This window comes from Rhea pennata, chromosome 14, assembly GCF_028389875.1.
Source record: "Rhea pennata isolate bPtePen1 chromosome 14, bPtePen1.pri, whole genome shotgun sequence".
In the NCBI taxonomy this organism is placed as follows: Eukaryota; Metazoa; Chordata; class Aves; order Rheiformes; family Rheidae; genus Rhea; species Rhea pennata.
Window position 1 is genome coordinate 10,976,143 of NC_084676.1, and position 243,793 is coordinate 11,219,935.

General features: G+C 46.4%; 6 protein-coding genes, 1 long non-coding RNA gene and 1 other non-coding gene across 10 annotated transcripts; 4 read left to right on the forward strand and 4 right to left on the reverse strand.

Annotated features, from left to right (window-relative positions):
• Positions 1-34,121: 34,121 nt before the first annotated feature.
• On the reverse strand, positions 34,122-52,176 carry LOC134146724 (LON peptidase N-terminal domain and RING finger protein 1-like; the record flags this gene model as incomplete). The annotated part of the gene is given in 13 exon segments (XM_062587203.1): positions 34,122-36,563; positions 38,484-38,630; positions 39,112-39,274; positions 40,450-40,608; positions 40,996-41,117; positions 41,774-41,888; positions 43,540-43,627; positions 44,137-44,272; positions 45,130-45,270; positions 47,412-47,530; positions 51,662-52,103; positions 52,106-52,147; positions 52,150-52,176. Coding segments are annotated over 13 exon segments (1,890 nt in total), but the record flags the coding sequence as incomplete, so codon positions are not given.
• A 7,507-nt stretch (positions 52,177-59,683) lies between these two features.
• TRNAM-CAU (transfer RNA methionine (anticodon CAU)) lies at positions 59,684-59,755 on the forward strand. Its single transcript has one exon. It is a non-coding gene; the product is annotated as a tRNA-Met (tRNA).
• Positions 59,756-61,720: 1,965 nt separating this feature from the next.
• LOC134147004 (uncharacterized) lies at positions 61,721-65,430 on the reverse strand. The gene is made up of 3 exons (XM_062587703.1): positions 65,405-65,430; positions 64,471-64,775; positions 61,721-62,862 (listed from the first exon to the last, which is right to left on the reverse strand). The coding sequence occupies exons 1-3, from the start codon at positions 65,428-65,430 to the stop codon at positions 62,417-62,419; spliced, it is 777 nt and encodes a 258-aa protein (XP_062443687.1). The 3' UTR covers positions 61,721-62,416.
• Positions 65,431-67,651: 2,221 nt separating this feature from the next.
• On the reverse strand, positions 67,652-78,182 carry FAM114A2 (family with sequence similarity 114 member A2). Of its 2 annotated transcripts, XM_062587439.1 has the most exons (15): positions 78,100-78,182; positions 77,270-77,560; positions 76,504-76,715; positions 76,177-76,276; positions 75,603-75,698; positions 75,198-75,310; positions 74,078-74,212; positions 73,753-73,911; positions 73,011-73,137; positions 71,965-72,044; positions 71,037-71,162; positions 70,717-70,856; positions 69,876-69,948; positions 69,252-69,305; positions 67,652-68,490 (listed from the first exon to the last, which is right to left on the reverse strand). In XM_062587439.1, the coding sequence occupies exons 3-15, from the start codon at positions 76,711-76,713 to the stop codon at positions 68,389-68,391; spliced, it is 1,515 nt and encodes a 504-aa protein (XP_062443423.1). In that variant the 5' UTR covers positions 76,714-76,715; positions 77,270-77,560; positions 78,100-78,182; the 3' UTR covers positions 67,652-68,388. The 2 variants fall into 2 exon arrangements, with proteins under 2 accessions (XP_062443423.1, XP_062443424.1); XM_062587440.1 differs by lacking the exon at positions 77,270-77,560 and having other exon boundaries at positions 78,100-78,169.
• Positions 78,183-78,227: 45 nt separating this feature from the next.
• On the forward strand, positions 78,228-86,088 carry MFAP3 (microfibril associated protein 3). 2 transcript variants are annotated; one of them, XM_062587615.1, is made up of 3 exons: positions 78,228-78,272; positions 82,964-83,425; positions 84,849-86,088. In XM_062587615.1, the coding sequence occupies exons 2-3, from the start codon at positions 83,146-83,148 to the stop codon at positions 85,592-85,594; spliced, it is 1,026 nt and encodes a 341-aa protein (XP_062443599.1). In that variant the 5' UTR covers positions 78,228-78,272; positions 82,964-83,145; the 3' UTR covers positions 85,595-86,088. The 2 variants fall into 2 exon arrangements, with proteins under 2 accessions (XP_062443599.1, XP_062443600.1); XM_062587616.1 differs by lacking the exon at positions 78,228-78,272 and adding an exon at positions 78,578-78,784.
• A 17,831-nt stretch (positions 86,089-103,919) lies between these two features.
• Positions 103,920-106,213, reverse strand: LOC134146816 (uncharacterized). The gene is made up of 2 exons (XR_009959895.1): positions 106,014-106,213; positions 103,920-104,295 (listed from the first exon to the last, which is right to left on the reverse strand). It is a non-coding gene; the product is annotated as an uncharacterized LOC134146816 (long non-coding RNA).
• Positions 106,214-127,902: 21,689 nt separating this feature from the next.
• Positions 127,903-222,598, forward strand: GALNT10 (polypeptide N-acetylgalactosaminyltransferase 10). The gene is made up of 12 exons (XM_062587215.1): positions 127,903-128,076; positions 172,908-173,010; positions 173,798-173,936; positions 178,346-178,512; positions 196,442-196,627; positions 198,553-198,736; positions 199,624-199,741; positions 209,995-210,102; positions 211,913-212,134; positions 212,856-212,972; positions 215,140-215,289; positions 216,054-222,598. The coding sequence occupies exons 1-12, from the start codon at positions 127,903-127,905 to the stop codon at positions 216,219-216,221; spliced, it is 1,836 nt and encodes a 611-aa protein (XP_062443199.1). The 3' UTR covers positions 216,222-222,598.
• A 4,913-nt stretch (positions 222,599-227,511) lies between these two features.
• SAP30L (SAP30 like) lies at positions 227,512-238,419 on the forward strand. The gene is made up of 4 exons (XM_062587459.1): positions 227,512-227,781; positions 229,552-229,674; positions 231,270-231,368; positions 233,361-238,419. The coding sequence occupies exons 1-4, from the start codon at positions 227,596-227,598 to the stop codon at positions 233,487-233,489; spliced, it is 537 nt and encodes a 178-aa protein (XP_062443443.1). The 5' UTR covers positions 227,512-227,595; the 3' UTR covers positions 233,490-238,419.
• The last annotated feature ends 5,374 nt before the right edge of the window (positions 238,420-243,793 follow it).

The following is a 243,793-nucleotide window of genomic DNA, read 5'->3' on the forward strand; positions in this document are numbered from 1 at the left end:
AAATGCAGCATAGCCCTCACGAGCAACTCTCCTGCCTAGTCACTGGGAGCCAATAAGCAATTGTGAACCATTTCTTCATTGCTTAGCTTTGCGTGTGCTCCCTTTTTGGTGGTCACATGAGGGACCCACCTCAAGCCGGGAACAGATCATCTCAAGAGCATCCAGTTCTAGATGGCTGCCTATTAACCAGTAAAATATGCTAGAAGTCATGGGGCTGCAATGGGAATATCCCTGTCTTTTTGTTCTGAAATCCATTTATGACATTTTTCTATTTAAAAGGGACATTTTGTAGATAGTTGGCCAAGACAGTTTCCTGGAAGGAGCTACAAGAAAATCCTATGAGAATTTCATTCAAGCATCCATGACATTTGATAGCATTGGGGCTGGTCAGGCTCAGCTCCCCAGTGAAGATGTGGCCTGTACTTTGGGTACGAAGTCAAAAGCAGCTGATTCCTGCTCATGTGTCTGAGGGAGGGGGAAGCATTCACAAGCCAGGAAAGCAGGTTGTTGATCCCAAATTCAGCATTGCAGAAACCTGCATGGCTGGACAGGCAGCTAGGAGTCCAGTTGCAGGCATGGAGATCAAAGGGGCAAGGATGGTTTTCTGGTATTGCACAAGAGATTCATTCTGTGAATCATTGGCACGGACAGACGAATGTTTCTCACCCCAGTGGGCTTGAAGCACCTCCCAGCAGTGAAGGATTCCCAGGGGAGCACCTGAAGTCAGAAGATCTGCGGGGCAGGGCGTGCGGCTGACCCACTCACCCTTGACCCATCTCACAGATCCATTGCCGATGGCAGATAAAGTTCAAAGCATCTCACAGGATCCAGCAAGGATCTGTCTGGGGACAGAGCTGCTATTTGGAGGGTTCTGAGCTGCTTTTTTCTTTTTTTCTTTTCAATTTTCTTTTTTTCCTGTAACGAGAAGGTGCGACTTTGCAAGTGAGGAGCTGGAAAAGGAGGCAGGTGAAGAGGAAGTCATGCAGGCAAATGACTGGCACGAGCTGATGAGGATAATCTGTCTATGCAGCTGTCCATAAGTGTGGCTAGAAGCTGCCTGAATACCAGTTATCCATTAGTGTACAAATGTCTGCGCAGAGCAATATGCTTACCACCTTTAACACCAGCCTAGTTTGAAGTGTCTGTTCTATTTATCCACTCATCCCATGACCACTTTTTGGAGACTGGCAAGTCAGAGTCAAGGTCTTAATCTCAGGCACAGCATGTCTTGTGCCAATATGTTTTCCTCCCCCCGTCACTGGAAACCTTTGTGATCTCTATCTGTCATCTCCCAACACTGTCATCATCCCTTCCAAAAAGCTCTTCAGGTCACTTTTTGTTGGTTATCATTATTTTTAATCTGTTCTTTTCTTATTTTTGACTTCAGTTCTATGTAAGTGCTAGCCTGCCGGAGGCATCCCAAAAGCTAGCCTGCTTCTGCGCCCAGCCCCCCGGCTACGTCTCCTGCCCCAGCCTTCGCCGCGGCTCGGCCCTGGCCGCAGCCCCGCACTGCCGGGGCTGCACTGGGAGAAGGATGCCAAGACCCGCCCGGCCGCAGCGCCCGGCTGCCTCCAAAGACACTAGTGCCTTTGTGGCAGGTCCCGGGGAGCCCTGCCGGCAGCCGCACGTGGGAAACAGTGCGTCTGTGATAGGACTGGCCACCTGCGACGACGTGGAGATACGAGGAGCAGTCTTCAAAGGCTTTTGATTCGTGGAGGGGTTAAAAAAGAAAAAAAAAAAAAAAGAGGAATAGGACAAAAGCGTGGAAAATGTTAACTTGTAATATGTATTTTTACTACACTTTTCTTAAAAATAGAGTAATGGTAAAACTCTTAAAGACATTTTTTCTCAACAGGAATCCATATTTAACAGTTTTGGCTTTCATTAAATTTTGCTCTTTGGTACCTGGATCTTTTATTTAACAGCTATATTTGTTTTAACTCTCTTTTTTATTTTCTTTTTCTTTCTTTTTTTTTGGCAGTACTGCAAAGGATTTTGCTTGATCAAATTCAGCAATACTTTTCTTTTCACATTCTCTTTTTTTCAAGCAACATTTTTATTGGTATTTATTATTTACACAAAAATGAAAATATGAGTTGGAATTTTAGCACCAACGATCCATGAACCATTTTTCATACCTGTCCATGCCGTTTTGTGCCAGTGCTGGATGTGTGGAAATGAAAATGATGTTACCCCTCAGGCAATATTAGCCAACCTGAATCAAACGAGATTTCCTTGATTATTGCTGTGTCTGAGTTGTGAACAGCAGCCAAATAAACTGCTTCAGGTTGAAATTGGGAATCTATCTAGTATTTACCCAAGAGTCAGGAAACAAAACATTCACTGGGTTCGAAGTTAAGGATTTTCCTTCTTGTTTGGAGTTTTGTGAGATTAGTTTTCAAGAAGGGCTATCTGAGGATTTTAGCTTGTTTTTACAAAGAGAGAAGATGTAGTCAGCTCAGCGATAACTGAGAACCAGCACTGGTCCAAAAATCCTCTCCCGTTTTGGCTTTCCGAGGGGCTGCCATGCTGTTTCAGCGGCTGGGGCATTTAAGATATTCCTAACTCATTTTTCACATGGTTAAACTGCTAAATTCCTCATCAAAAAGTCTGCTAAGTGGAAAGGAAAGTAGGATTTAAAGAGATTGGACATTTATGCAGATGCTGACAGCTGCTGGGGTTAACTGCAATCATTAATGTCGCGCTCATGTGTAGCGCTTGGTGTCACAGATCTGAAAGGACTTCCCTTCCCCATGTCATCCCTCCCATTTTACAGCCAGGGAGACAGAGACACTGAAGTGCCTCGGATCAGGCATCTCGGCTCTTCCTGCAGAGCAGTGGTTATAGATCCAGGTCTCCAATGTTCAGGAAGAATTTTTACCCGCTGGTAAGTTTTAAAGATAGGGTCAGCAAGGGGCAGAATTAATTCATTTTGAAAGGGGCTGCAAGCCCTCAGCTATGAAGCACAAGAGACTCCCAGCACATGAGGCCTGAAGGTAAGATTTTTGAGGATAGAAGATGTTGTATCCGTCCATTTTGGTCTTCCACACCTGCCTTAGGCAACCAGTGCTGCACTGTAGGCTTGGATCCTGTCTGAAAACACTGTGAGCCACCGTTCAGTCTTGCCTCCCAGTGCGGTTGCAGAGATGCACAAGAAATGTTCCTTTATGCCTTGATAAAAGCAGGACAAAATCCCCTCATAGTGGTAAAAACAATGTAGAAAGCTTGTAGGAAACAGGACCACATTCTCCAGCAAGGCTCAAAAGCCATATGCAGTGGTTGAGGAAGCTGAAAGCATCGAGCCCTGCAACGCAGCAGGTGAGCAGCAGATGCACAGCCCAGTTTGTCCTGTGATCTGAGGACTATAACCCCAGCACGAGGGCACAGGCTGATTTGGCTGGACTTGTTTGCCTGAACCCCTCTCTGCCAGCAAATGTGAGGAAAATTTACTTGTCTGAGCTCAGTGCAGGGATGAGGCAGGGCCGTGAGCACACACAACAGTGTTTGCAGTGATCCAGGGGATGTCACCAGCCCCTTCAGCTCCAGCACCTAAGTCCTTGGAAAGGTCTGTGAGTCTTGGGGATGTCTGCGCTGTGAACGCAGGCTCCTACCGGGCTTTTAATGAAAGGCACAGTCACCCACTTCTCACACTGCCCAGGAGACTACCTTTGTGCGTGTTAGCAACTAACATGTTGTTCCACCACAGAGACGCATGTCAGAGCCTAGATGACCCAGCCTGGTGATGTATGGTGCCCTGGGACTCCTCTCTGCCCACGGACTTAGGAGAAGCCGCAGCATGGTTCTGGGCTTTGCTAGTGAGGTTGCTCTGGAGCAGCCTGGTGCACTCTGGGGAGTGTGGAGGAGACACAAGTCTTCAGAGCCAGGTGGCCCAGTTACTTACTGTTCCAGTAGATGCTGGCCACCTCAAACAGACTGCCTTAGTGTCTCCATGTTGCACACAGGCACAAATCAATTGGGCAGCACTATCACTGCTCTGGGGTCTGGCAGCCCACCACATCTCTTGTGCCTCCTCAAACAACAGCAAGGACCTAAGAATGTCACAGTGCCACACGCAGTGGCCCATCTGCCCATGGCCAGGCAGTGCTGTCAAGGACAAAACCAACACACAGACCCCGGCTCAGGAGGTGCCAGGCAGAGCTGCTTGGGCTACATAGAAACTATCATCATGTCACCTTAGCTTCATTGCAGAGATGAAGCTAGCTTCTTCCGCAGAGCCACTCTGTTCCTTTCCAGACACGTAGTCCCAATGGCCTGAGTGCACGTGAGGGGTGAAGTTAGTGTGCTCACAGCTGGAAAAGTATGCACATGGTGGCTGCCTTACCCCGAATAGCTCCATATCAGTTTATAGCTTTAGCCAGCAGATTAACCTCCCCTTCCCCTGGGATGGCAGCAAAGCTGGGACTGCAGCTCTGCACGGGGGACAAGGGATCCCGTGACCCCTTACACTGCTGTTGGCCAGCAGGAAGTCTGTCTGCAGTGTGGTGCTCAAGACTGTGCTGTGCTGCAGGGCCCCGGCTGTACCCAGGGTCACTGGAAAGGGGGTGGCAGAAGTGAGGAGCGTTGCATTACAGAAAAAGATTTACAGATCTGATGAAAAGCGATGCACTTTCAGCAGTCATCAGGGGGAAGGCAGCATGGATCTGTGCAGGGCACTCGGGCACAAGCGCTGTTCTAGCAACAGCTTCTTATAGCACATTGCCTCTCTCCAGGGTAAGAGTAGAGCTAGTATTCATCAGCTAGGAAGAGTGAGATGCAGATCCCATGTGAAACTTGGGTGATAAGGTTAAGTGACATAATAGCATGTTACTCAAAGGCCTAATGCCAAGGCTTGTTTCCTCAGCAACAGGAACGTACTTGAAAGGAAAGAGAAAAAATTAGAAGAAAAGCAAATATAATCATGTTCCTCAGTATAGTCAGGACAGATTTACAGGAGTCACAATGGGGCAGCAGAGCCCTTTTCCTGGAAGGACACATCTTGCATGTCGAGCGAAGAGGAGCGTGCTTGGCCAGCACTGCCCCAGGGCCCAGAGGCAGCGCCCAGCAGGAGCGCCCAGCACCGCAGCAGCTTACGGCAGACGGTAGATTGTGTGTTGGGCATCTTGGTGAGGGAAGGGGATGCAACAGGGGGCCACAGTCTTGCAGAGCACCGAGGCACCTGGCTGTGCCCTTAGGCTGACGTTAGGCTGGTGCATGCTTGCCCTGAGGCGGCATCGCTGCCCGGGGCTGGAGGGCAGGGCTGGCTGCGGGAAGGAGAGAGAGGCTGGGCTGCTCCTCAACCTCCTCTGAGCAGGTCACCGAGGGAGCCCACCCGCCGGCATGTGCAAGAGGAGAACCCTCTCTGGAGCAGTAAAATGCAGTAATTCTCCCCTCTGAAGGGGATATTGAGAAGCTTAATTAGCTAATGTTTGCACATCTCTCTCATGCACTAATTATATGGTATATGCACGCACGCACACACACGCACACCTGCGCGCGCGCACACACACACACACACACACACATTCCTGCAGTTATTAACAGGAGCCTTTGATGGCCCAGATCAGCTGTCAAGGTACCTTTTGATTCCTAAGGATCAATATGGTATAATGTAACAGCCACAAAGTATGTTCATTACTCTGCTGGGATGGTTTAACATGCTCTCCGGATCCCTTTGGCAGTAATTCCTCCTCTGTTGTAGCTGGCATCAGAATTAATGGCATGTCGTGTTCTATAAGCCCTGACTTTTTAGATGAAAGGTACACCGTGTTGTTCGTATCAGTATTACAGTGTAATAAATCAATGCTTTCCTGTTGGAAGGATTTCAGACAATTTCACAACTTGCTCTCAGGAAGTCAAAAGACAACCTGCCTGCCAGGCCACGGGCCGATGAAAAACTGTTCCATAGAAAGAGAAGGAGGAGGAAGGAAAAAAAAAAAAAAAAAAAAGCTTTCATTACAGCATTGATACCTGCTGCATATAGGACTCTGATGTCAACATAGCATCTGTTGAATAGCTCCTACTTACCCCACGATCAACACTGAAGGCTAGAACTGGGTCCTTCATTCTAGTACTAAAGCAGAAGTTTTTTGAAATACAGTATTTTATTTGGGGAAAATGCTAAGAGCCTCTCTCTTACCTGTCTCACCATCTCAAGGCTTCATGAGGCCCTGCAGCACAAGGTGGTGCATAGCTCAAGGGATTAAATTCCCAAGGCCAAGGCAGTTGTAGACTAGCTGATGGTAGCCCGGAGAAGGGGACCCAACACAATTTCACTTGATCAAACACTAGACAAGAGTTGAGCTTCTGTTCTGGTTGCTGAGTCCTAGCACAAATGGCTTCCCATTGGCAGAAAAACAGCAGCAAAGGGGAATAGGAGGAAAGAGAGGTGCTCCAGGACACAGAGACCCTGTAAACCACCCAAAAGCTGCCCGAGACTAACTATCCCAGCTTCTTTGGCAGCTGCTGCCCAGAGCTTCCAGTGCAGTTACTTATGTCTTTACAAAGTAAAACTTAAATTCCTCTGGTCCCAGGAGCACATGCATAGGACGGGAAGAGGCTGAACTTGAAAGGGGAGCCGTTTTGCTGCCTCAGATCAGCTCAAACTGTGTGACAGGCTTTCCCCACTTCAAAACCAATGTTGTTAACCTTGAAATCTGCATTATTAATATTTCAACATGAGTCCCATCAGGAGCTGCTGAAAGAGCTCTCCTGGACTCGTGACAGCTCGTCCTGTTTGATTCTAATCATATATGAATGCATGAGTTAAGAAGACATCATTAAAAGTACATTAAGTTTAATTATGCCAGCAGCCGCAGACAGTGGGAGCATCGGCTTAATGCAGAATGCATAATTAGATCAGACCTAATCCATTAGATTCATATTTGTTAAAGAAAATGTTCCTCATCTATAAGTGTCACTGCAAAGCAGCAATCAGGAGGAATGGCAGCGTTTTGGGGGGCTACTGACCTCCCCCCCCCTTTCCTCTCCCCATTGCCTCAGACCCTGCTGTGCACCGCTGAGCTCTTGCTCAGCTCATTGCATGATGCATTTAATGAAAGTGCACACAAAAGCACGGCGAGAAGCCCCAGCACTCTGCCAGGAAGCCCTGGGGAGGTGCTGGGGTGGTTTAAGCTGTTCCTGGGCCCCGTTTCCTCTATGAAGAGCTCCCACCGCTGCAGGTCTGCGGTCGCAGGCGAGCACCCACTCCTGGGTGGGCAGTTTCCCAGCCGGGCAGGACCAGTCCAGCCACGCTCAGTGGTGGGCATGGTGGATTGCTGCCTGCTGCTGCCCTTTCTCAGGCTCCAGCCACAGAAAAAATGCTATTTTCACCCCTCAGCCTGGTGTGGGCTCACTAAAAGCTGCCAAGGATGGTGCCAGCAGCACTCGTCCACTCGCCCGGGGCTCGATGTGCCTGCTTCCCTGCTTCATCCCTGCTTCCCGCAGCTCCGCTGCGCCCGGCGAGCCGCTGCAGCCATGCGATTGCCATCGCGATCGCTCGGGAGCAATTTCCACCCGCATCTCCCGGTGCAGCTCCCGCGGCAGCCAGGAGCCTCCCCGGCCGGCAGCACCGCTGCTGCTGCCTTCGAGGGGCGTCTCCCAGCTCGCGGGGTCCCCAGTCCTGCCCGGGGGTGATCTCGGCTGAGACCCCCTCCCTGGCCAGAGCCAAGCCAGGCCGGAGGAGGGAAGAAGCCGAGGCCGTAACAGAGCGGACGGCCGACGGCTGCAGGCTGAGCCCAGCGCCGTCGCGGTTCAGGAGCGGACTGCGAGCACGGCACTCACGGGCACTAGCCGTGGCCAGCTCCAAAGGCGCTGTAGTTACTCGTTAGGCCATAACAGAGGTTTCTAGGAAGTTTTCTGAATAAATCAGCTGCTAACTTGGGGTTGTTTTAGTTCTTTTGATTGAAAGAGAGAAGGAAAATCCCATTTTATCCGTACTACATTTCGTCCTTGCCCCAGTTCCCATTCAGCCAGCTCATGCCACGAACCTCCCCGGCCACCTCCGCCTGGGCTCCATCCTGGTCCTCGTCCCCGTCCCAGAGGAGCCGCAGCCGGGGCAGCCGGTGAGGGCCACCCCGAGGTGGGTGCACAGGTGAGCTGGGCTGCGCCGGGCCAACAGGTGCCAGCACCCCGGGGTCCCTCCTGCCTTCTGCGACCCTGAGGGCTCATCCTCGCTGAATGAGTGGAGCAGCTCCGGGTTCTCCAACTTTTAGGGGCTTTATTTGACAAACAGCAGCATCAGCATTTCTATTTTCAGCTGAATAAACGAGGGAGAAGCCTGCTCAAAGGCTCTTGTGGCTTTCTTTCCCTTTTGTGTGCAGCGATGTTTCCATTCGCCAGTGGCCATCACAACCGGGAGTCCCGCTTCGGCTGAAAAGCAGGAAGGGACGCGGCCCGCTTGCTTTCTCCTAAGTGGTTGATTTTTAGTGACTTGTACTATTAGCTGCCAATGTATTTTTGACTGCAGGGTGGAATAATTGGATATTGGGAGAGACATTTGAAAACAATACAATAACATAAGGCCTTTTAGAGAAAGCATTGATCTTTCCAAAAGGGCAGCAATTGATATTTTTGAAGTGAGCCTCATGTGCATGCATGTTTGCCTGCACACGCGTGTGCATCTGTGTGCGATCTAAAAATAAAACAAGCACAAAGAGATCCAAGATGAGCACAGAGAGCAGCTCCCTGGAGACAGAAATGTCAGAACCTTTGCATCCTCGCCCCCCCTTCGCTTTAGTGTGGTAATCCATCCGGCAAGATGAAAGCGCAACCCATGGCGCTGCTCTGTGCTTTCCCAATGAAAACAGCCAAGCTATTAGGATCACACTCACTGAGTGCTCAAAGGGCACCAGTTATCCCCTAGTTACCTAGTTAACCCCTCTGCGACCAGCCTGCCCCGGGCAGCTCGCACGCAGGTGAGTTGCCTTTGCTGCCCTGGCCGTCACAAGCAGCATTTTCCCAGGACTTGTCAGCAGACTTTACGCTCCCACAACCATTTCCGAGCACCCAGCAGGATTCAGCAAGATGCTGAATATCCCGTCCATGCTGCAATACACTTCAACAGGATCCTGATGCAGCTATGTAACTGCAGCCTGATCAGCAATTAGGTTTAGTTTAAAGTGTTTTCTCTCTGGCATAAGAGAAATCTCCCCCTGCCCCCAACCACATGCCATCTTTTGTAGTACATTTGTTGATCTTCCAGAAAATGCTAAGCAAGCCGGATCATTTCCCCAGTCACACCAGGCTCTTCCATCACAAGAAATGGCACAGAAACGGCTGCTGAGTCCCTCTCTCGAAGAGGGAAACTGAGGCACAGAACGACGCTCATGGGTTCGGTGGCTACGCAGGGAGTCTGGGAAAGGAGACTGGTCACAGCCAGGTCCCCTGGCTCCCAAGTAGCCCCTCCTCCACTGCCAGCTGGGACCGCTGTGGCAGCCCCTGCCTTTCCAGGGAGCCCGGAGTTCGCTGTTCCCAGACACACAGGGGCATGCCCACCCTGCAAACCCAGATCCTTCCTTCAAGGTTTTGGGGCTGCCATGAGTCCATGCCAGGTCGGAGAAGGAGGGAATAGCCAGTGGTGTGATGCTATAAGGCAAGAGAAACTCCACATCAGTCTCCCCTTCTTTCTGTTGTATATCTTGAAGGGACAGAAACATTACTGTAGAAAGTAATCGTAAGGCTTTTATTAAAAAAAAAAAAAAAAAAAAAAAAGTAAAGCCCAATCTGTGGCTTTGCCGTAAGTCCAGCCTGCTGGGTCATGCAGTTGGCCGGATTTCACAAAGCTGCACTACCTCCCTCCACTGGGACACAAGGGCAGCTCTCCAGGGCAGAGGTTTCCCCCCCTTCCCAAGGTTGCCTGGTGCCGCACAGAGGGCCACATACTGCCCTGTGCAAAGGCTGTGGCTGGAGGCTGCTGCAGAAAGGGTTAACCCTCCTCCTCCTCCTCCTCCTGCTCCGCCCCCTCCCCCCCCTCCAGCTTTTAGCTGCAAAATGAGGCCAGGTGGAGGGACCTGGGTGGTGTTGGGAGCATGCAGGTAAGCTAGGCTGGGTGTGCTGGGAGGATGTGTGCCGAAAGGACAGCAGCAGCTCTTGGAAGGGCCAGAGGCAGTCTGCTGTCCTGAGGTAGTGCAGCTTCTGCAGTCATTCCCTGTGTCCTTGCTCTCTTCTCCCACTCTTGACCCTGCGGAAGAAGTGGGACTCGGTTGTACCTGCTTGCTTGTAATGCCCCAACTGGGAGTGGGGGAAGTGCTGTTGGTGCTTTCACCTTTCTGGGTGTTGAGCTTGTCTCCAAGCAGATGCTTGTAGGAAGAAAGCTTTCTTACAGGCCATGGGACTAGCTGGTTAATCCTGTTGATAGCAAGTTCTTCAGCTGTTGGTAGAGCACACAGGTGAGGCTGCTGTGCAGAAAGGATGGGATTGAGACTAGAAAGAGTTAAGAGAGACCCTGAAAACCACTGAATAATGTGCCTTTTGGCTCATAGGAGCATGGTGCAACAACCTGCAATGGGGAGTAGGCTAACTGTCAATGGGACTTTGTATATGCTGAACAGAGGCAAAACTCAGAAAAATATGAGCTCAGCAGAGTGAGACTAACTACTTCCAAGGTGAGGAATTACCTCTTGGTAGTTACACTGCATCAAACAGGCTGAATTTTCTCTCCCTAGTACACAGTGCTATCTCCAGGGAAGAATAACCAAACTCATGCAGGTAAGAGGCAAGCAGGACAAAAAGCACCATGTGCCTTTGCAGAGATAGGACATGCCAGACCAATGATGTGGTTTGTTTGTTTTCTGGAAGATGCTTGTGTTTCTAAGTGAGGAAAGTGTGGCAGGTTTAATGTAAATGAGCTTCACAAAACCATTTGATTTTGTGAGGGAAGTGACTGACAACTTTTCTTATATAGTCCTCATTTTAGCTGAAGTGAGACATCTAAAGAGAAGATAATGAGTTGTACTGCAAAAGCACAATTGGATGGAAGGGAAGGTATATATGTACTTCCCTCCACGAATTTATCTTGCAACTAGTGTTAATTCTGATATAGCACAGGAAGAATTGAAAGATTTTGAAGTTTGCAGAAAGAAAGACAGGAAGAAAGGCAGTAGTTCAACATCATATATTCAGGGACTGACTGCCAGATGGGAGACAGCAGAAAAAGATCTGGCTATACTTTCTGATCTCTGCAAGAGGACAATACAACACAACCGACAAAAAAGTCAAACGTATTCAAGGATCACAGCAATAAAAAGTTCCAGCTGAGGAAATCCAGCTGCATAAGACTGAAAATGTCATGCATAATTCTTGTTCATCACCATTAAGAAAGCTGAACTAGAATAACTGGGAATTCAGCTGCCCAAGAAATCCTTTACAGCCCAGTTTGCTCCTGCCTACCAATGGCACAGTGGCTGCCACTACCTAAGGGCACTTGTGCATGAAATGCTTTCTCCATGCTGACCTAGAGGTTTTTAATACCACTTCTGAGGTTCACAAGACCTAGGAACTGAGGTTGGGACTGCAGACTTGCTATGGAAAAGGGCAGGAGGACTCTTTTCTCCCTGTGTTAGATGGTCCCAAATCTTCACATTGAAAATGGTTTCCCAGCCTGCCTGTCTGCCTGGCAAATCCTGAAGTTTAAGCAGGGAAGAAAGTAAGGGGCAAAAGACAGAGTGAGCTGGGAGAAGACAGGAGAGAGCAGAATAACAGTACAGACACGGGCACGTGACGAGGCGCTTGTAGGGAGCTCTGATGGGGCTAGCTCCCAACCAGCACCGCTGCAAGACGCAGCAAAGCCAGGTTGCACGTTGCAAACATAACGCCGTGCCGAGGAGGGAGCGGAAGGGGCCGCGGAGCTCCGTCGGTGTCGCAGGGGTTACTTTTCTGATCTTAATAAGCTTTGGCTGCTCCCTCCGAACGTGCCGGCTCCCTTCGGAGGTGCCAGTTACGTAACTGTACGAAGCGCTGCTCCAGCCGCCGTTGTTCGCGTTTCTTGAAGGTGAGAGAGAATTTGTACGAGCACCAGGTTTGCTGGCTCTGAGAGGCGCTGGGCTGAGAACAGCCCGTCTCAGAAATACTACTCGCGGCGCTCCGAGCTGACACGTGGTGCACTGCCTACGCCTGGCAGGCAGGCAAGGAGGGAGGCTTAAAAGCGTAATTTGTACGAGAATAAAAAGGCAGCATCTTCATGCCAATTGGTTTGGAGGCAGAGAGGTGCAGCAGGGAAAATATGATTTAGTTTAGAGGCTTTGTCATCCCTCCAGTAGAGCCTGGCTCATAATTACTGCTTTTTACCACTTTGAGGCGGATTGCGCATTAAAGAGTGGGTTGTTTTCCACAGGGCCCTGATACACAAATTGTGGAGCAGCAGGTTTTAGCTGCTGAGGAGCTCCCAGACGCTGCTGGTGAGGTGGGGGCTGACCGCTCTGGCCAGGCTAGGTTCTCCTCACCACTCCAACAGGGACCCACAGCACAGCTCAAGGTGGGATCTGCAAGGTGGGACCCCCTCACTACCATGGTCCTACACTCCTGAGTTAGAGGTCAGGCCAGGAGATCTGCCCTCCTGGGTGATGTGAGAGCCCAAGCCCAGCTTGTGAGGACCAGGTGGCATGGGAACCACGGCAGCTCCCTTGGCAGTCAACTATTGCTAGGTGGCAGCAGGGCCCAGATCATTTGGGCCTGAAAAGCTACAGAGGATCATTCTGGTGCCATAGGGTGCCTTCCTTTTCATCTGTGCCTTTCTTTCACCAGCTCAGTGCTTTGCCCTCCTCCCTTATCCTCTCTCTCATTTGCTCATGTAAATGCATTTAAAGAAATGAAAAGTCCCAAGCTCTGAGATCCCATGGTGCATTCATAAATGGGTGTTCTGGACAGTGCTGCAAAGGGTGAAGGATCCCAATGGCTAGTGAAAATTGTCCTGATCCTGTTTTTATATGGCACGTACCTGCAAAAGCCACCCAAAAAGGGGAAGAGGAATGAGGAGGAAGATCTCTTTGTATCCAACTTTGGGTCCCAGCTGTACCCATCAGGCCCTGGAAAAATGCTCTAGCTCTAATTTACAGTTAGAGACACAGATTGCTTTCTCTTCAGAGATGAAAGCAGGACGCCAAGCAGCTGAGCGAGAGGAACTTCAGAAAAGATCACAGCAGTGCGAACTTCCCCCGCTCCTGCACTTGAGCAAAGCCCAGCTGCGGAGCCAGCAGAACGCAGCCTGCCTCCTAGCGTGGCAAGGGCCAAATGATTGTGATAATTGCTCTCCCAGCAATACACTGACTACGTACATTTAGGTTTCAATTAATTTGCTGGCTCTAAATGAACTGCCTCCTATTGCTTTCAGCAATCAAATCTTGTTAATTGAAAATAGTGTTTATCTTATCTCTAGGAGAAGGCTGGACAAAAGTAGGGCAAGGAAGTCCAGTGCAAAGGTAGCATGAAGGAAAAGTGGGGGGGGGGGACAAAACTGAGGGAGAAAAGCAAGGAGGGTGGCTACACAATTTCAGGCTTTTTTTTTTTTTTTTTTTTTTTCCCCTGCATGGATTCAGTGCTTTCTGGGGGTCCTGGTTTACTGCAAAATTTTCTTCCCATCTTGTCTCACTTGGTCCCACTTTCAGCAGGGTTATGGGTGCTCCAGTTGGCACAGGCTTGTGCTGTGAGGGCAAATGAACATTGGGTTTAGCCCTGCTGCCCACTCTGACAGCTCAGTGCTGGTGGTGGCCTGCTGGAGCACAGGACACAGCTCACACCTGGGTTAAATCAGAGCACCAACGGCTGCATTTAATGCACAGCACGGGGCTGGGATGGGGTGGGCTGAGCTCTCTGAGGCTCCTTGCAATACAGAAGGTTGAATTTTTCTGTCATGGGAACGCAGCTTTAGAAAAAAAGCCTTTCCTAGGCCTGGAGGCTGTGACCCCACCTTGGGAAAACAAAACCTGGTCTTGACAGTCCTTGTGTTCATCGTTTAGGTGACATCCTTGAGTTGTGAAATCAGGTAGATCACAAAGCATTGTGGCTTCTCTCACAAAACAAGACCTGATTTTAGCTTTCTGGACTTCAGACAAAAGCTTGGTCCGTGACCTTTAGGGGCTATGTGACTACAAGGGAGCAAGAAGAATGATAAAGTTATTCAATTTACACCTCCTGTTCACTTAATCTTTTTTCTAATTCAGCTCATGCTGTCAGGGGCCTGGGGTCACGATTTTTGATTCCTTGAGGTTAACAAAATAAGAAAAGCCGTGTTTTTTTTTTTTTTTTTTTTTTAAAGAACATGCTGCATGTTGCCTAATGCTTTTGTATTTTTGTAGACCAGAGTCCTTTTCCATGGCTTGAGGAGGATCTGTGTCATGCCCAGGAAAACACCAAGCCCAGAAGGGTAGGTAGATATTTGGTAGCTGTCTAACTCTCCGCCTAGCTCCCTGCCCTGGCTAACATGGCAGGGGCATGCATGGAGCTGCCTAGCTTAGTGCAGGACAGATTGCTCCATGATTTTCCCATATAGGGCTAGAACAAATGTACCAGCTTCCCAAACAAGGCAGATAACTGTTTGGAAGATTTTTCTTGGAAAACATGACCCTTGAAAATCAAAAGGCTCCAGGTGGACTCACTACCTGACACACCAGGGGCAGGGGAGAGGGAGATGCAGCTCTGTGCAGGCAGGCTCCCTGCTGCCTTGGGTCCAGTGTAACCTGGTGAGCCCAAGCTGCTTCTAAGAACCAAGAAATGTCTCTGCACTCTTATTCTGCACCATACAAACACCTTAATTTTCACAGACCCTGCTCCATTTGCATGGTGCAAGTACGCCCTAAAGGACACCCTCCATCCTGCCTTTAAAACCAAACAACCTCAAAAGGCCTTCTCCTACTCCATTTCCCAAGGGAAGCTCTTAAAAAGTTATAATAACAATAATAAAAAAGATCCTTAGCCAGGCAGTCATGTACCAGGAAATTATCCCATACCTCCAAGTAAAGATGCAAAATGAGTCCTCAAGATATGGGGAACTAGCATAGGTTTGGGTTTCATATATTTTTCCCTTTCTTGGTCTGATTACTTAAAATTCCTCTGTGAGTTTCCCACCAGCTGAACCTAATGTTATCTCATACATACAGTCGTCATCTCATTAAAGGCAAATCAGAGAAACTGACTTCAATAAATTTTAACACCCTGTGTGAAAAATCCAGCAATTAAGCTTCCTGCCCCTAGACCTTTGAAAGTGGCACATGGCAAATCCCCTTCAGTCTCTAATAAAGTATAGCTCATCAAAGGCTGGTGGCATGTGGGGGTAGGAGAAGAGTCAGAGAAGGAAAGAAATAGGAACATTAATACTTAAAAGCAGACTGAGAGACAAAAGATGACCCTCCATTTTTCATTCTCTTTCCCAAAACTGAGGAGAGAATGAGCAGCATTAGAAGGAAAGTGGTAAGCCCTGCTCATGCAGGAGTAGCAAGAAAGGCAAGGTGGAGGTGGGTCCTGCTAGGCAGGAGAGAGCACACATCACAGCAAGGTTTCCCAGAGATGCTCTGAGAATAATATTTACGCTCCAAGTACCTTTCTAGCATGACTTTTGTTGCTATTGTTGATCTCCCCACACTGAATGTTCTGGAGCAGAGCAAATGGTTATCAAGTAAGTCCATGGACCAGGTTGTCTGCTCCTCTGTAGACCATGGGGAAAGTATCCTAGAGATAACCTTAGCATCAAGCATGGAAGAACAGGTATTTCTGTTCCTCATTACCACCCATTGATAAAGCTGTTGCTGTCAGCTGGACAGGAGGGATGATCACCCTTAGTACTGTCCATCTGAAGAAAAAGTTTTCAGTTTTTTTGGTTGGATGGGTTCTGCTGCCCAGTGCAGGACCACCCATCTTTTGATGGATGGGGAAGAAACAGGTTGACTTTATCACTGCTAAAGCTTGGCCAGTGGGAGGAAGATACACTAATCAGGAGTTTTGCTTTTTCACATTCAGATGTGGAACTTCTCAAGAGATCTGGGTCCTACCAGTTCCTTCTGGAGCTTAGTCAGGTTTTCTAATCTCTTGAAGACCACATCTTCCTGGTCTGTTGTAAAACAGATGATAATCTTCATTCTATCCCCATGGAAGATGTCTGTCCTATCTCAAGAGTGTGTGAAGTAGCACAAAGCTCTCAGAATAAAAGCACAAAGTGTCTCTGTTGTTGTTATGACTTACTTTGACATTTTTAAATCTGAGGCTAAAAGCTTTCTCTTTTTATTCAAATCCCTTTACTACCTGGTCCTTTCAGGGGACTGCAAGACATAGTGAAAGAAGGAGGCCGTAACAGAGAAATCACTGTTTTTGTGCACAGCCAGGTGAAACACAGGCAGTGATGAATTGATGATGGACTGGAACTCATTAGCATAAAAATCCTCAGATGCCTGATAAGACTTCTCCTGTGAGCCTGCTGAAGTGATAACAACTCTGAAAGTTGCTTCTTCAGAAGAGAAATAGCCATCCAGGGACTATTGATTTGATTGGATTGCAATGAAGCTTCAACTCAGACCCAAAATACATTCTGCAAAGCCAACAAAAGTTTGCTAAAAGACAAGACTAAGACAGGAGACTGTGTGAGGCAGCTTGCCTTATAAGCAGCACCAGGGTCAGGCAAAGTGAGATGACTGGCTTCGGCTCAGAATGGATAGTGTAGCAAGAGGAAAGACATACGGAACCTGCTCTGGGCAGGCTGAAGAACCCAAAATGATGCAGAGCAATTGAAAAAGAGAGACCTAAAAGTAGGGCCTGGGTAGATAACTGAGATCGCATCACCTCCTCGCCTACAGAGGGACGGACACCTGGTCAGGCTCCACACTCAGCACCTGGCAGCTTTGTGGAGCCGTGTACCCATGGAGTACAGAAATGCTGCAGGAGGACTTCGTTATTGTAGGCTGTCGATCCAGCCTTCTCGGAGTACCGAGACCTCTCCTTCCTGCTTCTGTATATGGATCCCTTGAAAATTTTTTCCATTACTGTCTGTCTTGCATTTTTCACTACCTAGAGATGTGATCTCACTAGGGTAGGCTGCGCTCCTACACCAAAAGGAGATTTCTCCCACCTGCTCTCCAGGTGCAAGAGGCACACGGATCTCTGACAGCTCGCCAAGGCCTCTGCGAGGTGCTCCCTGCCAGATCTCAAATCTTCTCCTTGCCTCCTAATGCCTGTTCTTGTTTGGTATTCTGTTCTGTCCCTGAGATTCAAGAAATTTTTGTGCCTCTTAGTTTTATGGGAAGATATTCTTTTTTTTTAGTTGGCCCCTGTTGACACTGAGGTCAAAGAAGACAGACCATTTTGCTAACACTACACCTACTTTGCTTTCAGAAGCAAAACCCTGTGTATGTGTGTTTTAGGAGGGAGGGCAAGACAGTATTTTTCTTCAGAGGAATCCTTGAATTTGGGCAAAAGGATCTCACCCAAATCCTGTGCAAACTTGTGAGAGGCTGTGTCCTGACCACCAGCTTTGTGCAGGGGACACTCTTGTCCTCCCTGGAAGCCCTGCAGAGTCTCTCCTTCCCTTTCCTGTGCCAGAGGAGACTGGTTTAGGGAAGAGCTTTCAGTCCAGCTCAGCGATTTCAGCAGTCCCCGAGGGTTCACACCAGCAGCGGTGACGCTCAGCGCCAGTGGTGCTGCGCCCTGTGCTCTCACCACCTTTGGCATCGAGCCAGATGAGCAGCCTCGGCGCGCTCGTCCTCCGTCCCTCCCTCGGCACGAGCCGTCCCTTGGCGGGGAACAGCAGCCCAAAGACCTGCTGGCGCACTCGCGGGGCTCGCGCCGGCCCCTCGAGCTCCCCTTCCTCTGTGGCTGAAACAGCATTTAATTTCCAAGGCAATTTGGCTTTCAGGAAAAAGCAATCTCAGCACGCACACACACACACACGCACACCCCCACCACCACCCGCTGCCACGTCTCTGCAGCATCCTACCTTGCCCTGTGTCAGAGGAACGGTGCCGCTCATCAGCCGCCGAGGGGGGAACGTAACGGGGAGCCCCGAGGGCTGAGCAAGGCTGCTGTGTTTGATGTTTGCCTTTTATATTTATTTAGTCTCTGCAAGAGTCCTTTTCTGCGGAGGAGCGATAAGCTGCTGCGTGGTGGCCTTGGCTCCCTCTTGCCCACCCTGCTGGCTCCCTCAGCCTCCATTTTCTGCCAGGCGCCATCTCATTAGCACGTGCCAAGAAGCCCCCACGTACGCCGTGCCGGGCGGCCCTCCCTGCCCCAGCCCGAAATGCCACCGGAGCACCATGGAAATAGCGAGCAACAGCTGCGCTCAGCAGACCCCGGTGCCAAAGCAAGACGGGGGAGAGGGACGGGGATGGCTCTGCGATACCCCACAGAAGACGTGCATGGAGATGCACCTCCAGAATTAAATCCCCGCTGCCCTCTGGCACAGCCGGGCGAGGAACGGCCTGCTGTGCAATGCAATTTAAACAAGGCTAATCAAGTCGGTTGGCTCTGTGCGCCCGCAGTCTGCAGCGACAGGCCGATGCGGTGCGTCCCGAGCCGGGCGAGGGGCGCTGGGGGCTGTTCAGCCGCGCACATCCCGCCCGGCACAACCGCTGGCTCCCCGCGGGGCCCCGCGCCCGCTGCGCGGCCTCCTGCTCCCTCTCCCGGCCCACCGCGGCCGCGCAGCTCTGCCAGCCGCGGCCGGGCAAGCAGCCGCGCTGCGCGGCCCCCGCCCCGTCGGGGCGGCGAGTGGCTGCGGGAGCGGGTGCGGGAGCGGGTGCGGGAGCAGGAGCGCGTGTGGGAGTGGGAGCAGGTGCGGGAGTGGGTGCGGGAGCGGGTGCGGGTGCGGGAGCGGGTGCAGGAGCGGGTGGCCGCAGCTGCCTGCGCGGCCGGCAGGCTGGGGCTGGCCCGCGGCGGGTCGCACGGAAGGGGGCAGAAGGCACAGCTCCTTTTTGGAGAGCTGTAATTAATATTTGAAAGCTGCCGGCTGCTCCGACAAGCCCAAGCTCTCCACGTTGTTTCACACCGTTCACCTCTCCTCCTGGTTTGTGGAGGGCATTTATTGTTATCTTTATTAATTATATATTGCAGTGCACTTAAAAAGGGGGGGGGGTGGAGAGGAATGGCCGGTGTTTTCCTACCTCAGTGTTACATTTTGTACTTGTTCTAGGTAAAAATCTCTCACTCTTAAGAAGTGTGAGATGCATTACTAATTGCACAATTATTTTGTTCTGTGGCTCTTTCAAAAAAGAACTTGGAGTGCTTTCAGCAAATTCTGGTGTTGAGGAAATAATGACTTGTTTAAAAAAAAAAAAAACTACATACTAAATTAAGTTCTCTTCCTTTATGAGAGTTGTTTCTGAGGCTTCTAGGATATTTCTTCCCTAACCTTAGCTAAAAAAAAAAAAAGAAGAAAATGCTTTGCTACTTTAGTAACATGCTAGGCCAGCATGGGCTCTGCAGCAGGGAAAGGGATGAGGACTGCCCTCTCTCTTCATCTGCTGCTGCTTTCCTCCACTTTCCCAATGCAGCATTTTTGGGGGGCTCACCAAGAGTGGAATCACTTGTTTCCCCTTGAAGGACAGTTGAAGAACAGCCAGACGATGTCTTGTGTGCAAAATGCACCCCATGCCCTGCAGAGGTGGCAACAAGCACCATGTACATGTACAGCCAGAGCAACTTCTGTTCCCCGAGGAGATGAGTGGGATGATATAGGTGCCCCAGTAGTGCAGTACAAAGCTGAAGCTGTGAAAAGGAAAAGGGTGATGCATGTTTTTTACTCACTGTGAAGGGCACTGGCAGACACAGAATATAACAGATGATTTCATAAGATGTGCACAGACTATAATACTCAGATTCTCCCAGGGCAGTGGATTATGCAGGCTTTTAAATTTGGGGGTGTTGAAGACCCTCCTGGACCGAGAGGTGTGTTAGCCCCACCTCTGCAGTGCCAGACTGCAGTGTCCCTTCCATGGTTGCCTCCCCCTCTGTCCCCTCTCTGCTCTGCGTCTTGACCAGCCCAAACTCTCTTTAAACAGCTCTAAACCAACACCATTGAAAATGCCTCTGTGGGCTGTTTCCTGTCTGCTTCTTCATTGCTGCTCTCCCATCAGTACCATCAAATGCATGAAAAGACATTCTTTGGGCCAGGTTCCAGCCTCTTTTCCATCTCTGCCCCAGTCTGAGGGTGTACCTGGCAACACGCACGAGAAGCACAAACAGATGAGCGAGAGCAGTAATCGCAGGTGTTTGGAAAACTAACTTCTTCAAGGCCAGAGGAAAAACACATCTGTTTCGGTGAGATTGATCTGCTAGTACCAGCAGAGCAATCAGCTGGTCTTCTAGGAAAAAGGCAACAAACAGCAAATTAGAAGGTATCATCCTGCTGAGATTTCAGACAAATTAGAAGACATAATGGCAGTGTCGCTACGAGACTCACTGTGCCTTTCAGCAGCCGCTGGCTAGGCTAAGCCAGCTCTATTGCTTCCCTGCAATTCAGTTTAAAAGGTCTGTGACTCTGCTGTAGCGCAGAGCCAGAGCCAGAAGCATGAGATCCTGCAGGTGAAGGCGCTGCCCTCGGAGCACCCTAGAGGCTCCCTACCCTCGCTCCTGGTGGCACTGGGCTCGCAGTGGACACTGGGCTTCTATCAACTGAAGCTTCAGCTTCTTGCCCCATGCTTTGGAGGTCTCGGACGCTATTAATGTCTTGGAAGAAGAGAACAAGGGATTGATGCTCCCATCTCTCTGAAGCCTTCTCATAAGGATTTCTCCAGGACACAAAACCCCTCTGGATGTGAATAGGTAGTTTCAGAGGCATGTGCAGGATAGCATGTGCTTCGCAGCTTCATAGACCACTCAATTATCTATATTCTTAAAGCAAGCTTAAAACTCTTTCTGCACATTTCAGAGGGCTTTGAAACATGGCTATTGAAAAATCAAAATGCCAGAGTCCTATTTGCAGCAGGAGCGCTGGGTACACTGCATGGTTCTTGGGCCTGTGCAGACATGCGCTGTGAATCACCCTTCTGCTACAGCTTGCTTTGAAAATAAAGCTTTTGCATCCACAAAGCACCATCCCTGAGCAACATCCCTGCCAGCTTTTTCAGCCCAAAGATCAATCTGAGCTTTCATTACTACTCCTCAATTCCATCTAATTCTGATATTTCTACATCTCTCTCTTCTCTTGACAGCAACATATTTCTGGCCATGCAACTCAAGAAGCAAGCAAATTTTGTTTAGAAACAAACAGTCCCACAGGAGGTCAGTGGGTCAATCAGCTTGAGTTGCCTTCGCAGACTTTGATACTCTGATGACAGATGTTTCCACTAGTAAATTCAATATGCAATATTTCAGTAACTGTTATTAGTTGTGCTAAGGAGGATCTGAGGATTGGATGAGCAGTCAGTGAAAAGTCTGTCTTTATTCTAAAATGCTGAATTATCATATATTTTAAATTTTCTTTTCTTTCACATGCATCAGCAACCAGTCTCCTCCTGATGGACTGACACTCCCAATGCCTTCATCCACCAGAGCTGATATCCTCCAGATGTGATGGATAATCAAACATCTCTGCTGACCCTGAAAGCCATCAGAATTAAAAATCCATCTGCTAGAAAACTAGCAGATTACAACAGCACAATTGAGGAGTAGGGCTTGAAAGACAAATTCTGTTCAGGGAGCAGTACTTAAGTGTATAGTTTTGTTTTGCAACCAGGCAATTGCACTGCTCTTCGGTGGGAGGCTGGAGAGATGGACAGAGAGGAACCTCATGAAGTTCGATAAAGGGAAATACAGAGTCCTGCCCCTGGGGAGGAATAACCCCAAGCACCAGTACAGGCTGGGGGCTGACCTGCTGGAAAGCAGCTCTGCAGAGAAGGACCTGGGAGTCCTGGTGGACAGCAAGGTGAATATGCGCAAGCAATGCGCCCTTGTAGCAAAGACCAGCAGCATCCTGAGCTGCATTAGGAAGAGTGTTGCTAGCAGGCTGTGGGAGGTGATCCTTCCCTTCTGCTCAGCCCTGATGAGGGCACATCTGGGATGCTGTGTCCAGTTCAGGGCTCACCAGTACCAGACATGGGCTTATGTGGTCCAGCAAAGGGCCACGAAGATTATTAAGGGACTGGAGCATCTCATCTGCTTGAACAAGGAGGTTGGACTAGAAGATTTCCAGAGGTGCCTTCCAGCGCCAGCTAGTTTGTGACTCTGTGAATGTGCAAGACAGGCAGAATGAAGAGTCTGCAAATAAAGTATTAAAGTATGTGTGTGGGGGGGGAGGAGAATGCTTTCAAGTATTTTATAATTACTAAGACTTTTTAAATCCTGTTTACATTTAACTTTGCACATTGAGTTCATACTCATAGTGTGCAACCAGGTGCAGTAGCAATATACAAAATCTTATTAAGAGGAGCAAATGAAGAAGATGGGAGGATTTGGAGTGGTAAAGGAGGGAATTTCCAATGAATTAACACCTGCTGATTTTTATCCTGTCCAACAATAAATGCCTTGTCAAGAAAATCAGTGGGAACCAACTACTGTCAGTTACCTGTGAACTTGAGAAAAATAATTGGAATGCAAAATGCAATGGCTCACAACAGTCTCAAAAATGTCCTGGCTCCTTGAGTCCCTATCCAGCGGGCTCTGCTTTGTTGCAAGTTGGCACTGTTCAAGGGTCCCTTTCTCTTCTCTCTTTCACTCTTTGATACTAATTGCTGTGTCTTTTTACAAACCCTTGTTCAAACTTAAATATAAAGAGTCTTGAGCAGTCTGGCTGGATTAAACTATTGTGTCTGGATCTTTTCAGCCCTGCCAGCAACATTTGAAATAAAAGAGTTAGATTTTAACTAGGTTTGCTATTAGAATGGAAACAAGGAGCAACTGATAACTGGCCTCACTTAGAGAAATCTCTCAGCTGACACTGGTGCTTGAGGCCTATGGGTCACTTTATATTCATAGCTTTAGACACAAAAATTAAATGTCATCATCCTCCTTTATAGATGCAGAGGACCAGGACTTAGAGAGGAGCAACTTGTTATGACTTTTCAGCAACTCCAGATGCTGAGCCAGAAGTTTAATTTAAATCTCCTTCTTGGGGATTATTTTGAAATTTTCATTGCTGCCACAAAACAGACACCACTGTGCTAGAGCACAATGACAGAGCAAAAGGACAGATTCCAGACGAAGAATTTTCAATCTGACCTTCGGGCAGGAGACAAGAGTTGAATTCAAACAGATGAAGAATGAAGCAGAGTTTATCAGCAGGAACATTTCAGGAACATCTCCTGAGCTAAGTGCTCCTGAGACTTCACTATAGTGTGGCATTTGGAGGAAAGATGGAGCAGAAAACATTGAAACATCCTCCCAGCTGGGCTGTAGCCTTCCACGCTAGAGCCCTCCTCAGATCCAAACACCCCTCACCTGTGGAAAGGGAGGTAAGTTGACAGATCAGAACCTGAACCCAGGGGGGCTGAATATGGGTTAAAACCTGATCTACAGGGCCAAGGAAAACCCCCAGACTCAGGTGCTTGAGGAAACAGGTTGTTAGACTGATGCATTGCATTCAGCTGAGCATCCCCAGAATGAGTCCTGAATGCATCAGCCCGGTCCCTGCAAACCTTCAGCAACTTTTTGATTGGATGAGGGCACTGAAGTGGGGCACCAGGGGATGTGGCTCATTAGCGTCTGAGCCGTGGCAGGAGTCAGCCCAGACTCCCCGTGAACATATGGGAACTCTAAGCCCTGTCTAGCAAAACCCAAGAGCCAGGCTAGCCTGAATCTGCTCAGCAGCATGATCCTTTCCATCATATGAGAGCAAGATACCTTGCAGAAAGTAGATGGATGAGAGCTTATCTCTGAGGTGTGTAATTTCACCATGCCTTCTTTAGCTCAGTGTTATCATGGAGCTGCTGGGGGACTCTGACCTTTATGGGAAATGTTAAATCGTTGTGGGTTTCATATTGTTTAATATTATTCATTGATTGGCTTCCATCTCTCTGAAGGCAAGAGGATTTGACTGAAAGCCAGAGCTCAGCAGTACTCAGGGCTGTAGGTGGTATTGAGCCTTCAAGAGAGAAACTGGCAAAATAAAATGCAGTACATGACTGAAAAATAAAGACAAGAAAATGAATTACTTTCAGAACGGACATTCTTCCTGACCTGGACTGAAATCCTGCTGCTGTTTCCATAAAGCTTCCTCCTTAGCACCCAGAGACAGACAAAGGGTAACAGCTTATTTCAGCACCAAGCCACAGATTTCATATACTGCAGTTACAGAAACATCATGTGGACCTGGAGTTACTCGTCATCCAAGAATTGGCTGCATTTGCTGTGACCATCCTTTGCGGTGGAGCGCAGGCCTGTGGCTCATCGAGCCGTGTGTCCTCTCTGCCACACCTGGATGCCTGCCGCTCCGATGCAGCGTGCCAGCTCCCATGCCTCGCCGTCCCTCCACATGGTCAGCTGCATGGGAGATGATAGAGAGTTGAACTACTGAGTCCCAAGGAGGAGGGGACAACCTACCTGCCATTAGTGCTTCTACTGATCTCTAGCATCCCAGGAGCAGCAAGCAAAAAACTCTGCAAAGACGTGTCAAAGAGAAGCCACCAGTCCCTCCTCTAGTAGCAGGCAATATACAGGCTCTACTGCACAATCTTTTCAATCAGGGATATTTTCATGGGTCTGTGGCCAAAAGAAAGAAGTCCTGGCATTTTCTGCGAGCCACCCTATTTGGTGGGCACCGAATGCACACCTCACAACACTGCAAATCATACCTTGTCCCACCGACTCACAGCCCTGTTACAAGAACGCACAGGCAGGACAGACAGCATGATACGGGGCAAGCTGGGACTTTGGAGTCCAGTGCTGAGCAGACAGGAGGAGGAAGAGCTGCCTGTTTAGCCAGCACAAGCAGTCGCTACCAGGAAAAAACCTGGCAGCAGTGGGGAACAGAAGTTGCAGGAGGTGGTTTCTCACCAGGTGAGATCCAGCCAGATTCAGCACAGCTCCCACTAGGATGTTCTGCTTTTCCAGACTCAGAGGAGTGTCTATTCTCTCCTAAATCCACTTGCGTGCCAGACGCCTGCTGAATGAAGGAGAGCCACTGAGAGAGACCCATCATTATGGCCTCTGTAATTGCATCAAACTGCATTTTGAGCAACTCTAAGCTGTAATCTCCCTCCTAATAGAATAGCCAAGAATAGCTGTGTCTGGGCAGCTCTTGCTGCTTGATTAATCTCATCTCTTCTACCTTCCTCTCCCAAAGCTTCTTCCACGAAGCCCTGACTCGCCTCTTTCCACTGAGTCATGCATAGCCCAGCTCCCCAAGTCCCAGGCTGCTTTTTCAATCTCGTTATTATTTTTAAAGCCTAATGGGGGGGAGGGGAGGCTGCTTTTTTCTTTCTCTTGTGTCCAGCCAAGTATATGTTAGCATCTAGTTTTGCATCTCTCCTCAAGGAACTCCAATAACAGCCCCCAAAGGGTACGAGTGCTCAAGGCTTGTGCTGCACTGGTCCCACCAAAGCTTTAGGTAAGGGCGGGAAGCCAGTCACTGCAGCTGGGGCTGGAAAAGTCTTGGTGCTCAGTAAGAAACAGCTGCCCTGGCAAATGCAAATGGTTCATCCCTTCTTGATGTGAGAGGGAAAAGGATTTTGCAATAATGCTGCCCAGGAAGACTCATTTGTTCTCCTTGGATTGCAGTGTCAATGGCGATGGGGTCTGTAGCCCAGCTGGCTGTGGTTTAAGTGATAAAATGACAGGAGGGAAGGAGATTTGGGTCGTGACTGGGAAGACAAAATTGATCTGCAGAACTGTAACCCCATGGCCTATGCATTAAATAGACAGGGAAGCAGGTTTGGCCCGCTACGCCCTGTGCCTTATGCTGGGGCCATACCACTGCCTGAGGAGGCTGTCACTCACGGCTTTGTCACGGGTACGCGTGGGCCCACCGCATTGCTCAGATCTGCAGCAAGGACCTACGCAAATCCATGAAAGAAAGGAAGATCAAAGCTGGGTCGTCAGCGTCTCTAGGCACACCGTGAGCCAAACTTCAGCCGCCAGGAAGGGTGAATTAGCAGCCTTGGCTCCACTACCAACCATTCATGGCCATGGCAGGAACACCCCACTCTCTCGTCCTCAGAGATTTCCTTCCAAGCTTTCTGGCTCACCAACATTTTCCAATGGCTGTTGCACGTCCCCAGACTGCTTCCCTCTCTCCCCATCTACCTGCTCCTCTGATGCTGGGTTCATTAATGGGGACCCTCCGCTTGCAAGGCTACGATATCTTTGTCCCCTTTTCTATAAGCACTTGTCAAGACATGGAGCAAAAAAAGAAGAAAAGCAAGAGTGGAAAAATGGTTGTTCTTTTAAGTGTATTGTGCATTCCCATGCCAGCGTAGACAAGATACATATAATAGCAGCATCAGATAATGCAGAAATACTTTGCTATTAAGAAACAGCTTCAAATTAATCTGAGAATTTTTTGTTTATTTATTTTTAACTATAGCAACGCACCTTCAAGCTCCCTTATCTTTTTAGGTGCACCTGGTACTGTGAAAGATTTAAACGTGCAAATCCAAAGCTTAAACAGGGTAAATAGTTTTGCTTCAAACATTCCAGGACTGAAAAAAAAAATAAAAAAAAAAGGAAAAAGAAAAGGGAGAAAGATCATACTCTATTTTTGGCCTTTGGATTTGTCACGTGTGCAGAAGAGGAAGGTTTTGGGAAGCTTATGGATTTGTACAGGAGCTGAAAAGCTCTTGCTTGCTTATTGCAATGCACTGAGGAAAAAAAGAGGGCTGCTCTTTTTCTTATATGCCACTTTGAGCACTGGTTCTAGCCTTGAGTCTGTACTGAGAGTCCTGCTTGAATGTGGCCAGTGTGGAAGGATTTTCACCCAGACACTTGTCAGAGCCATTAAAAATTGCCTGTTAAGCATTTCTTTTCCCAGCTCGGAATAAAACTTGCTTTCTTTCTCCACCTCCTACTCCACCATACTGGCTAGGACTCGCAGTTATTTGTGGAAGCTTTTTAAAGTGTCCAGGAAGGAGGAATCATTTTCCCCCTTCAGAACATTTCAACGTCCCCTTTAAAAACTTTTTAATCATTTTCTTGTAACAGTCATAGCTACATCTCAGTGATGCCAGAAGTGGTCATGGAGACAGCCCGGTAACTAGCCCCTGAAGGATCTTCCCCTCGGACCTCTGCTCCGAAGCAGCGCGCGGGCGGCAGAGCAGAGCTTTCTCGGGCACTCGGGGTGACTGACAGAAGGCCGGCATGGGAGAAAGATGCTCCTGGAGTGCAGATTTTCATCACTCCGCTAAGGAGCTCTGACAGCATGTGCCAGCTGAATGTCAGTCTTGCCTCCTCTTTAAATCAGCCCAGCCGAGAATCTGGGGTATGTCGTGCCTGATTCCCTGAGGTTAAATTTTTGGCCAGGATCTTGCAGGGTTTTTTTCTTTTTTTTTTTTCTTTTTTTTTTTGGGGGGGGGGGGGGAGAGGGGGTGAGGCTCTAAAAGGGATTTGTAGTGTTTGCATGCCCCAGGGCTTTCAAACACTCCAGGTCCCACTGGAGTCTCTGACCGTGCTCCTTCCTGGGGAGTTTCCAATATGTGAGCTGGGCATTTCTATTAAACCTCTGCTCCTGCAGCCACGCGATCTGATTTTTAGCTATTGGCAGCAAAATAGGGTATTGCATGTGAGAACAAGAACAGCTACAGCAGCAATTTATTGGCCCGGGAATAGAGTTTGATTAAGAGATGCTGCCATTCAATTCTGGCTACTTTTTCCATTTATACTACATTTGCCAAAGTACCTAAGTGTTGGTTGTGAACAGTGAGCAAATATTCCCAGAAGACAAGCTTGGGTGGACTTGAATTTGACATCAGTGAGAAATCTTAATGCACAAACATTAGGAGCGTTTTAAGGTATTTTTGGAGTTCAAGAACAGGTTAATCTGTCTGCAGCATCAAGTTCATTTTCTGGCTTTTCTTTGGGAGGAAAAAAAAAAAGCAAAGAGGGTTCATGTGCTTTTGGCAGGCTCAAAAAGCAAGGAGTCAGAAAGGGCTTCAAATCCATTCGTATTAATTTTTTTTTTCCTAGTCATGACTCTTACAGCACTCCCGAATTTGAGCTCCTCATTTTTCAGTGTTTGGGGCTAGCTGGCAGGTTTTCAGTTCCTATCAGCTGAAGTAAAGTGGATGGTTACAGCACGAGCGCCCAGGAGAGCCGAGGAAAGGTGGAGGTGCGCGAGGGAAGCAGCCATCCCTGCCGCAGAGGGGATGAAGAAGGACAGCCGCGCGAGGGTGCCGCGGTTTCTGCTGCTTTTCAGTAATGATACAATTCAGCTGTTTCTCTCTCTCTCTCTCTCTCTCTCCCTTTTCTTAGTATTAAGATTTATGGGCATGAAGGTGCCCAACTGCCTCTGAGTGCAATAAGCCTCTTGCGGTGGGTAGGAAAACACTGAACAGCTATTCTTCCAGCTTGTTAGCAGTCGGGAGGAAAGCGGTGGGAGGGATCCGGGGGGTGAGGGTTTCTAGCGCCTCGCTCGCCGCTGCTGAGCCCGGCGCTATTTGTGCTGCAGTTATCGCCGCAGACAGAACCCTTTATCATTCAGCCAATACTCTGCGTGGAAATCCTGTTGCGGCCCCGGCACTCCGTATATCATCAGGGCGCAGGCAACCGCCAGGTGAGGAGGTTCTCTTACGGAGAACATACCTGCACGATGACTTGAGGCCACCACTTTTCCCTGCCACCTCTGCCCAGCCTGTATTTATGGCCGCGGTGTCGTAGGGGGCTGCTGTCGTCCCGCCGTCCGTGCGGTGCACGGGAGCAGCGGAGGGCCGCGGGGACGGGCTGCTCTCCCCGGGACGGCTGGGGCAGGCACCGCTCCACCAGCGCTTGTGGAAACCTCTACGCTTGTGTCAGTCGTGGGTGGCACTGGTCAGCCGCTAGTGGGAACCAGCAAGAGCTCACGCAGGCAGCTGAGTCACGCAGCCTAATTTTCCTGGCAAGTCGGACTAAACTCCCACCCACGCCAGCGTTCCCACCGCCAGGGCAGAGCCGCGAAGCGCTAGCAGCGAGCGGCCTCTGCTCCCTGCCTTCGTGCCGGGGTGTGCGACTGCTGCAGTGCAGATCAGCTCCATCAAACGTCATTCACCGAGTCCTCCCTGTCTCCGCTTTACCTTCCCTTGTGCCGAGCTGGACTGCATTTGTTAAGGAATAAACCGTAATCCTTGCAAGGAGAGAAATTCCTGAGGCAAAGGAACTAAAATGACAATTGATCACGATGCTTGTTTATCTTCTAATTGTCGCTGGCTCCTGCCTTTTCACGTTCCCAGTGCTTGCAAAGGGACGAACAGAGCTAGGAGATGTAATTTAATACCCCAAACACACTAGCTTAATTGCAATCCCCATAAGCCAGCCACACAAAACTCTAAACAAATTCGATTAATTTATTTCAATTTGCACAAGTCTCCTTCCCAGATTGTAATTAATGGAGGGAAACAATTAAGGTAAACAGAGAACAGCTGAGAGAGCTGTCCTTGCTAAAAGTCACATTTTATTTTAATAATGCTCTATTTATATAACTTCCACACTTTTAACAGGTTTCCTAGTTTCTTGATGTTTAATCAGTCCTGTAAATATTTTGCCTCAGCTGGAATGGTTTCGTGAAATCATAAATCAACACCAAGGGCCTCAAGGCAGGGGGAGACGGAATTGCTCGTGGACTTTTAAGGGAAGGCGGGTGGTGAACAGAGACTCGGCCACTTTGTCCTTTGAGCCAGAAGGGGAGGACACTGCGCAGAGGAAGACCAGAGCTTTCAGGAGCTTTTACCAGGGAGTGAGCTTGGTTCCTGCTCACTTCCCAGGTGTGGGGGCTCACAGGGCAAAGAAACGTGCACAGACAGACTCCCAACGGGTTAGTATTTTGGGCCTGACGGACAGGGCTCCCAGCACACTGGAGTAAAGGCAGTTTACTGGAGTGCACTGGGCACTCTGGTCTGCCGCTTGTTGTTGCAGCTGTGTATTTCTTTCACAAATACTTGTTGCTCTTAGAAGCATATGCAAAGACCCACTTTCCTCATCATGACAAGACCAAATGGTGCAGGCTGTGTCCTCATGCTGATTGGTTTTCCTGTTTGGCTTGACTTCAGCAGCCTTTTCTTCTGCGCTCTTCACTTCCACCTGTAAGTGCTAGACTTTCTGCTGGATTCCTCCTTCTATCCTCTCTGCATGCTGGCACGCTCTCACTGAGCTTTTGGTGATGGTGATGATCATGGTCATAGTCGTTCCCAGCCTTCCAGCCCCAGATGACATCTCTTACAGTCCTGCACATCTGGCCTGAAGCAAATTGGCATTTGTTATGACCTTGCCTCCAAGTGAGGTGTTATCATCAGTGGTAGCTCTCTGCATTGCTATGGCATCCAAGAACATGGTCACATCTAGACTCTGCTGTGCCAGGTCTATGCAGAACAGTGATCGCACGTCCCCCACCGGGTGTTCAGCCTCATGTTTGTGCCGGTAGGCGCACAGACTTGCTGTATTGCAGCTTGCAGCAAGTATATGTGTATGTGTGTATATATATATATATATATATATATATATATATATATATGTATGTATGTATAGGGATACAAATATATATATATATATAAAATATATATACTATATGTATATACACTATATATAATATATAAATATACATATATATATATAGGGATACATCCTTCTCTCCCGTTTCCCTTCTCTGTGCCTTGGCCAAACCCTGTGTGGCTTTCTGCTCTCATCTGCCTGTCTGTGGTGCCTGGCCCAGCTGCATCATTTGATGGGGGAGAAGCAGGAGGAGGAGGTTGCTTTCTAATTACAGAGAAGCAATCAAGCGTGCCAAGCTGTTACTGTCCGCCTGCCTCTGGCATGGGCTGGGAATGAGAGCTGGGATCCTCAGGGCTGTTGGCACGAGGGGTATGTTGGAGGCGTTAACTCCTCCCTTGAGTGCTTCCCAAGGGCAGGTCGAAAGGCAGCTTGGATCCAGACAGTGCGGGAGGGCTGGGGCAGCACGGCTGCCCCAGCCTGCATCTTGGCAGCACCACTGCCATGGACCCATATGGGTTTTGAAAAGCTATTAAGAAAAGCCTGTCCTAGTAAATCTATTTATTAAAATGGATTATTAAAGCAGTGAGTGTTTCCCACTCCTTATGCAGAGGTAGGCTTGAATAACTCTGTTGGCAGGGAAATGGGGCAGCCACACAAGGGCGCATGGCTGGCTGCCACCTGATCTCCACTCCAGGTTGCCTTCTGCATGCACCCGACAATCACTCCACTCTGTTCTGTAAATGCTAGTGACCAATTTCGTGCTACGCGTGGTCCATCTAGAGGAAACAACAGGGCCTTTTCTCCAGGGCGACCAGCAGGTCCCGCTCAGACCTTTCCAGCAGTGGCTTGAAATCACTTTTTTCCAATGCCAGTCATTTTCTAGCTTTGACTATATCCATGGCGGGATTCTTCTGAAAGAGAAATTACATCCGGCTTCATTGTTTTCTTTCCCTTATGTTTCTGAAAAAGCAGGCACAATATGATCACACGTTCATCACACCAGCTAGTCTTTCCTAAAGTATGGAAAAATTAGGTGCTCTTTCTCCTCCTTTCTTTCCACTTTCCTTAATCTTAAAACATAATGCACTCTGCTTTCTGCATGAGCATGGCCTGACTAGAGAAAAAGAGCTTAGTGCTAACAACATTGTGTTGATTTTCTACTATTTCAAGTACCGATGGTCTAATTGGTTTGGAGTGACGCCATTTGTTAAAGAAACACAAGGCACAGCCTGACACCTGCTGTATTAATTACTTGCTGCATTAGCTAATTGCTTGCACACCCTATTAGGTGAGGCAAGTTGTCACCATCATTGCGAGTTGAAAGCACCAAGCAGAAAAGACCGAAATTGCTGGTGACAAGGGCAGGGGAACTGGAGGAAGCAGATGGGGACAGTGGGATGGGGCTACCTCCCAGCAGATCATCCAGCTGGCCCAGAGAGGTGAAACCCAGCCACAGAAATGTCTCTCCGGCCTGGGAGAGCTGGATGGGCAGGAAGGGAGTTGTTCGGAGAGCCCTGGGACTCCTAGGGATGAATGACCTTGGGTGTTATACTGCCTCTTTCCGTCCTTGTTTCCCCATCTGTAAAATCCAGAGAAGGGTATTGACTTCCTTTTGAAAAGCACTGATGACAAGTGTTATATAAAGGCCAGAAATCATTACCAGTTATTGTTGGGATGAGCCGGGGAGGAGTGTATGCAGAGATGGAAAAATACAGGGAAGACAGAGGATGCAACAGCAGAAAGCAGCGTGGGGAAGTGCGGGCAGACCGGAGAGTGTGTCGCACTGGGTCTGCCTCTCTGGGGCTCTTGCTGCTGTCGGGGAGGGGAAGGAGCTGTGCCTGGCATCGAGCCTGGCACAGAGATGCTGGCATTCCCCATAGCTGCCAGCCTCCACAGGGGCCAGAGCAGCTGATCCTGGGCAAACATTCAGTGGGAGGCAGTGTCAAGTCCAATGGTCACCTGACAGTCCCAGCAGATGGTGGGAACTCTGGTGTCCCCGTGTCTGGGCAGAGCTTTGGGGCAGGACTAGGAGAGCTGCAGCCCTGTCCTGTCCCCAGTGCAGAATGAAGCATGGACACAGCTGGTCCATCGCGACCGCATCTCCGCTCTGTGCAACAACCTGTCCTCCTGGTTTGGCTGAGATGGCCCCATGTGCCGCATCTGCCTGTGCACGGGGTCGTAGGACACTGCTGCACCCCGGCTGCGTGCTGTGACAAGGGGGGGGGGGGGGTCCCTCCTTTCCAGCTGATGCCTGCGCCCGGTCCCCGCGCTGCACAGTTCTCCTCGCCCACACTCGGCCTCTTCCTGACATCTAGCGGGAGCAGGACAACACGGCAAAGGGAGCCGGTGCCAGCGCCAGCTCACCGCATGTGCCAGCTGCAACAGCGCCTGAAACCTGGGCTGCCAGAGCCAGCAGGGAGGGTAGGGGCTGGGGGGCAGAGCGGGGCAAAAGAGACAGTCCCCCCCCCCCCCAAAAAAAATAAATAAAAGAAGAAGAAGAAGAAGAAGGGAGGCACCTCTCTAGCCTGCCGAGCTCTGCCGGTTGGTGTTGGGCTGAACAAAGGGGCTGCACGGTGCATCCACGCTGCCCAGTCCCCAGAGGCCCCCCTGGCCAGCGTGGTGCATTTACCTGCTGTGTACACCCTGGTGCTCAGTCATGGCCAGCGCTGAGTTTAGCTGCAGCCACAGGTTATGCCCTGAGCTCTGGAGGACATGCTATCGTCTTCAGCCACCACAGCTAAACCCCAGAAGGACGATAGATGGGGGCTCACAGCAGTGAGAGGACTGTGGCTTGTTTTATTTTTAAACCCTTTTCTGTAAACAACAGTGGCTCCTTTCACACTCCTCGCTGCTGCAGAGTGGGAGGAAGCTGGCAGCTGCGCTGTTCCCACAGCAAATTTCTTTCCTCTTTCTTCACTGGGTTTGGAGAAAGCCTGGGGCTCGGCCCCGGGCACGAGCTGGAGGAGAGCTGGGCTCCTCTGGGGCACAGCCTCGTGTTGCTGGGGGAGAAATTGATGGTCCAGTTCTTCACGGAGCCTGTTAGCAATGGCCTAGCAGAGACCCAGCTCTGATGCATGAGGTGTTTTAAAGGTGCCTACACTGTTATGCGCTGTCTCAGCCCACTTGCGTCCCCTCCATCCCCCCACACTGCTCCGGAGTTCCCAGCAAAACACAGCACAGAGTGGTGCAGAAGACAGTTGTCCTACTCGCCCCCATTCCTGGAGGTGGGAACAAACATGCCTGGTGGCATTAAAGGGATGGGCACCATGAGGACCCCTCAGTTGGCATCACCACAAGCCAGGTCTGCCCCTTTCCCTATCCTTCCCCAAAGTCTCTAGCTGAGCAGTGGGCTGGAACCACTCCACATGGCTCATTTGTACATGGCCTCTTTCTCTAGGCCAAACTACTTTTTTTCTCCCTTTACCCCCTCCTTACTGCTATCTGCCCTTGCCAGACTGTGTTCACAGAGTGCTTCTCAAATGCCAATGTGAAGGCCCACACATCACTTCTCCATGTGCCCCTGAAGCTCCCTCTGGATGCAGAAGCACTTTCATCAGGAGCCCTATGCTCAATGTGTAACCAGAAGGTCAAACACCACCAACAAAACAAACAAATCAAGACCTTTATTTCAGTGACCAGGAAGAAGACGCTAATACAAACTCCAAAGGTACTCCAAGCAAACTGGAGTGATTTGCACAAGTCTCTTCCACAAAAAGGCCAGGCAGAAGCAGCTCCGGGCCCTGGCTCTTTCCCAGCACAGGGCAGCCCCACACTTCCCCCTGCATCCCCATCCCATCCCCTCCTTGAAGCCCAGGTGAAGCTCCTGCACATGGCAAGTTGGCAGCTCAGAGGGCACACAGGAAGCTCTGGGGGCTGTTGGCTGAGCTCACACTTACCCTCCAGAAGAGAAAGGCACTTTCCAGAATTCAGTGGTGAGGAACCAGTGTGCTCTGCCACCCACACATAGCTGCCCTGGACAGGCACGGGGATTCCTGCCATTGCCTCTCCTGCCCACTCCAGTTAGACAGCCCAGCGGCTCCCGAGGAGCCTGCAGCCCCTTTGGGGAGTCATGCTCCTCCAGAGAAACAGTGGCAAAGTGAGAGAGAACACAGCTCAAAGGCAGAGGAGCAAATCCAGCTTCACATTGCCCTCAGCCATTCTGCTCTCCTTGCAGTCCCTCAGGAGCAACAGCTCAGCCCAGTCCAATCCACGCTCCAGGGAGGCACTTTGTTGGAGAGGATCCCAGAGAGAGAAGGGAAAAGGTGGCCATTGGGAGACAGGTCCCCATGGGAGCAGAGACCCCTACCCCAGAGATCAGGCTAAACCAGGCAGCAGCAGGACCTAGTGCTCGCAGGGCACAGACGGATGCTGAGATGATTCACACACAGTAAAGAGCACTGCAGCCTCAACCCAATTTTCTCTCCCACACACATATAACAGCTCACAGAGCCCCCAGATGGTGTGTGGAGCATATGGGAAAGGCAGGGATAAGATTCTGGAAAAAAATTTAATCCAACAACTCAAAGTGGATATTATTCCTAAATTTCAACTCAAATCCACTGAAATTATGGTTGGGAGACAAAAATCCCAAACCTTCAAGACCTCTGTGGAGGAAAGCCCCAGCCTGCATGAGTGGGCATTACTGTTCCCTCCATATTCAGTGACAAGCAGCAGCCAGGCACGTGCAGCCAGCACTTTCCCCCAGTGCAGGGTTCACAGCCCCAGTCACTGCGTACTGTCCTTCCCGGGCCTCCCCGGAGATTGGGCTCCCTTGACTTTTATCTGTCTGAACTGTTTTGGGGGCCCCTGAACAGGCACAGCTGCCACTCGGATCCCAACTTCCTCCTGAGGAGGCAGCAAGTTCCTAGGAAACACTGAACAGAGAACTGCGCTATTGAAGGAGCAGAAAGTCTCCCCAAAACACTTCCAGGCCTACTTCTCCTGCATGGCTGGTTCCTTCATTCCCACACCCTGCAACCAGGTCTGAAACTGCAGTCTGAGCCCAACCAGGATCCAGAATCACCATCTTTGTGTTGGTGCTTTTCCCAACTCAACCAAACCCCTCCCTTCTCACACATTTCATGACAGTGGTCTCCTCGGCTGTCAGGCTAGGCAGCCATGGCATCCCCACACAGCTCTGTACCAGGGATGCTCCCTGCAAGTCTGGCATGGCAAAGGCAGCCAGGGAACTGAATGGACCCAGAGGAAGGGGCATGCTCAGAGAGCCAGGTCTCTTCGCTGCATGGCCAAGGAGACCATCAGAAGCTGAACTATGAGATTCAGATTGTTTAATTTACCCTTTCTTCTAGTTTGAAGGACAGTCAAGTCGGACTCAAACAGAGGCTGAACCTTCAGCTCCCGAGGTCTGGAAAAGTCACAGGGAGCTCTCCATATCCCAGCACAGCCTCTCCCAAGCCTCTAAACATCCCCTTCTCCTGCTGTGCAGTGCAGGCCCTTTTACTAAAAGGCTATGTTGTTCTTCAAGGAGGAAGACCCAAAACCAAGAGCATCATGGCGCTCATTCCTGTGCCCTACAGAGAGGCTTCCTTGGTGCTGAAGCAGCTCGCTGAGGAATTTTGGTTCCCAGGACACAACCCAGTTTTCTGGCCTGGTCCCCACCATGGGGCTCGCTGCCCTCCCTCCCGGCAGCACAGCATGCCCAGGGCACCAAAGCGGCTTAAGTGGAGGGCATGGTATCGCTGCTGGCAGCCTCCATTCTCCAGGGGAGGCAGGTGCCCAGCTCATTGCTCAGACCGCTTTGGGGGAATCCAACCACGCTAAAGTCATGAAGAGACACATAAGGAAACCAGCTGGGTGGAGCTCTCCCTGGCACAGATGGCACCAGGCACCCAGCTGGACCCTCAGACCTGGCTGCGGGGGCCATGCAGGAGCCCGCCGGGGTGGGCACGCAGCAGAGCCGTGAGGATGCGCTGCAGCTGGGCCAGGCGGGCTCGCAGAGATGTGGTGGAGAAGAGCATCAGCTGGTAGGACGGGTCAAGGGGCAGGATGGAGATGAGCCACCAGCACCAGGCTGGTCCATCGGCAGAAGCCTAATAGGGAGAGAGAGGAGAGAGAAATACCCACATCAGGCAGCAAGGCAGATAAACACCTAGTCTTTGGGCAGCATCTCTGATAGGTAAAATGCACTTGTCAGTTAGGCAGCTGCTGCAGCAGTGCCAGCTTTGGCTAAGGTATTCATCTAAACAGCTCTTTCATCTGTCCAGGCTCGAGACTGCTGGCTAAAGGAATTCAATTTCCAGACAAACATACCCCAGGGAGTCTCCAGACACAGCTGCAACCAGGGAAGTCTCTACTAAAGAGACAGAAATATCTTGTGCCTTTGTTTGTCTTAAGGCAATCGCTTCACTAAGCATGAGCCAAACTCTCCTCTCAGCCCGGGCTGCACAGACCTACCGGCACCTCGACGTGGCAGCACTCGCACCCCTCCGCCGGCACGCGGCTCAGGCTGCACCTCCCAGCCTGCGCCGGAGGCAAGGGGAGCCTCCCCCAGGGAGCTCGCCTTCTGGGCGTTTGCTTCAGCATTACTCAACTGCTCTAACAGGGGCAAGAAAGGCCAGACAGGCATAAGAGCTGGGCAATGCTTTCGGAAAATGCTCCTTTAAAATGTGAGCCAGTTTAAGAGGGAAATACTCTACTCATCTGAGTGAGGCACAGTCATTTTCTAGTTCTGAGCACGGCATTGGCATGACTGCTGCCAGGACAGCTATAACCAAGGAACGGGCCAGGCACATGCAGAAAGAGCGTATCTGCAATGATCTGGGCACGAAACACTTTCTTCGCAATAAATGAAATTCCAGATCTGAATTTGTCAAAGCAAGTTAATAAGTAAATTGGATTCTGTCATCTTGGCACCTCTTCTCAGGCCAGCCATGGCTTTTGCTCCAGTGAAAAGATGAGAAGAAACGAGACCACAGACTCACTGAATTCTGGGTTAGTTGGTTCTCTGCATTTTCCCCATCACCACCCCCAAGTGTTTCCAAATCCAGGCAGTTTAGTTTTTAGTTTGACAAAAGGACTCAGGAAAGCTTATAAAACTCAGTGCTTGGTTTCCAAGAACAGTTTTAAAACCCAGAGAAACATTAAACTGTTTTAACAGACAATTCCTAAAATACCTCTGAGTAAGAAGTGCAGTAAACAGTGAAGAGTGAAAAACAGGATCTGCTTTTTCTCATCTTTCACCTTCAGGGCCTTTGGGACCCAGTAAGAGCCTTGCAGGGAAGCACACGCTCCTGGGCAGCACGTGCTACAGCACCGAGCCGGACCCACAGGCAGAGTACGGCCAGGTCCGTGCGAGTGCACCTGGGCACAGAGAGAAGCCTCAGTGCCAGCACGGACACCCGGCAGAGCTCCAGCAGCCTCTCCTGGGACGTGCCAGGCTCCTGGCACACACACAGCTTCTCCCCACACATGCATCCTAGCAGGAGAGTAAGAGATTTTGATCATGAAGCCAAAAAGCGTCCCACGTCCCTTCTTTTCGGCTACGTGCAAGGCAAGCCTCCCCTTATAGGAGGGTCTCCTGGCTTTCTGGTCCTGATACCCTCCCAGTTTGGCCCATCTGGCTCTCATACACACACGCGTGTGCACACACACGCAGTCCTCAGCAGCTCGGCTCCTCTGCATCTCTCCTTGTGCTGCTCCACCTGCTGCCTCACATCACACAGGCACAAGATTTCTGCTGGCTTAAGACTGACTACAGGAAGCTGAGGAAGAGGTGGTATGGGAGTAATCAGTGCCCTGGAAAGCACACCTACAACAAGGCCATGTAGAAGCTTGCTCTGCTAGCTTAGCAAAGCGATTCCAGATCCTCTGAGCTCCCTCCTGTGAGCGTTTCTGCCATAAGGCTCCTATAGATGCTTCTGACAATGTGGTGGTCAATGGAGGAACAGCTCTAACTCAAAGGCTCTCTAAGCACCCTCCCTGTTTAGGGCACCTCTTCCTTCAGGTGTTACCTGGATATCCTCTTCCTTCTCTGGCAGGGGTCCATGCTGCATCAAAATGTGTCTAGAGGCAACATCTTCATGCTCACAAAACCTCCGAGCCAACTGGTAGGTGCTCTCATGCAGGCACTGCAGCTCCTCCAGCTCCTCCCCAGCCACCTGTGTGGAGCAGAAAGACAGGGGTGCATGGGAAGGAGGAAGACAGCAGCTCACATCGGATGGAGGAGAGGCCACAGAGGGGCAAAGAGCAAACTTGTTCTTGATGCACCGACCTAAAGCACTTTGTCTGCTCTCCAGAGTATTTGCTGAGCCTGAGCTAGCCACAGCACAGAGAAAGGGAAGATTCAGGCACCATAACCTGACTTCACTGTCCATAACCAGGAGCTCTCACGATTTTGCAGTCTAGAAGGCCTGCACTCCACATCAAGCTTTGCATTTAACTCCAGTACAAGGAAGCTAGCAAGGCTAACAGGACACAAGTCCATGCTTGGATTCAGCATTGAAAAATGCCATCAGCAGAGAGAGACTGCCACCCTGTGCCGCAGAAACATGCCCACCAAGGGTGTTCCCACATGTCAGAATTGCCCCTTCTGACTTTGTCCCTCTGCAATGCAGACTTCTGCTCTGGTCCTGCCCTCACCTTCTTGTCCTCCAGATACTCAATATCGGCAGTGTTGTAGCCATCCCTGTGTCCCCGTTTCAGCACCCGGAAACGCCGCCTCCCTATCGTGTCCACCAGAGATCTTCCATCCGCCAGGAACTCAATCTGCTGAATCTCCAGCATGCAGCCATAGTCAGCAAAACTGGAGTGAGCAACGGAGAGAGAAAGCAGCATGAACGGGAGTGCCAATAGTGGGAGAGCCGCTTTTCCTGATTACACCACCTCCACAAAGGAGAAGCCCCAGTGACAAGGGGACTGGGAGGGCGCTGGTTTGGAGAACATCTCTGAGTTATCACTCGCTGCTAAGAGGACAGGAATAGAGAGCACACTGCAGCACATGCACACAGCTCTCTTGGATTGGCCTTATACTGAAGTGACTCAGATCTTCATTCTGCCCTGACATCTAAAGGTCCTGAACAAACCACTCCTTGCTCAGACATCCTCCTAAAGCCCATGAGAGGCCAGAAAATACTAACCACCTCATTTCATTAGAGGAGGACTGGATCACAGGGAGGACATGCCCAAGGAAAGACTCATTTATCAGAGTACTTGAGTTAGTAGCCTAAAGATTCAGCCACCTGAGATACGGAGGTTTCATTATGAAGGCAAATATTGCCACATAGCATTGAACAAAAGCCCATTTAGCCCAGTGTCCTGTTTTCTCATACAGACCAGTTGCAGCTTGTTAAGGGCAGTGTATAAGATAAGACAACTTTAATCACTAACAGAAGCTGGAGGACACTGCTAGACAATCACATAGGTCAGAGACTTCACGTTGTTCCTAGACCATCATATTTAACAGTCATTGATGGCTCATTTTGGCCCCATTTATTCTCTGGCCTGCAAGATGTCAGAAGGCAGGGAGCTTCAGTTTCACTCCATACTGTGTGGGGAAAGCACCACTTCCCTGTTGATTTTTTTCTGCGGGGGTGCTGTGGGATACAAAACTGCGCCCTGTTCCTCCCCTCTATACTATGAAGGATTTGAGAGACTTCCAGCTAACAGCTCCTCAGCTGGAGCCCTCCTGAAGGGTGCAGAGTGACTCAGTGCCTCTGTAAAAATGCACTAAGTGAGGCAGCTGACTCCTGGCCAAGTTATCAGGAGCCCCACACAGAGCTGTGGGCTCAACGGCCTGCTCCCACAGCCCCGCGTAGCACCAGGCTATCTTCCTTTCTCTGCATCAGTACCTCCGAGGTAACACAAGCTACACAGTTTTCTGCGTGCTCCTATAGGGCAAATATGCTGGGACTGACACAGAGGGGCAGATCGGTTGTGCATGGGAAGGGCAGGAAGGAGATGCCTTGCCCTGGGGCTCACCTTTTTCCATTCTCGTAGATGCACATGCCAAACCTCCTCGTACCTGTCTCCTGGCACCGTCGTATCATGAGGCGGTAGCGGGGCTCAAAGACATGTAGAGGGCATGAAACGCCTGGGAAGGACATCGTGCATACGAAGATGGGGATATTCTTGGTCAGACTGAAGGAGAGGAGGAAGGACTTGAGGCCCCTCTGAGACATTCAGAAGCAAATTCTACTGACCCCCAGCTTGGACACTGGCCACCCTCCTGAAGCAAATCTGCAAAGTACTTTGCCCCAAGAAGGGATGCTCTGGCTCAGAGCAATACTAAAGCCTCCACTTGACTCACCAGGAGCCCAAGGACAGGCTCTGCCCACACAACAGCCCCGCAAAGGGATGCTCCCTCATTCCTATATTCCCCCCAGGCACTTCTGGGCTCTCTGAAGTGCTGTGCCATGGTCCTGGAGACAGGGCAGATGCAGCTCAAGCAGACCGAGGCCAGAGCAATGCAGCTCACTCCCTGCCTCTGCCCATGCACACATGTGCCTGAGAAGGTCCTTGCTTTACTTGGAGAGCTCTGCCATCTCAGCCTGGTGCAGCTCTCTCCGCTCAGCCAGCTGGGAGGGGAAGGTGGCCAGCATGATCTCCTGCAGCAAGACAGTGGGGTTGTAACTTCCAGCCTTCAGGAACTGAAAGAAATGAAACCCAGGAACAGGTTGGATAAGAGCAGAAAGGGAGCTGCTGAGCCCCTCCAGGCTCCCAGTCATGCTCACTTTTGTAGGAGCTCAGGGTAATTTTAGATCAGAATGTCACAGATAAAAGCAACCGATGTGATGCTCTCCAGCCTGCTAGTAGGGCTAGAGGTCAGGTCCACCAAGACCTTCAGGCACAGGGAACTGATATGGTTCAGACCTAGGATCCATCTAACATAATGTCTTCTCTCTGACAGCACTGCAGTCCTTGTATGACAACCTAATTTCCCTGATGGTCTTGTCTGCATCCCTTCTCATTAAAGATTAAGCCAAATCTCCAGACTAGGAGGTTTTCCATCCATTTCCATTTGTAAAGGTTATTAGCATTAATTTCCCTCTCTTTAACTCTGCCCTGTTTACAATCTCACTAAATCACTGTGGCTTTCTCTGGAAATGAATCCCTCAGTCTTAATTATAAATTGTGTGGTCCTTCCCATGTGAGTGAAGCTGATACCTCTCTGCCAGATAGCTGTTCACATGCAAGCATCACAGCTTTCCACTTCAGCCCCAGTACACTGACCGCAACCAGAGTCAGCATACAGCGGCCCCCAGCTCCCCCTTGGGCCCCATTCCACCAGGCCACATGCCCTCACCTCTCTTAGGCTCTGTTTGCAGAGGGGGCAGTTGGGCCTGTGGTCCAGGCAGCGTTCGAGGCACTCCTTGCAGAAGGTATGCCCACATGGTGTTGTCACTGGCTCAAATAACATCCTGCAAAACAACCAAAATCAACAGACCAAATAGCCAGATGTGGGGAAAAAGGAGCATGTGTTGCACCACCCCAGGCTCCTGCAAGGGAGGACCATGAGACAGACACTCAGCATAGCCTCTGTTCAAAGGGCTGGGTACTCTTGAAGCTGTCATTCCCCCCAGGCCAGGGTTTTCCTGGTTTGGGCCCCTTTGCACAGCACTCCCACAAAGTGGTCAGGCACACTTGCTTGGCAGAGGCTGGTGCGGCAGTAGTTCAGCAGGCCAGGGCGGGCAAAGCTGTGGGTGCAGCTTCAGGCTATTACTGGTATAGTACCTGCTCCTTCTCTTTCGAAATACCCTGCCGAGAGCAAGAGGAAAACAGGTCTCAAACTTACGGTCCTGTGGGATTTTGCTTCTTGAAGCAATGAAGCATTTCCCATGTCTCCTTCTACCATTTCAAGGGAAACATGTTGACTTTAACCAGCCTTCTTCACTAACAACAACAGTGCTGCATGGATAAGACACCACTGAAAGCTATCTCATGATGTGTTTTCCATGATCCAGTGGAAACTTAACTTCACTGATGCTGCATCAACCAAGCCTTGTTTATATGATGTTCTGTTAATTAAGAAGTTCTTAACTGGTTTATTCCTCTAATCAGAAGCCTAGGATCAGACTGTTGGACTTGCATAATGCTGTAAACCAGATCAAGTGCTTCCTTCTCCCATAGCTCCAAGAGCAGAGCAGGCTGCAAGTCACTCAGGTTGCTCACCGGTGGCTCCAGGATCAGAAATGAAATGAAGACCTCAGGAAAGCGCTGCTTGGTTAAGAGACCAGTGGAAGCTACCTACTGGAGGTACAAATTGTTACTTCTTTGCCTACTGAATCCTGATTCTTCTTGAGCATGACATTTCCCTGCTCTCAGATGGAGCAAGAGATCTAAATTCACCTAATTCAGACCACATATAGCTTCAGTCTGGCCCCTGCTCTGCAGTTCACTTGCAGGTCATTCCCCCATGCCATATCCAGAGCTTGAAGACATTGTTGCACAGGAGACCTTGACCATCCTGCATGTACAGCAGTAAAACACCCAGTCCTCTGGGAAGAGTGTACTTGCACAAACGCTCAAAGTCCTGGGACACACTGAAAATAGCCCAATTTCAACATACCCTTTGGCAGTAAGTGCTCACTCACAGGCACCCAGACCTTCCCAGGCCTGGCAGACGGACATGTACTCTACCCCTGTCTCTTCTCCCACCCCCTGTGTGCACAGCGCTGGGCCAATTCCCCTCTCTGGGATTGCAATGGCAGTGTTAGACATTAGACAGCATTTCCTTGAGGCAAAACCTTCCTGTTTCAGGATGCTGTTACAAAGGGCAATCACCACTTAAGATCTTTGACCCCACTGAACATCGCCACTTCTGCACTGATGTCACGAGCGATATAGATGTGGACACACTGGGTCTGAGAGACTGATCTAAGCTCTTCCAAGCTTTACAGAGAAAAGCCCACCTCCGTACCTTCCTCACTTATCTTTTATCCTTTAACCTGTGTTTCTGCAGTGCTAGGCACTGAGTTTGATACTAGGGTATGAAGAAAGCTCCAGAGTGGGGAACAAACCCTGGCAGATGCCTATTCTTCATCCTGACAGCTCACTGGTTGGAAAACTCACCGTATGCAGAGAGAACACTCCAGGTCAGATATGCTCAGCAGGTCCCCCAGGTACAGCTGGTCTCCTTCTGCTGCTTCCTCTTCGCTCTCTGACAGGAGAAAAAGACAAGGAAAAAGTAACATCCCCTAGGAAACATGCTGAGGCTTTCTCAGTGTTGAGACAAGCAGGAACCATGACATGGGCTGATCTCCTGTCCCACACAGACTGCAGCATTTCACCCTCTTCATCTCACCAGGGCATGCTGAGCCACCAGGGCAGGCTAGGGGACAAGGCACACCGGTGAAGCAACTGTTTATTAAAGGAAGTCTCCTTGCGACTCCACATAGCAAAGGGAACAAATTATATCTGGTTGTAACTAGAATTTTTCAAACCAGATGCAAAGATTTGGTAAACTTCCACCAGCTCAATAAAGGGTATCAGACCCCCTCACATTCGCACACAGTAAGCGCGATGGCTGGAACTGCCCCATCGCACGTCCCTTGGATCTCCACTCATTGGTCTGGCACATGTCACAAAGACTGAGATTACAGCACCAAAATGTATTTTAAACAGGCATTTTGCCTGAGATGAGATTTTGGTACCTCTGACGGCACTCACCTGACAACTGTTTTTCCTGGCTCTCTGACGAAGCGTCTGAGTCTCGCTGTCTTCCTGGCAGGGAAAAGGTGAGTGTCACCTTGCCATCCTCAGGCTCCATGTCCCCTTTGCCATTCTCCTTTGCTCCCTCCTGATCCTGGACACAAAGAGGGGAGTGAAAATACATAAATCAAACCTGATAGTCCTACTCTCTCTGCACTTCAGCCAGCCTCATCCACCTGAGTGAGTCCTATGCAACCAAGAGGTTTCTCTGTACATTATCATATATTAACCTGCTGGATCTGCTGGATGCTAGGAGAGTGAGGCCTTGAAAGGCATCCCTTGTTCACCTCTGCAATGGCATCTGGGAGCCACAGTTTTACCTTTTTTCGGGGTGAAACATAAACCATCCCGGAACTTGCGCACAGGGGAAAACACTTGAAAAGCAACACTCAGAGGGAGATCTGGGCAATTTTTACTGCCTAGAGCATACACTCATGGGATAGTTGATCTTGCAGTTTAAACAGGGGTTTACCTATGCAAATCACTTAGTACTTGGGTGTATTTAACCCAATTTCTCCAATTTTCCCCTCCCTCTAAACCTGCCAAATTTCTCCTTAGAAGGCAAAGAGCAGAAGATGAGCTTTCCTTGATACCTTCTAGTGGTCTGAACTGTCCTCAAATGCACATTTCTAATGAAAAACACTATTAACACCAATATTTTATACTCTTGCTGAATGCAATGTGACTTATGTTTTAAACACAATGAAAGTCTGACGCCTTACCAAAAATACTGCAGAACAAATTAAGAGAAACAGAAAACAGGCTGGCAAACAGGAGAAGCCTTCTCAGGTTCCCCAGTCTCTGTAGCAAGAGCTCAGATCATGTCTTTGCTATCCTGCAGGACCTCTCTTTACCTGATCTCTCCTCCTATCATTGGGAGATGCCAATTTGGGATGTCCCAAAGGGACAGTAGGTCCCATTGCTGTCTCAGATCATTGCAGACTTTCTCACCTGAGCACACTCTTGTGCCAGAGAAAGTGTGAGCCCAGCACTTGATCCTTCTTCCCCTGCTTGGGGGTTGGATGAGCCCTGGCAGGTAGCTGGAAGCTCTGCAGCCACGCTTGGCTGAGGAGAGTTGTCCTGCGTGAGGATCTGCAAGGAAAGGACACAGCTCAGATGTGACGCCTCAGAGAAGACACCTCAGGCTTGCTGAGGATGCAGCCTGCCACGCTCCATCCCTCACAAGCCATAAAAACAAGTCTCTTGCTCTCTGCAGCCTTGTGTGGGCACAGTATGGGCTTCTTGTTTCAGCAGTAGCCGAGTCCTCTGTCAAACCAATACCCGAGCCAGACTAAGGAAGACAGTGGTGAGAGGCAATGAATAAAAAGGCATGTTTCAAAGGCTGGGACCCATGTTCTCCACTACCCAAAAGGAGCGAGCGGTTGGGGGCACATCATCATTCCTCAGTCCCCTGCCCTTTCCACCCAAGAGGAAAAGTGTCCACTCATAGCATGAAATCTCAGTGCCAGGGAGAATGACAGAGGTGATGACAGTGATTTCGGTACTGGCCTGAAATCTGGACTGCCTGCCAGCTGGTCCAGAGAATCAAAGGCAGCCTTGTTCCAGAATGGAGGTGAATGGTGGCTAGATTAGCAGCTCTGAAAAATGTATTTTTTCAACCAGAGGCTTGGACAAAGTAGCCAACCCAAAGCTCCCTCCTACTCTGGCCTAGAGAGACAACTCAGGAAGCAATGCAGCAGTGTCAGTGCTCCTCCAGCTGGCTCCAGGAGCCTAGCAGGGAATCCCTACTAGTAACAGAAGCTTGAGTATCCCTTCAGCAGCCCCTGCCTCTGTCGCCCTGAGCATAACTAGAACACCCAGTGAGAAGGGAACGGGTGACCCAGCAAGCACCTGGAGGGAGGCACAAAGAGCGCCAGGTTTGGCCTCGCAGCCTCAAGGCCTCGTTTGGCATTAAGGCTAGTGCAAATCTCACTGAAAAGGAAGGTAGGAGGTTGATCTTTCTTCCCCACCTCAGGAGAGCTCCCATTAGTGTTTCCCAACCCTCTGATCAAATGGGCACAACATCACAGAACTGGCCTTGATCACAGCCCACTAGGCCTGCTGCCAACTGAGAACACTGCTCTTCAGCTCCTGGCTGAGCATCAGGTCTGGAGCGAGCCTCCCTCTATCGCCCTGCCTGCCCCTAGCCAAAGCTGAAGTATCTGCACTTATTGCTGTTCCCATGCTCAGGTTTGTCTTCTTTGCCTACCAAATGCACTCTCGGAAAGAAACCAGTATCAGCACAGCCACACATCATACAAAACAGTTTTTCAAAACACAGCAATTGCAAAAGCCAAGTAGATAAACCCTACAGAGGCCTCGAGAAGGAGTCAAGGGCTTCTCCCTTTGAATGCTGAGAAGCTTGCCAGAAAGTGCTGCACAAATCAGCAAGTGAGCTCCCAGGCCTGTTTTTCTCAGAGGGCAGCTCAACCAAAATTTCCCCAGAGCCCCGCAACTTGTCCCAGGCTGCTGCTCCTCCCATCACCAGCACAGCTGTGTGCACTCGCTCTGCAGAGCTCCAGACCTCTACTGATGGATGGGACCATCAGTGGGATGGAGCATTTACATCCTATATTTGCAACATAACACATCATTACTGGATTTGGATAGTGTGTTCCTGTGCAGGATGAATCCAATGACTATGTGAATTCACAATTGTCAGTAAACATGAACCAGGCCCTGCAATCGGTGGCTGACAGGAGATTGGTGTTAGGACCTTTGGATGACAGGTAAAATATCCACATCCCTCTCTGGAACTAAGATTTCGCCAGCCTTCTCCCTTCTCTTCCTTCCCTGGCACTGGGACCTGAAAAAATGAGCTTTCAGAACCATGCCAGGACAGCTAGAAGAAACCTTCTGGAGCAGAAAGGGAGAAATTCCTCCCATATGGTAAGCTCTGGCTGTAAGCAGAACTATAATACTGGGGGCAGGAGATGTTCATGTTCAAAGAAGGTCTGACAGCTCCAGGATTTGTGACACCAAAGGGAAAGTCTCTTCTGTGGCTGGAGGATATATCCATTACCACTACGTGGCACCATCCAGCCTGGTTATGCTCAAAAGCAGTGCAAAATCTCTTCTGGGTTCAGAAAACAGAGCAGCAGGGCAGCTGCTCTGCAGCCTCTGGCATCCCACAGGTCCGCTTTATCCAAGGCTTCTCCCCAAAATTCTCCTGTTGTAAGAGAAAGGAGTATGGACAACTAGTGCCCACACCCCGCAGCACTCCCTCTGCTCACCTCGCCATCTCCAGGCTCAGCCCTGCACACTGCGTCCAAGTCCTCCAGCGCCTCTGGATACTGCCCCAGTGCCACGTACGCCTCTGCCCGGCACAGCCGCAGGGAAGTGTCACCTGGGGCTGGAAACAAATGTCATTACTTGTGCCACAAGTCTCCATCGAGCCACATGCTGAGCTGCTGCAGCTGGACGAGACCTAGGGAGACCTTGCCATGGTGGGACATCTCCTGCTGCATCCCTCAAGCTAAACACAGCCCCTGAGCTCCTCCTCAGGTAGAAGTTAGTGGCCTCATAACCTTCTGCAAGGGTGGTCATTTCCCTCAAAGTATCTACTTTAAATTTCTCTTTATTTCTTCCTCCTTATTTCCCATCTCCCTGAAAAGCTCTCAGCCACAGGCCTCCATTGCTGCCTTGGAGCTCTGTTTCAGCACCTACTTGTTCACCTGTGATGGGATCTGTGCTCACATCCATCCTTTCGGGATGCAGCTGCTGGAGAAAGGGTGCATCACGTACATCCTCCTGATGGTGGCTGTTGCCACAGGAGGCTCTGCAACGTGATTCACCCTGCAGATCCACAATAACATGTTACAAAACAAGCCAGCAGCTGTGGAGACCTGCATTCACAAAAGCTGGAGAGCCTGCTGGACCCAGCGTTTTGCCATCTCTATCCCAGGGCAGAGGGAAAGCCAGGGGAACTACAAGGAGGGCTCCAGATCTGCCCCAGCACCCTGTGGGCTGGCTGCTGGGAAGAAGGCAAAGGTGGTGGATCAACACCTCCCATTGCAAGACCTCAGAATGTTTCCAAGTACAAGAAAAGGCTGAGATTACCCAAAATGGGGTAAGGGAATTCAGCACCCAGTTCTTACTCATCCATCTTGCAGGGCACAAGCTCTTGCTGATCTTGTAAAGGATCCCTACAGCGGGGGGGGGGGGGGGGGGGAGGGAACCACCTCCTATGGGTGCTACTGGCCATGAAAACCTTTTTCCTCCCTTCTCACAGAAACGTCATTAGGACCTTCCTTTCCACCTGCACCACCCACATGGGGCTTAGGGGGCACAGGGTGCTAGTGGGGCCAAACAAACAGGTGACCACTAATTAAACCAGTACCCTCAACACCCATGCAACACAGCTTATGGAAGCCACTAGGTGTGGTCATGTTTGTGGGTTTGAGCTGATTCACAGATCCACCTCATTATATCATGGTTTGCTGTGGAGACGACCTATATCCAACGTGCTGCTGACTTTCCCAGCTAAGACAACAGGTCAATAAACCTGGTGCCACATCTAACCCAGCGCTGAGGAAGCTGCAGAGGCAGGCGGCTGCCAAGGGCTACGGTGCAGGTACCTGCTTCAGGGGGGAGGGAAATACAGCTGTGACTCCAGTCCCCTACGGAGGGCTTCATGTTCCTGTCAGCACCTGGCTTTCTCCAGGGTGGCCAGGGCAGCTCAGGCAGCATGCACAGACACCTTAGCTGTGCACTGGGGCAGCACTGCTGGGACCACTGATTCAGCTGGGCCTGGGCAGGGTGCAATGATAGGACACAAGCTGTGCCATAGGTCCTCCTCAGCAACCTATTTCAAGGCTGAAATGCAGCTCATTTTACCTCGTAAAAACCCTCCTCTCCCCCTTCCTGAAAATCTGAGGCCGAACTTGCATAAGTGAGGAACCACTTCCAGGCACTGGCACTTCATTTACTGTGGCAAAGGGTTTTACAGAAACATCTTGCTCGAGGGTTGGCAGCTCCTACCTGGAGGAGAGTCAAGCCTGAACAGCTCAGCCAGCACCAGATACAGCTTTGCAGGCAACGTTCCCGCTCCTCCAACCCACCTCCACCATCACCGTGCCCAGGCCCCTACAACCCACGCAGCCACCCACTGCCTCTTACTGCAACGCAAGAAGTCTCTGCCCAGCTACTGCCTCCTCTTGCTCCCCTGCGTGGCGTGGAGCACGGCGAGCGCTTGCGCTCTGCCCGCCGTCGAAGGCGGCATCGCCGCCCGGACAGCAGCACCCGCTCTTGCTCGCTGAGCCTCGCGGCAGAGCGAGCCATGATCGCTCAGAACTTATTCTCACTGACGATCTTGGGCAGAAGCTTAGGGCCCAATTCAGGAACACTGGGAACTTACTACCCTGCCCCCTATCCCACAGGCACAGACCTAGAGACAAAATACTCTGGCGCTTAATGATAAGTAGAGACAAACAAACAGGTACAAAGTCTAGAGGCTTATTTTCCACATAAGCAAGTATGCGTTTGAGACATTTGCACAGCCTAGCAATAAAGCAATGGATTTGGTGAAAATACAATGTGTAAAATCGGGCTACAAATTCTGCATTTCTCTTCTGCCACAGCTATTTTTGATCTCTGATATCATTAGATATTAGGGACATCAGCCAGCTGGCAGACCCAGCAGCTGATGACTGACTGATAGCCCTCTCTAGACTCCAGGCACATTAGAAGTCCTCCTGTGTTACTGGTTACAGTGCACTTTTTTTGCTCACTTAGAAAAAATAGAAGATAAAAAGCTGACAATTTATTTTAGACATAAGGTCTGCCAGACAAGGAGAGCTGCTCTTTGGACAGAGCTTGCAGGCCGGCTATGGGTTTCCTACAAAGCCAGAAGCAACAGCTCCCAACAGGGAACTGCTCAGTAGGGCACCACAAGCTGGTCCACAGAGCTACACTAAAAACACACGTTCTTGTGCGTGCCGCATTTATCGACGTTAAGGCAGGAAGAGAAGAGTGAAGGACAACCCAAAAGAAGCTGTGAAGCCTGAAAATGGTCTGCAGACCATGAAACTTGAAAACTCGCACCCCAGAAGCACCACCCACATGGCAGAGTTCAGGCAATACCAGTGAGCACATGTTAATAGAAACTGTGGCTGTAATTCCCATTTCCTTTTTCCCCCTAACTCTGACTTCCCTGTCCTTCAGAGACCTGTGCACATAGTAGAGAGAGACTAAAAAAAACTTTCAAAGTTTTGCTCTATAGTAACAGAGGCTGTTTTATACTCTTCTTTTCTTTTTTAGAGAGATATGCAATTGTACACTCAAGTAAGACAAAAAAATAGTGAGACTGGCAATAGCAAAAAGAGTAGCAGACAACCTTGCAGGTGTATTTGTTTTGAACAAAGAGTGCACAGCATGTAAAATGGATGCTCTGGAGTGTTGCATAAAGGGCCCTGCTCCCAGCATCCGGAACGGCTGGCCCGCTTGGCCCCTTCGTTTCAGACATAGCCTTACCTCTGGCACTCATCATGCAGCGACCGAGAAGTAATTGTCTGCGCCCTGCAACACAAGCTCGCTGCTGCCATAGAAATGCACGTCTATAAAGGACCTTTTGCCTCCACCGCCCCAACTCCCTGTTCATCCAGGAACATTGTATAACCCCTTTTACTTAACCAGAGCACTCCAAAAAAACCCACTTGCAGCCCCACTTTAAAGTAGACCAAATCGCCTGGACCTAAACTTGACCCTGCAGGCAAATGTCTCACAAGAGCCTATCCCAGAAGGGGCCACAGAGGCCTTGCTGCACACACGGTGAGTGGGCTGGCCCTGGAGCCTGGCCAAGGCTGTGCTCTTGCCAGGCTCAGGGGGCTCAGATGCATCTGCCCTGGACTGAAAAAGTCCCAAACATTTTATATAATTGCCACACCACCCTGGGGCCTGGCTGGGCCAAGCTCTTCCTCTAGCCCAGAAATGTTGCTGGACGCCCCCAGGAAGCTGCTGACCTCTTAGCTTTAAAGATGCAGCTATTCCTCTCTGGCTGCCCTGTTCATGCCCTGTGCATGCAGGCGATGGAGTGCGCACTGCTCGCTCTGCCCTGCCGGCGGCCCACTCACTGGCAATGAGCAGCAGGCCTTGTCATTGCCACCCATCCCCTCCAACAGCCCCTAGAAGCCCGGCAGAAAGGCAAAGCACATGAAGGAGAGCAGCCTGTGCCTGGAAGTGTGCCGCACGGTGCTGGGAGAGGACAGCTGGCCACTCCAAGCAGAGAGAGAGCTCACAGCCTCTGCATCTCGCTTCTGCGCATCGTTCTACACAGTCCCATTGCTCTGGGTGCAGGCTGGGGACAAGCTCCTCGCACCCAGACAAATGGCCCAGGCGTCCCGGCTGCGCAGACGGGGAGGGCAGGGCGCTGCCAGGCCAGCGCAGCCCACCCGGGTACCGGCGGCGCACCCCGCGCATCCTTGTCCCCAAGGCCATGCCGGGGACACGCTGGGCCCCCCCGGCCGCGCCAGCCCCCGGGGCTTACCCAGCTCGACGCCGTGGCGGGCCGCGGGCCGCCGCTCGCCGGGCGCGCACTTGGCCAGGAGGGCGCAGAGCAGCACGTTGCGCCGCGCCGCCCCGACGCCCAGCAGCCGCAGGCGCTGCCGGCAGAGCGGGCAGCGGGCGGGCAGGGCCGCGCCCAGGCAGGGCTCGCAGAAGGAGTGTCCGCACGACACGGTCACCGGCGCCCGGAGGAGCAGGCGGCAGCAGGGGCAGCGCAGCAGGTCCGCGCCCGCCGCGGCGCCAAGGGCGGGCGGCGGCGAGGGGCTGCGGCCCCGGCGGGGGCGGCCCGGCGCCGGGGAGCGGCGGCGCATCGCCCGCGGGGCTGCGCGGGGCTGCGCGGGGCTGCTGCTGCTGCTGCTGCCGCCGCCGCTGCCCTGCCGGGCCGGGGGCCGGCGCCCGCCTCCCCCCCCCCTTTACATAACCGGCGGCGGCGGCGCCGGGGCCGCCATTGGCTGCCGCCGCCGCTCCGCCCCGGCCCGGCCCGGCCGCGTTTCGTAACGGGGAGCCGCCGCCGCGGGGCCGGGAGCAGCCGCCGCCGCCGCGGGGCCGGGGCGCCCCGGGGGCAGCGGGACCCGGCGGGACCCGCGATGCTCCGGAGCGCGGCGGCGGCGGGGTGTGGGGCCCGGCGGGGCGGGGCCGGGGTGTTTCGGAGCCGGCCGGGGGTGCGGGGTGCCGGAGGTACGTGGGGCTCCGCAGGGCAGGGCTGAGGTGCGCGGCCCGGGGTGCTCCAGGGCGCGGGGCGCCGCGAGGGTCCGGGGCTCCAGCGTGGAGCCGGGGCACAGGGCGCCAGCGGCGTTGGGGCGCTGCGGATCAGCCGGGGCTGGTGCGGCTGGGGTGCACCCCTGTGCAGACCTCACCATACAGACCTCCCCTTGGCAGAGTGTTTGGGAGGAAAGGGGTGTCCCTCCAACGCAGGTGGGTACCATGAAGAGCATCTCTCCCAGGCGCTCTGGGTATCCAGTGCTGAACCAACGTGGGGAAAATCCCCTTCCCACTCACAGAGCCCCAGCATGGGCTCTGTGGCACAAGGGGGGGTCCGCTCCGCTAGACAGCAGTAGCACCGAGAGGCCAGCAGCTCTCACAGGTGCTCAGAGAAATAGCAGAAAGGTGGTAACTCTCGAGTTCAATAGATCAGAGTTCATATAAGGAGGCTCCACATACTCCAGAGGCTGCTTTCCCCCACACACCGTGGAAGGAATGCACGGGCTGGGAGATCACCAGCAACGAGTGCTGGTGAAACACATGCCCCAGTAGGGGAGTGGCCCATGGAGGTCTGGAGTATGGAGCAGGGCTTGTTTCAAAATCTGCTATGATTTCATTAAACAGGACAAATGGCTTTAAAAACTCTTAAAAGTAAATATTTTGTGTGGCCTTTGGAGGATTCATAGTTTGTTCAGTATCTTTTTCAGTCCTCCCTTCAGAGTGGTAGAAGCTCCAGCCTGGGTTAGCAGCGCAGCCCCAAGGGCTTCCTTCCCCAGCTCTGGATCCCCTCATGGTGTCCAAGTGTGGCTCCAGGGACTATAGCCGCCGCTGGGAGCATTGCGGAGCCATCCAAGATGCTGCCCTGTGGGGGAAGTTCTCCTGGTTCTCCATCTGCTTCGGTTCCAGATCAATCTTTAGCCACCCTCCCAGAGGGGCCAGCCACATCTCTTACCCTAGGAGTTCTCCCACGGGCATGTCTCAGATGTCCAAGGCTCGCTCACAACAGACCCAGTCCTCTCATGTTATAGTTCTTGCCAGTGCTAGAACCAGGACAGCCAGGGAAACACAAAGCTCCAGGCTGAGAGAGGACGTGAACTGTGGGCCCCCAGACTCCACAGCCCTCTCCCTTTCCACTTGAGCATTTAGGACCCTCCTCAGGGCCAGCAATGCACGTGTACTGGAGGTGCGATTGCCACCAGGGAGTTTTCCTGTGGCATTCTGTTACCCTAGATTCTCTCCCCAGCTGTGGTGGAAATAGGCTGTAGGATGCCCAGAGGGTTCAAGAAGGACAAGTTTATGGCCCCCTGAGCCATAAAATGAGGGTGATTTTAGCCAACATGCCTGATTTTGCAGTGACATGCATGAAAAATGCTCCATAACCTGGTTGTATGGCTCAGCTCAGGAGCAGCAACCCTCTGCCACAGGGAGTTAATGTTGGATGAGAAGAGTAATAACCTACATCACCCCAGCCAGATCCTCAGGAAGATACTGGGCTGCTCCCTCGAGAACCTGCCTTGTTCTGATCTTCTCCTGATTCACTGAGCAAATCTCCTCGTGCGTGCGTGTTCTCCAGCACCTCATAAACAGTGAGGACATGCTGCTGCCTTTGCATAATGCAGTTAAAAATCAATCAACCACGACACACAAATCCATTGGAAACCAGGCTTCATTACGGCCAGTGCAAGAACAATTTGTTTTCTCCATTCCGTAGAGCACTGAGATGTTTCTGAACGCCAAATGCTTTCACTTGTTGGCGATGTGTTTGTGCTGACTCAGCATATACTGGGCAGCGGGGAGGGGAAGGGAACATGCTTAATGCTAACCATTTGGCTGGCCAGAGGAGGACTTCGTGTTTTGCATAATACAGGACAGATCACATTGACTTTAGCTACTATTTACAAAGCACAACAGATTTTATTTTTTATATATTACTTTAAAGGTGGGAAACAGCTCAAGGTCAGTTTAGGGTGGGGAGTTCCAGGTATCATTAGGGTAGAAATCAGCTCCTCCTCCTGTGGCTCTCATCCACACACTTTGGTTGTGTTTGGGCTCTTGTACAGCCTCATTAATGTGGTCCAGATTGTTAACAGCACAACATGTCATGGGAATCAGTGATTAATTCAATCCCTTTTAGTAAATATTTGTTGTCAGTGTTGGCATTCATCTTTGACATATTTGGGATTACGGAATGACACAGAGGTGACAGCACCTGCGTGTGAGCATTGCCTTCTCTGTGCAGAAAGCAACCTGAGAGCTTGTTAAGATATCTTCAAAGGCACCACACGCTCTTGCTAAGCAGGAATATACGCCATGGATGCCATGCATGCCCCTTTTACGGGCAGGTATCCCTGCTCCTCCCACCAGCCTCTCTGTGCACTGATGAGGCAGTCTCCGTTAGACCTGCCAGTCCTGTTGCATGGAGGGACAAACCACTTTCCCTGTTTCAAAAGACCAGAAGTAGAGCGTGGCAAAAGGGGCTGCAGCGTTGCCATCGGCAAGAGCCAGGCTGGGCTGACAGGGGCACACATTTACATGAGCAAGGGCAGCCTGAACAGGATGAGGCCCAGGGTTTGGTTGTTGCTGTTGTTGTTTGTTTGTTTCCTTGGGTGATGAGGCAAAGAGCCAGGACCAGACCCAGCCTCAGCATCTGTACAATCCTGCTCCTACCCCCATGATTTACAGCACCCTTCTAGCAGTGACATGGCTGGATCGAGGCTTTTCTACAACCACTGTCTTTAAGACTTGGCCTAACCAATTATTTTTACTCTTCAGTACATGCAAATAACTTGCAGGGAGTCATTTGCATCATACCCCTCCCAGCATGTCAACAAACACATCGGCTTCCTGGAATTTCTGCCTTCTTTGCATCGTAATATTTCTGTATCTATATATATTTCTATGTCATATCTTTCTATACAAATTTATCGATTTCAATAATATATCAATATTATATTATTGAAATAATGTTCAACCACTATCTTTCTCCATTTACCACATACAGATCAAAGCCAGTCCTGGTAAATGAAGCAGAAGGAAGTGGAAGCAGGTGATATGGGAGACTTTTTGTCTGTAGTCACAAGTTGTCTTTTATAATAAGCACCTTCTCTTTCAGAAAGGTCGGGTCTCTATATCCAACAAGTGGAGGTGCCCCCTGCCTGGTTTTCTCTCCAACAGATGCAAGTAGATTGCTAAACTGCTCCTTGATGTCCAGTTTCGAGGTATGAGCTGTGCTGACTTGGGCAGGAAGCAACCACATAAATTACATGATGTTATTTCTGAGTCCTGAAACTCAGCTGGTTGTGAGCTCACCGAAGCGCTGACTCTCAGTAAGGAGGATCAGATGTAAAGAGGGTTAGGGAATTAATGAAAACTTTAATATTTTCCTTTAAAGAAAACTTTAATATTTTCCTTTCTGAGTCATGTAGGCTTTGCTGGAGGCAGCATCATTCCTAGAGAAATGAGTTGACTGGACATGGATTGGCTGGACACAGAGCTGACATGTAATGTTATCTCATTGCTCATGTAACCATGCTTATGCCTAAAGTCCTGGAAACTGGAGAGATGAGGGAGGAGAGCCCAGATTCCTATCTGGCTCATTTTACTCTCTGGAGCCAAACGTCTTGACTAAGAGGTTGGCGGAATGCTGTCACTCAGTCTTGGGAGCAAGCCCCATGTAAAATACTTGGAGATCTCCTTTTCTGTGGGTGTTCATGTATGAGCCACATACTCCTGAGAAGGGAGCACAACTATAGGCAAAGTCAGACTTGCCCCTGTTGTCAGTGGGGTAGGATGTCAGGATGGGTGACAAGACTGTGGTCTGTGGGGCAGGATGCTACAAGCTTGCCTTGGTACTTCATAGTACTTCACTAGTGTTTCAAGGACAGCCGAATATCCCTTTTTGACAAGAGATCCCGTGGAGGGGAGGCAAAGTCAGCACTGCTCATTCAGCTCCATCTGATCCTCTCCTTGCAAGAGGGGAATAGGCTGCACCACGGCCGCTGGTGACATACCCAAGTAGTCAGAGATGGAAGAGCCATGGGGCCCCACTCTCAGGACGTGACTCCACTTTTACATTGTATCAAGCTCCATCACTTCCAAGAGGTTTGGTGTCAGTGTAACATGGTAACGTGGGGCCATGTCTTTGTGGGGATCATATCACCTGGTCCCTCTCCCAGATGGGGAGAGCTCATGGATTCACTGAGATACTCCTGGGCCAGCCACAGGGAGGTTGCAAGCCTCTCACATTCCCCTGGGAGACACATTCCTCCTTGAGGGTTGTTCCTGGAAGCCACTGTGATGTGCTAGTGCTCTTCATCCCTGCACTAAACATAGCTGCAACTATTTCACCTACTTCAGCACTTCTGCTTGCATTTCTTTGCTCTGAGAGCCAGGTAGCCTCTGTATTCGTGGACACGCAGAGCACAGGGTGTACCAGCCCAACCATGCAGCTCTATCACATGCTGTTCCCAAGCAGGCAAGCCATGGCCTATTACTGAGAAATGCAGCAGTTGCTCCACTAACACTGTGAGACCAGTGAGCGTGCAGAACTGGGTCCCATTCAGGAGCTCTACCATACTGCTTTTCATTTGTAACCAGCCGTTACTATGGGCTCAGCGAAATCTTGGTGGCTTCCCAAGCTACTGTATGGTCACGTGCCGGAGCAAGTGTGGCTGGGGGTGGCGTTGTCACTGTCGCATGGGGACTCGCAGGCTGCCCCACTTCTGTGCCAGCCCTTGCTCTCGGCTCCTTGCCCCAGCAGGAAGAGTAGGTGCTGCCTCCCTCAACTCTTCCTTTTTTGCGTTTCCCATTTTGCTCCCACCCACCTGTCAAAGGCACCACTAAGGAGAGTGCAAACAAGGACAAGCAGGGGACATGGCAACTGCAGACAGCAGGGCCTGCTGACATGTCTGCACTGACGCCTCTATCCTGCCCTGGCTGGCTCTGGTCCTGCGCCCAGCTCGTCCTGCTCATCCCCTGTCCGAAGGAGTCAAAGGAGGGCGCTAGATGTTGGAGGAGCCCGGCTCTGAATTCACGAGGCGCCATCTGGGAGCGACTCCGCTGGGATCAGCGGGGATGTTGAGGGTCACAGCACGGCAGCGCCTGGCAAGGAGGACGTGCAGGGCTGCAAGGGGCTACGGCCGAGCGTCCCTGCCGGGAATACGCCCTCCCCAGCAGCCCGGAGCCGCCGGGCCAGCCCGCTCCCCGGGCCGTGCCGCCCCGCGCGGCGCCTTCCCCGCTCTCGGCTGCTGTTGTCCGCTTCCGCACAGGTTTTTTTCCAGATGAGCTTTCACGGGCATAGCTTCGTCTTCCTCTAACCTGGTCTTTCTTCCTTCAACGCCAACATTTCTCTTATTAAATCTGGCCCGGTAATCCAGGCCCTTCTCAGGCAAGGACAAGAGCTCTTGCAGGGCCAGCTGGGACCTGTTCCAGTCACCCAAACTGCAGCTGAGGCCAGAGGAAGGGGGAGAACGAAGCACCTCGAGGAGCAACGCAGGGGCTTCAGCACGCCACTGAGCAGCCCCCTTCCCACTAAGCACAGGGATTCACGTGGATTTGGGGCAAGAAGAGTGTAAATCATGGGCTGCCTGGCTTGTGGCAGCGGCACAGCCGTCCCGCTCCAGGGGTGGACGAATATCCCTGGCAGTGCCTTTTCCGCGTGCAGTTTGCCACCACCTCTCCCTGCACTTTGGACTCCAGGGGAATCACATCAGGGCAAGTGGCTGAGCGAGTGACTGGGAGGAATCAGCTTTGCTAGGAAAGTCAGGATTTCTAACTGTTTCCATTTTCTAGTGGAATGAAAAACATGGCTTGCAATTTTCCACAAAGAAGCTCACTTGGGAACAAGGAAAGATTTTGTTTTGATCATCTGTACCTTAGAGAAGCTTGCAACCAAGTTTCTGTAACAGGACAGTTTATGTCATAAAACACCAGAGTTTACCCAATGCAGCCCCTGCTCGCAAGATGAATAATTTCATATCAAAATAAAGAGCAAACCTTTTTGTTTCAAAATCACCGGTATTTATGTAAAATAACTGCACTCGGGGGCATCTCTGCATGACACAGCATGGAAATTGGCTCATCCCTCACCCCCCAAGCTGAGCACCCTCCGGTGCGGACTGGGGTCCCTGCGGTTGCAGCGACCCTGGGATGGCAAGAGCGGGCGCAGGGTGAGTGCTCCTGCTCCCGGAGGGCCAGATGGAGCTATTATATAAAGAGGAGTAAATGTGTGTAAACAAGACTTAAGTAACTCCAAGGCTGCCAGTTTCTCTTGCTGGCCTTTCCCTACTCCACCCCTCCGTGAGCCTTATGCAACGGGCTGCCGGCACGGCTCCGTCCGCGCGCCTTCCCCGGCCGGCCGAACCGGCTGCAGGGCCGCCGAGCCCCACGTCGGACCTTGCCGACGCTTCAAGCTGCCCCACGTGTTGGCGACGGGGCTCCCGGCCCCATGGGAGGGTGCCCGGCTGCCCTGCGCTGGGGAGCCCCTGACCCCCCCCACCAGCTCCATGGCAGAGCTGAGCATCATCTGGAGCGCCAAAAGCCAAGGGTTTTGCCTGCTTTTTGGCCTCCTGTACTAAGTGTTTTAAAAGCCCTAATGCACGTGGTGGATTTAAAGCTCTTTTGCGTCACCTGGCTGCAAGCCAGCGCTGAAAGGCAATGAGAATCGGGGACTCCGGAGGGTTTGAGGTGGTTACCGCTCCTGCCTGCAACTTTTGGAGGAAACTTCATCGGTTTGAACCGTGGCAGTGCAGGGACCCAAAAGAGGAAAGAGCTACGCCTGGGATGAAGAGCAGGACATGGGAAGATGAATCCCTCCGTTCACAGTGCAAACGCTGAGCTGTTAGCTAGCCCTCCGGCTTATTTTGCTTTTTGCTCAGGCGCTACAGGGATCTTGCTGCCCGTTTTCTGTCTGTGCAGAGCTCAGCACAGCAGCCTGGAGCAGGGACCGTGAAACACATCAGACAGCATGCCTGCCCCGGCTCCCTGCATGCTGCGCCGGCTCGCAGAACACTTGGGTGCTGGGACTGGGGCAACATGGGGACCCATCACCCTCTTGGGGAGCTGGCAGCCGGACACAGGGTGCATAGGGCAGTTTTATCCTGGCTCTTCCACTCGTCCCAGGGCAAGACATCTGCCATCAGCTGAACAGAGGCTCTTGCCCCGGGGCAGTGCAACACCTCTCCACCCCAGCTGAGCATCAGGCACCTTCAGCCTCAGAAAATACGACCTGGCACAACACCCTTAAAAAGCTTCCAACTTTTAACTTAAAAAGCAAAGGCAAGGCCTCTCCTTTTACACAGCAGGAAGCAGAGTGGCGCAGCGGAAGCGTGCTGGGCCCATAACCCAGAGGTCGATGGATCGAAACCATCCTCTGCTAAGGCACTTTTTCCCCCAATCCCTCTCCCAGAGTGGTGGGGGACTCTCCCTTTTGGGGTCTGACCTGCTGGAAGCAGCTCTGCAGAGAAGGACCAGGGAGTGCTGGTGGATGACAAGTTGGCCACGAGACAGCAATGTGCCCTTGTGGCCAAGAAAACCAGTGGTCTCCTGGGGTGCATTAGGAAGAGTGTTTGCCAGCAGGTCGAGGGAGGTGATCTGATCCTGCCCCTCTACTTAGCCCTGGGGAGGCCTCATCTTGAGTACTGCATCCAGTTCTGGGCTCCCCAGGACAAGAGAGACATGGAGCTACTGGAGAGAGTCCAGCGTAGGGCTACAAAGATGATCAGAGGGCTGGAGCACCTGCCCTGTGAAGAACAGCTGCGAGAGCTGGGCCTGTTTAGCCTGGGGAAGAGGAGACTGAGGGGGGGATCTTATCAATGTGTACAAGTACCTGAAGGGAGGGTGTCAAGGGGACAAGAACAAACTCTTTTCATTTGTCCCATGTGACAGGACAAGAGGCAATGGGCAGAAATTGAAGCACAGGAGGTTCTGCCTGAACATGAAGGGGAATTTCTTCACCGTGAGAGTGACAAAGCACTGGACAAGGTTGCCCAGAGAGGTTGTGGAGTCTCCTTCTCTGGAGATCTTCAAGGCCTGCCTGGCTACAACCCTGCCTACCATGCTCTAGGTGACCCTGCTGAGCAGGGAGGTTGGACTAGATGATCTCCAGAGGTCCCTTCCAACCTTACCCATTCTATGATTCTATGATTCTGTTCCTACAGCTTTCCATCCTGCAGGAGCCTGGCCCAAGGGTGCTCTAAAATGCCATGGTCCTGGGTCGCTTTTGGAGGTAGGTTGTGCCTTGTGCAAGAGTCCTGCGTGAGCACCCAAGGGAGAGCAGGGTGGCCACCCGGCCGCGTTTTACATGAAGGCATCCTTGCTCTCCTGACTGTTGTTCCCCTGCTGCAGCCAACCCGGTGTACTGAAACCCGGTTCAGCTTTGGGGTTTGATCACTTTTTTGCCTTCATGTTTTCCCTTTAATCACTGCGTGGGATAACTAGGACAACGTTTCTCAGCATCTTTCCTGCTGTTTGCTGTGATTATACAAGAGCTGCATTTGTGCCGCAAAAACAGTATCTGAACGCATGTTCTGAGGTTTCAAGTAAAATCCTCCATGATGCTGACTTTTAGGCACAAGTTTGTCTGAAATTTGTGTTAACAGCAAAGCTCTGCCTTCCCACTTTGCTCAGCAAAATATCCCTACAAACACTGAGACTCCTTCTGAAAAAAAAAAAAAAAACAAACAAAAAAAACAAAAAAAAAAAAAAAAAAAAAAAAAACAACAGCAGCAGCAATGCAGGGAGGAAAACTCTTGCTTAAATCTGCTTTGTGGTTTTTGTTCACTGCAACCTTATCCGGGCTGTCTCAGTGCCGCTAGCACCAGCCCAGGGCGCTGCCGTCTCGGGCGCAGGGGTCCGGGGTGCTGCCGGGGGTGGGGCGGGGACGGGCCCTCGACGGCACCGCTCGCCCCTCGCCGGCAGGAGCGGCCGCCGCCTCCCAGCCCCGCGGGGAAGGGCTGCGGGCGGGGGGGCGGACGGAGCCTCTGAGCAGCGCTGCCGAGCGGGCTCAAACCCTTTCCCCGCTGCCGCACGGCTCCGGCCCCGGCAGGTGGCAGTGACAGCTCATTTTTCCCATTTTTTCCCATTTTTCCCTGCCCCAAGAGGAGCCCAGCCTCCGCTTGAGCGCACTCGGGGGCAGCAGCTGAAGAAGTGAGCTCCCCCCGCCCCCGTCCCAAAACTTCTTCTTTTGCATTTTTGATAAATCCGAGGTGGCGGCTGGCTGCAGCAGCTGAGCATGGCCCGGGCACTCATCTCGCACAGTGGCTGCTCAGACAGACCCCAGGTCCCTCCGCGGGGACGGACAGCACCCGGGACGCAGCACCGCCGGAGGAAGAAACTGCACCACTCTCCGGCACCCAAAACCACCTTTATTTGGCTGAAAGTAGCCCAGGTCCCCCCACGAGGTGCTGCTACGAGCATCTCGCCTCCCTGGCACACTCAGGCCACACAGCACCACTCCTGCGTGGAAAGGCTAATCTTCATCTTCCTTCTCATCCTCCTTGTCGCCACCACGGTCCTGGGGGAGGAGAGGAAAGAAAATCAACCCGGGCTGCAGGGGGGTTCTGGGTGTTTGGCATCCCTTCCTCTACGTGTGAGCAGCACCCACACGAGGGTTAATGCACGGAGACCCTCTGGGGTCCCGGCCAGGATCTCTGCACTGGCACCCACTGCCCTGCAAAATCCCGCAGTGCTGCCAGGGCGGCCAAGCAGGGCAGGCTGCACCCTGCCTGCGCCCAGCCCGGAGGAGGAGAGGAAAGCGGCCCGGGTTAGCCAGAAATCTGTACTACGATTACCTCCTCCGAGTCAGTACCAAGCTGCTGCTGCTCCTGCCCACTGCTTCCCTGTCTCCTTGCAAGGGTGAAGAGGGAAGGACACATAGCAGTGGGACAGCCAAGAGTCACTGAGCACCCTGGCACCCAGTGACCCTGTTTTCATTTTGGGCCAGATACTGGAGTCAGAGAGATGTTGGGTCTCAGGGCCAGGGCCGTCTTGGAGCTAGTCATCGAGCTGCTGCCAGCTGCCACAGCCCCACAAGCGCCCATCACCTTGCAGCGACTGACCGTGAGCCATGCCCTGCTCCCGTCCCCGCCGGGACGGGGATCAGTTCGGGCAGGTGCTTCCAAACAGGCTGCAAAGCCCGGCTGCCCCCGCGCCGAGCGGCCCGCTCTGCTCCGCGGGGCTCGGCAGCGCCACGTCCCACCACGCCGCCAGCAGCACTCGCCCCACGGCGGGGGCACGCTTGGACCGGGGCTCCCCGGCTCGGCTCCGCATGGCTGCTTTGGGAAGTGCCAGGCTCACCCTGCGCAAGGCGCTGGGGACCTCGGGGCTGACGGTCCTCTGGCAAACGATCCCAGAATCCCCCTACCGTTTCCTGCTGCTGCTGCTGCTTTTTCTTCTTGTTCTCCTCTTTTCCTTTCTCCTCTTTTCCTTTCTCCTCTTCCTTGTCCTTTCCCCTCTCTTCGCTCTCCTTATCTTCCCGTCCAAACCCTGCACCGGGGCACAGAGTGAGGTTAGTTGCTGCTGGGCAGCAGCCAGCGTGTGCAGACCCAGCGGCCGTGTCCTGCTGCACCGAGCGAGCGGGTCCCCAGCGGCCCAGGGACCCCCCCCCCCCGCACGCTCACATTTCAGGATCGTCGACATTTCACAGCAGCTGCCTGGCTCCCCGGCACGAGACCGTCACACCTACGACGAAGAGAAAGCAGCCAGGGTGGGACAACATGCAAACGCGGGTGGGCAAATGTGCCCGGGGATACAGGTGCCTCAGTCCCACTTCCAAACTCAGTCGTGAGCAGGTGAAAATTACAGAAATGGCTGGAATGAAACGAAGGCAAATGGGTGAGGAAGGCGCTCCGGAAGCCGCAGCAGAGAGGAGACCTCTGGGGAGAGGCAGCTGGTGAGGACGGAGGGCGAGAGGAGGCTGGGAGCAACAGCAGGAAAACTCGGAGCGCTAGTTAAGGGCCTCAAAAGGCGACTGATGGGGGGGTAAAAAACATCTCGAAGAAAACAGCTGCTTTTTTTAAAAAACACGACTGCCGTCTTTAAAAATAGCAGGAGCAAAGTCCACCAAGCAGCACCGGCAGGTCGAACCCTCCTTGTCGTTCCCAAACGGCAACTCGGCCGGCTGCGGTCGAGGGAAGGCAGCGGGGTCTAGGAGACGGGGCCGCTTTGTGCGGGGAGAAGCGGGGCCGCTCGTCCCCTCGGCAGCGGGCAGCGAAGAAGCAGCGTCTGCTCCAGCCGCCGCGGACGGAGGCGCCGCGCGGGCGCTTGCAAGCGGTGTTTCAGAGCGCGCAAAACGACGCGAGCCGTGGTTGGGATCTGCGCGCTCGCAGCTGCTGGGGGCAGCCTCGGCGCCGGTTCGTGTTTCTAGGCGCGACGCGGAGCCCCCGGCCGCTCGCGGGGAGCCGGGGAGGCAGCGCCCAGGCCGCCTCCGAGCAAGGGCCGGAGCCGGAGGGGGGCTGAGGAGAGGTGTAATCGGTGCAAAGTTAAAATCCAATTAATAACGAACAGTAACCTAACTCATCTCTGTAACCAAGAAGCGCAACTACTAACTTAAAACGATTACTTTTTAATCTAAAATCATTAAAAACAATCAAACGCTAACAGAAGGAAAGGCAGCCCGTGGGAGGGCGCGCGGAAGGTGCTGCTGCGCCCCTCTGCAGCTCCCCCGACGCGCGCCCAGCCCCAGGTTTGCGCTTGCTGCCGGGAGCTGAGCGGAGAGAAGCCCGCGGGCCGGCGGAGCCGGGCGCAGCCTGGCGGGTCCCGCTCCTCTTCCCGAGGCTCGGCCAGCCCTTCCGCGGACAAGCCCGGCCCCGGCGAGGAGGCTGCTGAAGCTCGGAGCCGCCAGCGGCCCCGCGCTCCTCGCCGGACGCTGCCCGACGAAGCGGATTTGCGCATTCGTAACCAAACCAAAAGGTGACGGCACAGGTTTCTCTCCCCGCCGTTCCGGGCGCACCGGGCTCAACGCCGCGGCGCCGGTGCCGCTCCCGCCTCGCCGGCAGGGCTGGCTCGTGCTCCCGACGCCCTTCCCTACGCCGGGGTCCCCGCCGTGCGAGCGCGTGGGGCGAGCGCTGTCCCAGAGGCGGGAAAGTGCCTTACCTGGAGCGGGGAAGGGCAGGTGGCCTGCGTGGTGCCTCGCCGGCAGCCGCCTGCCGTCCCGGGTATTTGAGCGTTGCCGTCTCCTCCCTGGTCCGACTTTTGGAGCAGAAAAACTGGCTCTACTGCCGCAGGCAGCACGTGACCCGGCAACACGACCAGCCGCGTTCGCGCCCGCAGGAGCCTCACGGCCACCGGTGCCTCCACGCGGGCGGGAGCAGCAGGAGCTCCTGACCCTCTGCAAACACGTTGGGGCAACTCTCCCAGCCTGGAGACACCCACAGGGACCTGGGGAGCAGGGAGGGCACCTGTGGCTCAGTCAAGGAACATCCTTCGGTCTGGATCCTGTCTGAATTAGAGATGAGAGAATCTGGAGGTGTCCTTAACAGCCAGAGCAGGACAAATCTCCACCAGGTCCTTGTCCCCTGCCTCCTGGGCCGGCCCCGGGCCAGCAGCAGCGCCCCGAGGGCTGTGCCGCGCGGGCAAGGGGGCCCAGCGCAAGTCAGCGCTCAGCACTCCCAGCGCCCTCCGCGCTCATCCTCGCCGCTGGCTTTCGCTCCAACATATCATTAGACAAATACTTGTCAGCAGAGAGCAGTTACCAGCAGGCCGAAACACCTGCAGAACGTGTTCCCTCTAATGCGATGTCCTCATTTCTAATTGCACCAATACAGGATAATAACAGTCACAGTAATGCTAAGATGGGCTCGTATACCTGAAAGCTAATTTTTCTCCGCCTAATAAAAGGTATTACCTCTCCCACAAGATTTGCCCAATTTAAAGCCTTCAACTGTACAACAAAGTTGCTCCCGCAGTAATTTTACAGCCATGATTGTAGCATGGGTGGAGTCGCCTCCCTGGGAGCGAGACCAGCTCCAGATAACCCGTGCAAGAAGGCAGCAGCTGAACACGAGTCGTTCAGTGCAAATCACGTTGCCGGTTCGGAGCCGAACGCAGCCCCATCTGCCCCCGAATTCGCAGGCTGCCTGCCCCGCGCAGAGCGAGTTGCCTCGGCGAGCTCCCGTCACAAACACGGCAGGTGTTTTAAACTGCACGGGGAGACAAACCTGGAGCAGCCCAGCCGGGGCCACGGCCGAGTCCCCGGTGTTGCCCATGCAGAAGTCAACAGCGGTGCGTTTCCTGGGAGAGAGGAGAGATGCTTTAGCTCACGCACAAATCATTTGGGGACCTCCCAGCGGCCAGCGAAGCGATCACGGCAATCCCGACCCGGGCTTGGGCTGCAGGCGTCCGGCCCCCCTCGGCTGGGCAGCTCCCGCCGCCTCTGTGCCGGGATCCTCCTGCCCAGCACAAAACTTGACTTTTCTTTCCCCCCCCCCTCCCCATTAAAGCAGTGACCTCATTACAGCAGCATTACAAGTCCCTTGAAATCTGGCTGGGCAAGTGCAGGGAGCAAGTCCCTAAATGTCATGGGGAGGTCCCAGCCTTTTTTTGGTTTTCCATCTATTCACAGCAGCTGCCAGGAAGCAGCTTTTACAGCTGCAAGTAAGAGATTCTCTCTAGAGAAAATAATCACAGCAGGCTTTTATCCCCTCCCAGTCACTGGCAGCATCTTAGCTAACTCTCATCTATTCTCAGCCACCTCTCACCTTCCCAGACAGTACCAGAAGTGCTCAAATTACTGCCAGCTCTCATTAGGTTCATGCACAAGGCAAGGCCGAACAATAAGGTCTCCAGTCAGTCGGATGGTAAATTCTGATGAATCCTTTGGGTAGGAAGATTTCAGCAACTGCGTAACTGTTTTTGTTGGTCATCTGCTGCATTGGTATCCTTGCATTGGCACAAGGGAAGCTGGTGGACATTTGGTTACTTGCTGCTATAACAAAACCCAGGTGAGCATATGATTGACAAAACTACCTCCTGCCTCCTTGAAGAATTATTTTTTTCCGTAATTATTAGACTGCTCTACCCTTAAGGACAACAGGCCATCTTGAGTAGACAATACCTGTGAAAATGCAGCTGCTGCTTCAGAAAACCACCATTATCTTTATTTCCTCTCTTCAGACGTTTCTGTAGTTACCAGCTTGCAATAGAAGCAGCAAAGTTGATGTTTTGCACTGATGTAGGAATTCAGAGCTCAGCAGCAACTATCATTCACCTCTCGCTTCCCAGCCTGTGTTTAGAGTCCTCTTTTTATGAGACATTGCCCTGCCATGACAGAGGCCCTGGCTGTATCTACCCCAGAGCAGCACTAAGCCCTACCTTAAAAGCCACGGCTAGGGGAAGGAAGGAAGCAAGGAAGCAAAAACAAAAAAGCCCCCAAACCAACAACAGAGTTCCACAAACTCACATCACAAATGACAAAGACACTCTTTCCTTTTCCCTTTCTCCCCAGAAATATCCCAATTGCTCTTAACCAAGAGTTGTCAAAACAAATTTAATGATGTTATCAACATAAACAAGACAGAAAACGTAGTTCATTGTAGTGCAGATTTTTTCCCCCAATCACAATTATTCCAAGGTCAGTCTTCTTAAAAAAAAAAAAAAAAAAAAAAAAAAAAAAAAAAAACTCTCACAGATCTGTTCACCCTAATCCCTAATCCGGGCTAAAGCAAAGGTTTTTCCATATCAGAAAAGCTTTAGCCAAAAGATATTCCAATAATAATTCCCCATTGCACAAATAGAGCAGAGCAGCATTAAGCCTTCAGTATAGCAGAAGTTTGCAAAACCTACTAAAACCCAATGGATTTTAAAAATGTAATTTGAGCATCATTGTTATCAATGAGCAAATACAGAGGCAGGTGTGATAGTCAGCCACCTATGGTTAGCTATTCTGGACTTCTTTAAGTCCCATTTAAGCCGTACATTTCTGCTCTTGTGATTCCAACAGAGGCTGTTCCCTCACAACAGGGAAGCTCAAAAGACAAAAATTGCAAAAAGGAACAAAGTAGGGAACTTTTCACAGCACAGAGAAGACACCATATGTGGAGCAGCTTTTGAGACAAATTAGAACTCCTTCTAACAGAGTCAAATTGCTTCCCCTTCCTCACTTTAATACATCTTTTAAGAAGGAGAATTGCATTAGAGTGTTTTTACACAGAAATGGAAGAAAAGTGGTACCTGAGTTTGTGAACAGTCTGTCATTGACATGTTGAGTTGCATTAAAAGAAGGAAAGCCTCATGCTAAATTATCTCATTAAATTGCCCAAACAGGAATCAACCCGTCTTAACCACTTCTTCTTTATTGCTATAAAACAGAGCAACCACGTTCTTAGGGCCAGACCAGCATTTTCCCAGCTCTTCCTGAAGCAAACATTCTGCAAGAGGAGGAGAAACAGGACCTTGCTGAAAGCCCTCATGCCACATCTGTGAGTTATTAACAGACATCTTCAAGTAGCTGGAGCTTCTCTTCAGCAACAATGTTTTGATAAAGCAAAAGGAATCCTTTCTGTTCTAGTCTCTCAAACCTAGGAACTGCAAAGTTCATAATCATAGGTATTTACTTCTTTGCATCTCCTATTTAACACTCATTTCAACACCAACACAGAGCTATTAGGAACCTAATTATGTCTCTCTAACGTAAAAATCACACTATTGTTTTAGCTGTCTTTTACAGCCAGCTGCCACACTTTTCTCCATCACTGTCTTCACAGTCCAGAGAGCTTCTCCAGAGAGCTTATTAACACACGTAGCAGAGGGATTTCAGTGAAAAGATATAGACACTCCATGAGAACAGGGAAGCAATCTGCACTTTAAATCTCTCACATTGTCCACCAGTCTGGACTATGTTCATCTCATCTCTCAGCTATACCTGCAGAACTGCCATTGCCAGTCTGCATTTAATCACCGTTCTCATAGTAGCAGTGATCAGAGTTAACTTTTCCCCTTAATATCAGCCATTATACGATTCTCCAGCATGGGAACTATGAAGAAGGACAAAAAGTTCTTAATTAGAAGGGTTGTTTATTGCTGCAATAATTCCGTTCTAGCCTCAATAAGAGAGATCTGCAGTACAGGCAGCAAGAGTTGGAAGGCATCCTGGATATATGAAGCACTGTTTGAAGCCTATGAAAACAAAATCAAAACACATGCATGAATAATAATGCTAACAAATTAGCTTTACTAATCATACACTCATTTCAGACAACATTGATTAATGCACATAGGAAACAGAAGCCTTGCTTGTTTTGTCTTTTAGGCTTCATTCTAGTAATGAATTTTCCAATAAAATTTTTTGAGGAGCTTTATCCCACTAGACAATAAAAGCAGCTGATTTAAAGCTGCTATATGAGATCCATTGCAATCCAAATGTAGGATACTATTTTGGATAACTAACCAATGAAAAGTATGTATTTCAGAAGGGAAGCACAGACATGCTGTGGCAGGAAGGAAAACGACACCAAAAGAAAACATCCCTTTCCCACTGCACCTCAAAAATTTATAAGCACTGAGAGGCAAGAGAACAGCTGGAAAGTACTGGGACTTCTACCCAGTAATTTATGACTCTGTCTAAGCTTTGACTTCAGGCATCTAAATTCACACTAAAATGCTGGAAATCCAGACTGCTGAATCTGAAATTGCTAGTTTATCTTCTGATGTATAACTGTCAGCCGTGATCACAACACAGCTCACTCCACACTAAACAACTCATGTCTTGTGCAAATCTATTATTAAGCATTTACTAAAAGTGGTAGGCTATCAGATAGGTAAGATAAACCTCAGATCTGGATTAGAGGACTTGGTATGTATAAGGATACTGAAGTGGAAGAACTAGCATATCTATTTTCTAAGTATTAGCTTAAAGTTTTAACTTTAGCATAACTGACCTCCAAAAACACTCCAGTGATTAAAGGATTAAGCACATCTGCCTTCTCTTTGACCTGCAGAGATCAGATATACATTATCCTGATTGAAAACTTGATCACATTTCTTCAGGCAAGATAAGATAAATCCTCAGCAAGTTTAAAACCATCATTGCTCCCTTGATGCCAGAAAAGCCAAGTCACAAGCTGCAGAGGATCTGCCCTGCAGCATGCAAATAAGCATAAAATAACCCACATAAACCCAAAGCAGGACCTACATGAATACATACATAGCATCTTCAAATGAACTGTGGACAGTTGGAGGATTTAGAGATAGTGATTATCTTCAATAGCACCTGAGCATTTTGTAAAAATCTACAAAGAACACAAATGTTATTGTCATTTGTCTCGTGAGCACTGTCAGCACCAGTCCCCACCTCATTTAAGAGCCACGTTGAATGCAGCAGGATGCATTCTGCTCAAGATACATTCAGCTGCCACAGTTGGGGAACGCTGACCTAGAAGGTTAGTTCACAGGGCAAAAATCTGCATGTATAAATGAGCAAGCACAAAAAGCACTTTTTGGTGAAAATTCCCAGGCTGTGATCAGCTAACATCTCATCCCTAAGAATATGATGTAACTCTTACCCCTGCAGTTGTTAAACACGTAGTAAACTCTTTAGAGAAAGTTGATAGTTCTTTACACAGCACAATCGTCATTCTGTGGAAGAAAATTGGAAAGCTATGTAGTAAAACACCTACAGAGAATCACTCTCTTCTGGTGTTCTTCTAGAACACAAATATCTTGTTTCCACGCATATAAAGCTAAAATCAAGCCAAAACTGATGTATAACATTTAGACAGCGTATGAAGATCTTAAAGTTCCCAAAATAAACTACAGAGGGGAAAGGTGACAAAAAAAAATAATAATAATTGAAGCCAAAGATACAAAACACTGTTTAAAGGATACAAACATCCTTCAAGAAGGAACAGTACTAGCTTGCTTTACTACAGATAAGTGTCATTTTCTAAATTTGAAAGTATTAGATATTTCATATACTTGCCAAGTATCACCTGACACAGAGAAAAACATCCATGTGTCTCACATCACTGGTAATATTAGTCCTCTAACTAGTCCAGAATTTCACAATATTACACACCTAATATGCTAAATATTAGTAAAGAGGTAATTAAGAATCACTTTTATACAAGTGTTTTCTAATATATTAAATGCTGTATTTCTGACTAACTAGAGCAAGCTTAGGCCCAAAAAAATCTTCTTGGACATTGGAAAACTCAATTTTCTCTTTCTCATGGTAAAATGTCTTTATGTTGGAAAGAGAAATGGGCAGCTGAATTCTGCTGGAAAACAGTGATACTACACATAGCAACTTCCAACGTATGTGTAGAATTCAAGAGTCTTGAGAATTTCAGGAGTCCTACACAACTAACACGTAACATATAGTTAGACTTAAAGAGATGAACTTACTGTGAAAGAGACTTGGCTCGGTCTGTGGCTGTCACCTCTTTCTTCTGACCATGTAGCAACAAAGCTGCAGTTTTGTGAAACATTTCAATGGAGTATGCTGTGAGTTCAGCCAGACTTCTAATGGCAAATGCATGAATATCCTGCAATATTTATTATTTAAAATTAATATTTGTTATTTAAAACAATTTAGACTGCTCTTTCAGATCTCAGAATCTACATTCAGAAATGGAAAACCATAAGCTCTTGAGATTACAACTATAACTTAGCAGCCAGATAAACTATCTGCTCTTAGATATCCTCTTCTTCCACTGCTCACTCACCTCTACAGATTTTTTAACATCATGGTCACCATCTCCAGATTCTGCTTGGTTTTCTTCACTCTCTTCTTCTTCTTTAGAAAGAGCAATGTTGAATTGTGCTATCCATTCATGAGCAGATGTCCTCACCTGCATTAACATGTGCCATAGTATTTAATGCCTGGAATGAAGCCCTCCTGCTCACCACAAAGCATTGAGTACTGGATCTGCCTGGAGGAAGGAAATAAACTACTACTCCTGTGCCGGAGAGAAGAACCAGAACAAATGATCCTAGTGCCTTCAGAACTTTGTGGAGGGTTGGCTGCTGCTCTTACATACTTGAACACAGTAACTTCTGTAGCACCACGTACCGGGGTTTACCAGCAAAGCCATGACTGACAGCGGCACTTTTAAAAAGCATCTGCAGAATGCTGCTGCCACTTGGTGGATCTAAAGGGTAGTGAGAAGAAGACAAGATGGGAATGCTTCCTCATACCAATTTCTGGACACAGGGCCCTGGGCAACCTGCTCTAGGTGACCCTGCCTGAGCAGAGGTGTTGGACTAGATTATCTCTAAAGCTTTCAACCTCAACTATTCTGTGATTTGGTAAAGAATCAGCTGCTTGAACCAAGACCAGGGCTTCAATTAATGACTGCAGGATGATTTCACTGTGGTGGCTGAAGGCTCACTGCTCCTAGCTGTCTTTGTTACTGGACCTTACTGCCCCGTGACAAGGCAGAGACACACTGGTGCTGACTGATTCAGAGCCAGATACTTTAGAGAACATGGATTTGCTCCTGTAAGGCCAAAGGAAGCACCCATCCTTTTCAGTACTAGCCTCCAAGACATAGCTTGTCTTCGTACCTTTAACGCTTTCACAAGCAGAGCAGGACTAAGGGGCAGTTCCCACAAGGAAGCTCTTCACCTTTTAGAAGATGGGAAATAACTCACCACGATCAGCTTGTCCGGCTTTGTGGAGACATGCAGTTCTGAAAAGAGTTCTGTTACTTCTTTCGTGAACTCCTCATTTCCTACAGGAAAGTTTAAAAAAAATCCATACAATGGATGGATACAGGAAATAAGCAGTGCTTTAATACACAACTAGCAATGCACAAGTTATCCACTGTTTCATATACTACTTTGAACCATTCACTCAGGCAGGGATACATCAGATCTGGTCTTTTTAATACAATTTATAAGGCAAATTCTGAAAAGGTGAAGACATCAGTGCCAGAAGATTAGCCTCTGCTTTCTCAATTCTGTTTTTTTAGCTAAGTAATTCCATCTTCCAAGTAGTTTACAACCCAAACGAACAAACCCTGTGTTTTATAATGCACTAACCTGCACATCACCTTGGAGAGTCTGAAACATCACTTAAAACCAATGGTTCTCCTGTTATATATGACAGGGCAGATGTTAACAGTGGGGGCAAGGCTGTGAGATCCATCATGTGCAAATATAAAAGATATATTAAGTGTTAAATGGTAGCAAGTGCAGCTGTGTGAGCCCTCCCTGATGAGCCATTTAGGTAAAAGCAATGCAAGAGATTTACATTTAAAACTGCATAATCCTCAAGTATCAGAAGGCTCTTGCACGTGGAAGCACCTCTGAGTCTTTTGGTCTATGTAGCTAATGTTTATTTAAAGAAATAAGATCACTCTCCCTCTCCTGCAGGTCGGACAACTCTATTCACAGGCTTTCTCTTATGTCAGCAAATCTTTGCATTCTCCTCTCAGCTTAAGGTCCATCCTATGAATTGCCCAGGGGCTAAGCAATTCTAATCCTGCTCTGGCAAGAAGTCCCTACTACAGAACTAATGCATTGCGGCTTTCCAGAGATGAAGGCCATTGCTACCTGTCATGCTCCTGGCCACAGATTGCTTTAGGATTAAGCATACAGCTGAAGAGCAATTTAACCATGGCATCATGCCCATTGCTAGTGATCTCAGGGCAGGTTGGTTCTGCACTGAGAATTACAGCTAGAACTTGGACTCTTACCCCTCTTTTCTTCTTCTTCTTCTTCTTCAGAGAATTCAGCTAATGAAAATGCTTCTCTGAGCTGCTCCATTTCCTCCTTCAATGTGTCCAACTCTTCCCCAGAAAGAGCATTTAGAACCAATTTTACCTATTCAGGGCAGGAAAGCCAAAGAGAGAATCATAAATCTAACATGAAAGGAAAACAAGATTGAAGATGCAGGACTGGTTTACATCACATGCAAAACTATCAAGACTCATACTAGTGAAAAGGGGCATTTTTCTAAGACAAGGAAGAGGGACAGACTTACTGCAAAGTTTCCTGAGGTAAAAACGGATTCTTAAGCTGTTACTGAAATAATTTATGAAAAAAGGAATTATTTCTGAGATTGTATGCTGATCTGTCCTTCTCTCTGTCCCAGGACTGAGGGGATAGTTTCTGTTTTACCTGCAATGCTCTTCTCTTCCCCAGTTCAAGGCAGCAAATAAGTAGGTATGAGGAGAGGGTAACTTGGGAGTTGAAGAAACATGTGAAGTAAGGCTGGCTGATTAAAAAGAACAACTCTATGTGTTTAAGACAGGACGCAATGTTGCCAGGATAAAGACCAGATCATAATGTAGGGGTCAAAGTAAAGTTGTGTAATCAATCATTTTGTAGCAAGTTCTGACTTCTCAGTATTTGATTTTGCATGTATGTGCATATATTTCTCTTTTATTCCTGCTCAGCTGAACTCAAAATCGGGAGAAAATTGCTCAATGCCATTACCTTTGATTCACTCTCTCTGGAAAGCATCTCTAAGGCCTCCAGATGCGAAAGACCCTGAAACTCATCAAATAGTAACCCATAATGGGCTTTCTTCTCGGTAGCCATGGTAACCTCAGTAGCTGTCTGCTGCTCTTCTTTCTCCTTTGCCTCTCGTAAGACCTGAAAAAGAAAAGTAGAGGACTTAGGTCAGTGCCTGAAGATACAGAATACGGAAAGACAAGGTTTTTGGCACAATAGTAGGAAATGGTTGATTAATAACAGAACCACAAGAGAAGAAAGAAGTAGTGATAGATACCAATAAGGAGCTGATATGGAACTGCCATACCTGAGATAATGTAGAGGTCCTGTTCATTAGGCCCTTTGTTTTTTTGAAACCTGGGTCTCCCTCCGCTATCACATCCATTGTCTTTTTCCCAATGAATTCCAAGGCATCTAGACCTCCACTAATAACGCTTTTTCCCTAGGAAGTAAATTTGGATACAGATAGCGCATGTAAGTCGCAGAAGACTACGCAGATGAAGAAATTAAATTGAGGGGTTTATATTGGCAATGCTATAGGCAGACTCACACAGAAGCTGAATGAGACCTCATCACCCCCAAATTCAACCCTCATCGCTACAAAGAGGGCAGAAGAATATGGAAAGAGCTACAATACACAATCATCCAACAGTTTAATGTAGTACTCGAACCACTGCAGCAATTTGATACGAAATACATTCTATTTTGTGAACAAGCTGGTTCTCAGCACAGCAGTATGCGTCATCCTACACTTACACACAATTCTCACATTCAAGCACTTAGGTCTTATCCCTTCAATGAGCAAACACTAGACCTGTGGACTTTGGTTGCTTAACTCTTGTTCAAGCCCTAGAGACAGAAGCAAGCATTCCATCTGTATCCCTTTCAGATTCATGGGCAAATGGACAAGACAGCAGATCACAAAAGTGCAGTTTCTATGGTCCTTTTGAAGTGCATTTCCCATGGTCAGAGAAACAAGCTGATTTCCAAGCAATCTGGGCTTGTTTCACAGAAGTTTTTGAAGAGCAGCTTGGATGTTATCGCTAGACAGCTCTGTGGAAGTCAGTGGAATTATTCCAGGAATTAGTCTGACTCTGCATTTCACCTAATACACTAAAGGAAAAGATCAGAGATAAGAGAGTACAGAGGTGACATGCGTGCAGATACACACAATAGCACACTCTCTTCTGTTGACCTTCTTTGTTATTTAGTTCAAAATTATCAAAATTCAAGACAACTTACACATAAGGTACCAGTTAAAAGCAAGACACAGCATAAAGAGCATCTGAAGGCTCAGCTAGCCTCTCACCATTCATCCCACAAAAGCCAGAATTCAAGTTTTCCTGTTATGAGATTTCAAACAAGGCAAAAAAAAAAAAAAAAAAAGTTCTCTTAACCCTGTTCTCTTCCCTTCCCAAATCACTCACCGTGCTTTGGACAGCTGTAGAGATGGTTGACAAAACTCCAAGAGCCCCAGCAATAGGAAAGGAAGTGCCATCATCAACTGCATCTGTGCTGCTATCACCAGGATTCTTGCTTCCTGCATTAGAAGAAAGTTAGCTAACCTTCTCACTCCCCCCAGAATATCCTCTCACTTGCAGAGTGGAGAAAATTAACAAACAGCACGTTATCTAGGAGCAGCACTAGAACTGGGATTATCTTACTACTTGCAAAATTTTTAAGGGCTAGCAGAAGCAAGCAATGGAATATAATATTAGTGCATAAAGAAGTATCTACCTCAATATGCAAGAAGCAGAGTAAGACAGTACTATTCAGGGGCTGATATGTTATGAGAAAAATTTCAGTATTGTTCTTACATAATAAAAACTGACCTTTTGTAGCATCTCTAGTCTCTGAAGAGATTTCACTAGGACTGGGGATCCCAAGGGATGTTTCTGCTTTTTCTATGACATTTGAAATGCCTTGACCTAGAGAAGACAGTAATATTACTTTAATCATTAGATACAACTGTATTTTTTTTTAATCCCTCACCAGAACAAGAGGAAGATCATGGCTGTATTTTCATTTTTACTCTTCTGGCCTCCTGCTGTTCAAAACACAGTTGTCCAGCACTAAAACTTACTGCTGTCCAGCTTGCTGACTGACCCATATAACGAATTCAGGTTTCATCTCAGCTTTTATATCAAATTGCAGAAGTTTTTAAATGTCACCCAAAAATTATACAAACACCTTAAAATTTTAGAAGTAATTTTGGTTGTACATATCTCCGTAGTCTTATTTTACTATTTAGTACTGATTTTCCCCATTACTTGGGCAGGTCTCTTGACATTTTCCAATGCTTGCTTCTATAGCAGGAACCCCATTGTCTTGAAACAAGCTCAAAAGCAGTTACTGCAGACCTGAAATATGACTAAAATATTTATCAAGCACCAGAAAGAACCTTACCTACGGTAGCAACAGTAGCAGATGCAGTGGAGAGAAGTGATTTCCCCCAGCTTCCCCAGTATCCCCACCCTGTCTGAGCTGCAGCAGGAGAATCTGAGACCTTTAATTAAGGAAAGCAGAAAACAGATATCCATATATGTATGGTGAGGGGAACACAGGCAGTCTGTGACATGTAATTTCTCTGAAGTTTTTTTTTCCTTTTCCTCTCTGCAAATAAATTGTAATGTGAATTTTCAGAGGAGGAGCGAGGCTTGCAGTCAGAATACTTTTGTGCATAAAACCATGACACTTGAAGTCATGTGGTCCAGAGCTAGCACAGAAATGTACCTTGAGTGTTTCAGCTGACACTTTCTCTATAGCAGCAGGCTGACTTGGGGGTTTAGGTTCAGGTCTTTTCCGAGTCATAGGCACAGGTTCACGCTCTTGCTCTCCCTGTTCACTGCTCTCCATGGAGCCAAGTTTTTCAGGTTTCTGTCCATTTTCATCTTCATGAGAGGCTTCTTCTTTCAGATTTTCACTGCTGTCTTTTTCAGACATGACTACAACATTCAAAGAAAGCAAAGCAGATAAAATAATCACTTCCTTGTACTGACATCAGTTCAAAAGCATCATATTTGTGTTTTAAATAATTAAACACAAATAAAACAAAAATCCTTTCTTCCTGTGACTCATATTCCTTATTCCTGCATAAACAGGTCATATTTTTAAGTGAATTTGTACAATGAGTTTTACCTAACTACAAGTGTCATACTTGTAAGTTTAAAGTCCCACAAAAACATGTGGCTTTATCTAATTAGCACACCCTCTGCACAGAAAAGAAACAGACTGATAATTCTGAAAAGCAAACTGAAGGTACAAAAGGTCTTCAGATAATTTAACCCATTGCTTGCTTTACAAAAGAAAAAAAAGCAAAAACCAATTGCTTGGAATGGCTGCTCTGAAGCATGACAGATACCAACAGACACAGCTATTAGAAAGCTGGGCAGGTCTGGAAGCAGCAACGGGTTTGCTTCTATATTTAGGGACGAGCTTCTTCAGGGCATTCAAACCATCTGGAATTTGAAACACGCTCAGGTTGCCACAGCAACCATACCTGACACCTCGCATCTGGAGCCGACAGGGTGCACACAAACACGGCTGCCAGGCCGCGGCCTGCACACGGCCGCACGCAGGGGAGATTTCTCTCCCTCCCGCTGGCTCCTCAGCGCGAGTTTCACCAACTCCGCGCCAGGAAGGAGAAGCGGAGAAGCCGGAGGCAGGCAGGGCGATGGTGCGCGCTGCACACGGCGGGCGCTGCCTCGCGGCCCCGTGTCCCTGCAGCGGCCTGGCTAGCAGTGCAGCCCCGAGGGGCGGCTGCTAACGCTTCGAGGGCAGCTCCTTCCACCTAAAGGACAACGACACGTTTAAGCACCACGAAAATAGCCCCTACCGCAAGGGCAGCTCTGTGGGAGCAGCCAGGCCCCCCCACCCGGCTCCTGCCCCCACCCAGGGGGGCCCTTGGGGGCATCCCCCGCCCCGAGGGGAACCCCCGGCAGCCCCCCCCCCCACGCCGGGGGCAGCCAGGACCCCCCACTCCGTTTCCCTGCGGCCTCCTGCAGGGGTCAGTGGGGAGCCCGGGGGAACGGGGGCTCACGAGCATGGGGAGGGGGAGCCCGGGGGACATCCCCCGCCCCGAGGAGGCCCCGTGCCCCCCCCCACCCCGCGCACCAGGAGACCCCGGGCTCCCTCGGGGCCTCCACGACCCGCCCCCCGGACTCCCTGCCCCACGGGGGGGCCCTTTGGGCCCGTAACTCTCCCTTCTCTCTCCCCCCCACCCCCGGTCGGGGCCTCCTGCCCCACAGAGAACTTCCTTGGGCCCGTAAGCCCCGAGGGGGCTCCCTGCCCCACAGGGGACCCGCGCCCGCCCCCCCCCCCCCGCCTCACCCGCCGCGCCGCGCCGCCAGCGCCGCGCTCCCCCCGCCGACACCCCGCCAGGCGGAGCGCACCATCGAGGCGCGGGGCAGAGCGGCCCCGGCTCGCTGACCCCGGAAGCGCGCCGCCAGCCCGGAAGGGCCGCGAGGAGAAGCACGTCCGGGTGGCGGCGGCCGGCGGTGGCGGTATGTCGGTGCCCGGCAGCGCGGCCGCGGCGGGACGGGGGAGGGTCGCGGGGAGGCTGCGGCGGGGGGTGGCGGAGGGGATCGCGCCTCAGGCCGGGAGCGATGCGCTCTGACGTCACGGCGTTGTGATGACGCCAGCTTGGATTTGGTGGCGTCAGTGCCGTGACGTGGAGTGGGAATGGCGCAGCTGCGCGCAGCCGCTCCGCCTTCCGCGGGAGGCTCCGGGGGCTCAGCTCGGTGTTCGGTCCGGGGGGGGGCGTGACGTCACGTCGCCTGGGTTTCCTGGTCACAGCGTTGGCAGTGTTCGTGCAACTCCAGCGGCGCTGATTCAGTCGGGTTCTGGCCCGGAGTGACCCTCGGCCTCCCCGCGCCGGAGCCGTCCAGCGCGTAGCGTTCAGTTTCCCTTGGCTGCTCCGTACGTTTTGGTCCATACTAATTTCTAGCATTTGAGGAAATCCAGCCATTGTCACGTGCAGTTAGTTCCGTCGCCCTTCAGACGTTACCTCGGCAAGGTGGGTCACACAGATGAGGTCCGTGTGTAGACCAAAGACTGCCTTCCAGTAAGGAGACACAGTAACGCAGCGGTGCGGCCCCGTGACCCGCAGGTTTGCAGTGACAGAGCACTGGACAAGGTTGCCCAGAGAGGTTGTGGAGTCTCCTTCTGTGGAGATCCTCAAGGCCCACCTGGATGCAACCCTGTCTAACATGCTCTAGGTGACCCTGCTTGAGCAGGGAGGTTGGACTAGATGATCTCCAGAGGTCCCTTCCAACCTTACTGATTCTGTGATTCTATGGTCTGCCATTTGTGAGGTGATTTGGGGTTGGTTGCTTTCCTTTCCTCCAGCTGCAGAATGATGTCAGAGCCAGTGAGTGAAAGTAGGACTATATAATTTGAACTCTGACTGAAGCTGCTCCCGCAGTGGAGCCGTCTCTGGTGCCCAAGAGACGGTGAAATCTCTCTGCAGCTTGTCCTGTGCTGGGATCAGTCATGTCTGTATTTAACACCACAGCATCTGCTTTTGCAGACTTGCCAGGACTTAAGGTCTTCAGGACTCTGTTAAATGCTGTTGAGATCTTTTCCCAGATTTGAAAGATGAGGACTCACAAGATTATCAGATCAGCCTCATATCTGCAAGAAACCAATCTACAAACAGGTTGATAGTCTGCATGCAAAAAGTATTGATCAAATAGAATTAATGCACATTATTACAGATTAACTTGTTTTGAAATCATTATAAATGCCAGAATACATTTCTGCATTGTTTGTCAGAAGAAGGAGTTAGTCAGAACAGTCTATGGTTTGTGAGGTGTATCTTGGTTTATTACTTCCCATTTCTGCAGGTATGAAATGATGTTACAGTCAGTGAATGTAGAGCTATATAATTTGCAACCTCTTGGGCCCCAATTTTGCAATGGCTTATAAATGTGGGTGATTTTAAGTACTGTCAGTACTTCCGTTGACCTCAGTGGGACTACTTATAGTGCTTGAAGTTAAACACACATACGTTTTTCAGGGTAAAAGCCAAAGATGACTCATAGAAGTGCACGCATTATGGATTTTTATCTTTCCACCACTATTTGTTGTTACAACTTATGATTTAATAAAGGTTGAATATATTGAGCTCAACTTCAGGTTTACTTGTAAAGTAGCCAGTTTCTATTTTGCCTGAATTTCATCTTGCCTGAATTTAATACTTTCTTGAAAAATCTGTAATGTTGGCACTGCTCACGCTTTATCATTCTTGGATCCTTTATCAGCTCCAGCAGCTGTTTTGCATAAGTGTGATGGTTGAATAGTATATATTTTGCAGATCATTATCTTTTCCAGTGTTCAGCAATGAGAGATCATTGTGTGCTTAACAATAATGAGTTTTCCAAAAGCAAAATGTGACAAACAATTTATAATAAATCAGACCTTGAAGAGTTTAATAATAAAATGCAATGACCCATCACCACCAGTGTTTTATACATTATGCACTTGGTGCAAATATAGTGGCAAGCATATACAATTACTGAAGATAATTATCTTATTGTTATGAGGGAAGACGTTGCTCAGTATTTCTTGCATTAAATAAGTGCCTGAGGTTTCTAGTGTCATTTTAGAAAGAGTATCACGGACACTTGGAAATCTAATAATTTAAATTTAATAATTTAAAGTGACAAAAATAACACAGACAAAGTACAGGAGGTACTGGAATTATTCTCTAATAAATCTAAAACATTATTAGTTAGGAGATTATTGTTTTGGAAGATTGGAAGTTAGTCTGTGTGTTTGATTCAATAACGAAGATAACAATTTGTCTTCACTTCAGAGCTATCATGTTATAACTGCATTAAACCCTATAAAATCAAGCCCTTACTGCATACAAAGAAACTGTAGTGTGATGGCACTTTTAACTTAAGCCAGTTGAGTTTCTGAGTGATATATGTTCAAGATTTGAGAAGCACACGTCCTCACTTGCTAACACAAGCCATGATAGATGCTCAAATGACAACTCTGGTAGTCCAAAATGTCAGAGTTTTCAAGTAATAGTCCACAAACCACTAGCAATCCACAGTCTGTTTTTAAGGAATCCACAGAAGGTTACCAAGAAAAACAAATCTGTTGTCAGCAGCCTTAAATTTATTATAAAAATGTCTGTATCTTGCTCTGAAAATACAAGGGGTCAAAAAAATTAAAACAAGTGCTGCAAGCAAAATAATAATTGTTGGTCAGCAGCAAACTTAATATTGTTTTTTCAGACTTAGGCACTTGATGCGGCTGTGATGGTCTTCTCCTGAGATGGTAGAACTCACTAACACTTTCCCGAAAGTATAACTGATAAGAGAACAAGAACGCAAGAAACCTTAGTATTCCTTTAACCATTTAGCCGAGGGAAGACAGCTTATTCAGCAGAGTGGTACAGCTGAGTTCTTCTCTGTGTTGAGTTCATCTTAAATAAAAAGACAAGAAGCAAGACAGATGAAAAGAGTAGGGACAAAAAAAAAAAAAAGGATGAAGAGATTGTTGTTTACAAAGGAAAACTGCAGGGCCTGTTTTCAGGTTTTCCTTGCAGGTTTCTGTGGGTGAGTTGGTTAGTCAAGCTTGAAGAGGAGCTGGGCATTGGACACAGCTGTATTATTTCCCTTCTTCATTAGATTGATTTTGGCAGTAGCTGCACCAAAAATCAGTCATATATATATTTCTCTTCAGATCTCAAATTTGGGATCTGGTTTGTCCTTGGACAAATTATCTTTAACTGAAGAAATTCGTAGTCTAGGTAGTGTGTTATTGGCAATTTTTCCCATTCCTGAATAGGCTTACTTTGCCTCTACCATAAAGAGAATTAGTGTAAATCAGCTATATTTATTCACAGTAAATTATTTTTGTTGAGTGATTAGGTATGTCTCTGTTTTAGGCAGTGTTAACTAATTAACTTTGTATTGTGATATTTATGAAATGCAACTCCTCTAGTGTTTGTTATTAGTAGAAGAAAAGATGATAAATTTGAAGTCACATAGTCAATGGACTGAAGTAAGATATACTTTAAAATAACTGTTCTGGACTATGGCTTCAATACTTTACAAATTGTTTTTCATGGCTCTGGAGCAGTATGGATGGAATCATAACTTCAGGGAATGCATATTGGATTAGAAATTTTGTTGAGTCAGGCTTCCAGGAAAATTGATTATATATTTTCTCTTATCAGTATCATCTCATTCTTACTACAAGTTGATTTTAGTCTAGATTTTAAAACAGAAAAATCTTTGTGTGCAAAGAGCATCAAAATAAGGTCCTTATCCTAATGTCTTAAAGTATCTTGTTTACATAAAATATCTTGTGCATACATTAATTTCAATTAAACAAAACATTTTTTCAAATTGCTGTGAAATGTGGGGCAGATTTTGGTATAGTGAAGATGATAATGTATGATCACTGAGATGTAGCAGCATAAAGTAAAAGATTTTTAATAGGAGCCTACCATGAAAAAAAAGAAAAGAAAAGAGAGACAGACAGATAATGCAGCAGCAGCAAGAGATTGCGAAAGAGGATATTTAGACGTCAAGGTCCTGGTATTCAGAAAGGAACGTCCCCTTTGTGCTTGTAGATAACTGCCAATAGACTTTTCCTAACATAAATAACCGTAAGCACATTATATGTTATTTAGACATCTAGCACTGATTTTGCCTTAAGATAAAAAAAAAATATAAGTATAAATGCTAAAAATCAGGTACATGAGTACTTTGTTTTGTCTAGATGCTAAATGAAGGACTAACAATGGAAAACTAGGATTTAAAAGTACTTTGATATTGTTGGGAAGGGAGGCAGAAATTATATCCTCTTTCTTGCTTTTCTTCCTGTATTATGAAAACACTTTTACTCAATTAACATATGCAGAAGTCACTTTCTGACTAGAGATAGTTGTGCATTTTCAGTAGTGGAACTGTGTATTCTTTTCTTAAAACCTTTTTCCCTTAGTGATTATTGTTCCTGAGATTATGTATTTTGGATGGGAAGATGAACATCTAAAGCACTGAAGGTTGTGCTAATGCCTTCTTACCCTCGTTTCATTACTATGCTCTGAGCAAAGATCTGGTTTGGAACCTCTTGGCTGACAGTTTATATTATGCTAATTGAAGTCTGTTTACTGGAAATGAGATTTGAATATGCCGTAAGCTTGTGATCATTAATAAACTTCTTTTTTTTTCAGTTGGATTTCCAGCTTCCATGCTTAATGTTGATGATCTTGAAAGTGCATTTGGATCCAAGACATTTTCTATCACTGAACAGATCAAGAGCCTCTTCTCCTATCTCAGAATAATACGGACCGCCTAGTATCATATGACTTCATTTATTCAAATTAAACGAAAAAAGAATTTTCTCTAGCCTTCCATGAAGCTCAGCTACTGTCTGTTAATTTTGACTGTTACTATTGGTCTTGCAATTGGATTTACCGTGGAAAATGTAGTTTCTAACAGGACAGTTGGTTTGGGGTCCTTCAATACATCACTTCATCCAGTATTTCAAGCTTTAGTAAACTCTCCAGCTCACCATGATATCATAGCCAAGGAGGGGACCAGTGTTCTAATTGAATGTAAGATGAACGTCAGCCAATATGAATATATTCTTTGGTATAACTCCAGAGGACACCTGCTTGAACAGAAAGATGAAGGTGAGCTTTCCAGCTATTTTATGTACTTCAGCATTCCTCTGTAATATAGCTTCTGAAAACCTCTGGGACTTTATTGTCTTTTTCCTCCTATCCTACCATTTTTACAGCTGGAAAATTGGGAGAGAGCAAGACCAAGCACTTTTCCCACAGATACATGGCATCTGGTAGAGCAGGAATTGCACCTGATTTCCGCTGTCACTAGCCCATCCTTGCTGCTACAGCACCCTAGAGAATTGTTTTGTTCAAGAAAAGTCACATTATTCAATATAGAAGAACTGAATCTGCACCCTACTAGACACTAATTGATGTTTTTATTTATTATTGCTGTGGTTAATATTTTATCTTTCCAAACACATGTGTTAAACACAATTCTTCACAACTTGTGCCCTTTTCTGGCTGGCAGTTTGTACTGTAATTCATTACAGAATTTTTTAAAAGCATGAGATGACTGATTACATTTATTTCCTGGTTTATGCACCAGTGACACCATAGAGACCAACTTCATTTGTAATAGCCAAGGATGAAGTACATGCTAATTAACCCTTTCACACAGAGTGAGAATCTGTTTTCTTAGCTCTCTTACAGTTCTGTCCATCTAGTTTTTAATTTTCAGAAAATAGTGTCTTTTAGAGGTTCCACAGAATATCCTTTACTCTGTGAAAGTCATTGAGGTGAAGTCATTGAGCTAATTGGTAGGATCTTCTCAGAAGTCATCTTACTGCTTTAAGAGTATTTAGTAACCTTTTTGTAGATAAAACGCCATCTAGAAATTAGTTTAAAGAAGGGTAATTAGAAGTGCAACGTATGAAAACAATTTTTCTCCCAAGTTACAAACATGTAAGAAATCATTCATAAAGCTCGTTTCTTTTACTGATTTATTTCTACGTGAGTTTTGTATATCAGCGCTGTATGCTCAGCAGAAAGCTGTATCTCAAGAAAATCCTAGGTTCTTTTGCCAGCTGAGCCATTTGCAGGCTGATCTTCTGATCTTTTTCATGAGTCACTTGACTTCTGCATCAGAACCTGTGGAAAATTAGGCTTTATAGAGGAGAGTCTTCCAACATAATGCTATCCAATGGGTGAAATGTGGTAGCTAAGAATTTGATTCACTGTCAGAAAGAGCTGGCAGTCCAAAACAAGGAATTCACAGGAAAAGCACAGATGGTAGAAAGCAGAATAAACAAGAGTAGCCACTGCACAGAAATCTTTACCCTGAAGCAGTAGAATTGGTATCTGAGTTGTATTTTTCTGTACTGTAAGCATGAAAAGGAAAATTCCATCCTTGTGTAGACTCCTTGTTTTGTGCTAGAAATAGACTGCTTATTTCCAAGTTCTGCTTGCTAATAATGGAACAAGTACGATGCATCATGTTTACCTAGTTATTTTGGGGTTTTAGCTCAATTTATTTCTTTTGAATCTCTAGGTGGACGGTGGTGGATTGCTGATAATTCCCTTAACATCACAAAGGTCAACTTTGCTGACCGGGGGCGATACACATGTGCAGCTGTTAATCGTAATGATACCTTGTTTTACACAGTCACCCTGAGGGTTATCTTCACCTCAGGAGACATGAGTATTTACTACATGATTGTATGCCTAGTTGCCTTCGCCATCACCCTCATTTTAAACATCACCCGTCTGTGCATGATGAGCAGTCACCTCCGCAAAACAGAGAAAGCTATTAATGAGTTCTTCAGGACGGAAGGGGCTGAGAAGCTTCAGAAGGCTTTTGAGATAGCCAAGCGTATTCCTATCATTACATCTGCGAAAACGCTAGAGTTGGCCAAAGTCACTCAGTTTAAGACCATGGAGTTTGCTCGATACATTGAAGAGCTTGCCAGAAGTATTCCCCTTCCACCACTGATCCTTAACTGCAGGGCATTCATGGAAGAGATCTTTGAGGCAGTGCGAGTTGATGATCCTGATGAAGTTGGTGAGGAGGTGAAACAAACCCAAGCCTGTGGTACCCAAGCTGCGATATATCCCATCAACGCAGAGATCAAGCGCAGCGATTCACCAGCTGGGGATTCAGATGATGGGTCCATGAATGAACAAGGCCAAGAGATCGCTGTTCAGGTGTCCATTCACCCACAGTCGGAAGTGCAGAGCATTGACACAGTCTCTCATGACAGCTGCCAGTTTCCTCCTTCTGAGGAAGGCGCCTGCTGAGTCCAGTGAGACACTGGTGAAAGAAGTGCAGGTGACTCTAGGATACTGCAAGAACGAGATCTGCAAAAAAGCTGCCTCAGTCCCATATGCACAAGACTTTTTTTTCCCCAAAAATACAAGGTGCCAGAACTACTACTGAAATCTGTGTTTTCCGTCAGTTTTTCTCAGTGTTGATCTGATGATTTCAAGTCTGTTAGGAAAGGCTGTTTGTGCAGTGGCTTTTTTTGAAGCAAGCATAGTATACTAAAAATATTTACAAAACGGGAATTCTTTGTCCTCAACTCCTTGGTAGCTTTTTATATCATATTAGAAGTGGCCAAGCTGAGCAAAACAATTTGCAATAAGTTCTTGTCCTTTGTGAACTCTTTCTTCCTTTGCAAAGTGAAACCTGAATTTCTTTTAGTTAATGTTGTCCTGATGAATTGAGTTGTATGCTCTTTCTGAATTGCCTCTTGATGCGTGTAGCCTATCAGAACCATGCTGAGCTTGAACAAGTCTGTTTTGTGTAGTGTGCTTCTGTGTTGCTATCAAAATATACTGTGCTTAGAAAAAGAATAGTAACAGAATCTGCTGCTGCATTAAATGAATTGTTGTAGTTTCAAGGCAGCTCAGAGAACAACCAGGGGGGTCTCAGTTTCCACACACCTGCAGAAAACTTGTGTATACTCTAGTGTATGGAAAGCAAATTGTTGTTGCAAAGTTTGTCACTTAAACTTGGTGCTGATTGCCAAAGCGCCTTACCCGGATTCTGTCTTACAGAATGGAGCGGTAAGTCAGTATTGCTGATACTGTCTTTCTTTTGACTGCTGATTTCACGCACTATTGAAAATCCAAAGTATTGTATTGTGTTTTATGTTGTTGTGAGAAAGGAATGACACAGTGGTCATGTAGTGGCAGTTTAAAAATGAATTAATTAATCTACAGGTTAGAAATCTTAGACAGTTCTTTCTGAAAAATAGAAGAGAGGAAAAGTAATGACACTTATTTACTTAGCTCTGGCTAGTACTTTCAGAAAGCAATGCAAGAGAGAGGGCTTAATAGAGGGGCTGGCTGAGCCCCCAGTTCTGCTGTTTGCCAGCCGTTGTTTACAGGAGTGGAGTAGCTCTCCGAACGTGCCCCCTCCTATCCGAGGGAGAGGCCCCGGTGCTGACACAAGTCCATACATTTTTAACCAAGGATTCTCCCACGCTGGTTCCTCAGCTGTAGAGATCCAGCCGCAAGGAATCAGAGTGCAGAAAAGAATCTAGTCTCCTCTTTCACTCTTTGGTGCTGATTTTTTTTTCTCCTTGACATTTATAAGTTGTATCACTTAAATAGCATTTTATATCCTGTTGAGATTTAGTAGATGTAAGGCTTGTAAGCACTCCACAAATTAATTTCATACAACTACTGGAAGCATATTGCCATATAATTTTAACAACTTGGCAACAGGAGCACCATTTAATTTCCCACAACTCTTTTTTCTTTTCCGTATTATTACAACAATGTCAGTCGAACAAGTGATTCTGGAAGGCTGCTCAAGATTCTTAAGAGGATTTGACGTTACATTTACATGAGTGGAGATGGAAAACGAGGCATGGTGGTAATGACAGGGTGGGGCCTTCTGCGGTGGTACATCCTTGTAATGAAGGGTCTGCACAAGTTATATTTGTCATGTCACATCAGAGAACAGGAAGCCGAAGCATCCATTACCATTCTAAAATACCTTCTACGGAAGGTTCTGTAGGCAGCCACCAGCAAATGCAGTCTGCTAGACTTTGGCATGGCTGGTAAGAGCCGTGTTTGTCAAGAGGAGAAAAAAATTGCCAGCCTCGGTCATAGTAATGCTCTGACCAGCTTGGTACCGTTTCCAAGACGTAGCCAGCATTATCTGCTTCAGGAGAATGAAGCCTGCTGTAGACACTTAAACTAGATACTGCCCTTGACTGTAATTTCTGTTTAGCCTCTACAGTTAGATGGCACTTTATGTCCAAGTAAAAAGTTTGTGTATTTCTGTGTTACCTCTTTGGTCTCTCAATTTTTTTTTTATTATTATTATTTTTGATGTTCAGTGTTAAAAGATACTCTTGTGGATAAATGCGTAGTTCTCTTAGAAGCTCTGCAGAGATGCTACTGGCCTCACTTGTGTGCTGCAATGAGCTCTACAAGTTTGTTGCACATGGTGGAGATTTGGGGGTTTATTCCATTTTGAATGTCCTAGTTCAAAGATATAAAGGCTACAAGAGATTATGGTCTGTGTGATCTCTTTGAACCAGTGGCCATCAGGATTGTACCTGCAGATGCCTTTTTCCCCCTCTAAACAGCTGTCTTGGCTTCTGGGAAACTGTCACATTGCATGCAGCAATAGCATCTTTGACATTTTGCCCCCATATGACACATGCAATTTAGAGATGCAGCTACAAAATCAAAGCTCTTCTTAAATGCATCCTGAGAAGCAGTTAGGCAATGGAGATTGACGCATGTCTCATCCGAAATGGCTGCTTACATGCAGCAAAGTGACTCTAGGGGTGTGGCAGGTGCATGTCAGGAGAACAGTTTCTAGAGTAATTCAATCTGTTCCTTGATTTTTAGACTTTATTTACACAACTCTTGAGTTCTAACTAAGTACAGTTACTCTGTCTTCATGTGTCCAGTTTTCTTCTGTTGGACAGGAAAGAATGGTTATGCATAAAGATCCTCAAAAATGCAATTGTTGTGTCCACTGCTGTATAGTAAAACTACAAATTTTACTGAATTAATATACTATTTTATTCACTAAATTAATTTCATTCCTAGGAAGGAGGCTGTTTTGTAAGGATTTCAGTAAATCAGTAGTACTTATTAAATGTAAGAACTGATCCTACTCCCACTGAATTCAGTTAGAGCAGATTTGAAGCTCTGGTGTATTTTAAAAACTATATTACAGAATTTTTTATGCATCTGAAGGCAAGGATGATGGTGGTATTATATAGTAAATGTAATTTCCAGAGAATGAAGTCTGATATTGATTTCTAAACAATTTCTGAACTATTCTTGTTGTATTGAACAGGTATGTGTGCTTAAATTTATTTGATGCAAGTAATTGAAAATTAACATGGAACAATTATGCAAATGTCATTATTTCTCTCTTTTTCTAGGACAAGAGGGTTATACGGAGGTTTTCTTGGTTTAAACTAAAGTCTTTGACAATCACAAGGCTATTTTCTCCTTTATAACTTTTTTTAAAAATAATGCAAAATCTACTTGTTATTCAAGAGAGTATCTAAACTAGCTTTGTAGTGGTTGTTTGTATTATATAGATTGTATTGTAACTGTTAAATGTAACTACATAGGATTTCATACTTTCATAAAATGAGCTGGTAGATTTGCAGAATAAATTAAAAACAAAATCCTTGTTTTGTTAGGGTTTTCTTTTTTATCAGTAAGGATTGATGAGTAGCAGTCTATCGAAGATTAAATAGCAGCTGTATTCACATAAGAAGAATGTTTTTAGCCACCCTGATGAAGGCTACTGGGACACTGAGGTGTCTGACAGACAGCTCATGCTATGACATCTTTGGGTTTGTCATTTTTAATGTCTCAGAGTCTTCAGCAGCATCTGTAATAATTCTTAGCAGCTGCATAAACAAGTGGTTAGAAACCTGAAATGGTTTCAGCAAGGCTTATGCGTTCTTCTTCATTTCACTTTTGCAACTAAGATGATGATTGTGCAGTGCAGGAAACCTCAGCCACCAGTATCTCAGCTACCAGTCTGTATTTTCTGTTCCTACCTTTTTTTACAGGATCGTATTATTCTATATTGTAATGTGCTCTTTTTTATTCCCCTCAAAATCCAGTATATTTACATCTTACCTCTGGAAAGGCAACACCCAATTAACACAGCACAAATCTGGAGTATGTAAAACGTTCAAGTGGCTGAGTCTGTGTCACTGTTTTTTCAGTGAGATCCTGCGGTGGCATAAAGAAACTTCAACTCCTGCTCCTGGGGAAGCCTGTGGGCTGCTCTCACTCTGCATCCCTGGGGCTGGAGAAAGCATTAGTCCAACTATAGGTCCTGTACTCTGCTAGCCAGCAGTTTATTAAATTACACAGGGAGGAAATAAAATTCCCTGGAGTGCTGTACAGCTGGCATACTAAGAGTAGGAGAGTGAGGGCTATCCCCCTCACTTAAGTCACCAGGCTTGGGTTTCTGATCCCTTTGCTGTCAATTCAGAGTACTAAACGAGGATGATCCAGAGCCCCTAAGCTAGAAACTTACTATCAGCACTGGTTTACTGTTAAGCTGTATTTCCCATGTAAATGCCCGCTGCGGGATGGTAAGGATTGGTTTCTGTGTGGGCATGTCGTGAAGCTTTGGGTGCTAGTCTGGAGCACAAGGTGAAAGTGCCCCTAATAAACTTTAAACTTTAATCCCATCCAAAAAAATTGCTGTCATGACTTCCTGAGAAACCAGCTATAATACAGTCAATGGGATTATGTGGGTGTAAATGAGAACAGATTTCACCTACATTGTTTTTAAACAATAGTTTTCAGTTGCCAGTCTCTGTGCAATGAAGATAATAGAATTAAAGCTGAATCTTTTTCTCCCTGGCAGGGAAATTTTCCTTTGAGAATCAGCTGCTTAAAGGAAGAGTGATTGGACCTATACTTCTCAGGCTAGGTCAGTGTTCAGTCAGCATCTGCTTTCTATCTCCCTGCTATGGGGTATACAGGAATGATACTTGTTCAGTTCCATACACTCGCTTAATCTGACTCTTTATGATCCTAACCACAGTGAACAAATTCCTCTGCATAAATTTAAAGCATTTTTCTATTTGGAATACAACAGATCGTTCTTATCAACAGATAACTTTTATGTTGCAATACTCTCATCTGGTGAGCCAGATCTGCAGCAGGAGACACACAGTGGAGAAAACAGCGTACCATTCAACTCAGGCAAGTTACAGCTTTGTTCACTTCCATTCAGCCAGGTCATTTCATACCAGCTGGGTATAATTTTTTTATTATATGACAGGTCATTCAGCTGTCTTCAAATACTGCCAGTTTCTTAGCATATGGAAGGGAGAATTACATCATCATTCCAAAAAAAAAAACGTTTTGGCTGGATATTCCTAAGTCAAGAGAGCCTGAAAAGCCAGAAAGTTGAGCTTTATCAGTGGTAGGACAGTGGTAGGGCATTCCTTGGTCACGCCAGGCTGCCAATGAATGTAATAATAATGAGCAATTAGACCTTTCATTTTCATTAGACTAATTAATTGTTTGCACAGTGCCCAGAATATGGAATCATTTTCCTTTGGAAAGAATGAAAGGATTAGAATGGCCTTATATTTATCCCAAGGTGCTCAGAATGTATTTCATTTATTTTATGGGAGAAAAATTCTCTAGTGCCCCAAATGCAAACCATATACTTGAGTGTTAATGCTTGTGCTGGGACATTTACATCAGTGGGGATGCACACAGGTTATACGTATGTCCATCCATCTGCCTAGATGCTCCATACGATACCTGGGGTTTGTGGTGCATGTCAATGAGGCTGGCATCGTTGTTGCCTGTGTGTTGCCAGGTTTATACATCAGGAGCTTGAGGAATGATGAACACATCCCTCTGGAGATCAGCTGTCCACAACGCAGACAAGTGCTGAAGCCAGCATCGCTGTAATTATTATCGCTGCGTAGTGGTAGTGCTTAGAGGCTGGAGCTCTGTGGCATATAAATGTACTGGAGACTCTCTCAAGAGGCTTATACTCTAAGTAAATCAAAGGCAAATGAAACCTAGACTAGGATTTCATGAAGAAAGGTACCCAGTGGATACAATATTGTAGAGGCTATGGCTCTTTGTTGATTTTTGTGCTATTCAGTGCCTCTTCACAGCACCATATTATTAAATACATATTTCATATTAAATTGTTTCAAGTGTAATGTAAGCCTGTAGACCTCCATTTAAGTGGAAAGTGAGGGGTCATATTCTTCAGCCTAGAGTTTAAGATCTTTTCAGCTCTCTAACTGACAGCTGGGGCATGCTCTCTGCCACCCTGAATGATGGCTGTCCTGTCTGTTAGAATAGCCAGTGACAGAAATGTCTCATCTCCCAGACAATCTGTTCCAATGTTAAACTATCCTGACAACTGGAAAGATTGTGCTAATACCTGCCCCCAAGCATCTCTTTCAGTACTCCAAATTCATCACCCGTCTTGTCCTATCCGTGCCTACTACATCCACAGCCCAAATTAGGGCTACACCAAACACACAGGAGAGGAATTAGCTGCTTACCTAAACTTGTGGCTTTCTGTGCCTATAGTGTCTGATTAGTGTCTCATTCTATGTTCAGACCATAAGTGCTGGCAGCTAATAATCTCAGTATAAAGCTAGTAACTTTTTCCAGTGTTTTGGGTACAGCATTTCTCCTGCAATAGCTTCATACGTGTATATGCTAGGGGGTGGAAAACATCCCCTGCAAAGGACTTGAGAATGTCCCACTGTCATCTCAAGGGCTCGTTAACACTTCACTTATTTTCAATGCATGGTGCCGTCTCTTAAATTTTCTCACTGTAAATGTTCGGAATTTCTTGCCTAGTCAATGGGAAACATCAAATTTTTCATTTTTCTTCCTTTTTTTTTTCTTTTGTGAGTTTTTCTTTGAGCTTAGCTCTCCAGAGTGATGAGGAGGTAGGAGGACAGTGGACAAGAACAGACATGAAGGAGTTTGGACGGCTGTCCTAGATTAGAAGATGGATTTATTTTAGAAATCCTATATGCCTCACACCCCATTACTTGAGAGTTGTTTTAACAACAAATCTCTTGCAGCAAGGTGTCAGTTCGGTTCCATACATTACTTGAAGTGCTTTATTAATTTGATGACCTTGTGGGTGCTCAGAAAAAGCCATTTATCAGTATTTTGAGGAAAAAGAACTCCTGTGAACTAAAGAGACTGTTTTGTCACTCAGATTTATTGGCTGGCTGACTTAATTCACCATTCAAACACGATGATTTTTAGCTGCTGGGCAGTGGCCCTTTCAATGTTAAAGCTAATTAACTGCTAGAACACTTCTTAGTAAGGCTGTTTTCTTAGAGTATTTTTAACCCAAGGAAATAAAGAAACACGATCCTTGAATCACGGGTTGCATGCAGACCATATCAGCAAAGACACAGAACTGTGTTCAATGACTATTCTGTCAAGAAAGTAAGGGTGTTGGCTGTCCCTGCTGTCTATGTGACAAGATACAAAGGTAAGATAGGAGAAAAGCGACAACATCTGAAAACAGAAGAAAGAAGGGACACCAGACTCATGACAAAGCCAGAGGTCAGCGAACAGCAAGGGAGGGCTATACTTCAGTCTCCAATTTACAGCTAGGGATCCACAGCCATCAAAGGTCCAAGCTGTGGCTTGCTGTCAGGTCAAGGTCAACAGCTATGCTATTGGGAAGTCCTTCCACCTACCTCCCTTTTCTCTACCTCCACTGCTGTTTTCTAGCCTGTACCTCTGAAAGAACCATGTGCTTCACAGCTTGGATAGATCACAAGGACTGCAGTGCTGGCTCTGTCAGGATCTTGTCAAAACTTTACATGGGAGGAGATGGAAGAGAAATCAAGGTAGCTGTTTGTTAGGATACATCTGGCTGCAAAAAGTAATGCTCTTAGTTGTTTAGCTCATCAGTGAATTCTGCTTATCCAAACATTTTCTGGGAAACATAACCCTCATGGTATTTCATGGTGAGGCCTAAAAAAGGCATGAAGTTATTTATAAGCTGAAGTGCAGGTAAATTCAGTGTCCTCTGTACTCCTCCATACAGTGCTTTTGTGAAGTACTGCAGCCCTGCTCTTGCTCCGAGTCCATAGATGCAAATGAAAAGTAAATCACAGCTGTTACCTGAAAGTAGGGAATCCCTTGCTGGCTCCAGCAAGCTCCTCATCTGTCTTTGTTCCTGACAGTTTGATTACTTTTATCATCATCTTCAAATACAGAGCTGCAAATACCATTAGTGGTCATAAAAAACAGCAATTCTCCTGACGTGCTTCGACCACAGTGTCCTGGCAGCAAGCAGCATAGGCTAGCTGTATAGGAGGGTGCTTTACTGAGCTGTCTTTCCCTTGTGAATTTGAACTAGGAGTCTCATCCTCAACTGTCTGTACACGTCCATATTGTTGTCTTCCTCCCTGAGTTTCATCTCGGATGTTCTCAGGATTTCCAGCCTTCCTCTGAAGCTTCACAGTCTAGTTACTTGTCCCAGGAGCACAGAGAAGCACTCCCGCGTCGGTGATCAAGGTAGACTCTTGTCACTAGAACTGCTCTGAATAAAGTGGCAACAAATGCAGAGGACCAGCTGCATCTCGAAGAGGAGACCTCTGTTTCCAGTGGGGGCTGGTGGAGCTCAACCTGGGCTCCTCCCAGCTGGAGATAAGGGGTTTACTCATCTTCTCAAAATCTACCATGGGACTCCCAGAGAGGACAGAACACGAGAGACTTACACTGCCATCAGATGTGTGTGTCTGAAGTGCATCTGAGAGTATTTTGGGATGAAAAAATTGGAGGTAGATGATTACTCTCCTGCTTTTACTGCTGCGTGGTCACTCTGGTGCTTCCTCTGTTCTCACGTGTTGGTATAAAGAGGTCCCAGGTCAGGGGAGATAACCTTAAGGGGAGGGCAGGACGCAGCCAGGGTGTGAGGGGACTGTGCAGGGCTGAGGGCTGTGTATGATCCCAAGTGTGCACCATACCGGCCACAGGGCTACAGGGGCAGATCAGTCCTCCTTGGTACCCCGACTTTCCTGTACGCCAGTGAAGCCACCCCAGAACAAAGTCCACATCTTGCCAACATTTCCTATCATTTGCAAAACAGCCCTGCTGATCTCTCCCTGCCTGTGAGCACCAGCACTTTGCCTCCAATCCAGGTATCCTCGAAGGGATGCTGCAAAGTGCAGGGCACGTTGGCTGCTGCTCTCGTGTCGGCAGCCCAATGCTGCTGAGGGCAGGCAGTCTGCTGACCTGAAACCCTGGGTCAGGGTTGTAAGGGCCAGGCTGAATCCAAACAGCAAAGGCACACCAGGAGATCAGAGCCAGGGTCTGGGCTGCACCCTCGCCCCCACTTGGAGATGTCCTCCTGCAAGGTGGGACGTGGTGGGACCCGTCCTGGGCCCGTGTCCTCGCCTGGAGGCAGGAGCGCAGGAGACAGAAGCCGATGAGGGAGGATTTGATTTGTTCTTCTTTCTTTGCAGATTAACAGACGCAGCTTTGAGCGAGGGATTTAGCGATTACGGCGACTCAGTTGCCCGGGGGGAGCGCGTTTGAGCCATCGCTCGCTCGGCGGCGCGGCGGGGCCGAGGCGGGTGGCAGGCAGGGGTGGGCACGGCTGCGTGGCACGCGCCTGCACCCTCGCCCCAGCCCGGGCTTCGGCCCCGGGAGAGCTCGGCTCTGCCCGCCGGTTAGACACCGGGGTGCAGCGGCGCAGGGCGGCGGCGGGCGCCTTCCCCAAACCCCGCTTCGCCAGGGCTCGGCGCGGGTGCGCTGCAGCGCTGCTCTTTCCATTTCTGTACCACAGGAGATGGCGCCTGCCGTCGCCTTAAAGGAATAAACGATGCATAAAAATATTTGATCAATTAAGCCAAACGATTTGGCAAGCGCGAGCTCCCGCTACACCCATGCTCATACAACCGCCTCATTATCCAGCACTAAATCAAGCTGTCACCGCTTTTTTTGGCTCGAGGAGGGGAAGGGCGGGAGGGAGCCGGTTTCCAGCATTCACCTCCAAAACAGACAAACTCTCCCAAAGCCTGGAGCTGGGCAGTGAGTCACGGCGAGCATCGCCCCGCCTGCCTTCCCCCGCCGCCCTCGCTCGCTCGCGGACGGAGGCGAGCTGCCTGCGTTGCGGCTCCTCATTAATTTGATGAGGGAGCAGAGAGATGACTTCAGCGGCTGGAGCACAGCGAGGAGCTGCTAGGGCAGGCCCTACACTTGCACCGCGTTAGTTCGTGGTTGCGGCTGCATTAGCTGGGAACTGGCCCGTGCACGCTGGTGGACACTTGCCTTCCCGCAGCTCCGCACGGGGCCTGCGAGGCTCCAGCGTTTTCCCCAGGGAGCCCTGCCCGTGCTGTGACGATCGAGCGAGAAGGGATAGTGGCCTCGGTGCATCCCCAAACAGACACGGATCCACAGCATAACAAGGGCTTGCACAAGCCCTGGCGGGACCTTGTAGCCATCAGACCCAGGCGCTGGGGTTTGTGCAGATTCTCTGGTGTCTAATAAAGGTTGGATTTGCACCACATTTGTTCCTAGGCAGGAGTGTTTCTGGTGACCTACCCACACAAAATTTTGATTGAGTTGATGAGAATCAGGGAGATATCTATTCTCCATTAAATTCAGCTGCTGTTGGCGGATTGATCCAGATGTTAAAGGAAGAGAGATACCAATGGACACACCTGCACAGCATTATCAGGCCAGTCTCTTCTTGCTAGCAAACCATGAGAAAATTGCACCAAAAGGCCCTTGATATGAACAGAGTAGGGGTCTGGGGTGGGGGGGGTGTGAACCTCAGATACTGGACATGGAGACCTTCCTGTTCATTAGTCAAAATCCATCCCACCAAGAGCCTCAGCATTTAGGAGAGCCTGGAGGCATGGTCCAAGGGCCTATTCATTTGCATCCGGTGGAAAACAGCGTAAAGGCAGCAGGACCAGGAGCATGAGCATCTCCCTCCCCAGCCTGTAGGGAAGCCTCTCTCCCGGAGTGGGATTTGCTCAGCCTCTCTGGAGCAAGCCTCTCCTCTTCCTCCTCTCCCTCCTTGGCTGCGCCCTGGCTGTTGTGCAAGGCAGGGCAGCCTCCAAGTCTCCAAAGACCACGTCTGCTAAATGAATTTGGGTGCAGACCCATCTGTTTGCTCTGCTGGGAAAGCAAAACAGCCACAAACTCATCTGTTTAATGGAGCAGAGCCAGGGAGCCAGAGCAAGCCAGCTGCACAGCCCTCTCTCCAGCCCAGCCCAGGGCGCTAAGTGCCAATGATTTTCAGGCACCCCTGCTTCACATTTTAACCACCTCCTGTTGCTTTTGCCATTCAGTTCTACCCAAGTCTGGCAAGAGTTCTTGAAGGACAAGAAAATCCTTCCAATTAGAGCCAAAAAAGCATTAGCTCCGTGTGTCACTTGTTGTAGCCTGCACAGGGGCATCCCGCGCTGCAGCAGGCCACAGCAGCGGGCCCTGCACCCTGACTCTGGTGGTGGCGAGTGGGAGTTTTGGAGAGAGGGTAAGAAAAGGGCTAGGAGAAGCATGCACTCACATCCACAGTGTGTCCCGCCACCTCTCTCTCCCACCTCTAAAACCTCCTGGCTCCTGTGTCATCCTGCTCACCACCGTCTCCCTCCTACCCTCTCTGCATAGTTCACAGGAAAAACATTTTGCAGCCAAAGCACTTTCACCCCACAGTCCCTGTGAGCTGGAAGAACTTCAGGGAGAAACCTCTCAAGGAGAAGAAGAGAGGACTGCATGCTATAATCGTATACTCCTGCATACAGAGCTGCTCCGGCTGGAGTCTGCCAAAAACGCGGTGTTTTCTCCTGCTGGCATGACCCCAGCTGGGCAGGGAAGGGACACCCGCGGCTCGGCGAGCGGGCTGGGATCCCGCTATTGCTCTGCTCTCCCTGGACGGTGCCTGGTTCCTGGGATCTGTCACGCTGCTGACGGCCGCCGGCAGATTGCTACACCAGCAATGGGTAGCTCGTGCTGGAGTGACAGCTTGCTTGGGTGGTGTGTTCAATCCACACTGTTTTGTTTCAGAGCCTTTTTAACGCTGTCAAAACAGAAGACACTCCTGCTGCTTTCACAGCCTTGCTAATTGGCTACAAAGAGCAGATTTATGTTAAAATTGCAGCTACTTTTGAACTTCAGACTTGTCTTTAAAATCCAGTTTCTACAAGGTTTTTTTTCCCTTCTTCCAGGCACAGCTCTTCTCCAGCTCACGGAGCTGAGCCACAGCACAGACACCAAGCCGCGCTCTCAGCCGGCCTTGGAGAAACGGAGGGCAAGTTACACACCCCCTCAGCTTTCCACGCGGGCTTTTTTTTACTTCTGTCCCTGTGCATAGAAAACGTACACCAAAGAGGAGGGTCATGACTGAAACCCCGGGGAAGAGCAGCTCTGTAATTCCTGGGGCTGGGGTTCGGAGGCGACGGCGGTCGGCGAGCTGGCGTGAGGGCGTGCTGGGCCAAACCGTCTCCTCGAAGAAATGCGGGCTGGGCGCCCGCAGGGCAGGGAAAGCCTGTGCCGAGGCGGGGTGGTGGAGCTGTGCAGCGAACCCCTTTGCTCCGCGGCGGCCCCACGCGTGGCCGTCGCTGTGCTGGCCTCGGGGGCTCTCCCCGCTCACTGCCCCGGGCGATGCTTGTCGCCCCCATGACCTGCTCTGATTGAGTTTGTGCCGGATCAGGCGACGCACATTGAGTGAAGCACCTACATGATTCACCGAAATAGCTGCGCTCCCTCCGTGTCTGCCACCCACGTCCCATCTAAGCCACCTCTGCAATTCGTTTTTGTCTGTTTTCCAGCTCTGCCTAAGTCAGCAACAGCTTGTGCTTCGCCACGGAGCTGGAAGCACGAGCCTGCCCGGTTGCGTTTCCACACACCAGGCCAAACAAGAGCCCCAGAAAAGCCAGACTCTCCAGCAGCCTCCGGGGAAGGGCTGGCGAGCTGACACTTCTCCAGGCTCAACCCGCGAGCCCGTCCAGCCAGACCGTGAAAATCGGCTTACGGCACTGGCCAGAGCCCGTGCCCAGGGCTGAGGAGAGGCGCCGAGGACGCTGAGTGCCCGGGAACCCGGGCGATGCCGGGGCCGCCGCGACGGGAGCGACCTGCGAGCGGGGAGGAGGGTGCCCCGCGGACGGCGCCCGCGCCAGCACGCGCAGCCCCGAGCGCTCGTCCCGGCTGCAGGACCCGGCGACGCAGCCCGGGGCTGCGAGGAGCGGCCGGCCGGCGCAGGCTCGCCTCCCCAGACGGATCTCTTGCGGAGAGACCGCAGAAGAGACTGGAGGACCACTCAGCTCCGCTAGCTGTCATTAACTTGCAGAAATAATTTTCATTGACTCACGAAATCTGGATCTTGGGCTCCAAGAAAAGCTTTACGAGCGTGAAAATCACCTGATTTTCCCTGGGTCACCACTTCCAGCCGCACTGGGCGGCGGGTGCCCCACGGCCAGGCAGCCTCCGCGCTGCCGGCGGGGCCGGGCCGGGCGAGGGGTCGGGCACCGCAGGCTCCGCGTCCCCCCTGCGCGAGCCCGGGGACCCCGGCGGCGGCCGGAGCCGGGGAGGGGCCGGCTGCCAGGCCCCGGCGGGGGGAAGAAGCTGAACTCACGTGAAAAGCAGCGTTTGGGGCAACAACTTGGCGTTTCTACCTGACTTGGTAATTTCAGACCATAGATGGAAATTTCTAAGAGAAGCTTCTCATAAATAACCTGTTTGGTGGGTTTTCTCTTTTTCCCTGACACGTTACGATGGAAAATTGCACCCTGTGTTTCCAAAAGCCAAATAAAATCCCAGGCAGGCCCTGGCAAGCTGACGTGCAGCTGAAGCAAGCTCCACTCCAGCTTGCTGCTCGGCTTTGAAAAGATCATTGAACCCAAGAACTGCGTTTTGCTGAGCGTAATTTGTACCTTTTCCCTGGCTAACTTCGCTGCGCAATGCCTTTCGCATCCTGGTTCACCGTTGTCCCCATTCCAGTTTTATTTAACCAATTTACCAATTTAACCCATTAGAAATCGGTGGATTTCAACTGTTAAAAAGCACAAGGGAATCAGTAGTGAGAGAAATGCGAAGGCTTTTTTTGATACAAGCCTCTAATAGAAATGCAAAAAGAAGAAGACATTTTCTTGCCAAAATTTACTGTGTTATTTCCCTGCACTGTTAGGCCCAGAAAATCTTCTCTAAAAGCTCCCTCCCTTCTGCAAGCCCAGGAAAAACACATCAAATACTATGGGAAAAACACCTGGCAGCACGTTATGCAGCAGGTCTGTATCCAAAACCACATTCTCTGTCTGTGCTCAGTCCCAGCAAAGCCAGGATAAAGTGTCACCGTCATGTCCCCGCTGCCGACCTGGCTGTGCACCAGCCCCCGCGCTGCAGCCCCCCGGGCGCCGGGGAAGAGCCGAGGCACCCCGTGCCACCGGGATGTCCCCGCTGCCGCCTCCCTCTCCTCCCGCCTGGGCTGTGCCCTTGGATGGGGACAGTGGCTCAGGACGCGCCGGGGTCCGCGGGGGGCATGCGGCTTCCTCTGCGGGCACGTGCTCATCAGTTCCCATTTTAATTACACAGGAGTCAAAAGCTGCTGCAGCGGCTTCTGCACAGCACAAAGGAAGTCGTGCTCATTACTGTGCACTGTGGCAGCGTTTTGCTTTTTTTTTTTTTTTTTCTTTTTTTTGGCATAATAAAGGTAAAGTGACACTAGGGACATGTGTCTTTTACAGCCAGACGTCAGCTGCCTGCAGGTTTGGAGAACTGCGCGCGGGAGGGCAGGCGAGCGCGGGAAGGCAGGCAAAATAAACAGATAAATCCCTGGAACATATGGCTCGCGCTCTGTATGAGGCACCCCATTTAATGAAAGTTTAGGATGGAAAAGCCAAATAAAGTTGATAATCTGCCCAGGGAGGGTGATTCAGACAAAGCAAGCACATTACAAGGGGGTGACTGATTTACAGTTTTCTTCTATTTGCAGTTTTATGACTAATTCAGTTATTCTTGCGAATATAATTCATTACCGTGCTATCATTCCCAGAAGTGAAAATCAAAGGTTTATCAACCAGCAAGCACGAAATACTGCCCCGACGCACAACTCGGTGCCGGAATAAAGCCGCGACCCCGTGGGGCTCGCAGACAGGGTTGTCCCCGTCGCCGGGCTGGAGCGGCCGGCCGCCAGCCCCGCGTCCCGCCCGGCCGCGGGCAGCGGGGAGCAGCTCGAAGCAAAGCTGCCCAAGGGGGCTGAGTCACTCCGCGTTTGCCACGGGGACCCAGCGGGCTCACGCGCCCGGGGGGGCGGGCAGAGGCCGAGAGGCATCACGAGGGGGTTGAGGCTGCCCCTAACGCCCGGCCGCACAGAAAGGCACCCGTGGGGCTGGGAAGTGGGTGAGCATCAACTGGAGCGGGAGAGGATGAACCAGGGGAGGGCGGTATTCTGATTAACGGCTTCAGCTGCAAGAAATGGGCTAGAACAGGTTTCCATCCAGCCTAAAAAGCAGTCAATGAAGGAAGGAAACATAGTTCACGTTGTTACTCCTTGGACGTCGGGTCGTGCAGGTCGTGCAAGAGCAGGAGTCATGGAGAGGGCAGCAGGGACAGGGCGGACCTGCAGGGACCCTTCCCCAGGAAACTCTCCTGGCTTCCTCCCGTCTGCGGCGCAGGGGTTGGCTTTGTGATTAACAGCTCCTGATGGATTTTCTTTTTCTTCCTAGCATTTGTCTAATCATTTTCTGAGCCCTTATGAAGCTTGGGCCTTTGCAACACCTAATAGCAAGAAGCCTCTGGTCGGACTGCACGCCGCAGGAGGAAGCTTCTCTCTGGCTTGTTGGCTGTTAACGTTTTAATCCGTGACTCTGTTATCTAGCCAGATATCAGGATGAGAAATATGAACACAGAGGAAAATCATTTACTCTTAATCACTGCATAGTGCAACGCTGCGAGCAGAGAGCCTGAAGTCTGAATTGCTTAGAGGGAAATAAAACTCTGTCCTCAGCTGCGTTATCAGAGCCCATCCTCGGCCCCCGGCTCCCTCCAGCACCCTGGAAGCGACACATCCCACAACAGCTGACAGCAAGCAGCCAGGATGAGCAGCAATAGCTGTTCAACAGCTTTAGTCCTCAAAAACCCCGCTCAAACGTGTCCACTGCATCGGAGCGAGCTGAACCGCTGCCCACGTTCAAAGCGGAGCACGTGTCAAGTGCTCTGCGGGGAGGGGGCAGTTTGGGGAAGCCGAGAGCTGAGATCGGGAGATACGCGTCAGCTCTAACCACGGCACCTCCTGCAGCGCCGCACCGCACCGGGCCGGCGGCGGCCGGGGCGATGCACCGCGCTGGGGCTCCCGCCTGCCGCGCCGGCAGGCTTCAGCAAGCGCTTCGTGCACCAAGAGGTGCCAGCTGGATGTGAGCAAAGCAAATCCCATCAGCTGCAAACGGCACGAGGGGAAGGTGTATCAGCTACAGCAATAACCACGCGTTTTCCATGCCAGAGGCTGGGGACAGGGCGTTTCGGGGCCTTGAAAGCGCCCGGCGAGGACACAGCTCCGGATTCGGCGGCTGGAACGTGTGCAGCCGAGCGACTTCAGCATCGCAGTTACTTATGATGAGCAATAAAACTCCAGCTGGGGATGAAGGTCCCAGCGCCCGCCAATTAGTCCTGGCGTCCTGCAGACTGGTGTAATGGGATTATCGAGCCAGTGCTATTGTGCACGAGCAGCGTCCAGGGAACCTCAGCACTGTGCTGCTGCTGAGCTGATTAGAGCAACGTGCACAAACATCACACACTGGGGAAACCCATGGAGGGGAGCAGGGCTGGGAACCGAGACGCCCGCTGGCCTTTCCCACAAAAACAACCACTTTTTCTCACATCCTAGGTGAAGCATTCATCATGCCAAAAGTGTTGCTTTCAGTTGGCATGTAAGCAATAAAGCTAGACTGAAGAAGTGACCAGGAATTTGCCGTTTCAAAGAAAAATGAAATCCTTTACTCCCTTAAAAGAAAAAAAAAATCCCCAAAGAAGCCTGCATCAGCCCCCAACTGGGAATATCTGAAAGGAAGCACTGAAGCCAGAAGCTGTTTGCTTGGCCGTCTTGCTGTACCGGCAGGTAGTTGCGGCTCAGAGCTCTCTCCTGTGCAGCCCTGCCGAGACTGCAGGTTTCAAAGTACCGTGGCGAAGGCAGGGAGAACCGATTCAGCCCGTCGGAGGAGCCATCCCCCACTTCCCCCATGAGCCTGGGAAGCAGCCTGCCCAGGGCAGAGCCCCGCAGCTGCGATGGGCTCACAGCCTGGTTAGGAAATTGAATCTGAGGCCATTTATTAGGCAACGAAGGGGCAACCGGCGATAAAGCCCAGCACACGCCTGAACGGAGCGTTACCCGTCAGCACGCTCCAGGCAGGCACTGCGCGGCATCGCCGAGCAGAGCGCCGGTCCGACGGAGCCACAACGTTAGAGATCAGGTTTCCTCAGTAAGACACAAGCTGTTGGGAAAAAAGAGCAAACACGCAGAAAAAAAAAAAAAAAATCAGAGGGAGCCTGTGAGCACATATGGATGAAAGGAAAAGCAGTTTTGGGTTCCTAGCTGTGCTGTCTTGAGTGTCCTATTAAATTTGCAAGCCAACTGGAGGTGGAGAGATTCAGAGCAGAGCCGTTTCGCAGCCGTGCAGTGTGAATCACTCTTGGCCCTGCAGTGAAGTTTGGCAGATGACTTTTTCGTCTTCAGCTTTGCACCAAGCGCACCGGGTCGGGCTGAGCTGGGGCGCAGGATCCCGCGGTCCCAGGCAGAGCAGCCTCTGTTCCCGCAGGATCTTTACTGTTCCCATAGAACCGCTACAGAAATACAGCAGCACTTCGCCCCCCCTCCCCCAGTATATATATATTTTTTAAGGAATGAAGGGGACTTCCCAGGAGGGAAACGGAGCAGCCCGGTGCCGGCGATAAAGCCCAGCACGCGCCTGAACGGAGCGTTACCCGTCAGCACACTCCAGGCAGGCACCGCGTGGCATCACCGCCGAGTAGGACAAAAAAGGAGGCGTTTCTAGCAGATCAGGCCGCTGCAGCGTGGAAAGCCTTTCCCACAGCAGGAGCCCTCCTCCCGCCTGCCCCCAGCCGCCCGGACACGGCGGAGCCGAATCGGTAAGTCCTGCCCTCCGGCGAAAGGAGAAACCGTTCGCTGGGTAGCGTAAAAGTTTCAGCAGGGTATTTCACACGTGTAAACGTCCTGTCCGCTCCCACGGACTTGCTGCTAATTCCAGGGATTCCCATGCACAGCTGAGTTCACCCGTGCTCCGCGAGCTCCTAAAGCCCGCGGGCCGGGCTGCGAGCCGCTCGGCCCCGCGCACGGCGGCCGCGGTGCCGCTCCGCCGCGCGCCTCTCCCTCCCGCGGGCAGATATCCCGGCGGGGGGGAGAGCTCAGGGCACGCTGCCCTCCAGGGCCGCCCCGGGGCAAAGGGCCACTAAAACCCACCCCGGGGCCACAAGTGGCCTCAGTGGGCTGGGGAATATTTCCTCAAGGAACTGGGCGCCGCTGGGGCCTCAGTGTCCGGGCGCTGAGAGCGAGCTGTTTCCGTGCTTTTCTTTATTTTCAGCTTCTTTCCTTTGGGAGAAACCCATAAAATGTAAGTAAAATGAAAACAGTGCTGCTGACTTCCTTTCAAAGTGATTTGAGATTCCCTGGTGAAACACACAGCTTATATCCACAAGGCACTATTCCCGCCTCGGCGAAGCCCCCCTCCCCGAAACTGCAAGCAGCCAGCCCAGTGGGCTGCCACCTCAGTACGTTTGGACACGAGACGAGAGGCTCTGGGTTGCTTTCCTGCAGGCAAATAGGTCTGACTTCTCTCTTGCTTTGGAAGAACTCAGGCAGTGCGAGACAAGGGGCTGGGATTTCACCAGCGCCGGGCGCAGCAGCGAGCGTCGCGGGTAAAGCGCAGCCGAGGCCGTTCCCACGCCGAGCCGTGCGTCAGCTCATCTGCCGCCGGAGCCGCGCCAGGACGAGCCAGGCAGCGCGACCAAAACCCAAGCTGTTAAGCGGGGAGAAATGATATCAGCAAAATGGCACTTCAAGCTTTGGAAGAGAAAATGCACTCGGCAGGAGGAAATAACAGAGAAGCAGTAGGGGATCTCCCTGCTGCGACTGGGGTCTGCAAGCAGCAGTCAAACAAACTTGGGGCAAGGACGGGCGTTACAAGCAGAGCTGCAGATGTTGGCAGAAGGTATCTTCAGTGGAGGCTTCGAACTCGGAGCTCGTCTTTCCCAAGCTTCTGATGGGCTCAGGCTGTCCAGGTGTCTCTAGCTCTCATCCAAGGGGCTGAGAGCAGCCGCAGCACCGCGCGGTGCGGAGGCAGGACCAGCGCCCGTCCTCAGGAGCCCGTGGTCAGAACAAGCAAAAGGTGCCAGAAAGGAATCAAAGCTCAGAAAAATGCAGTGAATTTAAAGCCAAGTGGGAATTTCCTATGAGAACAATTTGCCACACTCCTAAAAATTAAAAATTTTGCTTTGGGGCAATTTCAAGTTTGATGAAAAATTATGAGTTTCCCCGGGAGAAATGACAGGAGAACTGGAGACACTTATCTAGTCCAACCTCTGCCTTCAGAGACAAACCAGTGTTAATGGGCGCTGCTTGAGCAACCACGGGTCGAGCTGAGAAGCTCCATCCCGGTTCTTCTAAAGCTGTTTATTTCCCCCTCTCTGAAAATCCCTTCCCATGAAAAATATCTCATTTTGATGGGTTTCAGTGCATCAACTCAGGTCAAAAAAAATGCTTCAAAACCACAAACCTGAGTAAGGAATGGGATTTCTCCAGCTGGCAGCAGCCAACTCACAACAACAAAACCTGTGCTCTCTCCTGCCGTGCCCTGCCCAGCCTTGCCCCAGCATTACCAGTTTAGCTAGCTGCTGTCCCTGGCGCACATGGCCCAGCTCCATGAGGATAAACCATCGGCGCCTTCTTCCCACGCAGGGACGTGGTGGGGGTGAAACCCACGGCCGGTCCCGGCTCCCAGGGCTGTGGACCTGCCGCGCGCCGGTGGCTGGACTGCGGTTTCCTCCGAGCCTAGGAGTCAGGTGGATTATTTTTTCTCAAGGTTTTGTGCCCAGCAGAGATTAAAGCTCTGAAGAGGGCACCGGGGGGGATTCACACCTGCCTTGGCCACTGCATCGTGTCTTTTAGCTAAGGGAAGAAAACAGGGAAAAAGGAGCCCAAAGGGAAATGCATCGTCCTCCGCCGAGCCTCGACGTGCGGCGTCGCGGGCTGCGTTCACAGCGGCGTCTCCCCAGTATCAATTCACAACCTGCTTTTTCCAGTTTAGCACTAGTTTTCCCGAAGGAGTTTGGCTCCCGGCATGACCCCGTTATGGGACCTGGCTCTGCTCGGCTGCGGCACGGGGCCGCAGAGCTCCCGCGGGAGCGGAGCGGGCTGGGAGCTGCGCGGCCGACGTGCGCGGTGGGAGTAAGGCACCGGGGCAGCTCGGGCATGGAAACCTCAGAATAAATTTTCCTTGATTAGGGACATCTCTGAAAAACGGTAAAAGGCGGCCTGTGTGTTTTTTTCCCCAAAGAGAGGCAGCAGCCCTGGGCAGAGCGGCGTGTGTTGGGGTGACCTTTAGCAGTGCTGCCTGGTTTCCCTCCACGGGTCCCTCTCCTTTCACCCCCTGCCCAGCCAAACCTGCCCTCATCCACGCCAAAAATCCTCCCCCCAGCCCCGGCACAGAGCCGGGGGGCATCCGGGGCTTGGTCTTACCTTGCACGCAGGGCAGGGGGGAGCTGGCAGGAGGCTTCGGAGGGGTAACACTGCCGCAGTGGAGTTTGCCGTCCTTTTGTGTCACCCGATTTCTGTCATCTGCTGAGCTATCAGCTGCCGACGTCAAATCAGTGCTGCTAGTCCACTGCGCGGCCCTTATCTGCGCCTCCCAGGCCGGAAGGCGCTTCGGGATGATTATCGTTCCCCACTGCTCCTGAAATGAAATCAGCCCTCCCGGAGCGCTAAAAGGGAACCGAGAAATTGTTTGCCTGGATTTGCATGAAGAGCCTTGGAGACACAGTGAGAGGGGGTGACAGGCCCGGTGTCACCTTCTGCCAGTTAAGCGAGGGAAGCAAATTTTTTCCCTTTGCATTTTTGGTTCATTTTAGGGCCTCCCCTGCCACTTCCCGCCCTGAGCCCTGCACCTCCGCTCTCCCGGCGGCTGCCAGCCGCGATGCGGCTCTGCGGCGGAGCGGGGCCGGCACGGTCCCGTGCCCCTGCTTGCCCTCCGCTCGCCCCTTCCTCCGGGCGCGGGAGACGAGGCGGCCCCAGCGGGCAGCTCTGCCGCGGCCGCTCGGGCAGGCAGAAAGCCGGGGTGGGGAGAGGGGGGCGAGCTTTCAGGGTCTAAGAGAGGGGGCAAAAGCCAAGCTACAGCTGAAAAAAGGAACCATTAAAATCCTTGTGGTTCAGCACTGGCATGAAAGCAGCAAATGTAACGGAAAAAAATGTTTGTATAGTGAAGGAGGACTAGATAGCGACTGTTACTGTATAGAAGACGCCAGGTGTGAAGAATGCATAAAGCGCGAGAAAAATACTGGGGAAAATCCGCGACTGGAAGGGCTAAGAGCAAAAGAAAGGAGTTTTTTAAATTGCATTTGTGTTATTATAGACAAATGCTTGAAGGAGATGGCAAACCATTAACGCTGGTACGTAACAGGCAGCAGACATTCCCGTTTGGTATCCAGGAACGAGCAGGCAGCTATAGTGGCTCAGGTCGGGCTGCCGGAGGGCGTTCCGGTCCATTAACGATGAATCCGCCAGGACTAAGCGTTTCGGGAGCCGCAGGCCAGGGCGCCCTGTGCTCGGGAGCCTCGGCAGAGGGGCCGGCCGGGCTCGGACGCAAGCGCCGAGCGAAGCCGGCGGCGCGGGACGCTGCCCGCGGCGGGGCGGGTGCTGAGGAGAAGCCTGCTCCGGCTGACACCGATCCTCGATCCTCGACAAAAGAAAGGAAAAGCTGATGCGAGCTGAGGTGGGCTCGCCCAGCGCAGCGCTGTGGCCCTAAGGGCAGCTCTGCAGGGCACCTGCCCATCCAGTCCACCCTGTCAGTCCTTAAATAAATCCCTCGCTCAAGGGCTGCATTTTCCCGTGCTAATTAAGGCAGAAGAAGGATGCCCTTGGCCTGCCCCTGGGTGCCGCGCCGCGGCCGGCGGCGCAGTGGCGAAGCAGCCTCCTCTGCCAGGCCTAGCAGGAGTTATGTTTGCTGTCACTCTTGATTACGTGTGATCCTAAATTATCTCCACTCAGCTCCTGCTCTTTGCACAGTTAAACCACTAGCTCTTTTCCCCATTTCTCTCTTTTTTTTTAACAGTTTCACCTTGATTTTTTTTTCCTTTAGTTTCACCTGTAGATCCTCAGGGCTGGTTTTTGGAGGTGGCTTTCGGGCTGCTGGAGACCACTGCCCACCTGGGTGTCCGGGAAGGCCGCCCTGCTCCGGTGCCCCACGAGCCCCCTCGGCTGCCCCCCGCCTGGGGCCGCGGCTCGGAGCACGGAGGTAGGACCAGCGGCGCTTCATCGGCATCAGCCCCTTACGGCTTCATTGAAATTCCTCATCCCGGCGGCATCTCCCGACACTGTATTGCTTACAGCACCCACGAGGCAAATGCACTGAGTCATTATTAGTAGTTAATGAAGCATCCAAGCACTAAACCCTCAGCCCGCCGGCCGGATGAAGAGCTCACACTGAATCCCATTCAGCACGCATCTCTCGCTCCCCACGGCAGCACCCCGGCCCCAGCCCCGGCGGGCAGCGCGGGGGCTCCCGTCCCATTTGCACCTCGCAGCCCCTCGCCCACGTTGTGCCCTCACCCCCTGCCCGGGGCCGGCCGGTCCCTCTCCCGGCCGCGGGGCTGGGAGGTGCCGACCCCACGGGCGGTCTACGCCGCTCTCCATCCACGCGCGTGGCGCTGCGCATCGCCTCCTGGCACGTGCGCCTTTGCACCTTGGGACGGCGGGCACGTGGGGCCGCGAGCGCCGGCCTCGCCGCTGCCTTCCCATCCCGGCTGCTGCCATCCATCGCCTCGGCGCTCTCCGAGCACCAGAGCCAGGGTTTGACTCAGCTTATCAAAAATAGACAGTGAGGGGAGGTGTGAAAACGAGTTAAGGGAAAGAAAGAAAGAAAGAATACCCAACCAACCTGGCTAATGCAATCTGCATCCTCCTCCGCCTCCCCCGGAGATCCCGGAGCCGGGGAGAGCAGGAACCTGGCTGGTGTCGGGGAGGTGTTGCAGAGCCCAGCGGCCCCTAAGGGGAGTGGGGCTGGCACGTCCCGCACAGGCGCCCCGGCAGCTCTGCTCCGTGTCCCCGGCGTGGCCATGAGGCTGTTACACGAGACCTGCGGGGAGGGGAAGCGTTTTTGCCCGTTGCCGGGTATCCGAGATGCCGCCGTGTCAGACTGACCTAGGCATGGCTGGTGGCTGTGGCCAGCAGAGCGCCGGTGCTTCTCACCACCCGGCTCCGCCAGAGCCGCCCGAGCCCCTCGACGGCAGGAGTGGGAGCAGGCGGTGCCGGGCAGCCCACGACCCCCGGCAAGAGGAGCAGGAGCGAGGGAAAGGCAGAGCAAGAAGGGAACGAGCGAGCGAGCGAGCAGAAGAGCGAGGAGGAAGAGGAGGAGGAGGGGATGGGATCCGCCAAGCAGCAGAGCGAGAGGGAGCGAGACTCGGCGTGCTGCAGGTACACGTGGGTGCACCGACGGCTGAGCGCTGCAGGGCTTCGCCGGGACGGAGGGGACCTCGCGAGCACCGGGAGGGAAGGTCCAGGCATGGGGAGGTCCCGTGAGACCCACTGGGGAAAAGGGGTGGCACAGGGAGCTGGGAGGAGGACAGATCTCAGACTGGAGCCCTGTCTTTTGACTGTGCAAAACATTTCAGTGTGGCCTTCTCCTATGTGGTTGCTGTCCCAGCTCTCCAAGGAGCTCCTGACTGTCCTGTAGCAACGTATGTGAATGTTTGGGCACACTAAAACATGTGGCCCTTGTCATGCATGGGCGTGCGCACGGGCGCTATCCTCAGCCGCTGCCACCTGGGAGGAGGAGCGGAGCAGAGGACAGAGGCAGCCCTGGCTGCTGGCACTTAAACATTATGTGTTCCTCATGGCAGAGCAGCTTTCCCGGCTAATGCTCTCCCGAGCCCTCAAGGCTGCGAGCGCAGACCTCGCTGCTATGCTCCAGTGCAGCTGAGTTTGCAGTGGTTTGCAAGCAACTGGGAGTGAGAAATCCTTCATTTCCGCAAGCAGATGTTTCAGTAGTTTTTCCAGGAAGAGGAGGCCTGGAGTGTCTTCTAGGGCCCTTTGGAGAGCACCCATCTCATTGCACCCTCTGGGTGTGTCTGCTCGTGAGGAGCCAGCTGCCGGCGATGCTGTGCAGCCGGAGGGCTTGCCCAGTGCTCCCCAGGGCCTAGCGCCAGCCCCATCACTGCCGGGGGTTGCTTGCACCACACTCCACGATGCCACAGCTGAACTTCACCTCCCTCTTTCCTGGGGCAGAGGGATCAGCCCAGCTACCACCAGATGGTAATCCTGCAAAGCCTCCAACATCTTGGGCAAGGAATTTGTTCAGCTGCTTTGGCCTGGTTGGGACAGTCAGAGTTGGGACTCTTGCTCCTTTCTGCCTCGCTTTGACTATTAGGATTTTCTCTGGTCTGGCGTCACTGTCTAACCATCCTCACAGAATTTCCCAAGACTGAAGCCAATTCCTTCAGCCTGGAGTTGGCAGCTTGCAGGGTGCCCTGAATAGTTCCCAACTCCAGCACATGCTGAAAGGAGAAAGGCGAGCAGCCACGGTGGTGGAAGCTACGGGTTGTTTCTGGCGGGAGCCGTCCTCGCCTGGCATCATCACAGCCGCTCATAAGCACAGAGCCACCACCTTTGCCCCCAGGAAAGCTGTGCCACTCGTGCCAGTCGGGCGTCGGGGAAGCCCATCCTGGAGCCTGCTCAATCAGATGAATATTAATTTGCTTTGAACAGATCTAGCAAGGACATGAATCTTGGCTAATTAGTACCGTGCCTTTACTGTACCACTGGGGGGGGGGGGTGCTTTCCTTACTGTCCATCCCAGGATAGCTATGTCAAGTTCAGCCTATTAAGAGAGGTTCAGGACCATGGGGTCATCATAGAGCAAACTCCACCTGAATGCGGGGAGCACGCAAGAACTGCAGAGAGCTGCATTGATGGGATAGTTCAGCCCAGGTTCAGCTCTAAGCATGCAGATGGAGCTGCGTTACTCAGAATATTTGGTTTTCTTTTTGAATCCCAATAGCTGGTCAGGGCCCTTGATATGCACAAAGCAGCAAACAGAGTTGGCTGAGCTGCAGGCTCTGGAACGTTGCTTGGCACGTGTTGCTCCTCTTCCATCTCTGTCTGGCCATGTGAGTGTTTGAGCAGCCAGACTTCATTAAGGAATGACAGGATCAGTCCAAGAAGCGAAGTTCTCCATTGCACAGTTCCACCAGCCAGTCAGCCAGCTTCTTTGCTTCTATCCATCACTAAATTAAAAACGAGCTTTCCTACTTGATCCACTGAACTAGGCGAGAGAAGCCCAACCACCCACCCAGCTTCAATGCCTGTGCCACATCACCACGTGTCACAGCTGGGCACAGCAGGAGCTAATCCAGAAGGAGGGCACTTGCCTTTGGATCAGGATGCTGACCTGGATCTGTTCCTGCAGTGGGCACTTGTGTAGGGAAGTGGAAGTTCTCAGAAGAGGGAAGATGGTGGGCCAAAATGACAACGGAAAAACAGTCGCACTGGTGAAGGATTAGTTATTCTGCAGATGTGTCATCTTCACTGCTGCAATGAACCAAACGGCCGTGGCAGCCCTTGGTGGGGGGACCCCACCTGTGCGTCCAGCAGCAGACACATGGCCATCTGGGTACGTGCTGCTGTAAGTGAGTGGGGTGATGCTGATGTCTGAGAGCAGAGAGTTTTGCGAATTAAATACCGCCAAGGTCCAAGGTTTTCATTATAGGGTAAGGAATAAAATTCACAGCACTTGCCAGGTTTTTCTCTTGCCAGTATTCAGGTTACCCCGGCAGTGCAGTCTGCAAGGTTCGAGCGCTCTGCTGCTGAGTATTTCTTTGCTTTTGTTGTACCTCAGGGTACCCTGAGGAAGGGAAGAAAGAGTTGCTTTCATAAGCCTTCCTCCCTTCCTCACTATTCCTCTTCCCCCCATTGAATTTAGATTCCCAGCTCAAACAGAACCAGGAAAGAGACTCCCATGATCACTGCCAGCAGAGCACACTCCTTCCACCCAGCTGCAGCAAAGAATTGTGCTTTAAGAGTATCCTGTTGGGCTTTCTGTATTTCTATCTATACTCACAGGAAGCACAAAGCTTGAAACGACAATTGCAACCACTTTCCTTTTTCCGTTTTTCTGCCCCAGACCGGTGGGTGTCAGCCAGTGCAGCACCGCTGCCATCCAAGGCGCTGCTCTGCTTTACGCCATCAGAATAGAGGGCCCTTCCTGGCATTTTTTTTTTTTTTTGATTCTATGTCATATTTATCTTACAATTAAAGGTAGCACTGAGTCATGGTTCAAATCTAGATCTGTGCTTCCCTAAGGCTTTGTGCGGCCATGTAAACCCTGTATTTCTGCATTTAGTGTGTAAAAGAGGAGCTCAGAAACTGGTGTAGGAACCTTGATTTCTCCCCAGGAGCTGAGCTGCATGGTCAGTGCTGACAGCTGGAAGTCAGACGTAGGCTGAAGTGGAGGACCTGGCTCTGCCAGCTGCCTTTGGATTTGGTTCAGGTCCATCTGGACTGAACGGGGCACAACAGGACACTGATGCTAGCTCGGAGCATGCCCTGGCCAGAGAGCTCCTCGGCAACAAGCAGCTGCTGAAGCCCGGACCAAGGTGATGAACTGGGATGTGTCTCCTCCTGAAGATGGGGTCCTGCTCTGATCTCCTCTCACCCTGTAATTTCTCTTGCACAATAGGCCAAGGGTGAAATCCTGGCTGTGGTGGAACTCTGAATTTGTTAGCAATCCGATTTCATTCTCCTCCATCTGCCCCAGCAGCTCTAGAGCCCTATTGCTAAACACCACATTAAAAGTAGTTGCCCAGCAGCTCCGAAGGCTGTTCAGCAGTAGGAAACCCCCTGAGACCTTTCCTTAGCATCGTGTCGTACTCCTCATTGACAGCGACACGTGAAGAACAGGCTGAGCTTTCCCAGCCCGTCCCCCCGGAGTGTGTGCGCAGGGCCGGGAGCCACCAGCGTGGGCAGGGATCCCGGGGAGAGCCGGACCCGGGCGCTCAGCTCACCGGCAGCCGGGGCCATCCTTCACCGGCTCCAGAAACACGCGGCAGCCGGCAGCGATCCCACTGCAGATCGGGTGCCGGAGCTAACTCAGGGGCCCTGCTCACACCTCCGTAGGCGTGGGCAAACCTGACTCCATTCCGCAGCAAAGGTCTGTATTTATTTCCCTTGGAAGCGTCACCTTAATGGGCACTTAACATTATGCTTAAGTGACAACGGATTACACATTTTATTTAAGAGCAGAAACAAGGAACAGTTTAATTCCCTATAGACTAATGGTGCACTTCATCTCATAGACAGCCAATTAAACATTTAATCAGCGCAATAGCCAGTTAAGTATTGTATATGGGCCTAAATACAACTCAACACATTTCCACGCTACATTTAACTGAAGGTTGTAGGCACTTGTCTCCCCAGCACCAGACTCGACAGCTAAGTCAACGCATCCTTCAAAAGCAGATTCTGTTTATTTTCCATTGCATTAAGTAGGCATCATTTCTAGTCTGTCTCGACCAAGTATATTAACTCTTCAGCAGAACTGTGTGAATAATCTGCAACAAATTGTCGACTAGGTGAAGATTTCTTCTTTCCTGCTCAGTAACTTTCTGTAAGCTGACTGGAAATTTCTGTGAACAATTTCTCTCTGGATAGTATCCTGGGACTAGAGCAGTGACTGGAGGGCCTTTGCGCTTGGTGCTCCTTGGACGCTTAAGATGAGATGATCGTTGCCCGGAAGATTTAACAGTTAAAGACATAAGCCAGGGAAAAGGGGGAAAGAAAAGCATTCTGTTTCTGCTCATTTAATGGAGAGGGCGAGGCAAAAAAAAAGAGATTAAAAATCAGGTTTTCAGACACATTCACATGCATCTGGTTTTGGCGGGTTAGACACCTAAGTGCCTGTGATGACCTGTGATAGGGTTTGGCCAAGGTTACCTGGGGAAACTGTGGCAAAGCAACGAATTAAACCTTTCACCATTCCCAAAGCAGGACTCAAACCTACCCGGCTACTCGTGCTCTGATTGGCCTTTTCCTTGCGAGGTTGGCCAAAATGATGAGACTCCATTTTTTGCATGTGTCGCCACTTCTGTGGCCACGTGTAAGTGCCCAATGTTTGTGACGAGCTGTCGTGGCTCACCCCAAGAAGTGGCAGCTCCCGTTGAGTCTGGCCCTGGTGCAGCTCAGAGTGGAAACTGGGGCTGAAGCAGCTGTGCGCCATCCCTGGGGACACATGCTAGGGGAAAGTGCCCCCCAAAAAGCATGGGAAAGGAAAGGCAATGGGCGAAGCAGTGCAGCAAAGCCACTCCAGAGCAGACGAAGCAGCCATGGGTGGCACTGGAGCCGCCGACCAGGAGCTGAGCTGGCTCCTTCATGCACATGAGCTCAGCAGCTGCAGCATGAGCAATAACATATTGCACTGAAAGAAAAAGACTGGAGACCTATGCGGTCTCTTCCCCATGCAGATACTGTGGTTTTCTTGATAAATATTTAAAATAAGACAAAAATGATGGTGGAAAAGAGGTAGGGAACAAAGTGCTGCAGATGTTTCTCTATCCATCTTAGCCTTCAGATTCCCCAGAACTTTCTTTCCTCACATCTAGATTATGAAGGGCATTTTGATTTCCCCCGGGGCTAGCAACAGCAGTGGCTCTTGGAGGCTGAACCCAACCAGCGCTCATGGCAGCCACGTCCACCGGGTGCAGCTGGGGACGGGGAGTGGAGCTTGCTGGGAATGAGAGACCCACGCACAGGGAGAGTGGTGAGGGGCAGAGGCCCCCAGGGCACAGGGGTGGCCAAGGCCTCAGGCGTCGCATCGTCTAGCACAGATAATGCACACAGCATCCCATGCCCAGCTGTATCCAGTGCAGTGTACAGGGAGAGAAACATTTATGCTACTTTCTTAGCACCGAGGAGAAATATTCATTCTACAGGTGTCTTACTTGGGAGCTGATTTCTATTCAGCTTTCTTCCAGCCTCCTCTTTGCTTCCCAAGCTCTCATCGATTTGGTTATAACTGTAAGAATGGATCTATTTATGGTGCATTGTTGCAAAATGAATCAATAAACCCAGAGAAAACACAAGGCCAAATCCTCAGCAATTTGAACAGGCTGCTTTGTGTTGCCTGCAGTGGGTGTCATGTTGCACGTCACCCCTGAGTTTATCAGGTAAGTGCTGTCTGGAAAGGGACACTATTTGTGTTAAATTCTGTTTACCTTGGAATAGTTTCTGCAGAACTCTAGTACGTTATGTAAAGGCTTGGCACATCAAATTTCTACAAGTCTTGCCTGTAACAAGTCATCCCTCAGCCCTTTCCTAATGCAAGCTCTTCAGCGGGAATCTAAATATCCACCCAAGCCAGATGCTGAGATTGAAATTCTCCTTGAGTGTGAGCCCCAGCTCTGCTCTGAGCACTACCAGCTGGATGTGCTGAAATTAAAGAACTGGTAGTGAGAAAAAATGATGGAATTTGCAAGTCTGCAGGCAAGCAGATGCAATCGAATTGCCGTGCCAACTGCTGGATCTCGTCTAGTGATGCTGCCAGAGCCGATGAGCTCCACCCAAAGCCCTTTCCCAAAAGGCAGATTTGTAGAGAATTGGTCCATGCAAGAAGGTGACCATGTTTAAGCGACCAGCTCTGGGTTTCCTCCCAGAGATACTCTGTTTTAAAAGGTAATGCTCTTAGAACTCGCATAACCCAAGCCCACCTTCCCAGCATTAGCACTCCAAACTACCTCCGGATGAAAAACGGCAGTTTCTGGGGGAGTCTACTTTCATCCACAGGAAACAAAATTTAGCTTTCACTGAAAAATGTGAAAACTGGCCCCAGCGTATTTCCTCGGGTCTCAGCAGTGGAATGAGGGAGGTTTGGAAATATGAAGGCTGGGCGTTCGCTGGCTGCAGATCAGCAGACTGGGCGTCCCAGCACCGTCCTGGCCCCACGACCAGCAATGACTGAGCTGGCAGGGCTGAGCGGGTTAGTGCCTTCCTGATGACCTGCAGTGGCCAGTAAAGACTGTGATAATTGTCTTCATGATCTCATGGTGCTTTAATCTAGCATGTATTATTTCATCCTTGGCGAGGCTGCGAGCATGCTTACTTCATCCCAGCTGAAGGGCGGATAAGTCTTTAAGCCACGTTAATGCCCTCAGTTATATGCCTACAGCCGTAACCGCAAGCTGAATTTCATCAAAGATGAATTTTGATCCTAGATGGGGGAGCAACAGGGCCAGGAATGTGCTTCCAGGTACCCCCAGCCACCCCAGTCTGCTTCCTACAGATAAATCCCCTCCCATTAGGAAGCAACGTGCGAGCGCAAAAGGTGACTTCCACTTTTATCTCTCTGCTGTTTTTAGTTCAACCTCTGCAACAGCTGCCAGACATCATAAATCACCAAGCAAAATCCTGGGGCTTGGGATCACTGTCATATAAAGCAAATACCTTCCACATTTTGTAGCACCTAATGCAAGATACAAACTGTTGGTTGCTAGGTTCTTCCTTTTCTCTTCCATTTAATTCCTACCCCATGTCTATACTATACCTCGTCTGCTATATATCTCCTATTTATTGTTATTTCTTTTCCCCCTTTGTTTTAATAATTCTTTTACTGTGGATTCTTGTAAAAACAGCTGCTCTAGCTAGTAAAAAAAAAAAAAAAAAACAATATCTGGAAACAGATGCTCTGGCACTGCTTCAGCTGTAATCTGCTAGATTTATAATTCTGCTCCATTTCAATATTGATTCAGAATAAAGCAACTCAAACCGCACTGGCAGCTCACAGCTTTTTTCCCAGTCTTCCTCTCTCTTTCTTCTTCTCTGCTGTAACTTTTCTTTTCTCTTCATCCAAACAACTAGAAATGGGCAGAGGCACAAAACGATGAGAGCAGATGAGGGACACCCAAGCCTCTGTCGAGCAGAGCCTTTATGCCTGGGAAAGCTCTAAAGGAGGTTGTTAGCTGCTTTTTTTATTGTTTTAATTTCTTTTCTCCTGTCCAGCGTTTGCTGCCTCCTCGCCGCACCCCCCGTTTCGTTACACATCCCCTGTGCTTCACGGGACTCGCAAAGCCACCGCGGCCGCTGCCACCTGTGCGGAGGCGCGGGCAGCCCGGCTGCCCGGGGACGAGGGACGAGGGACGAGGGACGAGGGACGAGGGACGGGACTTGCCGTGGGTGGCTTTTGTGGCGGTCCCGCTGCTGTCGTCTCTTTTTTGGCATGAGATGGTGCACTTTGGAGACCGGCCCTGTGGCCAGGCACTGGGGCACCTGGTTCACAGCCCTGTCTGGCACTGAATTGCTCTTCAGGGGTTAGTGAGTCCTTAACAGCAGCCCAAGTGAAACAGCAGCATTTATTTCCCTTTGGTAGAGCGCAAAAAGGGCAAGAGACAGCTATGAGGACATTTACTTCTGACTGTATTTCTGTCTGCAATTATAAGCATATTTAGGAGGCATGTGCTAAATATCCAGCTTACACGATCCAGCCGTGAGCCCGGGGAGCCCGGGCAGCCCGCCGGCCCGCGCCCCGAGGGCCGGCGCCTCTCTCAGCCCAAGCGCTGATTTGCGCTTTTGATATATTGATTTGTTCTTCAGCGTGGGGTCTTTTCAGCTGGCAAAACCGCAGGTATTCCCTGGTTATCGCGCCCCGCCGAGGCACGGTGCGGCCACACGCCACGAGCCAGAGGCAGCCCCCCGGGCTACCCGGCCCCCCGTCACCTCCGAGCGGGCGGGAGGGCGGAAGGGCGGCACGAAGCCCAGACTGAATATTTCTCACCAAGCATCTTGGGGTGCAGAGGAGGCTGGAGGTCTTGAGCCCATCACCTGGTCCCAGCGGCCTCCCCGCGGCGGTGCCGTCGAGGTTGCCTCGGCATCCTCCTTTCGCAGCTGCAGCACCGCACGGTTGCATTTCCACCCGCTCCTTCCTGTCGGAGCAGCGCCGGGACTGAGCCCATCCCTGAGCACAGAGAGACGGACTGGCCGGGCTCGGGGTTGCGAAGAGAGCGCGGTGCAGCCGCTCAGGAGCGGCGGTCATCACACGGCTTCGTGGGAAAACCCTGCGGCTCAGCACGGTCAGGGAAGGGAGCTCAGTGCAGCAGGAGAGCTGGTGAAAGCAACACTAAAACTCCCCATAAATTAGACTGTGATGAATTAGGCTGTAAGGGAACGGAGGAATCTGCCAAGTTCTCAGGAGCAGGGTCAAAGATCTTCTGGGGAAAAGCACAGAGCAATAAGGAAAGTCAGTGGCACCAAGTTGGGACAACTTTGTGCATCTCAAAATACTCCAGCGTGGAACAAATGCTCCAACACAAGGTGCGCGGGGCAGGCGCAGAGCAGAGCCACGCTCCTCGGCTGCCGGCTCGCTGCCAGGCTCCCAGACACGAACCCGAGCCCCGGGACCTTTGCAGGGCAGGAGCCGGGGCAGTGCTCTCCGTGCAGGCTCATTCCAGAGTGGTGAGGAAGGCGAGCTGGCAGGAAGCAGGGCAGTTCGCAGCACGAAGCCACTGAGCACGTGAAGGCCCGTGAACGGCCTGAGATTTGTCATAACATCCTTGAAATCTGTCTGTGCAAAATGATCCAGCTTTAACAAATTGGCAGTCTCCAAGGGGAAAAAATGTTCTGTTGAAACATTTCTAGCCAGCTCTGTGGTCACCATGTTTTTATTTCACGAAATAATGTGTTTGCAGAGACACACATCCCGCGCACTCCCCCCAGGGAGGCCTCTCTCTGGCTCGTCTCTCCCACCCAACCAATTTCCAGCATTACTCCACGCCGCAGATCATCAGCGTGGCTCTGGTGGTTATTTGCTCCGATAGCTGGCATTTGCAGCCGGAGGCTGCGCAGGAGCCTGCCTGTGGGGAGCGGGCAGCGTTTCTTACCCAGTCTCTAATACACCAATTACACCTGCGGCGAAGAGAGCTGCTTCTGCCCACCCCGAGAAAGGGACCCCATCCCAAGGAGAGGCGGCCGGGGCAGGGGATGCTAACACACAGGGACAATCTTCCTGCTGGGAACTGACAGCCAGCTGCAGAACTATCTGGTGTTGTCCTAATTTGATTATCTGCCACTTGCCTTCAAGGTGCTGGAGAACGATGTTTTCAGAGGCAGCCAGAACGCATATATGAGTTCGTGGCAGAGATTCATTAGCCTTATTGCATATACCCTGTTAGACAGTTATGAGGCTCTGGCACATCTTTCTAACAACATTCGCAATTGCATTACTCTTTCTCAGCTTGTTTTTTTTTATTTGTGTATTTATGGGAGGGAAGGGGAAGCTGGACACGCTACAAGAGGTGGTGGCTGGAAAAACAGTCCATGTAAATCCACAGGACAGTCCACATTCCTGCAAGCCCTGCACAAGGAGCCGGGGAATGCAACTACCTAGCCGAGACCATCTCTTCCCAGGAGCTGCAGTCACCTTGTGTGAAGTGAAGTCCTTCATCAGCTGTGGATAAAACACCTCAGAGAGTCACCGGCTCTGCTCTGGGCTGGAGGAAGCACTGCTGGGGCTTCGCCGGGAGCTGGCTGGGAGTCGAGGCAGCCCTCAAACACAGATAAACCATGGCAATTCATTTCCCCTCTCAGACAGCCCAACAGCAAAGCAGGACACCTTTTTGTGAACTCTGATTTACTCAGGTTCTTCCTTCACTCCTTCTCCAGGCAAACCCATGTGCCATCTCCAGCTGAAATCCGGGAGTCCCAGAAGTTAAAGCTTTTCCCAGTTTCCAAAGAGTTAAGCAGATAACTACCAGATTTTCAATTAGGCATACTGGGGAACAACTGAATGCAAGTTTTGCAAAGAACACATCCTAGCTCCCTGTCCTTCATTAATAGAGAGGAACCCCAGAAACCACCTCCTCAGACCCAGACCTGCTTCGGCCAAGGAACATTCGTGCCTGCTGTTACCACTGTGCTGCCTCGCCATGCTATTGGCACAGCTCAGTCTCAGGTCTCCCAAGAAGGATGACTTTTTCTGACTCCTTCGACACTTGCCAGTATGATTCCCTGCTGGGAGACAATGGGGGCACCCTGTAGGAAGTGCTTTTTCTTGGAAGAAACCTCTGCAATTATTATCACACTTGCAGAAGCTGTCAGTTATCTTCGTGCTATTACGCTCTCTGGGAATAAGGCAGAAAGGTCTGCACAGCATCTAGCAAAATAGGCTTGAGTCTCAGCTGTGGGGTCCTTGGGGCTTCTGAATTACAGTTCACCAGCACAGCAACAGAAATGCGATATGACAACCGTAACCTGGGATGTCTCTGGTTTGAAGTGTCTACCCTGCAAGCTCACCTTCCCAGGTCAGAGCTGGTTCCAGCTGCAAAGTTTACTTTCAGAAAGAGAGAGTTTAGCTCCAGGCTGCGGTAAGAGCCTCCTGTCAGATGCCCAGAGCCTGCACTTTGAAAGCCACATCATGCAGTCAGTGGCAGAAAAGCCAATGAAGACCCTCAAAGTGATGTGACATTTGAACTAACAGGTCCAAGAGCAAAAGCCAGCCTGGTGTTAATAGCAGGAGGGTCAGGAAGGGTTGATATACCTGTGCCTTGCTGTGCCTTTGCCATTTCGCTGCACCCACGCAGCCCAGGGAGCTGCTGAGGGACCCATGAATCTTCTGCTCCCCACTCCCAGGAGAGGTGGAACCAGCACGTGGAGGCTCCCTGTGCTCACAGCTCCGGAGACGTGCATCACTCTTGTTCTGAAGCTGCTGAATACGTTGCAACAGCCCCAGTCTGCATCTTGGGAAGTGATGCGGAAGGGTTTTTTTATTTTCATGTTTGGAAATGGCATCTGCCTGTGGGCAACTGCTTGCATGGAAATGTTGACAGATGTCCTCCTACACTTACCCCTCTCCTACCTAAGGCCATGAGCGGGTGCTGTGGAAGAGGCTGTGCACACCCCTAATCAGCTATTTAAGCACCCAAGGTACAGTACAAGCCAAGTTTAGCTTCCCCGGCTCCTTCTTTCCAGGCCCATCCTTAGGAGCCAACCCTTCTCCCTGGCCACCGGGGCTCTGTCCTGGCAGGGATCATCCTGTCCGGTGGCTGTCTGTACACAGCCCCAGCTCCAGAGGTTTCACAGCTTCTGTACCTCCCTCTCTCTGAGCACTGAGTCTCTCATGAGGCCAAAATGTAACAAAGCAACGAAACCTGGGAGCATTTGAAGGCAGCAGCTGGGTCAGGGCTTGCTCAGCCCCTGCTAGAGCCCAGTCCTCCAAAGGCAAAGCATCTGGGCAAGGCTGTGCACCTCCCTCCTCCCTTCATATTTGCCCCAGCTCAAAGCTTGCTCCTCGCAGGAAGAGCCTGGAGAGCACACGCTGACTACTAGGCACTGAAAGCTTGTCACAGTGAGTTTTCCTGATGATCCCAGGTAAATCACTACTTCTCACACACAGCTACTTAAGGTTGTTTTTCACTGCCTCAAGAGACTCCTGTCCACCCGGGCTGTTGTTTTATGGATATCTGTACCAAAAGGAAGAGCAAGAGAGGCTCGCTCAGACTGCTGTAAGCTCCCTGCCTGCTCATGAACCAGCTTGGCAAGGCCATGGAGGGAGATGGGAAGCATGGGCAGCAGCAGGGCTCGCCACTGCCTCCTTATCTCAGATGTGGAGGGGAGAGGAATCATCCCCAGACACAAGGTTGATGAGAGGTTCGATCAGATAACCGGGTGCAGGGGTGCCTTTCGCTACACCAGCACCAGCAGGCTTGGCAACAGGGCGAAGTCTCTCTGAGGCCAGAAGCACCAGCAGGCTCCGAAATGGCCTGTGACATTGACAGAGAGAATGAGGCAGCCCTTGCGCCACTGGGTAGGAGAACGGAAGTAAGAGGGTATCTAAAACTCCAGCTTAATGATATGAGCTGATCTCTAAAAGATAAAGGAATGGGAAAATACGCCCTCACCCAAGTGGGTGAGCAATTCTATCACTAATGGCTACGTGGTCCCACACAGCAGCCTGGGCATGAGAAACTTGCTTGGTTCTGCTGCCTGAAGATATGGAGGGCAACGTCTTTGAGGTCCAGGCAGGGGAAGTGCAGCAGAAGAGCTGGCATGACACGATATAAATCACTGCCACTGCAGATCTGCTTCCACGCCGTACCAGTCTGAACAGTGAGCTCCAAACTGCGCAGGGCTCTCAAGTCTCCCACTACATAGCCGTGGGTCACCACCACAATGCTGGCAAGTACTTGCCCTTCCTGCCTCCTCTTCTTTTTCCATCCTACACAGCATCTGCCTTGCTTTTCTTCTTCTCAAATACAATGGGTTTTCTGCCTTTCTTTTTAGGATGAAAAATAAAGGAGAAAGAGCCTGGCTCTCTTCTGGCTCTTGAACACAAGAGCCCTTAGAGAGGACCTATTTTAAGAAAGGAAAGCCTTCCCCACACTGGAAAAATGACTCAGCAAGGGCAGCTCAGCGCCGTGCCCTCCAGTCAGGCACCTGAGACACCTGCCGGCAGCCACTTCAGCCACCAAATGCTTCTCTGACAGAGGCAGAAATCAATGTGTGTAAGATGCACGCCAACAGGATTTGCAGAGAAGGTGGGGAGATGCATGTCCTGAGAAGCATTTGCCATACCCACCACCACATGATCATTATTTGAGGTGGCTCCCTCAGTGCCTCCTTCTCCTTGGAATGGACACCAAAAGAGCTAGATGCAAGGGCACATGCTGGGTGGCTCAGACTTCCTCTGAGCCTGAACATCTGACATTTTCAGTCTGTAGGCCAAAGAGGCAGGTGATTCCCATGAAAAGAGCTTGACCAGCTCCCCCTGCAGCTGGCAGTCCCTTCTTTTCAGTATGTAAGATCTTCAAGCTGACTTTACATCCGATGCAAAAGCCAGGACAGGATGCAATAGAGGCCATTCGGTGCTTCTCACTCTGTGCTTAGCTCTGGGCACATGCTCCCAGAACATTGTCCCACCGGGGATTGGAAGACCCCAGTGTTTTCACTCTGGTAACCTTGCCTGGTAGGTCATTCCCAGCATTTATGATCCTCCAACTGGAAAGGTACTTCTTGACATCTGTTCTGAATTTGATTCTCCTCTATTTCTACTTTATAGCCCTTGCGCCTCTCCCCTTGGTGGGACTGAGTGCAGTAACTCAAGATGACATTATGTGTATTGTTTAAGTTTTTATTCACTTCACTTAAATTTTCTCATAACCAGACTTCCCCCCCCAAACCTCTCCCAGCTATCTTCAGCATTAGATATTTTAGTGCTAGATTAAGCATCTTTGTCCTTCTTTCCTCTTTCTAGAAGGTTATTTTTAATGGTGTTAGCAGAGTTTATCACACTTAGCAAATAATCTCTTAAAGGAGAGCTTGAGCACCTAAGTGTTCTTGATCCACTGCAGATCCATCCTGAAGAAGGTCACAGGCTGAGCAGTGCTTCTCTCACCCCGGAGCACATCCAGCAAGCAGGGAGAACAGCAAACCTCTTCTTCAGGTTCACTTCGGTCTTGTGCAAATGAGTCATGAACAGCTGTGCGTAGGAAAGCTGCAAATTGACCCTCGATACTCACTTCTACCTTGCTTCTTTCTCACACATGCGTTAGAGAATCTGCCCTGGCTTCCTCCAGGTTAAAAGTGTGTGAGCCTGTTATGAGCACAATTTGAAAACCAGTGCCCGTTTCAAGCACTAGCATCTGCTATGGGAAACAGTGTAAGAATCAAAAAAATAAGATTGAAGGCTAAGATGCTCAAAGCTGCCACACTGTTTAGACAGTGAGCATGCGAATCCCTTGGGAAGCACAGAAAATACTGGCCTAAAAATTCATAGTATGCTCAAAGAAGCAGAAGCCAGGGAGTTTGGGGGCATCTTTACTGCAGTCTGGCACACTGGCTCTGCCAAACTTGGAATCGGTCCGATTCGTTGCAGCATCGCTGAATTCAGAGTGGAGGGAACAGGCAAGGCTCATTGCCTATTCCAGGCAGAAAGTCTGCTACAACAGTTGCAGTTTTCATTTTTTTTTAATAAGATTACTTGAGTGGACAGCCAGGAAAAGACCCTCTCTTTCTTCATTTCCAAACTGAGCTGCGCTGCTAATTATGCACAAACTGTCAAGGCTGCTTTTAGCTGGAGCTAAACCAGCCTGACATGGTTTTGGGCAAGGACAGCTTCGCCCGGAGAAGCGGGGTCCTAGCTGACAGCAAAACCCTGCAGGCTGCAGGCAGAGCAGGGACCGTTCAATCCCGTGTTTCTATTCTGAGCTCTGCTGCCGAGGCTGCGCCTCGTGCAGCTTCACCCCTGCTCGAGTCTCCAGCTCCCACCGTGGAGGAACTGCCCGTGCCCAGGGCGGCTCCTGGAGCTGCCTCCCACGCTTGCAAAGGCCTTTTCATACTCATTTCCGAACCGATTTCCAAATCGGTTTCCAAATCCGTTATGTCCCCCCCTGTGGTGTAGCCTGCCCCAGAGGCGGGCAGCGGATTCAGGTTGTTGCTGGGAAAAAAGCGTGTTCCCTTGCGAAGCGAATCTCTCACTGTGGTCGTGCGACTGTTTGCGACACGCGCAAAGATGAGGCTCGCGTCCCTCGTGGCTGAGCGCTCTGCTCTGCTATTTACCCTCCCGGCAAGCCGTCGCCATCGCTCCCTCCGGGCCTGTGCTTGAACCCAGACGTAAGCAATTCCCCCTGCCACGGGAGACCAGTGACCTCATCTAGCTAATTTAAGGCCAGGGGCATTACAGGAGCGTGTTACGCTCTGGGAAACTCCTCCAGCAGCTCGGTTACTTTTGCACCTCTCCAGCTGCAGACGATCCCGGCCTCTCCTTCCACTTGGCGCCATGCTGGAGAGGCCCCACACCGGCGCGGTGGGAAGGAAGCTCCCGCGCTCCCCCCGCTCCGGCCAGCGCCGGGCCCACCGCTGGGCTCTGCCGCGGAGCCGCTCGCCTCAGCCGGCTTCTCCCGCGCCGCGCCGTGCCGCTGCGCCGTGTTTGTCCAAGGTCAACACAGGCGGATTTCCCTGTTGACTGCAGGGATTTTGTTCGCTCAGGCGGCTCCGCAGGGAATAGAGGCATTTTTATTTTATTTATTTTTCTGCTAAAATTGGCGCGCAGGTCTGTGACTCACCTGGAGAGCAGCAAGCCTGCTTCCCGGCCAGGGGCAAGGATTCCCGGGCATTCATGCTCCTTCCCTTCCCTCGGAGGGATGGGAGATGGCCTGGGTGCCCTGCTACAGCGCTGGGGCTTGCGATTGCTCTCAGCACTCCTGTAACCATCCTCACTTCTCTGAGCTGTTCAAGCTCTTGCATTTTTCCACAGCATCACAAGTGCCGGGTGGAAGCAGCTCCAAGTCTCCGGGAGCACACCAGGATCGCTGGCAGGCTGCGCTGGCCAACACTGTCCTCCTGGGCAGTAGAAGAGGGGTTTACTCCTGACAACGGGTGGCCCAGTTCCTGGGCCCGGTTGTGTTGCCTTTTATCGGGAAAGAAAAAGTGTATGTGTGTGCGTGTGGCGGGGGGACAACAAATCATTTCTGTTTACGTGAGATTTCAGCTAAACCTTAGCCAACAAATGCTGAAGGATAAAGAAACTCCATGAAATAAAACCCCCATTGTGTGAAAGCCAGTCTGAGGTTTATTTATTTTTAAAAAGATATTTTTTTCTCTTTTTTGTTAAAATGAGATTTGCAGAAAAGAGGAAGCAAGCATCGCCAGCATACAAACACGCATCCACAAACCCACCCCAAGAGCAAGTGGAGGAGCTGATTTGCTCTCTGAGCGTAGAGAGCAAAGGCACAGAGCACCCAGGCCTGCACCCGCCTTGCACGCCGCAGCCTCAGGACGAGGTGCCTTGCGAGGGAACGAAGGGCCCACTGCGGGTTTTTACCCCTTTTGCAGTAGCCGCAAGGCCAGAATCTGGCCCCTCATGTGAGTCGCTCCCTGCTCTTCCCAGGAGAGCACCGATTTCCGAGGTCTCTGCCATCCGGTGTCCGTGCTGGCGTGCCATCTGCAGGCGTCACTGCCGGGCTGCCTGCTACACCTGCTCCCATTTGCGTTTTGTGATGTTCCTGTGCCCTCTCCTAGCACGTGCTGAATGAGTCCCCCGGCCTCCCCTGCCCTTCGTCTTCATCTGATGCTGCACCACGCCACCGTCCACCTTCGCAGCACTCTCCCCAGCAGCATCTTAGCACTGGAGTTGCAACCTCTGCGAGGAGCCAGGCAAGCCAGCTTGCCAGCCCAGAGAGCTTCCAAACAGGGATGGCGTTACTGTTAATTTATCCTAATATTTGCTTTGCAAAGGTGCCTCAGCAAGGGATGTCATTTCCATTGCAAGTTAGGGGCTTAAAAGCTGCATTCTTTTTTCTTTCTCAGCAACATAAATCCATGTTTATTTTGCATGTAACCAATTAAATTCCCAATGCATTGTGTCCTGCAGGCCAAAAGTAGTGCTCTGACTCCACCAAAACACTGCAGGAGAAGGCAATGAAGGAGATTCACTCCATGCTCCAGCCAAAAGGAAAGGTTTGGATTTGATCTGGAATCAGATTTTGATTTAAAACAAGAAGCATCCGTCTCAAGTGCTTTCAGCAAGGAAGGGCCAGCCTTCATCTTCCACGAGATGCTTTGGATGGTTTGATTGTTCGGGAAGTGAGACACTCCCAAATACAAAATCCTGATCTACCTGCAGCACTTCCTGCTCATGATTAAAAACTTGCACCACTCTGCTGAAGCTAATTTATGAGACAAACATCTAATTTAGCAAGCAGGCACAGAATCCTACATTTAAACATATGTCAAGCCAGCTTGTCACTTTGTTTTAATTAACTCTCAAACTTTGTGGCTGTCAGTTCTTTACATGCACGAGGATGTTCTGCCAAGGGCAGAGCGTAACCCTGTGAGCACACCTACAAAACCGCCTGCTGGCTCCCGTTTGCCTTTAAAAGAGCGCTCGCTGAAGCAAGGGGATACGAATGTTATTACCAGGGTCTGCAGGGCAGCACAGCGGCGCCGCGGCATTGAATCCGAGGTACTGTCGCCTTCCAGCCTCGATCCTCGCTGGGGAAGCAGCACGTTGCGTAGCTTTATCAGTGCACTGTGGTAGCAACTACGGGTAACGCAGCGCCGGCCGGCGTCCTCCTGCTCCCCGCGCTGCCGCGGGCGGCTGCGGGGCGGCAAGCGAAGACGTTTCGCTCCGAAGGCAGGAGCAGAGGGGTGTCGCTGGCTGGTCTCGTGCCCCTCCCGGGAGGCACAGCAGGAGCATTAACATTTCTAAAAAAGAAATAAGCTGGCGGCAAATTCTTGAGGGTAATTAAAATGGAAGTACAAGCTGCCGTAGCATGTAGCGAGGCTGAGGAACTGCAACCTGCTCGCTAAATTAAATGCTTTCTTGCATAATTTGACCATCTCATCAGGTGCTGAAATCTGCTGGGAGGTGCCATCTAGTGGATTATGGCAGTTTATTTAAGTTTAAATAAATGTGTGAGGCAAGGGTGGAAAGACCTGCAAATGCTGGGTTTCTGTAACATTTTTCATAGACTTTCTGTTGTTACTGTTCCAGAAAATAAAGATGTCCCCGTAGGGGCCTGTACGAGAAGAGATCTAGTATTTATTTCAGCTGTAGCTCTAGCAGGACGCTGCACTGCCGCTCGGCTCACAGGGCATCTACCGAAATACAGGGGTCGTGGGCACGCTAACTGAGGAAATGCAGCCATTCCCGCTTTGGGGAAGCTGTCCTGCCGTGGCTGTTGTTTTTATTTTTAAATGTTAAGGAACAGCACGACAGCGCTGACAGCGGTTTCGGTCGTACTGCCAGGGCCGGCGGCGGGAGCGCAGCGCTGCTCGAAGCGGGGCCCTGCCAGCTGCACCCCGCTCAGCGGGTAAAGCCGTAACGCGGCCTCAGGGCGCTGAGGGAAGGCGGGCGCGGAGCCCGCGGCTTGGCTCCGCGCCCCGGAGCGGCCCCGCGGGGCCGGCTGCGGCCCGCCGCGTTCGGCGGCTCGTGAGAGCTGCGGGGACGCGGGAGCGGGGCGGTTCTCCCCGCGCTGTGACGCAATAACTGCGGCGCTATTACGGAACCGGTACGGGTTTATTACGCAACTACCGCGGGTTTGTTACGCAGCTATTACAGCCCTGTTACGGCTCTGCTGCCGGGGCTCCCGCGGCCGGGCGGCGGCGAAAGGGGCGTGGCGGCGGCGGGGGGCGTGGCGGCGGCGGGGGGGGCGTGGCGGCGGCGGCAGGGCGTGGCGGCGGCGGGGGGGCGTGGCGGCGGCGGCGAAAGGGGCGTGGCGGCGGCGCCCCGCCCCGCCCCTCGGCGCGGAGCGGAAGTGCCGGAGTTGCCGCCCGCCCGGCGCTGCCGCGCGCGGGGAAAGTTGGGCTCGCGCTCGGCGGCGGCGGCGGCGGCGGCGGCTGGCGCGACCCGCGCTCGGCGGCGGCGGCGGCGGCGGCGGCTCCGATGCGGCGGAAGCAGAAGCGGCTGCTGCAGGCCGTGGGGCTGGCGCTCGCCGCCCTCGTCTTCCTGCCCAACGTGGGGCTCTGGTCCCTCTACCGCGAGCGGCAGCTCGAGGGCGGCGGAGGCGGCGGGGAGGGCGCCGCGGGGCCGCCGGGGGCTGCGGCCGCCGACGCGCCGGTGAGTGGCGGCGCCGCGCGGGGGAGCGGCGAGTCCCGCCGAGGGGGCGCTCCGGGGGGCTGTGGGCGGGTCTGTATTTATATATATAAATATATATTAGCACACGTGTGTGTGTGTGTGTGCACGGCTGCTCAGCCCTCCCCGTCTTATGGGATGTTCGGGGGGGCTGCGTGTGCGTGGGTACGGGGGAGTCTGCGCGTGCAAGGAGGGATCTGCGCATGCATGGGTGGTTGTGTGTGCAAGGGTACTTAGAGGGTTGTATGTGGAAGGCGGTTGTGCATGCAACGGTGGGGGGCCTGCATGTGCCAGGGTACTTGGGAGGGTACTGCAAGGGAGGGGTCTGCACTTGTAAGGGGGCTTTGGGGGTGTTGCGTGTACGGAGGGGAGGTCTGAATGTGCAAGAGTGCTTGGGAGGTTGCATGTGCAAGGGGGTTTGTGCACGCAAGAGTGGGGTGTTGTGTGTTGCACTGTACCTGTGAGGGAGGCTCTGTGTGTGCAACGGGGGTCTGCACTTGTAAGAGTGCTTTGGGGGGTTTCACGTGCAAAGAGGGGATCTGTGTGTGCAACGTTAGTGGGGACAGTTGTGTGTGCAAGCATGATGGGAGTGTCTGCATGTGCCCCAGTGCTTGAGGGAGTCTGTGTGTGCAAGCAGGGGGGGAAATCTGTGCGTGTGTGTGCTAGGATACTTGTAGGGGGGTCTGTGTGTGTAAGGTGGGGTGCAGTGTTGTTGGCGATAGTGGCGTGTTGGTGGCAATGGGTGGTGGGGTGCGTCCCCTCTGCACAGGGGCAGGAGCTGGCGTCTGCCCCTGCGTAGGGGATGGGGAGCAGGAGCAGCCTGTCTGCCTATGTGGGGACCGGAGCCCCGTGTGCAGGGGATGGGGGGGGTGAATGCTGCCCCTCTAGGGGCAGGACTGGGATGCGCTGCAACCCCCCAGGAGTGTGTGGGGAAGGGGGGCTTGCTCCGGCCATGGGGAGGGAGTTCCCCCACACGGAGAGCCGTGGTGGAAGCAGCCCCGGAGGCACGCGGCGAGGGGAGCATCGGAGCCGGAGCGCGGGTGCTCCCGGGAGCCGTGGCAGCAGCTGTCCTTACGTAAGCTGAGGACAGCAGCGTTTCGTGCAGGAGTGACCGCTCCTGTGGCAAGCACCGTAGGTCCCCTTGGCGTTTTGGCCAAGCTTGGTGAGGGACTAAAGCAAGGTCTCTGCCCCGAGGCAGCGAGCGCAGAGCAGGGCGCTGCTTCCCTTCCCCCATCTCAGTGCGCTTCGGGGAGCCGGTGTCCCTGGGTACTTCGGGGTCCCCTTGGGGCTGGTGGCCAGAGCTGGCAGGAAGCGCCCGGCGGGTCGTGCCTGCGCGCGCTGCGCTTCAGGGCCGGAGCAGCGCCGGGGCCGGAGGGCCCCCGCCGGGCGCCTGGCTCGGGCGTCTCGCAGCCATCGACCGCCTGCGACGGCAGATGTAACAGACAAACCCTTCTGCTCATCGTGAGAGACGGGACTGCTAGATCACCCAAATTAGACGTTTGTAAGCTCAATTTAGCTGCATTTCATTTTGGCTATGTAATTGCTTTATCTCGCTCTCGGTTTGGCTCGGTACCATTAAGAGCGATTGGGACCCGAAAGCTTGAAATGTCAGCACGTAACTATCAGTTCAGCTTCGGCTCTGCAAGGCTGCTCCTCGTTCAAAACCGCTTAAACTCTTAGTTGTCTAAATCTCTCCCTCCTTGGAGACTTGCCGTTCCAACTGCGTCGTAAAGGCGGAGGAACTCGCTGTGGCACTGGGCTCTGCGAGGGAGCATCCTCGAAGGGAGGAACAGGCGAACGGAGCCTGAGCCCTTCCCTCCCCGAAGGAAACGTTCTCCAGAGGCGAGTGTCCGGCGGGAGCGTGGGCACGGCTGGGATCGCGTCCTCGTAACGCCCCGGGTCCCCTGTGCGAGGGGTCAGTTGGAACCTGCTCTAAGGTGTGAATGAGTGGTGAATCCCCAAATCCGCACGGATTTTTTTTTTTAATGTATCTGGCAATTGTTACGTGCCTGGAGTTGCTGATGTTACTGCCTTACGCTTGTAGGTCTGTGGCAAGCAGGGAGCCTGTTTTGCATGACTGATAAAATCAAGCCTTGTAGTCTGTTGCTCCACAGTTTCACGTAAGCTGATTTTACAGCAAAATGAAGAGCAATGTAAAATCGCCTGGTTTTTTGAGGTTGCGAAGGAGGAAGTTTGTAGATATTCTTAGGAGGCTTCAAAGCTCCTTCTTGGAGGTAGTAGTTAATTCTGGTTAAATCTATATGGACTGAAAACAGGACCAACCTGGCTTTTTCTTGGTCCGGAGTTGTCCCTGTAGGGTGGCTTTGGGCTGGGGTAGCTGTAAGCCCGGCAGTTTCTATGATGCAGTGCACCACTGCAGGCTCCTGTGTGCATATTTAGTATTATCAATATTCAGGAATCTTGCACTGCCCATGCTGTACCCATGTTACGTATTTTTCTTTATCCTACGTTTATCTGAAGCACAAGAACTGTTGGTATTTTGAGGTGTGCCTCTATTTGGATGTGTTTTGATCTGGGAAGGAAATGTTTGCATGGCATGCAGGAGAAGTTGAAATTAGTCTTTGTACTTGTGTAGATCCGAGTTACTGGGTTTTAGGCTGAAGGCTTGATTTTTTCCAATCTGACTTGGAGCAGTTCTGTGGGTGCAGTGGGTCTGTGGGAAAGCTATACCTGTACCATGTATCTGCATGTTTTTGAAGGCTCAGGCCCTGCGATGATAACTCTTTTTGCACTGAGCAAAAGAAGAAAAACAAACCCTAAAGGACAAGCGCTGTCGTGGTAGAAATAATTGCAGGTGAAATGGAATAAAGACAAAGCAAATATGTTTTGGGTTTGATTTTTTTTTTTAATTTATTTTTATTATTGTTGTTGTCATGGCCTTATCTGCCAGCTGAGTATGGAGTGTTTATTGGGCTTCTCAGATTCAATGGTTACAGCCTCTCTTCCTTGGTCCTGACAAGCATTCATGGGTTTTGTACTTATTGATCAAATTCCAGCTTGTAAATGAATATGCTATTTGTGTCTGCTTGTTCACAAAGCCATACTGAAGAGCTGGCTTGTGAATACCAAAACTCTAGTTTAAGGTGCTGTCTCACAAAAAGTAGCATACATAGCAGTCTGAAAATACTTTCTGTCTTTAATTTACTTCTTTTGTGCCAACTCATCTTTGAATGGAAGACAGTTCAGATGTAACACAGTTGAGCTTTTCAATGAAATCTCTGTCCGGTCTCATTCTTTCTTTTTGAATGGTGTGTACTGATTTCACTCAGTAATTTCTCCTTTGGGGTAACTGCAGAAGGGGAAAGAAAGTTTCAATGAACAGCTGGATTTAAAATGTAAGGAGCAGCTCCTAGGACATAAAGTTGCAATGCTAAAGGTTTAAAATTTAAATCATGCTAGGAAGTTTGTCCAATTATGTTCCTTGTGCTGCATGTTACCATCAAAGGGACAATAAATCAACATAGGGGATTTTTACCTTCTTTAATCTTTTTAGTGCCAGAGACAAGTGTATCAGAAAATTAAGTAATCAGAAGCCATGTAAATACCTTCTAGGAAAAATTATGCTAAACTGTTTCTACAGAAGTGCCTGGGAAGCTAATTGGTTCTGTATTTACATGTTCAGGTGAAACATTATGCTGGTTGAAAATACTGTGTTGCTGTAATAGCACCGATGAGGTCTGTGGTCTGTATTTCTGCCTTTGGGCTTGTCCCGGAGCCCTGGCGGCTGGTGCCCCCCCTGCGAGAAGGGGAGGCCCAAGGCGGCCGAGCCGCAGCCGTCCTTGGGACTCGCTCGTGGCTGTGGCTGCCGTGTCCTTGGGTCCTTACAGTCACCCCTCAGGCGATGGGGACAGGGGTGCAACGGCAACCAGTAAAAAGTATTAGCTGAGTAGCTACTTATGTTTCACTCTTTCTATACTTCATCTCCTTTTTTTTTTAACCAACTAGCATGCTATGTTGACATGCACACATAATACACATCAAGTTTTGTGCAGTTTCATTTTTTTCTGTTTTTAACAGATATTCAATAGCTCAAAACATACAGTTCGTAGGTGTAGGAGAAAGTGAGAGAGAAATTCTGCAATCCCTGTTCTCTTTTAAATCTCCACTGTCTGCCTCGGATGCTGCTGTGCATCCTCAGCTGAAGTGTTTAAATGATGCGTGGTCCCGCAGTACGTAAAGCTTAGAGTTAATTTGTGGGCTAGTGGTTTATGTTGGGGCTAATGCAAGTATTTCCGTGACTTCCAACACGGCGATTGCGACACAGGGCAGTATCGCTGCAGTAGGGCTGGAGGTGTGCGCCGTGCGTGCCATGCACTGCCGAAAGGAAAGTGATCCTTGAACTGCGAGAGATCTTAAACGTCAATGTCTCATTCTTTGAATTGCCAGATAAGGTAATTAACCGTAGCAAATTAGCTACTTTTCATTCTGTACACTTTATCTGATATGATGCATGCTTTATAGAGTCACCTCATAGCTTGCTGTAGTAATTTGAGCTCTATAAATTCACTTGCGCATGTGATGGATCTACATGAATCACATAGTTGATTGTGTGGTGCCCTCTGCTGCCAGTACCCTGGAGTGAAGTCAAATGTACCTGTTTCCTGATAGGTCACGGAAGAGAAACAGTCAACTTGTCATTGAAAAATGTTTTGCAAGAGTGCTCTTCCTGTGAAGTTTGGGGTCATGAGCTTTGGCTTTAGTAAAAATTAAGCGTAACGTTTCCAGGCTATGTTGTCGAAGAAGTAGCCCGAACTGTGGTGGGAATGGGGAGCAATGCGGTGTTGCCTTCCAAACTGAGCTCCTGCTGCTCCTGTCCTCCTCAACAAGCAGGAGAGTAAAACCTTCATCTTTGCGGTTTTTACCCGCGGGCAGCTACAAAACTACTGAGGATTGTCAACTTCATGGTATTTATGGGAAAAACTTCCTCAGGAAGAGGATGATTTAGCAGACTTGTTGTGCAGCCCAAACTTAGGGTGGAGGAGAAGGGTTTGAGAAGAGTGAGAGGAAACCTTGCTGCTCTCTGCCAGCCGGAGATAAACAGACCGACCAACTTATCCCACTGCTGGGCAGAGACTTCTTTGTGTGGTCATGCCCTAGAAGGTACTGTTTTGTTTGAATTCTGGGACTTGGCTTCCTTCAGACCTTTTGGAGATGCCATGTTGTCAGTTGTATTTAACAGGCGCCTGTGAGCTGATTTAAAAGCAAGCTTTGGAAGGCTTATCTTGCTAAGCACAGTGTAAAACGATTGGCATGTAAGCACTGAAGTCTGAGTGCTGGAGCTGAACAAACTTGTTTCAGAGTGATTATTCCTGGTGTAGGCTACTCTAGATGAAGCCGATTGCTTCAGTGCGATTGTGGAATGAGCAGTTTTCCCTGGGCCGGATACGCGTGGCATACCACTTCTCCTGATTAAGAAAGTGAGCTCCAGGGAAAGCCCAGCTCCTTCTTCCCAGTAGAAGGGAAATACTGGTGGGATTCCACACGAGTTCGGAGCACCCAGACTGGCTAAACTGCCTTGCAGGTGTGAAGTCAAAGTCAAATTTGGATTAAATGTTGATTAAGAAAATGGAAGTTTTAATGGTCTTTCTTCTGGGTCTCATTACTCCTTCTCATGGTTGTGCCTGTAAGTTATATGGAGCTGAATGGACAAATGAGCTGTATCTAAGTGTCTTACGCCACGTGAACCTGGCAGGGTGGTTGTACTGGCTATTCTCAAGGGAGCTTCTCTCTCTCTCTCTCTCTCTCTCCCAAGGAGTCGATGCTCCTGTTATCAGACAAGTGGTTCCATTTTTAGCCATTCAAACACACTCTGCATGCAGCTTGGAAAAGCTGCAATGATTAACTCTCTTCACTGAAGGAAGATTTTAGTAGGAAAAATAAAACTTTTTTTGCCTCCTGACATCTGGACCACTTCCTAGATTGCCAGTGAAAACCATAATCATATAATGATCTGTAAAGCTGTTTGCTTTTTCTGTATGAATATGGACCAAATGATGAGATATGGCAAGATTTATGTGCAACTGCAGTTACGAATTTCCTGTTAGATAGCTGCCATGTATTTGACCAAATCAGTTGATAAATTAATGGAACTATTTTCCTTAACTAATGGAAAATTTCTGTACTACCAGTGATAGTTTGTTGGTGAATTTGATCAGGAAAATGCTCTCTACTAAATTTTAGCTATACGTTATCTTCTTGTTTAAATACCGTTGTGTGTCACTATAAAAAATAAAGGAACAGCAGTTAATATTCCTGTCACTCTTGTATTTACATTTCATTGGAGCCCACAATAACTTTGCTTACATTGCTTGGAAACAGATCCTGTTGAAGTTAAACATTGAGGAAATTGTTGTCTGGATGTAAAAGATATCTGCACACTCCTTTGGTTTCTCTATAACCTTTTCATATACCAGGCAGCACAGATGGATAGCCTTTAAATATCTTTGTGGAAAGTAAAAAGCTGGAGGGAAGGTCAGGAGTTGGTAGGAGGTGTACGGCACTGTGTGCTTGAGCTATCCCTGGAAAAATTATTTGTGCTGTAAAAATTCATTTTGATCCAAAATAGCTTATTTTTTTAAAAAAATGTGCAACTACTACAAAAACAGGTTTGTGAGTGTGCCAACTTGGTACTTTCTATCATCTTGTGTATAGTAGAGTTGTCACTTGCAGGTTTTTGCGGGACGCACCCCCACCAGAATGCGCTGTCCTGAGTTTTGCAGAATAGTCTACTTCAAGGTGGCAGAAATGCGTCTGTGAACAAAGCTGTTGTGATCTGCACCGTTGTAAGACTCTACAATAGCACCTTCTGTAGGGTCCCTCGTGTTTCATGTTTACCGTGGTGTTAACTCTGTAGGGTCACCTCAGTGAGTTAGGCTGCTCGCGATCGTTTGATAGCATCAATAACGTGTGATACACAGGCGGAGGTGTCTTTAGTAACTTTGTTTATGAAATCTTTTAATAGTAAATAGGTGCTCTCCAGATTTACAACCTGAATGTATGTGTAGATTTTCCTTTGGATTACCTTTACTAGAAAGCTGGAAAGGATTTTTTTCGTAGCTGATTGGATTAAAAACAGACTAATCTGATGGGCTGTACTGGGATGGGAAGCAGACACTAATGATTATTTAAATATTCCTTTAAATATTATTTAAATGTTACTTAAATCAGATGAAAGTAGATTGAGTTAAAGCTGAATAGTTACTCGTTATTAACTTTGTATGTCTGTTCCTATTTTGGAACAAAAGGAGTAGCCATTCAGCCCTACATTTGCATTTCATCTTAATCTGAGTTAATTTCCCAGACAGAACCATTTCAGTCAATCCTAATGAAGTTAGGCCATCCATGTATTCCCTGTAGGTATAACTTGGCTGGGAAGTCCTCTGCTTCTAGAGAGAATTTTATATATATATATATAAAACTGGTCTGATTTCAGATTCTGGATAGCTACCAGTTTTGCAAGCAATCAGTGGGGATTATTAGCAGTGAACAAAGTATAAATCTGTTTATTGGATTTCAGCGATTCCTGAACAAATCCTAATGCTCAAGTCCCTTTAAAGAGTCTAACTGTAAACGTGGTGCTCTGTTCCCCTGTCCAGGGATAATACAGTCCCTCTCACCTTCCTCTCTGATTCTGAATTTTTTTGTTCTCTCTATGGACTGTCTTCCCAGCTTTGTTAAGCATGGCAGTAGTACTGGGTATCAAATTATGGGTGGCTTGTCAGACTCTGCCTCTTCTGTTAATTTTAAAAGAAATGACAAACAGTTGGGGAAAGCTCGCAATAGCTGAATCAATAAGATAGCACACCAAGTCACCAGGAAGCCCCACCTTTTTTTAAGGCTTGGGTAGAAAATTAACTTCTGTCTGACACCTGTCCTGTGTGCCTCCGAAAATACAGGAAATACATCTCTTGACGTTTCTACTTGTTGTTCTTAAACTTGATAGAGTTTTAAGTCTCAGCTTCAAAGAAGGGAGGTCTGCTGTCTTTTGGTCCTTTAAATTTGCTTTTCTTTCTAAATAATTAGCTCTTTTCCTTGCCCTTTTACAGTTGCTTCCCTTTCTCTAATCTTAGCTTAAGGGTTAAGAGAGCTCTCCACGGTATATAGCTATAATTAAGGCTTTTTAACCACAGTTATAGTAGAGTGCAAGCAGTGCCCAAGCGCTGTCAGTACCTAGGGAGAAAGTTTCCTTTTTTTTCCCTAGTGATCAAGCTAATTTGATTACAACTAAACTCTCTGCTATTCCACTCATGAAGCTCCCTGTAATACTATGTCGTGCCTTTCTGCTTTACCGAGTTGCCTTTAGAAGGCTGATGACCATTAATGCCACGTATTCTGTAGCTCGTGGAGGGGGGAGGATTTGGCTGTTAGTTATTCTGCCTGCCGTTTTCTTGGGAACACAGGCTGCCAGCTATTAGGAGCGGTGTCCCTCGTCAGTACGTTCAGCAAGCTTGAGGTCTGAGATTGGATTCAGTTCCGAGGTCTGACTGCTTTGGGGCTTGCCTACGCGAAGTTGCAGGAGCTTACCGAAGGCTGTGCCGTAGCTCACCGTTCCGAAGGTGGTGTAGATGCGACATTCGGTGGGCTTTCCTCTTTTGGGGGTGGTGGTGCAAGCACGTGAACGTGTCACCACCAGGGTAAGCCAGGCAGTGAAATCCCACGCTTAGCTGCAAAGCCTCCAGGAGCACACGGACTACCACGGATAAGTGCATGCTTGTGGGCAGTTAGTAAATAGTAGCTGTGGGGCTTAAAATTTGCACTCTGTGGAGCGTGGTCTGTGTTTCCATTGCCTCTGCTTTTCTGTGTTGTTGAGCCACGCTGAAGTGACAAGCGGTTAAACTTATTAAGGGTTTAAAATGGAAGAGCCGGTTTCAGTGAGTTGGCGTGACTTTCTCCTGTGGGAACAGCGATTCTTTCCTCGGCCAGAAATAGAAAGCGGAGGAAGGGGGATGGAGGCAGCAAGGGCTTCAAAGCACAGTGGTGCCCGGCCTGGTGGAGGAGGTCACTCTTCATGCTTAATCAGTGACTGTGTCTTTCCCTCTCAATCTCTTATTAATCTTCCAACTGTAATACTGCTTTCTTCCTGATTAGCACCACAAGCAGCAGAAAGCAACTTCTAAAAGCAGTCTTTCAAAACACTGAGTGCTGGCATCTGTCCCTGTTTTGCAGTGAGGTAACTAGTTTCTGCTCAAAACGTCTCCCCTCAACACTTGCATGTCAGACTTAGCTGATGTGGCAGTGATCTGATGCGTTTCCTTGCTGTAGCTCTCAAATGCAGAACTTGAGCCTCCTGATAGACAGGAGAGCTCAAAAAATGAGCGCTGGAGTCAACACTCCAAAAAAGCATTTCCGAGGATTTTGCTCAATGCATGGAAGCGGCAGCTGTTTTCTGAAACACTTAATGCCCAGCCAAGGGGATAAATTTCAAACAAATGTTGATTTTTTTTTTTTTTTAATACAAATAGTTGAACTTGCATCTTCTGAAACTTAGGTGTCTGTAAAGGAGCCCTGTCTGCTTGCTCTAGGACTTGCCCTCAGTAATGAAAACAGCGGAACTGCAGGATAACAGTAAATGATAGTCCGTCTCCCGTGAGGACTTTATGGGTGAGTGAAATCTGCCTTCTCACCTGACTACTCTCCCTTTCCAAAAATCTGATTAGGCTGAAGCTTTCTTTGTTAGTTGTGTTTTAGGGCTTTCTGTAGGAGCTTACGTGGAAGCAGTGTCAGCTGTGGCTCCTGCATGCAGAGCTTCTGCCCTTTGGAACGATTGCTTTTGCAGGGCTGAGTTGTCTCCTATGTCTGCTGCTATAGGTGCAAGCTAAGGTGACTTTTCAAAGGAAAGTTGTTCCCTTTTTCATCATCATTGCTTACGCTTACATGAGATCTGAACAGTTAAAATCTCTAATATCCAGTCTTGTTTTTCTAGAGAGAGCTAGCACAGGCTCATCATTGTATAAATTGTCTTTACTTATGTTCAAATTCATTTTGGAAATTACTTTTACATTGTTCATGGCATTAGCAACAAAATTTTTCTTCATGATGCTAGAAGAAAGGGTAGTTTGTTCCTTCTTGAGTATACCTAATATTTCTCACTCTTCAGGTGAAGTCTCGAAGAGAAATATTTGCCTGGGTTCTAGTGAGCATGAGCTTGTTGCTTACGAAGTAAAATTCAAGTGAAACCAAGTGTGAGTGTTCTTAGCATTTAGACCAAAGTTTTCAAAGATGTCTTAGTGCGTGATGCTCCTTTGAAAATCAGAGTCTTAGTGACTTTGATCTAGGGCACGATACAAAAATACACACAGCCAAGTCTGGCATCCCGTAAGATTGTCTGGATTGATTTTTTTTGTTGTTGTTGTTCTCTCTCTCTCTCTTTTTTTTTTTTAAGAGCAGCTCCTTCACTTCTGCTCAGGCTGACTTTAATCATAACTTTGCTTCCTTGAAAGTGGCTCTCTTTAGAGACGGTGCTTTCAGTTCAGATAAATAAAAGGAAAATATATTAGCTTGCTTGAGAAACTCGTAACTCCAAAGGGTACATAAATATAGACATAGCTCTGTTGTAGAGGTCTTCAGTTAGACAATATGAATTCTGTAATTCTGTAGAGTGAGAGACCTCCTTTAACGCTACCGGAGGTCTCTCAAATTTAGCCAATCAGTTCATGTTAGCCACAGCTTAACAGGATTATTCTGTAATTCTAAAAAGGGGAGACCCTGTGATTATATTCCATCTTCTTGTTTACCTTCCAGGTAATATATTTGCCAGGGTTTAGTTTGCGGTTTCTGAGTAAGAAGGAATAACCCTTTTGTTTCATTTCTGCATATGTTAATTTTGCTGATCCACCAAGCACTTTGGACTCCCATTTCTATCTCATTTTCAGGCTACATCTTGATATGTTGGAAGTACTTTGAACTCCTATTGATGTTTTTTTTTTGTTTGTTTGTTTTTGTTTTTTTGTTTTTTTTTCTTCTAGCATGCTACCTAATTTTGCAGCTATGTTGAAATCTGATTCAAGCAACTGAACTAGCCTTAAAAAAAAATCTCTCTTCAGAAAGCAGCATCTATTCCCAGGTCTTGTTCACAGTGGGAAAGAAGTCATGTTGGCACAAAGTACTTGCAGTGAGATTTCCAAAAATGTTCTTTCCTGGCTGGTATGGAGGGCATGGAAGTAACCTATAAAATAACTGCAGAAGACTTGGGATTTTGATACAGAAATTGACAAAAAATACTTGGATATATTTATAGAGACCAGAGGACTACAAAAATGTTTGTTATTGCTACTGTTTTTCTACTATTGCTGCTGATCCTTTGGAAGGATGGAAGGGAGGTCAGCCTGCAAGGAGTAAATTGTCCTAGCAATTGCAGCATAGAGTATTTTTTTTTTCAGTCTTCCTTTATTCAGCTAAACCCACTATGTTTTTTTGAATTCAGGATGCACTGAGGAATAAACAAGTTCCATAAAAGAGCTGTTTTCCAGCATGAACAGTTTCAGCTACAGAAGAAGGTGCTAGTAAAGCTGGAAGAACAGGCTGTGGCGTTAAAAGCGCTGATATGCTGGGCCCAGCTCTTCACAGCAAATCTCTTGCCTTAGATGAACTCTGGTCTTCAGAGTCTGCATCAGTCATGTTGGGCTTGTTGGAAGGAGCTGTGAAATTACAGCTAGCGTGGATCTCCCTTGGAGAGAAGCAGAAGAGGGGAATTGAGTTCTGTGCTTAGCTGAGCGTGTACATGGTAATTATATATCTTGATAGTGAAAACTGGCCAATGTTTTCTGTAGTGTATTTAGCATGTGCAAAAGCAGCATTTCCACTACTCCAAGCAATTATTTTCTATCAAAATATCCAAGGCAAAAGTGTATTCAAGAATTAAAGGCAGCTTTGCACAAATACTGTTAGTGGAACTGTTCTTCGTCATGACTTCTGTCATCGTTGCTTCTAGTACAGATATTTTAAATTGTATTATGAAGAATATAAAATGTTTACTGTTCCTGTAACTGAGGCTTTCAAACAGCTCTGTTATGAGATCAGTCTTCATCTAAATTCACAGGATTCCTGTTTTCTGGTGCAGGTAGGCAGTGCTCTGACAAGACAGAGATGGGTCATGTGCTTTCTCCTCCCATGGTAGCAGATGCAGCCTCCCTGTGGGGTCTCTTGACATAACTGGGACACTGTCGTTCTCTTGTACCATGTATGGTGTTCTGCCAACCGACCTGAGCAAAGAGGCATCTCTTCAGGCTCTTAAGCTTGCCTGGTTTTATCTTTTCTCTCCAGTGATCTTGGCAGATATCCAGTGGGCAGAGGGCCTTTACTTAACCAGAGGATGGAGGCTGAGGATTTTTCCTTGATAGTTTTACCAGATGTACATACATTCTCCACTGCTGCCTTTAGTGCTCTCTCTTCTCCCAAGAAAGAATGGCAGTGCTACTGGTACATACAGCTTAAAACTTTCAGTTAAAGTTGCAACAGTTGATTGCAGGGAAAGTCAATTCTTTTCTTCCCCCGGTGTACTTCTAAGGAGGATAAACCATATATTCCATCACTTAAACTAATTCTTAGATTCAGATATCTTATAAATTTGCAGAACACATGACAGGTGCAGCAGTGGAGCCTAGTTAGCTAGCTCAGAAGACTATTGCATTTCCAGGATCTAATGTAAATCCACTGTCTGTAACTGAGTTCTTTTGCAGAATGGGAACGTTATTCCGCCTGGGTTTGTTTCTCTTCCTCAGGATCTGGTTGTGCTCTGTGAATGGGTGTGTGGGAGACTGGATAAGCCTTATCTGAAACACATGAAGGTGCTACTTGTATCATCCTTGATCTCAGTTGCTGCAGACCATCTGCATATAGAAGATAATAGGTTGTCTTTCAGCATAATTCTGTATTTTCTGTAAATATTAACTTGGGCCAGCTGACTACGGAAAGAGTCCTTGGCAAAGCCAGTTAAAATCTAACAAGAAAGTGTCTTGAACCAAGATTATTTTCATTGCGTTTTGACCAAAGCTGTTATCAGCACAGAATAATACTGGTTACCATGGATGAAAGTCTTTCTCAAGTCCTGGAAAAAGTAATGTGCTTGTGGCTTTCCAAGTGCTGATATTTTATAAGAGGCTGCTCATAGTAGAAATGTGTCTAAGAAGAAGCTGTGAATTAATGCACATGAGGAGAGCGCCCTGGCACTGCAGATAAATCAGCTAGGCGTTGTCTGTCGTGCAAAAGAACTCAAATATTGGCTTAACCTGAAAATGTTAAATGAAATATAAAACTTCAGATCTTATCTCTGGATATTTGTAAAAATAAATAATAATAATAAAAAGCCATCTGAAAACTCCTTTTTAAATTTATTTCTAGAGGGTATATGTTTTTCTGCCTAATACAATGAAGACTTTTTTTTTTTTTTTTTTTTTTGTAGTCCTTGAAAACAGAACCTGACAGACAGTATTTGCTAGTGCTTGTATTGCTCTGGTGTCACTGCTCCCTTTTAAAGGACGCCAGAGGAAATGCTCTGTGCTGGAACATATGGTAGCGATTAGTGGGACCAGTGCTGCAGGATAAAATGGGAGAAATATGGCTGTGTGTAGAAAAAGCTGAATGGACAAAATGTGAGGAATGTAGTGGTTTAAAGATTGGTTTTAAAGTAGGAAAGGAATACTGTTATTTTTAAGGTAAGATTAAGATTACCTGTGGTGAATTAATGTGCTTTCTTGCAAATGAGTTCAGGTTTAAATGAGCAGACAACTCAAAGACACCTTTCTGGGGATGTTTCCTGTACTTTCCCATTCTTTCAGAAGACTGATTTTTGCCCTTTACGTCTGTCACAGCGTGTATAACGTAGGCGTTTGGCGTTTGCATGCTGTGTTTCATGCCAAGGTGACAAGAAAGCCCTAAAAGTAGGGCCTTAAGTACCTAACTCCTTCGGGGGATTTAGGCCTAAGTGGGTTAAGGGATTGAGAGCGATCCTCTCCGACCGCGGAGCTCGCCGTGCCGGCGTCCCGCCGCGCGAGTCCGGGCGTCCTGCCGCGCGGGGCTCGGCGGCTCCCGCCGCACGCTCGCCCGCTGCCCGCCGCCGTCCCCAGGGTTGACTGCTTCTCGCCGGAGACGCCCGGGTTGGAGCGTGTTGGTCCGACCCGGGTCCAGCGCGAGCCCGGCGGGACCCCGTTTACTGGTGGTGGGGGAGGAAGAGGGTGATGCCGTGCGGTCCTGCGGCCCGGCAGCGCCGGGGCGGTGGGGGACTCGAGGTCAGGTCTTCTCCGAGCGGTCGGCAGGAGCGCGCCCTGAGCGCTCTCCTGGGGTGGCCTCGGTCCGTCCTCCGCTGGGGCCGTGCTGGGGCGCGGAGGAGGACAGCATCTTTTTCACAGCTTTTAATTCCTGACTGACCCCACTGGCGATTAGGGCACGGCCTGGGGCAATCCTTCGGCAAGGACTGTGATGGCTTTTCTAGGCGCTCTCCTTGGAAGCAAGCAGGCGACTCCACCCCCCTGCTTTGGCCGTGCTTCTCCAGGTAACCCCTCTCCTAGGCTTGGAAAGGCACAGTCAGAGCCCCGGAATGGGAATGGATACTTGATTCTTTGGAGATGCAGCAGCCACCGTGTAGATACGGGCCATGTACCGAAGCTCTGGAGCAAGGTGAGATATAATTTTGTGAGGTGGACATTTGGCTATTAGCCTTTTTAAAAAGAATGAAAGGAGCTAAGTTATTTCCAATTAAATCCAAGTTAAGAGATTGTTCTGTCTTGACCTCAGTACGACTATGACTTACCTGTCTTCCCCTTTTTTTCGTGCAGAATTTTTCCCCACACTTAACAGCTTTTAAATCTGCTTTAGGTCTATTTTTGTGCTATCCTGTAATATTCTTGCTTCTGAGTAACTCTGGAGATAATTAGAAAAATAGAATTAAATTAAGGGAAAGTGGCTTCACAAGAACTGATTTGTATTTCTTTAGCACGCAGGAGGCTGTCAGAAATCTGTAATGAAAAAGTGGAACACCTAACGAAAAAATGCTTCTCATGAAGTAGTATCACTCGAAAGTGCATTTATTTCTTTTTCCTCTAGTTGTTCTATAGAAAGTGCTTTAAAACCAGCTTATTTGCTGGCACCTGTACCAAAAAAGCAGCTTCCCAGGAGTACAATAATTTGACTTTATACTATGTCACAAGAACTCCATGGCTTCCTGAAAGGGACAGCTGGATTTTCCCTGGTGACTGAACCCAGTGTTTAAAGATCTTAGGCATTTTCAGTTTTCTGATGTGCAGAGTGTGTCTCTAGCTTTTGTAATTGCTTTATACTTAAATCTTCTGTCTCAGAAATGAGATTCCTGGTTTTGGTTTCTTCTTCCTTTGCTTGTCAGAGTTGTAAAAGGATCTGGCTTTAGATCCTTGACTTCTTTGTCCCCTTTTTTCATTCTTTACAATCGTTAGAGGTCTAAACGTTTAACAGGAGCACCGGCTTACCTCGTTTGAGTCATGCGTTCACAATAACAGTGTGTCTTCAGCAAAATGTTTTCAGGCTTGTTGAAGTTGGATTCATTAGTGATGAGTTCACATGGGCTTTTGGCTATATCTGCAGGTATAGGTGTTGGAGGGGGGTGGTGCTGGATTTCTATTTTATTATTTTTTTCAGCAGAGCTATGCATACAAGTGGCTCTTTCAAAGGTTGCTGTTCCTGGGTGGCATAGGAAAGGTAATAGCTCTGATAGAAGATCAGCAGGAAGGCAATGTATTCATCCTTCGTTGTCTAGTGGTAGTTGATCAAAACTCAGATATTTGTGCATGTTGCTCATGAAGTGTCTTTTGCGTTGTTAAGGTCGATCTGTGCGTAGAGTCCAGCGGTCTCCTGCATCTGGAAGGATGGAGAAGAATACCAAAGAAAATTTTCTGCTATTTATAGACTTTGTTACCTTAACGTGAATGAGTTTGGGCATGTGCTCAGTGCTGTTGGATTATGCAGTTAGGATGCTGTTCTCCTGGTTTTCTAAAAGAGAACAGTGTAAAGCATCACTAATTCACCATATATGTAATCTGTTCTTGATTCTGTGGTATATACAGTCAGTGAGGAGGGTTAGGAATTCAATAAAGAGGAGATCAGTTCACACACCTGGATTTTGTTTGAAATCACTGGGCACAAAGCTACCAAAGCCTGTAAAAACTCTCAAGCTCAAGTGAGGCAGCAGGTTAGTGAAGAAGACCCCTGAAAGCTGCTTGGTTATAGAGTACTCTTAAAAATGAAATATAATCCAGAGCTTTAATTGCATGTCTGGGCTTGTGAATTTAATGTTGACTCTTACCAATTCTGCATAGTATCTAAATGGTGCTGAACTCTATATAACAAGGAATCCCTCTCCAAAAGATCTTAAGACATGTACTGATTCTTGAAAAAGCAGAGAGGGAAAGGCAACAATTGCAGTAATATCTACGGGTTTCTTGAAGCTTATAAGTCTTTAAGTTTCTTTTGTGGTTCAGAGTAATCTTGGCTTTTGGTTGTGTTATGAAAATTGCTTCCTTGTTAGTCTGCAGGATGGCATGGACAACCTATGGCGAGAGTACAAGAGATTACTGTGATTTGCAGCCAAAATGGTGGAAGCATTAAACAGTGTTCTTCCGCAAAAGAGCTGCAGGACAACTTTCAAAAAGAACTTATTGTTGCTCAACCACTAGCCGCAAATGCTGGCTTGTGTTCCCAGGATGCTAAATGTTTGAGCAAGTGGTGGAGTTAGCAGCAGGAGTTAGTCAAGAGTTAGCTTAGGTAGATAGGTAAGATAAATTTAGGTAAATGTAACCTCTGGGATATAGCTGTGTGCTCAGTCTGAAATGGGGCTCTAGTTTAGTGATTCTTGCCCTTGGTGGTGGTTTATACACAAGTTTGAAACAGGCCAGTAACAGAGCTGAAATAATTTTTGCCACTTCCCTATTCATTGACCACAGAAGATGAGTGCCCTCGTCCCACTGCAGAGGCTGTTGTGGGAATGGAAGTGAACATGCTTTTCTGGAGTGGTGGGCTTTTAGGTGAAGAAGAAAATAATGTCCCTTTCTTCATCTTGTCCTTAGCCAACATCCGATCCCAAACAAAGTTGGCAAAAAAGGCTACGTTTGGAAAAAGACTTGGCAGTAGCACTAGCAAGGCTGGCAGTTTTGTCATACTAGACAGCTGGCATCCTGTGGATCTGATACAGTGTTTGACATCACCATTAATCTACACTAATGGAATTGCCTGAGTGGTCTTATTTTTTCCTTTTGAAGTCAGCAAGGTTGAGGGGGTTCAAGCCAGGGTGTGTAGATATGTACTCCTTGGGCTCTAATCCAGCACCCTGGTGGGAACTAACTTCTGCCGCGGAAGGCTAATGCACAGCTGAAGCTGGAAGCACTCATGCTAAAGCCAAAGTCTTGGAGGTGTCTTCTCCTGCTATCATGTGCAGCTTTAGATTCTTTCGGGGCCTACAACTTAAGATTGAAGGAAAATATCCCTCATGTGAATGCTCTCTTCTTGTATATGTTGTAGAAACTGGTAGAATGGCACTGAGGAGATAGTGTTTTGGTGTTGTTACAGTGAAATTTTGCATCTAGAAACAGAGCAGTGGACAGCTTTCTTCTGAGAAACTGCTGGTGAGCCAGTGACAGTCATGTGGAGACCCTTCAGAAAGAGAAAAGGTCTCTGCTACAGTTTTCAGTACTCCCATTTTTTTTTCTTTCTATCGATAGAAAAGTACTGTACTTCAGAAAGTTATAGGTGAGGTTATAAAACCACCTCAGCAGGGTATAATCTGCTCAGAGTAATCACTGAGGAATTGCACATACTCAATAAACAGACCATTTCCAAGGGGGGCATAAGCCTTCTGTAAAGAGTAAAGGAAATTTTGTTGGTATCCAGACAAAGACCCTTTGGCCATCTAGACTTGACTTGCTACTGTTTGCTGCTTGCTTGTTGGTGAGGAGGTGTTGTCTGAGCTGTGGATATAATGTGCTCTGCAACATATTTTAGTAGCACATAAGCTCCCTTGACCTAATTTGCTTGCTTTTTTAGTGGGGCATGGATTAGTAGGGCCTTGCCAGTGTAAAAGTAAGAAGCGGTTAATGCTTGTAAGTCAAGTCCTGTAAGACTGTGATTTGGGTAATGTCAGCTCTGTGTGAAAAATACAGCAGACTCCTTGAATATATGTGATAAAGGGTAAGCTGGGGTGATCCTGGTGCCAAATACTGATGTGCTGGCCTGGCAAATTGCATGCGAAGGGCTGGATTGTGCGGGCTGCTTCTGACTGTTGCTTTCCTTCTCTAAGCCGAGGCTGATCCCAGCTCGTAGCCAGGGCAAGCTTCCCTGGAAGCCTTAACACATTCCACAGCATTCCAGATTATTCTGAAAATACTTTCTAAATGCTGTCTTAATTAAAGATTTCTTTAAGTCAGAATTAAGTTATTAAAATGTTCCAGGCATTTTCTAGGAGACTTTGAAACCTGGCTGTACGTTCCTTTCAGAGCTGATCTATTGCCTGTTATGGACTGTGAGTAATATTGTGCTGCTTGTGGGTTACAGATAAGTTTAAATGAAGTGTATGGGATGATTTTTTTGTTGTTTTTGATTTTTTTTTCCCCCCCTTGCAGCAGTTTGCCTTTTCGTGAACGGATGCTGCCACTAAGCTGCTCTTCAGGCTGTTGCAGTGGTACAGTTGTGGTCCTTTCACAGCAATGGAAAAGGTGTCTAGTGTTCTGCAGAGGGTGTTTCTAAAATCCCTCGGTACATCAGACTAGGTAGTGCCGCGTAAGACAGTGCAAGACGTAGACTAACAGCTATTTAAAATGCTTTTCTGCACAGCCTGTGACTGTTTCTAAAGCACTCAGTGATGGTGGATGATACTTTACAAAAAAATTGCATTGCGTGGAGTTCTTGGCAACCCATACAGCTGCGGTGCTACAAATTTAACATGCTGTTAGGTGATCTGAACAAGTGCTTAAGAGACTTACTGTTGAAGACGAGCCGGGCTGTCCTCGGCCCGTCTGTACTAGGATCAGTGAGAAGAGGACATTCTTTCCTGTTATGAGTAATGGTTAAGGCCCTGAGCCTAAGCAGCTTGGTGGGGTTTTTTATATCTTAACATGCATACCTGTATGGGTCAAGTGTTTTATTGGACTGTGCTGCTGTTTGTGGTTTTTTTTTCAATCAGGTTTTTCAGATTTTAAAAGCATACTCCAACTAGCTGTATTCTGTATACCCAACTTTCTTGACCCTACAAACTATATATCAAGCCCTGAAAGCAGCAAGCCAGTGTGGTAGAGCTGTGAAGACAGGTGGTTAGCTGATCAGAAGTGACTGGCTCACTTGTATCTCTGCAGCAAAACGTGGCCGGATTGGTGTGCAGTCACATCTCGCCAGCTCCACTTCTGCAGCTGGGATGGTAAAACCACTCAGCAGCCCTTTCCAGCACAGTCCTCGTTAGCTGTGTCTAGAAGCGCTAGCACAGAAACGGCATTTCAGCAACGTTTCTGCAGCACTTCAGCATATCGGGTTGGATACGCAGTGGGTTCAAGCTCTTGGATGCTGTTGTAGGCTGCCAGCCTTGGTCCCTGTCTGGAGGGAGAAGGCACAGGCTGTGGTCAGAAAGCATCCCTTGGTGCTGAAATGAAAGTGCTGATAGATCAGCAACTGAAATTTGGTCTTTGTAGCATATTATCAAAAAGGCTGTGTATCAGAGAGAGGTCAAGTTCAGTGACAGGGTTATAACAGAGTACTTAAAAGCAGCGTAAGAGAGCTTTGGGTCTACGATATCTCAAAATCTATCTTATAGATAATTATGTTCTTTTTTGCATTTTAAAGGTGATTTTAAAGAGCTAATAGTCCTTTGTGTTCTGAAACAAGGATGGAAGGCAGTTCTCACAGTGCAAACAAGAACTTCACACTGAGGTCAGACGCTAAGCAGCGAAGGTAATTATAAATCAGTGCATTAATCTATATGCAGTTGAGGAAAAACATTCCTCTCCTTGGAGAAGAGGATGTAACGGGGCTGTTCAGATATGTCTCCCTTAAGTTTCCCAGGAGATGCGCACTCAAAATGTTAGGTTCAGCCTCTTCTGTCACTTTACTTGATAAATTGCTTTGTAAAACTTCTAACCTGGAGAAGTCTGTTCTTAGCTGTAGCCTTGCTTCCCTGCTCCTGCTGTGTTCTTGAAAGCATTTTGCAGATTTGCCTTGCTTGTGAAACATGCTTCCTCCAGAGCAGCATGACTAGAAGGAGCTTTAGGACTGCTTATATTAAAGAGGCATAATGGTTTAAGAGCTACGTGTTTGGGACAGGGGGAGCAGCGGAGCCGAGGCAAAGGGAACTGCGGGGAGCTGCTGCAATAGCTCAGGTTTTCCAGAATGTAAACTTTCCCTTGAGTAGTGTCTAAAGCCAAAATCTTGGAAGGCTCGACAGAGACGGACAGTAATCTGAGATGAGTAAACTCTGCAGGTTAGACAAAACGCGCTGAGGAGACGGAAGATGAAGGCTCGTAGAGAAACCCCTTGTAGGGGAAGGGAGGATCCCTTCCAGAGCACCCTCAGCAGCGCGTCCAGCTTAGTCCACATTCCCCTGTACTGCAGGAAGCAAATCAGCAGCTGAGCAGTCTCAACCACACTCGTGGCACGAGGCGCTGTGCTTTTGCCATCTCGATGTTCACGTACCTTATAGCTGACTGTGACCTTGAGCCTTTGGAGCAGGAAAACTGTATCACCTCATGCTTGGGTGGTTTTCAGAGGAAACAGGAAGCCTGAGCTGGAATTCAGTTTGAGTAGCTTAAAAGCTGTTCATTGCTATCATTTTATCTTACATGAATCAGTAAGCCAGTATTCATTTGAAACAGAGTTTAAATTTAAACACTAAGTTACTTTTGGGTGGGGGGAGATGCAACACTTTTGTACCTTTAATGGTGATATCCTGGATAAAACAGTAACCACAGGAAAAGGGAGAGGAGAAGGAGGTCTCCTAGGTATAGCACTCTTAAAGGAGGACTTCTGGAGCTTAGGCCTCTTACTGGACCGAATTTGGATGTGTGACCTGCAAGATCAAAATCAGATGGATTATGGGAATTGGATTTTTTTTAATGCTTTTAAAAGCCCAAAAAGTCCAATTAGTAGAATTCAATTCATGGGACTTTAAAAATTAATGGTAAGTTACCTTATAAAATATAAATCACTTGAGACTAAACTAAGAGCAGGCATATGGTTTTGATTTTTTTTTCCTTCAAACACTGGCACAGTCCTAATGCCAGACAACTTTATTTTCCTGATGCATTATAACCAGCTGCAGATGTTTTAAATGTTATCGCTTCTAAATGGGCTTTGACAAATGTCTCCTGAAAGCCAGCAGCTCTAAATATTACATGCAGAGTATTTGATGGAAATGTTGAAAATAAAGTTTTGGGAAGTAAATGTTCAGTGTCTGAATTCAGGAAGCTTGCTTTCTGCCTTTGTCCAGGGATCTACTAGCTGAAAACATTCTTTTGAGAGACCTGCAAAGATGTTAGTAAGGACAGGTGTAGACACTAGGACATATATTGCCATGGTAGTCTTGCAGAATATGCTATTTACTGGTCTTCTGTAGCTAATACTAGAAGGTGGACATTTGATTGGTAGAGCACTACCAAATGCTAAAATGAGATTTATAATAGGTATGCAACTTTTCAGCACTCAGGCAAAAATTTAGAAATACATATTCAGATATATGGATATATTGAGTTTTGTGCACCAGTGGCAATGATATGGCCTCATACTGCAGTAATTTTGTGATGTTACAACTATCTGCTTGGGATTAAGATAAAGGGTTTTAAATAAACAAGCACTGAAAAAAATCTTTATCTGTGCTTCATTGCTTTGAATTGAACACTTGCCCAGAAGAGCCTTTTCATATGGGATGCAAGATGTTGTTTGCATGTTTAAGTTTATGGCGCTGGGGAGAAGAGGGCCTGTATGGTTACAGACAGGTGCATGTGAGGTCTAAGATAAGCATGGAGTAAATAGCTCTTCGGTTGTGTATAAACAAGCAGAAAGCACCGAAACTGTAAGATCTAAGATAGCGGTTTGTTGAAAAGCACTTGGAAATGTGGTGAGTTAAGCCCTGATTCTTCCAAGTGTGAATTTCACTACTACTGGGACAGGATGAAACTTTCTAGGAGTTGCATCATGTGTTCTTTTAAAATTCAAATAGCTTGACTCACAACTGTATAATCCATTCATTTTTCCATAGCATGGGGGAGAGAGGGGAAATTCATAGGTTTTGCAGTAGACACCTCATTACAAAGTGATTCAGTATTTAGCAGCCTGAGTTCTCAGTCTTGTCAATACAGAAGGAAGGAAAGAGGCATCTTTAAAGGACAATCCAAGCACCTAAAAGTTAGATGCTTAGACAAGGTAGTAGAAATACCCCTTAGACAGTGAGGTTGCAAATAGGTAACACTTGGTTTATGTATTTAATTGTTTGTTCTTAGTAGTTCCTCAAGTGATGATGGTCATAATTCTGTGACATGAAGGGGGAGAGGGGGAATGTTGTCAGAATCTTTTCTGGTAAACTTGAAAAGAAAATAGGAATTGAGCATTATAAATAGCTTTCTGTGCTTTCTTCTTTTATTTGTGAAAGGCATTTCAGAAGGAGGTTATATCTGGTTAACGATGTACCTGATTTATATAGCACAATGTAAGCAAAGGGAATCTACCTGCTCGTCCGTGTTACTTCCCAAGATCATTCTTCCAGCTTTGGACCAGTTTAGATATAAGCCAACTTGTGCTCGTAGAAAACCCTGGAGTCTGCCTGGCACTAGGGACAATCCCAGGAAAAGATTAGAGATGGCAAGCGTCAGTGGGTAACTACTTGAGCAGGGGCCTTGCTGCTTGCTTGAAGAAACATGGCACACTGCCCTGCAGCAGGGAGCCAAATCATGCAAATGCAAGTCTAATGATTTGGATTTTGCTACTTCACATTAGTGTTTAAAACTGCTTAAGCATAATCCTCCTAGCAAATTTCTCCATGCTTTGAGATGGCAAATGTTCGCTGTTGCACACTGATTTTTAAGTATGAACTAGATATGCTGAATTCTTTTGCAGCTGAACAAAGGCACTCACTGATGCCTGGCAAAGAGGAGGCATTTTCTTTGCTTGATTTTGTTTGTTACAGGAGCATAAAATGCTTCTTTGTACTGGTGGGCTATAACAAATGAAACATTCAACCGAAGGTTGGATTTTGATGCTTTCCAATAGTGTAGTGACAGTGTTAAATATGAATATCAAATACTGTGGGGAGGGAGAGGGATTCTGCTGACTGTAGGTTGCTGTAGAGCTGCTGGTTACGTGCACTTAGTTGGGCATGTTTTCTTGTCTTACTAAGCGTTATTGAGAAAACTGAAATTCAAAGTTACTACTCATAATATGTACTGTTCATTAGTGACTGTTTACCTGGACCACGAAGAAATCTGCTTTGAGCATCCCAGTTTATCCTGAGTGTTTTGAGCTGTCTTTGTATTTACTTCACAATTCAGCATTTGCATAACAAAACCATGTTGTTCATGTGGGATGTAATAGGTGTGCATGATGCATTCCAATGTGAAAAAATCTCCCCCTTTAAGAAGGTAGAAGCAAGATGATAGTTTGAAAGGAAAAAGCATAGATATCTGACTTGCACCTTCAGTAGCTACCTCATTAACTTCTGTAAAACAGTTCCCCAGAAGAATATTTAGAAACTTATTTTGTCTGGTTGAGATATGGTAAGGGAGGACTCTACCTTGTAAAATAAGCACGGAAACTTGGAAACTTTTCTTTTATTCTGGCAAGTTTCTGTAGCAGTGGTAACCAGCAGAAAGACTGGACTGTAGGCAGTCTACATCATGCTCTGCTGTAAACTTGAAGCAGCATGAAAAGCAAGTAGCAAGCACAGCTGTGGTGTTTGAAGCTGAGCTTGATACCTGTCTGGATGCTCTGCATTAGGCTTGGTGGATAATGAAGAAACAGTGAGTGTTATTGATATGACTTTTTAGGGAGACCAGCTGATTTCTCCCTTCCCCTCCCTGGACACTGTGAAAGTGCAAGAAACTTAGAACTCTTAAAGAATCGTTCCTGCGTATGTTTGATGTAGCTGGGAATGGAAGACTTTGAGGCAAGGTGATGACTGGCTGGGCCGCCACGTCCTTTGGACAGTGAGATCCCCTCAACCTTTGAGAGCTCTTGTCCTGCAAATACCTTGCCTACAGCTCCTGCTGTGCCAAGTTATTTGTATTGGGAAATCTTCCACCAACTAGTGTGAGCATTAGTTCTGCGTGTCACCTCCAGTACGGGCGCTCACTGGGAGGCAGATGAGTTTGTTTAGTACCTTCTCCCTTGCATTGGAAAGGTGAATGCTGTTAACTGCCCACTGAGCTCTGAGAAGGGTTTCACTTTGCCCTCGTGCGGTTGAGGAGCGGCTCCTGAGTGCCTCCGCACAACACCACGGACAGCGTGCTCCCACCCCTTGTTCTGACCTCGTCCTGCAAGTGAGAGCATCAGGATCAGGCTTAACATATACCTGTTCACCAGACCTATGGATGCACGTGCATTTTTGTTCTTTACAACAGAAAGCTTGTTTTTTCCTGCCACCCGGGCTCCTCTTCTGCCAAAGTCCATTAGCTTTCCAGAGCTTTTTTTTTCCTCCAGCCACTTTGGGTGTTTCCATATCTCTAGAGTTTGCCCTGGTTTCTTGCCATAACTTCATCAGGAGACCCAAGTGCACTGTGCCCCTCTGCTGCAGCTGTCCTATGGCCTTATGCTCTGCGACCACTCTGCGTACGGAGCTGGCAGCTTCTGATTTCGTTTTTCTCTCCTGCTCCCCACCCCCCAATCCCCCCATGTTATCTTTCAGCCAGTCTTCTCTTCATCTGAGACCATCTCCTTCTTGCCTTGCATGAGGAGGTGGCCACAGGCGCTAGGGAGAGCTGTCAGCTCCCTGCTGAGATAATTAAGGTTTTCTGCTGGGGAGAGTGACAGCGTTGCTGAGGTTGGTGTCTGACAGCTGGCGAGGCTGTGCTGCTCTCACGTTCTGCAAACTTTGGTTTATGTCTTCAAGTAGCTGTGATTTTTTTTCAAATAGGGCTACTGTGCCTGGCCCAGAGCTGGCCTTGCCGGTAGGTCATCTCACAGGCGTGCAGGCTGTTGTTTTGAAGAACAATTTTCGAAGGGTCAGCATTTCTGATTAAAAGACAAACTAGTTTATCCGTTTTCAGAAACATCAGTCAAAAACATGAGTATTTTTGTGCAAGACTCAAGATTGATATAAATATTTTGAAGTACTTGGTAGTTATGAATTTTAGCTTGCGTCTTCTTTTTAAAGGAGAGAAAATGATCCTACCTTTATTGGAAAGAAGCATAAAAGTGGCTTTTGTTTGATTTTTAAGGAATTTGGGATGGTTTCTTGTCCCTATGGCCTAAATGGAATATCTTGGCTTGTCTGAAACAACTACTGCTTTTGAAAATGCCTGTAAAGGAATTTTGGAGGTGAAAGTATTTGTGTGTGTGTCCCCCCCCCCATATCGCCATGCCATGTACTGTGGATTCTTCATACTTTCCCTTCTTAGGTGAAATGTTTAGCTTACTATAATTAGAGTTACTGTGTAAAAATTATTCCAGACAGTTAGAATACAACTTACTGAAGATGGAGGATTAAGGCTTTTGACTACACAAGCATTGCTTTTTTGCATGCAGTGATCTTGCTGAAGCTTACGAGGAAGATTTAAGTAGAACAGTATTGCTGTGGAGCTATTGTTGTTTAATTGGGATCCTCTTCGGCTGTCATTGAGATTAAAATGTTAGCATGGGCTTGATGCAGTTGTGGAAACTAAAGCAAGTGCTTTTTAAAAGTTCTATATAGAGAAGATTGTTTAAATTGCAGCATCTAACTAGATTTGACGATCTGGAGATTTTAAAATGCTGTATAATTAACCAGCCAAAAATGTGTTGAATTTCCCACCTACCAGTAAGCATTTATTGATTTCTTTAAGGCTGGCACTGAGATTTCCCTTCTTTTACATAAGTGCCCTCCTGCTTTGAAAGGTTTTTAACCTCTTTAGTTCAATAAGCCTAAAAGTTAGGGAAAGTGGAAATTGGTATAGATTGCTGTGTGAGGGAGTACAGAAGTGTGAATTTGAGTTTGTTAGTGGTAATGATAGCAGGGAAGAATGGCAGGGGAAATACCTTAATATACTCTCCTACCTGATGAATAACAATCCAGTAATCCAGCGGTGTGTGTTAAGGAGGGTTTTGACACACATTGTCTCGGTGGCAGAGGCAACCTGATGCTCTTGCCCCACTTTGCAGTTTGCTTCCCCCTTGGTTGTGCTGATACAGCTCTTTGTGGAGACATGCCATAAACTAGATCAGTGAAATGAGCTGGGTTCAAAACAATAAAAAAGCCTTTTAAACCTGCTTTGCTCCCAAAGAAGACAAATGTAGAGTGGCACCATAACTCAGTGAACTGTTTTTGCTCTGCTGTGCAGAGGAAAGAGGCTGTTGGTCTGCCACTTCCCTCCCAATCTGTTCAAGGAATCTGCAAGTTTTTACTCCAGACCATGGAGAAACATGTCTGGCTTATCAGTCTGAGATTAGTTGTACTTGAAAGTACAAGGCAGGCAGGCGAGGGTGGATTTTTTTGTTGTTGTTGTTCTGATCTTTGGTAAGTAATTCTACTAAATCGCTTGTGTTGTGAATCTTATTTTTTTACTTTTGCTAAGATTGACCTCTCATTAGTGATACAGTCCGTCCTTGTCCTAACAGAACTGGTGAAAATCCATTCCTATGCAGACTGCTTCAGAACAGCACTCCTAAATGGGAATGCTGAAATGCTGACATTTGTCCAAGCTCTTTTTTTTTCTCTCTCTTTTGGGATGGTGAAGTTGCCTTACCTCTTCACACAGTGGTAAATTTATGGGAATACATAAATATTTCCTAATGTGGGAGCGCTGTATGGAGCTTTAAATCCAAGTCTCTTTGCTTGTTACTTCACGTTTCAAGAGATGTTCTTCGCAGTAAAAAAGATCAGTTCACTTAAAATACTCTAGGGACTGAATGTGTTATAACATGAGGTACCCAAGAAGTAGGCCTGGTTAAAGGCATCTGAGACAAATTATTGGGAGAGAAGTAAAAACTTTAAGATGGCTTTAGGATGTTTTCATGCAAATGTTGAAGCAAATTCAGCTGTGTCTGAAAGACCACCTGGCACCTTGCTGTGTAGTACCAAGGCTGACTTTCAGCTTGTGTGTTAGATGTGATCTGAATCTGTATTCAGTGCATGTTTTAATAGCACAGAATTACTTGAAGCTGAGTTGTTTGGTAGCATTAGATGCCTGGCATATTTATGACACTCGTGTCCTTCTATTGGAAGTGGCAGCTTTCACATGTAGCATTTTGCAAAAAGCAGTTGCTTCCTTTTATATTGTCTGTATATCTTGTCTCCCAGCAGCCTTGCATGTGCCCGCATCAAAAATTATAATTGTAGGTATTTAATAGCTTTCGTTCAGGATTCAGAATGGCACTGTTGAGGAAAAACTTGTGGCATAATGTTTCCTGATTTCGTAGGGAGCATCTCCTCATTGTGCAGGCAGATGTGCCCGATTTGCTTGGTGGTAAGGCTAAGCAGTGCCTACTTCCTGCTGCTTTTTCTGCTAAATACTGTGGCACTTTTTCTGATGCTTGGTACCCACCATTCCTCTTGCTGTTCCTGCTGTTACTTAAAGTAATCTTTCTTATCCTGGCCTTCATTGTCCTTGCATCCTTTCCCTAGCATTAGCACTGCAGAGATAATACTTTCTACAATAGTTAGCTGATTAAATGTTGCAACATGTTATAGCTACTTGAAAGCAGTTGCTGGTGCTCTTTTAGTGTCAAATTGTTCTGTGTTATGTGTCTAAACCCTCCAGCTGCCTTTTAGAAAGGTCACGTGTGTCACCTGTAAGCATATCATCCCTGTCTGCCCCCTCCCTTGGGGAGGGCAGGGCAGGTGTTGCTACCTACTAAAAGATGTTTTGGGCCCTTGCTGCAAGAGATGGTCATCAGGCTGTCAAAAGCAATCTTTATAGGCAGGCTGGCCTGTCACAAGGAGAGGTGTTTACAGAGCATGAAATTAACATTTTTGCACAGAGGCAAATAATTGCTTACAATAGAAACTTGAGTAGCAGGTTTGAAGCTTGAGCAATTATTAGTTAAGGTCAGCTGGAGCACATAGTGGTGTCCACCTCCTGGGCAAAGTCATTCGGAGCTCTCTTAGCTATTCACTTGTGCCAAAAGGTTTTAAAATGTGGTGATGTTCATGCCTCTGGTTTGTCAGTTCTGATAAGCACTTGTAACAAGCTTTGCTGCTTATATTCCTTCAGAGTGACTCTTGAATAGCAGAATATTTTTTTTGACTTGCAGGAAGAGGGAACCTGTATTTCCATTATTAATCTTAAATTATTATCTAGTAGTACTCTGATAGTAATTTGCTTTAAAAAGACTTTCTAAGAAGTATCTGTGAAATAGGCCTTTGTTATGAAAAAAGGAATTTCTAAAGGCTTTGCATGGTCAGGAGATTGGTCTAAAGGACCAGCAGGTGTTATACAGTGTTGGCTGCCTTAGTTGCTGTCACTCCTTTGGTCAGGACTTTCTTGAGCAGTGATGAAAACCTGTTTCTGAAGAATGGATACTGGCAAAATGAGTCAGATTGTTTCTTCACTTATGATACAGATCAAGATTTGAACTTCCATCTTTATGGTGGTAAGACTGGTTTGTTGTCACTAATTGTCCCTCTTTGGTCCTGGTTTCCTCAGCTACTCTCAGGGTGACTCCCTGCTCAACAGATATGCATAATGTCAGATATAATGTTTAAAAATCAATGAGTTTGAAGTAGATGAACTTTTTCCAAAGGAAATCCTGTTCTACTGTAATCAACCATGACACAGAACTTGGTAAAATGTTAAATGTAAGTGTCCAGTTAAACTTTGCAGTGGTAGTAACTCTGTCTGCTTACCACAGCTGCAAATGCTGCTTTTAAGACTTGTAGGATTGCTCCATTTTCAAAGCTTCCAGACTTAAGTAGGGAGAGAGAATATATCACTAACATAGCAAAGGCTATTCTGAAAACCTTCTTAAAATACTGAGTGTTAAACTGATGATCTTGCTAATGCTTTTCTGTAGAGCCTCGTTCTTCAGAGGCACTGGGACTTCTTGCTTTCTCTACATTGTGCTGATCTACCCTTGACCACAAAACTTTGTATACTGTTATCTTTGCCTGTTTTAAAGCCAGTGAACTTGGGCCTTGTAGAGGGAACATCCAGTCACCAGAAACAGCGTCTGAAGGGCTCCTGTTTGGTGATGGCCCAGAGCTGTTGATCCGAGTGTATCCTTCAGTCTGATGTAGGAATCTAAAACAGTGCTATTCTTAAATAAGAGTTTTATATCCCCAGGTAAAGCTTTGGAAATGCAACATCTTGTCTGTTTTGTGTGTATTAAGCTACACTTTGTCTGCTTGAACCAAAGGAGTGAATATAAAAAGGAGGAATAAGGTACTGTGCCTGTGTGCTGGCAGAAGATGCTGTTCCAGAGACGTGGATTTTCTGTCCCTTGCCTGATGCAATAGTTGGAGTGGTTTTCTGTGGGTTTTCTTTTTTGCAGTGGAGTCAAGAATACAGATTTTCATTCTGAATTCTAACTGCTCTTAAGGAGTCTAATACAGAATGGCCAAGGCATTCAGCAAACCTACTGAGCCCAGGTCTCACCTGAGTGCCCCCAGGATGACTCTCCCTCGTGTTATAAGAAAACCAAAAACCTAGGATAAAGGATATTTCATTCCCCTCTCCCAGGAAAAGGAAGCTTTAAACTATTTTAAAGTACTTCTATCCAGCGCTGAACAGCTGTTCAGTTCTAATGCTTCTCCAAGCAAGTGAAATGGAGCTCAGTGTCTCTGTGCGCTGTATGCTAAGCTGTGCAGTAGCACAGTATTGCTGGAGTTATATAAGTGTTAAAACCATAATTTTTCAGAGAACATGAGAGAAATCGCATGTACAATGCACTGCTCAAATGCACTGGAACAAGAGCTACTAATAGCACACCCTATTTGAAGGAGCCATAGCAGCATGGACTTTTTTTTGCCTGTTTGATAATTCTTGATAAAACAAGCATCTGAGCAAGTCTGAAGTTCTTAAGTCGTCCTCTGCTGTAGCCTGTGTACAACTATGCGTTTTATTTTTTCCCCTGTTTTGGTCAATGCTTAAACAGTATTCTTTCAGTATGAAGTGAGACTCGTAAAATACTAGATAAAACATGTTCAAGTCAAATTGGGAGGGTTTTTTATTCTGGTAGGACAAGCTATGAAAGGTTTATTGTAGAGAATGTCCTGCTCTGCAGCAGTTTTTCTCAGTCCCATGGAGCTTCATTAGAGTGAAGTTGGACTATGTGCTGTAGAGAAAAGAATTTATATTTTATCAGGCTAACTCCTATGGTTTACAATAACCCTGAAAAACAGGAAAAGTTCCAAAGAGTTCAGTTTTGGAGTATATTTCTACTGTTCTGCAAGAACTAGTGTAGATCTAGGAGAACGGAAAACACTGTGGTGATAGATTTTAATGTGAATCCTACTGGATGCTTGTGAGACTGTCCAGCTGTCCAGCCCTCACATACTTTAAGCTTCCACAATCTAGTCAGTGAAGACTTCCAGACCTCAAGGATTTCAGTGTGTTCTCAAGAGACAGACCTCTCTAAGGCTCTTGCAGTAAAATGAAACTTCTCAAAGTCTAGCTACCTTTGGCCTGATCAGGAAACATGAATTTTTTTGTGATTGAAAAGCCACTTCCATAATTCCAGCTGCCTTGCACTCAAGGAATTTCATATCTTTCCATTTTCCTCCTTGCAATGCTCTTGAAAAATGAGGGCTATCTGTAATACCCTTCCTTTCTGCCTGGTCATCTCTGCCCTAGTCAGCACTGATTAGCTTGCATATTTTCTGTGTATAATGCTTCTCTAAATATCTCAGGATGAAACGTGCTCTTTTCAAACAGTAGGACACTGATTCATGCAGTTCATGCTTGTCATCAGCAAGAAATGATAAAACAGCTGTTGAACAGCTGTGTAAGTGTCATTCTCATCTTGCATTTGTACAGTTAATTCATGTATTCTTTACTCAGCCTTTAAATTTTATCCCAAATCTTTCTGACAGTTTCTGCTATTTTGTTGGGACTGCTGTTGAATTTTAAACTTGTTCTTCCCTCAGCTGGCAACATCAGCAGATCTAGCAGGCATGCTTTTTATTCCAATATGGAAACTGATAGATAATTTTATAAGGTCTAGAAAGATTGGCAAAACTCACTTTGATAACATGACTTGAATGTTTGCATCAAAACTTGTAAATTTTGATTAAAATTTGAATTCTAATTTTTATATTAGCATTAACCAGACTGTTGTATACTCATGATTGCCTGATTTAGTGGAGTGGTGTAGCTTCTCTCACCTGTCTGTGTAGATTCTTACTTGTCCCAGGAAGAAGCTGCTTGTTTTTTAGGTTTGTTCCAGGCACTCATATGGTCAGCAGCTGTCTGCCTCCCTGTAGGTGACACCTGAAAACCTGTACATTGATTTTTGTATCGGGCAGATCTCTTTCCCACGTTTCCCCAGATGTTTGCCTTTTTAAATTAACTGGTAAGATGTAGTTGTCAGTTACTGAAAACCCAACGTATTTTTCAGGTGCCAAGAATTCTCAGGGGATCACCATGAACTTGTGGTTGAAGGTTGGCACTTCGTACTTAACTGTGTGATGTATGTATTCTGCAGATCTTTATAGACCGTGAGCGATCTCTTGGTTTTCTAGAAGTTTCAACACTGAAATAGGGTGACGGTTTTGTTTTTTGTTCTTTGGGGGTTTTGGTTTTGTGCTCACAGCTCTACTTCATGTTCCAAGTGGAATAATGCAACTTGTGCCTGGTCTTGAGTGGCAGCTCGTGGTTCCTGACAATGAAGACTGTGTACTGGGGCGCTGCGACTGTGCAGGGCTGTGGACCAGCCGCTCCGCACTGCAGCGGGCAGCAGGGCTTTTCGCCACGGAGGGCGCTAATTCTATTTACTGTCTCCCATCAAAAGAGAATTGGGAAATGCATACAAAAGACAAGTACATCAAATGACTTGACAGCATAAATAGGGGGAAATTGCAGGTGGCATGGTTCAAATGTTTTAAAGTACTGAGATAATAGCAGGAAGTCTGATCCTGAGAAGAGTGTGATTAATCTTGGCGTAGACCAATGCATTCTCTACTGCTTGATGCTGTGTGCTAGTTGTCTGAGCAGCAGTTAAATAACTTTTGGAGAAGAAGAGGCGTGTTAAATATTGCTTTTTAGTGGTGATACTTTCAGTTTAACATAACACTGTCAAGAAGCATCAAGTCTGCCAGGAAGCTGGTAGAGAATTTACTTTAAAATTCTTAAAATATCTGAAAGGAAAATACTGATACTCCATTGCTAAAAACACCAAAAGCATGGGTTTACTGTATAGCTAGTAAGAAATAGCTCTGTGCAGAGACTAATACTAGCAGTATGAACTAGAAAGCAAAATGAGTTGGGCTTCTTAAGGGTGTCACCTGAAGTAATAGGAAATATGCACATTTAGTTGATAAACAATTATTTTGCTAAACCAAAGCTGTCACAGGTTACCAGTACTGTTGGTCAAACTAGGAGCTGTTTGAGCCTGGAAGGCGAGTGAGCAGTGTCAGCACTGCAGATCTTAAATGAGGAATGTAGAAAATAGAAAAAACGTATACAATTCTCTTTGCTTTAGCAGAGTTAGTTGTAACTATTTTGTTCGAGTGATGTTCCTGAAGTATTATGTTTGCATGTGATTGTTCCTGGTAGCAGAAGACAACAAGAAAAAAAAGTAACCTCTGAAGATCTCAGCGAGCCCCCTGATGCCTTGGGTTCTCCTTAAAATCATTTTGGCCTGGTTTGTTCTTCGGCAGACACTGGTGGCGGGGAGATGCAGGGGGATTCTGTGCTGTCCATCCACACTTCCAAGGACAGTTCATCGCTAGACTGCAGCTCTGATGTGCTGAGAAGGACTAGCTGGTGCAGTCTGCCTGGGGCTTGTTGGTGGTACTAGCAGGCGAACAGCACTGGAAGTCTAATGGTTTGCTGTTCTCTGGTTTTGAGTTTGACTCACTCCTCAGCAGATCGTGTTGTCATTCTCAAATTTTGCCTTCTTTCAATTTCTTGATAAACATTTCTATAATTTTATGTGTAACTCCTAAAGATGCAAAGATAAATAAAGGCTCAAGAAAAGAGCTAAAATACAGCCATGTTTTTCCCAAAATACTTTGGGGGAAAGCAATTTCTAAGTTTGTGCTGCTTGCTGTGGGAAGAGCTCTGTCTCCTGGCATAAAACTGGAAATCTGAGTACCTGACATGCAAACAAAATGAGAATTATTGTTCCTGTTCCAATCTCTGAGTAATTTCTGTTAGGGAGTTTGTGTGAATTGTATGTGGTTTTCAATAGCAGTAAATAAATTTTACTTTTCTGGAGCATTTCGGAACAAAGAGATTTATAGTTCTGAAGCTGGTGTACTCTGCATCCTGACAAATCTTTGCCCCTCAGCAGGGCATGTCATATGCCCTTCAATTTTACTTGAGTAAGTTTGTCATCAGCCCAATTCTTACGAAGTACGGTAATGCTCTGATCCACGCTAGTGCTCTTCTGGCAACTGCCTGCTGCAGAAGTTGTGATGCTTATGGCGTCTTTACCACCCTCTGCTCCCTTTTCTAGGCAAGATCCAGAGCACGGTTCTGATGACTGTCCTGGATGGTGACAGTAGTTCATCTTGCCTCGTAACACGTTTATAATACAGTCTCTGTCTTAATTGTGACCACGAAGCATAAGGCATCCTGCTAGTGTAGTTTGCACATCAGAAAAGTGTCAAAACAGACTTGTGCAGCAGGAATTCTCTCGTGATTTGTTTGCCCTGTGTAAAATATCTAGACCTCCTCCTGCTCCTCTGGGGGTCTAGTGTACGTATTTTTGTCCTGGCCTCACTTTACAGCTTATTCAAACATTAGTACCCATATCCCTCCGTGTTTCTGTTTTTGTTTGTATCAGGTTTTCCCAAGGATTCACTCTCCATCCAGGTTCCCAGTATTGTTTTGTTGTATTTCACTTAAGCTTTTTTTGCTAAAAACTTCTTTTTTTTTTCCCCTCTGCTCCCCACCCCCACCCCCCACCCAGTCTTTTGAGGTTAAAAGTGCCTGCTACAGTTTCTGTGGAATCTGAAGCAAACATTTCATAGAACTTGCAAATTCCAGGAGTTCCTATGTGTTTGGAAAAGCTACAAACTCTATTTTTTTTTTAAGTGAACAAAGTCAAATTTGCAGTCATATGTTTAGCGTTTACCTACTTGCAGCACTGAGTGGAGGTGTAAAGTCGTGTTTGTCTAAATATGATACAGAAGTGAAATGAACAGTATGTTTAGGACACAGGATGTTTGTTGTGGTATCTTAATGAGATGTCCAAGGTGTGATTCTCTGCTAATATTTAAAATATTTGGAGGGTGTGTTCATTTGAGCAGTTCTTGGTTGGCTTAACATTCCTATAATCTGATCAAGAATTTATAGCTCAAGTGCTGGGAATTCAGGGATATGATGGAATTACAGGTCTTATAAATCCTGCATGTCTATTAAATCTTAATGCAGATTATGCTGCATATGCAGAAATGCCTGACTAATCTATAAATCTAACTGATAAATCAGATTTCAAAGTAGTACTCCAAAGTATGTTTGTATAGTAAACTACTACAGCTTGTGTGCCTTTTGCTCCCGTTAAGTGAAGCACAGGTATATGCAAGTATCTGGTAAGAACCTGCTTGTTTGTATTCAGATGTGCCTTTCTCAGACTGATTTCCAAGCCAGCTTGTTCTTCCTTCTTTCTCTAGCTTGCTGTATCATTTCCAATAGTACTAACTGCTGTGGAAAAATTCAAAGTTTATTCTTAAGGATTTCATCCTTATAGCTTCTGCCAAAAGCTGTAGTCAAAATGAAACTTTCAGATGCACAATAAAATACTATATGCAAGTTAGTTTCTTGGGGGAGCTCACCTAGTTTTGAGGGTTCCCAGAAAGCATGTAAAGTAGAAAGGGAAGGAAGGTGGGAAGGCAAGTCTTCAGTCTCATTTGGAATGGCAGTTCAGAGATGACTTCTCTGTTTCCACACTTCACGCGTTCGCTGTCAAAGCACCTCATGGTAGGACCTGAAGCAGTGTGACTAACATGTCGTGTTTTCTATCTCAGCAGGAGGAAAGCTTGGGGAATAGTCTTATTTGGGAATTTTGTAATGTGCTGCTGTATGTTAAAGCAAGGTCAAAGAAATGTGCCTATTGCTTGAGGGGGAAACTGAGAAGGTTTGTGAAGCAACTAAATGCCTGCAGGAGCTTATTCCACAATTCTGGGCAGATCACTCAGAAATGCTTCTGTGTGGGAAATAGAGTGTTTCTGTAGATTTGAAGGACTTTAAACATTTCAGTGAACAGCGAAGATGAGAGAAAGCTGTCATGGGCAAATTAAAGCAATGAGTTCTGTTCTGAAGCCTAAAAATAGGCCAGCTGGATTTTTAACAAGTGAAGGATGGTCTGAGACTGAAACTATAGTTTGCACTTCAGCTGTGCTGTCGCAAGATGTGCTAAAACCTAGGGAGGAATTTGCTGCTTAGTGCTGTGCACCGCCTTTGAAAAGGCATAGTGCATTTGGAGGCCCAGATTAAATTAGCCAGCCAGTATGTCTAGAACAGCAAACACTGCAAGACCATAATGATTTTCTAAATGCAAGTGAAGAACAAACTGTAAAGTATTAGGTATGGTTAGATGACTAAGCTAGATGTCAAATCACTGTCCTCTGCTCATGTCTTTAGACCTTAATCAGTTGATGAAACAGGACCTTTCCCTAGATGAAAGTTTGTCTGTGCTAAGGGTTTTTTAGCAATTGAAGCTGAATAAAATCAGTTAACTGAAGCAATGTAAAGAGGAAAAAAGTTTTAGTTGAACGAAGTACTGATGTAGCATTTGATGCAGAAAGCTTTCTGCATAAAACATACAGAGGTGGCTAAAACTGGGTAATGCTAAAGCAGCAGGCCATCCTATCCACCAAGGAGCCACATGCCTGTGCTCCTGCAAAGAGCATATTTCTTCAGTAGCTCTGCAAGCAGCTACCAAGTGTCCCCACGCATTCTGCTGACAAGGTTCTGCTCTGTGTCCTTGTGCACAGAGTCATTGAGCTGGTTCTGGTCTAGCTGCAACTTAATTAGCTGTCAGGATATGGACCAGTTCAGGAGCATGCATAGTAAATTTTGTGGCTCTGCTTCCTGAAGGACCTAGGCAAGTTATTTCCGTATGTCTAAGCATGACTTTCTCAAAGAAAAGCACAAAGCTGAACATGGATTTCACCATTAACAGTGTTTCTGCTGGGAGAGAAGAGCATGTTGGCTGAATGGTAGGGTCTTGGCATTATTCAGGAAACCTTCAGGTCTGATTGGAACCTGTCACTTGAATTTGAGTCACAACACAGCTGTGAAGACATATTTAATTTTTTTTGCTTCAAAAGCACTTAATCATTCCAGGTGACGTACTGCCATTTAGTCCTGCATTGCCTTTTAACAGCTTCTGAAATGTTGAAGGTATGGATTATTCTAATGTGGCTTTTAAACTTTTGATTGACTGAATAGCTTAAATTAACCTTTTGAAAACACTTGGATAGACCGCAGGACAGGCTTTTAGCAGCCTTCTTTTTCAAATAGTATACTGTCTCTGTTTCAATAAATGAAGACCTTTGGTTATGCTCAGCTTCCTGACTCAGGAATAATGTCTCCAGCTGGTGTTGAAGTTTTCTTTGTTTTTGTTTTTGTTTCCTCATCAGATCATCTGAAAGTCCCAGCTGCTTTGCATACCAGTACCTTGGATGGAGGCTGGTTGCTTTGCATGGATGTTGTACCCATTTGTTGGTCAAATCATTCTAATAAATATTTGACAAGCTAAAAAAAATTTATTTTTTCATGTACAGTAAGACTTTGTCCATTTATTTATGAAATAGTTGCCTACGTTTAGTGTGGATAGACCCACAATCATTAAAAAATAGGCTGCTTTTGCCACAAGAGGAGGGGCATTCCTCTTGACGTTCAGACAGACCTGTCTTCCCTCATGATTCCTGGCTTCCAAAACCTCTCTTGTATTTTAGGGTTTTTTTTTTTTTTTGGAAGCCTGGAGAGAAGCTGGTGCTGCTTGGGGGTGAGGCTGGACGTTTGTTTCCATGTTGCTGTGGCACAGGTCACGACAGCTAGGTTGCACGCGAAGTGCACGCTCTTGCCTTAAATCGTCTGCTGCATCAACCCGAATGATGATAGGGATCTGAGTTCTTTGCCCACGCTAAGGTTAACTTGCCAACTCTGGAGCTTGTGCCAGCATGTGTATCTCAAACCACCGTGCGTTAGCGCAGCCGGGTCGCGGTGCAGCGTTCAGAGCTGCGGCGCGGCAGAGGAAGACCACCCTGCCGAACGGTGGTGCAGGCAGGGCGTGGGGAAGCTGCTGCCTGGAGGATGCTCGCTCTGAGGCAGCTCGGGAACGGACCCCTTCTTTCTACTTTCCTTTATTTAGGCGGAGCTTCCTGGGAAGTGAAAAATCTTCCTTCTTGCCCTTAGAAGCTAAGTTTGCGTTAACATTAGAAGAGGTGATCCAGCCTTTTTTTGTGTATCCTGTCGCTCGCTGAAAATAGCCGGCGGTTGTCAGGGATGGCTCTGGGGTCCTGAGCAAAGCAGAGCTCTTAAAGGAAGCTTGTCTGTTTATTTTATGAGCTAACTCTAGCTAGGATGTAGGCATATCACTGTCTCTTCCTCAGGCTGTGACTTTGCTTCACTGTAAGGATAAAAGAATGGTTCTTGTTTGTCCTGCCCTTTCCCTTGTATTTTTTTCTAGATTACTTGTCTTCAGCATCCTGTTGTAGCACATAAATGGAAGATATATTTGCTGAAGCGCTAGGATAAATGAAGAGACCTGGAATGAAACAGCCTCTTCCCACACTGTCACTGAATATCATAGCTCTTTAGGCCTGAATGTGGCAAAAATCAGCCAAATAAATGTTTGAACAGAGTTTGAAGTCTGTATGGCATCACAATTTGCATGCGTACTTCAGCAAATCCCTTGTACAGAAAGCAGTTGGCTTACATCTCCATCCGCTCTTCTTTTATTCTGGCTGGAACCAGGCACACTAAATAGCGATTAAACAAAAGATTAAAATTCCATTTTTGTGTGTTTGATGTTTGAATGCTAATCGATTCCTTTGGCGGGATGTTAAGTAAAAGCATGGTAGACAACAGAAGGGGCTTATTTACAGCAATCTGTCTAAATCCATTTTCAATATATTACTTAATATGCCTTTCTACTCTAATTTATTTTCAGTTTTAAAGAAATGAAGGATGGAAACAGGCAGGAGATGAGCTTAAAATATTGCTAGAGAAGTAATTGTTTCTTAGCTGTAAACAACTTCCAGTATTTAAGGAAAATAAAATGTACTTGAGCTGAAACAGAAGCTATGGGCTTGCTGTAGAATTAATGGGGAAAATTCAATGGTGTGTGCACTTAGAGCTTGACTAGATGACTGTAATGAACCTTTCATGCTTTGAACTCTCTCCATTTTTGCATTGCTATTTACAACTGACCATTTTAAAAGTGAACAGACTTGCAAAATGAGAAGCTAAGGTAGAGTAAAACAGAAAATCCCAAAGGCTTGTAAAGGTGTCACCTGGCGTTTCTGTTCACTGACCTGCTTTATAGGGACAAAAATCCGAATGTTTAATGCTGACTTAGTCAACGCATGCGGTGTTGGTAACTGCAGAATTCAAACAGTGGTTTTGTATTTACAGTTGAATGTAGGTAAGGGTGGAATGTGGTGGCAGGTTTTGAACAAGAATAATATGCCTCTTGCTGTGTAATTAGAATTCATGAGAATTGAAGATAAAAGTGAAAACTTATATGAAATGCAATATAACAGGTAAGATGTAGCTCTCTTCAAATGGGAAGCTTGTTTAATAGTTAAAGCAAAAGTGAGTTCTGGAAAACTTGCTGTGTTCTGCAGAATGCTTAGATATCAGTCTAGTGCTTCTATTGAAAGGATATCATCAAGTTATTTAATTTGCATAATTAAATCAAATCCCATGCAGCATCCCTGAAGGAAGCCACTAAAAAAAGTAGCAGCGTGGTCCCTGTATGCTGTGTTTAGATTTCTGGAGCTCAGATGTCTTTTACCAGAAGAGAAGTTTCCAAAATCACATCAATATCAGCATCCTGCCCAGTGCCATTTTTGGAATGCGGCAGACTTTTGCGTACACGTGCATTTATTCCCATGGTGGTGTGCTGCCTGCAACTTCACATGCTGTTCTGCTAATAGTGATCATATGAGCATAAAAATTGCAGTTGAGGGAAGGCAAATGTTTATTATCTGCACTGTGATTTTTTTTTTTTGGAGGGGGGAGTCTACTTTCATTAGTTTTGAACTTTAATGAGAAATGCTGCTGATCAGACACAGTTGCAGCTACACTTTCATTCCTGGGAGCTGGTAGTGGGTGCTGGCAAAGGTCACTCAGGCAAAAACACTGACATTTTTTCTAGTGTTAAGTCTCTTCAGTTTAATGCTCAGCAGACATTCTTGACAGAACTTGTCAGTGATTCACAGCAGATCTTGCAATTATGGTATTGTAATGGTGACCTGCAAAACCAATATAAGTGTTGTATGTTTGCCTGCAAGTGATGCAATTAAACGAAATATTCTAAACCCTTAACACCCAAGCTGAATTAAAACTTAATGGAGCACTTCTGAATTGGATAGACTAATATAATGTACCTTCCCAAGACGAATAAAGCTGCAGAACACGACGTGTCTGTCATGACCATCTGTAGATATGTCTAGCTTTAAAGATTTAAATGGTACTTATAGAAAGGTATGTCACACTAAAGGAGATTGATGTTGTATTTATCTTCTGTCTAGCTTCAGTTCTACAGGGCAGTAACATTATACGCACTTCAGGCAAAGGAACACTAATGAATCGCCCCATGCAGTCTGTCTGTCTTTCCCTTTCTCTTTTCTTCTTTGTCTATGCTAAAATGAAGAAAGATCCATTCTTTAAGTCTCCAAGAGAGAGCTGAGGAATATGTTCCATACAAGATGTATCTTGACTCATTCTGTGTGCCTCCCAGTCCAATACTACAGTTTGGAAAGGTCTAGTTAGCTAATGCCTGTACTCCGTCGTTTCCTCTCTTCCTTAATTTAAAGTTTGCAAATTACTCAGGTCTTCCACCTGATATATGGCCTGGACAGTTGAGCTTCACTCAACTCAAAGACTTTTTCATGCTTGAGTTTATTTGGGGCTGAGAGATACAGTACATCTTTCTCCTAGACTGATGGGACACAGAACACATTGGGTTCTGCAGATAACGTGGTGGGGCTTTTGAACAGAACTGGAGGACTGTATGCTACTGCTTTCATTCAGCATCTCTGACTAAATTACATGTTTGGCTCATACCTCTGAGGGTATTTAAATTCTACTGCTGACCTCTGGAGAATGACTTGAAGCTGTGCATAGAAAATTCACTTCCCTATTCATGTTGTTTTATACTGAGTGCATGAACCCAAGGGTGACTGCAGCCCGGGGGCTGGAGGCGCTCACCCTGGGAAGGGATGGGCAGAACTGCTTTGTAACGGCTTTAGGTTGCTTCTCGGCCTCATGGATGTTGGGCGCTTTCTGAACTGATGCGAGGGAGTGATGGCCCCCTCCTGAAATAGCCAACAGCCCAGTAGTGTCACCTTCCCCAGAGGAGGCTGGAGAAGTGCATCTGAACCTTTTGGGGTGTAGTTTGAAATTGTTTCCCATCCCCGAAGAGCTCAAGAAGCACCTTTTCTTTAAGCATGTTTGAAAAGGAGAGCAATCCACCCAAGTGCCTAGAGCAGTGAGCAGATGCCTCCTTTTAAGGAATGTTTTCAGGGTAGAATTTGCAAGAACGGGAGGCCCCTTGGCTATTCTTGCTTAAGTTGCCTGAGTCCCAAGGCAAGTTGGGAAAAACACTCTTACCATTTCCTTATTAGTCAGCATGGATGTCTCTTGCTGTTGTGCTGTGTTTGGGGGTGGGAGGAGGGATTTGTTTGTATTTTTGTAGATTTTGTGGACCTGAATTTCCCTGGCCACTTCATAAGGAACTGGATATCTGGCAGGGGATGCTGGATTCCCTTGTGCGGGGTGGGTGTCATGGGGCTCTGAGCTGCATAATGTATTTCTCAAATCTCGTCCCTAGACAGTCCCGTTTATACTCTCATCTTTAGCAGATGAGATTCCTAGAGTGACTGTTAGAGTTGTTATAACGAGTATTGAATCACAGCAAACAGTAAAATGGGTAAGAAGCTTTGTAAGTGATTCTTCTAGTGCACTGGTTCAGTCCAGACCGCTCTAAACAACAGACAAGAGTCTTAACATACTGAGGTGTCAAATTGGCCGGTGGTTCCTGCACCCAGCGTAACCCTCGCACGCATGCCTGTGGCTGGGAAAGCTAGCAAACACACCTTGGTTTGCCAAAGCTTTCCAGGACTGCTGTAGGCGAGGGAGTATCCTGGAGAGGAGACAAGCCAGTGACCAGACCTGACAAAGTCGAAATCTTGCAAAGCAGAAGCAAAATCTGACAGAACAGTAGTGTTCTTTATGGATTATTCAGTGGGGATGATGGGATAGTATGTCATCTGAAAAATTGGGAACGGCTGTGGTGGGCCAGGCAAGTACTGACCACTGCAGGAGAACAGGGAGGCTGCTTCATTATGCTGAAAACATGGTTAGCTTAATGCCAAAAATAACCAGGCTACCCCTTCTATTGCTGCTCTGTCCTGTCAAATGGTTGCCATTCATCCCTGCTTGTATTAGCTCTCCCTAGCTAGCAAAAGTCAGGTAAAACTTGTCTGCATAAATTATTCAAGTCGGTGTTTGGTCAGATAAAACCATCAATAGATGCTGAAGTTTAGTCTACCTCCACACCACCAGCACCACCTTCCGCCCCCGTCATGGTTCACTGCCGTGAAAGGAAGCGTCTCAAACCATGTTTGAAGATGTTATTTGGCCTTTTGCTCTCCCCGTTTGCACCTAGTAGGCAAAAGTGGTTGTATCCTTTTAGGGCACTGATGTTCTGGCTGGTGTTAGTATGTACCTTGTACATTTTTCAAGGTGTTTTGTGATTGCATTGTTGACACCAGCCTGAGGTTAGCCAAAGCCTAGCTTTATGCTTAATCTTCCCCCCTCTTCCTCCCCCAGAGTAGCTGCTGCCCAGTATGCTAGTTCAGTTTGAGCTGCTATTGAAACCCTCCCGCTGTTTCCTTTCACCTGTTTGGTTCTAGGCTCGCGCATTCATTTTGACACTTAAATGTACTTTTAACAGCAGGTAATATATCTGGAAGTTCATGTAAGAATTGATAAGAGTAGTGCTTAAGGGGACATCTAGAAAATCCCAAGGCAGATTGAACAATTTTGTTTGATATATCTGCTGATTTCAGGTATGGTCAGAAGCCCTTCCAGGAAGGGGGAGAGCAGTTCTTCACCATTGTGCTGCTTTTCCAGAGCTGCACTTACTTGTTTCTACGTGTTAGGAATAGCTAAGGTGCTTGCCGCACCTCTTAGGAAACCCGTTTCCCTCAAACACAGCTCTTCAGTTCAGCTCTGCTTGCATGTGTTGAAGGCATGAGTCTGCTGGTGACTACATTAGTTTTGTACCTTAATAGGTGCAAAGTGAAATTCTGGACAATATACTATCAACTTCTTTATTTGAACAGAAAGAAGCATTAATAAGAAGAGTTTATGGGCAGAAGGGACAGTAATTGCTGAAGTAAAAATGAGCTGTTGTTTTTGGTACAAGTAACTTAGAGTGGAAAATAAAAGAACAGATGAACAAAAGAACAGGAAAAGGAAGATGACTGAAGAATCACGGGATAGATGAAAAATCTGTGAGGTCGTATAACTTCAGCTCTGCTGGGAGTGAGGTAGTCACTCTTCTGGTTGTCACTGGTGCCTATCCACAGTCTAAGCAGCCCTTTACTGGCAGTTGTCAGGTTTCCACCCCTCTTAGTTGCATCCCGTAGTGCAGGTCCACTCTTCTGGTGCAAAGCAAACTTCCTCTCCCTCCATGTTTCTGTATCAGGAGTATTTTCAAAGAGTCTTGTTAGCTCTTGGTGGTACAAGTGTGAGTTCCTTAATGTTTGTTTACATCACGAATCCTGGCTGTGTGAATTTTTGTCCGTTCTGAATGCCAGTCAGCGTTCCTTCAGCAACGATAAAATGAAGTTGCAGGAAGGGGAGCACTCTGTGTGTTAATGTCAGTTAACTGAAATGTGTAACTGAGCATCTGACTTCATGGATAAAACTTGACTTCTTTCAGGTATGTCGCTGTCTACAAAATGTCTTGCCAGATAAGTCAAGAAGCTGAGTGTAAATCGCTTTGTCTTCCTTGATTTGAAAGGATCTAGAGTTGTTTTAAATCTTTAAATAAATGAGACCAACCCAGTAAGTTATAGTAGTGTACAGGACAGTTCTTAATGAGATCTAGCTCTGTTACCCTTAAAGTGCTGGCTAATAACCCTTTGGCCTCGTAATACAGCAGCCCCCCTCAAGGTGCTTGCCCCGGTTCCTTTGCTGAAGGTTACCACCCCTAACAGAGGGGACGGAGCAGAGCATGTGCTGCGTAAAGGTGCTCTAGGTCAGTTTGGCATCTTAGCAGACACCTGTCTCCTGATGGCTTTGTAAGCTGACGCACAGGGGTTTGGGCTGGAATGGGAAAGTCTGCCCTAGGTGCCGAAGGTATGTCAGATAACCTTGCAAGGTTACTATGCTGAGCACTGCTTTTTGCTGTTGGTTGGCTTGTTGAATGGACCCATTATAGTGAGACTGAAAACCTCCCGTTCTCTGAGAAAGGGAGCTTGCTTTCCTTCTAGGTAGTCTTACCTACCTTCTTAGGTAGCTTGTGGAGTTCACTGTGTGCCAGGAGTCAGGCTACTACAGGTGATTTGCATTTATGCTTACTGATATATTACTAAGTAATTGAAAATTCATTCTTGGAAAAGTTCTCTTCTTGCCTCTATTCCCTATTAAAAAAAAAAAAAAATCTCCTGGACTTTGGGAATGACAGCATTTTAGAGATGTATCATGGTTTTCTTTCCACACACCATGGTCTCTTTGATCCTGAATTCACCCTATCTTTCATTTGCTATCTTGTTCCCAAAGCACCTATTGCTTTTGAATTTCAGGATCAACATCATGAAAAGAAGAGCTCTAATTGGGTTCAGTGCAGGCTCATGCCTCATGTAAAATTTGCTTTTAAGTTGAGCAGCAAGAGTCTTAAATGACATTTAAACCTTATTTTGATTTTATTCAGGTAGGGCAGTATCTTCATAAATAATGATCCTGCCATAGGGGTCTCATTAAATCTTTATTGTTAATTAAATAGGAAGTAAGATGCATTAGATGTTTTCAAAATGAAAACGAGAATTTTTAATAGGTTCTCTGAAAATATTGGTCCTGAGTACATGATGTTGCACTGAAAAATATCACTTAACTGTTAATTTAACACTTAAAGTGCTGTTCAGAGGTAAACAAAACTTTCTCCTTGCCCCTTTCAGAGTAAAAATTACTTCCTTGTGATAATCCTAAGGAAGATATTTACTTTCCTTTTGTAAGTTGAAGTATGTGAGGGAAATTAAGGGAAGGTTTCAAATGTGTGGGATTTTCTTGTTTTGGGGGAGGGTTTAACATATCCAATTTTTTGTTTAAAAGGCATCATATGTGAGGCAAAAGAAGGACCCTTACTTTGTTGATGGAGAAAGGAAAAAGGACTGGCACAACAAAGAAGCTATAAGGAGGGACTCTGAACGTATAGGTATGTAAGATTACTATAAATGTCTCAAACTAATTTATGATCTATATTATTTGGCAGGCTGAGAGCAGAACAGCTTCTGGATCAAGATGATGTTCCTGCAATGATGCAACAGTTATTGCAGTTGGTTAAAGCCTTTTTTTCCACCACCAAAACAACCAACTTGAATAAAAGGATGTTGGTAACATTGTACTTTTAGGATAGGTGCAGTATTAATTCTAAAGAGCTTATGAAAAATAGGTACAACTCTCTCTCTGATAAAAATGAGAGATCCAGGAAGGAAGAAGTGTAAGAAAAATGTTCTAAATGAGAATATTTGCAGACTTTTATTCTATAGTCCTAGGTTTTGTCCTGCATCACACAAAAAGGCAGTTCTTCTGAATGTGACAGCTTTACACTGGTATGTCTGCAAAGGCTCTACCTCCTCTCCACCAGAGCTCAGGTTGTTAAATATACATATCCATCCACGCTGAAGAAAGCAGCAGCGATGAGAAATTAAACCATGTGTATTCTCCTACTGTGCATCAAAAAATACTCCATACATCTTCCTTTGTCTTGCCATTACCCTCTTACCTACAATGAGGAGTTTTAACTTCTGTGATTTGCACAGCTGAGTGGTTTGTACCAAATCTGTGAATCAGATAAAATTGCTATATACCTGAGTATAGAACTAATAGAGGAATTTTTAAAGGACTATAAGGTGACTGTTGTCCTTCTAATACATGGTTTCGTTTCTGGCCAGTTAGGAACCAGTAGTAATGATGCATGTTTACTTTTTATCTATCCATAGGAAATGGAGAACAGGGAAAACCTTATCCAATGACTGATGCAGAGCGAGTGGACCAGGCATACAGGGAAAATGGCTTCAATATTTTTGTGAGCGATAAAATTTCTCTGAATCGTTCCCTTCCAGACATCAGACATCCAAAGTGAGTACTTGGCTTATGTTTCTATAAGTGAAAGTTTACAGACCCTAAAATACCACATCTGCAGGAGTGTGTGGGTTGTTTTTTTGTTTGTTTGTTTTTAATTCTGGACTCTTGCACCTTTGTCTATCAAATACAAGCCTCTCACAGCTGGGGTCCTGTTAGCACTGCACAGGGACAGTGCTAACATGCTGTCCTTTATTATGGGAGGTGGAAGACAGATCAGAAAAAGCCTTTCAATTCTGGAGAACATAATTACCAAAAACTTGCAGCCATGCACAAAAGGAATCACACACTTAACCTCGAGGCGCCTACTTTCTTTTGTCTCTCCCAGCGTGGGACAGTTTAGTTCCTGAGTCCGCTGACATAGCCAACAACTATAGCAACTAAAAAAGACAGAGCTATTTCTTTCTGTATTGGAAAGTGATGTAAAGGTCTAGCTTGCATGACAAATGCCTCCAGAGTGGTCAGATGATAATTTTGTCCCTAAATACCTGCTCTAATTCATTCTTTGGCTTCTAGCTAAACATGACATAATATCCACAGCTTCCCTCTGGAATTCTGCACTAATTCAGTGCATCTCCAGTCTGGAAGATTTTAGGAGGAGAAAACAATATGTGGAATATCAAAACAAGATTTGAGCAACGCCACTGAACTACATATGAAAACGTTTTGTCAGAACTGATGTCTTCATAAAAAGCCTCACCAAGGATAATGAATAGAAACTAGTCCAGCTGAATGCTGGCGTTTGAATTCATCTAATTTTGGACATTATTCCTTTAAGATGGCATTGAACTGGATTTTGTGCAAGCAGAAAGTAGCTTTTCTTTAACAGAAGTGCTTCAGTTAAGGTTGAACATATGCATGTGTGAATATATATATTGCACAAAGCTACAGGAGTTTTTAATACTGCGCGTGCAGTTTTTAAATCTGAGGGCCTCATTAGACATTTGGAAGAAAAATCATTTTATTGAAAGCCATTTTTGGTAGTGAATTCAACATCCACTTTGTTTCCAAAGTATAATTTCCAGAAATCAGATTTTAGAATTTGCATTAGCTGCTCATTTGCGAGATCACCTCTGTTGCTACAGTGAAATAATCAAATATACTGTTTGACACTCCTAATGTATACTCATAACTGAGAGGTAAATACAGCTTCATAAATATTTTAGGCATGCGGTTGGAGTGTTTAAATGTAGAGCTCAGTCAGGTAACTGAAGAAGCTTGATCAGCTTATAATTGGCGTTTTAGGAAATACATTTGGCACTTTTGCTAACCTAAATTCTACTTGGCCTCCATTTATGCAGGCTCTCAGAATTTAAGCTTTAGACAATACCAGTATTCCCTCACCTGAGGATTTGATATACCACCTCACGTTCCCTAATGTTTCACAAAGTTGCTGACTCCTCATTGCTAATTCTGCTACTTAAACTTTTTAAAAATGTGAAACTTCAAACTCCAGTCCCCAGTTAAAATTAGTAAGTGAAGTGTCTGGGTCACCAGCAATTTAAACCGAGATTAATGATACCACTGCAGCTGGTTTTGCTTGTTTCTTGACACGCAATCACCCAGTGTAGCAAGCTATAATTGTGGAGGTCTCAAGGAGAAGATAAACAGCATGTACATTATGGATACTAGGATTAGCTAGGAAAGGAACAAGGGTTGTGTATAATGGATATCTGGAGTAAATGAATTAATGATTGAAAAGGTCTACTGTGCATTCCCTGCCTGTTTACAAAAAAAAAAAAAAAAGGTGTGAAACAGTATGTTCCGTGTTATTTGATGCTTGATGAGGGCAGTTTATGAAGTTTGGCTCTAGAAAGTCTGTAAAGAGCCCTATAGAAAGAAGTGAGCCATGTATTAGAGCGCTCTTATTTTACCAAGAGGAAGTAGAAATTTTGTAGCCTGGGAATGCTTACAGGCAGAGGGGGATATAAGCAGAAACAATCAGCTGCCCTGTCCCCTTACCGAAATATGAAATTGGCTGCTCACTCAGTATCATCTCAATTTCCAAGCTTGGGGGAGGGCACAGCTGGGGTTTTCCAAACTGATCACTGCGGAAGGACAGAGAAGCAACCACTGTGCCTGCAGCGGTGGGTGAGGTGCTGGAGCTCACTGTAAGAGAGCAGCTCTTTCTGCCCTTGCTAGAGTTCAGCCCCAGAAGAGCAGTGAGCCCTGTTCTCTGTATTAGCTCTGACTGTCTTTCCCCTTTGCTGGAGATCGTTGCCAGCTGGGATGCATAACCTGTCAGGGTCTGTCTCCCCTGATGTTTCTAAACACTCACTCTCCTCAATGAATCAGCTCACTTCTGAGATGTTTCTTATGGTCCTGTGTATTATAAATAGTGTTTCATCTCTGTCTTCTCTTAATCGTGGAAAGCTGGGGAGGGTAGTGGGGGTTTAGATCTATCTGGTGCACATATAAAATGTATGGCTTTTTGTTTCAGGAATTGTGCCTTCTCCTGCTAATGCTTGCTTTAAATGCTCCTAGGTTTTTTATTATTAAACGCTAATCTTACAAATCTTCTAAATCAATTGTAGATGTGATAACTGGAGGGAAACAGCTTCTCTGCATGCTTAACAGTGGTAACAGCTGAAGTTTGCCACTTGTTAGAGCTGGTCAGAAAATTAGAATTCTCATTTAAGAAGGGTGAAAAGAGGCTTTGGCACTTTTGTTTCATATTGTAACAGAATTACAGCCAGTAGCTGCCTTGGAAGAATGTTAAGGTTGCAGTGTTAAGGGCTGGATGAAAGCAGTTCATACAGCTATATTTTGCACCTCTTGCATCTCTACATTGTAGCTGTAGCCTGCAGACTGTTGCAGCACCCCAAGACAATTCATTAGACCCAGAGTAAGGTACTGTCCTTTCACGCAGGCACCACAGTTGCTGGATTTACTGAGCATGTATATGAACGTAGGTGCATCCTCCTCCTTTTCCTGAGAAAGGTACCAAGAAAGAGCTGCTGCTGTCAGAGCCACTTTCTTTCCCATCCTTCTTTCTGGGAAGCAGGGAGGGAGTTATGTGCACGCATGCACTGCATTGTGCATGTACTGATAGCCTAGTTAACTGCTTGAGAGGAAGGATGCTGCAAATCCTCTCTAGTGCATGCTATGCAGTCGATCTGGTTTTGTGGCTGGAAGGGACTGGAGTGTGACCTCCTTCACCTAGCAGTTTAAAGCATGCAGCATGCCCTGCTGGAGATGTTGGCCTTTAATGTGTTCTGAAAATCTCTGATCGCATGATCACCTGAGTCTGTGTTGTGCTGAGTGCAGCATGGTGTGCCGTGAATATAATAGGGATCTGTCCCCTAGCTAAGAATCGCTGGGGGGGGGGGCCTTGTTAACTGCACTTGTTCATTATATGGCCTTAGATCTTACCTGTTTAACAACATTCAAACTCCCCTCTGAAGGTTGTATCTACAGGAAAATAAACATTGCACTTACTGCAGTAGTTTGAATTTCTGTTCATAAGACTACCTTGAGAATACCCTTACAAGGCAAGGGAGCGTTATCTCCATTGCACAAATGGGGAGAGAATAACGGAGTGGGGAAATACCCACAAACTCAAGGGGTCCATAAGCAGACACGGCAGACCTGACTTTTCAGCGTTATCCAAGTTATGTAGCGCTTTGTTTTCAGAGCCCAGCTTTCTTGACTCCAGTCTGCAGAACTTGTCCATGGTATCAAATAAGACCCACTGAAAAATAAGGAAAGCATGACTTGGTTGTTTGGGAGAAGTCTGATTTGAGTAACTTGTCCAGCATGATAAAGGAGGTCAGTTACAGAGGTTGGGGACTGATCTACTACTGAAGGGACTGGGTTTTATCACTGAGCTGTTTTTTACCGTGAGATTATCCTCATTTCCATCTTCTGTTCACAATGAATCCCTCTCTCAGAATTATACTTCCTTTGTATATCTGTTTAAAAAAAATGCTGCATGAATGTTATGAGGGTGATTAGTGATTGGCTTCTCTGAAAACAAAGTGAGCTGGATTGATGTGTTCGTAGTGCCTGGAACAGTAGTGACACGTTCAGCTTTTGAAACCATTTTGTACATAGAAATTCCTCTGCCTAGTGATCTTTTAGGACTGAGAGATAAAAATCTTAGAACAAGTAGTTTAGATTTCTACATCTCAAGCTGTAATTGGCGTTTCCTTTAAAACCAGCTTCAGCACGTGATAAATCCTTCTAATAACTGTATTATGAAGTGCTACTTGCTAGCAGTTAACTGTCCTTGTTTTGTACAGAATTTTTTGGTCTGGTAAAGTAGACGAAGCCAACAGTGTCTTAAGTGTTTTTCAGGTACCTTGCATCATTTTGAGTTGTAGAGGATGAGTTACTGGATGGTAATTAATATGGAAGCGCTAGTGGTTTTTTGGTACCACCATTGACTTTATTCTATCTGTGTCCAGCTGCAAGAATAAACTGTACCTGGAGACGCTTCCAAACACTAGTGTGATAATACCATTCCACAATGAAGGATGGTCCTCTCTCCTCCGGACAGTGCACAGTGTCTTAAACCGCTCCCCTCCTGAGCTGATAGCAGAGATAGTGCTGGTGGATGACTTCAGCGACAGAGGTATGATAACTTGTAGTTAACATCTCTACCTGTGTTTATGTAAGTGATCAAAGAACTTGCAAATGTGATAATGAATCTTTGAAAAACCAGAAGTCTAGCAAAAATGAACACATTCCATATTCAATTTGTATTATTTTAGCCACTGCTGGCATCAGCAATGCAGCCTTTTGAACAACGTAGATAAGCAGGGAAACTGGTTTGAATATTCTGTTAAAGAGCCTGTGTAGCCAGTTGATCAAGGCCAAGTGTTTAACGTTTGACGTCATAAAAACAGATCATTCCTTACAACTTGCATTTTCTTCTAGATACAGAAAAATTATAAAATTAGACTTGATTAAAAAGCTTCCACTCTAGATTTTAGTTTACAGTTCTCCTGATTTTTCTGCTCCTGAAAATCTGTAACGTGAAAAGTTTTCACTGCTTTTCCTTGCTGACTTGCAGTGAAGTCTGAAATAGGGAGTGTTTTCTCAAACAGGAAGTAGGCATTTGGAATCGGGCTTAAGGGTGTCGCGCGTGAAGACGTGTAATTGCTGGCGTAATGCATCACCAGCACATTGAACAATCGCTTGTAGTTACAGCAGCAGCTTGTAGATGTAGTTGCTGAGTTTACTTACACTGTCGCAGAATGGCAAGAGATCTTATTCTCTGAACCACTCACATGCTCTGTAATTATAAATTAAGCCACAGCTTAGTTTACATCTTGAGATAAAACATACCCAGTTTGCACCCTTGTTACAGTGTAAAAGGGTAATCAAGGGAAGGAGGAATGAATGCTCCATCCTGTAGAGACTGCATAGTTAAAAAGATCATGTGGAATTTGAAAGTCTGTGGAGCAGCTGGTCTTATCCTGTATTGAAGAGGGTACAGTGACTTTTAAGAGTTTATGATCAGATCTAGCATCTCCTTTTCTCCATTCTAATTGCTAAGAATATTTATCTTCTTTATTATGAGCTGCAGAGTTCAAGTCTTACCTACCAGATGAGGTTGCACATGTGGGAAAAGCACTCACTACAAGGATACTAAAGGATACATCTCCAAATATCTGACTCATAGGAAGTAGTAGCTATGATTGATTCTGAAACTCATAAAATGAGCTGGGAAACAAGGTAGTGAGTATTTGGTGTTCTGACCCATGTCGACTTTTAGATAAGCATTGCCCAACAGCAATAGTATTTGTTCTAAAGTACATCTCTCATTTGCTTGCAAGCAAAGCATGCTGGTTTGAACAAATCAATCAGTTATATAAAGTAGGTATTTCTTTAGAGAATTCTGAAACTAAGCTGGGGTATGTGGGGGGGGGAACACCCTTCCAGCAAGGTCTCTTTATTGTCACTCGGTTTAGAAGCAAATAAGACAAGCTCATACTGTAGCCAGAGCTGAACTGTGCAAATCTTTTTATGGAATAAATTGCAGTAATGATACCTGGTTTCCTGGGGATCTGTTTTCCTTGTTCTCTAGATGTGGCCTTCTGACTAGGCCAAAGAGTACTTTGCTGGCTCTCCCACTTCTGCTGTTCATCAGTCTGCCCACGTGCCGTTTGTCCAGCTCGCTCTCGCTCTGTTCCACCGTCCTCTGATAAGACGCAAACTCTCTCCATCAGTCATCCATCTTTCACACAAAGGTTGCAAGAAGCAGCTGAGATTAATTTGTATGCAGCATCTATTTATAAATTGATATGAAAGACTACTTGTATTGGACATTGAGCTAAATTGTCAAGGGAGCAGAACAACAGAGAGGCTCGCAAAGTGATAATAACCTTTTTCGGAAACCAGTGTTTTCCTGCTAGCTTAGTTGATCTGTGCATGTTGGGACAATTACTGGTTAGGATGAAACATTTTCCCTTCCCTGCTGTCAGTCGTATATGTGCATAGTAGTGTTTGTTGCTGGCTGCTTGTGCTTTTCCAGCAGTCAATATTCTTCCTTAGCCACACTGCAGTTGATCCACATCCCTCCCAGAGGCTAGATAGATCCCAAGTCTCTAAGAGGCAAGAGCATTAAAAGTCCTAAATGCATGATCTTGACTTGAAAGACTGGTGAGGAAATTCTGTTTTTAATTTATCAATTGTGTGTATTTAAACAAAACAAAATAAAAACTGAGAGTTGAAAACTTCACCCCTGAAATGAACTGTGGGAAAGAGCAGAGGCTCCAGCAAAGATTTTTACTTTTTATTGTATATATGAAAAGGATACTTTCCTGGATTTTCATTCTGTTAGACTGCTGCTCTGGTTATCTGTTTATCTCATGATTAGATTGGGCAGGACCTGAAGACCCTGTGTCTGAGTTTATGATCATCACCACTGTTCCACAGAAACAGTGAGCACGTTAATAGATTGTGGAGCAGTCTCTTGATTTTCTTTGAAAATCACCAGTGATTAGTCCTCTGCGTTAAGTCTGCCAGGTGTAGTGCCACATTTGTTTCGCATGCTAGTCCCACAGATTTGTTACAGCATCTTTCTTCTGAAATTACAGAGCCACTGTTAAACATACTGATAGCTGGAGGCCCCATATGAGATCAGAGGGGCACAGTAACAACAGTAAATATCAATGTTTTCCCCAAAGTTATCAGTAAACAGTCATCATAAACTCATACTGAAAAGGAAAAGATGAAAAGGATAATTGTGCACTAGAACTCTATTATTCATTGTTTTATCGAGAGATTACCCTGATAGGATAAATATTGGATATACTCTGCTTTTGTACCTCATAGTGACCTTTCACTTGAAGGTTGTCTAAATATTCCTCTAGCACTTTTATTAACTCTTTAAAGACTTACCTTCAAGAATTTGGCTATCCCTGACAAGCAGACTATATCCCTCTTGTTAGTATTTTTTGTGCTGCTGACCTGTGATGGGGTCAAGCTTAGGTTAGACTTTGCCTAGATGCTCTTGAGGTTCTCCTGTTAGTATTCTCTCTTAGTCTTCTGTTCTGCCAGTTTCCGTAGGTAGTGATAGTAGTGCCAGTCCCTCAGCCTCTTTCAGCTGTGTATCTTATCAGTTCTCATTCTTGGAGAATCTGTATTTCACATAAAGAAGATCTTACTAACAGAAATAAGAAATACAGAAACCTGGGTACTGCACACACAAGTAGTGTGTGTTCTTCCCTGACAGATGTTACTTTCATCCATTTTCAAGCTTGAGAATAAGCAATTTTTGGTGTGATTACAAAGCGGGTTGAAGTCAGCTGACATAGTGATATGAGAGCAAAGACATGGATTTTTAGATTAGTTGGTAGCTGCTAAGGTCTGCAGCATACCTGAAAGGCAGCTGCATTGCTTTACGTTGTTGGAGCTCTCAGATGAATCATCATCTGGATGTATCAACAGCCATTTATTTCTTAATATATTAGAGAGAGACAATTCTGTGACCTTTAGCAATAAACATTTTTCAACCAAAAAAGGCTCTCCTGATGGCAGTAAGTCTTAATAGCAAGCAGGAAAAGCTTCCATAGTCATGTTTTTTTGAAATGTTTCCTTTGTTTTGTATTTGAAAATTGCAGTGTGCGGGTACAGCTTGCTGTTGGATTTTTTTTGCATGCCTATAGTATAATGTAAATGATCGAAAGCTATTCTTATTTCAGACAGATTTAATGCTAGATTCCACATCAGCTGCATTGCTCTGGGAAAGGCTAGCTTAAACGATCAGTCCAATGCAGTACAGTACTAACATTCAGTTTGCCTTGAACTGCAGACCATGTTGTCACCTCCAGCATCTTTTCTGACGTTTGGCTCTTCCCTTGTCTGTGGAGTTACGTTGTGTTAGACAATGTCTTTGTAGTCTGGGATGGGTTAGTTTGAAAGAAACTATGCTTTCCATCACCTGCCGTTGTTCTCAGTGGGCTAATTTTATGAGGCTGTTTCTGCATTCTCTAATAATAGTTTCTAGTATCAACATAATGTTCCCAGTAAGACTGCTATAATAACATATGTTCTTCCCCAAAAACTTGTTTCCCATCAAGCCTATGGTGCAAGGACTTTCCCCATGACCATGAGCACTTAAAAAAAGGAGAGATTTAATGCAAAGAAGAGCATAGGCTATATTAGAGGAAGGCACCAGCTTGGAGTATTGTTGGAGAATAAGACTTAACTCACCTGATGTTGTGTGCCTCTTCCTGTTCACTGTTGAGAACTGCTAAAGACCCTCAGACTGATCTCCTCAGATTAATCTTAGTTGTCGCAGGAGGTCACAGATGATAACATCAGTCCTTCCAGAGAAACAGAAATTAGAATGCAATACATGTGAATTATGACTTTAGAATGCCTGATCATAAAAATGCTGAGCTGTGGTAGCCCTGTGTGAATTTGTGGCTTCACTTATAATTTCTATAGCTATTTAGTTCTGATCTCAGTTAAATTAAGTTATTTCATATGCTGACTTGTGGGGTAGTAGTTATATCTCTCTATCTATCATAGTAGACCTAATTCTTTTTCTAACATATATCAGTTTTCCCCTAGGGACTGTCAGATGTGAAATTTGTTTGCTTTTTTATTTAATTATCCTGCTGTTGACTGGTAAGTGAGTTCCATTATATCACAGAAACAGAAGGATGAGAAGGGAAGTTGAAACTTGTGTCAGTTTGTAACTTTCCAGATTTTTGTATTAGCTCTAGCTTTTTATCTTTGCTGGTGGACAGTGGGTATCAGGCAGGCAATTTCTGGTGATTCAGGGGATACTTCAGTTCTCTAGGCCAACAATTTAAATCTGGCTATGGTTCTAAGAAAACAGGATACTCATCTAGTCAGACTTCTGCAAAATGGATCATTAGTCTCCATCTAATTTCTGTAATTTACAGACACTTAATGCATAAACCACCCTTGTATTTGCCCAAGCTGCTTTGTCATTCTGGAGCTGAATCCATTTCACTGTCCGTTTGTCTAGCCCATACTTGATCAGTTTGTCCATGAGGATGCTATGGGAGCCAGTGTTGAAAGCCAAAATGTCCTTTATAAGTAAGAAAAACTCCAGAATGAGGTAATATTGGAAGAGTAAATGGACTGCACAAGGATATTTTATGCCACATTGCCCTAGTTGCTTTGTCTAGTCATCAAAAGATAAAATAATCTAGGGAAATCTCACATCTCCAAAAACTTAAGTAATTATATTTTTCAGTTTGTTCCAGGCAATTATGCATCAGGTATTTTCGGGCTTTTTTTTTTAATGTAAAACATAATAGGTTTTTACTTCACTTTTGGCAGCAATTGAAATTTTTAAATTATTCAAGATGTTATAAGCTTACTGTGTGCTAGAAGGCTATAACTTAGTTGCTGAGCATCATTTAAAAGAAATACCTTGCTGTGTACTTCAAGTTAGCCATGTGCAGAAGAAAACATATATACTACACAGGCAGTTCAGAAGTACTTTGAGTAAATCTTACATTATGACCTAGCTTGATGGAAATCGGTGATCGTGACTCACTGTTTAAACTTCATACCTAAGTTGCGTTTCAGCGTTAGGTTATTTGCATATTGACTGACAGCCTGTTCTTGCTCTTTTTTAAGAGTACTTTTGTGTAAATGACAGTGTTTTAGAACAAGTTTGTCCCCTGTTCGGGAACAAGAATCATAGCATCTATCATCACTAAAGCTTTTGTACATCGTATGCAAAGCACTGTGTTAAGACAGTAATAAAGTTGAGTGTGGCAGCACTGAAAATGCTGCAGTCTCCGAACATCAGGATTGCTCTGGAAATGTTAACGCAGCCAGGCTGTCTGTCTTATGGCTTTGTGTGCACGGCGGCAGTGCGTGAAGCTTTAGTATTCTGCTTACAGTAACTGGGCAAAATCTGCGCCTGTGATTGAGAGGCAGTAACAATTTCACCTGGATTAAATATATTGAATCCAACAGGACAGTGACATTTGTGAAATCAACCTTCTAGCCTTCGATAGAGCCCACTAAGTTTTAGGATCCAGTTATCAGAGGCATGCATGCTTGGTTACGCTTGATTTGGAGGCCGGAGTTTTGTTACGAGATGGGTGCACAGGTCTCGTTTTACTGTGGAGATGGTTAGGGAGGCTGCAGGTTTCAGCTGCCTCTTTCCTCCAACACTACCCTGTTTCCTTGAGCCTCGATTTAATTGGTGAAAACTATCTGTTTAGAAGTCCTGAAAATACTTATTTTTCCACTCATTTTGAGTTTTTCTTATTCTTGCCCCATTTTAACTCACTTTTTCAGAGATGTGTTTTTTCAGCAGAACTTTATGTAAGTGGAGTTAGAGCTGTTGTTTTGTGTTTGAGAGACCCCTAAGTGTTGTGAGCCCAGAAGGTCATGTACTGCTCACCTCTGGAAGACAACAGGACGCTGTAGGTGTGTTAGTAAAGAAGTCCAGGGATTGTTTTCTGTGAGCAATGCCACGTGGATTTCGCCTCTTACAAAGAATTCGATTTTGACCAGCTTTTCTTCCCTTTGCTTGCCCTCTTCGTAGGGTCAGCTGTCCTTGCCGTGCCGCTTTGTGCTTTCTCCATGCATTTCTGCAGATTGCTGGGAAGTTTGCTGTTGGGGAGAAAGCTGTAGTCTCGGAGCTTATCTGTTTGCTGAGTGTCAGAGGTAGCCATGGACAAATCCCTTCTTTCCCTTTCAAAGACAAATCCCTGTGACTTTTTAAATCTCTATATATTGCAGGAAAACTAATTCTGGAGGTAGCCATATGGCATAATCTGATGGAAAAACAAATGTGGGTAAGGCTACTTGGCTGAACACACAGAGCATAATTTGGTCAGAAGGGCGTAAGTCATTGTAGGTAGTGTACTGAAAGGGAAAGGCAAGGGATGATTAATGTGTAATTTGGTGCAGCATCAGGTATGTGGCAAATACAACCCTGTTCCATTAACCACATCTGCCAGACTTTAATTGAAAGAAATAATGTTCTTAGCATCTGAAATAGAAAAGTGTCTAATACTTGAATTCTTTCTGATCTTTAAATGGAACAGTAAGGGATTTGTGCAGCCAAAGGGATTATCTTTTCATCTTTAGGCACATGCATTGTGCAAGTTGCTTTTTTCTTTTTAAATGCACAAAGATGTGTCTAGTTAGTACATCCTTGAATACGGAGTGGCTGTTTAAGACAAAACAGCAATGGTCATTTTCTTATTGAATTCTGAATATGATCCTTTTATAGGTTCTAACTTTAAAGCATTTGTTTAGGTTTAAAAAAACAACCAAAAAAACTCCAAGCTTTTCTTAGAGAACTATGCTTTTTAATGTTCTTCCTCTTGTAGAAGTTGCGGTTACTACTGTCTCAAAGGACTTAAAGAGTATTTTTGTAAATTAAGCCATAGAATAAAGGGATTTTTTTTCCTTGCACTTTGAGTTCATTGCAGATCATCTCAGGTCTGTTCAGACTTTTGTAACAGCTCTAAAATATCTGTCAGTGAGATCTACCTTTGAGTACATGATAGAAAGTTGGTTTTTTGAAGTGTGGAGACCTAAAAGGCTGAAAAAATAAATACATTTTTCTCTCTCTTTTTTTGATCCTGATATTTGTATGCTGTTAAAATTCAGGGTCTTGATGCTCAGTTTGTGGACCTGATCGCTTGTCTTCTGGTTCAACTACCAGATGTATCCAATGTATAAACTTATAGTAAGAACAGTTCTATGACTATTTTTAAGTGGTTGTAAGACTATGACTACTAAAATGCTTCTGATGAAAATTACACAGGTATTGACCTCTATGCAGAAAATGGCTTTCTTTTGAATACTACTGGTTCAGGAGAACATTTCAAGTTTCCTAGGTAAAGGGCTAGCGCACAACCTAGCTGTTTACTTCAGGGTTCTTCTGCGACAACTTAAAATTATCCAACAAATTCGCTTTTCATCATCATTTAGTATTTCCTTTCATCATTAGCAACCAATGTTAATCTTCTGGAAAGGCGACGAAGTGAATAAAATACATCCAGTTTACTATGAACTAATTATTGTGTGGTGAAAGAAGTGTCATACTGAAGTGTTTAAAAAATAAATAAATAAAAAGGACAAGGTTTCCCATTGCAACACATTAAATAAATCCAAGTGCATTGTTTGATACTATGAAACCCTATGCATGTAGTTGTTTTTAGTAAGAATTTGCAGGCAAACAGCTTTAATTTTGTTCTCCTCACCTTGAAGTAAGTGTCTTCATCTGCTAGGAGTTAAAAATCTAGATATCTGCCAGCTGCAGTGTGAATCAGCTTTTTAATGCTTTACAGCTGCTTCTCTATAGAAGTTAATTAAAAATGTGATTTGAACACCCTCTGCCAGTGCTCATATGTGTCTATTATTAGTAATCATCGTTTCTGCTGTTTAAGTGTGCATTTTGGGTGGCATTGACAAAGCAGCTGTTCTAATACAGGGGCTTTGTTAAAGGTGTAAACTTCTTCACTTTGAGGAAAGTTGAAATGTAGTGCTTCTGCAATGTAAAAATTAACATGAGAAATCTGGAACAGATTCTTCTTTATAGCTTTAATTGCGGTGAATAGTATATTTCTTCAGTGAAGAAGTGCCCAAGTCGTTCTCAGTACAATATTTATTTGTAATTGGCATGAGGACCAAGTGTGGCTCTTACCAATAAGCTCAAGCAGGTGGTGACGATGTCTGCAGTGGAACGTAATAGCTTACCATGCTGAACAGTCAAAACCAAGGCTCAGGTTTAAAAGCATGTGCCTTCAGCTGTCAGTACCCCTCTCTGTCATCCAGCTGAAAGCAACGAGTTGGTCAATTGAGAACAGCATTGTCCAACAAATGTTTTAGTTTTGGTATCAGCACGGCTGTTCAGTCCTGGATTTGTGCTTTGGGATTAGTAAATTTACTGACTTTTCTGGCAGATGTTGGTGACTGATCTTAATAGTTGCAGTTGCTCTCCAATAAAGTAAATAGGGAACTGATGACAGAAGTCTAGAAGAAAACTGTAAAGTGTGAGTGTCAAAATGTATTTCTGACATATTAGTGGTTACTACTAGAAGTCAAATGTCTGCATTTTTTTTATATAATTTCAGATGTATTGGTAATTGTTTCATGTGTCGAATACTGTTTTCTGTTTTCTGACATATGGAATAAAAAGTAAACATGGTTTTGTGTTTATCATTATGGTCATTAATATGTGGCATTATGTAGGAATGAAGGCCTATCAGTTATTTTTTCCAATATTCTGCTCGGCTGCTATTCCAAAGCAAAATTATTGTAAGTCTCCATTACTAGTTTTAGGCTTCACAGTCATTCTTCCCTGCATAGACCCTTGAGATCGAAGCCTTTGGACTCCAAAGGATGCATCCCTACCAAATCAAAGCAACTTTAAAGGAGGCCACATCTGTCTTGTTAGAAAACATGACATTTAGGTCCAAGAGGTCCTAAATAGACTTTTTTTTTTTTTTTTCTCTAATGCTTGTACTCTTTCTGCGGTCTCTCTTTTCTGTTTTCTGCAGAGCAAATACGCTGTTCTTTGTACATGTATATTGCTAATAAAGACAAAGCTGAATCTCTCAGGACTGCTTTGGGGAGAGGGGTCCCCATCAAAATTCAGTGACTTTTAAGATCTTAATCTCATGTTTTGGAACATACCGAAGCTTTTAGTATGAAGTGCCTTAACATTTCATCTGCCTATGTCTCTCCAACTGATGGCAAGCTTTTTTTTTCTTCTTGGTCATAGACTTTAGACCCAAGTGGTGATATCCTGTCCGGTACCTCACTTGCACTAGTGCCAGTATCCTGGCATGCTAACCAGCCGTGGAAGCAGCTGTGCCCTTCAGCATAGCAGCCTGTTCTGCCTCATCCCTATGCACTTGATCTGTCCTAAAGCCTGCTGACTGCAGAACTCACGTTCAATTGGGTTTCTGTCCTGTGAGCAAACTTCTGAAACATTCCTGTACCCTTGCTTGTCTCTCCAGGGCTCAGAAAGCTCAAAAGGCAGTTAGTGATGTAGAATAAAGGCAATTAAAGACTAATCTGGTTTCTCATGATTTTTAATTCCAACATAAAAAGTGATGTGCAAGTTTGCAGGATCCTGAACCAGAGTATGGTGCATATATTAGCCTCTGATTACTGTAAGTGTCAGTGCCACTGGCATGATGGCTTCTCTCAGTGCTTTTCAGTGTTTGCTTCATTTGCCCATAAGATTTTTGTCAGTTTAGTAAGTGGGTTAGCACTGAGCTGGCATGCAGGCATTCTCCTAGTTAAGCAAATAGCTAATCAAAACCACTTATTTGTCCTTAACGTGAAGGCACAGATTCCCCAGTTTGAAGGCAGTACTTGAGACTGTAATGCCCTTCCTGCTAGTCGTCATGGCTACATCGAACTCGAGCTGAATATTAAGTGTGCTGTAAGGAGTTTGCTCCTGTGTCAGCCGCTATGAAGGTTGCATAGCCCCAAAACTGTAGCTAATTTGTATGTCAGCAAAACATTCTCTGATGTTAAAAGCAATCAAAAAGGAAATGACTGAGAGTCACAAAATCACCTCTTTAGATCAAATGTAGTCAACAGAACAGGAAAAAACATAAGTGGGTGCTTTAATCTTGATACATATTTAATGAAGTGGGGAGGGAGAAGAGTCAACTAATGAGAATCATTGTTCCCCTTGGGAAAGATTGGTTCTGGCACAGGAGAGAAAATGTAGAGATATTGTGGATTGCCCTGGAAGTAGGTATGTAAAGGACCTAAGAACTGACATACAACAAGTTGGGTCCACTGCTCCTAATGAACAAAAGGTGCTTAAACCTTACAGCATGAAAGAGAAGTGGGTAGAGTGAGTAAATGGATTTTCCTGGATTCCCTCAGGAAGAAACTTTTGGAACAGACTTCCTGTACAAATGAAAGTTCTCTGAGAGATTAAAAGGTTACAACATCGCTAAGATGATTATTCCCTGAGTATTTCCCTGCTCAAATATGTGGTCTATTAAAACTTTTCTTAGAGTTCAAGTATGCCTAGGTTATATGCCAGTAAATGTGAATTTTCTCATTTTATGAGTACACCTTTGTGTCTGCATTTAGTACTGGTATATCCTGAAGCCTTAACTGACTGGGGTTTGTATGTCTTCTCACAGATAGAGGAAGCTATAGGAAAATTCTCATTGCAAGTTCAGGAGGAGATAGTGGAAGTTAAGCAACCTGGGGTTGATTGTGGTGACTTTCAGTAGCCCAGCCTCGTAAGCATGCTCTTTCCCGTAGCAACTTTGCAGTCTTGCTTACTACTTGGATCCCACAGTTCCACTTCTATGCACTTTATCCATAAAATAGCTTTATTCTTCCCAAATAAACATTTAGGAAAAGAAGGTGAGAGATGAGATTTCTGGAAGTCTTATTATTTATTAATTTTAAACCTTTATAATAATTAATTTAAACAGTAATGACTACTGCATTAGGAAGTGGGGTGGTAGACTTTCAGCTTTTGTCCCGTGTACATAAAACATTTTTCCCTCACTTTTCCTTCCTGAAGGTGTGTTGAGACCCAGAATCGATGCAGAGGGGCAGTGGAAAGGGGCACCCTTGCCACCGTATCCCACTTCAGCAGCAGTGTGTTAGCAGAGCACAGGTCTGGGAGCTAGCAAGGCTTTTTCAGATGTTCCACCACAGAACTGTAATCAGTGAAGGAAAAGATACTGATTTTTTCCCTTCTGGGCCTTTTCTTCATTTGTAAGAAGATTCAGCTTGGAAAACTGTGATCAGCTTAATCAGTTGCTATTATTGGGGCTGGTGCTAGTAGTGCAACTTATTAAATCAGTTTATTATCCTCCCCACCAACTTCAGTGATCAGCGGGTGAAAACATTGAAAGAAAATTTAAGCTAGTGTAAGTGCTGCCTGTTTGTATAACAGCATATTTTGCTATTTAAAAGGATTACTCATCTGCACCAAAACAGAGAGAGAAGTTAATTTAAACGATGAAGAGCTTTCTATTTCAGGGAGGCCTGGCTTGCACATTGTGGCAGATTGGGAAGGAGTATGATTCATTCTTAAATTGTTAAACAGCATGTTAGGACTAAGTCTCTGAGTAAAGATGAATGAAGTCATTTGTAATCTTAAATAAGCCTATCTCTGAGTAGGGAGGCAGGGACAGGAGGGTGGGGATAACTTGCAAACAACTACCAGACAAACCAATTGCGCGTTAGGATTTGGTATTTGGAAAATAGCCAAAATAACCTTTAGAAAAGAGAAACTAGCACTGGTTGCTTGAAAATGAATTCTGCACATCTTCCCATTCTTTTCTCCTGTGTCATGTGTGTGTCAGTGCGAGAGGGAAAGAGCTCTCCAAATTTCCAGAGTGTAAAGTCCCTCCTTTCTTAATCTCTCTTCGTCCTTCCATGTTTAAACTGAAGCAATGCACCTCACCAGGAAGCAGGATACCAAGTACATGTACAGCAGAGGGAACCTGTTTCACCAGTGGCATTTGAGCAGTGCAGGAAGAATTTTGAGAACATTTTTTATTTCTGCAGTGCTGCTCGCTCTGAATTGTTTTGAGAGGAGGAGTGTTGATAGTACTCATAAGAGCAGCCACACTGAAATGACTGGAGATGTGCTAAATAGAGTAAAATTCTGGATCCAAGGGTGATAAGGTCTAAAGTAATATATGAATCAGAAATACTTCCCTAAGAGGGAAAGATTTCCTGCCTTCTTTCTCTGGGCATAAGTCTAATCACAGGTTCTGCCTGATACTTGCAATGAATTAAGTTATTTCTAACTGAAGATCACAAATGTTGGTACCTTCCTCCCTGCTGAGCACTGCAGAGATGTTACAGGGACATGTGAAAAAGCTTTGGTAACCGCATTATTACCATCTGAACTGAGACCTAAAAGGTCTGCCTTGTCCTTCTCTAGCAGAGGACAGTTTTCCTGAGTGAAAGTAAAGGCTTTGTTTGCAGTTCTTTTGAATTCAAGCATCTGTGGAAATAAAGGTTTAATGAGATGAGACCACATAAACAAATTTGTTATCTTTTCAGCCCTGGGATCAATTAATGACCTTGACTGGTCAGAAGTCTGAGCAGTGGGCAAATTATTCAGTGTTCAACTTGCATCCTTTGAAGCACTAAAAGCAAATGTGTGGAGGGCAGTTTATGGTTCGAACTGGTCAAGACTTACTGCAGCTGGAGGTGAAGGTCAGCTCTTCTCTATCATCTGTGTGCTGGGGAGTCCCAAACTGCCACCAGTCCATGAACTTACTCTAAAAGGTCATGCTCTTTTCTTCAAAATGGCACTTGTCCTTGTGTCTCAGAGAATAACGGAGGCATCAGCTCTGCTTCCTGCAATGTCTCTGCTTAAAAACAAACAAAAAATAACCCCTCAGGTACTCAGCAGACTTGATGCTACTACTTTCATTTTTTAACCTCCTGGGGAGCCACTTGGCATATGCTTGTAGTTTTTCTGAGTATATGTTTGAGTTCCACATAGCAGTGATTTTTTTTGGCAGCCTATTGGGAAGGCAACCAACCCATTTGCCATTATTTCTAAGTAGATGCTCAGGATGGGGAAGGACACAAATCTAAACTATTTGACTTCAAGAGAATGAAGTTTCTTTGTGCCCCAAAACAGCTATAAGGGAATATCTGTCTAACTTAAAGCATGCCAGCAAAATACCAGCAAAAATAATTTGAAGTCTTGTTATAAACCTGAGAATTACTTAGTCTCTTCTAGTGAGTTTTGTGGGAAACTTAACTTTAGTCTGAATCAAATAGATCCAAAATAAGCTACAGATGTATTGGTGATTTGCACAGGTCTCTGAGAACATGGCTGAGTCAATGGGGTGTGAAAAAAGAGAGGAGGATCCAGACATTGCTGAGTAGAAAAGAGGTTGCATGGTTTGAAGTGAAATAATGTATTGAGGTAACTTCTGCCTTGACCAAACTTGAGCCCTATGGAATCTGGGACTGCAGTGCCGTTTAAGCTGCCCCTGCATTGCAGATTAATGCCTAAGTTGTTGCCTTGATTCTCAAGCATTTGCTTTCTTAAGCTATAGGAAAAAGAATCCAAAGGCTGTACTGGTGCCTGTTTGATTAGCAGTGGATTGCAGTGGTCAGAATGAAAACTCAAGAATATAAGAAAATCCTATCCTAGAAAGTCCATGCAGTGCTAGAAGTGGTCACCAAGTAATGGCATGTAAGGGCCATCAAGTGCTGAGACCAGAAAGAAAAAGTACAGTAAGAAGGACACAAGAATTGGGCCTAGAGAAAAAGAAATCTTATTTTGGAAAGCTTTGGAACTGTATGTTATCCAGGCCTCCTTTTGAAGCTTCTCCTCATTCTTTGCACTGAGTTTTATTTACAGTTCAAAATAAAGAAAGCACACTACTTAAGTAGTTCTTGACTGGTACTGTTATTGTATACACTGTCTATCAAGTTTATTGCAAAGTCTCTTAGCAAGCTACCAGTCTAGTTTTTAATCTACAGATAATCTAAATCTCGTTTGTATGTTTGGACTGTATTACTTTGCCCAGAGTAGACGCAGCCGTTGGAATCCATCCAGTTCACCTAACAACTTTCATTAAAGAAAATTGCCCTTGTAATAAAAATTACTCAGTGTGACAAGATGCCATTATATATTTTTTAAAGCCTCATAAAATTTTGTAGCAGTTAATGTCACTTGTTTGTTTTTGAGCTTTTCTTTTAAAAGCAAAAAATTGACTTAATTGTGATAATATTTAGACTAGAATGAAACAAATGTCTGTCTGCTGCGTTTGTGGAGGCCAGTTGGATGGTGGGAATAGAGCAGGGATTAGAAAAAGAGAAAATATGCTCTTGAAAAGTATATTGCGTTATATTTTGTAGTTTGTTTATGAGGTTGTTTGAGAATCTATGACCCTTTTTAGTAAGCAAGAATACATACAATAGAGTCTATAAACTTGCAGTTCATAATGCCTAAGTCTTAACCTTATAAAATACAATGGTTGATCATCAAGTTTTCTACAGCTGTCAGGGCATCTTATCTGAGCATCATCTCTGCTGGTGAAGAGAGGAGAAGAGCACTTGGTAGGATGAATCCTGCACCAGTGAGACTGCAGGGGTGCTGGTGCAGTACCTGATAGCTTCTCCTTGCATCTTCCATCCATGAGAGTCATAAGAAAATTCCTTGTCTGTGAGGCATTTCTTACCAGCACACAGCAGGCACTTGCTGCAAGTATGAAGTGCTTTGTTATTTTTTTTAATGTAGAAACTAAGTAGATGAGTGCTGAAGAAGCAAACCCAACACATGCAAGTTATGATGGCAGGTGCAGAAGTAGGGATTAGTAGGACAGATAGGAAATAGTGGATTAGACTTTTTGATACGTTTTGTAGAGTGCTTGCTTGAGAAAACTCTGTGGCTTCTGTGCCTTTTCTTTTTTTTTCCTACATTGCTCTATAAAATTAGGGAAATTTCCCTCAGTTCTTAACTGCTTATTCATTAATTACTACAAACCAGTCTGTCTTCAGTTAGTCTGAACAGAGCAGAGTAATCATCATAGTTGCTACAAATACAGCCAAGTCTTTAGGGACTTCTTGTTCTTGTGCTAGCACGTTTCATTGTGCAAGACAAGGTAAAATGTGTTACGGTTTTTTGGGGCAGCCTCAGCTATGCCATGCTAGTACCACTGGTGGAGTTTGTGTTAGGCTGCCTTCAGATGTCATTGCAGATGGTATTGCACAAAAAACCCCAGACGATTCAGGAAGGTATACAATACCAAAATGTAAAATGACTAGCACCACAGGTGGGAAACAAACCTGTTGGATCTTTCACTCTCAAAAATTTACTGGAAAGCTATGGCTGTTCTCCATGTCTTTGTAGCTTTGGCTGTTTTAAGACTTGCTAGTGCTTTGTAGAAGTCTGGTTTAGATAACAGAGCTATTGTGGAGTCTGATCTAGCAAATGCTATGGTGTCTGTGGTTACTGGGAGAATCACACCTAGAGCTCTTGTATGATGGTTCCTTCCTTTTATTATGATGAACACTGGCAGCACTCTTTTACATTTACCTGTTTTGGGTAAATTAACAAGCTGCTCCTTATAGCTGCTAGGGTTTAGCTGGTTTATACTTGAAATGTGGACTCTCTCTCTCTCTTTTTACAATAAACTAATGATGGCAAGAGATGATACATGATGTTAGTGAGCAGTGGTGTAGTGGTAGCTTCTTTATTGGTTTTTACGTCTACCCACTGCCTCACGAGAAGGCAACTGTACTAATCATGTATCTGATCTCTACAGAAGCCCCTTATTTGAAAAATCTGTAGTTGAGTGGACAAAATTTCTTGCTGCTTGAGAGGATCTATTCAGAAGAGACTTGAAAAGGATGAGGGAACTGTGCTAGGCAGAAAAAAAGTACTAAAGGCTCTATTGAGCAGTCTAACCAAGGTAGATATTGTGGGACAATTAGCCTCATCAGGCAAAACACTAAAATGCATTTGTGAAGAAAAACTCCTAGTGAATGTTAAATATAGCTTTGAAAAAGGTTAAAAGCTTGCTAGGAATACCTCAAAAGCCAAGAGAAGCTGATTTAGGTGATCACTAAATGAAGGCAAGTGATGGCTGCTCCAGAGGGGAGGTGCTGAATGCGTATTAGTCAAAGGGATTTTGCCCATTTCGTCTTCCATTAGCTGACACCCTATGGCGTAATTGCTGGGTCAGCACCATGTAGGAGCACTCATAGAGTTAGTTAAGTTTATTTGCCACTATTCCAGTACCTGGCTTGCCTGGTGCCCTGATCAGAGGTGGTTTCACACTGTCTGCCTTTTCAGTCTCTACCTTTTATGCCTGCTTTGGGAGCCAAAGAAGACTCCTCTGTGTAACCAGTTAGCAGAGGAAGAGTGGAACATTTCAGAGGAGAACTCACCGCCCATAGGCAAAGCTCCTGCTTTGTCCCCTTCAACCAAGGAAAATAAACCTGATAGGCTATTTATATTTGAATGATTGTCTCCATTCAAGTCTTTTGTGATGGAATTTTAAGATAGTTAACTGCTTACATCTGACTGACTACCTTTTGCCTGGAGAAGTTTGTCTCCTCCAGCAATTACCAGTTGCTGATGGCAACAGTGGAATGACAGACTAATGAACACTGGTTATGTCCCTGGCACACTATGATTTAGGTTTGCTGTCAAGTAAGTCAAAACTTAAGATGCCTAGAGATCAGCCTATTAGTAACTAGGCCCATGTCAGCTTTTACCATCCCTTTCTTCAGTGCTTCGCTCTTCAATATAAAGACAACGGTGTGCTCCTCATTCTTTATATAGATCAAGCAAACTACACTTTTTATTTCTTCTAAAACAAGCTATGATTGTCTTGATCACTGAGTAGTCTTTTTCTGTAACTTTCCTATTTGAATTCTTGTTGATCATAGTGACTACAAGTGTGTGTGCTATTCCAGATGCAGCTCCATTCCATTTTCAGTAGCATAAATATTTCAGTATTTAAACACAGATATCTCCTCTGCTAAGCATTTTATGCAGCCACCTAAATATACTCAATGGCCATGCCTGCCTTGTCAGCTTAGAGGGCTATTTGACTAGGCTTTTTGTTGCTTTTTATTTATGCATGAGTGGATGATCATGTTCTGTGTTTCAAGGAAATCAAACACAGCTTAAATGCAGAGTGCAATTTACTTCTGAAAGTAATGTGTCCTGTGTCTCTTCTAGGCTATGTCAGTCTTTTGCAAAAGTATCTGCGAATCCTCCTAGTATGTTCTGATGAAGTTCTCCCAGAACTTTGCCATTAGGCTTTTTGTTCTTTGTTTTCCTGTTTCTCTACTGCTTTCATTTCTGTCCTGCACTCCTGCATCTCTTCCTGGTTGCTCCCTTTTTTATTTTTCCTAAGCTTTTAGAATATCCTCAGACGTCTTGATTAAGAACTTATGTTTAAACCTTAGATTTAAATGAAATTATTCTTACTTCCTTCTTTCCTGAGGCTGCCTTTGACTGTTCAGAACCTACTTCCAAAGGTAACTATTTTCTAAAAAAAAAAAGCTGTATTTTAAAGAGATGATCTCCTACAATGTTTTTATTTCTTGTTTTCATACAGAACACCTCAAGAAACGGCTGGAAGATTATATGGCCCAGTTCCCAAAAGTAAGAATCATCCGAACCAAAAAGAGAGAAGGGCTGATAAGAACTCGAATGCTTGGGGCCTCTGTGGCAGTAGGAGATGTCATCACATTCTTGGATTCCCATTGCGAGGCTAACGTGAACTGGCTGCCACCTCTGTTAGGTAAGCAGCTGGTGTCAAGTATTGTTCATAGGTGAAGACTGAACTAGTAAATAACTGTCAACAGATGTTGGTGTTGAATTCATTTATTTCCACCTGCTACTGTTTGCACATGGTGCAAGTGGATAAAAAGATGATGAAATATCTAAAAGCAGAGGTGAAGAGAAAACACTCAGGTGAATTGTTGGCAACTTGCAGCCTTTAATACAAGATTTTTTTTTCTGTGCAAGAGTCCTACATTGCAAAATAGCCTTGTAATGTGCTTTGCTTAATTAAAGAGCAAAGAACCTATTCTTCTATTTCCTCACTCAAATGGAATTTTAAATAATGTACAGCTTGCTAGAAAAGTAAACTACCACTTGGTCATTCAGTAGCTTGCAGAAAGGAATTGCTTTATGAGACAGAACAGATCTTTAGATACAGTTTTTAAATAGATTTTAAGTTTTTTTTTTTCTCCTTTGGAACTGTATTTAACTTCATAGTCTGCAAGCCTGCAGAAAATACTTCTTCTGATTAACAGCTGCTAGTACATATTTGTCGAACATGTGCAGTCCTTTCCAAGGCAGTCCTTTATCGTTAAGAAGGCATCAGTTATACAATGTCAGTTCTTTTCAAAGGTGACTAATTAAAAGGATAGTGCCTTCTGTTTCTAGTACCCGAATGCCTTGGGCCAACACCACCTCTGCTGACTGAGTGCTTCTTAAAGAGGCTTCTGTTTAAGTGGCCTTTTTGTTCGTTCTTTGCAGTGCATGCGTGGAGTGGTGCTTTCTGAATTTTTTGTGTGTTGTGGAGGAGTGTTTTTACTACACGAGCTGTGCCCTGCTGTAGATTCAGCAGGCTTTCCAGTTGTATCTACTGCATACCTCATGCTATTTAAAGTGGGCATCTGGCAGTATCCAGTTCACCTTAGCTGCCAGATAGGATGCTCTATGAAAGTAGAAACTTCACGCTTCAGAATACCAAACTCTTCTACAACCCTGTTGCAAGTGACCTGTCAAAGCACTCTGAGGTGTGACTTTGTGGAATAAACTGTGGCAACAACAGTCAAATCACAGCAGATTTGTCAGCTGGTTCTTAAATGGTAACACTGCTGCTTTCACAACAGTGTTGGTATCTGGTATTAATTCTAGACCATGTAAAACATTTGCAGCTTCTTGAGCCCCAGGGAGAGAGGACAGAATTAGCTCAAATGCCATTTAAATGAGTACATGCACAGTATGCTTTAATTTTAAAGCATAGAAAATATTTTTGTTCGATATGCATTGGAAGCTGAAACATCATTTGTTGCCTCTGCTTTGAAAGTTAACTTCCAACAAGAGACCTTCTCAGTAATAAAGTATTTAAGAAGTTCCAGATGTTTATGCAGGAATTAATCCTGTTTTATATTATTTAGTTGGAAGAAAATGTTGAGGGGAGGAGGTGCAAATGTATTTCTTAAGACTGCTAAGAATAGCTATGCCGTTAGTCTGGGTTGCTTCCTGCTAGATTATAGTGCAGCAATTAAAGCTTATTGGGGCTAGGTGGTACAATGGGATATTGCCCTGGTTTTGAATCAGTGCAGAAAGGGTTCACATCAAGTTCATTCATTAAAATGAGTAGTGTTAACTCAGTAAGTACAAGATTTGTCTTTTTTCAGCTGAGTGTTTTAGTTATCTGTGGTTGTGGGGCTGAGGCTTTCTGTTTTGCTTCAAGTTGATAGTTATTGTGGCATGAGTGCTTGGTGTTTTTATTGCAGTAGTTTTGGCTAGTATATTTCAATTATATCAGAAATACCAGATAAATTGACACAAATTGGAGCATCTGCCCAAAAGAGACCAAAACAGAGAAAGGCTAACATATGTCTTCATGTTTTCATGCTCTTTTCTGTAATTTCATGGTCAAAGGAACCAACTGGGGCAGGTTTTCTAACATATTTCTCCAATCTTCAGATCGTATTGCCCGAAACCGCAAGACTATCGTTTGCCCCATGATCGATGTTATTGATCATGACCACTTTGGATATGAGACTCAGGCTGGAGATGCAATGCGAGGCGCATTTGACTGGGAGATGTATTACAAGAGGATCCCTATCCCTCCTGAGTTACAGAAACCTGATCCCAGTGATCCCTTTGAGTAAGTTACTGAAATGTTGTGTGATAAGAGCTGGCTAACAAAATAAAGCCTTGTTACAGTGTTAGTTTACACTTCAGTGTAGTAGAAGTGGCAAGTTGGTGGTAAGGTACTCTTTCTGGCAGCTGTTTGCTTTGCTGGTTTAAATGAAATGCATTGTGTAGTAGCTGTGAACGTTCTCCTTTTCATTGCAATTTTTTGCCACTCTAATTCCTGCAGAAGTTAACGTTTCATTTAAAACTAATATGTAACATTTAATGTAGTCATTTATTACTGAGATCTTTCAAACATAACTTAGTATCCTTAATGCTGTGCCAAAAACAACAATTCAATAGCAGCTCATATGTCATTCCTACGGTGGGGGGAGAAAAAAACCTAGCAGAATAATTACAGCAATTTTGATGATTGCAGTGCGCTGCAGAACTAAATCTGTGATCAGGTTATGTTCTGCTCTTGTGCTTGCCAACACTGAGACAGTTCTACTGTCCCTTATACTTCTGCAGTGTTTAAAAAAAAAAAGAAAAAAGAAAACTTTTGAGGTCAAGCTCAATGACTTGATCATACCACTGAGATAAAGAGCACTACATGTGCAGCATGTGGGTCCCTTTGGGAAAGTTATGTCCTGTCACTTAATGGTCACCTCTCTTGCCCATTTGGAGGAGAGGCAGTGACTGGTTCTGAAGGGAGCCTAGTCTAGTCCACCTTGTTTGCAAGTGGGAAATTAGCAGAGAGTGCAAAAACATGTTTGCTTCTACAGGGCTACAAAGGCACTGTGAACAGTGGGTGGTGAAAAGAATATTTGTGAAATCTTGCTTTGTTTTTTTAAATGTTTAGCTAGACATCTGTATCTTTGAATATGTTTGTAATATGGAGTCTGGTTTTTTCTTAAGGTCTCCTGTAATGGCTGGAGGACTGTTTGCAGTCGATAGAAAGTGGTTCTGGGAGCTGGGAGGGTATGATGCAGGTCTGGAGATATGGGGAGGAGAACAGTATGAAATATCCTTTAAGGTGAGCTATGTTCGGAAATTACTTTTGCTTTGCAAAGTAAGAATTGTTCTGAGGTGCAGAATGTGAATTTTCTATCTTGTCCTTGCTTTTGCGTGTGACTGAAGGTGAAAGAGCTGGGAGTAGTAGGATAGCATGCAGAAGAAACAGCGATGGTGTAACCAGTTAATTCTGAGGGTCAGTTTTGGAGCATGATTAATTGGGCTGTCCCCTGCTGTGTGGTCCGTGCTTCAGCTGCATGTGTCCCCTTCCCAGCAAGGGTAAGTCAGCTTGTGTGGAGGTCTCTAAACTGCTAGGCTTCTTGTACCCACCCTAGCAAGAAGAGGAAATACTCTTTCTTGAGGGGAAAAATGATTCAGGCTTTTCAACGTTTGCCCCATTGAGTGCCTCAGTCCTGAGTTTGCCTTCCCGGAGATGAGAGTAACTTACTGTCTGTCATCAATCCATCTGACTCCAGGCTGCAAGGAACTGAGACTATTAATTCCCTCATAAGAAATCCTTAAAAATTGGAATAATAGTGTTGTTGCTGGCAATGAGTTTGGATCATTATCTGCCTGGCTGGGGGACAACTCTGTTACTGATTTACCAAGCTGTTCAGTGTGAGGTCTTTAAAATAAAAGTTAGCCAATTCATCAAAAATGTGTACTAATAGTAATGAGTCTCTGTGGCCCCCAAGGTCTTTTGTGTCTGTGTTATCTGGGAATCTCGCACTCTGAAATACATCCTAGGAAACCCACTGGGATGTCCCAGTTCACTGAAGGCAGGTGGCTTCCCGGAGGGAATGGGGTAAAGATTTCTGTGTTAAACTCTGTGTTTGAGTCAATGTGTGGTTTCTCTTTCGGAGATTGAGTATATAACCTTATAGGTGTCTGGATGCCACTGAACTAAACTAGTTGGCGTCAGTATGGGGCCAGCAGATGGTAGCAATACTAACGCAGTGCACAGTTTATTTTCGGCAGCTAAAATCACTCCTCTGTCTGCCCTTGCACACGGTCATGACTAGTCTCTCTCAAAACAGACTCCTAAATCTCAGTGACTTCATGAAGCTCAAAGGCCTATCAAACTATATTCTGCAAACAATTATCATACAGCAAACAATGTGTTTTCTTTCACTGTTTGCTTACAAAAAAAAGTAAGTAATGAAGGCATGTATGAGGTCCCTTGAGCTGTGTAGCAGTAGCAGGAAAGGTTTGGGTGGGGAGGGCACCCTCTTTGGAGATGTCCTTGCAGTTAGTCGTTTATTCTTTGTGTTGCATGCAATGAAATTGTGTAACAACGTCATTCTCTGCAGGAGGGGCAGTGACCATGTTCAGTCTCCTTCCCTTGCCCCTTTTTGCCATTGCTGGTTTCCATGAGTGATGACAGTAGCTGGACAGGCCCTTTGTCTCTAATGCCACAGCAGACCATCGCACTGCTTGATCTGCAGGAAATAAGACTACTTCATTCATCTGTTTGCTTATCCTCTCTGAAATACACCGTGTTTTATTTCAGTCCAGAGGAGTAATTTATGGAGGGCTAAATTTGCTTTAATTAATCTCTGCAAGGCTCCCCTTTTTTCTTTCATTGTGCAACGGAAGAATGAAGTTTTAACTGAAAGAGGCTCAGTGTATTTTCAGAAATTAAGATAAATTGATATATTCATCTGTGGCTGATAGATTTAATAATTCTGCTGGAATTGCAAGAATAGAAGGCTTGTTTACAGAATTTATGGAGCTATGACATTTCCTGGCAAGCTTAGAGCTTTGCTTTTACTTTTAGAAGCAGACTGAGATTTTGTAGTTTAAGGGGTACTGTCAAATAATTTAAAGCTCAAGGTTTAGATGTGGAGTACCTGCTTTCACATCATTTATTATCTAATGGGAAATATCTTTTAGATTTTAAGTGCCAAATTTAAAGCCCAGCTTTAACAAAAAATCCATTCCTATGCCTGGGAGTTGTGGGTGCAGGTAGTCTTTTGTACTGTGGGTCTTTAAACCATTGAATCAAATCTGACCTTCTCAAGCTTCACTAGGAATAGTTTTTTGGGTTTGGTTTCCCCCTGCCCCCCAACATATTCTTTTTCTTTGCTGGCCACATATGGATGGTGCTTTACAGATTTTTGCCTTTATTTTAAAATCCAGGGCTGTTACTGAAATACTGGAGATAAACAACTTTATTTAGGAGCCTCTTGCATTTCTGATTTCTATTTTGAGATTATATGTACTTCTGTCATTGTCAGCTGGCTCTGTTTCCTTCAGAGAAGAAACTTTCAGGCTGAAGACAAGCCAACAGAGAAACCATCAGTAGTTAGCACTTGGGAAAGCATTTAACCAGAGGATGGATCAAACTCTGCTAATAGAAGCCTAGCTCTTTGGGTGAAATGTGTACACTGAACATCACTTAAGGAACACAGCATACCGGGGGCAAAAATATTTAAAATTTAGGCAACCTTTAAATTTGAAACAATTTTTTTGACTCAGGCACTAACCCTAACAATTACAGTTCTAGAAAACTAACCTACTGTCTAACACTGAAATATAAAGAAAATACGCCTCATTTGGATGCTTTATGACTCTCTTTCAAGGGCCAGGAACTATAACTTTTTTTGTACATGGTCTATTACTTTCAGTATAGATTGTTAAGTGGTTCCTGGGCAAGTGTAGTAATCTAAAGGGTAGAAGGTTATTAGAAAGATTAGAAAGGGCGGGGGGGGGGGGGAGAGTACCTCTCTTTTTTTTTTTTCTTTTTAATTGTTAAAGTGAAGCAGAGAGAGATATCTTTAAGAACTGCGAACAAGTACAGCAGTCACAGCATCTGTAAAACAGGCTCTCCTCTCACAGAAGAAACTATGATACAAGGGATTTAAGTGATGGGATCTCATGGGCATTACACCCTCCCTATGTCTTCATCTGAAGAGTATCTCTCTTGTGCTTCAAAACTACAAACAGGATCTGTTCTGTCTGTGTGGCTCTAGAAAGACTTGCTGTATTGCTTCGTAGAGCAGTACAGGCAGGTTGTTACTACTATAGGGCCGAGAAGCCCAGCTGCAGATCCAGAGCCTGTTATGTGCAGAGCTCTGAGACCATTAATCTCGGACTCACAGTCTAAGCTTGGGATGAGACCAAAGAGGAAGGTAAACAAGGGGACTGCTAAAGAAAGAGAGGAGAGAGTACTTTAGCAGGAGAAAGCTTGACCGTGGCCAGGACACAACTTTATTGCAGTTTCAACTCTCCTCTTGCAAAAAGTTTCTAATATTTCATTTTCCTCAATAGCTTTACATTAATGGAAACATATTGACTAAGCGATCTCAGAGCAGCAAGGCTCATTAACAACCAATTAACTGTCAAACAATACCAAAATTATCTGTCCATTTGGAAGAGGGAAAACACCAATGCCTGTCAAAAATGAGGGAGTTGTTTGTAAATTGGTAGTAGATTAGAAAAGGTAAAGACACAAAGAATTTTCCTTTTTTCCACCTTTGTCTACCCGGTGCAGTATAGTTCCCATTAAAGACTCGAGTTAGCTCTAAGCTGATTTACTCTATGCAGAGCAACCCAGTGCCCTGCAGAGATGCTGTCTCAGATTCTGAAAGTGCAGTCACGTTAGTTTGCTGTTTCATTTGAAGGGAAGGGAAAAAAAAAAAAGGCTTGCTTCTTAACAGGGCTAATTAGCTCAGAAATGGCTCCACAGTATTGAAGTTTTTTTGGATCTTAATCCTGATCCTAAATGTGGTGTCTCTTCTTTGTGTGTGCTGCTGCAACAGTGAGGTGCTGTCAGGTATTGCTTATAGAGCAGATAGTTGCTGGACACAGTAAGGTAATCTCTTTAAACAGACAGCTCACTTTTTTGAGGAGCTACCTAACCTGATACATCAAGTTCTCTCTCATGAAAAGTTGCTGAGGGAAGCTTAGCATGTCTGTAGCTGCAGGCTTCCTGGATGTCTCCTTCCCCACAAAATGTGAAGACTTTCAGCAAGCTGAGAGATTTAACCCCAAATGACTGAAACATTTTTCCTCTTGTAGAGAAGGAGTAGCTTCTGTTAAATGTTAACCATTTAGGTTTTTATAGTAGAGGCACAATCTGTTCCTAGTAGCTGTATAGACTGCTCAGTGATTGTATTCTTGTTTGTATTTTGGAGAAGGGCTAAATAAGCATGCTCAACTATTTCTCTGTGGCACTTGTTACCTTTCTTTCCTGATGCCCTCCAACTCAGCAGACCTAGTTTTTCTGTTCAGTGCATTTTCTCTGAGGCTTTTGTTCTTTGGGAGTCACTTTTATACCTCTTCCTTTTGTGGCTTTTCTCAATCTTTTGTATCTTTCTGCAAAGATGCGAACAAAATTGAACACTTTACCCAAGGGGACAATGTGCTTTTTCTCTTCTAAACACAACTTGATAGCTGCTCTTTTCTGATGTTACTGCATACTCAACAAATACCTACCCTATGCTGCCTATGCAAACACTTCATTCTCTTTTTGAGATTAACATATTTAATTCAAGGCAGTATATAGAGGGCATTTAGATTGTTTCTTTCTGCAAATGCTACTTGTACAGTGCTTGTCTATGCTCATTTTTACTTGTTATCATATTGCCTGTTTTCTAGTATTTGTTGTGGCTCCCATTCTTCTTGGCTTACATAATCCTCACTAAACTGCTTCAACTCTCTTTTCCATAAATATTTCATCTCTGTTTTTTTGAGGAGTGGGGAAACTACAAGAAAAAATGGTGAATCTGACTTGTATGGGCTTAAGTGTACTTTGCACCTCAGACCTTGAGTGATGTGGTTCTCCATCCTTTAATTGTATGTTATACTTTAAAAGCAAAATATAAGAATATGGAATATCCTTTATGAAATGACATACCATTTCAGTTTTAGAAATGTTTGTATTTAAATAGAGATTCCAAAACTTTTATAAAATTCAAAAGAATTGGTGCAAACAAGCAGTATTGGGAATTGCCCTGAAAATAACAACTAAAAGGAGGCAAAAGAGAGATAAGCAGTACTTGTGGTCTTTTGTCCTTGTTCCAGCAAAATAAAATGTCCACTGTGCTTATTCTGATGATCACACATCATTACATTTTTCCAGATCCTTTTCCCAAAGCATCAATAGGGATTGTTTCTCACAATTTTCACAGCATAAAATAGCATTCTCCAGCAAATCCAAGTCTTCTATAGCTTCTCTTAGCATATCTAATGTATCTAATGCATTGCATCACCTCTGCCTCATGTCAGCGGCACATTTCTGATTCACCCCTTGCTGCTGGTCTCCTGGCAGATGCATAGTTATGGTGCAGCTGCCAAAGGGTCATTTCTGACAACATTTCTAGTTGCATCACTGAAGTTAGGATTGTGAGCCTTCAGTACTTATTCTGGGCACATATTCGAACTGCTTTCCAGTAGCTCACGTTTGCCCACAATGAAACAGGCTGGGCATTCTGCCACTTTTTTAAGCCAGCACATGCTGCTTAATTCTAAGGATCTCAGCTGCAGTACAGGGTGGCTTCCTTTTCCTTCCTTTCCTGTTGATGAAGAGATTGGTTTCAGGCCATTGACTTGAATTTTTGTTCTGAATTCACCCTAATATGTGTGGGTTAAGTTTCATAATAGCCTACCAAGCACCAGCAAGAAAATGGAAACCCCCCTGAAATGCAGGGGAATTTCCCCCACTTTATTGGAAAGTACTGTCACTACTCTAAAATGCTCCAGATGGAAAGGAGGTGCCATGTCAGTGTATGTTGTGCGAGAGAAGACATTGTGCAAACACACAGATCCTAGTGCCTTTTTAGCTACCTTAATCCTCTTCAGAGCAGTAAGTTCCAGCTGCAAAAGCAGCTGATGCTCATAGTACAGAGGATTAAGATTTTCCTGAATTGCTGTTTGTCCTTACTTTCATCCTCTCAGCTGCGTTGTTAGGCAGAGTACCCCCTATGCTTATCCACTGTGTCTTTTTCTTCTCACCTTTCAGTGGGTGCTCTGACATCCAGCCAGCTTCTTTTCATTGGTCCATCCCATGGTCATTATTTTTTCTGTGGCCTGCAGAAGCAGCTCTCTTTTTCAAGGCTTAATTCATTCTTTTGCTTTTTGTTTTTGGTTTTGTTTTTTTTTTCCCCCTCTCTCTTTAGGGAAGCGTTGGCTCATCATGGTGAGGTTTGTGGAAACCATAAACCTCGTACACCCAGATAATTAGTGTTCCCATGCTAACTGCAGTATTGTATTGTGTGTTTGAGAGAAGTTCAGCTATCTTACGTGACATTGTTCTCTGAAATGGCAGAAAGGGAATTGGATCGGTATAACATTCCCATGGAGACAATAGGTGGTATATTAGCTTGTGCTTTCATAGCACATTAGCTCAGTTGAGGGCTCTTGAGTCACTTTATGAATATGGAGTTAAAGCTCTCCAGGCCACTGAGAAGATGGTAATATCATCACCTGTACTGTCATTTTACTTTTCTTGCCCTACATATGTCCTTATGATTAGGGCGAGACTATGGCCTTACAAAAGTCTGTTGCGGTATTCCCATTTCTCCTAGTTCCAGCAGATGTGTCAGCTGCTAAGATTCATCCCTCAAAATGCAGACTGGTAAAATTACGCCTGAGGAGGAAGAGAAATTTCCTGTTGCCTCCTAGTAAGATCTGATTAGATCGCTGTATAAAGCCTGCCTGCCTGCCCAGCTTTAACTCTTGTTCTTGGGGTGTTCTAATAAATGGCTGTTTGAAATTAAGTGTGTCAGGTTCAGGCTCAGATGTTTACTGTCATATCAACCAGGGGGATGAGGTGCCTTCTCACCCTATTATAAAACAGCAACAACAAAAAAGAAAGCAGCTCTGCTGGCCAAAGGAGAATGCAGTAAAGACAGCGTTGCTGTGAAAGCTCGAGCTGCTGCCCCACAGAACAGAGCTGTTTCAGCTTTTGACAGTGCTGTATTTTTAGCAGTGTCGTTTCTGATGTCTCATGCCTGTGAACTGTACCCTTGTTTAAAAGCAACCAAATAGCACTAATTGGCTGGAAGCGTTCTCTCAGTCAGCACACAGCTATTCTGGATTTGCTTCCTTTGCAGTTATTCCTTGACAGACTTTTAGTTGTGGTTCCCCCAACCTTTAACTTTCTAATGCTTTTTATCTGTGTTTTACTGATGCACATCACACTCTCTCTCCTCCTCCTTCCAGTTTAATAGATAAGGACTGGTAATTGTCTTTATGGAGGTTGTAATGAGTTCTGTCACCACACAAAGAAGCTCACTAATAAAATAAATCAAAGCAGCAATGAATGAGTGGAAAGCGTTATTTTAAAATTAGATTTGTACTGCAAGTGCCATACTGTCACTTGCAGCATGAGAAAATATTAAAAAGGCACTGAGCTGGCAAACTATGTTGAAAGGTCATTTGGGGTTTGCTAGCAGTAATTTGGTTTGCAAGCTTACCCTTGTTTCTTTGCAGCGCTGTAATTGCAGCACTATTGGAGAGTAAATATTTTAAAGTATAGTTAGAAAAAGAGCATGTAAAATTGATCTTAGATTTTTATTTATTTGGTAACTTAGTTAAGTAGTCTTTCTTATCATGTCATTACGTATGTTTATGTAAGGTCTTCCTGTGTGCCTGGAGTTTTTTAATGCCAGCTAGGAGCTCTTGGCCCAGCATATCACCAGCTCTGTCTAGCTTCCCCTGCCTGATTTGTATTGCTGTATTCTGTATTGCTTTGTGGGATGGAAACCCACAATACTAGGACAACACTCTCTCCTCTATCTGCGCAAAGACTGCAGGGGTGAGTTTCTGATGTTACTTAGGGAAGCTGTGTCTTCTAGGGAAATGTGTGTTCAGGAGATTCTGGCTGAAAGCCTTACCTTAGAGATCAAGGGTACATAAGGAAGTATGTAAGCAGGCAGCAAGCATCAGCACTAGGATAACAAGTTGCTGGTGTTTTCATTCAGACTTATGTTACACTAAAATGCAGACACTTTTTATCTAATAAGACTTTCTTGATGCTGGGTTCAGTGCACAGTGTAAAAATATTGATTGCTGAGGCAGCTGTGTGAATGATCACAAAGGACAGGCCTGTGTCTTGGTCTCTGTTTATTTGGGGAAACCTACCACAGCTGTATTTTCAGGTGGTTCCTGTGTGTGGTGGTTCTCTTGTGGGCAAGAGGGGCTTGTACATTCTACTTTCTTGCTGCTTCTTTCATTCCTCTTGTGTGTACTCAGAGTGAATGAGATTGGACAATATGCCCATGGAAAACAAGGGGACGGAAACTTGATTCAGGACCTTCACCTCTGTCTCCTCTGACCTATGTGCAGTATTAATGTCCCACCAGGGAGGGCACAGCTGGTTTAACTGTCTGGAAAGGGGCAAGAAGACAGCATTGTTTTTTGGCCTTGAAGCATCCTTCTGCCAGGAACTGTAGACACTGCTAGCACAGATGCTTTGCAGCTCTCCCAAGCTGGTGTGCCTGTGCAACTAAGCTCAAGACTTCTCCAGCTGTTTCTGTGGCTTTTTATGCTTCCCAGATTCTGTACCTTTTGCAATTTTCTGTTTATTGCAAAAGTCAGGCAGATCTGTTGCAGCTCTTAAAGCCTTGCACAAACCATTTGTGTAGTAGAAATGCAAAACATCCCCAAATTTGTGTCTCTCAGTCTTACCTGTTAATGTCCTGGCCAAGAAATTATATTGTGGCCTTCTGTAATAAATCACAGCAACTACAGAATAAAAAATATTTCTAATATAACTGGAATCTTCACATAAGTTGAGTGCAAGTCTCTCCTTTTCCATCTTTGCCTGTTCTGTAGCAGCTTCTTAAGACGTAGCAAGGACAAAAGAAATGAAATTCTGTGGGAGTGTTTGTCAACTTTCTTCTTGTCTTTCTTACCTTAACGACGTGTAATTAAGTACAGAAGTTGCCTGTGAAAAATATTCCACTAACTGAGAGCAACCAACCTCCATTAAGTTATACACAGTCAGCAAATGATTGTAATTATTAGGGCCAGTAGTCAGAGCTGAAACTCCAAAGGACTTTAGTGTCAGAGCTAATAATTATGCAGCAGCCTTGGCCAAATATTTCTCTTCCTAGCTAAGTATTTAATATTGTCACCATAGAATATTAATGGAATTGCCTACTATGTGTGAAGCTGTTGACTAAGCTCATTGTACAGTGAACTGCAGAGACTCAAATTAGCCACAGTGAATGGAGATATCAAGAACACCGCATCAGCCTGCAGCACTAGCAGACCTTCTTTCATACTGCTGTTTTGGGGGAATTAACATAAGATGTAGGGGAAAAATGAAGGGCAAGATGGTATAATGCTTCCAGAATTCAGAAAGTATTGTCTTGCATAGTGAAGGATACAGTTTCTTTAATTATCACTTGGGTATCTCTGGGGAGTACATACAAATGTATTTCTTAAATCTGTTGAAACAGATTAGCTAGTTCAGAAAACATGTCCTTTGACTTAACTTCCTTGAACAAAAAGATTACATCCATGCTATAAATAAGGAATAAAAGAAAGTTGTTGTAGATTGTTGCTATAGAATGGAATCATTCCAGATAGAGGGGGAAAAAAACTTTCTTGGCCTAATCGAGGCATTAATCGAGCATTAAGGTAGCATTCTTCAACTAGCAATGTTCCAGTGACTTTTCAAGGGCTTTTTCTAAAGCTGTTTTTACCAGGCAGAGATTTCTACTTAATTGTAGGATTGTAAGAACAATAAGTACCTGTCAGCAATAAAACCATCTTAGAGATATCCCAGACTTTGCAATGATAACCACAGGAAAAAAAAAAGAAAATGTAGCTGTGTTTTCTGGTTTGGCATTTAAGCAGCCTCATGAATTTCCTAGAGTGTTTTGTATAATACGTGACCTGCACTGCAGAGATGGCCTCTCTTCTACAGAACTGTTACATAACCTAGACCTAAGATCCTATATGGCAGTCCAGTTTAATCATTATGGTTACCATTGCTGTAATAACATATATTCATTTAAAAAGTGTGCTGTGTGCTGTCCTCTGGGTGTTTGGATTTTTTTCTGTTCTTTTCTCTGAAGAATGCAAAACTAAACTGTTTAGCTATTGGGATTAATAGTATTTGTGCTAAATCAGGGCTTGCATGGTTCTGAGCAGGTAGTTATAGGATTTGAGACTAATGGAAGGGGGAAGGATATTTGGGAAAGAACGTACTTTAAAGTAAAAAATCTGAATTAAGCTTTTTCATGTCTTGAAAGCCTTTTTTTTTCCTTTCCTTTTTTTCCCCTCCATGTAACCAAGAATGAATCTCTCTCTGCTGTTCCACAGGTATGGATGTGTGGGGGTCGCATGGAAGATATCCCTTGCTCTAGAGTGGGCCATATCTACAGAAAATATGTTCCATACAAAGTTCCAACGGGAGTCAGCTTGGCAAGAGTAAGTCCTTCTCCTGTGCGTGACTGGATGCTAGTCTCATGGAAGGCTCTGCACAGCAAAGTTCTTTTCTGTTTTCTCTGTCTCTTAAGCTACAACACAGCTTACAGCTGCATGACCAGGCAGTTGTCTTCTGTCACTCCACAGTGGGTGGCAAATCTAGGCATTGTATTCGTGCAATGGACGAACTGAGTAGTTTTAGCAGAGCTAGATGTCTAGCACAAAGGGAGGTTAGCCTAGGAGAGCTGCAGTCTCTTCTGCAGACAGCTGCCATGCTCAGGACATAAGCCATTGCAAGTTGTCAGGATGGGACTTTGCAATCAGGTGATGGCTGGGGAAGCCCCAATAAAAACAAGAGATGACTTTATTTGTGTGATAGTTGACATTTTATAGTTGTGCATGAGCAGCAGGCTGCAGCACAGTGATTGTGTTTTGGTGATTGAAAGACCTCTCAGCTTCAAGTGTCACAGTCCACTGGATGATCACACTGTAACTTTCCATGATGGAAACCTCTGTGCCTTCAAATTTCTTAATTTAGTGTAGCCCAAAGAAGAAGAAGCCCTTGCTTATCCTGCACTAGCTTTCGCCAATTAATTTTCAAACTGAGAAGGATTTACATTGCCCTCTGGTGGGAGAAAAAATCATAGGAACAGGAAGGCTACAAAACTAAAAACTACAAAAAGAGACCCTGCTGTTCTTGCAGTCCTATGATTTGTATAGCATTAAAAGGTTTCTCAGTTTAATAGCTTTGCCCTAGTTATAGATCTGAATTTTATTCTTCTATCCAGCGATGACCTGTCAGAAGGATAGAATGCTCCCCTGTCTGTACCTTCTCTTCAGGAAGGAGGTGGATTTCTTCTGAACAAACATTTGGGTCTTGCATATTCTCACAGCGATGGAAGATGATGGGGGAGATGTGCAAGGAAGGCTGTTTCCTGGCATCTAAAATTGTAGTCATCTTGAGATGAATGCCTAGTCTTGTTTTGCATAGGTTGTGTTTGGGGCAGAGTCAGCATGCTGCTTGTTCTTAACATCCTAGTCTTTTTGGTAGTGAATGGCCTTCAAGAGGTGGACAGCAGTTTTGGGTGACTGAAACCATGATTGCATGTCACTAGCGTGTTGCAACACAAAGAATGTACCTGATACTGTCAGAAAAAAGTCTGAAATCTGAAGGTCCCCTGAATGTGTTGTGTCAAGCGGCAGGGCGTATACCCCAGGAGGGTGGTGGTCTTCATTGTTGACTTGGAATTACAAAATGGATTAAAACACTGCTTTAGGATTGCAGTGACACTTGAATTCAATGCACAGTTATGTCTGTTTCTCCCAAAAGAAGACAGAAGACTCCTTGCAGAGCCAGTACAGAGCCTGAGATAGCATTCAGATGAAAAGCATGATTTTAAAGGTTTATTTTAATCTAAAGCACAGTGAAATATACTGCTGACAGAAAGTAAATCTGTTGCTGCTTTTTTGAAGGGTCATCATCTTAAAGATGTACATTCCTACTATATCTGAGTTTTTCTTAAGTTGTTTTTTACACAAGCAGTGGGAGAGTGTTGTGAACTTAGCTGTCTGGTATGGGGGACTGCAAATCCCATTCCTAGAGGGATATAGAAGATGCAGTGGGAAGGATTTAAGGAAAGTTATCTCGGTCCTGAAGCTGGAGAGAGAGAGAGAGTAGATGTGAAAGAAAATCCTTTCTGAGCAAAAACACAAGTGCTGTTTTGAATACTGATTTCAACAATTTCTGCAGAGTTCTTATGTAATTTACCCCCCTTCCTTTTCATTTTCACACCTGTGGCCGTTACCCACACAGAACTTGAAGCGTGTGGCTGAGGTGTGGATGGACGAATATGCAGAGTACATATACCAACGTAGACCAGAGTACCGGCATCTTTCTGCAGGGGATGTGGCAGCTCAGAAGGAACTTCGCAACAGCCTCAACTGCAAGAGCTTCAAATGGTTCATGAATGAGGTCGCATGGGACTTGCCAAAGTTCTATCCACCAGTGGAGCCTCCAGCAGCTGCTTGGGGAGAGGCAAGTTCAGCAAGTTTCTTGCTCTGAAATCTGCAGTGGGCAAACAGACTGCAGTTTGGATTGTTAAACTAGCATAACTCCTGTGCCCCTATTTGCTGTAAGGAGGCATGTGGGTGTTTATAAAGATCCTGCCTGGTGTGCTGTAGCATTACGTTGGCCTTGCTCAGAGGACAACAGCAGTTGCAATTGCTTATGCAGCAGTTCTTGTTAGTGCTCAGCTACAAGGAGAAACCCCGCTTGTTCTGCACGTTGTGTATTTAGTAGAAGGTAAAAGACTCCAATGGAAAGGACTAGGATTAGGAAGCAGCTGAACAATAATAGAAATTGTGTATCTTCAAAGGGCTACACAACTGTTTTGAGCTACTGTGCTTTAGCTTTCGCATTTGTAAGCCAGGAAAGCCATACCTGGTTTTGAAAGTCAGCTGTACTTACAGAGAAGACCCACAAAGCTTGGACTGTTAAACACAGCAAAATAGTGGGCTCTGTGGTCCTCTAAATGATGGTTTGCTGTGTCCTGTAGGCTATTGTATGGCTTGAAATGGGTCCCATTTTTGAGTTCCTTTCAGCTGTAATCTGCCAGCTCAGTTGTAAAGTTAAGTGAGGAATCTTAAACCTGTCTTCATAAAAATATTGCCACTATTTGAAGCAGTTTAAGCCTTCTTTTCTTTTGGCTGTAACTTGGTAAGAGTTAGGAGACTTAATGGATACTTTACTATTTCAGATACGCAATGTAGGAACTGGACTGTGTGTGGATACTAAGCATGGATCCCTGGGATCGCCCCTGAGGCTGGAAAGCTGTGTGAAGGACAGAGGAGAGGCAGCATGGAACAATGTGCAGGTAACAATCTCTCTGATAACCCATCTGCTCCTAATAAACTCTGGGAAGGAGAAGTTACAAAGAGAAACAAGTGTCTGTCTTTAAAATCTGTCTGGAGCATAATAGTGCTGCACAGCCTCACTTCTCAAAGGAACAAGGAGCAGAGCTCTGCCAGATGAACAAGGGGTCCAGGGCACCCCAAGACTTATGTACTAATTATACTTGATTGGCTGTGTAGCAGGATGTGGCTTGTGCTTGTGGCGGGGTCTGGAGCTTAGCAGACTATGCAGAGCTTTTCCCTACACTTTGAAGTTCTCAGAATGAATAGAAAAAAGCACAGGAAAACAATATGCCAAAATAATAAAAGAAACCAGTAACAAGGCAGCAGTAATATGTAACAAAGTGAATATTAACTTCAAAGGTTGTGCTGAAAGAAGTAATCGAGAAGCATCGTGCATATTAATGGATGCAGACACATTCAGTAACTACTTACTATCATCCTTCTGACAGGAGACAAATGCATTATAAACACTCAACTATTGCTGGAGAAAGATGAAACTGGTCAGGCTATAGATTCGCTCTCCTGACGTATAAGGTGCCAGAAATGACAACGTTATTATAATAGAAGGAAGGGAAATATCAGTTTGTCTAAACTGTAACAGCTGAGCTGAGAAAAGATGGAGAAGACAATGCCTCTATTACAAAGCTATACGTAACTCTTCAGGGGAATGGCTTCAGTAGTTGGAGATAAAGGGATGTTGCATATCAGTTTTGAGGCATGAAAACTAGAAATGAAGCCAATTTCCTTGCACACAGTCCATGTTGTGTCAGGAGGTTCATGAACAATTAGTGTTGGCTTGTATTTAGGAGGAGAATGTGTTCTGGGTTTTTGTGTAGCCTGAGCCTAAATGATTGTGGTAATTTCTCTTGCAAGAAAGGTTTAAAAGGGAGCCAGGAACAAAGTAGCTTCTCCTTGCAAAAGTTTTTGGCCACACTGCTTCAAATAATAGTTCCGTGTTATTTATGATCTTTCTTGCTGTCCCATGAGATCTTTGTGAGGAGAGGACTGTACTCCACCTGGCTCCAAAAGGAGTCCCCAGAATAGCCCTTGCCCCTCAGGGACTTAGAGGGAGGGAAGCACGTTGGCTGATAGCCCTGCAGCACTGCACTGGCTAGTGCTGGTCGTGGGAGGAAACTTGCACCCTGCTAGAGATGCTGTTCTTGTCAAAATGGAAAGCAAAACACCAGCACCTGCATTTAAACAAGTTTGTAGCCTGCAGGATTTAGTCCTGCCATGCCTAAAACGTATAAGCCAAGTCACAGTCGTTAGTCTGAAGATACAGCTAGACTTGTCTCAAGCAGTGGCCAAAAGCAGATGCCAAGCAAAGAGTACTAGGAGGAGAGTACGTGTGGTGTTCTTTCCACTGACCTCCCAGCTTCCAACACTGTGGCTTAGGGATTTCCAGGCTTCATCTGCCAGTATCTGACAGCTTACAGCAAGGCCAAGACTCTGCCAGGTGTTAATAAGTTATACCTAGTTAGTAGAGATGACACCCTTTCTCTTTTCTGTAAAAACTCCCCACCCTCCCTTTCATTTCACTGCAACAAAGGGATCAGGAAAGCCTGAGATCATTGCAAGGTCAGTAGAAGAGAGCTTCAGGAAGCACTTTGCTAGTGTTTGTTCTTCTGGCACTCCCGTGGAGTGGGGTGGGGACCTGAGGGCCTCCTCTTTTCTTGTCTGAGAAGGCATAGGGATAGCCTCTTCTCAAGGTGAATGCAGGCTGTTTGTGCAGAGTAGGGTATTTACTGCTGGTATAACTCAGAGCTCTTGTAGCTCTCGTCCTTTTCTGCTAGCTGGGAAATGCTGTAATTGGTCAGCTGCTCACTTAATCCATGATGTGTGTCTGCATTGCAGAGACACTCAAGGCTGCTTTTAGTACCCAAGCTAACTAGCATAGCTGTTTGCAGCAGCACAGCCTCATTTAGCATGCTGGGTGGCAGTCTGCGGGGTAGCTGATGCAGACCCCCGTAGTCAGCACTCTCCAGAGGTGGAATTAGATTTCTCTGAGAGTTCTGTCCTTTCCCTGAAGTGATCCCCACCCTGTGGGCAGAGAAGGGAATGTCATTCTCCTAGTGGAAGCATCCTTCCCTGTACCTGCTGTCCTGAGGGCTCTATTTGTCCTGGCAGATATTCACCTTCAGCTGGAGAGAAGACATCCGTCCTGGGGATCCTCAGCATACCAAGAAGTTTTGTTTTGATGCCATTTCCCACAGCAGCCCTGTGACCCTCTATGATTGTCATGGAATGAAGGGGAACCAGCTATGGAAATACAGAAAAGTGAGTGCATGTGTTTCTGTGTGTGTATTAAAGTCTCAAATTGTCTGTAGGCACCTGGATTTCCTTAAAATGACACCACTCATGTTTTATTCATCTGTTCATGTGGCTTTGATAAGAGTATCTGTGGGCAGTTTGTTGTCAGTGTGTCATCAATTAGCTATTATTAGAAAGAGGCGGCTTCCCTGTTCCTCCAGTTAGAAATGCTGAGCCCTATTCCTCCAGGGCTTGCTATGCAAAAGGACATTCTCCTTGCAGTCCAATCCACAGGTGGCAGTGAGGTGATGCAACACCCTCAAAAAACCTGTTTGCAAAAAGGTGTGCTTGGTTTATTTTCTTTTGAACACCAGAAGATTATGCCAAAGTTAGATAAGGATTTTAATCCTTCTAAGCAATGCTTATTTGGTAAACTGGTGAGTAAGTTTTTGACAAATGCTCTGTCCTAGTCCTTGCAATCTGTATGCACAGTGCCATGGAGTGCCTTCAGCATAATGTGAGCCTCTAAGCTGGAGAATCTGACTTCAGAAACAGCCTTTGAGCTTCCCAGTGCAAATATGAGGATTGGGCTAGATATATTGTTAGGTAAGGGTAGGCAGCTGGTGAAAGAAGATAGTACACGCTGACCAGCCAGTTAAGTGTGCAACAAGTTCTTCAGTTACATGGCAGGTGATAAAATGGTTTGTCTTGGCTTTTAAGCTTCTTTCTGTTGGTTTTAAGTAACTGTGCTTCTCCAGTTGGCAACCTCACTTCAAACTTCTCTTCTCTAGGACAAGACCCTCTACCATCCTGTAAGCAGCAGCTGTATGGACTGCAGTGAGAGTGACCGAAAGATCTTTATGAATAGCTGCAATCCTTCATCTCCAACACAGCAGTGGATGTTTGAACACACAAACTCAACTGTCTTGGAAAAGTTTAACAGAAATCTTGATCTTTAAAAGACTGAGAAATATATATATTTATATATATATATACACACACATATATATATGTGTGTGTGTGTGTGTGTATGTATATGAAAAAATAAAACAATTATAGTTTTTACTGCGGGGGGTTACAAAAATTTTTTTAAGAATACTTTTTTTTAAACAGTTAATGAAGGTAAAAGGGAGAATCTCAGGAGAAGGTGTTAACTAGCAGGCCAGTCTTTATTGTGAAGATGCTGCATCCTTCTCTTCTGGGGATGGTAGGATTCAAAAGGCTTTTCTAGAGCCACTTCTGTGTTGAGACTGCAACAGAAGTTCTGTGTTTAGAGGAGCCTGAATGTGATTCAAACTTGTTTTTTGTGTGTGTGTGGTTTTTTTGTTTTTTTTTTTTTTACTTTTTTTTTTTTACTTCCTGTCTGTGTCTGGCATAAATGATTATTCTCCATGACCTTTGAAGTACAGTACTTTTTGTAGTTGCTTTACCACCTGCTAAAGCATTCACACACAGGCGTTTTATATTCCAAAGTCCATATAAGTAAAATCTTGAACACAAAATTCCAATCCTCCAATATCATGGGTATCCCCCACTCCCCCCAAAATGACATCAGAATGTAAAATGAAATGAATTTTCTTTGCCCTAAACCAAAAAACATTTTAAGCAGGTCTAGTGTTGTTATGTTTCAAATGATAAAGGAATGCCTTCTAAAGGAGGTGAGGCCAAGTGTTGGAGATTTCACTGTAGTTTTGAGCAATGAAGAATCTGTGTTTCTGGTCCATTCACTTTGCAGTCAGTTTGTTGCTTATTGTTGAATTCTCAAGGTGAAAATTTCACAGAGGGCTTCTAAGTGAATGCCGTTCTTACAGGTTCACTAAGAGCTTTTGTGTATCAGATTCCAAATTTGCCTCTCATTCAGCATCTTTTTAGCATGGACATCTCTAGGGTTTCTCAGAGTTATATCTAAATAAAGGCAAACTTCATTTTTCCTTAAGAGATGTGAAGGCTAATTCAGTTTGCAATTGGTGTGAGCAGATTAATTCAGGCTAAGTAAATCTGGGCTGAGATTAACCATTGGTCTTTGTTTGTCAGTCTGAAGTTTATTCCAGGCATGATTCCTGTGGTCAGTGGTGTATTGCTAGGCTTGAGGGAATGTGCTGTTAATCTCTGCTTCCTTCCCAGTGCCTACAGCACTGTATAGTTTGGTATGACTGGAAATCTGTTTACTTAAGGTGAGATGTGGAATTGATGGGCCAGTTCCATTGGTACCACAAAATCACAGATTGGTTGTGGTTGGAAGGGACCTCTGGAAATCATGCTCAAGCAGGGTCACCTAGAGCACGTTGTACAAGATTGCATCCAGGCAGGTTTTAAATATCTCCAGAGAAGGAGACTCCACAGCCTCTCTGGGCAACCTGTTCCAGTGCTGTTACCCTCATAGAAAAGAAGTTTTTCCTCATGTTCATATGAAACTTCCTGTGTTTCAGTTTGTGCCCATTTACTCTTGTCCTGTTGCTGGGCACCACTGAAAAGAGTCTGGCCCTGTCCTCTTTACATCTTCCTTGCGGTTACTTATACATATTAATAAGATCCCCTCTCAGTCTTCTCTTCTCCAGGCTGAACAGGCCTAGGTCTCTCAGCCTTTCCTCATATGAGAGATACTCCAGTCCCTGAATCATCTCAGTTCCCTGTCCATTGTGCAGTCAGTCAGCACTGCAAGGCATTTACCCTTCTGTTTTGACTGCAGGATATGTCAGATACTGAACCAGAATTGTCTCATCCTCAGAGCTGCAAAAAAGTACTGATACTGAGAGATGAAAAGGAGACCATTGGCTTCAACTCTATTTTTGAGTCTATCTGAAGTGAGTGCATATTAGAAAAAAACAAAACAAAACAAAAAAGCACACTGATTTAAAATGAAATTGTTACAAAAACAGATTCAATAGTTCATCAGACTTAAGTCTTGTACTGAAAATAGAAGTCACATTTTCTAGTAAAACTGTGAATCAGCATGCAGTTAGCCTTTTGTGAAGATGCTGCATAAAGCAGTAAAACTAGCCCTTTTCCAGCAATTGCCTGGCTGGACTTTGTCCAACTGCCCATGCAGGATAGCTACAGGAGGAGGCAGCATGCAGTGGAAATAAAAGCTTGAAACATTCTCAGGAAGAACAAGGTAGCTCTCTCCAGAGGGCTCTGATACAACATGGTTAATGGACTTCCCTTCTTTGGAGGGGCATGAAAGCTCTGCCCTGGGGTATCTTTCTCTTCTGTGAAATCAAGGAGGTTTTCGCCTAGAGTCAAGAAATAAGCAGGCTTCCCCTCTCCCCCCGCCATACAGAGCTCTAGAAATAAACCCTTTCTTATGTTGCTGATTGTAGGATTGTTGTCCATGTTCCAGACCTATGTTTGGAACTTGAGAGCAGAATAGGATAGCTGCCTTTTGAGCTGCCAAGTCTGACGCATTGACTGCAAGTTAGGTTTAAAATCACTTCCGCCTCTTGCTTCCTTGAGCTGAGCCTATCTCTGATCTGTCCTGCCAACTCACCTGGAATATGCAATTACAGAGCAAGGGAAACATGAGCAGCTGGGACTGAAGTTTGCAAAATATATTGGGGTCTCACATCTTGGGAGTGAAGAAAGGAAAAAGTCTCTTGACTAGGGACTTTGTGACAGTTTTGCAGCAGCATTTCTGTGAAAGTGGGACCAGTGTCAAATAGAGTTGACATCTTAAGTTCTCCATAACTGCAATATGTCTGTCATGAGGAGCCCTTTTCATTCCTATGAGAGAGAATATCAGTTTTTCTTGCTTTGTGTCTGGCTGTTGCTTTCCTTAAGTTATTAATGCTCTCATTAGTCTAGTAGTGCTGAGTCTGGATTGCTAAGTGGCCTGACTAGATGTCTTTATGTATGTTTTAAGACCTGTGGAATAAGAAGCTGTTTACCCATTGACAGTGCTAGTTTATTATAATTGAGACACAGTCAGTGAATTATATATATGAACTGCCGGTCATTCTCCTTACAGCTTGCAGGGTGTCTTAGTTTTCCAATGAGAGAATTAGCTTCTAAAATGCATAGTTAGCATTGTACTTGAGCTCATCTTTGGAACAGGGCTTTGGAGTCCTAGCTGCTTGGCTTACTGGATGCTTGCTTCAGAGAGAACTACAATAACGAGCAGGTCTTCTACCTCTTAGTAATATTAATTTGGTGGGAAAGGACAACTCTTAGCAGAATGCACCAGAAGATTAGGTAATACTGAGGCAGTTCCTGTTCGACAGCTGATTGCCAGTACAGGGAAACTGGAGCTTTGGTGGCAGTGGTCCCACCGTGTTCTTCTCAGTATGGTTGATCACATCAATTTTTTCAAACTTTGGGATTTGAGTGTGGTAAATGCCCCTCAAATTCTGTGCTGTTCTCACTGGCTCACTGGGCTTTGAGCCATATTTGTTTACATCAATTTTACTTTTCACTATCTTAGAGGCTTTGCTGACTAACGAGAAGACTTAATATAGGCAACCATCCACTGATTGAGAAACAGAAGCTGCATTTCATGATCTGCCTCTTTAATTGAGCCTTTGCTGAGCAATCTGGTTAATTATTCCGATTACTTTTGGTTATTTGTAAGCAAAATTGCTAAAGCATGAATATATAAGGAAATCTTCACATCTACATGCATGCCAAGAGTGGAGACTAAATACCAGTGATTATATAATGCAAAATAAATGCTTCTCATTTTTTCCCCGAAAGTATTCAAACAACTCCTATATCCATGGCTGCATAAATTCTGCTACTTCTAAATATCAGAATCCCAAACAACAGGGGAATCCCTGGATATGTGTTATGTCACATAATGATACTTTGATTTGCTCTTGAAGCTCTTGTTGATTTATATGGGTGCTAATCTCTAAGGCCAAGAAACAAAGTAATAGATTTTGTGCTCTTATATGTGCAAGGTGTCTTTTTTCATGCCTGGGAATTAACTTTTTTTTTCCACACCATAGCAGAAGAACATGTGAGCCTTACTGGAAGGGGAATACAGCATCATTAAAATAAAGATGTGCCTTTTTACATGTAAATGTACAGCAAATGCCTAAACTTGAACCATTTCCTAGTGCCTTGCTGGACAAGAGAAAAGAGGGGAGGAGGGGGCTAGGGGGATAAGGGTGTATGAGAGAGCTTGACTTTCACAGTGTTTGTGTGTGTGTGTGTGTGTGTGTGTGTGTGGTTTTTTAGATATTCAACTGTCAGTACAAAATTTTGGTGAAATTTGGAAGCTCCTGGGTTTCTCTATTAAACCAATATCGATAATGACTGGGGTTTTTTGTCACTCCAAATAGGAAGACTTGGAAGTTATAGTAGCTTATCTTGGCTTGGTACAGTATAATCACTAAAGCTAGACCACGGGATAACTTGGTTGGCTTTTAGTTGTTTCACCTCATAGTGAAGGCTCATGCATTTCAGCTACATCCAAGATTCTGTATTTTGTGTTCTAAATATCCAAATCAGAAATAGTCCCAAAGGCATATCAAATCTGTACTAGAAGAGTCTTTCAGAAAGTCAATGCCTTGAATAACTGGTAAACACTTAAAATGTGTAGTTCGGTCTCTAATACAGAAGTAGCAAGAAAGCAATTTCTGTGCATAAGGCTGGTTCCTTTACTGGATAATTCCAGTCAGCAAACTTTCCTGCTCCATTAGCAGGAAGCTGCTGTGTTGAGACAACAATGTATTGAAAGTCAAATAGGCACCACCAGTATGTAGTATTGCAAGAATATAGTGCTGTTGTAACTACTCTAGAAGCATCATAGTAGCTACACTGGCTTACATCACTTAAGTCTTTCTCCTACCTGCTAAAATTCATATGGGACATAACTGCTGCACAAAAAGAAAGTTTCATTTCAAATCATCTTTCAGGATATAGACAGACATTTGAGTGGTTTTGACTGGAGAGATTAGACAGCCTCATGCAGTCAGCCTGTAATGTTTTCAACTGAAGAGACTCTGAGTAAAGTTAATATAGGCTGGCTTTGCTAGCATGTGGGATTCAAGTTGCATCTGCATCTACTCCAGGTGCTCCATTTCATGTCAGTACTCTCCAGTAACCATCTGCAACAAAGGATCCTAATGGTGCTAAACCAGTAATTATCTGACAAGCAGCAATCCAGGTGTGGTTCCCATTCTAACAGCATTATTTAGCATGAGAAGCAGTTTAAATAGGTAGCAAACTGTTGTTAAAATGGTGAATAGCTTTAGGATAATCTTGGGGGAAGAGGGGGAGTTGTTAAAAGGCCTTTCATAGGCTATAGTAAAAGGGGAGCCAGAATCAGAGACTGGAGTACTGGGATCTGCTCCCAGTTCCTCAGTGACCTATCGCTTGATCCTAAGCAAGGCTAGTTTGCTGCATTTTCCAAGCCTATGTAATATTCACCTTAAGTGTTTTATTTGTTGACCTAGTGAGCATTGTGTCCATATCTTAAGACAAGCTGCAGTTCATCACCTGGTTGGAATGGAGGAGAAAGATTCAATGGGTAGAGAATGGGAAATGTGAGATCTGAAATTTCTACCAGCATTCACCACTGACAAGTCAATTCAATTCATTCCATATTCCTCATTAACCAGTCAGTTTGCCTCATCCACATTATAAATTTAAAGTATAACTGAAATAAACTGACCTCCTGCTCTGATTGTTCATTCTTATTGTCATGCTTTAACTTGGAGATCTGTGTATAAAACTAGACAATGACAGATTATGGAAATCCTAATAAAAATCATTTGCCTGTTTTTTGATTCTGCCTCTGCTAGCTGAGTATGCTCTTTTATTCACTTTATTCTGAGCTTTCTTGATGCTTCTGTATTACCCAGAACGCTTCAATGGTTCCAGCAGATGTGAAGGATTTGGAGGTTTTATTTAAAGCCCCCAGATCTTTGTGGTCTCTAAGCTAGAAGTTCAACTCTAGGAAAAAAAGTTTTAATCCCAATTAGCAAGCAAGCAAATGTGAACTTGGACAAGGAAACAAGATAAAAACTGATCAGGCTAATAGACTAAGACATTAGCCCTTATGATAACAGTAAAAATAGCTTTAGCCTCTAGGGTGATTAATGGACTTAGTTTTAAAATGCATTTTCCAGGATCTTGGTGATAAGGTCTAAGTTTGTCTATTCCTTGTACTGCATGCATTTTATCTGTGAAATTGGATGGTGTCTCTTGAACCAGTGTATATTTATTTCTGTGCATATTAGGACTGACAGCCTAATATCTGGGTGGTAAAGGACTCTAGCACTTTAATGTAGTAGCTTTCATAAATCGGGAATCATTGATCGAATGCCTAGTGTTTTTAAGGTTGAATGGATTTCCTTTTATAATATATTTAAAATAAATTTTTAATGTGTTTTCTGAAGCTGTGTATGCAGATATGACTGTCCCTGCCTGTTCTACTCCAGTGATTTCTCTACTACTTAAAGAACAAGCTTAGTTACCCTTTTCTCGTGTTTGCCAGGATAGATTTCCTGCAGTAGTGCATTGCTCTCCTCTGCCCTCCTTGGGAAATGTGCTTCCCTGCTTCTCTTTGTATTGGGCATCAATTGCAGGGTTTGCTGTGTTCATATATGAGTGCCCAGTTAGCTCACATCTGAGTGCTGGATTGGGCATACGTGGTAAGTCCAGTTAGCTGGGAGCTGCAGTGTGGCCTGTGTTGGTAGGAGGCCATGAACTGCCATGTGCTTGTCACAGCTGCTTCCCAAGACAGCTGTTAAATCAAGGGAAGCACCCTATTGCTCCCCAAAATACCCTACCCTCAGAGGAGCCTGCAGTGCCCTGGCTCAGACAGTTAAGAGCATGAGCTACTAGGGCAGGAGACGCATGAAACCACATGTAAGGAGACGCATGGGAGATACTGGAGGAGATGTGGAGGGAGAGATAGCTGAGGAGATGTGCAGCTAAAGACACTTGAGCCAGGAGGTGCTCCTGGCTTTAGGGTGCAACCCTGAGGATTGCAGCCCATGGGGAACTCATGCTGGGGCAGGGACATCCCTGTGGGAGTGCTGCCTAGGAGTGACTGTATCAGGGTGGGGATGTCCCTAGAGGCTCACCACTAGTGCGGGGGTGGGGACAGCCCTGAAAAGTGTGGCCCACAGAAGATTGGGGACACCCCTGTGGGACTGCAGCCTGCTGGCAACTGTGCCAGGGTGGGAACAGTACGAAGCATAGAAGAGAGGAGGAAACTCAGTAAGAAGCACAGAGACCATTGCGCACATGTCTGATCTCCTGTACTGCTGTTGTCTCACCAAAGGAATTGGGACAGACTGAGCATAACCTGCAGCAAAAGCAAAGGAAATTGAGACTAGGAAAGGGGGAAGATAGGTGTTTGGTCTAAGATGAGCCAGGAGAAAGAGAAGGAAAAGTCTTTAAATAAGCATTTACTTTTTTTTTTTTTCTCCATGCCCAAATCAGGCAGTAGGAGTTTGTATTAACTGGAAAAAACAAAAAAAAAAAACTGAGTAGGAACTGCTGCCTGTGAGGCTCTGTCTCTACACAGTGGTGCATCATCCTCCACCATGACCAGCTAGTGATCAAGCTACAGCTAACTTTTCATAGGGAGGAGCTTTTGAGTATAGCTGGTTGCTACTTTGTATGGGTAAGTACTTTAAAGAGGCTGAGGTGGGATGGTGCTGAACCTTGCAGGCACTTTTGTTCCCCATAACACTGGCACGCTGTCATGCCTAAATGGTGATCCCTACAGTCCCCGCTGGAGCATGAACCTTGCAGTCCTCTCGCAGAGCTCTGCAAGGGAGCCGCTCTGAGAGGGGACACCTGAGCAGCATGATCCACGGTCACATGCCTGGGACAGTTCCTTCCGTGAGTCTGCCATCAGTCAATGGTTTGAGGTATTGCAAAAAGCTTTTTTCAAAGCTAACTTGTGTTTGCTGCTGAGATACACATTCATGAGATTAAAAGGTTAAAATCACCTGAGCCTTGCGCGTCTTGTCTGAACTGTCTTTTGTTACAGTTCAGGGAAGTTCAGCATCTCACAACTACTGCACAGCTTAGGGATGGTTGAAACTGTCCCTTTCATTTCTCTGCATCTCTGCCTTCGGAGGAATTGTTGGTCCATCCACCCTATTACTTAACTGCATGGAGTCAGACAAAAAAAAAGCAGTAAAATAAACTGAGGGGGAATAGACAATAGCATGTGTGAAGGAAGTGGAAAGCCTCTTCCTCTAAGGAGCAGCAGAGAACTGCAAGGAGTGCTCCTAATGGAAGATTATGTGCCATGGGTCTTGACTGCAGGAACATTTCCCATGTGGGAGCTGTGCCAAAAGCTGTGAGGTGGTAATGCACATTTTAAGTATTTTAGCAATGTCACCATGGACTCAATATAGGCCACCTAGAAAAATGCTAAAGAGAATGGGAGTCGGGAGAAGGATACTACAGCAGTGTTTCCCTGAGCCCTTACAGTACAGAAAATAGAAACAGTCTGCTGATACCTGTCTGGAGGTAAAAAGGCTTCTTCCCAGCACACGAACATCTTCAGCAGTACAGATCTTTCGGAGAAAACGTTTCTGTCCCAAGAACTCTATATGACTCAATTAAAATAGTAGGCAGCAGATGACAGCTATATAGCAGATGTATTTTAGAGGACAGCACTGCTCCAGTTTTAAAGATCTGTGCAAGTTTCCGTAATTTGATTAGAGGGCTGATTTAGATGGGGAAGCTATTACAGCTTCAAAGGCACTAAAGCTGCCTCCATGCTGATGGGTTTATGAAACATTGTTTCTCACTTCATTGCTGTTCGCACAAAGAATTATTAGATCAGGTTAGTGATAGATACCTAATAAAATATGTCTCTGTGAAGCAGTTTATTTTATAGCGAGCTAGTTCCAGACTAGCAGACTGTCAAATCTTGAGGTTCTCATGAGGATGTGCTGAAATGAACTGCAACTATATGAAGATGTCCACATGCTTCTTTTTTTCAGACTGAAAAAATGCATTGTTGTGTTAGGCTGAGCTAACACAACACTTAACATTTAATCAGCAAATCGACAATGACGAGCAGTTTTTTCCCTTAGTAGGCATTGCAAAACAGGTTAGAAAAAAAGATATTCATTTGCACAGGCCAAAAGGTTACAGCCAAAAATGAAATACAGAGTGAAAGTAAGTACCAACCTGTTCAAGCACTGATTGGGCCCGATTTTTCCAGCCGCTCCCACTGTCCCATGCAGCACCTAAGGAATTTTCTCTCCAGCAGGGGCAGGAGGAACTCCCAGCTTTTGCACACTTTGTCTCTTGTCTACTTGCTTGTTGCTATTATCATCTGTCCCTGCAGTCTGTGCTTTCAGCTTCCAAAACGTCAAGATAGTCCTCCTGCTTGACAGTCTAAGACTTCAGCCTGCTGCTTGATTTTTATTTGTAGTGTTATAAAGAAAAACCTAGAAAGCTCATGATGGAGAGCTCTGAGACCTCCACACAAGTGCTGTCGTCATCAACAATGGTGTTTTCCCTTTTCCCAAAAAAAGGCTTTCTCTTTTTTTTTTTTTTTTTTTTTTTCAGAAGGGTTCATACTTCAGGTAAGCAATTCAGCTAAGTGCTTGAGGGTAAACTTGTTTGCTTTCACTGGAGTGGCCAACTTCTGTGAGTGTTGTTCCCAGGATTGCTCACCATGGTTTTCTAGCAATCACAAGGACAAACAGAAGCGATTCAGTGGCTGAGTGCATCAGCAATAAAAACTAAGACAAACAGGCATAACTTGAGAAAGAGTATTAAGACTGTGCCCTGTACTCATGATTTATTCTGAAACACATTTTTTATTGGCAGCCTGGAAAATACATTTTTAGTGTTCCTCCGCTTTCTTGTTGGGAGCAGGCAGAACAGGTTGCAAGATGCCTGTGTCAGTGTTACTCTGAAGCAGGCTCGTCTGATCGAGGGCTTTGAATGGCCTCTTTCTTTCAAACGTATTTTGTGTGTGCAAATTCAGCATAGTCTATCCTGTAGTAGACCATATTGTTCCACATGCATGATTTGGGACTTCCAAGATATTTTGTTCTAGAGAACTTTTTTCTATTTGTGCAAAACATTTTCTTCAGGAAGACATAGTCCTTTCCTATTTGCATCTGCCCACATACCTTTTGACACATGCAAACGCTGCCTGGTATTATAGAGGTGGCAGCATTTCCCCACAGATCAGTAGGGATTTCATTTCTTTGTGAAGAGAAAACAAATGCAAAGCTTCAAGTCAGATTTCTTTGGCACACACTTTTCCAGGTCCAATCATTTCACCATCTCTGACTTTTAAGTAGAAAAAACAAATCTTTAACATTTCAGCCAGGGACTCCTGCTTACACTAGCTACATCAAGAGCCTCACGTGCTGCTGTAGCCACGAAGATACTTGCAGAGTACATCCAAGTGAGTTTTTTGCAAAGGGGACTGTGCTAGAAACACACACTCAGCCTGGATATCTGCTTTCTTTTGTGGTGTATCAGTGATGCTGATGCAGCTTTTGTCACCTGGAGAGAAATGTCGGGTTATGACCCTGCGGCCCAAAGGCTGAGGCAGGCGAGCGCTGCAGCCAAGGGCTGGCGCTTCGCGACGCGGTGCGGCTGTCTCTGCCGAGCAGGGCGCCGGCGCCTCCCGCGCCCTGCGGGGCACCGCTGCCCTCTCCTCCCGGTCGACAAGGCCGGGCGCTGGCTCTGCCGCCGCGCTGCCTCAGCAAACGCCCCTTCTTCTCGCAGGAAGGGCAGGCGCCGGCCGGCGGGGCACCCTCCTAGCTGCGGCCGCTCCCTCCGCGCCGGCGGCCGTTAACGGTCGTTGGGGGGGGGCGGTGCCTTGGCAACGGCGCGCGCTGCCCCCCCCCCCCCGGCCGGCGCTCGCGCGCCCGTCTCGCGGCGACCTTCCGGCTGCCGGGCGAGCGCGGAGGCGGGGCGCGGCCGCTCGGAGGGGCCGGACGGGCGGCGCCCTCCTCCAATAGGCGCGCGGAGCGGCGGCGCAGCGCCGCGCCCCTCCAGCCGCGCCGCCCAACCGGCGCGCCGCCTGCGGGCCGGCGGGGCGGGACTTCCGCTGCCGGGGAGGCGGTTTTGTGCGTGCGAGTGTGTGTGTGTGTGTGTGTGAGTGTGCGCGGTGCGGTGCGTGTGGGGTCCCGGCTCCCGGCTCCGCGCGGGCGGCGGCGCTTGGGGCGCCCGGCCCGGCCCGGCCCGCGCGGAGGGGCGCGGCGGCGCGGCACCTTCCGCGGGGGCTGAGGGGGGTCCCCCCTCGAGGGGGCCCCGGAGGCGGCGGGGTCCCCTCGCGGGGGCGGCGGGGTCCCCCCGCGGGCGCGGGGCGCCGCGGCGGCGGGGGGCGGCGGCGGCGGCTCTGCCCCCCGGTTCTCGGCTCCCCGGGCGGGGCGCGGGGCGGGCAGGTGGGCGATGAATGGTTTCAGCACCGAGGAGGACAGCCGGGATGGGCCTCCCGCCGCCCCCTTTTACGGCCAGAGCTGCTGCCTCATCGACGACGGGGACCGCTGCGTGCGCCCCGCCGGCAACGCGTCCTTCAGCAAGCGTATCCAGAAGAGCATCTCGCAGAAGAAGCTGAAGCTGGACATCGACAAAAGTGTGAGTCCCGGCGGCGCCGGCTGCGCGCCCGCCGCCGCCGCAGTGCAGCTCCGCCCGCGGGCGCGGGGCCGGGCGCCGCCGAAAGTTGCTCGCCCGGGCGCCGCCTCGGGCCCCGTTTCCCGCCGCCGCGGGGCGGCTGCCGCCCGCCGGCGCCTCCCGCTGCCGCGGGGCGCGGGGGACGCGGCGTTGTGCTGCGCGCTCAGTTCCCCTGCACCATGGGTTTTTTTTTTTTTTTTTTTTTTTTTTTTCTGCGTTCCTACCGTAGGATAAGGCGGGCGGGGGGGGGGGACGCGCCGAGGTGAAAACACGGCGGCGCCGGCCGTAGCGTGGCCGTTAACGAGGCGGGTGCGAGCCCGCGTTGGGAAGGGCCCTCGGTGCGCGGGAGCAGGCTGTGAGCGGAGGCGCGAGCTGTCCGCGCTTCGCAGGCGCTAGCGCTTGTTTTCACTTTCGTGTTGGAAAATGCCGGCGCCCCTGGGCGACGTACGTTATGTGGGACACAACTCTTCTGGTGGGGTGTAACTGGTGGATTTAACTGGGAAGATTTCATGGTTCTAGTGAAGCTGATTATTCAAAAAAAAAAAAAAAATGTCGCAGCCGCCTCAGCCTGGGAGGTGTGCTACCTCCTAAACGGAGCAGCGGCGCGTTTGCTCGGCGGTTGGCACCAAACACCCCGATTTGCTGCTGCTGACCGCTTAATGACATTGAGTGGCAGCTTTCAGCTCCAGGGACAAACAGGCTGCTTGCTGAGTAGAGAACAGGTAAAGTAGAGCAGCCTGCCAGGTTTACAGACGGAATTCCTTAAAAGCAACTCTGTTAACATAAGTCTGCTCTCTATGCTTTTCTTACCTGGTCTTGAAGAATTAAAACAACTGAAAACAAAAAGGTGAAAATTTGAGTCGGTCTGTTTCAGCTTCTTCAGTTGGTTAGGTTCCTTTTATACAGCCAAAATGCAAAATATTGTGTGAAGGGAGAGACTAAATTCGAAAAATAATTTTATTTCTAAAAGAAGTGATTTTTTTTTTCCCTGATCTGAGCATTCAGCAGGCTTTTGTAGTGGTCCAGTCACTCCTTTCATTTTAGAAAAAATTCTGTGTTATCAGATGAAAGACTTTAGAAATAAAAAGAAGAAATTAGGCTAATGAAGTAACAGTGAAGGGAAGTATGAAGCTGGCTATGTAAAATGATTTCAAATGTAGGATGCATTTGTTGTCTGAAGACATTTGTGCCTTTCTGATGTTAATTTTGATCACTTGTCGCCCATTGTTATATAGATACTATTCCTTGGGTTACAGGAAAAAAGACATTTTTTTAGTTTGCTTGTTTTAACTAAGGTTTTATTCTGACCTGACTTTGAAACAACTTGCATTAATAATCTTATGTACCATTCAAACAAGAAAGTTCACAAGCACAGGACAGAATAATGTTTTTCTTAATTACTCAGTGGTAATTCCTGAAACAAATACATTTCCTGTAGGTGATTACCCTTTTTTTTTTCCCTTCGCTCTTTTGACATGTGATCACAGCCATAATAAAAGAAATTATCAGCAGAGTTCTGGGTTCTCCCGGAGTTCTTGAGTCCTTTGCTTCCGCTCTCTTTAGTGTTTGTAATGTAAGTTATCTTTAATTCAAGAATATGATATCAGACCTGGGGTTTAAGATTAGAATTTCCTTAATGTCAGTTGTGTGGTAGGAAGTATGCTGTCTGTAATACTGGTGTCTAAGTGGTTTACAGTATTTTGATTGTTTTCTTTCACCACTTTTGACTCTTAGGTGAGGCATCTGTATATTTGCGATTTCCACAAGAATTTCATTCAAAGTGTCCGAAACAAAAGAAAGAGAAAGACAAGCGATGACGGAGGTGACTCTCCTGAGCATGAAACGGATGTCCCGGAGGTTAGTAGGGGGTCTGAAGTGGGTGTAGAGTGCTTTACTGATTTTGAGCATGTCGCAGTTTCACTTAGAAATTTTCATGTATCTTAAAATCTATAGATTTTAAGTTGCAGCTTTACTGAAACCACTATGAATTTAAAGTCATCTTTAGGAAGACTTTATCTGATGTATAATATTCTAATTTTCATCATCATCCCTGGATTAGTCCTTTGCCCATATAAGACTTTCTATAATGGTAGGTATGACAGTGTAACTGCACAGCTTCACGTACGCACAGCTTCCAAACAGTGAGGTGTTAAAATAGAGTTTAGTACTAATCTTCACTTAAAAGGAAAAATATTTTTAGCAATGCCTGGGGCCCCAATATGATTGTTTGTTATCTAGCATACATTGTCTTGCAAAGCCACCGGAGTCCATCTGGTCAGTCACTGTATGCTTGGGTAGATGATGTCCGAAGGTGTTAAGCTTTCCCAGATTGTTGCATACAGTATTTTGGTTCTATTTTAAACTACCTTCAAATCACAAACTGCATTCCTAGCATGCTTTTATTCTGAGGAGATCTCTTTTTCTGTGTTACAAAACACACTTTTCTGTGCTATTGTTCACAGTATTTGCTTTGATGATGATTCTAGTACTGATGACATTGCGAAAAGTTGCGCAGAGGTGATGTTCACAGTGGAGCCAGGCTCCAGCTGCATCAGCAGAGCCCTCTGCTGGAGGTGCCATCGAGACTGGCACAGCGCATTTTTGTTCTGAAAAAACTAGAATTGTTTTGTCAGCAAAGCTATGTGTCTGCTGGAGGTTCTGGAAAAAAAAATACTGTGGAAGTTTTTTTGGGGGGGTGTTTTTAGAATATGTCACTCTCTTCTGGTTGCTAGTGATCTTGTTCAACAGTTTTCAGCCAAAACTTTCCAATGCGGGCTTTACCTTAGTTACTAGAATGATCGGTGAAGAGCTAATTGGCATCTGAGGATGCTAGTACTGTAGAGCATGGAGGCTGTTTGGTGGTGGAAAACTGAGGATGCACATCATATAACTCAACGGGGAGCTCTGCAGTGTATCAGTCATAATGCTCTTTCTTCTTGGTTTTCAACAGAGCTTCCTTTTGTCTTTGAAGCATGGCATTTCCCACATGATCTTAATCTTCCTTCCTGTAACCTCCCCCTGCTTTTAAGTTGTGCACTTTCCATTGAAATATTTGAATTGCATTTCTTCTCCATTCTTGTACTGGTTTATGTCACAAGCCATTTGTTCAGTCCTTGCTAAATTGATGTCTCGTATGTGAGCTTTTTAAACCTTGTGGGAGCAAAAAGTTTCCCTTTGTTCAGAGGTTGCAGAGGTGTAATTGAGAGCAGAAATTGGCCAGCAATTCTGTTGACAGCAAGTGAACCAGAACAAAATTTTGTATTTCCCTGAGGCTATTTTGGTCCTTTAGTATTAACACGTACAAAATATACTTAGATTTGTCACTAAGGCAAGCCGATATGGTTCTGAATATGGCCAAGGAGCAGCTCTCTTGAGGAAGAAAGAGTTATATTTAGATAGCTTCTATTACGCAGGAATGCAGAGCTCATCCCCCTTCTCTGCATCACTTCCAGGTTGACTTGTTCCAGCTCCAAGTGAATACGCTGCGACGTTACAAGAGACATTATAAATTACAGACTAGGCCTGGACTCAACAAGGCTCAACTAGCAGAAGTAAGTGATGACAGAAGTTGTATTATCTTTGCTATTAAAAAAGCTATTGTTTTTTTCCTCCTCTGCTCAAATGCTCCTTTCTTGGATGCCAGTACCTTTAGTGACTCTGACTCTCTTACTAGTTTATACTGTGTGCCCTGTGGTGAGTTTCAGGGGATGGTGCCAACAGAAAGCTGCATGCATTCTTTCACCTGAGGCAATCATGGAAGCTTTGGAAGCTGCCTCTTGAAAGCATGTCTTAGTAACATGTTTTTCTCTGCTTCCTTTCCCTCCTTGTTTATAGTCACAATCAATTATAGTCACCTTTAGGGAACAGAAACAGACCATAGTTTTTAGTGGCCTGCATGCTAGTCTTACAGAAACTCAAAGTTATATACTAATAGTCACTTTCAGTGTCTCTGTTAGTTTTTCTTTCCTCACAGGCACTTGAACTTGTTGAAATTGCTTATTATTAAAAGCAAAAATCACTGACCATGACTTCAAATTCCATATTTCCCTCCTTTATCTTGGCATCTTATAATTCTCTGTTAAGTCAATAAAGGGATCTCTCCTTGGGCCTCTACCAGTTCTTTCACACCACGTGAGATATCTGTTAAAAGCATAATTCTGTTGTTTGTGCTTGGTGTGCATCTTGAGGTGTGCACCTGCTCGCTCTCCTGAGTTGATCTGAAGGCATTCTCTGGGAAAAGTCTCCTCTAAGCTTGGAGAAACTGTATCAGTTACTGAATGGTAACTAATATTTTTCAAGTTGGACTTTTACAACTGTTTGCCCAAAGATTGAAAAGTTTTTGCTTTAAAAAACCTAAAACAAAAAGACCCCCAAAAGCCAGCAAAACTCTTTCTTGCTTTCTTTCAAAGTAGATTAGGGAATGAATGCACAGGATGTTTAGGGTAGTGCATGGAAGAGTAAGGTGAATGAAACAGAGTGGGTGTATGTCCTCCCTAGTAGACCTGATTTGTCATGTTCTAACTAATCAGTTCATAGTCTCTCAGTTACCTCCTGCCATGGAGTACCACATACTTAGGCAATTTACCATAAATATGCCCAGGAGAGGGGAAAAAAAAAGGATAAAACTACTATGCAAGCAGAAAATAACCTTAAGGGGAGCCTAACTTAAAGTTGTCACACACTTCCCAGATTTCCTGTGAAGTCTGAGCAGCTTTGACCCTACGCTGGATCCTCGTCCAGCTCCCATGCTTGAATCACTGCTGCCTGAGGCTCTTAGACACCTGCTGCTAACCCACCGTAAGGAAAACTCAAACTTCCATAAATCTTCTTGGAGTGACTCATTGCTCAGCCTGCATCCAAATTCAGTTCTGGAGCTGTGTTGGATACCAAAAAAGTGCTTCCTCTATATGAGAAGCAAATCTCCTCTCCAGCTTCAAGATGTTTCTTACATTCATTTTTTTCAAGAAAAAGCGGCTAATGATCAATGATTTATGCTCATGTCAGAGAGGGGTAGCTCTAGCTGAACCCTGTCCCTTGTGTTGCAAATACCTGATGTTCCTTTCGGTGAAAGCTTACCAGTGCATTTTGCTTTGGACAAAGATTCTCATTAGCTTCACTGTTGATTATAAATCTTTGCTGCATCTAGTTCACACAGAAAAGCGTTCCAATAGTTCTGACGTTATCCTTTAAAATACTGAGATTCAGGGAAAACTTGCTCTCCAAATAATCTCAGCATGAAGTGACACTTAGAAGAGGCTATGCTACTTTGGCAGGAGGACGTTCTGGCTTCCAAATTCTGCTTGTAGGTTGGCTTCGAATACTGCTGAGATAGCAAGACTGTTTTCTTCACATGCACATTCTAGCTGTATAGAGAAAGAGAGGTAAATGAGGACTGACAGTTTGAATTGGTGCATATTTGCCTAAAAGTTTGTTATGCTCAGTGGCCATCAAATCAGTTTTGGAAAGTGCAAAGAACCGCCAGTTATGATTATTTCCACTCTTTAATTTCAGAATTTCTGTCTCTTTACATGTTTTCCTTCTAGACTGTCAGCCGTCACTTCAGGAATATTCCTGTGAATGAGAAAGAGACACTTGCTTATTTCATCTATATGGTGAAGAACAATAAGAGCAGGCTGGATCAGAAATCAGAAAGTAGCAAGCAACTAGAATGAAGACTAACAGGACTTGGAATAAGGGAGACCTTGAGGCAACAGATGGTATTGTGCATTTTAGGTATATAAAAACTGTTGAAATATATTGTAAATTTCTTTAAATGCAGTAAGTCTGGATGACAGAAAATATAGACATTCTTATCAGGAATATTTGAGCACATGTGACCAGCATGTTTCTGAAGACTTTTCTTCCTCTCATTTCAAAGTCATATTGGAATAAAGAAATGAAGATAATGGGGAAACAAAGTAAATCTGTAGGACTGTGGAGTTTGTCAGCTTGGTGTTTTAAACCATTTCTGGAAATCTGCATCACAGTGCAATTTAGACCACAAATGGAATTTATTCACTGAATTCAGACTGCATCACAAAACCACCATGCAATTTATCTTGGCACAGGACTGGAATAGCAGCAGAGAGAAAATTCATAATCAAGGTACATGCGTCAGAAGTTTGTCTGAAGCTTGATCCCCACCTACACATGACTTGTCTTGCCTTGAGCCAGTGCTTCAGGTCCCAAACTTCTACAAATGCTTCAGCACACCAAATCTACTCCAGTGAATGTGACTTGACCATTCTGATTTTTTTTTTTTTTTTTTTTTTGTTTCCCAACATGGAAGCCAAATAACTCATTGAAACCGTTTTTTTTTCTAATTTCTTTTATTTAAAAACTTGCTACTTAATTGTCTGTTAGTATTTGACAACTTATGTTTCCTCAGAATGTGGTATTAAGGCAAATGTAGCTTTATCTGCTGCGTTTGATCATGTTGGTAGAAATCCTTATTTAATTCACTCAATTATGTGTGTTTCCCTTATATTAATGGCTCAGCAATGTCAAGTGAAACAGCAGGTTAAGACATCTGCCTTTTAATCTCTGTCAGATCAGGTATGAGTCACAAGTGACATGAATTTTATACTGAAGTTAGTCTTTAGCAGATGTCACAAAACTGCTGTGTAGATTAGTGTGCTCAGCAGTCTCCATTTAGTGTAAACCAGATTTATGTTAATGGGTGTAGCATCATAACCAGAGTAGTGAACTAACTGGAGCATGTTGCATTTCATCTGTCTTTGCAATGCAAGTGGACAAAAAGTACTGAAGCACTCATCTCTTGTGAGCATTACACATGCTTTCATAAGAATTCTGTGAAACAGTGTAGTGTGCTGGTGCTCTGTAACTGGGCGCTGTAGGAGGAAATCACTCTGATTTTGTTATTTAAAGCCAAGGTGTCCTTATAAATAACACAGTGGTTATTTTGGCAAAAGAAGCTTATGAAGGTGTTGGTTGTGAATGACTGTTCTCCAGTGACCTCAAATTCTATTCAAGGGGATCTCTTTCTTTTTTTTAAAAAAAAAAAAAAAAAAAACACCACTGTTTTCTTGCTGTCCTAACCAATGTCTCCATTCTGTTACGAGATGCCAAGACTCCTCTTTAGAGAGTATATTCTCAACAAGCCTTAAGCAACGAACTGAACAGTAGAAAACATTGGCTAGCATTTTGTCAATGGCAGGTTTTAATATTCCAAAACTGGATGAAGCTTTGTTGAAGAACTAAACATGCAGGTCAAAATCCTAACTCAGTACTGCATCACATGTTCTGTAAGGCATGAAGGGTTCACTTAGTGAAGCTCTTGTTGAAGCTCTCCCAAGGTCTCTTTACCAGTCAAGTCACAACTTAAAGCAAGCTGTTTGCATCAGCTTTGAAATGTTTGCTAATATTGCTAATATTCCAAATATGCAACAGACTTCAACATTAAGTCCTGTGTCATATGCAGAAATACTGTTATGGTACCTGTCCCATTTGTGAAGCTTTGAGGAGTATGATTGTTCCAGCACTTCCTCATTCGATTCAGTGTAAATTTTAAGAATGTCAGACAGAAGAGGTATTCAAGGAATGAGGAGAGAATGTCTTACATCAGTATTTCATGAATGTTTAAAAATTTCCTAATTACACTGGTCCTTTCCTTATTGAAAGGATGGAGTAATTCCCACATTAGTCAGCATGATCTGGCTTCTCTCATTCAGGACAGGTAGTTAAGAGGGTATGTACTCTGAATGCATGTTCCTCTTGAAAGTGCTCATGTAATCAGAGGATATTACCAAGAGAAAATGAGTTTGAGTTGAGAGTATTGCCTCATCGTAACTTCTAGACCAAAATTGTGAAAATGCAATTTGGGGAGGTTTTTTGTTGTGAGATTTCTTATTCCTAACAGTAAGTAAATCTGTTGCGGTGTTTTAGCAGCTAGCAGGAAAATGATTCTTTTCACACAAATATGGTGGCAGGTTCCATCTGTTCAGGTATGTTCACTGGTATTGTTTGTGTGGAGGGGGTATCCAGGAAACCTTCTTTTTTATTTTATTTTTTTTTCTTCCTTCCCTCTGAAAATGGTCAATTGATGTAAAATGTCATTGCTGTTGGTTTCACTCTTAAAGCAATTATACTTTTTGAAAAAAAATTTAGTGAATTGTGATGATAAGTTGTTTACCAGCCATTAGCAGTTGTTTATAAGGTGGTAAGCTTGGAGGCAAGACACCAAAACCTGAAGAGTCTTTAGGTGTCAGACCCCATGGCCTTATAAACCCTTGCAAATGCCTTATTATCTTGTTCTCAACTTAGCTAGAACAAAAAGCCTTCAGCAGAAGGATGATGTCTTTTTGGAAGGGTTAGTCACTTTGTGACTGCCATGCTATAAACTGAAGTCACATGTCAATTCAGTAGCAATATCCATGTTCAGGGTGCCTGTGATTCTTGAAAAGCATTTAGTATCTAATAACCAGAAAACGCAACAATGCAATTGTCATTCTATGTAATACCATTCTGTGTATTTGATTCCATATGCTGCATGCCAATTAAAGACTTTCCAACTTTTTTTTCTTTAAGAAAAAAAAAGAAAAAAATTAAAAGTAAATGTGTTTGAACCTCACACATGTGAAGCCATGAGGTAGGATATTTTCTCAGCACTTTTAAGATGAGACTCGTTGGAAAGATGGAAGACCCAAATTGCTTTGGCTGGCGTGATGAGACTTTTCCTTTTGCATTTTGTTTTTCACGGATGGGCCTTAAATTCTGTCTAGCTTTGAACCATGGAGCACAAGCCTTGGGGGCAGGGAGGATGACCACATGTCACCTTCCACCTGTAATACTGGACGCTTATTTCTTACAAGCCTGCATAGGTGACATTCAACCTGGGGCAGAGGAATCATCTTTGAAACCCCGCAGCCATTACGTAGCCTATTTCAATTACATAGCCTAATTCAATTCTCATTGAAGAGCTGCATTAACTTCATTAGACTTCTGGTCAGATACAAAGCCATCAGTATAAAATACAAATAATGTGGAAATCTCTCATCTAGGCTTAATTATCCTGTATACTGACCCTCTGTTCTCTTTAAGGAAAGAAGAAATAATTATTGCTGGTAATTATCAGCTTGAGCTCAATTCAAGGGAATTTGAAGTGTGTGAAGACTTGAGTTGGTGGCAATTTGATGGCTGAAAAGTGCAAATATATCCAAGGAGGCTCTGTTTGCATGCAGTTTTCATAAATATCTGCATCTCAAGGAATATTGTATATCAACCTGAAGTAAACAATTGCATTAAAAGATGATGTCTCTTTTGCCAGGCACTTTGGATGTTCAAACTGAGAAAAGCAGAGGTGGCAGGTTTGTACTGCTTGCCCCAAGACTCTGGTGTCCAAAATTTTCTTAAAAGTGTGGCTGCAAACCATTAGATACCCTAGTGTGCAAGACTTGACTGAAATACATTGGCGTTAAAAGTTAGTCTAAAGTGCAAGCTGGTTTCAGAGGCTTTGAAATCAAGAGCCAAAATAATGCACAGTATGTGTTTCAAGCAGGTCGTGATAGCAAAGAAAAGATGAAACAACATGGTCCCTGGAGAGACTGAATGAAACACTTCCAGTGTTAGCAGCATGAGGGAAGATGTGTTCTGTATTAACTCTTATAATGGATGTTTAATGAGAGGAGAAGGGAGAAGGTGTGCACTTTATGTCTTTTGGTTGAGCCAAATGTGAATACCAATGGGAGATCTTCAGCAGTAACTGCAGTTGGAGGGGGAAGGAATGGTCTGCAGGATTGTTTATTTAAATTGGCAGATTGTTATACTTCCCTGGAGCACTAGCGTCACTTTGCCTCTACAGTTTAAAAAGTGGGTAAGATGAGGTATCCTCCCTTGCAAAAAGGAGTGCTTGTCCTGCCCAGAGCGTTGACTGAAGAGTCCCAAAGGTGGAAGAATGTTGTTGATGCCTCACTTCTCTTGACACTGATGCCCTTTAACCATCTCTAGCTTATCAAGTTAGGGACTTTTGTTTTCCTCTTTCAAAGTGCAAATTAACTGTTATGATGTAAGATACTCCTTGCACTTTTCGCAGCTAACCCCAGTCTCGCCTTTTTGACTTGCCTGTTTGGAATGAATTAAATGGTTGAAGAAAGTGTGGGGAGATTGTGGGGGGGCTCCTGCCTTAAATCTGAGTTTCCCTTGCAAGCAACTCTGCAGGCCATCCTGTACAACAGCAGGTAGCTGAGCCCCAACAGGGCAAGGTTTGCTTCTGTCCTAGCCACAGCTCTCCACTTTGCAGCGAGAGTGCCGGGGAAGTGAATAGTAGGTAACTTGCAAAATAGCTTGGAGTGTTCTAACAGGCTTACTGGGAGAAAAAAAAAGTGTGTTCCCTCTTCTGTTTCTGGCCTCCATGTGTTGTGCTGATCTTATGCCAAATGTTTTGGACACCTTGTATTTTTAACTGTGTAATATAGTTGTGTATTGTTAAAGCAACTTAGTAACTTATAGCAAAACTGTAGAACTCATTTCTCTGAGGTAGAGGAAATGTCCTGCTTCCACTGTGTATGAGACTTTAACTCTGTACTGTCTGACAAAGATGAAGATGCTGAATTCCACTTTAATAAATGATCTATCTAGCAATAAGGTCTATGTTTCCTTCTGTGTTTGCCTTTCTGCATTTAGAATATTTGGCTCCAATGGAGTCGTGCTTTGCACGGTTGTGTTGTGCCAGGCTTCTCTGATTCACTGTCCTTTCCCTCTGCCTCCCTGGACTGAAAATATTGCAGATGTAAAGGGGAAAATGGCTCTTTCGTACTAGAGAATATCAAGCCCGAAGTAGCAAAGTCAATTTATAGGATTTTTTTATGACAAAGGTGTGTGGGTGGCAAAGAGACAAATCATGGAGTCTTTTGAATGCAAACAAAAGGCTTTGGAAGCAAGATCAAGTTAGTTGGATAGTCACATTACTTTGTATTTCTATGACTTTTTTTTTTCCCACCTATCATGAACTGTCAGTCAAGTGCAGCATCTCATTTGATTCATCTGTTTCCTAATGAATCTCATTTATATCTAGATCAAACCTGCGTTTCTGCTTCCTTCAAAAGTGTACTTTGGCCATCTTCCATATACGGCTTCAGCTGATGAGACAAGTTCTGCTACAGACGCTGACAGGTAGCACCGCAGTGTTAAATCAGATGAGCTGAGAGAGTCATTGACATTCCTTTCTCTTCCTGTGAAGTGCTTTGTTTAGTTTAATTTCATTTCTTTTTTTTCTGTGTTGCTCTTTCTCCTGACCATTGTGTTGCGTGTGGCATGGCAAAGGCTTTTTTGCTGTTGTGAGAAAGTGATGCCAGAAGTTGGGGCTTGAATACTTTGTTCTCCTGAACTGATACAGAATTTCTCAAGGCTGTGCTGGTATTGTCTGAGGTATGTTTAGACTTCATTTTGGGGCAGGAAAGAAGCTGTAGGGTAGCTTCTCAGATTGTTGGGCTCTCCTAAAAGATAATAGAATACTGAGAGTTTATACTCAAATGCATGACTTGAATTTATTATCACCAAAATAAATTGTACTGTTGATATGCAGTAAATATTTGCATATGTATTTCTTACCTAAATAATCCCACAGCAGTTACTGTATCCTTATTCCTTAGTTCCATCTTACGGCAAACTAACCGCTCATCATCATTGAATTAATGGCAAGCGCTAAAACATGCTCTGGAAGGAGAGTGGCAGGTTATGTTGCTGCTATTCCTGTTTGCTCTAAGGTAGCTTCCAGCTATGCAGAACTTGTCTGTACTGCCAACCGTGCCTGTCCTTGCAGGAAAAGCTTGGTCTCCTTTGTCCTACGTCTCCAGGTAATAGCTTCTGATAGTGAGGACAAGGGAGTGGGAATAGGAAGGGAAAGGACTTTGATAAAATAGAGTAAATCATGCAGATGCTTTACTCTGTTGTGGGAAACAATCAGTGATTGGCACTTACGTGCGAGTCTACTGTTCCCTTAGCTAAAAACAAACCTGGATGTATTGTAGAGCTGGGAGAGATGGAACTGGCACATCAGAAACAAATCCCATGTGCTCAGTGCTTGCATTTGTGGACACATCTGGAGGCTTTTGTGATGAAGCAGGAACTTGTGCAAGATAACACGCTGCTGTGCCACAGAAGTACTGCCCCTCTCAGGAAACTCTGTTGAGGAAGACAAGACTAGAGATGCCGCAGGCAAGCAGAGGAGCATCGTGAAACAAAGAAGAACAGTGGATCACTTCACGGGACATCACCCAAGCGATACCCAAAGGAGGAGGACGGCTGTAAGCAGCAACCTGTTGTGCAGGTGCTGTTTTTATCACGAGAGGGTGTTCTGGAAACTCCAGTGACTTAAACTCTGTGGATTAATCTGTTATTTGTATATGCTAATAAATAATACTGCTTAATGTCATGCTGGCTTCTTGCCAAGAAACCCACACAAGATTTCACACTCAAAAACAAGGAGGAATCTGTTCCAATCTCTTTTAATATATTTACACTGGAAAATTGGGCAAACATCAGATTGATCTGATCAGCCTAAAATTGCTCATCCCTCTCTCTGCTCCCTGCTACCGTGTGAGGGCAGTGTTAGCTCAGCAACCCAGGTGGTGGGTGCTGTGCAGCCAGCTGCACCTCCGAGCCTGGGGCTGTGTGCAGCTGGCAGAGGGACCAGAGCCATTTTCCTGTCCCAAAGATGGCTCCTCGGCAGGAGCTGGCTGTGTCAGATACCGGAAGTGGGATTATACTGTAGTGGGATGTGGAGATCATAAAAATGGTTTGTTTGAGTTTTTTTTTCCTGGTGGAGATTGAAATTGCACATGTCCGATTCGCTGCCTGAGCCTTCCTCCGGCCGCCTCACGCGGCTGATGTAAACCAGGCGTTGGTGTCTCTGCTCCCCAGCAGAAAGGGCAGTGCAGAGAACTGGGGGAAAATGTGAATGAGGATTTGATGTTTTTATGTTTTAGAGATGTGGTTTAGCAGCCTAAGTGTGGAGGCGAGAGCCTTGGGGCAGGCTTTCATTTTTTTCATTTTGCTTGTATCCAATAAGGGATGACTGCACAGCTCTGCCGGCACTCAGTCTCGCTTTGCCAGGCACTGGAGCCAATTTCGCATCTCTCATCTTTGCAAGCAATGTTGGCTTCTACCTAACTGCCTCAAAGCCCCATAATGTGTTTTTACTTAATTGTTGCGGAAGATTTTCCAAGATCTGCTTCCTTTATGTGTTTCAGGAAGTGCTCTGTGATGACTGCAGCATCCTCAGCAGGGAGCTCCAAGGTGGAGACAGAGCTGCCCATGTAGGGAGTAGCAGAGACTGCGACACAGGTAAAGAAGGAAGTGTCAGGTAGGTGAGATGGCTTTGCTGCTCCTTCTGCTGCTATTGCCACAGGGTTAGAGCATGTCCCTTGGACTACCAAGGGACCTGAGAGCACAGTGAGAGGCACAGCATTAGCAAGCGCACTAACCCAAGCTGCCACCACCGAGCAGGGAGGAGGCTCTGAGCACGAGAGGTGTGTGAACATTACTTCTCTCTTCCTTGTGCTGTGTGGGTAAGTCTCCCTTTATAAAGGGAAAGGCAGTGGGTTGCATCCAGCCGTCCCAGAGCCAGCTCATTCATAGTTCAGTTTGGCCTCTGCGTTTTTGCAAACTCCTGTGCCTGTTGAGCAGGTGGGAAGCCAGCAGCCAAGGCCTGGCCAGCAGCCCTGAGCCATCTGATCCCCTCTGTTTGGTGGCTTGCCATCCAAATCACTGGCCTTTCGTTGGGCTGGGGTGGGAAAGGCCGGTGCCACATCCAGCCCCTCTATGCGGAGACACGAGGAAAACAGCCTAGCATCTTCCTAGCTTTGCCTTGCCACAAGGGCAAGCAGGATCCCTGTTGGCATCCCCAAATGATGCCTTTCAGCTCTTCCTTCTCTGTGCCAAGCAGGTTGATGTTCTCACTGATCCAAACCCACCTGCCCAATGGAACCATTTTTCTTGTCCTCTGGAATTTCTACCGGTTTACTGGGTGCCAGTCCCGGCCCTCATACAGAAAGCTGGCCTGAGATTCAGGAGCCCTTTGTGCGTTGCTACTGGCCTTGACTAAGCTCCACCCTCTGTGCCTCCACTTTCCTTGGAATAAAATGCAGGTTTAAGGCTCTTCACTGACACAGTGACACCAGTGAGTACAGGCAGAGCTTCTGTCCAGGGCAAGCACAAACTAAAGTGCTGGGGGAGATACAGTCCCTCCCTGGAAGAGGCCAGCCTGCTTCCTTTTCCTCCTCCTGCTATCCATGCTGCTCATCAGCCCCAAGCAATGGTATCTCCACAGGGACCTTACACCTCTTTGTGCCATGTTCCTAGAGAAAGAAGGCCAAAAGGGCATTGGATGTGGAATCGCTTGGGTTTAGCCTTACACCACCAGCTTGGTTCCTGGCCATTTTGCTTAGTGACTTGCTGAACGCACAGCCCAGATGTGAGTCTGAGCCTAGCTAATAGGCCCTTAGTGCAAAACCTGCTTCTCCAGTATCTCCATCAGGCATAGAACCAAAATAGTGGGAACTAATTAGGAAAGGCTAGCAGACCAGGGAGCTTCAAGGCTGACACAAACTTAGTGTGCCAGCTCAGACTCAGAACTCTCTCTGCCTTCTCAATTTGGGAAGAGAGCTCAAGGCTGAGGCAATTAAACCAGCATGCTCTGGCCCCTGCCACTCCCCAGCTGCTCCTGCAGGTCAGTTGCAGGCCATGAGAATTTTTGTCAAGGTAGCTACAGCTTAAGAAACAAAAATCTCTTTTCCTCTCAATTCCTCAGCTTTCACCCGCTAGTAATGCCATAAATTCCCCTAGTTCTCTGGTTACTGTAAAGTCTTTCAGGGCGGTCAGGACTTGAATTCCTAACACTAAAGAACTAGCAGGCAAAAAAGAAACTTTGTGAGCAAGGACCTTCCTAACCTCAATGATCTGTTGCAAGGAATCAGCAGGGCTCCAAGTGCATGTTCTTGCTTTGCAGTCCCTCAGCTTAAACCTCTTTGGAAACTACCTTCCTTGCCCTCCTCTCTCCAGTAAATATCCTCCCACCAATCCTCACTTCCCACTTGTGCTCCAGCAGACCTGTTGGCTCTTTGGCCTGTCTGAACTGCAGGCTACTCAAGGCCAGCACCCTGGCTGCTCCCGCAGCCTTGCTATTGCAATTTCAGCCCTGAAGTTACTAGGAGAGGCAAAGCTTTTACAGATACACCTGACTGAAGATGGTGCAGAGCCCTTCTCTGTACAAATCTCCTTTTCACTGCCCCTTTCCTGAGCTTATAGGACACTTATTCTTCACAAGACAGCCCCAACTTCCATCCTGGAGCTTAAACCCAAATGCTACCTAGGAAGGAGATGGGCTGCTGCGCCACGCACATCACCCACCTTTCTTGAGGGCTGTGCTGAGATGTCATAGGAGATCAACAGGAAATTGGCAGCAAAATTGCTTTACTGCAGGAGAAGACACTTGCTAATGGCATTTCTCCACCATCAAGCAGGGCCAGGATGGGCCTTTGTGCAAAAAGTAAACCATATCTGGGGAGTAAATGCTCACTTCTCCCAACACCTTGCACTAGGAGTGGCAAAGATTGGCTTTGGAGAGGTGGGGGCATGAGGCTAGAGGTGAGTTTGTCTGTTGCTCAAAGGACATGCTTTGAAAGGTTGGCCCAGTGCAACTCTGTTTTCTCCCAGCATGGACAACTGCATGGAGAGACACACCCCAGGCCGAGCTCAGTGCTTATAAACCCAAGCAAGGACAGGTATAAGGGTGCAAACCAAGTGTTGTATTTTTTGTTTTTAAGTTTGGCATTTTTATCTGCCTTGTGGCTTTAGAGACTTTCGATGCTTGGATGTTGTTTGTACAGCAATGTGTTAGAAATGCATCTTCTCTTTAGATGAGTCTACAATCGCATGACTCTGGAAGCATGGAAAAAACTTAAACTTTGCAACTGAGGAGGCTTCTGTTGGATAGAAAGCCCTCCCATACTGAATGACA

Bases quoted from the DNA above. Each gene is read 5' to 3' on its own strand.
- LOC134147004 (XM_062587703.1), bottom strand. From the start codon at position 65,430: ATGGGGCTGCGTTCGGCTCCGAACCG. The intron at 64,776-65,404 runs GCAACGTGATTT...ACTGAGCCACAG, and splicing joins CTGCGTTCGGCTCCGAACCG to GTGCCCTCCCTGCTCCCCAG. The intron at 62,863-64,470 runs GTAAGGCACTTT...GCCCCGGTGCAG, and splicing joins CCTGCCCTTCCCCGCTCCAG to GGTTTGGACGGGAAGATAAG.
- FAM114A2 (XM_062587439.1), bottom strand. From the start codon at position 76,713: ATGTCTGAAAAAGACAGCAGTGAAAATCTGAAAGAAGAAGCCTCTCAT. The intron at 75,311-75,602 runs GTCAGTTTTTAT...CTTCTAATGCAG, and splicing joins GACTAGAGATGCTACAAAAG to GAAGCAAGAATCCTGGTGAT. The intron at 73,138-73,752 runs GTAATGGCATTG...TGCCCTGAATAG, and splicing joins CCAGAGAGAGTGAATCAAAG to GTAAAATTGGTTCTAAATGC.
- MFAP3 (XM_062587615.1), top strand. From the start codon at position 83,146: ATGAAGCTCAGCTACTGTCTGTTAATTTTGACTGTTACTATTGGTCTT. The intron at 83,426-84,848 runs GTGAGCTTTCCA...TTGAATCTCTAG, and splicing joins GCTTGAACAGAAAGATGAAG to GTGGACGGTGGTGGATTGCT.
- GALNT10 (XM_062587215.1), top strand. From the start codon at position 127,903: ATGCGGCGGAAGCAGAAGCGGCTGCTGCAGGCCGTGGGGCTGGCGCTC. The intron at 196,628-198,552 runs GTAAGCAGCTGG...TCCAATCTTCAG, and splicing joins CTGGCTGCCACCTCTGTTAG to ATCGTATTGCCCGAAACCGC. The intron at 212,973-215,139 runs GTAACAATCTCT...TTGTCCTGGCAG, and splicing joins CAGCATGGAACAATGTGCAG to ATATTCACCTTCAGCTGGAG.
- SAP30L (XM_062587459.1), top strand. From the start codon at position 227,596: ATGAATGGTTTCAGCACCGAGGAGGACAGCCGGGATGGGCCTCCCGCC. The intron at 227,782-229,551 runs GTGAGTCCCGGC...TTTGACTCTTAG, and splicing joins AGCTGGACATCGACAAAAGT to GTGAGGCATCTGTATATTTG. The intron at 231,369-233,360 runs GTAAGTGATGAC...TTTTCCTTCTAG, and splicing joins ACAAGGCTCAACTAGCAGAA to ACTGTCAGCCGTCACTTCAG.